This window comes from Meleagris gallopavo, chromosome 2 (genome assembly GCF_905368555.1).
Source record: "Meleagris gallopavo chromosome 2, MGAL_WU_HG_1.1, whole genome shotgun sequence".
Lineage (NCBI taxonomy): Eukaryota > Metazoa > Chordata > Aves > Galliformes > Phasianidae > Meleagris > Meleagris gallopavo.
Genome location: NC_139405.1, coordinates 5,439,152 through 5,727,509, shown reverse-complemented (window position 1 = coordinate 5,727,509; position 288,358 = coordinate 5,439,152). Strand labels below are relative to the sequence as shown.

Genomic DNA, 288,358 nt, shown 5'->3' with positions numbered 1-288,358 from the left:
GTGTATGGAGACCTTCCCATGGCTGTACTCCAGGGAGAAGAAGGAGAACAACCCCTCAGAGATGAAGCTTTTGTTAATGGTAAGTCTGCCAAATATAACCTAGTAAATAAAAGTAAATTCACCAGACGACAATACGAAGCCTTGCTAAAAAACCAAATGGCTTTTTTCATGAAGACACTGGAGAACTATAGAATTTACAAAGCAAAATTACAGTGCTTTGAAGAAAAAAAAAATCAGCGTTGTTAAGAAAATTGTACACCAGTGGCATGTGGAAAATCTTGCAGGGAAAAGAGCTGAATGAAAGTCACACAAGATTTGTAAGAAATATCACTTATTCTCACTGTGAGTATTGCTATATTCCAGAACAGATGATGGTGTACATTTCTGAACAGGCAGTGGTGAACTAAACTAACCCATGTAGGTAGAGATGATGTAGGTCCACAGTCTTATTTACAGTCTTTTCACCATACAGATGATAGATGGAAGTGGATTAAGGCAAGCATACTGTGGATACGACCCTTTTGTAACATCACTCTCAAATTTCAACTTCTTTTAGATTGATGACTTAGAATCACAGATTTGTTTGTTGTTGTTAGAAGGAAATTGATCATCCATGCAGCCTCCTAAAAAGCATTCTCTACAAAGGATCATAGAATGGCCTGGGTTGAAAAGGACCACAATGATCATCTGGTTCCAACCCCCTGCTATGTGCAGGGTCTCCAACCAGCAGCCCAGGCTGCCCAGAGCCACATCCAGCCTGGCCTTGAATGCCTCCAGGAATGGGGCATCCACAATCTCCTTGGGCAACCTGTTCCAGTGCATCACCACCCTCTGGGTGAAAAACTTCCTCCTGATATCTAACCTAATCTTCCTCTGCCTCAGTTTAAGACCATTCCCCCTTGTCCTATCACTATCCACCCTTAGAAACAGCTGTTCCCTCTCCTGTGCATGTTTTGCACAGAATATTTGTTGCACTAATGCTTAAGCTCAATACATCTTGTCAGTCCTGCTCAGAAAACTCATAGAATAAAAAAAACAAACCTTTCTTCACCACATTAAGCAGTACAAACCAAGACAGTGCAAGTTTTATCACAGCTGTCAAGCTTGTGCACAACAGAGTATATAGCTTGTATTCAATAAAGTGATAGACACCATTAGAATATGCTTTAAACATACATATGTCTGCATTTGTGATTATAAAGAAAGAGATTATTCATTGTTTAGCTTAAAACAGATGCTGCCGTTGTACATGCCGACCCACTCTAGCACTTCATGACAGACACTGCAATTTTGCAAATCATTTCTTTTCCTCGATCTTTTCTATCCATTTTTCATTGGCTTGGACCAAAATTGTTAATGCCATGAGGGAATATCTCCATGGTCAAATCTCCTGCAGCAGGCTTAGCTTCCACATACAGTCACCAGTTACAGGATCTCTCTTGTTTTACTCAACTTCCCAAGATCCTTCCATCCACACCACTCCATTTACTCCTCTGACAAAGTTTTCCTCAGGACTTCCACGTGATATTCATGCTCTCCAGGTTCCCTTTACCCAGTTCATCACTGATGTTAGAAACTTGCAAAGCCTTTTTAATTTCTTTTTCATTCTCCTTTCTGCACCCCTCTCTCCCCATTCTCTATGGCAAAAGAAGGCATGGATCCTCTCCTTGGTCCTACATAAACCATTGTTCTTTTGCTGCACTTCCTTAGCTGTTGGATGTACACACACACACTGAAGGAGACTGTTTTTCAGTCAAGCTCACACATTATTGCCATTGGCTGACAACTGTAGCAATACATCATTGGATGGAAAAAGAAGTAGAGAAGGTTTGAGCCTAAACCCTGCATGCACCTAACAGTCCCAGTAAGGGCTAGAATCAGAAGAGTGTGCAAGCTGACTTTCTTCTGGATCATCAGAAGCAATACTTCTTTTATCCTTCTTTCATTCAAGTAAGAGACTTCACAGTATTTACACAAGGCCCAGTTGCAGCTAAGGCTGAATTGTAGCTCTGTTTAATGAAATCAGGCTTGTTCTTCTCTATCATCTTTTCCTGGATAGTAGGGCAAAGTCTCAAAAGAGCTACCAATCCACCAGGGCTTTGCACTGGCTTTCTGGATGCAGTTAGATAGGGATCTATCAGTATCTTTTGACTGCAAAACAGTCTGAATAAAACTTACACTCCTTTGTAAAATGTTTTATAGCTTAGGGCTCAGAAGTACTACGTGACAACTATGAATTTTAATTACCATATCACTCTACCTTTTTGGTGCATCCATCCACTTGTTCTGATACACTGTAGTCATACATGGGCACCAAGAGACAAAGTGATGAGCTTAGGCCAGAATGTAAAAGCACGGTAATTTAGACAGCTGGTGACAGAGATGCTGTCACTGTGACATTTTTGCAGTGACCACAGCACTGGTCAGAGCTGCCTCTTCAGTGAAATCTCTATATTATGCAAAAAACTGCTAGAGAAGTTGATAGCCTCCACGCATTTTCCCTAGAACTCAGCAAAACGATAAAGGAAATGTTTCAGTCAAAACCTGTGGAGTTGAAGAGATATGCCTAAACACCATTGCACTGGAGATTTTAAATCATTTTTTTCCTTTCATTTTAAGAGCTGAAGATTATCTTCTCTCTCCTTTTCCCTTTCCATGCCAATTAGCATTCTGCTGGGACAGTGGAAGCCTTAGCGTGGAAGGATTCAGGAACATTCCTGATTATTTTATCATTAGTATCTTGGGATAAGGGAGTAAAAATCTTATCTGCGTATGGTTTTGGGACAATCAATAAGCTCCATAGCCAATAGGCTATTATAAGACATATACTGTTTGCAAGATTAGACTGAACAATGGCTACATAGTGATTAAGATACAGATAGATGAGAAGATGTAACATTCAGAAGGATCTGGACTATATTCAGTTAACTGTTCTTCTTAGCTATCAAAAGCATTTATTGTTGGACCTACTGAGAGAAGATGGGCAGCTGAGGCCTTGAAAAATACGTTTGTCCTTCATAATAGCAATAGTTTTTTTCCATGTGCACTCCACTGAGCAAACAGATCTACCACATCTTGACTGTGAAATGTTAACCATATATCACCTATTTATGTTCTCCAGTATTAGCTTTAATCAAATGTTGATATCTCTTAATGACATCTTAAGCTATTACTCTTAAATAATGGTTTGAATATCTACAGACCAAGCGCCAACTATTCAAGGCCCATTTACTTCTGCAGACATTAGATCATTTTTAGATAGTAGATCTTGAAAAAGGATTTTAAAACAACATTTCACATATGGTCAACCATAACAGTGTCAGACAGCATCAGTTAACAATGGAAGAACTTGAGGATAAAGAAAGCAAAGGAACAAAGAGCAGAGAGGGTGGAGAAATAGTTTGCTTTCCTTTGTGAAGAGGTATAAGTAATAAATGATTATAAAAATAGAATTATTCTTATTAAATCCAGTAAATGTCTTGCCTTAGAATTAAATATACACAGTAAAAATGATTGAGATCCAGATTACCACTAACCCCACTGAATGCTAACTGCAGAATAATGTTTGCTTCTTCTCTATCTGGCATAATAAGTGTTATTCTGGCTACTAAAGACCTGACAACAAAGTACTGTTAATTTATCCAACAAATACAGCACATCTTCAGGTCTCACAAAGCTCTGACACCTACAAATTTGTTTTTTTTTCCTTTAAATAAGAAGATAGTGTGCCAAACTTCAGCAGCTACACCACAAACACTGTAGGCTTGCCAGGTCAACATTTCCTCAGTGGGACACACTGATTTTCCCAATGGCGGTGGAAAATTTACTACTGCATTTGTTTTTTTTCATCTATTCTTCTGCCCACTTGTCTCTGTTTATTTTATGGAGACTTTAATTGAATCTCAGGTCTAAATTTGTGCTTAAGCTATGCCCACAGCTCCTAAGAACAGTTTGCTCAGCTAAGAAGTGGGCAGGTAAGCACTACAGTGTCTTATCAGTACTTAGCAAGCACTAACCCAGAGACGTTGTTTACTGGAATGTTCAGTTAAACCGTGAGATGACCCTTGCTCTGAACCTGCTTTATTTCAATTTAGAAAGATGGTCCTTTTCACCTTTTAGTTTCCATATGAAGTTACAATAGGACATTTTGCTCAATTGCTCTATCTAGTCTAGTAGCCACCTTCTTCCTTTGCAAATGAGAAAGCTGTTCCACTTCACACAACATTTCCAGCCTTCTGCTTCTTGTCTGACATGTAGTAACGCTTCAAATAAAACAGTAACACCTTCTTTCACATCAGCAAGATTTTTCAAATACACAACCATTTTTAAGATATGAGACAATAAGGGTTGGGTTTTTCTTTTGTTGTTGATGCTGATGGTTTAGGGTTTTTTTTAAGCAATTGCAGCTTACATGCTGTAGCAATTGGACAGGTCAGTACAGTGGGAAAGATATTACAACAAAGAGGTGATGGCAGAAGGACCAGTGCCATAGAAAGTGCTATAAAGGAAGGGTAGAAGATTGCTCACCCGTATCAGAAGAGTATGGGTTCACAGGGGAAAGCTTCACCAAGGAGAGATCTCCAGAAAGAGATCCTTCCCCAGTGGCAGTCAGCTCTTAAATGACGTCTATGAGAGGTGCAGCCTCTCTCTTAAAAGGCTGAATTGCCTTTACCTGTACTCCCAAGGCTGACAAGGTCCTTTCCCCAGGTGCTCAATCAGTGGCTCAGGCCACGACTCAACAGTTCCCATGCAGGAAGAACTAGATACAAATTATTCCAAGTAATGCAGATAATTGTTTTGAATGTCTGGTTAAGTGAAGAGCTCCAAACCTCAGCTGGAGGAGGTTTTGGTTCAGTAATGTGTTGTAAGAGGCCTCTAGTATTCTTATAGATCCCCTTCAATATTTTATCCAAAAATCCTGGTTAGCTAACCCCGTCCCATGGATATATATCAGCATAGCAGACTTTCTGCAGCTAGTTCATGTTACAGAATCACAGGCTCGTAGGGCTGGAAGGGACCTCAGGAGATCATAGTCAAACCCTGTGCTAAAGCAGTTCCCTACAGCAGGTTGCACAAATAGGCATCCAGACAGGTCTTGAATATCTCCAGATAAGGAGACTCTACAACTTCTCTGGGCAGCCTGTTCTAGTGCTCTGTCACTCTGACAATAAAGAAGATCTTCCTTGTGCTAGTACAGAACTTTCTGTGATCCAGTTTCTGCCCATTGCCCCTTTTCTATTGTTGCTCGCCATCTGGAAGAGTCTGCCCTCATCAACTTGACTCCTTACTTCATATATTTCTAAACAGCTGTGAAAGCCACTCTTAGCCTACTCTTTGCTAGCCTGAACAGCCCCAGGCCTTTCCTCCTAAGGGAGATGCTCCAGGCCCTTTATTTTTGTGGCCCTCAGCTGCACTCCAGCCCCTAACCTGTACTGGTGCATGCAGTTATTCCTCACCAGGTGCAAGACTCCACACTTGCTCTTGTTGAACCTCATCAGGCTCCTCTGTGCCCAACTCCCTAGTCTGTCCAGGTCTTGTTATATAGCAGCACAGCCTTTTGGTGTATCAGTTACTCCTTCCAGCTTTGTATCATCAGCAATCTACTCAAGGCATCACAGTGTAAACGCAGCTTTCCATCACAAGAATAGTAGGAAGAATTGAGGGTGAGGGGTGGTTTTTAAAAATAGATCTTTGAACAAGCTAGGAACTGGGAATAGAGAGTGATAAGAGGAATCAGATTAAAAACCCACTAAAATTCATTGATAGTCAAAGTTAACAAAGCAGACATTGAGAGAAAATGTGTGATTTCAGAAAGATAAGGATTAGAAACTAAGAAGGTTAATTAATAATGGTGGACCTGACCCTAAAAACCCCAAAATATAACACCATCCTCTCTGGTTTTGCTTTGTTTTCTAGACTCTCTCTCTTTAACATGAAATAAAGCGTTTGAACAATTTTGGTAGACTATATAGTACTCTGTAAACAACCTACTGATAGCTACATTATAAGGAAATTCTAAGAAAATGTCAGGATAAGGAATCAATTGTATGACTGGAAATCCCCATAGGGAAGTACAGCCATCCAAGTACTGAGGCTGATTTGATATTCCAATTTCTGTTGCAGAGTATCAAAGCTGAGAATCATACTGTCCTCTGTTTAGATCACGTAGCAGGCTGGGGACAAGATGAATTTTCTACTGATACTATGTCTGAGGAAATTGCTTATTTCATGTTCCCTCAGGCTGGATGCCAAAAGGAAATTAAAGATGCATTGGCCAACTCAGCTGCTGTGCACTAACAGTATCTGAAAAATACACCACACAATCTTTGCCATGTCAGGGCAACCTCTCTGCAAATGAAAGCTAATAAGATTTGGATTGAAAGGAATAGTGATAAAGAGTTTCTGTCCTCCAGAAAAGACTCTCAGCTGCTGGCATGGCTGTAAGAGCCAGTATAGAATGCTTGCTTGTAGGACCCACAAAATTGTTGTATTTATCATCCTCCTTTCTACCAATTCATTTGCAGCATGAGAGGAAAATGCTACAGCTTGCTGAGGAGCAAGATATTGTCAGCAATCAGAACAATGCCAATGTGTTGTAACTGGTACCAAGTTTGAGTTTTCCAACTGCTGATTTCATTTGGGCAGGGTTATAAAGGGAGTTGAAAAGGAAGCAGCACGTTTCTTAATTTCCACGGTGGCAAACTTTGTTTTTAAAAAATCCCTCTCAGACAGATGTGACTGGACAATCTATTCACAGCTCTAAACAAAAATGTGGTACTAAGTCAGCCAGCTGTTGAAAAAGCAGCAGGCCACAAACCACTAAATTATGCATCCACTTAGAAGAAGGATATCTGGATCCTCCTGTTTTCACATCACTGCATTCCTCTCACATGCAAGGCTTTCTCTGTCACACAGATATTCAGAGAAGTCCCTGCCCTTTGAGATACTGAACACTGTGTCCTAATAGCAAAAAACACTCACAGATCAGAGTAATTTTATCGACAAATTCGCATTTCAGATATCTCAAGGACAAAGACAGAACACTCAACAATATCCAGGACAGAGCCCATGGTCATGCCATCCTTCCATCATAGTACCGCTAAGAGCCATCACCTTTTGTGTATTTCTCCTGCAAAGAACAGCAGAGTCCTTTTAGCAAAAGGAGAAAAAATCCAAGGTATTTTTGTGCTCACTTGGAATTAGCTAGAGCTACCTTTCTTCAAATGACACTGCAGTTGTTTGAATTTCCCCTTCATATGTACTTGGCCATTATACATGAGCAAGGATGATTTGCAACTGTAGCCCTTATATAATTCCAGTGTATCTATTCATCACATATCTGGAGTTGGAAGGGATCCACAAAGATCATCAAATCAAACTCCTAGCTCCACACAGGACAACCCAAAGTTCAAAGCCTATGTCTGAGAGTACTGTCCAAATGCTCCTTGAATTCTGGAAGCTTGGGGCTGTGACCATTGCCCTGGGGAGCCTGTTCTATGCCCACCACCTGCTGGTGAAGAACCTTTTCCCAGTATCTTCCTCTGACACAGCTCCATGCCATTCCCTCAGCTCCTGTCACTGTCACTAGAGAGCAGAGATCAGCGCTGCTCCTCTGCTCCCTGTGAGGAGCTGTAGGCTGCCATGAAGTCTCCCCCCACAAAACATCTCCCACAAAGAAATAAATAAGTATGAAAGTGAGGAGGAGACAGGTTATTGTACAGTACCTCCTTACAATTATAGCCACAGCACTAAGTGCACTGCAATACACTCATATAGTGATGCTTCTGTGTTGGACACATCGCCTGTAGAAAACACACCACTTACTTGACAGGAGGGTTGGAAAAACACAAGCTCTTCCTTCTACATTAGAAGGAATAGCATCAATTTCAGACCTTCAGGGACAGGATGGAATTTGTAGCCAAGAAAAACCTTTTGCCTCATCCAAAAGAAAAGGTCATTTTCAGCATAAGTTGAGGCCATTGCCAGTATTGTCAGGGCTTGCTAACAATAACCTCAGTGAGAATGGGTCTCAGATGCAGAGGGAGATGTATAAGTATTCTCCATGGTTACAGATTTCAAACATAGCCATCTGAGGAGTGACTGCCTTTGTATGTCATATAGTATAACAAGAATGGAAGTATCTTCAAAAGCAAATTGCATGTCCTGTTTAGATCATAGCCAAAAATTCTGATGAAGCTATCTGTAGGAGACCATGCTTCCCAGAAAATGCACAATGTTAATAATGAGATCAATAAAATGCAAGTGGAACATAAAGAAGTTAATATTCAACATGAGAGAATGCTTGATTGATGTAATGTGAGCAGTGACAGAAACTATGTCATCAAAAAGGCATGAACCACTTAGAAAATGATCAGAATTCTAGAAGATATGACCTCTGAAAGAAGATGAAATTAATGTTCAGCCTACAGAGCAGTCATCTGGAAAAGGACATGATATGTAAAAGCATTCAAATAGATAACAAACAGTTGCAGTTAGAGAAAAATCAAACCAATGCAACAAGAACAATCCATTGCAATTTGATGACTAGAGGAACCACAAATGGCTCAGAAAATCCTGTGAGCTATAGTGCATCTGGCCATGCTTTTTTTCTGATAGCAGTACCATATATGCATGGCTTTGACTGCTGTTGGAAAGAAGATTGCTGTGTTAAAAAGACCTTTGCTTTGGAATAAAACAGCAGCTCTTGCAACCCTCAGTGGTTATCCATGCCCACAGAGAATACAGACAAAATGATCAGGATTAAATCTACACAAAGGAAAAAATAATTTTTGTCAGTTTTTCTTGTTGTTGTTTATTTCTATTAGAAATGGGAGAAAACAACTTGTCAAGAGGGACACAGATTCTGCCTTTGGAGAGAAGAATGGACCGAAGGACCATTAGATCTTCATTCATAATATGGTATAGGGATTCAATATCAAAAGGTTGGTAACTCACCACCCTCCCTCCATAAGTTCTTTAGAGTGGTTTCAGAGACCTTAGCTAGCTAGAAAACATCTGGTTGGAGAACACCTCTACTGTAATGCTGCAATGTTGTTTCCTAGGTGGATCATTAATTAAACAAAAGGTGAGGAAGACAGTTTAGCTGCCCAAGGCTCAGCTGGGACACTTATTGAGCATGAAGGAATGTAGGTCTGCCAAAAGGCTTCGTGAACCTTCTCTGCATGCTGAAAATATCTTGCAAACTGGTTGCTAGGTGCTCAGCTCCTTGACATTTACATGCTTGAGCAAAAACACATCTGCTGTTTAGCAAAACGTCATAATAAATGTCATTTTTAAACACTGTCTGCTCCAATTTTGATTAGCTTTTAAGCGAAACATGAGTATCATTTCAGTTCTTAGAGGTAAGTCCTGTTATGTGATGGCCAGTACAGGCTTACAGGCTTTTTAAAATGCTGGTGACTGTTGCAGCCACAGGTAGAAAGTGAGTTTAAAGAAAAAAATCTACATTTTACTGACAGTAATATCTCAACTTAAAAAACTCAAAAACTTAACAAAATATACAATACTTGAATGATGTGAAAGAATTCATGCAGTCTATTACTTAAAAGAATTCTGGGTTAACAATAGCTTATTGTTCTTCCTATATGTGTTTTTCAGGTGCTGGAGGAGTACGATGCTACTTCTGTCTACTTTAGTTCACAGAATCACAGAATTGTAGGGGTTGGAAGGGACCTCTAAAGATCATCGAGACCAACCCCCAGTTGTTTAGTTGTTGAAGGAGATGTCTCTTGCCCTGGTAAATGCCCTGGGGGTCCTGTGTGCAGAGGCAAGCTGGTAAACAACTACAGGTAACTTTCAAAGACGGAGTCCTATAATATTGCTGGACCAATAACATTTAGACTCAAATAAGAGAATGCTGTGAAGTGTTTCCCTCTTGATGACTCTTTACATCAGCTTTCAATGATTAAAGGCCTCTCTTGCTGGGTATGTCAGGGATTCACAGCTATTAAGGCTGACTGTAGTAGCGACAGCGTGAGAAGAGCATCCCTGGGCAGCACCACTCCAGGGAGAAGCTGGAATGAGAATAGTTAGTCCACATTCTATCAACTGCTGCTGAGCTGCAAGAAGCTGTGGGAAAGGCAAATGGAAGAGCAGGTCTTTATTTCATCCCTGCTGCTATTGTTATAAAAATAAATTGATAGACAGCAGAGGTTTTCACCTCTAAATCCAAGCCTGACTGACAGTGATTGAAAGCCTTTATCAGGATGGCTGTTCAGTGACAAGGCATGAGGGAAAGTTTGAGCAGTGTGACTCCAGCTTCTAGGAGGTGTATGTGACATACATGCATCACAAGAGACACTGACAGCTTCCACCTGACAGCTAAGGAATGAGTAACAAGCATACACTTTATATAAGCTTTGGGTACCTCAAATCCACAGCTTCTGCAGTACTATTCTAAGAACAGTATGCTTGGGCTAGGTTTCTACAGTCAGTTCTACAGCCAGAGAATAAAATAAAAAGATCTTGGCTCATCTTGGCCTTTAACATGGCCCTATACAACATTCTTATCTCCAAGCTGAAGAGAAACAGATTCAGTGGTTGACAGTATGGTGGGTAAGGAATTGGTTGGATGATCACAGCCAGAAGGTTGTGGTCACCAGCTCTATGTTCAGATGGAGGCTGGACACAAGTGGTGCTCCTCAAGTGTCTGTTTTGGGACCAATGCTCTTCAACATCTTTATCATGACATAGACAGAGGGACTGAGTTCACCTTCAATAAGTTGACACCAAGATGAGTGGTGCAGTTGATCTGACAGAAAGAAGGGATGCCATCCAGAGGGACCTGGACAAGCTTGAAAAGCATACTCACGTAAACTGTGGGCTGCACTCAAATGAGGGGTGGCAGCAGAGTGAGGGAGGGGATTGTTTCCTTCTACTCTGTTCTCATGAGGCCCCATCTGCAGTACTGTGTTCAAATCTGGGTCAGCACAGGAAAAACACGGAGCTGTTGGAGCGGGTCCAGAGGAGGCCACAAAGCTGATCAGAGGGAGCTCTGCTCCTATGAAGAAAGGCTGAGACAGAAGAGAAGCGGAAGAGAAGACCTGACTGCAGCCTTTCAGCTTATGAATAAGAGAGAAACTAAATTTTTACATAGTTTGATAATGATAAGACAAGGGGGTATGGCTTTAAACTAAAAGTGGAGAGATTTAGGTTAGATATTAGGAAGACATTCTTTATTCAGAGGGTGGTGAGACACTGGCATAGGCTGCCTAGAGAAGGCAGCCATTCAAGATGAAGTTGGATGGGGCCCTGCGTAACTCAATCTAGTTGTTGGCAATCCTGCAGAGAAGTTGGCAAGAGATAAGGTAGCTCCCAACTCAAGCCATTCTATGATTCCATGATGTTATGATCTGTTTTTTTGAGAGAACAAGGTGACTTCATGCAGCCCATTATAAACCGATGTGAGAAACTCTCAAAAGCTGTTAATTATGCTTTCTGTGCTGGCTTTGTTTGTCTTCCCTAACCAAAATCTTTCACACCACTGTGTGCATCAGAAAACCCATTAGCTGATCAGATTTGAATTTAGCAATATTGCAGAGACTGAGCACAAGGGACAGATTTCTCATGGAACACAGGTTAAGTTGAAGAGTCCTCCTACATACTGAAATGTATGAATATACATCTGACTATAAGACTGCATGCAGTATAAGGCTGGAAAACATAGAATGGGGGGAAATGGTATAGAATGAGTATGAATTTGGGTTAAAAGGGAGGAACAAAAAAGTACAGAAATAAATTAAGGATTCTGGGAAGCTGAGGTGGTCAAAGTTAACAAATCTGATTTAAATATGGAAGGACTTAGATAAAATACTTGTCACTGCATACTTTGGGGTTTCCACTTTATGTCTCACAATACTTTGGTGCTGATTTCAAAATGAAGCTCTTGGAGATAGGAGCCAGTGTAAGAAATTCAGTTTGCCTCTTGCAAGGAAAAGCTCAAAACTTGGGCAAACTCCAAAAGTAGCCCATGGGTCTGAAAAAAAGAACCTCCCATAACAGGCAGAGTATATAAAAAGTAAAATAAATATAAGTATGATGAAAACCTACCGGCGTTGAGATGCAGCCATTGTTCTTGGTAACATGTTTCTGGTTCAGATATTCTGCCAATTCTGCAATTTTGCACAATGCCAAGCCCAATGAAGGAAGACTCAAGTATCTTTTATTCATCCTTTAGACACTGTGCACAGGCCCAAGATGCATGCTGCAGACATACCAAAACAGTTACTCTGAATTATTGTAAAATATGCTTCTGCAAGAGGGAAGAGGAATGATAAAAAGGCCACTCTGCATGTTCAGTGGATTCCAACTTTGACAAAGTGATAAGAAGAACTTGCTGAAGATTTGCCCTTCATCTTGAGACTGAAAATTCTCCACTCTGGTGTTTGTAAAGCAGGCAGACCACCTGTTATTCTTAAGTGATGTATTTGCCCTGGAACTTTCTGGCTCAGTCTGTTGTAGGGAATATAACAATAATAATGAAAACTTCCACTTCTGTCATAGCAGATGAAAAAGAGGAAATACTGATAACGTGAGAAAAAGGTTTATCCATACATCTGACAACACACATTTATAAACAATACACATAGTGCTAGGAGGCATTCAAGTGACTTGACTGTGTAAATCTCTGTTAATTAGAACTGCAAACAGCAGGGGAGGTCTGTTTCACAACATCTGATGCTTATGCATGTTTGGGGGCCTATTTTTAAAAAGCTGAAGGCAGAGTATGATTATTTCAGAAACATTGCAGTGTGCTGTTTCTCACAAAGCCTAAGGGATTAATGCTGAGGGTAATTTGTGTAGAGGTGTTTATCACATTTGTGCTGGTATTTCATACTACAGTTTTTCTACTAATGCAACAATTTGATACCCAGGTGACATACTGAGGGCTGGTACAGTGGAAAAGCAGAAATAATATTATAAATAAAGAGCAGCTCAGAGTGACAGCACTTGACTGACACTGTGAATCTACTCTCACTGAGACACAGTATGGCTTTTCTGGCTACTTTCTGGAAAAACAATTAACAGTAGACTGTTATGGTAAAACAAGTTTAACTAAACATACCAAAATCATGTTAAATTTCTACCAGTTATTCAAGGCCAGACACTTAATAAGTAGGATTGAAAGCAATGGAAAAAAATTTAGATTCATGATCCTGTTCTTACCTTATGCCGTATTTTTCCCTATCACTCTCAAATTTCATATAAACAATTTATTCAATTATGTAATTGAAAATTGATAGTTTTTTCTATGCAGTAACAGACTAGGGATCTAGCTCACGTTTAAATGTTAAGAAATGTCTATCCTACTTGGAAGGAGAAGAATCTTGTATAAACTTTTGTTAGCATAACCCAAAAGATTTTCTACTTATGAGGAAGGGAGCATAGGGAAATAAGAGGTAATTAAGAGAGATAAGTAAGAGATATAAGGTAGCCTAAAATTAGGACTCCAACTAGAGCGAATAACATTAAGTTCTGGATGATACAATGAATAAAGATTCATTTTAAGCACTCCTCTTTGGAGTTAATGGTAACCATATCATCCAACAGCTTTTAATTCATTGTAAAATGATTCCAGTATACCTTTCAGACTAATGTGAAAATGAAGGCCTTAAGGAACTGACCTCTATAAGGGAAGCTTGGATCATATGAAAAAAAAAAATAACAATCATCCTGATATATTTTTCTCAATATGAAAACCAGCCCCATCATTTGTGAAAAGGCATATATATTTTATAAAGCTGAGTCCTGTAAAAAGCTTGTCCAGCTACAGTAACATCATATCCTGATGTTTATAACTCATTCCTCCACACCACCTATGGAGAGAATCTCATGTAAGATGGACACAACCAACATTCCATCTGTTTTAGTAGAAGCACAGCAGTTATTTAACACATGCCAGCTTTTTGGTCATACTCCTGGATTATACTGCAGATCATACATTTTAGAAACTGGGACTACATTGCTCTAGTGTTGGTTTCTGTTTAAAGCATTCATTCTGAGGTTAATTTATCACACATGCTGGCAAATTCCACTTTGAAACAGCATTCGCTGTTACAGGAGATCTGCATTTCTGGTTCCATTTTTAAATAATTCTCTATAGAGTTCCTTAGAAATAATTCCAGAATTGACTACTAGAACTGTGATTTGGGGAGATTTCAGGCTGGATATTCAGGCTGGATATTAGGAAAAAATTCTTCTTAGGAAGAGCAATGAGGCAGTGGCACAGGCTGCCCACGGACGTGGTGTGGTCACCATCTCTGGAGGCATTTAAGAAATGTTTAGATGTTGTACTGAGGGACATGGGACATGCCACCCCACTAGGTGGGCTGTGGGATGAGACAGACAAATGGGACCTTGGTGGTAGGTGGACAGTTGGACTGGATGATCTTGGAGGTCTTCTCCAACCTTGGGGATTCTATGTTTCTAAGATTTCCTATGGCTTGAGAATTAAAAGGGAAAGAAGAGAAATAAAGACCCCTTGAATTTTTAATATAAAAATATTTCCATTTTACATGAGCTTACCTACCTTGAATAAACCAGAGAAATGAGGATGAATTTTTTTAATATAATTTTAAATATTTTACAAAGTGTTTGACTTTTTTTTTTTTTTTTTTTTGTGCTTGTTCTGCTTTAGCAATTTATTTTTCTAATTCACTACATTAAAATAGAGAACAGGTCAAGTTGTCAAAACCTAATTTGTAGTGCGGAGATCACAGTGAGTAATCTTGCTTAATGAAGCTCTAATCAATGTCTGAGCAACTCCATCATTAGTATCATTACATTATTTATTTATGCTCTGTATTGCTAAACTCTTCTCTATAAATAATCCTCAAAGGCAAAATCTGCATAAGCTGAAGTGTATATTACTCCAGAGTTTTGCAAACAACCTCTTGTAGCTCTCATTTGACACACAACATGAGATCCAGTAGATCAAGTTCAGACGTTGGTTTAAGTCAGCCCACCTAGGAGGTGTCTGACCTTTTAGCAACACAGGCAACTAAAGCAGATAGAAGATGCTAACAGCAGTTTGAGCTGTGCTGGGAGTTCATACTTGGTAATGGTAATCGTGACAGCTTTCTTTAGAATCATCACTGCCTGGACCATTAAGTAAACCTGTGGTTTCTCAACTTGATTTGCTAAGCCTGGAAACTCGTGTTTTCCTTAATTCCCTTTTTAGTTTGTGGCAGGGAAGGAGCAGCTTTGTCACAGTAGTTCACCAAATACCAGTTGTTTCACCAAGTGGTACCTGTAAGGACTTAGAACAATGACACCCAGAAAACCCAAGACCTCTCCAGCACTAGGAACAAAATACAAAGACAAGGGATGTAAAAGTCGGCTTTGTGCTGAAACTCCAAAATCAATTCTTCTAAAAAGATACAAACATCAAAACATTTCCATTTATTTTGTAGCCCTCCCCCTTTTATCAAGAATAGATGCAGAAACGTTTGGTTTATATTTATAAAATAGGTGTTTTTATTTAAAGAAAAAAGAATTGTTTTCATCAGCTTTGGTACCAAAGAACCAAAGTATTCAACAAACTGAACACGGGCTTTAAAAAAAAAAAAAAAAAGGTACAGCAATCCTATTGGTCTATAAAAAAAGTAATTAAATGTCTTCCTCAATTAACCTCAGTCAGGAGAGATAGTGCTTATTTCATGAGACTACTCCTGCTACCTGGTGATATGGGGGCAAAGCAATATCTCATAATCTCCTAAAAGAAGATCATCTTATTCCAGTATCAAAATCTATATCCTGTCCAGTGATAAGAAAATTAAATGTTATGCTAGGAATACAGGCTTCTTAATAATACTGGTCTAGATGAATATTAAACAAAGGCTAACAAAGGCTGACAAGAAATGGAAAGCAATTACAAAGCCTTGGAGACAGATCCCTGCTATACGCCACTGGAATAAGTTAACTGGTTTCAGCTGAAGAATACCACGCTGCCTGAATTTCACTTCCAAATTTCACTTAAAAATCAACTTCTATTGCTGCTTAGAAGTAATGTAGAGAGCACTGTCATATGACTGTATGACCCCAAAGCTTTATGAGAGCATGTGCATTCAGTACGTCTCAAAATGTTAACCAGTGTTACCTTTATAAATTGACAATGTAAGCTTTAGATATCAATTACCACAAGATCCTGTGTTGTTGCAAATTAAATCTGTAAGGTGTTTATCTGATCATTCTCTGCGTATCCTATACACAACCTTAATGTTTATGCATAGGTTACTGGGACATGCTCTGACTCCTTCAGACTCATAGGAAAAGAAGGAATTAGAATTGGAAAATTAAGGCTTTAAAATTGAAGCAGAGGGTCAGATCATAAATTGGAATGGAAGAACTCAGCTCTGATGACACAGATTAACTGTCTCCAGTTAAACAGTGAGAAAACGCTCCATAACACTTCTGAGTTCACAAAAAAATGTCAGATATGAATGAGAAAAAACAAAACAAAAACAAATCACCCTCTCCTTTCAGTCTAGACAATGCCATATGTGAACTTTGTGTTCCTTTGTTTCACATAAATGCTACATAATTTTAAATTACAACTAGGGCTATATAGCACTGACCAGTAATACTAATGCCAAGTTTTCACCAGTCACTTTCTAATGTTCAGTGTGGCACTAAGACTAACAGATCCACTGGTAAATACTGTTTTATTTACGATCAAGCATTAATTTAGGAGTTACATATCTAAAATACAGATAAATTCTCTATATCTTTGCATTAATAAGCATTAGCAATACTGGCTTTTTAATGCAAGCAAGACATTTATATTCTGTAACTTGCCTTTTTTCAGGTGTCCCGGTTTCTCCACCTCAACAGCCAGCTACAGAAACTGCAAAGGGAAGAGGTGTTACAAAGTTGGAGCCAGATTCATACATAAGTAATCCAGTGTAAGGAGACTCATTCCATCTATGCAGTACTGCTTTATTATATATGAAAGGGTAAGAGATAATAAGAAAGCAGCTAGCATTGTCATTAGACAGCAGGTTGCTCTCTTTGAGCAAAATTCCCCCAGTGCATGCTAGTGGTTGTCCCTAATGTAAACATCATTAAGATGGATAAAAAGATACCTTAGCTAATTTAGCCAAACTGAATATGAAGACACTGGAAACACATCAAAAAATATTACCATGGTCACACCACCAAGTTGCAATGAACATTACAAACAAGCATTTTATGGCATCAGATTTTAATCAGAAAGATTTTAAGTAAACAGACCATAATTCCCTTTGGTTGGATTAGGAAATATTTGGTGGCTTAATTTCATTACCAGCAATGCTCTGAATGCCCTTCAGAGTCTTCCACTGCACCTACATATATGTGATATTTTACTCAAATAAGTTGACTGCAGAGGATGGAGCATGGAATTTTACTACTGCTAATGACTATGAGAGAAAAGCAAAGGCAGAGCCAAAGAAAAATTCAGATCAAACCAGAATCCAGCTAAGGCAAAACTGTTTCTTTTATGAGGTGGGGAACTGCTTTAAACCTGCTGTTTCAAGTGGAAATCACACTCCTATAAATTGACAGAATGATTATGCCAATTAAGCCTACTTAATGCAGTATTGTTACATGCTTTATAACTATTGATGCCAGTAACCATAACTGGCCCAAACACATCTCATTCAAATGTTAAACTGGTGCAGCAGAAAAATGTTTTTAAATGCCATTAATCACAACAGACGAGTTCAAAACAAATGTGGTGGTGAGCAAGCGCCCTCTTAAGGGTATTTGATACTAACAGTGTTCCTTACATTAACTTTTGTAACTGGGAAGTTCAATATTGACTGTTCCCCACAGATCAAATGGCAGCTGCTGACATTCCCCAATCCCAACATTTCTAAATTGCTGCGAAAGATTTAGAAATATTGTCTAGAGTTCCAGTCACTTCTGTTTCTAAATGAAATCATTGGTCACTGCAGATACTGCATTTGCCAAAAGAATGATATAAAAATAGTCTTTCCAGCCTACAATACTTCCTTGTTCCATTTCTCTAACAGGAATTAATACCAGGATGTTTTCTCTTATTGGGGGTGGTGGGGATGTAGGGAGAGAATCAACTAGTGGATTTCGTCTTCTTAAACTCTGTAGTAAGCCAAACAAAAGTAAGAAATCTTCCTAATTATTGATGTTGCAGATATTGCTAGGTTTTCCTATCACACTGATACAATACAGCCTAAGTAAGAGAAAGTCGAAATGTTCTGTTCTGAGTTGGAAAAGAATACAGAAAAAATAGGATGTGCGTCAGACTTCAAATTGCCTTCAGAACCTGTAGTAAGAGTCCAATAGGTGAAGATTGGTATGTTGTTCTGGAAAGTGCTTAGCCAGGCTGGGCAGGACAATGTGGGAGTGCTCCCACAAATTCAGGTTGACTTGACACTGGCAGAGAACAGCAACCTCAGTTTTTCTCTGACGTGGTTATTGCGGACTTGGTTATAGAAAACTGGTTCACTAGAAGTTGAAACTTGCTCAGAATAGTCTGTAATACAGCCTTTGTCATGTAAGAGTTGTTAAACAATCAGAGTGGCAATTTCAGGTTCTACTTATAACTGGAGAAGTAGCAGAATCTTCCCTTACTTGAACGAATGGCCACTTCCACCTCTTAGGTCAGTCAGGCTAGTATCGCAACACAAAGCATAAAAAACAGTGCTGTAGGGAACAGATTACTTAGGATACATCAGATTGTATTCTGCCACACATCCAGCTGTAAAATTAAAAAAAAACCTGAACACCAACCCTTCAAGACTGCTTTCCATCTAGTAGGCCCCAAAACCCAGGTCAGCTCTATACTCCAAAGCAATTCATCACATCAGCTGATACACAGGCATGCAGAATTTGCTCCTAGTGCTTCTGAGCCAGTTTGTCAGTCACTGAAAACCCCACTGGCTCTTCTGTTGTCTGCCTTGAAACCTCCTTCAAGAAGCTTTTCCCCACCAAATGGCTGGCAACAGCAGACGTGGCAGGAACAAATATCATCATATATGGCTAACAAAGAGATCGCATTTCTTTCAGTCAGACACCTCTTACCTGCCTGGATTTTCAAAATAATTTCATCTTTTAATTCCATAGAACAACCTTTTCTCCTCTTCTCCACCAGGAAAGACAGCTCAGACACTCTGTCAGGAGTTTTATCCCCATTTAAGAACTGTCAGTTTTCCCTGGCATCCTTGAAGAACACATCAGCTTCACATACAGCTGGCAGCTTGTGCAAGGCATCAGAGGACTTTCCAAGCACAAACCAGTCCAGAATGGGTTCTGCATCATTCTGGTGCCTGAATAGAGATTTACAGTCCCCTCTCATCCCTCTGCAACACACACTTCAATCCAGTTAGTGAGAATTATTCCTCATCTTCCATGATACCACCATGATAATCGAGTTGTGCAGGAGTCATATAGAGCAGGGCACCTACATCTGCCCCAGCAAGCAGATGAGTAGACAAGAGCTAGTGAGAATTTCTCTGCTGAAAAGAATTCATTACCCTACTTTGGATAGCCCCTGTCATAGATGCCTTTGGCAAATACAAAGCAGAGCTGCAGAAACTTGTGGACAATTCATCTCTCCCAGTAGGTCTTATCCTGGTCTCCAGTAGTGAGAGCATGACTTAATTTTCTTCAAAACACAAAAAGGATCTTCTGACTAGAGAGACACAATCCTTTAGAAAATGCTGCAATTCCTTACACAAATCGTTATGGCCCAGTTTTAGCAAGCCTCAGAACAGCAGAGGTAATTTTTTCACTTGTGTCTCAGTATTACGTATTAATAACAGAATATACAGGCTCATTAATGACTCAAGGAAGCATTCAGACTCCCTGTGCAACAAAACAGCTCACAAGAGTTGGCCATCAACTTGGCATAGCTTACAAAGACTTAATATTGCATAAGAAAGAATAAAGCCATGTCATTCTGGCAGGAGTGACCTACAAGCTGCTGAACACAGGATAATCTTTACACAGCTCTTCTTCGGCCCCAGACAAACCAGATGGTAACCCCTCAACAAAGCCAGTAGTTTCTCTCATTGTTCCATTGTCTGGTTTCCCTGTCCATTTTGGTATGTTTCTTAAATACAGTGTATAAAGAAACTGTCTACTTTCAGAATAGCTATAGTGCTCACTGCTTCAGGAGGTAGACCAGCCAATAAGGAAAGATGACTGAGGAACTTTAAAGGACGCCTGTTTTTTAACACCACACCCTCATATTTCCTCTTGTATAATCTTATAGTTTATATGTTGTTTTTGGAGTAAATTCTAATGTTTCTCAGATTAAAAAAAAAAGTCTAGAAATATTTGCTTTGGACATTTATAGACAAGAGCGCAATTTTGGAATGTGCCTTCACAGCATGCAGCAGCAGCCAGCAGAAAGAGAAGCAGTTCTAGGAAGAAGCATTGTAAGAGAGCCAGTTTTGTAAACCTTTTTCTAGCCTGAAAATTCTCTTCATTTCTACAGAAGGCACAGGAGAGCTTTCAGCTCTTTAATGATTTATTTTTCTTAGGAACACACCTGTTTCAGGAACCCTTGGTGATCAGATGAGTAATCATCAACAATGACACCAGAGTGGAAATTAATGTTTTACAGATTTAAACTACTGTGTTATAGAATAACTGTGGAAATACTAAAAGTTACCCTCTCATAGGTGTTTTCACTTATAAGAACATACAATAGTCAAAATACCTTTGAACAATTGTCCTAGTTTAGCATAGCCAGCCATCACAAAAAGAGAAGAACTAAAAAACATCTTTTTATCTTATCGCAACTAGAGAGATCTTAGAGCAAGAAAACTTTGCAGCTCACCTGTTGGATTTGTGCAGGATAAATTCATGACAACAGTATCCAACAAATTAGCCCTGTGATATGATTTTGCTGCTATAGTAATATGCTATAAGCTTTGTACGAGTTCTCAGGGCCCCAAAACTGAGACTAACTAGGCTTGCTCTATCTGAAATTATCTTGACTTGTCTGCAATTTAGATTTAGTTTTGCATAGATATAACACAAAATCTCTTAACTGACCAGTTGTCTATGGCTAATCTGTTTTACCTCCATATGATGTGGCCATAGTTTTATGACTCAGACATACCAGTGTAGCATAGAGAAACGCAGCCTGATACGCCATCAGAGAAGCGTAGACAGAGGATGTCATGTAGATATACAGCTATGGGATGATAAAAAATGAGACACAGTCTTGTTACCTGAGATTCCACAGTAATAACCTACTCACCAATGGCCAGTTAAAGAAATGCAAACCTGAACAATTATCTAACATAAGCAAAATGACCATGTATAGCAAATTTGAATGTAACATGGAGCTGCAGAACAACGAAGAATAAGTAATGGAATAAAAATGTTAGCAGACAGAAACATGAACTCAAGCAGATCTCAGAAAAAGGGAAAAATAGCCATAAATAGGAATGTTCTATTGCTCCTACCAGTGTACACTAGAAGCTAACAGCTCTCCTTAACACCAGCACCAAAGCAAAACCAAAGGCCATAGGACCTTGTGAAATGGAATGGCTGTGTCAGCGCAGTACTAGTTTGCACTTGGACAGCATACTGCTTTATGTACATGAAAAGATAATATTATGCCATGAGAATATACCAGGAATACAGCTAGGCTAGGGGCATTTCTGAGGGAATGCACTGCACTGAGCATACATATCCAAACCAGTACACAGCTTCAGCCAGAGCACTTTGTCTAGTCCTACTTCACACCTTGATTGTTTCATGGTAATTTAAATAATAAAGCAAGAAACTCCTTTAATGGACTATAGCTACCCAGAAAAAAAGGCTCCTTCCAATATTTTTGTCTTGATTGTCTATGCTCAACTGATACCTAAAAATCAAGTTGTTTTCCAGTATTATCCAAGACTATACATGAGTCTTGCCAGCAAGAAACTTTTCTTTAGACTTGCACTTACCTATTCCTAATTATATGCCAGCCTTTTCTTCCTGGTCAGATTACAGTCTTGCATATAGACAGGGCTCACTTCACTCAGGACTCCACACAGACTTGCTGTAGCCAGTGAGACAGTAGGAAGAGGTAGTGAAACAAAATAAAAAAAGCAGTTATCTCTGTCACATGGGTGCAACCATACAGACAATGGGTAGTGCTACTAGCAGAGGAGACAGCCTGCTAGCTTTGTACCTTTTCTCTCAGGAGTCTCTCTCATAGCTCCTCAGTTACAATGCTGTAGAAAATTTATTTACTTTATTACTCTTTCCAGTTTCTTAATTTGGAAAACAAAGTGTGTTCTTCTACAAGACTGTACCAGTTGTACCAACATAAATCATATAAAGATTATTTTTAGAAAGATAATAATTGGTACAACTAAGTCTCAACACTCAATTTCTTAATGTCTTTCCCTGTGAAGTGCTTGAGCTGGAAAGGAGTGTGATGGAGTACTTTATTGTTTCGGATATGAAAATTGTTCTACCTGTTTCTCTGTAAGAGGACTTGAAGAGCTAATAATTTCTCATGTGTTCCGTGTGCTGTCAGAGGATAAACCATCAGACACAACTGTCTCTTAATAACAACGCATCCATTACTGGCATGGTTACGTCCATCACAGGCAGGAAAATGGTGCATACATTGCTTCCTCATTTGGAAACACGGATTAATTCTAATTAAATGTCTATTCAGTAGGACAACACCATGGCCTGTTATTCCTTTAACAATTACGTACAAGATTGAGAGATGTAAGTAGGAGAGAAAGGCAGCTGGAACAGCAATAATAGGTCTAAGTGACTAACAGAAAAGTTTGCTCTGAATATTTTTTCCTAGGAAATTTTCTGTTCCTGCTTAAATTTGCTCCAAGAAATGACATTCTCTCTCACTCCTCCACACACTCATTTGCATTCCACACACAAGTCTGACCAACAGAAACTGAGGAAGAGATACACTGTTATAGACAGCAAATGTGCAAACCCGACCTTTTCTCTAATTGGATAATGTCTCCTAAGACATTCAGAGTCTGAGTTTTTTCTTCATTACATGGATGTAAATCAGGATGAGTTTCTTCTGAGATCAGAAGAATTATATTCTTAGCCTTTATGCCTTCTGGTGGTCTTTTACACAGAAGCATGCTCATCCTTCAGCCATGGATAGATGTGATTCTTGGCAGTAGCACATTAGCACTAGATGTGAGGTGAACCACACAGGGTCAGATAGCAATAGATGCTGATAGTAAAAACTGATTTGTGCAGTCCTCATATCACTAGCACAACAAGAAGATGTAGGTGACACGGCACACAGGAATGTTGCAGTGTCAAGTAACATATTCACGAGCGTTCGCATTCCTTAGGCCAATTTTTAAAGAGTAGGTCCTGAAGGCAATAGAAAATTAAAACACTTTTTAAGAACTGATGGCAATTAGCCCATAAGTCAGCTGTACTGCCTACCATGAAAGTTTATCTGTATAATTACTGGCTATAAAATGAGTGCTATAGTTTCAAACAGAATTCCTACAGTTTCCTTTTGGGAGGAAGCTACCTTCTGGCTATAAAACTGACAGCACACTAATGAGAGGCTTGGGAGTAACATGTGAGAATGTGAAAGAGCCCTCTTTCCAGAACTCAGAATTACCTTCATCTCAGTTTTCACCTTAAAAAAAAAAAAAAAAAAAAAAAATTTGAAAGAGCGTTCCAATTAATTCAAAAATCCACCACAACAGCATTTTTGATCAAATAAATGATGCAATTTGACACTTTGACGACACTTTTCCTAGTTAGTTCCAGGAACTGTTTTGATAGTTATTTTAATGAGTGAAAAATAAAAGATTTTGTAGAAGCAGATATAAACCACTGAAAAAAAATGGAGCATGACTGAAATCCTGGTCTATAACCTTTCAGAAAAATAAACATCAAAGTATTTTAGGGCATTAGCAAATGAAGATGGATTTAATCAAAAGAATATTTACTTATGAATAATATAGCTTGTTATACATTTATAGCCCATCCCTGGAAAATTAAATTAATTTGCAATGCAAACCAGCTGGGTTAGCTATTGAATGTCAACACTGATGAAAGAACTGAATTTAATTGGTTAAAAAAAAGTCCTGGGTTTTTTGGTTTTCTTTTTTTGGCAATTGCTTATTGTATAGCACAAAGACTTTCTGAAGTCACTGAGCAACTGGCAAGGAGACCATTAAGAAAAGAAAGTATTAAAGCATGTTATGATCTTTATATTCACTTTTTGTAGAAACAAGGTTTAGCTTAACTCACAAAAAAATAAAAAATAAAAAATAAAAAATGTGGAAAGTGAGCAAAATGCACTGCATCGTCAGCAGTAGCTTCTTTGTATCTGTTCAAAAAGGGCATCATTGTGTGGAGATGGAATAATTTGTCTGGTAGCATTTCCGTACAGCTAGGAGCAGCCCAATGATGATTGAGAAAATTGAAGAAAAAAAACAACTCCTACCTTCCCTTCTCCACCTTTTTGTCTTTCCCACGTGTATGTTTAAGGTACTGAGAGCACCATGATGAGAAGTTTTTACTAATACGTGATGGAGCACAAAGCAGAGTTCAAAGTTACAAAGTATGAGATGATTCGATTGAGGAAGATAGGTAGGGGACACAGAGGGAAAAGAACAATCAAGTAATCCATCAGATAAACAGCCTACCGTGCAAGCACATAGGTGCAAATACCTCAGAAAGAGAACGCACTAAAAATTCTAAACATTGTTAAGATCAGTCACCTCCTCATCTTCCCCATTGCAATTATCCATACATGCTGATCATCTTTCCTCGGATGGGTCCAACAGAAACTTGATAAATACAAGCTGAGAACATTTACATCAAAGTCTGCTTTTAATATTGCTGCTCCCATTTCAGGCCTACTGAACAACACCACCTCTAAACACATTCAGCAAATGAATTCCCCAGCCTTATTGCTACAGAGGACTCTGAATCAGTGACTGATCCTTTGGTTAGCTTTGAAGCCTATTTGGTTCAGAAGATCGTGCTAAATCTAGACCTCAACAATCTTCACAAATATCAAACAGAATGGAGGAAGAGGCACCAGTACCAACTGTTTTCACTGACTTGTTCACTGCTAGTGAATCAAACTTCTACCATATAGTTATATATAGCCTAACAGAAACAGACAAACAATAAATTTCTTCTTTGAAGCTTTCCTACATGTTCCAGTGTTATAAACGCCAACAGATTCATGAATTCCTCAGCATGCCCAGAATTATGATTTCAAACAGTTTCAAGAAATGTGCAATGAATATAGCCCAGGATTACTCTTTCATTAAGATTTACATTAAGACTAGTATCATAAAAATCAGCAAATTATCAAACATCAGGATGTAGTTTATATTTTTCACATTGTAGAAGTAAATATGGCCCAAGATCCATTGTAGTAAACAATTGATTAGTAAAAATATTAGGATTTCCAGTCACAGCCTACTGGGGTTGTCACATCTCTGTTACAAGGAAATCCACCTTGAGAAACATTCTCCAAAAAATTATAAGAAGCAAGGTACAAAGGCCCAGCTTAATAGGAAGTGTTTCAAAGACATGTCAAGTTTTTGATAATGGTTTATTTCATGTTTCTTCATGAGCTGCTTTCTAGCCATTTTTACAGGAAGGAAATAAAGTTACTGGTGTGTTCACTGCAATAAAAAACAAGGTTCAAAACACAAGGAGGGAAAGTAACTGAATATACTGAACACTTCGACAACAGAACTATGCATAAGGTTCTACTACATTTGCCCAGAAGATACTTCATAAAGAAACATGAGCTAACAAATCCAACTAGAGAAATATCACTCTGAAATAATAATAAAAAAATCACTCTCTCCCTCTGAATAATTATTCCTTTCATTCATCAGTGACATGCAGTGGGTAGGATTCACAAGACAGATCAAGGACAAGGAGAAGGCTGGGGATCATGGAAGATCATGAAGCAGATCCTCCTGGAAGTTATGCTAGGGCATAAAGAAGAGGGAGAGGTGACGTGGGATAATCAGCATGGATTCACCACAGGCAGGTCCTGCTCAACAAGGGAAGAGCCACTGATGTCCTTTATTTGGACGTCAGTAAGGTCTTTGACACAGTCTCTCATAACATTATTCTCTCCTAATTGGAAAGATATGGATTTGATGAGTGGACTGTTCAACAGATGAGGAACTGGTAGCGAGATTGTACCCAGAGAGTGGTGCTCAATGGCCTGGTGTCCAGATGGAGATCAGTGATAAGAGGAGTCCCTCAGGGTTCAGTACTAGGACCAGTGCTCTTCAACACCTTCATCAATGACAGTGGGACGGAGGGCACCCTCAGCAGTTTGTGAATGACACCAAGAAGCTGTGTGGTGCAGTCAACCCACTTGAGAGACAGGATGCCATCTAGAGAGACCTAGACTGGCTGAACAGTGGGCCCAAGTGAACCTTAGGAGGTTCAACAAATCTAAGGGCAAGGTCTTGCACATGGGTTATGGCAACTCCCACTATCAGTACAAGCTGGGGGATGTAAGGATAGAGCACAGCTCAGCCAAAAAGTACTTGCAGGTACTGGTGGATGGCAGCTGGACATGAGCCAGCACTGTGCCCTGGCAGCCCAGAGAGCCAACCACATCCTGGGCTGCATACAAAGCAGTGTGGCCAGCAGGGTGAGGGAAGGGATCTGCCCCTCTGCTCTGTGCTGTGAGACCTCACCTGGAGCGCTGCGTCCAGATGGAGAGTGCTCAGGAGAGACGTGGACCTGTTGGAGAGTGTGTGTTATTGTTTATTGTGAGGGATCAACTGGTAGCACAGACACCTGCATGGGATACAAGACACCTCCTCCTTTCACAGGCTCCCCTTAGAGGAATGCAGGAGCTCAAACTGTGTATGAAGAAGCAAAATAAAATGCATTCCTTTGCAGCAAGTTATGTGTGAATTCAATACCAGTTTCACCCATCCATGGTAATTCAAAGTTTCTGTGAAGAACTGTTTGTCCAGCCCTTTGGACACTCAAGAGGAAATACAGAATTCCAACTTGTAAGATATGTTAAAAAAAAAAAGCACAATTTTGCAGAAATGATGATTTTGTCAAAGCACTCTTTGAGTAGGGAAAGAGGGATAGTTCTGCTCAAAATCTATAATGAAATTCCCTCTGGTTGAAAAAAACAACTCAAGAACTGACGCATTTAAGTAGCTTGAGACTGCCGAAACAGGTAGAAGTGCAAGAAGGGTGTAGTAGTTCATATGACTCTCTTGACAGAAACACTGTTGCCATAACGACAGCATATTAGAAGGTTAGGGGGAAAAGCCAGAAACACATAACTTTAATAATGTAAAAAATCTAGTTTCAGGTCTTCTCTATAATATGCTACAGCTTGTTTACCACAGCTAAATAAGCACAGACTGCAAACAATGCATTTCAAACCAGCAAGCATCTATTTTCTTTGCTACGCTCCTCACCTTTCTCATATCTAAACATTTCAGAAAGCATTAGTCATTATACTACCCTTGTGAGAAAAGTGGCTTTATCACTGTTGTCTGGCACTGGGGTAAGTCAATCAGAAAGTACCAGTTAACCCATCTGAAGTTCTATTAGAGGCCTACTACACAAGAAGTGTGTTCCAGGCTCTGACACAACCATACATGACCCTGCCTTTGGGATGGCTCTATTCCCACCACTGCTCAGCAGATGGCTCAGCCTCTTCCTGATACTCAGAAAAAGGTATTTTGGTAACAGAAAAAGCACCATATGGAACAACTGGTGTGGTGAGCATTAAGGATTCCCTCCTGCATTTGTTCTGATTACAAAACAGACTCCCCAGGTTCCACTACAAAAAGTAAAGATTTCTTCATTTGCACAAGAAGTACTGATGTGGAAGCAAATGCCCGGAATGGGATCTCCCTTTAAAGGGACAATGGTCTCCAGAACAATTTGCAAAGCATAAATGTATCATTTGTGTGAGTTTGCCTAGGAAAATTGTCCCTCAGTACAACAGATATAAAACTATTGGTAAATGTCTTCTTTTTCTAGTTTTTTTGTTGTTGTTGTTGTTGTTTTGTTTTTGTTTTTCCTCCTCTCTCTCTTCTCTCTTTTTTATTCCTATGAGGGCTAAATTACCATTTCTTTATTTCCAGAGTTCCCATATGCTATTATTACTCGTTGGGTGAATCTGATTCAGAGCCCTGTAGCTTGCTTCCTGACAAGTTTCAGTATAGTCTTGCAATTCTGACATGGGAAAAAAAGAGTCTTATAAATGCTTTTTAATTAATTTTAAGAATTTTACATTGGGCATAGAAGGCTGCTATTTAGCCTATTCTATTTTCTCAGTCTTCTCCCCTCACATATATTTAGGATGCCATAAGGATTTAAACAAGCTATTCACTATGCTTCTGTTGAATATGGCCATGGAAGCTTGAACTTCTGCATATCTGTCTTGCAGTCAAGAAACTACCTACCAGATGGTGTTTAAGTCAACTCCATCATGCATTTCTGTTGTTAATGCTGCTGACAGATAGTAAAAAGGGGAAAATAAATCCTTTTACTAATAATGCTACGATGCTGCTGCTTCCCAGTCCCATCACAGGGAAGTATTAGTGATATGGCCTGTAGCACTCAGGTACGTGTCTCCAGGTTCCCTGTTCCCATTCCTCAGAGCAATGGGAGGCCCAAGTACGTACTTTTGGCCATATGACAATGTGAGGAAGGCAGCTGGCAAACACTGTATTCTGGAGTAGCATAAGCCTTCAAATCACAACTGTGAATCACAGGCAAGTCTTCTGTCTTTCTACACAGCTTTTGTAACTTGGAAAAGATTTTACCAAAGAGAAAACAATTTCTGAATGCATTCTTCTGTAAATGGCAGCAAGTCATTAGTTTCTTGCTTTCTTGCATCGTTTACATAGTTCATCTGGTCAAAATCTGTAAGTGACTCTTCAGAGAGCCAAGCTCTATTATTTTACTAGAAACAGATTCCTTCAGACTGAAAACAGGTAAAATACTCCATTTTTCTTCAATGAGAGTTCCTTCGGAATCTCTAAGGCTAGATATAACCACCCACACAAATCTCTTTGCAAAGACATTTGGATAGAACAATCTGTTTGAGCCAACATAGCCTCCTTTTTCTACAACCCTGCTCTAAGGACTTCAAAATACCATCTTCAGAATATCTCTCTGTGACTTCCAATTGTACAGTGACTTGGCAGAGGGGCTGTTTTTAACTCTGAATAAGATTTGGCCCAGTGTAGATTTTGTAGCTACTGCTACTATGCTTGAACTTATATGATTTGTGACCCTAGGTTTTTTTCCTCTTAATACTGATAAGAATAATTGAGGCATGATGCCACAGCTTATATGGTCACAGTCTAGATAGCCATTTCATGAAGTGTACTGAGCACTAAGATGCTTCCTCAGAATTACGCGCTGTCTGGGATTCCTGGAAAAAGGGAATAACCTACACGTTGCTTCAGCATCCTTATTTACAGGCATTTGTCAGCTTGGTAAACAAGTTGCAGTGGGAAGACAGACCTCTGTGCAATGAAATAGTCTTCCCAATCCCTTTCAGCTGGAACCCAAGTGCCAAGAGCAGCAAATCATTCATCTCTTCTTGCCATTTCTTATGCAGCATTGTCCTGGAAGAACATTCACATATCAGCCAGTAACATCGCCCCTGGAGCTCGGGCACAGCATGTTTCCACTGCAAAGAACACTCTTCTCCTGACCCCGATGAATGATTACGGAGTAGCTCTGATTCAGCACTACCTTTGCTGCGCTGCATCATTAAGCTGGAACACAATAAAATTGCCTCTTGCCATCCTTCACAACTCTCCGCAACCTCCACTCTGATAAAAACTTGTTTTGTTTTCCTCTATTAAAAAAGAGCTCAGAGTTCCACAATGGTAGCACACTAGCCAGCTTATCCTTCTCCACAGATTCATAATATCCTTACCCCTAATCAAACAATGAAAATCTTGAAGTTAAATATAGAACCTTGCAAGCTTTATTCGTCTCCAGAAGAAATGATTATCTAACTTTGTTTCACACAGCAGTGACTGAAGTTCCCATCTGAACCCCTATCACTCCAGAACAGTTCAGTCAACATACGTTAATCACAGTTTTGTGCCCTCTCTATCTTGACTCCATCTATAATACTGGCTTTCTGAAAGATTTCCTAGAATGACATAACACACAACATACAGAGGAGATTAAACATCCTATCATTATATGGAAACAGTGAGCAATTATTACTCACTTTCAGAGTCTTCTCAAGGGCAACCCATAAATAGTACAATGGGTAAAAAAGGAATGCACAGGTCCTGAATTTCCATACACAGGCTCTCCAAATTTACATCCACAGCCCCACTTTCTAATATAAATTCAACTGGAAGATTTCATAACAGTTTTCATGTAGATCATAGAAGGTTGCCAACAGACTAAATTAACTCACATTTGTCATGCCTCCCTCATTTACACCTACTCTGAGCTGGAAGAACTTTAAGACTTGTGTATTGGTGCTTATTGTAAATGTCAGTCATCAACAAACTGTTCTACTCTGTTCCTAGAGCAACGTGAGACTTTAAAACACAGTACATTCTAGGCTCTTGTTTTCCTTTGTATCTTTAAAGGCCATAAATTGACTGCACAAGGCAGTAAAGAAACACACAAGGTCACAGTCAACAAAAGGATGTCTCAAAACTATTACTTTATCATTATCAGCACTTGAAAGCAGCACTGGCATGAAGCAAACAGTAATTAGAAACATCCTTCCCCTATCCTTCCAAGAAGCTGACTGCCACTAGTGTGATGGGCATGAGATCCCCATTTCATAAGCACATGGAACAGAGGTCAGTAAATATGTTCCTAAACAAGCAAATCTGTGCAAAAGTTAAGCATATTTGTCAGTTCAATATACTAACAAGATCTGTGAACAAGAGCTAGTAGTTCTCATGGAATATTTCTTCTCACTGACTCCCAGCTTTCATTTTTTTTTCTGTAAGGAAAAAAACATGTATATATATGGATATACAAAGGGAGGCATTCTCAAAGCTTAGTAAACATAGACAGCAAAGTATAATAACAACACTTTAAAAACAAATCACTTTTTCATTCCTATTTGTTGTCTTGCTACGTGATGTAGGCAACAAAGAAAGGAATCAAGTTACAGTGAAGGATGCATATTTCACAACCTTAAAAAGATGCAAGTGCTCTTCCAGCTTTGCAGGAAGAAAGTTGGTTATTTTCTCAAAGTTTTCTTTGACAGAAAAAGAGATCAAGACTCAAACCTCTACAAGGGAAAATCACCAGTGACTGATAATTTTACAAATTTCAGAGAACTTCAGAAAAGCAACATACAAAGGACTGTGCAGGAAAACAGAATGAACTGCAGGAGAATTTAGAATCATAGAATCACCACAGCTGGAAAAGACCTACAAGATCATCCAGTCCAACTGTCCACCTATCAACAGTATTTCACCACAAAACCATGTCCCTTAGTGCCACATCTAAACGTTTCTTGAACACCTCCCTGGGCAGCCTGTTCCAGCACCCGACCACTCTTAGGCAAAGAAAACTCACTGCCTTTCTTGCAGAGGGGGGCCCAGCACTGAACACAGCACTCGAGGTACAGCCAGCTCACCAGTACTGAGCACAGAGGGACGATCACTTCCCTGCTCCTGCTGCCAGCACTATTGCTGATACAAGTCAGGATGCCATTGGCTTTCATGGTCACCTGTACACACTGCTGGCTTATGTTCAGCTGAGCATCAACCAATACCCCCAGGTCTGTTTCTTCCACATAGTCTTCTAGCCACTCTGCCCCAAGCCTGTAGTGTTGCCTGGGATTGTTGTGTCCAAAGTGCAGGACTTGGCATTTGGTCTTGTTGAACTTCATCCCATTGGTCTCAGCCCAGCTATCCAGCCTGTCCAGATCCTCTGTAAGGCCTTGCTACCCCCAGGCAGATCAACGTGTCATCTGCAACCTTACTGAGGGTGCACTTAATGCCCTCATCTAAGTAATCAATAAAGATATTGAACAGGAGGGACCAACTTACCCGGGGTCATGCAGCAAGGTCATACTCGGGGTCATGACAGCTTTAGCAAGCTGTCCACCTTCCTGTGGACCTTCAGTGCAAATACATTGAGATCTACCAATAGATCATAGAATTGAATCAAAGAATCAAAGAATCATTCAATTAGGAAAAGATCACTAAGATCAACCTCCAATTGTCAACTCATCTCCACCATGCCCACTAGACCATGCCCCTAAAATACTGTTAAATATTATGCAGCTGATGCCTTTTACACAACAAGCTGCAAACTTGATACTAGTACAGAGCAGTGTTTCACCTTCCCATAAGGATGACCTATGCAGAATTACAACATATTATGGCATAAAATTTGCAGTGAATTTCTTAAACTGACTGAGTCGGCAGCAGCAAAGCTAAGATAACAGGAGTTCATGTCAGAATCTCTTTCTTCCTATAGCTCTCCTGCTTCTAATCCCTCACCTATTCTGTATGGGCAGTACTATATGGTCTTTTCCCTCCTCCATTCCAAACAACTCTTGCCTTTATTTCTAGTTATTTTGTTTTTTTGTTTTTCTGTTTTTGAAAGAAGCAAAGTGCCTAGGTGTGCAAGTTGTAGTCTGTAGATACTGCAATACCCTCTCCCAGTCTGTTCCAATGACTCAGGTTGCACAGCACGAGGCACTATCAGACATCATCAAGCTACCTGCGTGATCAGCAGCATCACAGAGAGCCATCTGCTCCTGCCACCACTTGCCTCAGTGCTGGGAGATGGCAGCGCTCACAGCAGAATGGCAAAGCTCATGTGTTGTACAGAAACAGCCATAATAAAGCATGCAGACACATGTGCAAGGAGTTCACTTTCAGCTCTGAATTACCAGTCTTGCAGCGCTCGGTTCTGAACACCAGTGCTGCAGTGCATGAGAAAGAAGGAGAGGCAATTGTCTAGTCACATCAACACACATGTGGTAATAAGTATTAAAACAGATAGCTCAGTTAACTAGCAACGAAGTTACAAGTTATTTCTAACACTTTATTTTGTGAGTTTACAGAAGATGACTAGCAGTGAAGAAATGTCATCCCAACTTCCCACAATGTAGGAGATGACAGAGGTGGTATTAATCAATACGGTCACCAAAGATTACTGTGAAGTGTTCCCTTGTCTCAAGAACCTGCCTTCCAAAACAAAAGTAAAACATCTTGCAAGTGCAGGTTGTACCTTAGGTGACCAAGCTGGAGTACCAAATTTCTGTATATAGTGACCTACACAGGTAGTAACACTGAATTATTAACTACAGAATCATTGCTTGGGATTGGAATAATGGGCATTCACTCCCAAATCAGCACATTAGATGTCAAAGGCTTTCTGTAAACTATTAAACCTGCACAAAACAAGATCTCTGTGACTGTACCTCTTCCTACTCATCTTATGGCACTGTGGCTCCCACCCAGATCTGATCTTTCAGACAGCACAACAGCAGCTATTCTGGAAAATGTCAAAAACATTTCATATCTCCTTAACTTCAGTAAGAATAATCCGCTATTTAGTGCTGTGTCATTATGACCTGCAGATCCAGCTTTGTAGAAGAACCATAAATGGAAAGTTTAATGCTCTAAAGAATCTTTGGTTGTAATTTGTTTCAAGTAAAAAAAGAGGTTGAACTCAGTGACCTCTAGAGGTTCTTTCCAACCCCTATGATTGGATGAATACTTGTGGCATGAATTACTTTAAGAGGCCTCAGTTAAGGGCTGGAGAACTTAACATCTGATCTATTGTTTACACTGAATAAAAGTGAAATAGAAAACGTGAAGGTTTCACTGAAAAGAAAGTTTATCTTTCTGTAATGGAAACGTCAGTTCCACCTTTTGCTTTTCAAAAGCTTTACAGTAGAATATAAAAACTTTAAGGAAAAAAACAGACCAAAAATAAGAGTTAGTTTTTTATAAACAAAGTGATCCTTAGTACTGTGTCTTACATCTCAGAATTCCTCTAAAGAGACTCAGATAAATTACATCCTTATACTCAATGGGAAAATGGTTTTCTTGACATCTGCCACAATAAAATATACTCTCCTTAACTGGAATTCTCTCAGAATTCCTACCAAAAACCCTGCTTGAGTGTCAGAGGATGTCACATGGAGGCAAGTTTCATGCAATCTACAAAAAGCTGGAGGAACATTGTGCCACTGAAAGTGCTGCTTCACTACAGAATATCAACTGAATGGAAGAGAGATAGTAATGTTGTGCCTTGGTATAAAAACATTCATGGCACACCACTGAAAAAGTTATACAGAGCATAACAATGTCTGTAAATGCCAAGTTCAGTAAAATCTCAAACATACTGTTATTTGCTCCCAATTCCTGTAGTGCAGTGTGAAGAACTACTTAAATGCAGTTCCATGCACAGAAAGCTACGTGCAAAATAAGAGCCCCATGTATAATGGGAGGTGAATTGCAGGGAACAAACAGCAGCAAGAAGGGTATTAGTATTCTGTGCAGCTGCAGTAGAAGTATATTCTGTTATTCCATTAACTTGATGTTTTAGAACTCTTCCACTGTTAACCAGCACAGATGTGCCCAGAACAATACATATCCTGCTACGAGAATTAATTATAAGAACTTGCATTTTCAGAAAATAACTTTACTTCTTGGAGTAGTTTGAATGACTACTCTGCCACTTTCATATTGCACATCAGAGTTGCATTTGCTAAACTGAGTTATGGCAATATGATCACTGACACAAGAGCTCCTGCTGTCACACTAACACAGGCTGCCTGTATCCATTCAGATTCTCCCGTGGAACAAATTTGACGTAGATCACAGAGAAGGAATGGAGCTAGATTGATCTGCATTAGCAATGCACCAAGGTCTAGCATTTTTCATATTTGAACTGGAAATAACTTAAAGTGATAAACAAAAGCTGTTCCCTCAAGTCACTTTGGATTCTAGCTTCTGCTAATTTTCTGTTGTCTTTTCTTGCTAGCTTAGGTCTAAGGTAATGCTTTCTACAGAACGGGATAAAAATACAGTCCTTTCAGTTACATTTGACTTTTTCCCCTCTTTCAATAATTGCCATCATTACTAATTATGATTGTGCACATATCAGCATGTTTTCTTAAGAACATTTTCTATGTAAAGAGATAAGCTAGGACTCTACCTCATGCACTCACCTACACTCCAACTCCATTATGAAAGCAAACATACATTTTTCAAGCAGCTGATGAAAGCCTTGTGTCTCATTCCCTGGCAGCCACACTTGATAAATTACCAAATCACACAAGCTTTGCCTAGTCTCTGTTTGCTTTACTGAAAGTAGTTTATTTTTAATATTAGAGAAGGAAAATATGAAAATAAAAAAATCTCTTATTAAATAAATGCAACCTGGAACTTGATTATTAGCCCTGAACAGAAAAGATAGTTTGATATTTCTGTACTTCAGATTGGAGACCCACTGGTTCATACAATTATGATTGCTAATGCTCAATCTCATGTCAGATCTTATGGGGAAAATAGGAACCTTGGTACAGAAAACAAAAATGTTCACTTAGAAGCCCCATTCTTCACATCTATTCCCAGTGAAACATCTGATTACAGTAATGTCTTCCAGACCTAAGAAGGAAGAAAAGAGTACTTAATGTATGCTTTAAAAAAAAAAAAAAAAAGAAGCAATAAATAAAAACAAACATATTGAGATTAAAAAAAACAATGGAATGATCTAAAGAGTAAGGGAAATATGTCAACAGGAAAAATGCTTTGGAAAAAATAAGTGGAAGAGGGAAAAATCCAGGAAGGTTCGGTAGTCTGAAATCATTTGATGTGAAATATTGTATATATGTGCAACCATTTTCAACCTACAGGTTACTTTTTAGCACAATTCCACACTTGCACAGAAAGATATATCAGTGTTATTACTGGAAATGGTACTTACAAGTGCAAGCATGTGCACAGAAGTGATTTAACGTATAAGGCTTCTGGATTCAAGTCAGAGACTGGAAGGTGTTTTCCCTTCTACTTTGATGAGACAGAATTCACTGCTGTCCATGGGAACTCACTGATTTGCAGGCTGAACCCAGTGGCCAATGAATCATGATAATTGCAGCAGTGCAGTATATGTTAGAAGACATTCTTATGCATCACTTACAAGTTTTAATTGCACCTTCCACTTGGGAAATGGTGTCTCCATGCACTGCTGAAACAAGCAGAAATAGAAAATTAAACCAAGAGCCAGGTTCTCATTTTGACCTCCATACAAAAGTGTTTGCTTCTCTGCATGTAGCAGAGATTTCTCAGTGACTTACTAGCAAATGGTGAATTTTCAGAAGCTGCCTTTATTTGCAGCCCTCATTAACAGCAGCTAAGGGACTGACTCTCACAAATTGCCTGGGGCATTTATACCTTCACCTAATCTTGCTAAGGGGACTGCTTTCATTATGAGACTGCTTCCTCATGCCCTTTCCTCTGAAGCAATAGGAACGGTTTGGTTGTGATATTCAGCTTTTAATACTGGAACTCACCAAAAAATTGTCAACACAGGGCCAAGTTTTAGCAGCACTCATCTTTTCTGCTTTGTATTCTTTTAACAGAAAAGGAAAATTCAAGCTAACGTTTGCTATGACACACACTTACCTGGAATTGTTCATTTCCTCAAAGTACTGCCAAGGGGTTCAAATGGATTTATAGGAAAGCTGCTAAAAACTAAGGAATAACAACTCAGAAACTGTGAACAACAGGTCAAACTTCTGAACAGGAGACCTAAAAGGTAAGGAAGTGTTCTCTACTGGAATCTTACGTGAAACCCTAGGGATCAGAGACAATTTTGCCCTTTCCCTTAATTGCCTTCGAAATAAAATTCAGAGGACAAATTTGAAACATTGCAATCTACAAACAAGAATGAATTCTGCTGCCCCTGAAACACTCTGATGATGCACAAAACCGAACACTCTGACTTTTCAGAGTAATGTCAGTTTCCAAAAATTTCAAGGTGTGAGTTTTGGCAGGCAATGCTGTTTACCAAGTCCTGAAAATGCAATATAATGCTTACTGAATAGAAAAATAACCCAAACATTTGTTTTACTCATCAAAGGCTAGACAGATTGTAGCATTTGTATTTGACACAGCATTCACCACTGCAGACGCTTGCACCTCTGCTCCACATAATCATATGGATGATGAGAAGTAAACAGATAAACCAAAAAGTACCTCTACTTCCAAGTTTCTTTAAATGAAGCTAAGTTCCTAAAAGGGCAGAAAAAACCTGCAGTACTTCCATTGACTCTTCTCAGAACAGTGGAGACATGGTTGTATGAAAAGAATACATAATTCACTGGATGGTCTCACTTGCATTTCTAACAGCGTTATCTAAATCCTCATCAAGACAGCGTTGTTGGGTCTTCATTTTCATTCTCTTAATCTTCTTAACTTGTTCTTACTCTTCTCAGCACTGTAAATTAAGTCTCTTGAGTGGATCAGACTGTGGAAAAGAACATTGGTTACACAGAGATAGGAAAAGAATAACTGATGCTAGAAAATAGAGAAGATGGTGGAAAAAGAGACTGTGACAGTAATAAACCACAAGACAAGGACAGAGTAAGGCATACTGAATGCTGTTTCAAAAACTGCCTGCAGCAACTACAGCTGACACTGCTGGTTGCATAGGGACAAGCTGGCAGAAGGATGTCTTGCACAGACCAGTGTGCTGGAGCAGGTCCTCTCCTCTGAGTCACAAACCAAAACACATACTTGTCCCCTATGCACCTGGGCACTGAACCCCAGCTGGCACCAACCAGCTTCTCAGACGCCAAAGTCAGCAGCCCAGGATGTGTATATCCAGCAAATTAACCTGGAAGAGGGGCTGAAGGAGGGAAATTCAACTGATATTTCAATAGCTGGAGGTTGGCACAATATCCTGCACTTAGCTGATTATTTTTGTAGAATACATCTGTCCATTTAATAGCTTAATTCTCCCCTAGTGCAATCCTAGAATGCTAAGTGCTAGAATTCTACTGAAGGCATTTTTGGTGTTGCAGATGGAAGAAAAGAGAATGGTTTTGTTTTGACACAGGAAGAATATAGATACAACTTTTTTATTTTTAAAGCTGCCATCACTGACATGAGTAGAAAAGTAGATTTTAGGCCCTGCCTGTATTATTCCACAGTTTTCTGTACGCTGCTTGTCCACTGAAAGCATTTGGGGCAGGTCTGGGAAGGCCAAGAACTAGAAGATTTAGGGGCTCATTCCAGCAGCTGCTCTGCAAAGACCACATCACCACCTAGCTGAAGACATTTTAGATTTTCTAAAAAAGGCTGCCTGTGATACTTATTAAAAATAAATAAATCCTGCCATGTAAGAAATACAGTCAAGAGGCCATCAGGCTGACATTGGAAACTCCAAGGCTATAAACAACTCACCAGTGGGCAGATAAAAACAATGCAAAGCTGGGAGCTGAACAAAACTGGTTTTAGGGGTTATAGAAAACAGAGCAATTATCTAACAAGTGAAATACATTCTATACAGTAAATTGGAATGCAGTGTGAAAATGCAAAACAGTCAAAAAAACAGAGCAATGTAGAAAAGCCTTTTAGAAAACAAGAAAATATACCACATTCCTCCCAGAGATGTGTCTGAGAAGATCACAAGTCCCAGTAAACCCTTTTCCCTAGCCCAAGTCAACATGAAGACCACAGAGTCTGTGAAAGAGCATGGGGCAAACACTGAGAAGCATCAGTTATTTGTCTAGCACTTGCTAAACCACAGCACCACAGGTGCTCTTGTGCTTCAAAATTGTTATTGAGAAGAGGCAACAGCAGCTGTCTATGCAGTGTGGATATAAAATATTATTCCTCAACCAGCATGCAGCAGAGTTGAGAAAAAGACATCTGGGAAAAGCTTAAAAACAAACAAACAATCAAAACAACCCCCACAAAAACACAGAAGTAAAGCTGAAAGAATGGGCTGAAAATCATTTCTTTGGGATGAAAATGACATCAACAATAAGATGTGAGGAATGAAAGGGCATAACCTCACGTGCTAAAGGAGACCTGCAGCCATTTCTCTCAGCCTAGCAGTGTGAGAGTTCACATGACAGAGAACTTGCAATCGCTGTAAACAAAATAAGCACAAGGCTTTTTTCTTCCCTTTGAAAACAAAATGAGAAAAAAGACACTTAAGAGCAATTATCAGAAAAAGAGATTAACTGATGAATGGCAATTATAATAAATCTCTTTCAAATGTTGTACCACCCATTCTCCATTTCATTTATGCCAATTACTTTCCTTACTCTCAGGATTAAGCAATTTCATAACCAATTTCTGCTGAGTGACTGCATGATAGCCATGTCAGCAATCTCATCTATGCACTTTTATTTCCCAGTCTGTGTTCACAGTAGTTTGTTACCAGTAGGGCTTCAGGAGGCATAAGACCAGCACGTGTAGGGTTCATAAAACCACAAACAAAAATCAGTGAAACCTGTATACAGTAGGAATGTAAGCACTGAGCTACTGGAACAAAAGGGAAAGTCAGCATATGCAATCCTACAAGAAAATCCCCAAAGGAAGAAAACTGGTACACCTGGTTACGTGTCAGCCATCCTTACTAAAGCGGCCACGCAGCATTTCTGTAAGAACAGCGAAGACTGTGACAACATATAGCACAATAATTCAGATTACTTATGATAAATACATGATAATTAGATGCAACAACTGCAGGGTTTGCAATACTTGATATACTGTATTTAACACAGAAAAAATACTGAAGCCCCTCTTCAGGCAACTAGCAGATTTATTGCTTTTCTGTGCACAAGCCTGCTTTATGCCTGCTAATTTATTACTTTATAAATGAACCATTGCCAGGGCACGAGGAACATTTTTGCATCCTCAATAGAAAACAGCACAACTGCAAAAAAAGGCAACAAGCCAAATTAAAATATAAAAGAACTCATGTAAATGTCACAGTGTCCTATCAATAAGCACTGTAGTAAATACTTAGTGTATTTCTAAGCTGCTTTATGTTGCGGCTTGATTATTTATTAATATATTCTAGTACCTTCATTCCTCTGAACTAAAAATGATAATTGCTTTCATTTACTGAAATCTCCCTCTCTCTCTCTCTCTCTCTCTACTTTTACATACAAATGTATGGAATGAAAAATATTACCTAAAAAATTTACAAACCCCTTGTTTATAAATATAATCAAATGAACTGTGAGGAAGTGTACCTGTTCTGAACAGTATGGTATATTTAAAATAAGTTCTACTGCATGAACAATCAGGAAGCAGATCACGCCATAAAAATAAGACTCATTAAAGGAGTTGAAGAGCAGATAGAAGACTGGCAAATACCCCTTCCTTACATCTCAACACATGATAAAGCTTAGGATGAATTCACTGGACTTCAGTGAACTTCTACAAATCCCAGAACACAACAAACATTTTACCTCATAATTCCCTGAGGAGTATTAGTAGAAAAGTTAAGTTTTGAGTTAGATAAAATCTGGAGCTAAGCACATCTCTCTGGACTTAGATACAACACAGGAGCATCTGTGGTTCAGTTTCATCTTTGGAAATTTAAAAACTGCCTACATGGAGTGAAATGGTAATGCTTTTCTATCAATTAGATCTCATTTTTCTGAGCACACTGATCAGAACAATTGACCAGATGTTCAGATGAGCCCCATCCGCTTTGGATTCACTGGCCAAACAGAAGTAATGCAGGTAGCACGGTATTTCCTTTCATTAAGTATAAAAAGCATTATTCATCCAAAATATCTCCCTAATTTTTTATCTCAATATATTTTCTTCATTTTGCTAAAACCATCTTCCATTAGTCCGACGTCACACGGCCTGTCGTCACTACAGTTTTTACCATAGCAACCCATTATCCTACACAGTCACATGAACTAAAGCTGAATGTGGCACTGTCCCTATGCATATGAAGTTTCAATTTAGGTCAGAATTCAGCAGTGCCAGCTAACAAAGTGCAGTCAAAGACAGTCTTTCCTATCCAGAGCAGAAAGAGGTACGTACAGAGTGTACTGAAACAAACAATTTATATACGGAGGTGTTTTTGCAATGTCACTGGCTAGGAAAAACATTTGTTATACCTCTGAGTTCAAGTGTCTCATTACATTTTCTTCTCAACTCTCGTAATCACACTGTCATTTGTAACGGAAGGGTTTGTGGAGGAGCCTCAAAGAAACACCAGGGACTTCTGTGCACATAGAGCTGGAAGAGCACAGCTTCTCCCTGGACAGCTGCAAGCAAACCCTTCAAACACTCCTGAAAACCCAGCTGCCTATTTCTATTGCTCGACATGAAGCAGATTAATTTTTATAGCCCAAGGTACATGTCCGGTTTGATCTTGATGTTAAAATGCATCTTAGTATATAAAGTAAATCTTGAATTGGAAATGTAAATTTTGTGTATTAGAGAACCTTCTTTTTCCCTGGCATTTCTGGAAGAGCACACAAGCACTCATGTTTTCAAGGCTGATGTGAGAGGAGCTGTGGCATAATCTAAGTTCAGCACTGGTGAATAAGTACTGCAGAATCGGGTTTTTTTGTTTGTTTTTAACAAGTGACAAGGCATTTGCTTGAACTCAGTGTTGGGAATATCCCCGTCCACCTCACAGAAGATCACTCTGCTTCCAGTGCGCTTCTTCACTGGTGGAAGATGGCGGGAAAAGTGACTCAAAGGACAGCTCCAAAACCCAGTGGATACTTAGCCATGAAAGAAGTGAGTGAAACACAGTAACTAAGACTGACTGTCTAGTAAGTACCTGGAAATGGAAATTATTACACAGAAACAACATTAAACAATTAAAATATTTTCTTCTGGCTCCAGTCATGGAAAGTAAAATGAGTATGGATTTCATATTTTGTCCACAATACAAAGAGCTGAACCACTGAGTAAAGAACATCACGTTAGAACTTATCTCTGAGGACTTAGGTGGGAGTAGAAGGTTAGCCAAGCACGACATTACGGGTTGGTTAATCTGACCTGAGTGTAAGGTTTTAGAACAAAATTGCAAGAGATGAAAAAAAAAAAATACAGAATAAGCAATACAAAATATAATAGAAGATTTAATTAAAAGGTGAATGCATTGCTAAAGGATCACCGGACAAAACAAAGGCAGAAGGCTGAAGTCTGAAGCGTATGATCCCTAGAGAGCATCTCACCTAGTTTTCCATTCCACATCATACCTGGGGCCATTGAAATTACTTTCCTTTCCTATGCTCCAAAGTGGAAAGCAAAGCATTGATTCTGCTTTTTGGGCAAATTCTCAAAGAGCAATCTCACACTACAAAACTCTGTAAATCCCTGTTGTCAAGGAACCCTAGGGGCTTTTTGCTCTTGTTGTTTTTAAGCTTCATTTCCTTTCCAATTTCTTCTTCTCCATCCTTTTAATCTCAGTACAATCCATAATTAGCCAAGTGGTGCAGATGAGTGCTCTACACTTATAGGGGTGGGAGCAAAAAAAACAAAAACAGAAAACCCTCCACACTCAAAACCTTTGCTTAGATTTCCAATCCTCTGCAACAGCGCCTCACTGCCTAGAGTACTCAGGTGTCAAGTAAGCTTCAGCTGCATCAGTTTATCTACAAAGCCAGAAATATTGAGATCAGAGCACATGCACTGGGTTAAACAGAAGACTTAAAAGCTGAGAGAATGCTAGAAAAGATTTTGTAAGTATTGTAAGATCCAAATATAGCATTGAATTACACACACTATATGGGAGCAAAGGCAAGAAAACCTTGTTGGTTTTACTTTCAGCTATCTTTGGCACTGACCATAATCACATTCCAAAACAGCATTTCAATTAAGTTATGTAGACTTCAACTAGGATCCAAAATTGAATACTGTTCATTTTCACTTGTGACTAGAAGTTGTTTCCAATCAGTCTCTTAAATATCCATAAGAACATTAAAATCTGTTTGCCCTCAAAAAAATAAAAAAATCTCTTTATTGGTTGTTCCTATAGGTTTGTTTTCATCAAAACTCTTCATGACACTGCCCGAAATTGCTGATGCTGAAATTTAGGGTCAGTCTTTCCAGTTCTGAATTGCATCGTAACTTTCTGAAAGTGATCCCTGTAGTGCTGAATAAACTCTTATTATTCTTCTTGTAGTTTACTACTTCACAGACACACACAAAAATGCTTTATCTGGATAATGATAAGCCCACTCTTAGTAGTTAGAGATTTTGTTTGTTTTATACAGAAATGATTGTGTCAAAGGAATTCTTTTATGGAACAAATGCTGAAAGTTTATCTTGAAAGCAGTCTCTTAGTACTGACTAATGATGACACCTCTCTCCTGAAGTAGCAAAGACATGCCCTTTTAGCTCCTTTTAAAGGATCGCACATTGCCACGAATTTAGTAAGACAAGCAGACCAAAGCGCCCTTAATAAAGCCACTGCATTTCAGCACTCCTTGAAGCTCAGGAGAGCAAGGCTACATCTTACAGAATGGCGGTACTACTGATTTAGACTCATCTCCACTAAAGAATGATTTGTTACCATCCAAAAGGTATTTTTGCATTGTGAAAACTCAGTGAAGCCACAAGGAAAAAGGAAAGATCGAGACTGTAGTAGTTCAACCCAGCAAACTACTTAACACCCTGGAGTGTGATATAATTAACCCACCAGGCCCCTCAAAATTTATATTTCAGCCATTGTCTTCCATTTCCAAGAGACTTTACCTACTTGGCTTGTTTAATTGCTGCGCATGTTTCGCATTCATGGATAACCTGTGCAATAGTGCCCATGGTCAAGTCCACTCCTCGAACCTGAGCCCATCCATATGTTGCATCTCTTCCTTGAGGGCCTGAAGTATCATGAGCTCACCAATCCTAGCAGTCATGTTAGTGATAATCTACACTCCATGTATTTTAAACTTGTCCTAGGAAAAAACTCTACAGGAACACAGTCAAGATCTTGAATCCACTGAAGTCAGTGGTAAAGACCACTGGAGATCAAGGAGCCTAGGATTTCATCTTAAGTTACTGCTACCAGCCCACCAATGTTTTATTTTTGATGGCAAAAATGATAAACTGACAAATCTTTGGAACACTCCAAAGATTTACTTACTTTCCATTTTCCCGACTCTTGAGTTTGTTCAATGCTTTTGTTCCACAATACTCACCTCTAAAATCCTTGCAGCTTTCACCAATATCTCACTTAACTACTCTTAGTTCAGTTTCTTTGTTTCTGTGTTTGGTTCCTTTTCTAACTGCAGAATGACATGTAATAATCTTACTGAAGCTGCAGCTTAAATACCAGTACCAGATTTTAGAGGCTTATGTTTCTTCTCTCCTGTACACAATCTATTTTATCAATAGTACACAATTAAAAATAAAATAAGGAATGAGAAAACTGCCCCATAGAAGCACAAATTGTATTTTCTTTGGGCTTGGATTTTTCTTCAGTTTCCAAAAATAACATTAAATATGGAGAGAGATGTAAAGAGGAAACATAATTAAGTTTCAGTTTTTTTCTAGAAACAACAGGCAGCCTGATACTGGAATACTGTGAAATGAAGCCAACCTAAACAAAAAAAAAAAAAAAGAAGGGAAGATCTCTAAAAGGTAATTCTACTGCTTTTTCTTTCTTCCAAATGAAGAAAAGCCTCAGATGCACACTAGCATTAGATGAGGAATGAACCTGAGGTCAAATTAACTACGCAGACACCAGATTTTACTGTTCCTTAATAGAGCTCTACATTAGCCAGTGTTCTTGTAAGTCAGAGCTATTACATCTGTACGAAATGAAATCCAATCCTGACAACCACACACCCCATATTCAAAACTTCTGTCTTTAGTACTCATTTTTGTAGCTTAATCTTCTCAGTATAGGACCAAAGTAACAGGGAGGAAGAGAAGAATACAGTCTCCTGACACCTAAAACTAAGAGCTACTTTAGTCCCATTAGCAGATCAGAGGATCCCAGTACTGACCAACTGCAATGAGCCTTAAATCTATCTGTCACCTCAAAATCCTAGGAATGTCCAACATAAGAATGACTCCACTATCACGAAGGAAAAATTCAGCTAACCTGCAGTGTTATTTTTTACACTTCCTTATTGACACCAAGGGCATGGGTGACATGAATTGTTTTGACAGCAGTGGAAATAATGCAAATTCTCACTAATATCAGCTGATGGCTCACTACCTAGCACATCAGCAGTTCTGTCAGTTAATTGTTAAATACTACCTACCTGTTTTTGGATTTCTATAAAAATATGACCATGGCACATAAATAATGAAAACCAAATCACAGCTGTCTTTGACCAGCTTTTCTTTGGGTTAGGGAGTGGAATATTTACTTTGTTTGAATTTTTTTAATTATTATTATTTCTTTAAAGAAAAATACTGATGGTTTTTCCCAGATTCTTCAGAAACGGCTTACACTTTAATCAGTGTAACCAGGGAAATGGTAACCTTTGTAAGGACAGAATGAGAGACTGGCATTACTCAGATCTGCTAAATACAGAACAGCCATCTACAAACACTTTGTTTTTTCCCCCATTTTCACAGAATCTGCTCTTTTAATAAGCACACTTTATCACACACTCACGTGTGCTGTTGCTGCAGTAATATCTCATCTTTGCTCAAGACACTGTGATGACAGCTCTGTCACACATTTTCCATACTAATAAGAATCACTAAGAGATAGCACATAAAATAAAAAAGGCAGGAGTAGTATTTTGGATATTTTGTTTTCTTCCACAAGTATATCGTAAGAGATGTACACATTAACTAACATAAATAGATGAAATACACACGTGTTCACTGATCCTGAACAATAATATGGTCATGATCAGAGACAAAAATATTGAATCTGTTTTTCCTGTGGATTTTAATTCAATTGTGACTCCTTAAAACTATTTGGTCTAATCCTGGGATTGTGAGATGGCAATGAACAAATTTGGCAGCTTTACACAAGACAAATCCTAGCTACAAGAACGCCTATGTTATTAGTTTATGCAATCAGTGAGCAAATTCTTTCCACAGCTTCTGGCAATTAATATAGTATAGAGCCTAGTTGCTAGCCTTGGCTGAACACATGATTGTGAACTCTGAAAACATTCAATTATACATTTCTAATCATACACACTGAAATCAAGTTACATACTGTGACAATCTATATGCCAGCCTACAGCTTTCTGCATGGATTAACAGACCAATGATTTTGTATTCCATTGCCAAGACAACATTTTCAACATCTTATACCTTTAGACAACATATGTTCTAACTGAACTTTATGAAAAGGAATCATTCTTCAGGAATGCTGAGAGTGTGTAGAAATTTGGCCAGAAACGTTGCACGGGCCTCAAAGCAGTGACTCAGAGATGTAGTTATATCCCACCACTGGGCCCCTCATTACTACTCCACAAGGAACAGTACTTACAGCAGGGTGCAGACAGATCCAGAATATCTCTTTATTGGCTTGTAGAGTCCTAATCTACCAGTAACTGGTCATGCTGAGAGGCCTAACTCTTGTTAATTTTGATCTGGAAGCTACTCACTACTTTTAAGAGAGCACAGATGAGATGATGAAAGTCATCTGGAGGTCACAGATCAAATTGGATCAGGCTACTGTTACAGATGGCGTTGAACTGCAGTGGGATCAGGATCTCAAAACTACATTAAAATAGCAGTAAAAAACAGTCTAACATCAGCCACTACTACAAATCAAAGCAGGACAGCTTGTATTGTTTCAGTATAGATTCAATGCAAGACCACTGATACGTTTTCCCCTGGAGAGTTACACACTGTTTGGTTTGGTTTTTAATCCATTAGTAAGGACCTCAGTAACTGCAAGGACACTGCAGAAAACATAACATGAATTTTTGGCCATAAATAAAACGCTTGCACAGAAGCCTGGCTCTTGTTAGATCCTGCTGCAGGAATAACTTTCCCCACCTTCTCATCAATAAAAATACAATATCAATGTACTCCTAGACTTAACACGTCCTCTCTTAAAAATATTGCAAGGATGCCATTAGCTAGTACCCTCCTCTGTTGCTACAGATTAGTTTTAACTGATAGCAAGCATAATGTTGACAATTAACCTCTCTTTCTTTCTCCTTTTGCACTGAATAACCTCTAGTCAAATACCATGCTACCACAATGTGCAAGTCAGCCATCTTACATAGGCTGCCAAGCAACAAGCGTGTTATGTGGTCTCTCTTTTAAAAATAAACAAACAAATAAAAGGGCAATAGCTCTTCAAGGAAAACCTTCCCAATTCCAGGGAGAGCTGGCTCCCTCCCCAGGGACAGACCCCTCAAGCTGATTCTTGCTCACTTGCTTCCAGCATCTGCTAGCTGTTTGCAACCACATCTGATCATTCTAGTTCACTGGAGAAGATCTATCCTTCCACAGCACAAAGCAATACAAGGCAGAACATAACTGAATCTGAATTAAGGCTCTAGTGCACTTAGCTAAGATAGATACCTAAATTGCAGAGAACAGAAATGATGTTTTCAATGACATATGCTAGCTGCCCTCATCACCCAGCTCATGATAAGCACTCATCACAAACAAGTTTACTTTCCTCCCACAAACATTTACCCATTTGGTATTTCTGCTCTATTGCTCTCTGAGAACCCAGCACTTCTAAGCAAATTGTAGCTCAGCAGCTTGCAAGTATCTGCCCACAAATTTTCATCACATTTACCTTCTGATACTGCATGATCTTCACGCATGTTTCAGGGCTAAAACTCTGTTTGTGTTTTACACATGTTTATAACTCACCTTAAAAACAAGCAGCTTTTTGAAATGCTGTTTTTTGCTGCATATAAAATTATTTTATGTCATCTAGAATACTGTAATAAAAGTTAAGTTTAATAAATAATGCAAAAAGACCAATCATGTCACTTATACTTTATCTAGCCATGCTGAAAAGAAAGGCGAGATGACTACCTCAAGAAATTCTAACTTTGGACATCCAGAAAGAAGGCACCAGACCTACAGGTAGAAACCTACAGGTAGACACCTCGAGGGAGACACCTAGATGGCAAGCAGTGAATCTGTACTTTGTAAAGTGAATCTCAGTCTAAACAGAGGATTATTGGGAGCAACTTCTATTTCCAATGCAACAAGGTACTCAAAACAATACATTTCAGTGACCATGTTCACCGAAAGAAAAGCAACAAGAGTTTAAAATCACTACCTGCCATTCTGTCAGTACACTGTCTGGCACACACTGTACCCTATTCTCCTTGGAAGCCTTGCGCCAACATACAGTCATCAGTTTTCTCCCCAGCCACTCAAATGCTTTTGCCTATTTGCCATCATACTTAAATTTGTTAGTTAACATAATTAATAACCATTGCTGACTAATTGTAGTATGTAAGCTCAGAGCTTTTTATAAGTGAGCTGCCCACAGTCCATGTGGGAGTTGCTCACAGTCTCTGATTCAGTGGAGATTTTACCTGATGTTGAGATTTACGTTTGTTTTCTATGTTCAGGAAGTAGCTCCTGCAGAGATTTTGTTCCAAAAAGGACACTATCTCACACAAAGAAAGAAAATGAAGTCATACAGAGTCCCAGAGCACCAACAAAGCTGGAAAAAGAGTGGAGAAAACTGTCTGGAACTCAAACAGCTTCAAACCTTTGGGGAGCTAATGAAGTGAATGGTCCTTAACAAACAAAACCAAAACCAGATGCTACCTTAGACGTGCTCCAAAATAGCACCTTTGCTCTGATCACATTTTCTTCCAGCCACATGTTTCTTTGTAGTTCATTCTGAAGTCAGAATAACCATTCCTTCCCAGGCTCACACAGAGCTGCAGCAACTGCCAGTCGTATTCTGAGAGAGAGAAGACTCATTTTAATGTTTCGTTAAATGCCAGAGCAACACTTTTTTTCACACATTTTTGATATTCTCTTGCAAGGAACAGTAGATCCCTTCATTTAACAGAACTGATTTTGATCACAGGCTGCCCAGTATTGTATTCTGCCACAGCTCCCTCAATTTCAGTGGAATTTTGCTGATTTATTCATAAACAATCAGATTCATAGTTCTGTAAACTCTTATTACTGTTCTCAGAGTTTTACAGATGAAAGAATGATAACCTCACATGGAATAAGATCAAAACAAAACAAATCAAATCCGAACAATCCAGAAAAAATGTTAACCCTTAACAATGCTCAATGCTCAGCACAGGAAACTAGATATTGTCTAAATATCGTCAGGTATTTTACTAGCAAAAATAAGAAAAACACAGACCTGGGTCAATCATTCTTTTCTTTTAAATTTCAACACAATTTGATAACCACCACCACCAACCCCCACAAGAAAAAAAACACTACTTGATAACAATCAATTAAAAAACAGCCAAAATAAACACCCTTAAACAAGAGGATGGCTAGATCTAAAACCCTGCAAATTTCACCTGTGAAGCAGAGTTGAAAAAGTGCTGCTAGAGTGCAATTTGAGCTGAAGCTCAGGAAAGGATGATTTTAAGATGTTTACACTCATAACAATGTTTGGATTGTAACTCAGTGGGTAGGATAGTTTTCTACATCTTTAGTCTGATGAACGACCCCTGCTGCAGAGTTGGAGTCAGTTACATGGGTTTTTTTTGTGTCATGACTCATACAATGAAGGTAGGGATGACACCATAGAGTCTTTGCCTCCTTCTCTCAGACTTTCTTATCCACTGCCTGACGGCATGACTCATTTTAAGATCGAGTACAAATATAATAAGAAATTTTATTCAAAGAAAAAATGTTGTATTTCATGGCTGCTTTTAATGTCAAAAGAAAATGGGAAAATCTGGACTGGTAATTAGCTTATTTATGTAGTTATGCAAAAGTTGTGCTCAGATCTCCATGTTTTTGACCTTTGTTAGGGTCTGATATGTAATTTCAATACCAGTTGAGGCAAAGAAAAAGTTTTTACATATAAACATATTTTGCTCCTGGATAAAGTACCAGTACTGTATTCTTCCCATACTCAGTTTTTCAGGTTAATCAGAACTGTTTCCACTGGATGAAATGGCAGGCTCATTATCATGGATTTAATTCATGGATCTTGCTATTTATACTAATTTATGAGGCTTATGAGTCAGCCTATCGTGAACTCAGCAACAGGGCAGTCAAGAGACAGATTCATCTCTCTAGAGCACAACACAGGAGAGATCAAAAGAGGGGTGTAAAAAGACATGGAGTGAGCCTACCCTGTTCACTTGGGCTGTTTTCTACAGTCTTTTCTAACAAAAACAGCAAAGCTCGGTAACTCATTTCAGGCCTGAGAGTCCATAAAGAGAGAGAAAGAGAGTCCATAACTTTGGCATAGCCAGTCCTTGTTACATGATGAAGGAACTCAGCTGAACATCAATGCCTTCAAGTCCTACAAGAGGATCTTAAAGAAAATAAGCAAAAAAAGAAGATAGAAAATGAAAGACACTATTACAGTTGCCCATACTGTAATAAAGAAATCAAAACGAGTCACTGTGAAAACGTACTTTTAAACAACCTGATCTGCCAAAAGAAACTACCCACAAACTTCTCAATATTTAATGGAAAAATAAAAATGTCACCAAGCTGTTAACCTAAATGAACACTGGAGGGGCATTTGAAAACAGTTTTCTGGGCTATTTGAAGGAAAATGGCACAAAGAAGCAAACTTTTACTTTTTTTAGCATGTATGCCTTCCTGGAACATTTCCTCTCTCAACAGAAACCACACATTGCTGCAGCTCCCAGCAGAAAGTCCCAGTACAAAAACCGAGGAAGGAGCAGCCGTGCCTTCTTTAAGAATGGGCTATGTATGATAAAAATGAAAATGGCTTCCAGGAAATGGCTCTTCAGAGTGCGTTGCCTATGCTACACACTTCATTTCTCTATACTATAAAAATATTCTTCTGCCAGGCTACAGCAAAGCATCTCATTTGCTTGAATAGCTACCAGTGACAACCAGAGTACTTGCGTTAACATTCACTCTAACCATTTTTCATTGCCTACCCTTTCACACTCTCTATTAGATTTTTTTTAACCTCCCGAGATTAATTCCATGAAATGATCAATGACATTTGTAATGTTTAAACAAAGGAAAAGTGCCTCAATGCTTCTGTGTTTCTACTTCTGCAGCTTCAATGGAAAGTCTCCAAGCTGGCTTTTGTTTGCTAATTACTTTAATTTGCAACGTGGAGTGAAGAAGGGTTAGCACATGGAAGATAAGCTTTATTCTAAACATGAAACGAATCACATGGCAGAGCATTCAGGTCTTAGGTGAATGGTTTCCATGCTCTTCAATGAATCCGAGAACAGTCGCAGCCATAAATTACATTTCCAGAACAAGAATGCTTGTGCATCGCAGGCCCTATCTGCAAAGGAAAACATGGGCTTGTTGACTCTGTACCCCACTTGCTTGCTTTAGAAAACAGCACACATTGGAAATTGTTTCAAAATACAAAGCAAACAATTTTTTTTGTAACACCCATGTTTCTCAAGAACTAGGTCTGCCTACATTTCCCCTGGTATTTGATTTCTGTACGCAGTCATGTAGGAAACTGTGCTGTCTGAACAAAAATCTAATAAAAAAACAGGTGGCATTCCTGCCAAACCTTCCAAAGCAGCTGTTGTTAACCAGCCACATAGACCCCATACTTCAAAGTTTTAGCTAATTAACAGTATTCCTCAATGCAGCTAGAAATAAGCTTGATTATTCAGTAGGAAGAGACTAACAGGACTGTATTACTGACATTATTATGTGCTGATTGCTGTTTATCTACCAGACATTGCTATATATGTGTACATACATGTATGTGTGTGTGTGTGAATATATGTCTAATATATGTACGTATATACTGACTAAAGTAGTTTGTGGTGAATTTTTAAGAGAACTCAAAGGTGGTGTTTCCAGGTGCTCAGTTCACCCCATGGCATGCAGGAAGAGCAAGAAAGGGACTGTGCTGCTGCTTCCACCAACCTTGCTCGGGTCCCTGGCAGTGCTGCAACCAGATGCCTCACCTCATCTCCCTGGTTCACGGTGAGCAACTGAGTTGCTGGATGAGAATTTGCTGGCTCTGGGCCAGCACAGGGATCCTAAGAAAAGAACTGCAGCTCGCATCACTGACTGTAAGTCAAGGAAAACCTAATTAAAGTCAATTGAGCGAACTAAGCATGAGGTGAATTAAGAGCTGTTGCACTAAGGTAATACTGATTCCAATCTTGAAAACTTAATCTTACCTTTTTCATTTTTTTTTTTCTTTTATGTTTTTAAGCAATAACCCTGAAGGCCCTGCATAACCTGGTCACAGTTAGAACAGTAGGGTGAGAGACAGCAGAGTTCAGGGTAACAGGTCCCACCTTCGAACAGTGGGAAAAAGCTACTACCTTACTGAATAAAGACACCAAAATTTATGTATCCAGTACAGTAGATAAAGGAAAATAAATCATAGAATAGAATCATAGAATGTCTAGGGCTGGAAGGGGTCATCAAGCTCCCCACTGCCACATGCATCAGATCATATCTTCCCACAAATGCAAGTTTTCCTTGTTTAAAGTAACCAGTAATTTACCTCTTGGATAATAAACAAATAGGAAAAGAAAGGTCAATGTTTAAAAGCAGATGCTGCTTTTGATCACAGAAGACATTCAAAACCTGCCACACAGCTGTGAGTTAGATGATGTTAAAATTCATTTACACGGTGCAGCAATTCAAGCTGCACCACAGCACAGTTAGTTCTACAGCAATCTTTTTCCTCCTCACTGGTTTTCCAACTCCTGACAAACACACTAGAAGATATTAGCAAGGAGGTTGGGTACATTCTGTCTGAGCTCTTTCTCTGTCCTTGACGGGAAGCAAAACCAAGCCATGCTGCTGGGCTGTTGTGTGGTTTAGTCTCATCTGCCACCCAGTGGCTTCTCGCCCATCTTGCAACTTGTTAGTGCTCAATTTACCGCTCAGGTCAGCTCTGAAGAGTGAATATTTTTACACACACGGATAAGCCATGACACCGTGTTACTGCACTCAGATACCAGCCCACAAGGATTCAGAATAGCAAACCCAAAGTTTGGTTAACTCCTCCTACACACATGTTCTGCTTCACTCGAAGATTCCCAACAGAACCCCAACTAAGTTTCACTTAAGAAGCAACTCATCCATTGGGCCACAAAAAGCCAATTATTACCACAAAGTTTCTGAACCACCACCTTTGCACAAGTCTCTTGTGCTCAAAAGACAAACACACATCTGCCAACCATCTCTAACAATTCTGCATAACTTTTGTATCTCACGCTCTGATGCTGGAATGTATCAAAAATCCTACTGTGAGCAACAGCTCATAGCTTGCATTTGCACTGCCTGGAGCCTACATTGGGCAATGTCTCTGTGTCTGCAGTACTCCAGCTAGCTGCCTCACTGACAGCTAGGGTCAGAAGCAGGCCACATCAAACGTGAAAGGACAAGATTTTGTCTCCAGGATTTTTCCCAGTTGGTATAGATGGCATCTTCTCTTCTCATGGTGAGCTGGTGATCGCTTTGTCAGCAGTGTATTCCTCCACCCTCTAGTCAACACATCCTCCTCATAACTGATCTACCGGGAATGCCACCACTGTGCTGGGACATCCCATCACATATCTAGTGACACAGGGCTCTCCCCTAAGCTTTCTGCAGATTTTATTCCTCCTTCCATTTTTTTTTTCTGATGCCTCTGTTGGAAGCATAATTTCTTCCCTCCCTCACTGAAACAAACAAACAAAACCCAGAAAAAAACCCACTAGCAAAAGAGATCCACCTCTCAAAGCTTACGTATAAGAGCCTTTATTTCCCCTACTCCTACTCCTCCTTCACTCAAATCAAAACCATACTTGCAGGGCATTGAGTAGGGATATTTGGCAAGCAAAAAGTTGGAAGCCCTAGATGGGAAAAACCATCAGAAAGAAGCAGCCCTCCAAAAGCAGGGACAGCAGCACTCAGCTGATTAGCTGGCAGCTCTGTAGCTTTGGGAGAATGTTGTACATGAGGGAGCTGTTTTGTTTCAACATAACCAAACTGTAAGAGATTTTACTTTCAGCTTGGCTGACGAGATCAAACTCATTAGTTTGTCAGAAATGGCAATTTCGGTAAATGTCTCTTTTGGGGCACTGAACAACAGAGAACGTTTATTTAACAGCAAGAAAATGGCACTTTACAAACAGGATTCATTAGAGACAGAGTGGTACAAATAAATTTTAAAAATGTTTTCACTTATCAGTTTGAAACATGCTGTGTCTGGAGCACTGTGGTGTTTCCCAGTCTCTGCTGTGGCTGCACAATTATGGGAATGGAGCATCCTGAAGTTTTAAAGTATGTATCTTGACTTCAGGAAAAAGTGAAGGAATGAGGCATTTCTCCCTGGTAGTTATAAGTGCACATAGTGAAGCCCATCTGTAATTTTTCCACATTACACAAGTTAATTGGGATCAGCATACGGATGTACCATAAATACACTACTGAGGATGCTAGCAGTTTTCTAAAAATTGAGCAGAGGGGACAAAACCAAACAGAAACCACACATCTTTCTTCTTTAGAAGATCTGTCCCACCTATGATTGGCATCACTGGCTTTGAACTCAGACTGAACTTGAAAGGAGGCTTCTAGATCCTAGATCCTGGTCACACTCCCCAGCCTGGGTAGCAGCTGATGAAGGAAATGCTGCAGGATGGCTCCCATCACTCAGCAACAACCAAAGGTGTTCTGTGTCGAAACCAGGACAGCAGAGCATGTGTGACAGGAGCCAAAGGAGACACTGACATCCTAGGGTTGCTGAGGGCTTCTAACACTGCAGCTGATCTGCATCTGGGAGGTGTACAGGGACCAGGGAAGCACCGGGTCTGTTGCAGACACACTCATACACATACTTAGGTTAAGGAGCTGCAGATCAAGTAACCTCAGAGAACCAGGTTCAAGAGAAGCACTTTCATGCACATTCTCCAGATGCTCAATAGACTGGAAGTCAGCCAGATTTTTGACAGTTACAATGGCTTTCCAGGAAAATTCTTCCTCTTCTTCCTGACCAGAGTCTCAGCCAGTACTTAAAGCTGTGACTTTGCCTCAGACTTCATACTGCATTCCAGCCATCTTAAATAAGGCTTTATTGATATGTACCAAATTCCCTTTTTGTTTTGTTTTCTCATTCAATATTTGCTCTCTCTCAGGTAACAACAGATAACACTTCCTATGCCAGGGAAGTGCTTTTGCAAGTAGAAAAGTTCTTGCTCTAAGTCACCACTTTGTAGGATCATCTGTACCTTGATTTGCATAGCTTGTTGGGACAGGATACCTTCTGATAGATGACCATAATCTGGCCTGTATATTTTAATTCATCACAGTAACTACCTGTATTATCACTGCAGCCTATCTGTACAACACATTCTTGTTCTGCATGAACTATCCCACAGCCTTGCTTGTGAAGTCAGCATTTAAAACCTCCTTTTCAAGTTCCATTCCTTTCTTCCTCCCTTCCAAATAAAATCCACCCTTCCTGCAATGCTATCAAGAAAGCCTTGTATACTTGACCTTCCTCAATATATTCTAAACATTTTATGCTAATGAAGTACCTGCATTTATGCAGACATAAACACAGCTTAAGAGACCTGCAGAATCCATTAAAAAAAAAAAAGATAAAAACTCTCCACTCCACTCTAAATTAACACGTTGCAAATTGCCAATAAGATTAAAATACATATAAATTGCTGAAAAGGAAATGACTGCTTAATGGGTGAAATCCAATCTACTTAAAATCTAGAGTGTGGCAGAGACAGGAGTTAAAATAAAGAGCTAGCAATCCCATTGAGCAAAAGCTACCCTGACTTGGATCTGCAAGTGACATGAGCTGCTGCAATTTGCAAATAATGAGGCTGAGAAGTAAAGCTAGCACACAAAGTCTTCTGCCACTGTCTTATCCATATTTATGAATCCCCAAGTCAGAAAGGTTTGCTGCATATTAGTGAATTTGTTACCTATATATAGCAGTTGTTTTTCTACAGCAAACTGAGTTTTCCAAACCAGCCCACAGAGCAAAATCACATCAGGCACTCTATAATTTTAATGTATCTGTACAGCCTGTATTTTCAAAGCAGATAAACTTTTCAGTTATACACAAATTAGCACTTACCAGTTAGCTGTGCAAATAAGCCAAGTTTCAACAGAAGAAAAGTAAACAGCACTAAGTAGCAATAATATGCATATCAACACCATTAGCCCCATGTTCCTCGCATGCATTGTTTGTACATCCATGCTTAGCAGGTTTAGTCTGTAGACGTACTGAAAAGTCATCTTAGAAAATTCAGAGTGTGGTCAATAGGTCAATTTTATACAAAAAGAAAAAATAAAAAGATTAAAGATTCCCATCCTTATGGACATAGGAAAAATAAATATACTGACCACAAACAAAGTACAACAGAATTTCGTTTATTTTTCCCCTATTTTCTATGCCTCTTCCTAATTTTAGCCACTTTCAGAAGGTGCAAGACACTACTTCTGAATCGAGTGAGCTGGGCTTCAACAGCAGTACAAAAGAACAAGAATAGGGCTACCACTGTACTGAAAAAACACAGTTTTGAAGAATGCAGTTTTAAGAAAATAATCTTGCAATTCACTCAATTAACACCAAATTAGTTATATCACTCATGTAGTACTTGGATGTATTAGAAAACATGTGAAGACTATGTGTTAGTGGTAGTGGACGTAGCTTCTGAAAGTCCCCTGTTGTTTCAAAAGGTCTCACTTACTTCTCCCTTACATCTCCCTCCCCCAGAAAGTTTAATACAGTGGAAGAAATACACAGCTTCATTGCTTCAACCATTGAGCCGGTGCTTGACCTTGCTCTACACTGATCAGAATGCAGTAAGGCCTAGCTATTTGTTCAGCATCTAATCAAATGAAACCTACCAACAGCTTGCAATTTCTCTTAGAGTGAAAATGGTTTTATTTACGTGAAGATTTTCATGGCCATTGAACTGCAAACAGAAATTACTCTGTAATAGAAGCATTTCTGCAATAGCTCCAATTCTTTGGTCTGGTCACCTTCTGCCTCATGGGGACATAGATTTATGTCATTCTCAATTAGCATTCACCTTCCCAATGAAATGAGACAGAAATCATCTGACATAGCTAACATCTATCACAATCTCCCCACCTCACAATGAGCCAGGGTTCAGTAGTGATCTCCCTCTCTTCCCCAGGCCAACCCAGAGCAATCCAGAGTGAGGTCCTCTGTAGACTGGAGGGTAATACTCCCAAACGTTTACTCTTCCAAATTCATAAAGTGCTGCATGAGTTCCCCCTAATATCTGTCCCTGGTAGAAAAAGAATAATAATAAAATAAACCTACTCATTTAGTACATGTACTCATGAGTACAAATTAAACTTCCTTCCAAGACTGTAGAAAGCAAATACTGTCTACCTATTGTTTCCCCCAGTTTCATTTTTATGTGACCATCTTTACTTTCAGCCCTTTTTCTCTCCATGTCTTGTCTCAATATGACAGTGATGACTTACCCACTAACACATCTATTTCCTTTTCCTGATAAATGCAGATAACAACACACTATTGTCACTGAATCCTCCTTATTCCTTCCATTTCACTCTAGATCTCAACACCACATCCCCACTACAATAATGATAACCATCTCCCATCCTTAATTAAGGAAAACAAACAAACAAACAAAACATTAAGAAAACCTGACTCTTTAACATCTAATTACACAGATCTGAGAAGCCTCTTCACTGATTTTGTTGTCTCTCTTCTTCCAAATTCATACATAACCTAACTCTCACCCTTGGCATGTTGATATTTCTTCGGTTAATAATGGTTGAACTATTTAAACCACCCCAACTATTCAGGCCCACTGATGTGAGTACAAATAAAATACAATATTCTGGGTTTCTTCCTGGGGTTCTCAAAGACAGCCAAGCCACAAGAAAATTGACATTTTTCAATTACTTTAATTCATCTTGAGGAGATAAAGTATGTCCTTGAATAACTATGTTTTGGACCTACTCAGGGAAACATTTGTATGAGACACTGGCTTAATCATTGGCTTAAGCCCAAATAACCTTAAGAGGTAATGATACAATTGGTTTTGTCATGCCTTACATTGTTGTTGGTTTTTTTCAGTTTTCATCTATAAAGTAAAAGCAAGTGCAAGAATTTCCCAAATTAATTCACTGCTTTATAATTACTACTTAAGACTCTCTTTGAGAAGAGGGAGAAATGTACACATGCCTATCTCCAGAAAAAGAATTCATGTGAAGAAACCATTCTTCCAGACTGCAGAAAAAAACTATTCTTCAGACAAGCCACATTGGATTTATTTCAACTACATCAATAAGCACATTTTAATTGTCAGGTTTGTTTACATGAGACTGTACAAGCTGTCAAGGCCCATCAGCACTGGATGGAAAGCAACTAGCCACCCACTCAGCTCCATGCTGCTGACGTATTTGGTATCACCTTATCTAACGAGTCTTGACAGCCCTGGAAGCTGGAGACCTTCTTTTACCCATACGTGCAAGAGGCAGCTTAAGCAAACAACTCAAGATAAGCAGAAGAAAGCTTCACCTCATCTCAATTTCATGTTTTTCCTCATATTGGCCACTTCAACAGCCTGTACAGAAAATGAGTCAGAATAACACTTTCTTGGCCCTCAAACATCTATGACATGTTATTCAAAACTGTTGTCACTATCTGTTTTTAAGCCTATATGACTGGTGGAGCATTAAGTCCAAGATGAATCATTCCCTTTCAGCACATAGCTGACGTATTTCCATGCTGAGGGGCAGCAGCATACAATATTGCAAGGAAAAATTTCTGTGGAGATAGGTACAAGACAAAGAAGCTCTTCCAATATACATTAGATACTTCGCAGCTGCAAAAGGAAGTTCTTTACCCATGCACAATAACCTATTGCAGCTGAATCACTCTTGAGATGAACTGGAATTTGTTTGAAGGCCTCTTCTATCTAGTGCACTGACACTGACAAATTAGACTGAGATAAACAACCTCTTACCTGAAAATGAGTTCAGCATTCTAGAAACACAGTAATTAATTGTTTCAAAGTCAACAGACGGCAAAACCTTACATAGTCACCAAAATGAGAGCAGGCAGTCACAAAGTCCACGTCCAACCCAAAACCCCAACAGCCCTCACATACAACTCTATGCACATTTTTGCACAGAAGACAGATAGTGGCAGAGTCCAGCCTCTTTTTTCTCTCTCCAAGGTGGCACAGCTAGAGCCAAAATCTCCCCAGATTCCTGCTTTTTAAACTTCTTTCCTTTTTGGCTGTTCCCTGTCAATGGTAAATTCAAGGAATTAGAGATGAATGAAGGAAGAAAGAAAGAAGCAAGCATTAGCCCTTCTATTCAAAGTACCTAACCAACACCAGCCAGCACCTTGGTAACATTCAGCAGATCCTAACTATAGTGCTGGAAAGCACGCATGCTGGGATGGCAGAGCTGCGTGTGAAAGAGGACTAAAAATAAAACCTTCACACTAGTGGCTGCCAAGCTGTACCACAGGCAGCTCCAGCTATCCTGAAAAGGGCTCTGCTTTCTGCAGTGCTGAATGTGATGAGAATGCAGCCCCACAAGCAGACATGCATGCAAAGTAGTCGCTTGGTAGACTTGGTAAATACAGCTTGACATGTTCAAGAAAAAGACATTAACAACAGATGGGTAGTTAAGCCCACTGTAGCCTTTTCATGTTATCTGCAGGAACAGATTATCTATTTCAGCATATATTGACTTGCCTTTAATTTGGTAAAGAAATATGAGCAAGTTAGCAACTAACGACTTCAGCTGAATGTTTCAATCTATTAACCTGACCAAAAAAAAAAAAAAAAGAGCATTAGTTTTTCTTGTGTTCTCAGGGAAGATCAATACTAAGCTAGCTAACAGTCCGTGTGGGATAAAGCATGTGTAAAGACAGAAGACACGGTAAGATATGATAGAGTGATCTGGATTGCAAAACTCAGTTGCATTTTAATTTCACAGTTATTGACTATTTTCAGAAAAATTGCCCAAATTGATGTTTCTATTTAGTCATAAATACTGCTTGTATGCACGTCAGCTTAATTTCAGCAACAAGATATCCACAGGGCAGGGAGGATGTAAGTACATAGAATACTGCAGGGTTGGCAGTTCCCACATGCCTAACTTTCACAGTTGCCAAGCCTTAAGAAAGACAACAGGCAAACCCGAAATGTAGATTTAGACTAACAAAGAAACAAGGAAACTTGTACTCTCTCCTAGGATATGTAGTTTAACTTACTTTTGAATTCTTTTGAAAATAATTAAGTAAACTTCAGCACACTGCAACTGATTGTACTTTCTCCAGAGCATCATCAAACCAAAAATTTGCTGTTTTCACTCACTAGACTAACTGATAAGACTAAGAATTAGTGAGCCTTACCTTACCAGAGACCAGTGTAAATTTGTATGCTGCCATTTGGACTTGAGGTACCAGCTCTATCTGCAGTGACCACTTCTGCAATACCAGCACACTTCTGTCCATGCCATTCTCAGCACTGGAGGGCCTACCAAAGCTGCTTCAGCAGCTCAGACAGCCCAACAAACTGTCTGATGTACTCTCAAGAAAGCAAAAAAGCACACAATCAACCCAAACCTTGGAATTATTTCATTTAGCTGTAAATATTTTACACTAAATAAAATAAAAAATAACCTCTCAATAAATGTCTCTCTCCAAATGACAGCTTAAATTACAAAACAAACAAACCACCCCTGAAACTACTATGAAAGAAATACTGTCTTCTCTGCCTACATTCATAGGACTCCGACAACACCAAGATCGATCTTTTTTTTTCTTTTTTTTCTTACAGAACTATTTCTCAGTGTTCCCCCTCCAGATGCAATTGTTATGTGCTTTGAGAAAAAAACAAAAAAAAACAAAAAAAAACAACAACAGAACTTTAAAGCCTGTCTAGGAATTTCAAGCTCCAGCCTTAAACAAAAACAAAAATGATTATGAATGAACAGAAAAAGAAGAGGGAGGATTGCCTTTTCTAACAGTTTATTTTTCTTCATTGTATCTGATAGTTCAGAATGTTTTATTCCTTTTCCCTTTGCTATTCCCTTTTTATTATCTTTGGTTTGGGGTTGGATTTTTTATTTTTATTTTTGCATTTCTGAAGCCCTATAAACTTGTCTATCTTCCTTCCTGCATCTTCCCCTGAGCCCAGGCTTAATAATTGCTCTCTACCTTGCTAGCAATATTTTTTCCCCTGGAAGTGCTAAACAAGTGCTTTTAATCTGCTATTATCCTGATTTATTTTAAGCAGGAAGGGCAGCTGAAGGCAGTCCTTCCAAACATTATAGCTGATATACAATAACATGTTAAAATCTTCTAGTCTAGGATTAAATGCATATATGAAGATCTGTAAATTTAAGCTATCCTTTAATGAATTTTACACTGGATCTAAAAACAGGATGCAAGTTATTTGTAAAATGACTTCAGTCACTTTTCTTTCATTCACTTTGCCTCCCCAGCATCTACAGACCATCCCCTTTGGGAAAATGATTTCCTTCCATTTATCTGGCTTGCAACAACAGCAACAAAAGTCAGGTTGCTTGAGCGTGCAGAATCTCAAACAACTACAAATAAAATAGAAGAGGATTTTGAAATACAACCACCAACTCTCAGATGGAAACCAAGATGGAAGGATTGTTAAGACATCAAGATCTTTCCATCTGTTGGCCCTTATATTTGCAGAGCCCAAATTAATCTCTTTGAATTAAATCAATACTGTAGCTGAGACTGATATTATGACATAATTGGTACAGTCTGAAAGTAAAAATATAGGCTGAAAAGGAAAAAAAAAGCATATGCAACAAGGTTACCCAGAATATTAAAGAAAGTGGCAGATACCAAGGCCTAAATATTTTAAACTGAAGTTGTCAAAGTCCCCTTCACCCATAAATAGATAAGAGGAGACAAAGTAGGAGACTTTCTCTGTGACTTTTAAAAGCAAAAAAACAGCACAGTACTAAGAATTATGGAGGCATTAACATTACAGTTGCCTGCAAAGTGTCTTTCTTGAGCACCCACAGGTTAAAGCAAAGTGACAATGAATCTTCAGCAGCCTGCTTACTGTAAAAAGTTAAAAAAATAAAAAAAAAACAAAAAACAAAAAACAAAAAAACAAAAACCCAAGCCTTTGCTAGTGGAGTGTTGTGCCCAAAGGTACTTCGTATCTGTTCTCAAATACCAATCCAAACTGATTTCTCTTCAATTGTCTTGAAAGCTTCAGCAACTGCCACTTCCAATTTCTCACAGAGAAAGTTGTCTCTTCAGCTCCATCAAATTCTATTGAACTTAGAAACTATTTAACCCTAGTGGAAAACAAGTGATAGGGAAGCCTCTAGAAATAGATATGAAGCTGTGTATGCTATTAAATCACTGTGAGACCCAGAGTACCAACACAGTTCTGTAGATGTGCTGATGGTGCTGCAGGCCTTTATGCCCTAGCTCTTGCTAGCACATCTCCTGGGAAGTTTGCTGTTACCCTTAACGCTGCATTCCTTTGATAGATCTCTGCAACAGGGATGTCAGACCAATGGCAAGAACGATGAAAATAGAACATTTTATTGGGTTGAGTCTGGACTTGGCAAGTACACGGAAAAAACAACCATGAGCAGTTGCCATACATCTGCTGATACCCAGTCCTTGCAATCAGGAATCCTTGAATCAGCACTGAGCAAACCATCCCTTGCAGCACAAACCCTTTCTCCATGCTGGGGGTATGCTTATCAAACAATATCAGTTGGAAGTACCTTGACATGGCAGCTCGTTCAAAGAAAACATCATTTGTATTTACATAAAGAAAACATGATTCTGTCAGCATTTTTTCAAAGGCTTTGAGTTAGCACTACCATCTGCAGTTAAGTAAGCTTAGAACTTCGTTTGCATTAAATAAGTTATTTAAGCATCTAAACTTAAACAACAAGGCCATCTAGAGCTCAAGGCAAGTATTAAATCCAGTTACTGTGATGAAAACACACTTGGCTATCTGCTTTCGATATGATTTTGTGTAAAGTTACTCTATAGAGGATAGAATGCAGAGGCATCTTACATTTCAGCAGAATGAAGCATTTTCTTTGTAGCTAAGTTGGTAATCATGATGGGAAACCCAGAACATTCCTGTGTTCCAGTACTCCAGTAAAGCTGACTTCCACAAATATTACTAGAACAGCCTCTGCAGCCACCTACAGCAAAAATTCAGCAAATGGCAAATTAAGAGCCATAGAAATAAAAAGCAGAGCCCACAGAATGTGTCTTTAAGGCACTTCATGCCAGATACAATTCAGAGAAACAAACAACCTGCTTAATAAATGCTGTGACTCTTCAGCACAAGTGGAGGATATCCCTAGATTATTCTGGTGCAAATAACTTCGGTCCATTGCTTGAAGTAGCCTTAGCTCACAGCTGGACAGCGATGTCAACATGTCGAAACAGGACAAAAATTAAATTAATAGTTTAACTCCTGAATTGAGTTTTCCTCAAAGATGATGTCTCTTTCAACCTGTTTTTGTCACCATCAACCAAAAATCATAGAAACAGAATATCCCACATTGGAAGGGACCCATTAGGATCATCAAGGCTACCTGGCTCCACATACCACCCAAAAATCAGACCGTATGTTTGAGTGTGTCGTCCAGATGCTCCTTCAATTCTAAGAAGCTGGTTGAGGTACCATTTTCCTGGGGAGGAGGCTGTTCCAGTGCCTGACCACCTTCCCAACGAAGAACTTTTTCCTGATATCCAATCTGGGCCTCCTCTGATCTCTTCCTGATTGTGTATAGCTCACAACTTTTTCTGAGAGTCATAGAATCATTTAGGTTGGAAAAGATTTCTAAGATTATGTAGTTCAACCATCAACCCATCACCACCATGCTCACTAAACTATGTCCGTAAGTGCCACATCTGCACATTTCTTGAATACCTCCAGGGATGGTGATTCTACCACTTTCCTGGGCAGCCTGTTCCAACACCTCACCACTGTTTCAGGGAACAATTTTTTCCTAATATCCACCCTGAACCTTCACTGACACAACTTGAGGCATCACCTCTCATCCTATCATTGTTACCTAGGAGAAGAGACCAACTCCCACCTGGCTATAATCTCCTTTAAGGGAGTTGTAGAGACTGATAAGGTCTCTTCCAAAACTATGCACTAACTGTGCAGGAGGCTTGGGTAGGAGGAGGTCACTACCCATATTTCTCAAAGGAGATGAGGAATGGCTGACCAAGAGGCATTAGTCCAGGATATCCTTAGTCCAGGACAGAGGTGTCATTGCAGCTCCACCACAAACACTGTCTGTGGCAACAGACCACCTAAATCCAAGAACAGCCATGCTAAGGCACACTCTCTGAAGGACTTGATTAGCAATCACAGTGCAGTGTCAAGTTACTCGTGATCCAGCGCTTACTATGACTACAACCAAGTAGTCCCCAAAAATTAAAGGGGTGGCTGATGCTACCTGTCAAATCTTACTAACATTTGTGCTTGCAGCTAGCTTTGTGAAAGCATTTAATTTTGTTTGGTGGTACAATCGTTTGAAATCTCTTCCCTGCAGTGGTTTCTGAGAAAAGGTCGGCTTCTGTGCACGTCCATCTTGGCAATTCTAATTTGGAAAAAGTGCCAGGTGCAAAAAAGTTTTTTGTTTGTTTTGTTTGATTGCTTAAAAAAAAAAAAGCTCTTTGAGGATATGCTTGAGATCAATAAAAGAAGCTGATTGCATTCCCACAGCAGTTCAGCCTGCAGTATCTACAGGATGACAGTGATACCCATGCATACAAAGAAGTGCATGGAAAACTTGTTCAATATGATGGCATGTGTAACAAGCTATGCCTTGAAAAAGACAGCTCTTGCATTTTAAGGTAACTGAGGATGGTTCTGTGAATCTTGATAGTTCTTCTGTTAAAAAACTGCTGTGGGATAGGACAACAGGCCAACACACTTTCCTTGCCTGTGGATATCAGAGAACATACAAAAGAACTAGAACAACAGGAGATTCACTTACAACACATTTTTAGTGTTATTGGAGAAGGAATTTGATAGCATTCTCAATTATGTTGAGAAGGTCATGAATTCAAAGTCTTATTTAAAGCACAAGATAGCAGAACTGTTTAGGATTGCCATCATTCCTGTCAGCAGTTGTTCTGATTACATCACTGCAACCCCAACATCACAGTGCAAGATGTGATTTTCTGCCTGCTCTTCTCTTCCCAAAGATTGTGCCAAAACCAGCAGGGGGTGATTTTTACATTTGGTCCCATGGATATCAATGGGAATGAGTGCTACAAGCAGCTTTGTCTTGTTTATGAATAGCTTGGAAAAAAAAGTGAAAAATTTCAAAGCAAGTGACTTCAAAATTTCAGGAAAAAAAAATAAATAAATAGACCAGGCTGTGCCTGCAAGCAGATGAAGAAACCAACAAGGCTGGCTTATGAGTGGGAACCTCATGATGGGTCACACTGAGAGGACCATGGTATCATGCTTTAAGTACACAGAACCCTGCTGCTTTAAGTTGCACTGCAATCAGTGCCAACTGAAAACCAAAGCAGTGAGTTCTGTTACATCATGAAGACATCAAATCCACAGTGCGCTGCACTTCCCACAACCAGAAAAGCTTTAAAAGCTGCCAATCTTCCCATCACACCAGCTGGTCTTCACACAATGCCAGCCATCAGCAGCTACCAATTTAAACAAAATGAGAAAGCCACTACTACCTGCACCCTGCAGACAGCAACCTTGCTACTGCCAGATTTAAGATGCAGCACAGTTAGAACAGGTCACAGTCAGCTGCAGGTAGAACAGAGTAGAGCTGCAGGGTTCACAGTATGAAGAGTACCTGAAGAAGCCTCTCCATCACTCATTTTGTAACAAACATTTTTATAGTGGTATTTATTTGACAGATAAGGGGGGGAGGGAAGGGTGGAAATTAGTATATATACTTGGAGAAAGAGTCAAAACAAGGATTTTTTCACTACAATTTATTTTTTTTTTTAACCTTTCCATAAATTCTACTAGCTTGATACTAGTGCAGTATTGCTTTTCTGAGAAAGTTCCAGGGATGGCCTGCAAAACTCCTTATGTTCACTGGGCATATTCAAACAATTTGGAACAACTCCAATAGATGTCAAAGCACACTAACATTTACTTGGAAACTGCATAAGCCTTGAAACAATTCATTACTTTCCTGGGGTGTGGCTTTGCCTAACCCACACAAATGAAAATGATCTAAACACATGCAGGGATTTGCTCAGCAGCACATTATGACTATATGCATGCATGTATGTATGCATGCAGTAAACAGCAAAGGATGACCTAGCTTAAAAGTCTGAACTACAGAATTATTAACTTGATGCCATGGTTGTTCTGAGTACCCATGAATAGCTATTTCCTTCTGCACTTTCTTCTCACCTCAAAACGAATGGAAAAAAAAGCAAGGTATTTGGAAAAGAGCTCTGGAACTGAAACAAAAGGTAACAGTTCAAACCCTTAAGAACACATAGCACCTGCTTACACTTCTGCATTACAAACAAACCATGAGCCAGCAAGAGCACACTGAACTTGTTCTGGCAGAAAACCATGCCTCCCCCAGGGAAAGAGGAGGTGGCAATGCCTTAGGGACAGAGATTTTACTGTCTTCCCTCTGTCAGTCAGGTTTAATGACATAAGGCTTTCTCTGTACGTGTAGCTTTCCTGCTGAAAACATGACACCGTGACCACAGCACTCTGACCTTTTCTCCTGAGCAAACAGCAAGCTCTACCAAGTTGATCTACACTGTAAAAAGGAAGATATCCTTGATCTAGCTAAAAACATACCATGGATATTAGTTCTCTGCAAGGGCCATTTATTGGGATGAAAAAACAGGTTAATTTACACTAGGTACAATAAAACTCACACGGCCAAGCATCTTTTTACAAGCCATGCTCATAGCTTGGCACAACATGATATGATACTGTGTTGGTGTAACTAATTCTGGTTCATGTTGAGTATCCTTGCAACACACAAAGTGGAACTGTGCAAATATATTGTAGTTTAATTTACAGTAGCTGGGATGAGCTTCAAAAAGGAAAAAAGCAGTCTTGTGAAAGAAGAATCCACCCAGAGCTACTGAATGCAAACATGTTATCTCTGGTCCAGGGAGTGCAGGGATGAATCTGTCATGTTATTCAGCATGAGTTAGATGTGCATTTATGGATGCGTAAGCTGGAGTACCCATGCCTTGTTCCCCTAGTTTGGATCTCCCCCCAGCTCTTGGGAAGTTCCATTCTACTCATTGTCCCTGGTCAGATACCTGGTCTTTCACTGCTTTTTTTCATTCCACAGTTCATTCACCTCCATTGGTGTCATTTGAGTCAGGAGATGTTCTCTGTCTTAATAAGCTCCTTCATTTGCTATATTCTTGCTTAATGCTACAGCAGCCTTTCTTGGTCCATCCACATGATGGACAGAGTACTCCTCATGCATATAAATTATTTGAGATGCTTACTATTGCATCTTCACAACCAAGTGTTCCATAACTACTGAGAACCAAGCCCAGCTTCTAACATTTACTGTCTCCTGCCACAAAACTAGCTGTATTCAATTTACACAATGCAGTGTCACTATATACAAGAAGAGTAAATATGAATGCAGAGGCAGCTTACACCACCTACAAGTACCCATCATTGAAATTTCTACTGCATATTTGTCTCAACATGAAAACACAAAATATGCTAGAGTTCAGAAGGAAGTATGAGCTTTTTTCCTTCTGTGAAACTTCCTTACTGAGAAATTTCTCTATTCTGCACTAGAACTAGTAATCAGTTCATTCTGTCACCAACAGCTGCCCCATTAATGCTTAGAAATGAGTACAGCCAGCCAGAGCTTCAACCATCCAAAATTAGAAATAGAATTTCTCTATATCATGGCTGAGTGTCTAGCCCCCTAAGTTAACATGCAGGCTAAGGGTAGTCCACATCTGGCTTCCAAAAATTCTGCTTAGAACTTCAGCAACCATCAGCAAACAAAACATCACTGAAGTTGGTAGGTCAGTAGCACACTACTGACCAGTAGTGGGCTACACTCCATTACAATCACTGGCAAACAGACAAGCAGCTCTTCTCTTCTATACTGATGTTCAAAGGTGTGCAGTATAAAAAGAAAAATATGAGTAGAGCTGAGTACTGTACCTCCAGAATTAGTTCATCTCCTAAGCAATTTTACATGCTCCTGTGCTAGAAGTACAGTAGAATCTTCCCCATCTAATAAAAAATAAAAACGTCCTTGGAAAACCCTCTAATAAATATTAGCACTGTTTGAGGACTTGATTATGGGCAGTGCTTCTACTGAAACACACACCAAAACAAGCACTGCAGCGCAAAGGAAGAGCTGCATTTAACCTGAGTTCTCTCCATTGCATACAGCAAGCTTTATCATTTGGGCAATGATACTTCAAGATCACGTGTTCTTTTGCATTTTACACTCTTCAGAGACATCCACACCTTTAAGTGATGCTTAAAACCCCTAGTATTTTGAGTCTACACATACATACATATATATATATATATATATATAAATCCAGAGCTATTTACTAAGCACTCATACAGTTTTATCTAATACCATATATTTGGAGCTCCTGCTTCTCACTGGCTGACAGTGTAATTTCAATCTGAGCAGGGAAAGCCATCAGCCTCACACTGGTTCCTTGTGATTTGTATTGACATAACGCTATTCATTCCAAGGCTTTTTTTTTTTCCCCCCTTCAATCAATGCCTAAAAAAACAGCTATTTCTAAACCTGAAATGGCTTCAAGCTGCAACAGGGGAGATTTAGGCTGGACATTAGGAAGTACTACTTTTCTGAAAGAGTGGTCAGGCACTGGAATGGGCTGCCCAGGGAGGTGGTGGAGTCACCGACCCCGAAGATGTTCAAGGAACAGTTGGATTTTGTGTTGAGGGACGTGGTTTAGTGAGAACTATTGGTGATGGGTGGATGGTTGGACTGGATGATCTTGAAGGTCTTTTCCAACCTTGGTGATTCTGTGATTCTGTGATTCTGAAAACCATTTTGCTGCATAAGCCTATCAGTCGCCTCTCAGGGCTGGAGACAGAGCTGTATCACAACAGTTCTACAGAACAAAGCAGGAGTGAGAGACTGGAAGGAAGAAAGCCCAGCTAACAGGTCAGCATCAGCCACCTGAAGATTAATCATTCTTCCTCTGGCAGGGAAAACAAAACACAAAGGCAATTATCTTCCAGCCTAAATCAGATATTCCCAGTAAAGACACATCAATCAGGAAAACTTCAATAGCAAACACAATTCTCAGAATCAGCCCAAGGTTAGCAATAATATTCTCAAGTTACTGTTTTCCTTACATGGTTCTATCACATATACCCTGGTGTCTAAAGAAGATGCTATTCTGACCTATTATTTTACACGGGGTGTAAAGTTGCCAACAAGTCCTCTTGAAGAAGCTACTGCTACTGTTGTTAGTCAAGTAACAACTAATCTTTGTACAAGTCTTTGTACGTGAATCCTTAGATATAGAAAATATGCACTTTTAGCTAGGTCAGGATGACCATGCCTGAAATTGCTAACATGATTAAGTAGAAGAACTCTTAATCACAATATCACAACTAAACTTGTCTTTGAAGACAGGAGCATCTTGAAAAAGCATGTAGTTAATTAGCATGAGTAGAGTAGCCTGCAGGAAGGGAGATTAGTCCTATCTTTGACTGACCAATTGTAGGCCAGAGGCTGCACCAGAGCAGTGCCAAGTGATAAGAATATGTATAAGAAAACTGTCACAAAAATCCCAGAGTCTATCTTTAAACAATGCTGTCCTTGAAAAGAAATGCATTCAGCAAAATGATGAAGAACAGGATGGGCAATTGCTAGCGCTTGTTCCATAGATGGGAGAACTGATCATGACGCACCAACGGTTAGTGGGGAGGAACTAAGAGAAAGTTGAGCCATGGGGCAAGAATGATTTAGCCCAGTTCTGTGCTATCATCAGGCTCTAGTGAGACAAGATGTGAAATCTGCTGGATTGCTTGTATGGATGCAGGTTTGCTGTTCTACATCTGATTTGACGAATTGAAAAGAATTCTAGATCACATGGGGAGAACAAAGGGAGTCCATAGAGTCCTTCAAATGGTTATTTTGAGTTATAAGTCTGATTGGAAAGATATAAAGGTTTTTATGAATACATTATTACTCTCTGCGAAAAAACAACAACAAAAAATACTGGTTTTAGAGAAAGCTAATGTGGAAAACAGGAGAGCATAAAGGAAAGAAAAGATCCAGAACAGTTTATACTTGAAATAGAACCTAAATGAGATCCAAATACTGACAGGGGACAGCTAATGCTTATTCAGAACCAACAGTTAATATTATACGGTGTACAACATCCAGTACCCAAACAAAGAATATCTCCAGATTATACAGAACCCAACTGAGGACCCATCAGCATTTTATATGAGGTTATTTGAGACAGCTAGCATATTGTCTCATTTGGAAGGGGAAGATAAAAAAACTATGTTTAATATGTTGTTCAGTGGACAGTCAGCTCCTGATATCCAAAAGAAGTTGCAGAAAGTTGACAGGATTTCAGGGATGTCTATTTCACAGCTGACTGAAATCACTTGTAAGTTATACAACAATAGGGACTAAATAAGAAAGGGAAGAAAAAAAAGAAGAAGATGATAAAACAAAAGGATAAACAAAAGAGATATAAAATGCAGGTATGTTTCCTGGCATAGTTCAAACCACAAATTGAAGAGGAACATTTAGAGCAGGATCTTGGGAGTTAAAATAAACTTGTGTGGCGTGACTAGCATAGCTGGCAAGAAGGGAGATTAGCCCTACCTTTAACTGACTAATTGTAAGCCAAAGGCTGCATCAGGGTAGTGGCCAAGTGATAAGAATACGTATAAAAAAGTGTCACAAATATCCCAGGGTGTGTTAGATTTGTGGGAGACCACCTAGCACCCACACTTGTGCAACTTTGCAACAGAACAGTATCTCATCTCTGTGTGTGAGACTGACTTACTGCACTCCAGATAATGATATCACCAGTTGGACAACATTACTTCCACCAGTTCCAACAGTAAAGTATTTTTAAACCATTCCTCTACCACTCTTTGGGAAACACTCGGGGTACATCCACACTGGCTTTTTGGTTTGAAGCAGAAGCCTACTTTCTAGCCACACTTTTCCTCCACTAGCACTTAGGGTGCAATACGGAACAACCTATTTGCACATGTGCTGTGTTCTCCAAGGACTCAATGCAACTAGAAGTTGAATGCCAGGAACGCATCTGATACGTTTCATTGTCAGTGATGGTTAGTCATAGAACAAGTCTATCCTCTGAGGATCACAAACAGGTCAAATTTTCATCAGAAAGACATTTTCTTTCAACACCCAGCTCTAGTAACAAAGAGCACAAGTCATCAGATAATTCAAGTGACAAAACAACTCCTCATCCTCTCTTAGACCTGCATCTGCCTCACCTGCCAGCCTGGCCTCTTCTTCCAACCTGTCTTCATAGCCCCTGTCTTCTGCTCTCTCTCTGTCAAGGTGGGGATGTAGCTTTGCCTTCCTTTGCTGATGCTGTAGACCATGTGCAGAAAGGGACTTGAGGGTAACATCACCATGCTGTGGGTGTGGGCATCTCACACACTGCCTCTGCCATAGGGCCAGCTGTACTTCAGGAACACACAGCACTAGGGTCATCAGAGTGCAGTGGCATGATGAAGTTGTGATTGCAAGAACACACTTTCTGTGGGGGAAAAAAAAACACATTGTGGGAAAGCCCTTAATGAACTTACCATCTGTCACAAACCCTGAGGCAGGTTAGTCGTTAGCAGAATAGATAATAAGATGCTTACAGCAGCGTATATAATTAGAAAATCTCCAGTGTAAAATGTTAGTGCCATCACAAATAAGGTTTCAATCCTTCATACAATGAGTCACCCTTATTATTACCAACAAGCCACATCAGAAACCTCGTCTGCTGCCATTTAATTTGAGCATGTTCTGCATCTCACTGAGAGCCAATGAGGTGGGCAGGGGGGACCAACATGTAAACCAGGCAGGCAGCACCGCTAGATGTCAGCCCGAGCTCACGGAACAGCAGCACCCTCACTGTACAGCAGCATCAAACCCCCAGCCCAAATCCCCGAGGCTTTCCTAATTACAAGTTTTCTATTTCAGACAGTTACGTATGGTGTCACACTTCTCCAAAACCAACTCTGCTGAAAAAAAAATATATACTACAGTTTAGTTTCAAGGCTTCTGAATTTCCACCCAAATGGATAGCATGAGATTACAAGTTAAGAATGCAGTTTGAGGCCACCTTAAGAGTTGAAAACAACGTTGTTTAAACACAAAACTTAAAACAAGCTATGAGTTTGCTTCCCCTATGCTGGGATACAATGAAGGGAAATAGACTATAAAGTCCTGTCAGACAAATAACACACCTGACATGTCAGATGTTTTTTTACTTATTACTAAAGCAGTAGTAGTGAAACTGCTGTGATTTCAATAAGGAAACTGCAAGTATAATAATCATTGTAGGGGAAAAAGAAAGATACTGGAAAATCAAATGCATCCTCCACTCCCTGCTAGCATAATATCGATCCTCCTCTCCTTCTCCTGTAAGTCAGCTCCTGTTTATTTCAGCCAGGTACACTGCAGCATGAACACTAAGGGGTCTGAATGGCAAGCTGTGTTGTTCTGAAACAAGCTTCACCTAAGAACGTGCAATGCAGAAAGCAGATCCATGTTCAGTGTCAAAACTATTGATTTTTAGCTGTCAGCTCTACACTAATAGTGCTGCCAATTGCAAGCACTCCAAAGTTTTCTACAGACGTCTTGTGCTCCCTTGCCATTTCTTCCTCCCTGCTCCAGATCTCAGACAAGTCTGGGATCATTTGGTTTACTTTTTGTGCTAGAATTGTTAAGATTATGGTTGTCACACTTCCTTACGTTTCTAAGGGTAGAAACTTGGACTTCGCTCCAAAAATGAGAGAGACCTTCAAGTAATAATCAGGCTTCAACAATGGGAATTTCAAATTAATCAAACTTTGTGACACTTGCAATAAAATGATGAAAAGCGGCATACTGAAAATAGAACCAAGCACCGATTAAGAGAATGAGCAGAAATGGAAAACATCCCTTGTAGAGGGAGAGTGTCAGACTGCAATACCTCTGCCCTTCTGAGCAGAGACACCATCTCTTGCAAAGTGCACACCCAGCATGCTTTCTTTGCTCTGCTCAGCATTCACACAGTGAAGAGACTGCCCTCAGAAAGAGCAGCCTAAAGATCAGGAATGGCTGCATTTGTTATATCACATCCCTGGTGACTACTGAATGAAGTCACAAGTCTCCTTTGGACAGTTTAAAAGAGGATCCTGCCAATATGTTACATGATGAAGCTATAAACTGATCAAACCTGTCATACCAGAGTTCAGATTGCAGCATAGGCCACCAGTGCTTGTGAGATGACAGTTTTACACAATGTCACCATATAAAACAAGTACCTATGACACCAGGCAGACAGAGTGCTGTAAAGCTTCATTAAATTGGAAGCCACCCGACAGTTGTACATCAGAGACTGAACTCAGCAGACAAGTAGCTTCACCAACACAATGCTTTACCACAGCCAGATGCTTAACGAAGACCACACAGTGGTTCACAAACTGAACCCTTATCTTACTTTCCTTGAAATCAGGTTGTCAAGCAGACTCTGATGCCCCCTAAAAGCCCGCTGAGTTGTTTTCTGCACAGAAGAGATGACCAACCAGAGTGCGGACTCTGAAGAGAGCTAGAAAAAGGCAAAAAGAAATACATGCTGTCCACATGCTGCCACGATGGCCCCAAGCTCAGTGTAACTGCTGAGGAAGTCATAGCAGGATGTTTTTCACTGATAGGCCAAATGTTGTCCTTTACGCACGTTCAGAAAGGGTACAGGTGTGTGTGTGTGCATAGACCCTGCTGTATGCATCCTGAAGCATTCTGTGTCCCAGCTGCTGCACCTGTCTTAAGGCATCTGTAGTTCACCTCAGGTGGCTGAAGAGCAAAAAGGAGCTGAAAGCAGCTATTTGTGCAAGCTTTGTTTGCAGGGACATGCATTAAAGGTTATGCACGGTGTCAAGGACTGTAGGCACCAGTCTCATACCACAGCAGTCCACTCTGTCCTGGACTTTTTTTGTGGCATTTTTGTGGAGAAACTTAAATCTTCATATCCGTTTACATAACTAACGTGCCCAGTTCTAACTGTAAGCAACTGAGATGAAGCCTTGCAGGAAAAACTTGTGTTTTCCAATAACAATTGCTAGAACTCACCACTTGCATTCCTGATATCCACTGTGCAATTTAATCTGCTTCGTCTGCTGTTTGCAAACACTGACTGCTGTGTGTACTCTTCACATACTGGTAACTTCAACCACACCCATGGGCGGGATGCATTTCCAACGCTCATCTTGGAAATCTGCTTTGAAAAGAACTCAAAAATTCGATATACGCAGCAAAAATGTCATTTAACACTGGTGTGCGACACAATCTGCCTGTCCCGCGGGACAGCGATCCCGACCTTCTGGAAGGTTCTCTCTTGGCAGAGGCGGAGCGCCCCGCGCTGAGGTGCGGCTGTCCGGCCGCCAGAGGGCGCTCCGAGCCACACTTACGTATTGCACCTGAGGCAGGGCGCGTTCCTACGGATCTGCCCGTTAACCGTGTCCTGCAGAGCCACATCTCCACATCTGAACACCTCCAGGGACACGGATTGCACCACCTCCCCGGGCAGCCCGTTCCAAAATGGTAGAATTGATGCGCCTAATTTTTACCCCTTGCTCCCTATCTTCCCCCATATTGCCAGCACAGGGAATGAATTAGCTTCAGAGGACAGCACACTGACCATTCATTCGTACAGTGCTTCCCCCCCCTAGAAAACAAAATCGCAGAATGGCCTGAGTTGAAAAGGACCACAGTGATCATCCAGTTTCAACCCCCTGCTATGTGCAGGGTTGCCAACCACCAGACCAGGCTGCCCAGAGCCACATCCAGCCTGGCCTTGAATGCCTCCAGGGATGGGGCAGCCACAACCTCCTTGGGCAACCTGTTGCACTGAAAATAAACCAGTATTTGCAGAAATGTGAACAACAACAACATGAGGTATTCAGTGCACTCTGCACAGCCCTCCCACATGTGGCAGCACAGAGATGCTTCAGCTTGAGCACATCCCATAACTGTCAGCATTGAGGGCAGGGATTGCGCCTTACACAAAATAATGCTCATGGTTTTCTTTCTGCCAGTTTCTCCATTGCAGCATAATTCTTGCAAGACAAATGATTTAAATCAGCAAGTCACACATTGAAAAAGCCCTTCTTTTGTTGAGCAATGTTTATTTAATAATTAGATAAGGTTATGGAAGGAAAATGCAGATCAAGATGGCACATCTAATTCTACATATAATCTGCACTACTCAAAATAACGCAAAGGCTTATAGAAGCATTCACAGGTAGATGCAGGTAAATAATTTCTAAAGAATAAATCCCATATAAGACTATTTTCCCCACCCCAAATCACAGCCTTTAAATCAACTTTTGCACTTGAAAGACAGCTTATTTTACAATTAGGTATTTAAAAAAAAAAAAAAAAAGCTGGTGTTCGGTGAAGGGTTCCAAGTTTCTTTGTCAGCATTTCTTGATAGCACCCTGGAGATTACCTAGCCATCTTCAGCACTACTCACAGAAGAAATCAATGTCCTGAAAGAGAGTTGAAAGGAAAGATGGTTTGAGATTACTGAAGGATTAACATTCCTTTATTATCCCCCAAAGGTAGATAAGTAGATGCAAGCACTGAATACACTAATATATTCACAGAATTCTGGAAAAGAAAGCTTTTATTTCTTTCAACTCCTTTCATGTGGTTGGGATGATTTGTTCCTGACAGAAATCTTTAAAGTGAGTTGGGCAATGCCATGTTCTTTCTTTTTTTCAAACAATTCCTTTATCTTTCTGTTTTGTTTCCCTACATCCACGCTTGGATTTGAGTTGTGTGTAACCCCTTATTCTTAAACTATTCCTAACCAGAGATGAAAAGGATGCCTTAATTTGACTGAGGCTGTGATTCACTTGTTACAGAGAAACCTGACTAGAAAAAAAAAAAAAAAAAAAAAGCGCTTGCATTTTGCTTGAAAACTTCTAGCAAGGGATACATTTTCATAGCATATGCTTTCATCTAGCTTTCTGCTAGTATTTTATCTGGCTACATAGCTCTCATCTTGATTATACTGCAAGGAATTAACAACTTGTATGCTCAAACTCAGCAACATTTACATTAGACCAGCCTATCACACATAGCTGTCCACTGGAAGCTGGTTCAGAGCAAAGGCTTACTCGTATTAAAGGTACTCTCATTTTAGTCAGCAAATGACCAATTTAAAATCACTGAAGGATGGCAAGCAATCCAACACCACTCAGTAGTACACAGCCTATTGTAAGGAGTCTACTGTATTCAGTGTGACTCAGAAGTAGCAGCACTGGGAAGAAAATATTGTATAAGGTTTATCACCTGGAACAGCACCGATAGGTATGGATTGCCTGGTGTTGCAAAAAGGATGCTGAGAGAAGTTCGCAAGCACTAGAATTTATTAAGAGGGCCTGCTGCTGATGACATACGTTGACTGCAGTTCTGACATTTACTATGGGGAAAAACGAAGGAGACAGAGGCCCCCTGTTCTAATGTCCTCTTTCTTGCTCCTCTTTAGTGCAGCAGGTCCCCCCATCAAGATACCTGTCAAGTTGCCAACTCAGTCCTTTCAATGGAACTGCACGCTGCTTGATCATTAAGCTTTGGGCATCACCAGTTCCCATAGCATAAATGAAATAATAAATGAAAGGTTAGGGAAAAGGGCAATTGGAGAGGGTGGTTCTCACACCAGTGGCAACAACAACAACAGACTTAACTGGTTTGAGGCCAAGAAAGCAAGGTGCAAGCATCACCAGCAGCTAAAAGGAAGGGTAGCAGAAGCGCAAACATAAGACCAGCTACAACGTTGCAAATGGCAGGCTGGTAGCATTACAGGCACACAAGACTGTGCAACAATCGCTCTTGTGTAAAGCAGTACCCTTTAAAGGATACTTCTGGATGAATCAATATGGTCAGGTAGAGATCCATTAAGACTTGCTGTAAATACTTTCAAATGCAAACTTGAAGTCAGATCCTTCAAGCTCACATTTGCAACACATAAAAGAGAACAGAGGAACAGGAATCCATCTGTCCCACCATCAGGTTCTGGGAAACTCTTGCGTAGCAAGAACGTGAACTAAGGGTGAAACAACCGTGAAACTCCCTGTGTGATTAATTTTGCAAAAAGGTTTGCTGCAGAATTTCTACTTGCTAATTAAAGTTCTGCAGTGTAGCCTGGCAATAGCAATGGCCCATTCTGGACCCACAGCCAGCCTGCAGACTAAGACAGGACTTTAACCTACCTCTGCTTCCAGCTCAGCTAGCCATTCACCATAATGGCTCAACATTGTTGAGAAAAGAGCTTAGAGTCACAGAACATGAAAGAATGACTAATTGCTACAGTGCTCCTGGTCAAATTCAGAATAACATAACAAAGTGTCAAGAACAGCAATCACTTGTTTCAAGATTTGCATTTCCTCACATAAAATTTGTCTGACATTAAAACACAAATCCTAGCAACTATTAAACTTCATTTCAATTATTTCTCGTTTTAATGAAACCTACCTAATAATCAAGAGCTGGGATGAAGTGTCCATATACAATTTCCAGGCTATGAGCAATGTGTTTTAGGCATAAATATAAGCTACCAGTAACAGCCAAGCCATACCATCCTCTTCCACTTCTCTGTGAAGCATATTTCAGATCTTTAAGTAATGTTAAGATCTGCCTGGTGTATGACTACTACTCTACATGATTGGGAAGAACCCTCCTTTTAGAAATGCAGCTTATTTAAAAACATGCTTCCAATAACTTTGCAATTCCACCTTTTGATAGATGTACTAACAACTATGAGACAGCAAGCATACTTTTCTCACACAGTATTCTGAGAACTAAGATGATGATGATGATGATGATGATTATTATTATTTTAATTCCTCCAATATTTTAACCCAAGTGATGCTGCTACTGTAGAAACAACTCAAGAATACTCTGTATTTCTAGAGGAACAGTGGAAAAGTGAGTTTTCACATTCAATTGCCAGGGACCTGCTTTCACTGAAGCATGAGAAGGGTGTTCAGGAGTGTAAAACAGAAGTACTCTATGACAATGTCAATCTATTTAGACCATTAATAGAAGGGGTTTGTACATATTACTGAAACATGCAGCACAACATTCAGTCTCCAAAAAAGAAAACCATTTGCAACACATTGCAAGAAGTTTGGGTCAGACTCTTAGGGGGCCTCCAAGCAGGGCTATTCCAATCAATAGGAACAATAATAGGATCAAGGCCTCAACTCAGCATCTGTGAAATCTACAATATCAGAGCTTATGTTAGGATTTTATTGAGAACATTTGCCTGCATAAAGGCCCAGAGATAGCATCCCTAAGCATCTGTGATATGCTACAATCAAGTGCCACAATTATGATTTGTTTTTACGGGAAATTAGCATTACACAGCCAAGGATAATTATATACAGCTGGGGTTCTGTAAATTCCTTACCGTTGTAGGAACAGTCTTATTTGCTTCTTGATAGACATGTTGTTCTGAGACTAAACTGCGAGGGAAATAACCGACCGTCCCCATATGGTCTTCATACTCTTCTCCATAAACCTTCAAGCAAGGAGATGTATAATTAGGTGCATTACAACAGTCTTCATTCGCTTTAAGCTAATTCATAATTTAGCCAAAAGCAGCTACTTAGCAGCGTTCAGAACTCTGATTCTGGATCTCCTAGTTCCCCAGTTAACCAGCACATAAAATGAACTAGGTATTTATTTTCTGGAATAAAATAACAGTTCAGTTGCTATTTATTTATTTTTTTAATGAATTCAGTTAATATTAGTGTTTGCTTCCTTTATATTTAAGTTTCACGAGCAACTGTAATGAAAGCCTTTCTCCTGCAGTTTCAGCAAGCAGCCGCAGAAAAGAACTGCTGAGCCTTTTTACTTAGGTTAAATTCATAATTACTGAATAGTTAATGAAGAAACTTTAACTTCACTACAAAAACCAGAAGAAAAAAAAAAAAAAGACCCTTTAGACTCCTCAATCAGTTTTAACACTCAATCTGAAAACTAAGTTGCTGCTTTAAAACCCACAGTAGCTCAACATCAACACATTTTTGTCAAGAAATAAATGCTACTCTACTTCTGGTTTGCTCATATACACAGGAATCTCATCTTACACTTCCAGCCCAGAATTCTCCAGATTCTTTTTCTTTCACTAGTTTTGAGTAAACATAAATCAACTGCCCTTTTTTAATATTAATGAATCTGCAGTCTGGAGCATTATAATCCTCTTCTGCTCTGACAAGGGAAATGGTGTCTAGGAAAAAGAAATAAAAATCAAGAATGAGAAGGATGAATTTTAAGACATGCTTTTATAAAGAAAAATATGGAAGTGTGTGGATGCACACATGTAAAACCATTTCTACAGGCAAAAGTAGGTTATTCTGAAATTAATGTCTGCCAATAATTTGTTCTGCTTGTTTCTCCATCTCCAGTAAGCAGAATAACAGCTTCAGAATGCATCATTTAATCCTAATGTAAGTTGCAATCCTTCGACTCTTCTCTACTCTTACCTTTCTCTCATGAGAAGGGTCCCTTAGAAAAGCCTTTCTGCAGTAAAACAGGATTTGATGCTCCACATTCATCTTCCCACTCTATTTTAAGTTGACAGACCAGTTTAAAGATGAGATAAGCAAGCAGAGTAGTTTTCTGTCACACTACAGCTTCCAAGCCCCACAACTGTTTTTGGGAACGTATTCTAGTTAAAATTAAAACAAAATTACTCACAGAGACAGTCGTCATCAGCACACAGCTTCTTGCTGGCAAGCTTGTCCATAAAAATTCCAGTTGCAAATGGATTCATTAATCCAAGACACAAAAATAAGATAATCAAATAAACACGCTGTGTCATTTTTCTTTGCCGTGGCACTTCCCAAATGCACACCGTGCCCAGGGATCTCTATCTTTTATGGAACAGCCAAACATCTGGACAAACACCCCTGGCCAATGGGAAGGGATCAGGGTGACATTCCACTGCAACAAGAGTTGCTGCCGGCAAGAGGGAAACCTCAGGTTGCACTTATGCAACAGAATCCTTTCCCAAACCCATTCTGGAGCAACTGTATTACTTAAAATTTTAAGCTTTCCTCTAGTCATACGCGGTCTCAATCTTACCTCAAGCAAAATTTGTTTGAGAATGAAAAATTAAGGCAGACCCCAACAAACAGGGAAGAAAATTATATCCTTCAAATCCTTAAGTCCCTTATTCTCACAATCACACTAACATATATCATCATCCCCCTGGACCATAAACCCTCCAAGGCAGCAACCTCCTCATGAGAGTCTGTAGCAATGCCCTACCACAACACTAAACATGGATGCAAATATAACTCAATAAAAAAAGCTTTTCAACTCAGCAATTTAAGTTTGAAATCTAGAATTCAAGCGGTGCTACTTGTCTGGGTAAGATTTCTTTTACACAGGTGAACACAGAAAGAGCAGAATACACAGGTTAAGCAAAGACGGTGACCATCTCACGTTTATTCGTGTAGCCAAACTCAGCTGAGAGTTCACAGACGTGACACTGAATGGTACCATAAGCTGACTTAAGAGGTACTTGTTATGTCTTAAAGGACACGTAGCATTCATCTAACCTCCCAAAATATTTTCATAGCATATGAGAAAGAGTACTAATTAAAATAGATGCATACACCCAAAAGGAAAAATCTAAGTTATTATATACACTGTAAGCTGTTCACACCACAGTTGTCATGCTTCAAAGAATCTGATCTTAAAACCAGTCCTTAAAAATGACCAAGAGCAATGCTGCAGTTCCCCAAACAGCAGTTAATCAGTGCTAACTGCATGAGATAAAGTTCATGACAAAAAACACTCACTTTTATTCTTTACAGGTGCGCAACAAATTTTCACTTCCAAGTGTTCTAAACTTGTGAATTTACTAAAAAGAATGGAAAATGCATATATAGAAATACAGAATTAACACAGCTGTGGAAGGGCATCATCTTGCAATGTAACCTGAGTGTAGAAGATGAATTTGTTTTCACTGCATCTGAAACTGCTCCATAAAACTGCTTTTCTACACAATATCTGTGAAACAGAGTTTTTATGAAAATCAATCATGCTTTCCTGGATGCAAAACATTTTGTCTAAATAACAGTCTTAAATCAGACCTCAATCACCTCACAACACACTTGGAAAAACACATGCTCTGCAGCTCCAAGCTCACACAGCACAGGTAGGGAATACACCAAGCTGCAGCAATAGAGGGAAAGCTACAGACTTCAATCTACTTCCTCATTTTCCAACTGATTTACTTTGGAAACAAAAAAGCCTCAACACTCACAAGGCAGCTACTGTGCTCATCTGAACATTCTTCCTTGTAGTACCCAGTCTTAACACCGGCTGTTTGTCTGAACCACATCTGAAAGAAGTCACACTAACTTCATCTGTTACGTCCTTGAAATGGTTGTTAGAGGACTCAGACACAGCAATAAAGAACAGAGGAATGATGCAACGTGACAAACACGTGTGAACACCACAATATCATTTCTAAAACACAAATCCCCAAGAGCCTGACTGCAATTCTCCTACAAAACCATGGAAAATCCAGGAAGTTTCACCAAAAATATAGTTTAGGTTTCATTATTCTCTAAAGCTAAAATATCTTTCTATCTTTTGAAGTGATTTTTCCCAATACTAAATTGGATTACTTCACTGCATTTAGTGTATTTCTTGTCAACAAAACCCTTAAATGGTTTCAACAAAGAAGGGAAAAAAAAAACAAAACCACAGAAATACTAGAACATGCATTTTGTAAAGCCTGCCTAAAAAAGTCTGTCAAACTTACCAGCAGTGTCTTTGGAATGAGCTAGAAAATTCTTCCTAAACTATTTATTAAAATCACTGCTAAAGATCAGACAATTGGAAAATCAAAACCAACCAACACAAACCATGTTTGTCTGTGCCCTCTGTACAATGACTTCTACTACCAGCCATCACTGTACAACAAAACCAAAAAGTTGAACAGAGCTCTCAAATTTTAACCAATTTCTACCAACCCCTGCAAAAATTAAAACAAAACAAAACAATGATCTATCTTCCTTACGTGACAAAACTATTCTCAGTGAAAAGCAGCTGTCCCTTTGGTAGTGAGGCTGAAGACTGAGTGTTGCATTTATTCTGAACACGCTGACATTAAACATTCCCACTCACGCTTTTTGCTCTGAAGACACACATAATTTTCCAGCACTCACTTCTAAGAAATGAAAGTCACCTTAAAAGTAGTTAAATCAGTATTAAGAATTAGCCCCCCGTGCAGCAATGGAAGGCGATATAATGCCTTCTACTAGGACACGAGCACGCTTATAAAGGTACTCATTAAGATTTAGTTTAGAAAACAATAAAGAAGTCAGCTCACCCTGTCCATGACATCTCGAGAAGAGCATGATTTCTAAAGAGATGCTGCTCCCTCAGCAGCTAAACCTTAAATGAGAGTGAGGAGGGAGGACCCAAGCAAAGTGCATTGCTTGCACCTGACCTCTGTCCTTTTCACCTGATGCTCAATCACTGGTTCAGGCCATGACCTAGCAATTCTCATCTGCCACGCAAGCCTAAGAGATTAATAAGACAGATTCAATGAAAAACACAGTTTGAGAACAGCATAAGCTGAATTTATTTTATAAAAATTAGTATTCTAGCACAAAAAGTTACTATTCAGTAGATCCACACAAGTCTTGCAACCGTGCTGACAGCTGCAGCCATTTCACACAACAGTCTTATCTTTTCTGCACAGAACAGAAAACATGCTGTACTCATATTAAAAAAGGAAAAAAAAAAAAATTCAATACAAAGAATTCCAAAGAGTGTCTGGTTATTTCTTAGCATAAGTGATTTTCATGGCATGAGATGGAGTTATCTTGAATCCTTGGAGAGCATCTCGAGCAGCTCCTGCTTGACATTCATTTTCAAACTCCACAAATGCAATGTCGTGACGCCCTGGCACTAAACGTACTTCTTTGAATCCAGGAAACCTTTGAAATAAATTTAAGAAGAGTCAGATAGTGTTTTCTAGATTGATAATTTACCCCCCTTCAGTACCCAGAAGACCCTCCATAAGCTTCTACTAGAATAACAGTTTCTACTAACAAGAGATTTGATTGAAGAATTTTCATATTTCCAGTCCTTACAACTTTGCCTCTCTTAAGTATCATTCTGCTGAAGTAATTTAATCAGTAATGCACATCTGCAGAAGCAATTAAAGCTGTTTTTAAATCTGTTTCTGATGTCTTTAACATTAGTCACCAGCTTAATGCACTGCAGATTGATAACAGATAACTTCTACAATCAAAATCAGTTTAAAAAAAAAAAGTAGTCAGATTTGCATTCTGCACCCAATCATTTGTAAAGTTGGCAGTAACACAGAGAACTGAAATACCTTCAAAACCTCTCATTTTAATAATCAACTAGCCAACCAAAAATAAGAAAACAAAACCATAAAGGTAATGAAAGGAATCAGAGGAAAATTTTCTCTACTCAAAACTTACTGATTGAATAACATGGACAGCATCATCTCATTTGTTTCCTCAGGCAGGTTATTAAGGAAAAGAATATAGTTTGGTGGGTTATCAGGCACCTGTAGCAAGAGAAGAGCAAAATTCAGCAGACTATCCACAGCTGTCTGCCCCTCTAAATCTGTCTGCATTGTTATTTGAATGAAGAATCACAAATCCCTCGTTTTGGCTGTAACACCAGAAGCTGGGCTTTAGGATACCTTCATGCCTTCAGATCTTGGTGGTTTTGTTTTTCTGCTTAGCAGCTGATACTGCAGTACTCCACCATACAAGATCTCAGCACTGCCACAGTTAGGACAAAGTGTAGTGCCACGTTAGATTTCACAGGCCATCCAAGACATCTGTGTGAGGACATCAGCTTGGAAAAAAGCCTTCCACATCTTCTCTGGTGAAGTAGCTGGAGGCCATGGTAAACACCCTGTTCATCTACAGCAGAACTGAACTACTGTTATCTTTAGGGCAATTGAAACCCATTGAAAACACACCGTTTTACTACAGCATACTATTAAAATGTATTGGTTACAAACTCCATTAGATGGTAAGCTTTAGAATCTCTAAAAGATTTGGTCACAAAAACAAGCATTACCTGCTGATTCTGAGGTGAAGTCCCAGGGGCACTGGTTGAATTTTGTGTTGCTCCCTATTAAGTAAGAGCAAAGTAGTTTTTAAAAGATATTTGGTTAGAGATAAACACACATCACCATATTTGTGTACAGCTCAAGTAGTGTATGAAAGATGGCTTGGCTTTTTTATTTTTATTTAAGCTGCAACCCAAGGAACATTTATTTATGAAATACTTGCCCTAGGGAAACAACAAATGCGGACTGCATTGAATCCCCAAACCAGACAATCAAAGAATAAAAATTGAACTAATGGCTGAGTCAGCAGATACAGCAAATCACTACTCATCCATCATTAAATTCAGTTTAATTAGACAGGAAGTAGCTTTTGAAAATGAAGACCTACACAAGACATGATAGACACAACAAGAAAAAAATTACATGCTTCCATTGAGAACTCCAGTTTGGCAAGCATAACTAAAGCTATTAGCATTATAAATAAAAACAATTACTTTGAGAAAATCAGTACAGAAGAATTGATTTTGAATAAATCCTGAGGAAACTGAATTTTCTATGCAGAAAAAGTTATTCTTACGATCACATCTCTCTCCTTGACAACAAACTGTGTCTTTGCAGAAACAATAATTAAGTAAGACAATATTCAAACTCTGCGCCTTGATCTTTTCTTCTGTCTTTGCAAATAAATTGCTAAATGTTGCTAGCCTTGGTCAGGCCAAGCATTACAGGAGATATATTCCACGCCAACTCCTTCTCATCTAATCGTAAATGGATCACATTGTTCCCTTCTACCCATCTGGCATTCTACATATATGTACATACACACTATAATGTTTTCTACACCGGTTTATTGTACCTTTGCTCTATACCTTAGTTTTCATCTTACAATAGGAATGAGGGGAAAAAAAAAAAAGAAATAAAAAGCATTAAAAAATAAAAACAAAGTAAAATGCATTAAGGACTACATAATCATATCCCCTCCTGCAGCTTTAATGGGTGCTAAAGAGCAGTACAAATCAACAGACAATTCAAAGAACTTAAAGTACCAAAATACTTAGTCCTTTAACGATAAAACATGACATTAACAAAAAAAATGGACATATTGTTTGAAATTTTTTCCCCTTCTTTCTTTAGATACAGAAGCTGCTTACCTGAATTATCTTTTTATTTGCTGCATTAGCTGATTGCTCCAGAGACTTGGCCTTCTTCTTTTCCTTCCTCTTCTCCTTGTCAGCAAAAGTACCACGCATTTTAGAGATGATATCAGAATCTGTCTTGGCATACTGAATGCGCTTTTAAAAGGTAAAAAAACAAAAAAAAAACAAAAAAAAAAAAACCACATCAATAAAGCACTGTTTATTATACTGAAGATCTCACACCGACTTCATTAAACGCATTCTCTCTCATTCACACAGTGTTTGTAGAAAGTTGTATTAAAAATACTGTTTTAAATTATAGATATGTTTACAGAGTATGTAACACTCATAATTAATTCTGATCACAACTAAAGAACTTTTTAAAAACTGAGATAGACCTCTCACGAGAAGAATTTACTAATTTTACGACATTCATTGGAATCAGAACTATAGTCAGCAAACAGTACCATGCCTGTCAAAGTAGCAGATGTACGAAGCTATACAACATCAATTAACAAAATTGGCACCAGCTGCTACTAAAAAAAAATAGGGGGGTAAAGCATTTAGGGGTTGGGTGAGGTGATAAGGTTCCAGCGATCTCAGATCTCTGCAGAAAACTGAGTTCAGTAAAACTTGGAATAAACGCTTGCCTTAATTCCACCCAGATTGCATAGGTTGTATCAGCAGCACCACTATGCTGTTCTTCTGACAAAAGCTTCCCAGTGCCCAAATGAGAGAGATAAATGATGTAGCTATGAGTATATGAGTTGCATCCATCCCCAACCCCGCCATGGGCTGGCTGCCCCCCACCAGCTAAGGCTCACAGGGCCCATCCAACCTGGCTTTGGGCACCTCCAGGATGGGGCACCCACAGCTCTCTGGGCAGCACTGCCAGGGCCTCATCACTCTCCAAGTAAAGAATCTCCTCTCTTTCAGTTTAAAGCTATCCCCCCTTGTCCTATCACTATCTGCCCAAGTTGGTCTCATTGCTGTTAATAAGCTCCCTTTAAGAACTGGTAGACCACAATGAGGTTTTTCCAGAGCCTTCTCTTCTCCAAACTGAACAAGCCCAGCTCCTTGAGCCTTTCTTCATAGGAGGGGTACTCCAGCCCTCTGAGCGTCTTTGTGGGAAGAGTAGAGAGGGACAGTTCTCTCCCTCGCCCTGCTGCCATCCCTCTGTTGATGCAGCCAAGGATAGCTGGCCTTCTGGGCTACACCTCATGTTAAGTTTTTCATCTACCAGGACCCCCAAGTGCTTCTCCCCAGGGCTGCTCTCAGTGAGTTCTTCTCTCAGACTGTACACATATCTGAGATTGCCTCCACCCAACTGCAACAAGTTGCACTTGGCCTTGTTGATCCTATGTCCACAAGGGCCTGCTTCTCAAGCAGTTCCTCTGGATGGCATCCCTTCCTTCTGTTGCAGCTACTGCACCACCCCAGAATCACAGAATGGCCTGGGTTGGAAGGGACCTCAAGGATCATGAACCTCCAACCCACCTGCCACATGCAGGGCCACCAACCTCCCCATTTAATGCTAGACCAGGCTGCCCAGGGCCCCATCCAACCTGGCTTTGAACACCTCCATGGACGGGCATCCACAACCTCTCTGTGTAAAGAACTTCCCCCTAACATTCGACCTAAATCTTCCCTCCTTCAACCAACCACTCAGCTTAGTGACACCAGCAAATTTGCTGAAGGTACACTCAACCCCTCTGTCTATATCTAAGCTGAAAGCATTTCAGATCTTGACAACCTTTACCTCACTGCAGCGGAACATAAAGCCAACATTTAGGAAACCAAAGTACCAACTTCAGCTTCACTTGTGTTCTATTTAGAGTCTCTCCAGTGCCCCTCAAGCTCGCATAAATATATTTGTCAAGACAGGACATCACTGAGTAGCAGCACAATTGCAAGCAAGTCTGATAGTTAATTCACAAGGCAGAAGTACCAAAGCACTGCAACACACCCTTGTAATTTTATTTCAACAGAGAAGGAAGAAAATAACTTACCATTGGCTTCCCATAAAATGGAAAGCCTTGCAGCTGTCTCAGAGCATTGGTAGACGATCCTAGTTCTTTAAATATAACAAAAGCCTGTCCTCTCATTTTCATAGTCTTCAAAGCCACGATGTCAACCACATGACCAAACTGTGAGAATAATGCGTATAAGGACCTCTTCAATTCTGTTAAGAATATAAAAAAGACTGTAAAAGTTTGCATGCAAATATCTGCATCTACAGAGAGTATATTGTCCCTCAGGTTGACCTTTAGGCAGGTAGGGGTACTGGCTTCACAACACGAGCCTTCAGCTAGAGAAAAAACTGTATTAACTTTGTATTAACTTCTTAAGAGCAAGAACTGCTCAGCTATGTAGGAGCAGCTGCTGACACCCAGCACTACCAGCCTGGTAACGCCTGCAGGCTACGAAGGCCATTTGAAGTTCCGTAGTTAAAAGTTACGATAAGAAACGGTTATTGATGGAGACTCGTCAGGCGCAGGGCCAAACGGACGCCTCAGCACCAGGCGCCGAGCCGCGGCCTCTCAACGGAGACGCGAGCGGCAGCTCGGCACGGAACAGCAGCGCGCGGATCGCCTGAGGAAAACGCGCTCCGCGACCCCCCGTACCTTCTTTCTTAATCTTGTCATTGATGTTGTTGATGTAAATGGTGTGGTTAGGCCTGATATCCATGCTCTACGCCGGCCGCAGACCTGCCTAGAGACAGAGCGCACGCGCATCCACGCCGCAGAGCCGCTCCTGGAGCGATCGATGCGCCGGAATCGTGATGGCGGGCGGCGCATGCGCGGTGCGGGGACAGGCGCCATGTTGGCCGGGCCCCGAAGGGCAGGGGGGTGAAAGGGGGCTTGCTGTGAGGCGTTGGGAAAGCGCTCGCTTGAATGCTCGGGTCGGCTCTGCGCCCAGGATGAAGCATTGTGCTTCTGTGTGAAATAAAGCTGTGTTTGTGTATCTATGGTTACCGTGTGTGCTGTAATAAGGAAGAGAAACAGCACCTTGGGGGACACCTGTTGTAAAATGTGCGTCCGCGTTTGTTTTTAGTTTTGATATCTGAAAGGCAGTGCATCTGAGCATTTCATAATAGGAGGAAGTTTTTCACTCAGAGGGTGGTGATGCACTGGAACAGGTTGCCCAAGGAGGTTGTGGATGCCCCATCCCTGGAGGCATTCAAGGCCAGGCTGGATGTGGCTCTGGGCAGCCTGGTCTGCTGGTTGGAGGCCCTGCACATAGCAGGGGGTTGGAACTGGATGATCACTGTGGTCCTTTTCAACCCAGGCCATTCTATGGTTCTATTATTCTATGATTTCTTGAGGGCCCTGCGGTGGTGGCAGCTCAGGGTAAATAAACAGAGGAGAACTGGGGCTGCAGCCTTGGAATTTTTGGAATAATTCCACATGCTGCATACCTTCATTTCTGTGAGTGAGCAATTATGCTGCCTTCCAGAAGCAATTTTTAGTTGCAGAAGTTCAATCTGGTTGCATATGAAGAAAATACTGCAAAAAGTTTTACTCCATAAGAAAATTCTTGCTTAGATTTAATTTTGGGCAAGTTCACACTGAAAATCATTTCTTTGTGAAGAGCTGTTCCTTCAGCTGCAGTGCATAAAAAAAGGAAAACCATCCTTCTGGATTCTGGAGTTTTCATGAGCAAAAGAAAAATCTGTTATTTAGCAAGACTCTGAGCACCTGATAGAGCTGTAGGTGTCCCAGCTCACAGAATCACAGAATCACAGAATCACAGAATCACAGAATCACAGAATGGCCTGGGTTGGAAGGGACCTCAAGGATCATGAATCTCCAACCCACCTGCCACATGCAGGGCCACCAACCTCCACATTTAGTACTAGACAGGCTGCCCAGGGCCCCATCCAACCTGGCCTTGAACACCTCCATGGATGGGGCATCCACAACCTCTCTGGGCAGCTGTTCCAGCACCTCACCACTCTCTCTGTACAGAACTTCAAGCTCATTGCACGGCAGTTGGACTGGATGGCCTTTAAAAGTCCCTTCCAACTCAAACAATTCCATGATTCTATAAAGAACAATATAGATTAAAGTGAGTTGAATACAAAAGCAAAAACAAAATAAAAATAAATAATAAATAAATAAATGAGAACCCAAAAGCTGTTGATAGAGCTGTTGATGTTACTTACTGGTAGAGGAAAACAATTTTATCTTCAGTTGTATAAGGAATATGGGAAATGGTGTGCCAAGACAAAGCTACGTGCAGAGTATACACACCACAAGTCTAAATGGTGTTAGACAGCAGTTCTAGGCACTTTTCTCTGTTTATTGTCTTATAAGTAGCTAACATAAAGCATGTCTTTGAAATCCAGGCATGAACAACGTATTAAAATGTTTTTTAGAAAGGTATGTGTTGTTTTATGTGTTGATCGGCAACACAGTCCACATAACTCATAATTTAGTTACAAAGTTCGAAACTACTTACTTGTTATTAAATCAGGGTAGCTAAGGGAATTTGATTGTCTTCTGGAGTGAAAAATATTGACATAATATGAATGACTTTATTTGAAAGTCTTTAAGCTGCTCATAGAGAGGAAACTAATGAAAACATACACACAAAAAACCTTAACCTGACAGAAAGTAAGGAAGAATTCATGGCTTCTATAATTCTTCAGTGCCACACTTGTACTCGCTCAGAGTCACTTTAAGCACTGCTGATTTATTCTTGAAGAATTTGAATGCAATAAAGCAGAAAGCCGTCCTTTCCTGCTCCTCAGGTGGGATTTCAGTCTGACTGCTGGTTCAATAGAAGCAACATTCATTCCTCAGGCTTCCCCCACGATTTATTTAGATTACTTTTGTTTTCTTAATCCCCAGAGAGGTACAGTACTCTTCTATTCACTAAAGCAGTTATTTGTTTAAAAGTCCATGAAAGCTTGAATAATTGTAAAAACTATTCCAAGTTTCTTAGCAAGAATGCCTGTGGCAACTTAGTAAGCAGTTATAATATATCACCAATATAATGCTTGCAACTAACAGGTAGCTGATTTCCAGAGACTCTAAGCAGTGTTGGAGAAGCAAAGCAGAGAAGACAATTTTTTAACATTGCTTTGTAGCCACTTCTCTATTCCAGCTCCTTGCTCAAGGTCAAGGATATTTGGCATTGCTTTATTATTGCTGTTGTTTGTGATAAGATTCATTTTTTTTTCTTCTAAAAGCAGCTTTCTGCATTAAAGTAAGATAATAATCAAGAGCAGCGTATAGTGAAAGTTTTGGTCCTGGTTTCATAGCATCGTGCAATCTTCATAGCTTTGATTGGGTCCGCATGCACATAATAATGCTTCAGACTTTTCACAGTAATTATCCTGCAGTATTAAGATTGTGGTACTGTTAAATTCACCCAGATCTATCTGTATAGAAATGTTTTAATGTCAACAGTGCAGGGAGGAATCACATGCTAGTAAGAAGCATGTGTGTGACATAGGTGGATTTGTCTTCTGTAGTTTGGTTCCACCCTTTCACTGATCTGTTCTGCTGTGTCAAGCATGATAATACAGCGCATCAGTAAACAGTGGGAAATGCACAGAAACAATTGACAAAATGACAGGTAATACAGAAATTCCCTAGCAAGTGCATGTTAGTGGTGCGAGCAGCTGCAAAGTTAAAGTGCATAAAACCTCACATTTTAGTCAGAAAAGGCTTTTTGAAGGTTGAGCAACTTACAGATCTATATTCATTTGGAAGGTGCAAAACAGAAAGTATCGTGTCCTATAAATCCGTGGTTGCTGGTCAGTTATCCTGTCTGCCATCCACAAGTGCAAATTGCCAGAAGGAGCTGAGGAGGATGCGGTGATTTACAGACTGTTGTTCAAAGGCTTAGGCTACACAGTCTGTCAACTAACAAAGCAAAGTGAATGGACAGTGTGGTGGCAGAAGAAATTTAGTATTGATGAGTATGTGGCAAGGCACTCAGAAAAGAATCACCTGAAGTACACATAGTGGAGTTCTGAATTAACTATAAGCACTCAGGAAGAAGACCTGCGTGACCCTGTCTGGAGGACAATAAAACACCCAGTGGTAGGAAAAGATGCAAACAAAAACACCATACTGACTGGAAAAGAAAAACAAATGTACTGCATGAGGTGTTTCATAATCCCTAAACAGATGGTTGAATGTATTACTGTTTGCTCTAAATCAAACAAAACCACACAGTCCTCTGACATTTATTGTTGGCAGTTTATGCTTTTAATGATTAAATACACTACCTGATTGACCTTTCAGTTAGTCTGTGCAAGTCAGTCAAGGAAGCTTCACCGACTGAGAGAAGAGCACACCATCACAACCAATTATTTGGAGAGAAAAATTGCTCTGGCATGGTTATAATATGCTGTTTGATTCTTCTCTTGGCCAAATCAGACTTTCACCATATCAAGCACACAGGAGAAAAAGAAGCAAACTAACAAAAGAAAACGGCAGCACAATTTCTTTTGGCATACTTCTGGTTTACAACAACATGAAACAGTTGCATTGCTTTAAAAACAACAACTGATTACCATGGTTAAATGAACCAGAACTAAATTTTAGATACTTGCTATTCATTGTTAATTAGTTGTATCCAGCATAAGCTGCGAAAGGAGTACATTTTGTCTCTTCGTGTTTTATCAACCGTGCTGGAAAGAATAAAAATCAATAGAACTTTGAGGTGGACAACAACAGGTCACGCAATGAAGTCCTTCAACAGAGCCCATGCGAGTTCACCGACGAACGTTTCCCATCTTGGCTTGATTTCTTCAATTTTAGTGTTGAACAGATGACAGTAACTCTTAACTGCTCTATTCATACCTAAACGTTTCAATTAACTCTGGGGCTGCTGGAAGCCAGCAACAGATCCCTCCCAGTTCCCCCCCCACCCACTCCAAATAATGAAAACCAGAAATGCAGGGCCTGCACCTCTGGGAACATAATGAAACCCTTAGTAGATCCTTAGCTCTGTTTCCTCTGTGGTCATGTTCTTTTTCTGAGTTGTCCTTTCCTTTATCAGAGAGCTTTTCCCATTCTCCTATCAGTTGCTCCTACTGACAACTAAAGGGCTTTGCATCTTTTATGTTACGCTGCTACATCAATTCCTCCAGGCAAAAAATCATCAGAAATTGCAGGTATACTAAGCACCACCCCAACAGAACAGAGAATTCCTCACATTTATTAGATTTAGCATTACAGTAATTCCTAATTTGTTTGAGTGTGCTAATATACTGAAAAAGATGAAATGTGGGTTGTGCTTTTAATTTCGTACAGATGGTTCCAAATTAGTTCAGGATGCTTGGGTTTCCCCTTTATTAGTATTGATTGGTGGTGGTACCATCTGTCCTCACTAACTTTTTGCTGGGAAAAACAGCAGCACGCTGATTTGATTTATTATTCTTGAAGAAGGCGTGAATTCCTTTCAGTTTGGGTTAATTTTTTTAGTTCTACTGGAATTGACATGCTGGTATAGTGTAAGTGAAGTGACTTACATTACTTTGGGCGTTTTGAATTAAATACTTTTGAATCCTAGTACATATGAAACATCATAGAGTAATGAAATCAAGTCTGAACTGCTTAGTCATATGAACTTGCCTTGTTGCCTCTTTTTTTCTTTCTCTCCTTAATTTCACAAACAGTTCTGTGTTGCGAAGGTCTTCATCCGTGTCAGTACAAACTAGAAAAGTTTTACCTGCAGCAGAGTGGTAATGAGGACACAGTCCCAGTGCACCTGAACAAAAAGAGAAGATCCTGCGATGGTAGCTGGGTTGGCTGCTACGTGCTGACCAGACAAAAACACAGGTCTAATATCAAGCCTGCAGGTTTGGATCTACAAAGCACCCAGCCAGATCTCAAATAGGGACCAAAGACAGCCTGAGCACAAACAGCTGGGAGGGACGTGGTGAGGGCAGTGATGCAGACTGCAAATACCTGAGAGATTGCTGATGGTAGGGCCCAAAGCTTTATATGCTGATGGTTGCTGAGATCATTGTCTGCTCTATGACAAAGAAGTGAATGAGAACTTCACTCTGCTTTAAGCAGTGCTGTTGGGCTGAAATCTAGGGCAGGGAGTGGGCACAGCTAAGCAGTTGGTGGCACCCCTCTGAAGCTGAAGAAACTCCTAGAGATGGGGAGGGAGAGCACAACCTGCACTGAGCAAAAAGGGAAATTCCCACCTGAAGGAACATGTTTACAAGGCAACTGAGATAAGTTCTATCAGGAGGACCTTGAAAGCTGATTATTTTTCACACCAATCCCACCTGAGCAGGGAGGGTTTCCACGGCATTTAATGGCAGCTTGCCCTCAGTATCAATGTGGGGCTTCGTGGGCCATAAGATCCCATAAAGAAGCTCTCAGATTTCCAGAGCTTCTTTCTCAAGCCAGCTCAGCCTTGAAATTGCTAAGGCCCATGCCAGCTTCAAGCCAGGAAGCCATAAATAAGCTTGCGATTAAAAGTCTCATTCTAAATGATTACTGCAGTTGGGACAAGCAACAGTAAGCTTCACTAACAAAGTCTGCCTAGATCCGGGCTGAGGCTCTGCCTGTTCTCGGTATGGATACCAAGAAGGCTTCAGGGTTATTTTGATTGTCTCATTCTTTCAAACGTTTATCAACCTAAATCGTTTAGTTCTCGCTCCCAGCAGATGCTGGGGAGCTGATGGTAAATCATACCATCTCTCGTAGACTCAAGCTGGCTGTAAATTGTTTTTGTGTTCCTACAGCTTGGCTGGCTGAGGAAAAGACTGCTTGTGATGTGCTGCCTTGTTTGCAGCCGTGCTGGAATGCAGACAGCCTCTCAGCACCTATTTCTCATGTAGTCCTAGTGTGGTATAGCCCCTTTCAAGTGTTAAGGTTCTTGTCTGCCACATCCTCTTTAAAGAAAAAATAAAAACGTTGTAGGTCAAGAGGAGCGTCAAATGGGACTTCAATCTTCTCTCCATCAGAATTCCACCCTGGAGCAGCTCTGTGAGTGTTAGCTTCCTAAAATACTCCGTTCCAGCTATGATTTACACTGCTTTGCCTTCAGTAATGTAAAAATAAATCTCAGCTCCGTGAGATGAGATCTTAGCTCTGAGAAGGAATAAATTTTTTTCACCTACACAGAGTGAAATGAGAACAGGTGCTTGGATATATATATATATATGGATGTATGAGTCTGCTGGCTTAAAAATAAGCATGCAGGAGGATTAAGACAATCCTCTCCACTGCATTTCTGGTTACAAAGTAAGACTATACAATATTCAGCAGCCAGCATCCTACATCAATTAAAGTTTCCTGGTTTTTGGATTGAGAAGCAATTATTCCACACATAGCTGTTATAATCTTTCAAGAGAAAAGTAGCAGTGACAGAAAACATTTTACTTCAGAATATTTTATAAACTGTATTAAACTTCTCATGCGAGGTTTTTGTTTTTCATAAAACTGATCAACATTTTTGAAGACTGAAAAGTTCTATTGAAAAGTATCTTCTTTTCTTGCAAGACACAGGAACTAAGGAGTTCTCTCAGCAGTCCTCCTTCTGCCTCCTGAATTTCTTCCAAGGCGACTGTATATACTGCAGAATCCCATTCAACTGATGCTGCTTCATTACTTTGAGGCTAGCAGCCTTTCAGATAAATGTGGAATTGTGGACTGTGTTGCCACCAAAGGAGTGACTTCCTGCACAGAGATGTTTCGGTTCTTACAGTAATCCAGCTAGCTCCTGTAGTAATTAATAGCAGCAAGTAATGAAAGCACAGAAAGATGACGTCTGCAAAAGCAGTGTTGATTTTGGATGCTTGGAGAACACTGATCTCTCCTTTTTCTTCCTGTATGCTCAGTTCAGGAATGCTGGAGAACTGTATCCAGAAAGCAAGCAAGAGCAGTGGTAATGGAGTCACTTGCTGAGCCTCGTTTGAACAGGCTGCCATCTCCTTCTGGCCATTTTCTTCCTCATTGGCTACAGCTTTTCACTTTGTTCCACTTCAGCACTGCGGCTGTGTCCCTTCTGCCCTTCCAACCACATTTCAGGCTGCTATGGTTACTTTTTCACATGTTTCCGTCACTACATTTGTGAGCAGGCTTTTTGCTGCAATGGACACCGCAGGCCCTGCAGAGCCCATGTGGGCATCTCAGAAGCTGGAGCTGAGCTATTCATTTGAACTTCTCAGTGAAGGGGCACCTAGTGGTGGCATTGCCTTAAAATAGTGCCTTTTTCTGTGCTCCACTCTCCCAAACCTGATATCAAGTGTTAGAAATATAACTTTTGTCCGCACCATATAAAATCTCTTGGCTAAAACTGTAGAGTAGGTGCAGTCGTCTTCTATTTGCTAGCTGTGAAATATTTTGGTTTCCTTTTGGTCTGTATTTTAACTAGTCCATCAGTAACCGAATACTTTGTTATCCCTAACATTGCATTGGAAATCAGCATTAATCATTCACAAGTGAGGACAAATCCAAACCTGATCTGCAGAAACTGCAATTTCCTCTCTTTCACAGAAAATGCAGTCCTGTGTACTGTTGTGAAGTAAAGCACAAATCCACCTCTGCTCCCACCCTCCCATATCAGACGTGGGCTCCTGGGGCTGTTTCCCTCTGACATGCAGTCTATCCAAGCAGCAGATGCTGGTTGCAAACAGCCCCATGAGGGACGGAGCTTCTCAGCTCTGGCAGATCTGCCTCTAAGCTTTTGGAAACAAGGGCTGTGAGAGGGAACTGGTGTCCAGACCACATCTGAGAGAGTAATCAGTTGCACCTGGACTTTATCATGCTGCGTCCTTGCCTGCACTTTATAGCTAAGCAGCAAGTAAGGCTTGGGACTGTCATTGCCTTTTCAGACTTCATCAGACTTTGAGCTCTCAATTTCAAATGGTCTCACAATGGAGAAATCCATACCCCGGGGAGGGAGTGGTGTGTCCTTGAGCTGGAATGGGTCTATCAACGAGGAGAAGATGAATATTGCTCTGACGTGCACAGAGCTCACATCTCTGTGCCCTCTGTGACTTTCCCCAGTCCACGGTGGCTGTAATGGGCTCACCTCTTGCCCCTGTGTAGCAAGGCACAGCAGCAGTGAAGTGTGTCACATGTCAGGGCTTGGCTTCCCATTCTTTGGGGAGTCCTTTGAAAGTTTTTCTTTTACTGTGGGACATCGGCTTATATGCAGGAAATATCCTCACCAAACCTGCTCTGCAGCCACTGCCTTTGAGAAGTCAGCTAAGGATGCTGTCACCTGAAGAAATACCGCCTGGCAGCCAGATTATATGCCATGAACCGTTTCTGCAGGGAATCCATCTTAAACTCATTTTAGGCTAACGCAGTCAGAGCCATATATTACGTAAGGGGCCGCTAACCCTTTATATCTGCTAAGTGTGATTGAAACGCATTACTCACAGGCTTCCTCACTACCTGGACAGTTTTATCTGAGAAAACAATCATTGGGGGAAAAACTCCCTGTGCAGATGGCCATAGAACACCGTTAATGATCCCAAAGGTTTCTTTACCTTGGCTTTAAACAAGAGCCAGCTGCCAAAGGGAAAAGCACAGAAAATCATTCTGATCAAGGGCACGCTCAGATTCTTCTCCAAGATAAACAAATTTTGCCTTAGGACTTTAAAGTATTAACAATATTGGCAGCATCAATACAGAACTCTGTTTCTCTTCTTTGTCAATAAAGTGTTTTTTTTTCTTGATAATGAGACCATGCAATGCATGTTCTTTGTATCTGCCTGCTGTAAAATGGGCAGCATTTAGACATGAGCAAGCTTTTGGGGAAGGCACAGTGCTTAGGAGTGTGTTCATTTGATAAATGAGCGCTGCAGTGTTAACTAAAACTTCACCAGGGCTGGGGAGGAAGGCTGTAAGGAGAGGGGACAAAGCTGTCCTCCTGGGGCAGAGAGCTGCAGATACTCTGCATTATCTGATTTAACCAACGTGATCAAAATGCTGGCAGAAGTTCTCCCTAAACAAGAATAGAGTAGTAGTCTTTTCCCTTCTTTTGCACAGAATTAGAGAATCATTGACTCATTAAGGTTGGAAAGACTACTAAGATCATCCAGTCCGACCCCAACCCATCCCCACAATGCCTGCTGACCATGTCCCTCTCTACCACATCTCCACAATCATCTTTCATTGTGCATTCCCCACAGTATGAAATGCAAGAAGTATCTCTGTCTACTTTTCTGCTTTAGTTTCATGCCGGGAAGGCTCAAGAGTAGCATCATTCAGACAGGTGAAAGTAATGGCTTGGTTCTTTCTCTTTAGTCTTAGTGTTAATGAAATGATCTTTCTGCTCAAAAATGAAAATACGTATTATTTTCCTTTCTAAAATAAAGGTTTTTTTTTATCCCCTATACTATATTTCTTCCATTACCACACATTTTTTCTGTAAGCTGGAGGAAAAAAACCCAAACATCAAAGTACCCTACGGATACAGTCAAACCTGCTGATAAAATCAGGCTTATTCTACACAATAGGTGCAGAAATTGTATTGTTATATTTTTGTGTGTAATAATATGGTATGATTCAAAAAATATATATGTCCAGAAAGAAATAGAAGTGATTTTTCGATAAAATCACATTAATAACGCTTTCCCTGTGCAGGAAAAAAAGCCCACATGATTTGTGTTTGAGTCTGATATTCCAGGAGCTGATAACACTGATAGGCTCATTCATTTCTGCAAAGCTCTCAGGAAATGTCTAGAGGCTGTATGAATGAGAATTGTTAGCATTCATGAAAGTGCCTGGGTGCTTTGTTGCCAGGAGACCGTAATGAAAGTACAGCAATGCCAGCCCGATGATAGGGATAGGGCTGCTGCATTAATCCCACCTTCTGCAGACACGAGATCTCTATCATTTGCAAACATGAATGCCTGAGCAAGGCGGCAGGAATTCCGGGAGGTCATTCTGCTAGAAATGTAGAACTTTAAAAAGCCTCCAGTCAACAACAGCATGGCGCTGGAGGTCTGGAATATGTCCTCCCTTCCTTCAAATGCAGTTGTATGGGATGCCATGCGTGCACATAAAGTGTCCGTGCTGTTCGCTTCATCAACGTGGAGAGCCTAACTGAGGTGACAAGGACTGGCAGCCCTCTGACGTTATATAATTAATATGATGCTCGTACTTTTACAACAAAAAGGCAAAGGAGGAACATGGTAAATTAAGACAGGGCTTTTCTAGATAGGCTTTCCTGTGAGCAGAATTAATAAAGGAGTCACAGGGATGGAGATGTAGCATTTAGGACTTAGCCTGCATTTGGAGGCTTTTTGTTGTACTCGTGTGCTATTCCTATTGCTTGCACAGTAGGGAAGACATAAGGTTCATGTTTGTGCATTCATAAAATGGTAAATTTTGTTGATGGTTTGTCCCATACAGGGCACTTTGTGTTGTCCTGCTGACTTTCAAAGGGATTAACATCACTTCCCAGTAAGAGTAATGAAATCTAGCAGAGTTTTGTGAGCACAGTTCTTGGCCTTTGCCCCTCATTCAGAGTCATTTGTTTGAATGTGTAACAGGAATATATCGAACTATTAGCAAAGACTTCAGAGAAGTCAGAAATATATATATATATTTAAGCAACAGCTATTTTTCACTCTAATCTTTCTTCACTAGGCCGGGATGTTCAAGGTGGGGAAAAGCCCTGTGAAACAGAGAGAAAAATGTCAGCATCCTTGAGCGCTGCTGGAATCTCCTGCAGGAGACTTCGGGTCGGTTCAGAGGGTCGATTATAATGGAAGTCCAAAGCCTGCTCTCAGTCTTTCTCTTCTTTAATCTTCAAGAAAAGCAGTTTTGGTGAATGGCTCTTCTAAAATGACTCCATATGTCTCTTACAAAGACTCAGTGGAAAGCACAGTTTGGCTGAAGCGATGATGAGGCTGAGGATGTGGGCATCAGTGGGAGCTGTGAGTCCCCATGCTGTGAGCATTGCCCATTGCCCTGCAAAGCTGCCTCTTCTCTCAAAAGCTGGACTGCCATATGTATGCCTTCAGTTGCAATCGTTTTGAAAGCAGCAAACCTACATCTTGGTCTTAATTATTCAAATAGCAGCTTTTCAGCAATGTTCAAATAAATACTGAGGCTGACAAAGCAGCACAGAACTCGTGAATGCTGCAGTGAAAGGGAGCTCTGGGGTAGCATACAGAGAGGCTATTTGTACCAGCTCTTTGGAAATTAGATACAGTGAGATGACATTTCCTTATAGCAATCTTGGGAAGCTCATCTGGAGCTGATAGCAATCACCTCCAAAGAAAAAAGTGTGCTAACCTCTGGTAAATATATCTCTTGAGAGAAGCAAAAATAATCTTGTGAGAGGTACTGCCTGCCTTCAAGGGAAGGAGCCTCAGCAAATGTGCCTGGTGTTTTGGCCTTTCCAGCCAGCAAGGCATGAAAACAGGGAGATGAAAGAGGCAGAGCTTGCCTGTCAGATAGGAGCTGCTAGAGGGGAACCAAACTGACCCAAAGAGATGTGTTTGCCCTTGTGTTAGAGGTCTGATCTAAACAGATTCAGGAGGAAACTGAGAAGTGAGATGGTTCCCTGACACTGTGGAACATGTTAGAGATGTAGCTGCTGCCTCTCTCTCAGGGCAAGCGCTTTCTTGCTGTGCCTCTCCATTTCATGCTATGGGGCAGATGTCTTTCCTCAGGGAGATAACTCCAGTCTTGCACTGACTTTGTAGCAAGTGGAAGATGTCTGTGATGGAGAAGCCAAGCCAACTACCATTAGTCAAAGAGACATCTGATAACCAACAGGTAATTTAGGGCTACATTAGAAGCAAAATGTCTGAATATTTGATCCTTCTTTAGCTTGCAAGAGCTATCACTGTCCAGAGCTTCCCTGACATCTGCTAGGCTGCTAAGGATCCTGACTTTAGGTTCAAATCCCTCCTTTCTTTAATTGGCTCTATGAGCCATACTAAAACTTGTTAGAAAGTCCTGCTCCAGGAGGAGTACATTTACCTTGATTTGTAGAAGACCGCTGACTGTGCTGAATTCTATGGTATGACAGGCCATGCACAGACTGCCTGCTACAGAGTTGCCCAGCCACCCTTTTCCTCATCTTTCTCTCTCCATTCTCTGTGTTCACTTTGAACTTGGCCCTTCAGTTACGTCATCCTGTTTTGCTATGGCTTCCAGGAGCGCAGCATCACCACAGAGGGGTGTTTAGATCTGGATTGGAGCAGTTTGCTTCTCCTTGGCTACCAGCATGCAGAAGCATCCTGATTACTGCGGCTTTTCCATGTGGGATTAGCGACGTGTCTTCCAACTACATGTTGTTACAAGGTGTTTCATTTCAGCCTTTAAATGGTAAGTACACCTTAAAATTGCACTGACTTAAATTTCAGTACTTTACTGGTTTACTGGAATCAATTTCATACACGAGCAGGCAGCTTTTTGTTCAGAGGGAGGACAAGTTTCTCTGTAGTATGCCAGACTGGGCAGGTACGTGAGCCAGATGCATGTGTGCTGTGGTACTGTCAGCCTTTTGCTCTTCTTTAGCCAGGAGAGGGATGAGATGAGATGGGGGGCAGCAGGGGAATGCTCCTTGGCTTTCCACCATGCCAAGCACTTGTTTTTCTCCTTGTGATCACACCATGTGACCTGGGTGTTCAGCTGCAAGCACGTTTGTGAAACCTCTGTTCTTATGTGCTTGTTGCCCTCTGCTCTTACTCATCTTCACCATCCTTCCCTACCTGGGCTGTGAATTCCTTGCACAGAAGGAGCTATGCTGCAACACCGCTACTGCAATGGGCTTTCTGTCTTGTGTGAGTGGGTGCTGTGGACGTTTTATGTGGCAGCAAAAATTGTTATTGCCCATAATAATATTACCATATTTATCCCAAGGCGAGCAGGAGAAACATAATTTCTCGATGGCAATACTTATCATCTGAAAGTATGTGTACAGCAACATCCCATGTAAATTTTCTAAATATACCTTCATCATTGTAGCAGCAATGACACTTCTCATAGCCAACACAAATGCTGTCACAGTGGTTTTTAGTACAGGCAAGTATTATCACAATACTCTGGTAGTGTTTTATTGTTTATGCACAATTTTTGCCACTCAAGAAAGTGATATTACTTTAAATAATGGTAGCACTCCTTATCCCTCATATCAAACATAGGAAACCAAAGCAATTGAAATACTTAGAGAAAATCAGTTTGTATCTTAAGTTTTTCTTCTGTTTGGAACTCTAGTGAAGAATGGTGACTCTTTAATGTAATCATTATATGGCAACTGGAAATGTTTTCAGAGCTTCCTTGCTGGATCCACAGTTCAGAGAGTTGAAATGCAGCTGGCCTCTCTCCAACAAAATCATTTTGGCTGTGGTTTTAAAATGGATGATTCTTGGTGGAGCTCATGCATGAGAATGTGAGATGTCAGTGCGCTGGCAGTGACCAGCGATGGTACATCAGTCAGTGAGGCACTAAGCAGAGGAGTAGGATCAGCAGGCTAAGAGCAGTTTTAGCCATTCTTTGCTCTTTTTTTTTTTTTTTTTTTTTTTTTTTTCCCTTAGAAGGGAAACATTGGCCACTAGAGGGAGAATAGATTATGCATTTGTTCTGGATGTGCGTGCTTCTCATTCATGTTTAAGACATCGTCTGTATGCAATTACTGACACACAAAGCCTGTTTTTCGTGTTCTGCTTTGTGTGATCCTAATCTAATTTTATCACATTGAAGAAACACAATGAAGTAAAAATTACAAGCTGCAGTTTCATTAGAATACTTCATTTGACTTGATTTGAGTGCAGATTACAGCAGGCATTGCCTAATGTCCTTTGCAGATATTATTAAAAAATAATTCATGTGCAAGTTGAAGAATTGATTGATAACTAAGCAGTTCCTTCTTAGTAAAGGCTATTTCTAAAAGGAACTAGGACCAGATAACACTGGCAACCTGGAAGGAAAAACTTTTTCTGGTGTTCTGGTATTTAGCTTCTTGCTATTTTCTCTTCAAAATACTTTCTTGTGTGTGTGTGTGTGTTTATAAATATACACCATTCTTAAATATGTTCTTTCTGGGAGATCTGTTCCATTAATATGTCTGCAGATCTTCATTTCTGCTCATGGACGGTGTATGAAATCTCTTTTGCATGGCTGAATGAGGAGGAGTCATCGACTGTCACCTCTAAGGGCTATTGCAGGCTTGGCACCTTGGCACATCATAGAATCATTAAAGTTGGAAAAGACCTCTAAGAATTATGTAGTCCCAAGCCCAACCCAACTCCACCATGCCCACTGACAACATCCCTCAGAGTCACATCCCCATGGCTCTGGAACACCTCCAGGGACAGTGTTCCCACCAGTCCCTGGGCAGCCTGTGTTTCCTAACAGCCAACCTGAACCTCCCCTGGCACAATGTGAGGCCATTCGCTATGGCTGTTCCCTGGGAGCAGAGGCCGACCCTGCCTCACACAGCCTCCTTTCAGGTCGTTGCAGAGAGCAGTGATGTCTCCCCTGAGCCTCCTCTCCTCCAGACTGAACAGCCCCGGTTCCCTCAGCCGCTCCCCATCACACTTGTGCCCCAGACCCCTCACAGCTCCACTGCCCTTCTCTGGACACACTCCAGAGCTTCATGAAGGCCTGCACTTTGTGAGGATCTGTCTGCAGCTGAAGCAACTCAAACAGGGATTCTGGAGAACGCACCAAACTCCACCTATCTGGCCGTCCTTCAAAAGAGGCCATGTCCTGCAGTCCTTCCTTCTTACTCAGGCAAATCCGGCCTTTGAAGCCATTGGCATGATTAAGTTTATTTTATCTTATAGAGAAAAAAAAACAGAGTCAGTTCTATACATCTCCAGAGGCCCAACAGGAACTGCAGGTCTGGATGCAAGCAATGGGCTGCTTATGATGTGCCCCTGGTGGGCTCAATCCCCCCTGTCCACCCCACACAGGAACACAGCTTGTATTCATCAGGCCATGGCTCTTCTCGCACCAGCGCTTCCAATGTGTTCCTTTCTTCAGAAAGAGACCGCCTGACCTTCCCGGCTCCATGTAGCAATCTGTCATCACACGCCCGCCTCTGTTTGCTATTTATGTTTTTGCCTTCTCTTTTGCCCCTTGAAATTCTCAGCGTGACTCTCCTGCTCTCCCACTGGGCAGCAGACTTGGCTTGCTAATGCTTGCGCTGAGCCTTATTAGAAAGCCGGTTATGTTTATTTTTCATGAGCAAGTATCAGGAAAATGGCTTTTCCAGAGTGCCTAAATATTTCATTCCAATTGAGCGGAATCTGTAGATCCTTTGAAGATGTATGTGTTGTCTTTGAAGTACCTCCTGAAACAGTTTTCTTATGAATATTAGCATATTCAGCAGTTCAGGCCTGCTCCGGCTCTCTCCCTGGGGGTTGCAGATAAGGCCTTATCTTCTTCTGAAGGCTGACCTGGACTCAGTCTATTTTTCCATTGATCCTAATCTTAACACTAAATACAACAAGACTTCACATAGAATAGCATATTAAGAAATAAATGTGCTCTATACTAACAAGAGCAATCTGTTTCTCAGCAAAGTTGGCTTATCCAAATCCTCACAGTGTTTTCTCAGGGAACATTATTCCGAGAATACATTTGTCTGTCTGCCCCTGTTGATTAAAATTGTACTGAAGTCAATACAAGATTGCTCAATGATTTAGAGTTTTACTTCAGGCCTCATATCCATTTATATTTTCCTAAGTTCTGTTGTTGCTGTTGTTGTTTGGCTATAATAGTAACTTTAATTTCCACTGGAATTCCAGTATCTGATAAAGATGAGGGAGCCAATGGAGAGTGAGATTCATGCAGCTGTACTTTGTGTGCAGACTCAAGTGCCATTCATCATCAGTTCTCCTCAATTCACAGTAGAAGTTGCTCATTAATTCACATCCCAAGCTGTTGAAAAGGGAAGGAGAGCTTCTGCCATGAGAAGGAACAGAAATAGCATCAGGAATACAGAATGAAAGCTTAATTATTACTTTCTGTATGACATCAGCCAACCCTTCTCTGGCCTCCAGGAGAGCTTCTCATGCGTTTAGTTTCTTCCACACATCTGCAGCCTGTTGCTCCCCAGGGCTGGGACATGATGGACCCTCTCTTGCCCTATACCTGGACACTGAGCAGCACAGTGCCCCTTGCAGCTTCTCTCTCCTGCTGATGAGGTAAAATGGAGACAAGTGGAAGAATTTATCCTATTTAGAAATGCTATTTCACAGTTGTTGTTTTTGCAGTCTCCATAAGGAAAGCTGTGAGGTGTGCAGCTGTTTCTGACACCAAGCAGTGACACTTCCTAATCTCAGCAGCACCATCCAGAGACAGTTTGTGTGTTAATGTGCCGTGTAAATCCCGGAGTGCCAGCGAGAGAACATCTCAGAACACAGCATTGTGATAATTCATTAGAAGTTATTAGTGCTTTCTGTGGCTTGCTTGCTTATCAAGTGCTGTCGTGTTACCTTTTTGACATAACAGATTGTCTCTGTGTTAATTGAGTGATATAACAGAAAATGCAGCAAAGGAAAGAGCTCAGAGGCTGCCACTGTACATGAGCTGTAAATAATAAGAAGTTGTTAAGGACAAATTATCAGAACATCTCCCTATTATACTTAATAAAGAAACAACAAATTGCTGGATGGCTGGGAAAAATAATGGATTGAACAATAGACAGTCTCATTTCTCTTTCCAACTGTGCAGAAATTAAATGTCAACTACAACCACTTATTCTTCATTTCTGCTTCTATGTACCATACTTTTTCTTGTCAGGCTCCTTAACTGAAAGTGAAACAAGAGGAGACAAAACCAACCTCATTTCAGAGAAGCCGACAATACATTTGAAATGCTGCAATGTACCCTGTGAAACTCATGAGTGCTCTTCGTAATGAGAAAAGTTTCTGGGTAGGACAGACTTTTCCTGTTGTGCAAGAACATCTCCCCTTTGTGTTATAAAATAGAAATTAAGTGCTTTTGTTTTCGTGGTTATGACTTGAGGTGATTGTACGGCACAGGCTGAAGTGGTCTCCTATTAAATATATCTGGATATAAGCAGCGCATTTGTTTCTCTGCGTTTGTGTACCTTATTTGATTATTCCAGCATGAAGTATGTTTAAAATGCTTTGAAACTAAAGATAGGTGGAAAATGCAGCAGCAGGAAAATCAATTCACAGAAGCACTAATGAAGCAATTAGCAGTAGATCGAAGAAGCAGGGAGGCAGACCCGTAGCTTCTTGGTTCAGCTCAGCTTTGACTGACAATGGCACTGTGTATCCAGCAGTCTGAATGGGTGCTTCAGCCAGGTTTGATTAATTCCCCCAGATGACGAAACTCAAAAGTTATCTACAAATTGTTCCTTCTTTTGTGCAGTCCAGAAGAGGGTTTGCTCTCGATGCTCAATGTGGGAAACCAAAGGAAGGAATCTCTGCTCCAGGAACACAAACTCCCAGTGCAAATGCATCTTGGTGCAGCCCCCAACACCAGTGATGGGCATGGGGTTCTCAGGAAGGGACAACACAGGAGGGAGTATGGCATTAGCCACATACATCCAGTTGCTGGGTGAGCCATGAGCAGGTTCTTGGTGGAGGTTTGCTACATGCGAGAGGAGTTCTGTTCTGCTCTGTTATCATTATTGCAAACACAGAGGTCAGCATGAGGGCTGGAGGCAAATGAAGAAGACTTGAGAGGAATGGACCCGCTGAGTGAAAGCTGTACACGGTTCCCCGTTGGTGACAAGGACAGGATTCCACCTGGACACAGCCACCAATGGCACCAGGTGCTGCCATTGTCCTCTGCTCTCTTGAGTTGCTGCAGCTCTGTGTGACCATCCCAGGCTGTCTCCCAAATGCACTGCTCTGAGCTGAGCCACCAGCAGCACCATGCTGGAAGGACTGGCTGAACGACTGATGTCCCTGCTCCCAGCATTTCATTGAAAACTCAAAGGCAACCACTGAAAGGAGCAAGGCGGAAGATGCCAAAATCCAGCACTGGCAATAATTCATTAAAACCCACAGCTCCAAAGAAGAATTTCAAGCTGACAGCTTGATACTTATTTACTTGAAATTGCCTGCTGAGTCCTGCTGGAAATTGGATAATTCTACTTGTTTAGTGTGAATGCGTGCAACACTTGATTTAATTTTTAATATAAAAAATCCTTTCATTTTCAGCCATTGGAGGGCTCCACTTGGATGCTCCATCAGGATGACCTGAGCAAGTTTTTGCATCCTCTATGTGAGCAGAGGGATAGCCACTGCCTGTTGAAGTTGGCCAGGACACGTGTGTGCCCAAATGTGATGTTGGCTTGGGCACAGCTACAGAAAAACCAAAGCAGCAAGGAACCATGTGCCCACTGCAAATCTGGCAGAGGACATGTGCTACTTGCTTTTGTTTCTGCTTAGAGTGGGATCAGAGTGAGTTCAAAGCAGAGATGTGTGGGCACGTGTTTTGTGCCAAGTGAGTATGAAGGCAGTCCTGAAACTTAGCTAGTGAGCACTGAGCTTTCTGCTGCAAAGTAAAACATGAAGGCTCTGAGTGCACAGCTGAGTGGGGCTCCTAGAGATGGCTGTCTGATTAATTAAACTGGCCAAGAGTAAGAAGGAAGCACAGAAGGCTGTGGTCAGGACTTAGATGAAGCCCAGTTTGTCTCCTCTGGAGGCTCACAGGAACACCAAAGATCCCATCTCTGTGTCCAAGCCTAATTTCTACAGCAGGTGGAACAGGTTCTCCAAACCAAGAGTGAAAGGTAGCAAAGAGACTTTGTTATAATGCAAGGAAAAGCACTGATTTAATATGCTTCACTGACCAGATCTGAGTGATGCATTTACTTCTAAAGACTTTTTGCTAAGGAAGTAGAGAAATATTTTAGAATGTGTTCTTTGGGTTTAGTTCCAATTTTGTTTTACAGACTTTGCCACCTGTTTCTGAGTGTAAAATACTTAGTACTTAGAAACTGACAGCTGTGTTTTCCAGTGGGCTTTTAAGAAACGGAGGTTGATGCACTTCTGTGGGATGTATGTGTGCCTTTACATTTGCTTTTTCTTTGTTGATATCTACAAACTGTAACTTATGCATGGAGGTCTCAAAAATATTTAATTCTGGCTAGTTTTGTAAGAATCAGACTGTGAATAGACTGACTTTCCTAAACACTCAGACTCCCTCAAACATCCACCAAACTGCTTAATTACAGGACATGTCCATAAAGAAAGCAGGCTTCTTCCTGGATCCCTTCTCGTACAACTAACTTTATGACTTTGCAAAAGGCATTACATAATTGGCGTGAGAATGTGTCACTTACAGGATACTAATTTCAAGTCAACTATTAACTCACTGCTGTACAAAGGGACAATGCCATCAGAAGAGAGAAAGCCATAGACAGAAATGAGTCCAAGGAGCAAAACTGTCCTCCATATGAATGGTGGTTAAAGCCAGGCAAGTAGTGCAGATGCTGAGCGTCCCTAACCAGAACAATATTTAACTGAGTTCTGCTTAGTTTTATGGAGTGGATTAATCTATCCCACATTTTCTGCTATTTTGCTGGCTATAATTTGTATTGTACTGAAATACAATTCAGTGCTTCTCTGTAGCTTCCAGCCTCTTGATGCCACTTACAGCCCCCATGTGAGGTGTAATGAGGCCTGCTGACAAAACCAAACCTGGCACTGCTGTCAGTAGACTGGTGCTCGCATTCATACCTCAGCCTGGTAGGAGAAATACATTTCTGAAGTAGTGAAGGTGGACAGAGAAGTCCTGAGAGCCTGGGGAGGTCTTGCTTCTATACGCTGGCCATGATGTATGTGCATCAGCTTCTCCAGCTTCCATCTGTAACGGAAATTGCTTATAGGAAACAGAATGTATTTCCATTTCACAGGAAGATCTGTCCTATGTGCAGCCATGCTGGGTTTTGGTAACTCAGCACAGCATTGGCGGCCTACCTGGGGCTGCTCCTGTTCAGCTCTGCAGACAACAGGAGTGGCAAAAGTACAGTTAGAAATGTATACAGGTGTATGGGTGTGGGTGTGTGGATCTAGTTGACATGCTAGAAGGAAGGGATGCCATCCAGAGAGACCTGGACAGGCTTGAGAGGTGGGCCTATGCCAACCTCATGGAATTCAACAAGGCCAAGTGCAAGGTCCTGCACCTGGGTTGGGGCAATCCCAAGCACGGAACAGGCTGGGCAGAGAATGGCTTGAGAGCAGCTCTAAGGAGAAGGATGTGGGGGGGTGTTGATAAAAGATTCAACATGAGCTGGCAATGTGTGCTTGCAGCCCAGAAAATCAACAATGTCCTGGGTTGCATCAAGAAAAATATGTCCAGCAGGTCGAGGGAGGTGATTTTGCCCCTCTACTCTGCTCTTGTGGGACCCCACCTGGAATACTGCGTCCAGTTCTGGGACACCAACACAGGAAGGACATGGAGCTGTTGCAGTGGTCCTGAGGAGGGCCACGAAGATGATGAGAGGGCTGGAGCACCTCCCCTGACAGGCTGAGAAGGCTCTAAGGAGACCTTGTAGCAACCTTGCAGTACCTGAAGGGGCCTACAGGAAAGTTTTTATAAGGGCAGGTAGTGATAGTATGAGTGGAAATGGCTTTAAACTGGAAGAGGGCAGAATTAGGCTAGATATTAGGAATCAATTCTGTACTGTGAGGGTGGTGAGACACTGGAACATTTGCGAGGTTATGGATGTCCCCTCCATGGAGGTGCTCAGTGCCAGGCTGGGTGGGCTGTGAGCAGCCTGCTCTCTGGGGAGATGTCCATGCCTATCGCGAGGAGTTGGAACTGAATGGTCTTAAAGGTCCCTTCCAAACTAAACCATTCTGTGATTCTATTAACTACTGATCAGTACAGATCTCCCTCTAGATACCGTGGATGTGTGACAGAGACAGATATCGACAGACATCAGCACCGATGCCAGCACTGGAACATGCTGTATACACAGATACTGCAGATACCTATCTAGATAAAACACAGATAGCCATAGATAACGCAGAGGTTTGCACGGCAGCGACGACACACTGCTATCGCTGTCTATGCGGACAGGGAGAGGCAGACGCCTATCTCCGTAGCTGCGTACAGCCACCCCCACGAGCACCGCCGTCCCGGGGCCGCCATCCGGCAGAGCGGAGCCACCCGGGGGCGGGGCAGAGCCGGGACCGGGCCGGGCGGAGCAGCGCCTCGCGCCGTTGTTTGTCCCTGCGCTGCCCCCATAGCGGCCGGGGCAGGGCGGCGCGGGGGCGGGTCGCCATAGCGACATGGCCTAGGCCGGGCTCTGCGCTCGGCCCCGGCGGGACGAGGCCGGGCCGGGCCTCGCCATGGCCTCGGTGAAGGTGGCCGTACGGGTGCGGCCCATGAACCGCCGGTGAGTGCCGAGCGGGCGCGGCGGGGCTGCCGGTAGCGGTGTGGGCTGGGCGGGCGGTGCGAAGAACTTTGGGGCGCTTCTCGGCGGGCGGCTGCAACTTCGGGAGGGGAAGCGGCTGGGCGGGCCGGAGTGCCGCGGGGCTCCAGTCGGCGGGGTCCGATCGCGTGAGAGACGAGCGTTGTGTCGGGCAGCCGGAGCACAGCGGCTGAGCTGTGCGGGTCAGCGTGTGATCTTGTCATCGACACCCCTCGTTGTTAAACGTGGTTCTGATCTGTCTTTAACGCTGTCCTGCTTATCAATCTCTAACGTTACCCCTGGGCTCAGGTCGCACCAGAGGGGGGTTCGGGTTGGATAGCAGGAAGAATTCCTTCTCTGGAGAAGCGGGTGAGGCCGTGGCACAGGCTGCACGTGGAGCATGGTCACTGTCCATGGGCAGTTTCAGTTCCAGAAACACGTAGGTGTGGTGCTGAGGGACATGGCTCAGTGGGGAACACTTGGACTAATGGGCTTGGAGTTCTTTTCCAGCCTTGGTGATCACAGAATCGCAGAATCACCAAGGTTGGAAAAGACCTTCAAGATTATCCAGTCCAACCATCTACCTATCACCAATAGTACTCACTAAATCCTCACTAGATCCTATGATTCTGTATGCATTTCAGCCTCCAACAACGGGCAGCGTAGGACTTCACAGTGTTGGTAAGCATGGAGAGGTTTGTGCTGGAGCTGTGATGTGCTCAGAGGCAGAAAAGAAAGGAGAGTGCGTGGCAGCAAACAGGGTGGCTGTGGCAGGGGGTGGAAACAACTAATAAACCACAAGTGGAAGTCACCTAGCTAAAGGTCATCTAGTCCAACTCCCTTGCAGTGATCGGGGACGCCTACAGCTAGATCATGTGCTGCTGTAAGCTGAGGATCCCCCTGTTCTTCCTTCTGCAGTATTGCAAACCGTAAGGACCAGTAGTCTTATTTTTCCTTATACTGGTCTCCCTTGCGTGTGTCTTCTCTTAGCCATGCTTATCTCTATGGGTTGTTGCTGTGAGTGCTGCAGTATTTTTTAGACAGAGGGCCTTTTTATGAGCAGAAAGGAACTTCCCAGTTGGGTGTTCATTCTGCAGCGCTTGTTGCCAAAGTTTTTAATGTGATGCTGTGGAGAGTTAAGTTTAATCTCATGTGTGCCTGCAGATGTGCTTTGGTTTGTTCTGAGCTTATTCATACAATGCAACTTATTTCATGAGTCATTTTTAATTAGAGAAGACAGTGTTAATGAATAGTTATTGGGAAACTCCTGCATTAGGGAGCAGTTACGCTGTATGGTGTAATAGTACTGCTAATGGTGTAATAAGTCATGAACACAGGCCTTGGAATGAATCGTGTGACAGGGAGGGGTTTGTTTTCAGTTTGCGTGCTGTGCCATTGCTTAGATGACAGGCTTTGGTTTTGATATTTCTTTTTTTCTCTCCCTTCTGCTGTGACTTCGTTTTGCTGTTCTTTTTTACGGGCTTGATTTGGAAGGAGTTTGTTCATTTCAGTGCTATTGTCAAAGCCCTCAACTATTCTTCTAGAAGTTAACATCCCAAATCCATTGTGCAGAGGCTATACCAGCATATATCTCTGGATAACATAATAAAAGTGATATCTAATGACTTTATAGTTACTATTTTGAAATCAGTTGTGAGCATGAGCTTGAAGGTTTAATTCTGTAGTAATTGTCTATTTACTCTTTGCTTTTCCTAATTCAATACAAAACTGCAATGACATTTGTCTTTATATTTGTAAAATGGCTAAAAACCTGTCAGCTGGCAGAAGAGTAGGTATTCTTCATAGGGTAGAAGTTTGCATGGAGCTCAATTTAGGTGGTTGATGCATTTTTGCTCTCGTTAGTTTTGATTACTGTTAATCGAAAGGTTCATTTTCTAAAACAATCATTAGAAATGTTAAACTATTGACTTACAATTTTGAGGGCTTGACTGGAGGATCCCATACGTTTCCTCTCAGAACACAGTTTCTTGTCAAGATCCTTTCAGAATGGCCTTTAGCTGGACAGAATGATGAGGTTATAGAGAGATGTGCTAGTCTTCAAGGCACGTTGCTGCCGGCGTACAGAGCTGCCTTTGTTGGGCTGCTGGTGTCTACTCACTGCTGAATGGCTGGGCCTTGGGGTCCTGTTAAGTTGAGCCCAATTTCAGCTCTCGTTATGTACCGTATCTGCACAGTTTGAATAAATATGTAGCTTTCATTCATCTATTCAGAGTCTTTTAAGAAGAATGAGGCGATAATCTCTTCTTAATTCAATTTTACATCAACTTGTCTTTGCATGAAAACAAAGATCAAATTAGTATTCAGGAAAACCTTTTTATCCTTCCCTCTACCCCCCAGTTAAATAAACTCATCTAGAATATGCTAAGAGAAAATGTTTTGATATGCAGTAAAGAAAATAACATCAGGAAGAATCCACTTGCTTCTTCTAATTATTATTCCTCCTTCATTTCCTACTCTGATAACTCTATTTGGTTTTAGTTCAAGAAGTCATAGAGGAACTCAAGATCTTTATGATTTTGAACCTTTTACTTCTGTTTCTTGTATTTGTATTCAATGTATTCCATTTTGTTATTGAATGTAATTAGTTGAATATACTAGGGGAGGTTCATACGCAGTCTTTACCTGCAGAAGGTGCAGCTGACATCAAAATATGCATTTGCCCTGCAGTAAATTCTTGCTATGTGCTTACCAATTGCTCTTCTTATTTTAAATCTTGATCAGCACCTTGGGAAATCTAGGACCAACATTATGCTGTCTTTTAAAAAAACTACTTGCACAATCCATGCCTTAGTATCCGTAGCAGAGTTTTCAACAGCTCAAATCAATCTAGCAATGCAAATGGCAGAGGTATAAAATAAGCTGCTTCGTTTTACATGAAACTTGTGACTGGAGTGTTTTTAGTTCCAGCTGCAATAAACAAGGGGACAGTGAAGAGCCAGCTGGAACCTTCATTTCCTTGATGTTTACAAGTGATCCACACAGGAGATGATGGGGCGTATGAAACTTCTTTGCTATCTATGCTTGTTTGAGTTGAAATGCAAAAGATGGAATGTTTTGACAAAATATGTGCTATCAATATGACATAGGGGGAGTGAGACAAGGTGAAGCGATCATGAGGGAGGACACCAAGTTGAAAGACCTGTGAGGGTAGGTAAGGCTGTGGTGTGCCCAGGGAGGCTGTACTCTGTCTCACCTCATTCTTTATAAGGGGAGAGTCCAAATTCAATATAAATCTACTTGGATGCTGACTTGGAAAGATAAACTAACTGTTCTGAATGTGACTTTTTCACTCTGCCATTTTTCACGTCCAAAACCTTGAACCCATTTAATGACCCTTTAGCAGATTTTTCCTTTGGGAAAACTGTCAGATTAGATGCGCTTTTTCTCCCATAAAATAAGCTCTGTATGTGTGTGTGTATGTATAAGTGCATATGTACATTATCATCAGTATGCTGTTTCCAATGTTAGTGTTGGATCAGTGCATGAAGATGTAGGCTCAGATCTGCATTCTTGGATCATGTGAAGTTGATACTAGGAGGAATGGAGCTTCAAAATAACAGGTCTTGGTTTTGTGTGGTATGCGAATTGATGGTTTTTTTATTTTCTATTTGCTATTTCTTCTTTTCAAGAGATGCAACCAGTAGAAAGAGCTTTATTCTGCAACTTGGTTACACTCAAGTTTCCTGAATTGTAATGAGTGAAAGAGGGAAATGAGCATCAGCATGACAGTGTACACATCGTCTGTTCTTAATCGCTACCCTTTAGCTGACTCAGATGAAGATGCACTTAGCAGATGGTTATGGTTGGCAATGACATCATGATACCCTGTGGGAGTGGCCAGCTTCCTACTTAAGGTTAACGTGGTGGGAAGGTGTCACTATCTAGCAATTGCTGAAGAAGACGAGCATCTGTAATTATGTAAGAATGCCATGAAAGATTGTAAAGGCCTCAGCGATGGTAGTTTGGGACGGTTACTGCAGTCTGTAGTTTTGGAATGTTGAGCTAACCATGTGAGCTGGGAAACAGAGGTGCTGAGTTTTGTGAGCCCTTTCAGATGTCATGTAAAGGAGTCACGTCTGAGGAAGGGATGCAGTAAGATGTGTCAGAAGGCTGCAAGCAAACCATGGGAAAACTGAGGAAAGGCTGGAGGACTTGCTGTTAAAGCAAATGAAGTAGAAACCACAATAGAGCACAGTGGGCTGACAGAGAAGTCTAGGTTATCTGTGACATGAATGAGGTGACAGAATTCTTATGATCAGTGTAGTAGCATGGGGTGTGGTTGTATTTTCAGGTTGTATTTTCTTGCTGAAGGCAAGTAAGTATTAGATATTTGGTCTAGTACCATATCTGGAGGTTGATGGCCCTGCCTGTGGCAGAGGAGTTGGAACTTGATGATCTCTGGGGTGCCTACCAACCCAAGCCGTTCTATGATTCTATAATATGGAGTCCAGCCCTGTCTGGGTAGGAATGAAAGAAGCAGTGGCCATGGTTGTGGAAAGCTGGTGCCAAAGTTATCTTCACAGTATGGTGAGAACTTTGCAAGCCTAAAACTGAAGATCTCTTTTCAATGATTTAAATGACAAATGGTTGAGTGATGTCAAAGGAGTGGTAAAGTGGCTATGTGAAGGAGTGGGCTCTGATGAGTCCATGGCTTTAGCTAAGGTAGGAAGTTAATGCCAAGGAGAGAAGTGAACACCAGGGATGATTGTTGGCTGGGAACTGGGATGCCGCAGGTCAAGATATTCTAGAAAAACTAGTTGGACTCTCTTAAGGCTTTTCCACAATAGAAAACGTCAGCAGTGCTGAAGCAAACCAAAGCTTTGGTGTTCAAGCAGTAAAGACTGTCAGTGTTCTCCGGTGTTGTTTCTTCAAAACTTCTCACCTGTATTTAAGTACATAGTTTTTGAACATCAGTGGCTTGTGCCTTGTTTCTCTCTTTAATTTCTTCACCTTTTTCCTCTGTGGTTAATATTTGAAGTTTTTCAGCTTAGAGGAGATGAATTTGAGCTTATGAGTGTGGTGTGATCACAGCTCGGCTCCTGCTCGCAAATACATCACACAGCCAAACACAGCCTTCTGTGCTTCCCCTGGTGAGCCCCCGTGTCAGTAGCTTTTTAAGCTCTGCTCATGGAACCTCATTATCTGAATATGCTTGGGAAAGATCAACAAAAATGATTGGAATCATTAATTCAAAAAATATCCAGCTATATGTGTACTTCATATTATGACTGCTGGAATAGATTACGAGATGCAAATCTAGGCTTAAATATTGAAAAGGAGAATTAAATATTTAGTTATGGCTCCTTCCTAGTGTCTTGGGAATAATGGAATTAAGCTAGTAATGCATCAGCTTAAACTGTATCTAAGGAATTACTGCTAATGAGATAGTTTAGGTGGTGGAAGAGCCAGTCTCCCATGGGGAATGAAAGCCCAGGCTGCTGGGAAGAGCTAATTCCTTTGAAGAAAGTCATTATAGGATGTGATCTCATGTGAATAGGAAGGTGAGATGAGACCTGGCTGACTTAAGTAGCTCCTGTGTTTGCCGTTTTGCCTCTGGCCTCCTTTGTGGAGTTTTTTGCATGGCCTCGTGTGCAGAACCAAAACTAAATTGTGTACATGGTCTCTGAAACAGTATCTTGCGATTTTCATGGCCAAAGCAAGATATTTCAGAGAGGACGAGTCCCACATGCCGACCTTTATCCTCACTTTGGTGAGTGGCAAAACTGGAGGTGACCTGACTGCTTCGAAGGAGCTCTGAGTGTTTGAGCACCATGCTGTGATCCCATTAGTGAAGAGTTAATTCCTGGGGCTGGCACCTTAGCTTGCATGAACCACCAGAGAACAGGAAGCCCACATATAGCTCATTTTTCTGACCTTTTCAGTGCTTAATACAAATGCCTTAAAGTTTTCCAAGCCTGTGGGATTTTCACAATCACCTCCCTGTTTCTTCTGTTGCCTTCCTTAGCACCAAAGGACAAAAACCTCCCAGCACTGACGTGGCTGGAACACAGCAGCAGCGTGGGCACGTGCAGCAATGTGGCTAAGTGCTCTCATTTACAACGTGAACCTCCAAATCTTTATGAGCTTAGGCATTTTCAACTCCAAAAGCTGGTTTTAGAATAGCATTTCCTTGTTCATTTATTTCAGTATTACCAAATGCGTTATTATCAGGTTACATCCGTGTCATGTCACTAAAATGACAAACAATAAAATATTTTCTGGCTCTGTTTTTTGTTGAAGGTGGGTATTGCTGGGGTGAACAGCAGGCTGAATTGAAGAGCAAAGTCCTCTCTCGCAGCAGCTGCAGATACAAAGCCAAGGTTATTTGTTGAGGGAGGGATTATTAGAGTTATCTAACAGGAGAGCATACATGGCAATAGTATCTTAATTGCTGATGGACTAAAGGTCTTACTGTTGGACACTCAGGCACTTCAAGTATTGGATTTATGAATGCTTCGTAAATATGAGCAACATAGTGAGATACAGAAACATTTAGTGTACCAGTATGTTTCTGTTTGCTTATATTTGAAAGGTATTTGTGCTTAGATAACTGAAGACATTTATTGTTCAACCCGGATTGCTTGTGTGCATCTCAGTTAAGGGAAGGAGTAACCAAAGAACAGCCCTATGGCTTACCTGGGAGGCCTTGGATGGGTGAGGTCAGGCACAATTTTTTACTTCAACATTTCTACTTAGAGGACCTCTTTCCCCAAAAACCAAGGACAGCCAATGAAAGGAAGCAGTCTGATTTCTTTGAATCAAGCCTTGCTGTGTGCAGGAGGTTGATACTGTTTGACTTGGAATAGCAAGAGTAACAGCAGGACTAATCAGGAGAAACAGGATATTGAAAGCAAAATGCAATGCAGACTAAAATCCAAGAGTCCTAGAGAAACTTTCATAAAATTACAACAGAATTCCAGGATGTCATTCAAATGATCTTGGTTGCATTTGAGGTTGTGTGCAGAACTTACAGCTCACAGCTATGGAGGACCACAAGAGAATAAGGCCATTCATTGCCAAGCCTGGTTTGGCACTCCATCTGTGCAGGCAAACCAGACAGATAGCCATCAAGATGCTTGCTAATATTATTAGGGTTATTATGTGATCATTGACCTCAGATATGTGGAAACAGTAACTTTTTTTCTTTTTTAAACAAGCTGTTACTAATGATTCAAAATTTGCATGTGTAGATACTGACTAGGCCTGAGTTGGTGGGAGGTCAGTTCTACCTGTAACACAGTTAAAAAGACACACTTAAAAAGCAGGTCAGGTACATGATTGAATGCAGTGACCAGACTGTATTACCATGAGCATGCATAATGTTCCAAGAAAAGCTGGTTATCATTTGACATAAGACAGCACAAGGACACCGTGCGTTCATTTCCAGGAGAGCCTTACTGCTGGAGATTAAACTGCTGCATTTCAGTATTGTTGGTGAAATTTATTGTTATGACTAAAAGCCTTTAATCTACATTGTCCTTCATATAAGAAGTGAAACGTGTGTACTGGTCTGTAAACTGAGGGACCAGTTCTGTTTCAGGAGATGTATGGTATTTTCCCTGTTTCCACGTTCTCTGTCACTAAGTTTACTATTCTGGTTTCCCCTGCTTTGTGAAACAACATTTGGAGTGGCAGAACTCTCATTTAGTGATTTGCATAGTTTGCTGACTTCTTATCAACTGCTACCAAAGAAGGGAATGAGCCTATCACTTTAAGCCAGCACTCCACGCTAGCAAAGTATAAAGATTACATTGATCACACAACAAGTGGGCAGATAGAACTTTTCTTTTGAAGCCTCAGATATGTGCACCATGTCCTTCTCTTCCTGAGACTCAATCACAATCATGCCACAGGAGGCTATTTCTTCTTACCTGAAATCTTGGGATTGAATCCGATTGACTGACTTGCTCAGATTTTAATTCTCAACAAACTCATTGAGAATTTTTAAATTGATGGTTGGGGGAAAATGTCTTTGACCCAAGTAGTGCTGAAGGTGTTTTGTCTGTGAGCTATTTTTCTTTATTTTTAATGCGAACCTGTATGTGTTAAAAAAAAAATAAACTGCCTTTTAAAGATGCACCTTGTAAGAATGTTTCAATAAGCACTGAAGAAGTTAGTAACAGAAAACCCCAGAGAGCAGAAAGAAAATCAGTTTTGTGGCATTTTTGATACCATGAACTTTACTTTTCTTGTGGTTTGAGAGAGTAGCAAAACCATCCTTGTGTAGTGGGGGTTTTGGTTTGACATTTTAAAGCATGGGGTTGAATCGAATGTTTCTGTTTTAGGAGCCACTCAAACGAGGGGAAGTGCTTTTGGGCTGATTCAATGAGACATGAGGGCACGCAAGGTACAGTTAGTGTTACCAAGCTGACAAGAAGAAGCCAAGTTCTTTTTGTGACACATTGTGTTTGTATTTTTTTTATTTAGTTAAATCTACCTTGAATTCTCCTGGTCATTAAGCAGCCCTCGTGCTTTCACATTGTGACCCCAGAAATACACCTGCATAGTGAACAGGAGTGAGAAAATAGGAAATCCATAACATTGTGGCCAAAGTGTAAATATAAGGAAAAAAGGAAAGAAGAACCACTGAGCGTGGTTGAGTTGTGTATGGGGCTGCTGAATCACGGCCTGAACCTGAGGCGAGCAATAAGTCAGCCATGGGAGCACAAGTGAAGGCAGTTCACCTGTGCTGCAGGAAGGGGTGGAGCCTGACTGCACCTCTCCTAGACCCATTTAAGAGCTGACTGCCAGTGGGGAAGGATCTCTCTGGAGATCTGCTCCACTGGAGTCCATCTTGCGAGCCCAGGATAGGGTGAATGACTTTCTTTCCTTACTCTAATATAACAATTACATTAGTCAAGCTCCTGGATATACCATATTGTCTCTATATCCATTGATTATACAAGTTGCTTTAACAAGTTCTCAGACTGTGTTTTTCAATAGTTGAAAAACAAAATCACGCATCTGCTCTTCAGTAAAACCCTTTTCAACAGGTAGTCCATTAGATGTCTACAGTGAATTTCCAAGAGTGTATTCTTTTGGGCCTCTTTTCATTTTGTCGTAGAGATGCTCAGTAGCAGTTTGGGAAGTACCTGCATCCATACAGAGTTGGAGGTGTGCTGAAGTGGTCTTTGGAAACACTGTATTTGGGAAAATTGCTGGCACTTCTGGTTCTGTGTTTTTTGGTTTTTCCCTCTTGCCCCATGGCTGAAATGCATTGTGTTTTTTTTCTGTTCTTTTCCTCAGAGTCACCTCTGGCAGATGCTATGGTAACCAGAGCAGATTAGTGTGGTATCAATATCATGATTTTCTGATGAGATAAGCTGTAATAAATGCTCTAATGTCTGAATAGTGCAGAGCAGACTAATAAAAACTTCAATTGGAGAACCTTAAAGATGAACTTGGAAGAAGACCAAACACGTTTTGCTTCTTTGTAATACTTCCCTTCTTCATTTATATACAAGATAACAGTGCTTTTCCACATTCCACTCCTTTCTTTCCATGGGAGGATCTTCAGGAAGCCTTGTGGAGGACAAGATAAATAATGTAAAGCAAGGAGGTCATTGAAAGTTGCCTCAAAATGTGGAGACACTTTTTACTTGGATTAGATATGCACGGAGGTGCAAAACTTCTTGTGTCTTTGCTCTGACAGTAGGTAGGGAATATAAGGGAAGGAGAGAGAAAGTTGACTTGGAGGTATCTACATTATGTTTTCTTTTCAAGAAATAATTAGTCATCTCTCAGACATCTTGGGGTGGTTCTGTTTGTAACCAGGAGTTAGACTCTAAGGGTTCCTTCTTACTTGGGATATTCTCTGATTCTTCCATGAAACTACTGCAGAATCACCTTTTGAGGTGAGGCAGTTCTTACTCATTTGCATCCTCTTGGATGAAGTTTAGTAACTTCTCTTTAGTACAGATTATCAGATTATCCAGCTATAAGAGAAGTATCCTAGTACTTTTAAGCATATCTTGGTACTGGTGTTTAGCAGTAGCAGAGTGTTCGTGTAACGCTGGGCTGATGAATTTCCTGGTATTTATGCCAAGGAACTTGCCTGCTGGATCACATTGCGGTTTGGTTGGAAGCCAAGGGATCATGGGTTATAAATTTAATGCCCTTGTGATCCTGGCAGTCCACGTGGTGCATGAAACAACAGCAAAGAAAGCCTGCGGGCTACCCTGAAGCAGGTCAGGTTTCAGGGGAATCAAATTCTCTTAAACTGTCAAAGCATTAATTGTGAACTGATTTTGGCAGCCGGCCCCTTGTTGTGGCCCGGTAAAGGAGAGGATGCACTTTTTGGGGCAGTGTTCTTGCTTTGTGGCTGGCATCTCCAGGCTGAGCTGGCTGCAGGTGGGGTTTTCCAGCCCTGTGTCCTTTTGGGAGGGTGTCTAGAACTGAAATACAGCTGCTTGCAGTCCAAACCTTTAATGGTGATAGAACTTGCAGTCACAACTTTCTGAAGAGAGTTGAGTTCCCTTGTGAACTGCATAAAATGATTGCCTGGAAGTGACTGCCTTTGTGCAAGCAATTGTTTTTTTTATGGGATCCTCTCAAGCTCTTTATGTGCACAATAAACTGTACTCATCCATCTGATATGAAAGTGAAGCTTTAGTATCTGACTTTAATGCTTTCTTCTGTCAGTTCTTCCTTCTTCTTTCAGGTTGCCCCATTGATTCTGATCAGAGTATTCCTGTTTCATATTGTTCCTGCTTTCCACCTTCCCCTACAAAAATGAAAATCCTAACACGTTTTTTTCCTTTTTAAATTCTTTTTGTTGTCTGGTCCTTTCTGACATGCTTTTTTCTTTGCTTTGGAACCCTTAGTTTTTAAAAACATTTAGTGGTACTATCAGTGTTCATGATTCGAGGCTTCTCAGAAGGTCAGGCTGTCCATGGGTAGGTATTAGCCTTTAAACACTTGATACCACTTTTTCACTAGTAGCATTGGTAGGATTGGGTTTTGTACTGTGGAGAGCTGGCTGGGTCCAGGACGGAAAGCAGAAACCCCATTTATTCTTTCCCCTTGTCTAAAGCATGAAGGAACTTGGATAGGAAGCAGTGTTTTAGGCACAAACTTCTTCTTCCCACGTGGAGTTCTTCCAAATTTCCTACAGGAACATGCTTACAAAGTTATTTGAAGCGTTTTCATAAGCTGGGCCATTTAATTGGGCTAAGTTGCTTATTACACCTTCTGTAAGCAATTAGTGACAAGTAGAAGCTGTTCAGTGAGTGGGGTGAGTAGTATCTATGCACAGGCTGCATTGCTGCTGTAATAAAGAAGGCTATTTCCTATTAAAAATACCATTGGAAGCTCCTTTCCCTATTACCTGTGGTGGTATTTGATTCTCTTAACTATAGACTTAGTAAAAGATACTGAGGTTGACATGGAAATGACTAAGGCATCACTAAGGGCATGCCTCTGATGTTTTTCTGTGGTAGATCTAAATTCACTTGTGTAATTATAGCTGCAATTATTACAATTATATATTTTATTAGCTTAGAAAATAACTTAATGTGTTGATATTTAAGTAAGCACTTTTATTCGCTTAATATTTATTCATGAATGTAGATTTTAAAAATGGCTTTTGCTTTTCTTAAGAATTTCTGCTGGAAAACTATTTGTGGGTACAGGTGTTTGTGGGTACGGTGTGACTGTGCAGTCAGCTGATAGATGTAGGAGAATCAGGTGGTCTGGTGGCAAGGAAAATATCACAACAAAAGGCTTCAGCTCACGGAGGTGATTGTCCCCCTCTACTCGGCTCTTGTGAGGCCCCATCTGCAGCGCTGCGTCCAGGCCTGGGGCCCCAGCACAAGAAAGACACAGAGCTCTTGTATTGGGTCCAGAGGAGGGCCACTAGGATGATAAGAGGGCTGGAGCACCTCTCCTGTGAGGAAAGGTTAAGGGAACTGGGCTTGTCCAGCTCGGAGAAGAGAAGGCTCCAGGGAGACCTCATTGTGGCCTTCCAGTACTTGAAGGGAGCCTATAAACAGGAGGGGGAATGGCTGTTTATGAGGGTGGATAGTGATAGGACAAGGGGGAATGGTTTTAAACTGAGATAGGGGAGGTTTGGTTTAGATATTAGGAGGAAGTTTTTCCACCCAGAGGGTGGTGAGGCACTGGAACAGCTTGCCCAAGGAGGTTGTGGATGCCCCATCCCTGGAGGCATTCAAGGCCAGGCTGGATGTGGCTCTGGGCAGCCTGGGCTGCTGGTTGGTGACCTGCACATAGCAGGGGGTTGGAACTGGATGATCATTGTGGTCCTTTTCAGCCCAAGCCATTCTGTGATTGTATGATTTCCGTTTCATTTGGTGTAGATGTGTATCCAGTAGTTTCTGAAGTACCGTGCAGTATGGTAAAGCTCACGTTAGTGCTTTAAGGCCCGCTGCTTCCTTTTGTACCAGTCAGCCCTATGGATTTGTCAGGTGATGCTGGAGTAGGAGTGTCTGTTAGCATTTCAAGAGTCAGGTTGTGCATGACATGATACATAGCGGTCTTTCACTTTTTGTTCCTGCTCTTTTTGTGTGTGTGCAGGAAATATGCTCAAGGCTATCATTCAAGAGCAGCCTGTGCTGCTACTTTGGTTAGATATGAGAAAATCCCATCTCTAGCAAGCAAATGGAGACGTGCAGGTGTTAGATGCTGAGCTAACATTTCTTACGATTCTTTTGAAAACAAACACTTGTGACACACGTGTGCATGCATGACAACACTGCTGTGGAAATGGGCTGTTTTTCTTTCTGGGATCATTGTGTTCTGGGAGGCAGCAATCTCATGCAGCAAACACTTGGTAGCAGAGCCTCTCACCTGTGCTGCCAAGCATCACATTCCCAAAACACCTTGGGTACCCTACTTCTAAGTGAGCTTAAAACATGAGCGTGTTGTGGGTGTAAGACTGAGTCCCTGTTACCTAGGCCATATGGATGGGCACTGCTACTAATAGGGGGGTGGTTACAGCTAAGGTTTGTCTTACAGTGTTCTGTTTTGAAACTCTTTAGAGCCACTTAATTGACTTCACTGGGCTTTGGATCTTCGAATTAAGAACCCACCACTTAGCTGACTTGCAGAGTCAAACTTCTGAAGCAGTTTTCCCCAAGCTGCCTCTCTGCTTCTAGATGAAGGGATCTGGATTTGGAGGCAAGCCCGAGTACTAAAAATATATCCCACAGCAATAAATAAACATTTCTCACAGCAATTAAAAATGGATTCACTTGATTAATTGACTGTGGCAAGTAACTTATTGAATGAAAATGTGACTGTGGATGATCATGATATGTTTTCTTTAATGTACTCAAGCTTCGCTTGTATTTTCAGGGAGAAAGATCTCAATGCTAAGTTTATTATTTCAATGGAGAAAAATAAAACGACAATCACAAACTTGAAGGTGAGTAAGCAATTTAAAGTAGAAAATATTAACCAAATAGCTGCCGAAAGATGACTGCATGAAACAGTGGTGCTTACTACATTATGGAGAACAGCCCTTCGTTTTTAAATTTTGAAGTAATCCTTAGGGGTCAATGTATGACTTGCTGTACTGCAGTTTTTTGATAGCCAGTCTGCAGGCTGTATCTCTTAGGTTTATTGCCATGAGTGTTACTTAGCTGAAAGATGAAAACCTAAAGTAGAAGAAAATTACATGCCCGGTAGCTATTAAACCTTCAATTTATCTGTAGAAGCAGTCTCCTGGAATTCCCATGCAAACGAACTAAACACAAAGTACCCATCGCTTGCTATAATATTTTGATTTTATATTTTAACATTTCTCTTGCCAAGAGAAATCGTGCAAAACAAATAGAGTTTTGCAAGTTAGTTTCCAATGACAAATAAGCAAAAGGGAATTTCAGTGCAGTTTGTTGAGACAGATGGATTCAGGTGGCAGTGATTCTTGCTGAAGTGCATCACTAACTGTCATGTCTTGAGAAAATGATAGTGTAAGCAACAGGTATGTAGTGCTGTTTTAATGAGGGCTCTGTTCTGAAATGCTGATTGTGGTGCAAAGGTCTCTGGCTCCTATTACTTATAAGTGTTCGAAGATCCCTTAGTATAATCTGGCTAAGCATAAGAATTGTGACAGGAATATACTGTTATGAGCAGTAAGCTAAAGCTAAAATCCAAAGGATTGCTGCTACGCTGTCATGTAATGTGACAGTCCTTCTGAGCTGTGTACGTTTTTTCACTGTTGTTAGAATAATAGGCTAGCCTTCATCGCAGATGTCTTGTGTAGCCTGAAGTTGCATTTGCATTCAGATTAGTTGTTAAAAAATATTTTTAATTATGTCATCAGCATGTATTGTACCAGTTCATTTTCTTTTCTTTTATAGATACCAGAGGGCGGTACTGGCGATACAGGAAGAGAAAGAACTAAGACCTTTACCTATGATTTTTCCTATTTCTCTGCAGACAGTAAAAGTCCCAGCTTTGTTTGTCAAGAAACGGTAAGATTTCTAGTTGTTAAAAAGAAGTTGGTTTCTTCTTCCCTCCCACACCCTACTCTGTCTCTGTGGTAAAAGCATTATTGAAACTTCTTTCCACTGAAAGTGCTTCCCTCGTAATTTAGAAATTCCCTAAGTGCCTGGGAGTTTGAATGTTTTCTTATCCTTTCTTTTCTTTTTTCTTTTTTCTTTTTCTTTTTGTTTTTCCTTTTTTTTTTTTTTTAACTTATTTAACATGGTTAAATGCTATGTTTTCTAATACGGCAGGCTAAATGCCTTCTCTTGTCTGGTTTGTCTTGTAAGGTCAAGCTAGACAGCTTCTCTGAGCTCCTTTGTGAAAGGAAGCGTTAGGTTTGTTTTGAAAAAGCTTTTTGAAAAAAATCACTTTAGAGGAGCAAGCATATATCTTTAATTCAGTTAGACAGAAACATTCTTTGCTAGTTGAAATGTTCTTTTTTTTTTCCCGAAAAGATTTGGTACACACTGAAGGACCTCTTGTCATAGTTTCTTCCTGCTCGTCCGTTGAGTATTATTCAGCTTAGGAAGAGACAAAAATGCCTTTTTTCCTCCACATACAGAATAGAAAATCTAACTTTGAACGATAGAAGGTTAGAAGAACAGGTTAGAAGAACAGGTTGGCCCGCCATGACCTAGCATTTCACATGGATATAGAACCTCTCTACTATTTCACATTCCCAAATAAACTTATTCAGTGACTTTCAAGTGTTTGGTTATATTCTCTTTTGGCTTGTGGAATGTGGGGATTATAAGCTGAAAATCTGAGTCTTTCTTTCCCCATAAGGTAATGTAAGGGTTTGCTGCTGAATATGCTGTAAGTCAGATGACTACATACTTTTTGGTTTGTGTCTTATCTATTCTGTAAATCCCAAATTCAGGGTTATCGGTGTGGCTAATCCTAAAAGGCCTCAGAATAGAACTAAGAAGAGGAAACAAAGTTGAAGCCAATTTAAAATATTTAAAAGAACAGTGACTAAACTGCTTGATTAGGAATTTATACTTGACATTTCTCTTCAGGCATTAGCATAAGCAGGAGATGATCATATTTCCAGAATCTTCTTTATTTCATAAAGTTGTAAACTCAGTGGTGCATGATCTGGATGTTTGAACACTTTCCTAAACTTCATTAAGTAACACAGTTTTTGCTATATTCTCTGAAATATCAAGAAGAATTTACTTGAAATTGATGTAAAAGTATCTTAATTGCTTTAGCGCTGCTGGACATTTGAGAGACATGTTTGAATGCGATGACTGGAATTCAAGTTTGTAATGGGAAGTTTAGTAACTTAAGGAAAAATTTACCTATGTAGGGATAGTTGCAGCAGCCTTGAGCAATGATTATTTTAAAGTCTGTGGGCTTTATGGTGCAGAGCAGTAGGATGCTAAAATAAATCCTAAACACAGCCTAGATGTCCACGTTCAGTATTCTGCTGTTACAGTGTGTCCCACGATGCCAGGCTCTGCCTCCTTGGTCCTTACTGGCAAGGATAACTTCTGTTATTCAGTCTCAAAGAAGTTGTCATCCTATATCAAGCACGGTAATTATAATGTGTGAAAACAAAAGGAATGTTTGAACAATGGAAGTGCATTTTTTTTTAAAACAAAAGCTGCACAAGCTATTGTTTTGGTTGTGTGATTCATTCCACATTTAATTGGAAGGCTTTGTAGTTAAGCTCTTATCGAGTTGCTGCAGAGTTTCCAGTTTACTGCACCAGTGGCATAGAAGAAGGGCGCTTTCGTTCACGTTCGTTTTGCCTGGAATAAAATTGATCTTGACTGTCAGTAGTGTGCTTTGTTTGTGACTGTTGTGTTTTTCCATTTGAACGGCAGAGAAATAATACATGAAATTCTGTCTAATATGACATGCTCCATTAATATGCCTTGTAGATGTAAAGTACATTTTCATATTCAAAAATTAGAGTGGGAGTGGCGATCTGCCATCCAGCCACTTAGTTTGTATTCACATGGGAGGAACAGATAGAATTTTGATGAGCTTACTGACCTTTTGTGACAAAACACTATTGCACTCATTTGTCCTGAAGAAATTAAATCCTAACGGTGTATTTCCTTCTAACCTGTGTGTTAAGTCTGTGTTCAGACCATGCTGCCTGTAACTGTCTGCCCTATATACTGCCCCAAGTTGTTGAGCAGGGTATACACAGTTTCTTAACAGGGAAAATACATAAAGCTGAGCAGACACATGTGGCTCCCATTTAATGTCATCTAGAATGATGAGAGAGAAGAAAACTCAAGTTATGGCCTCAAGCTGGACCAGGGGAGATTCAGGTCAGATGTTAGGAAAAAATTCTTCTCTGGAAGAATGGTCAGGTGCTGGAATGGGCTGCCCAGTGAGATGGTGGAGTCACCATCAGTTGAGGTGTTCAAGGAATGTGTAGATGTTGCACTAAGGGACATGGTTTAGTGGAGAACATTGGTGGTAGATGGACGGTGATTCTATGATTGTACTGGAAACCTTTTTCTGGGTAGACATGGATAAGAATAGTGCAATACATCTTTATGAAGCTGGTGTTGAGGAAAGCCCACAAACATCATGAACGGGGAAAGAAATAAAAACCATTTGAATTTTTGCTGTGAGTAAAAGATGTATAGGGAGAACTATTCTGTGGGAATAATGATCTTATGCTTTTGTGACCACAGGAAGACAGTTAATGGTAGCCTGTGCACCCTGGAGGGCTTATGGCTCAGTCCTGAAATGGCTGCAGGATGTAAATGCAGGTGGGAATTTCAGCAGAGCTGCAGTCAAAACAGCAATGCGTAAAGGCTTAATCCAGCTGGTGAGGAAAAAATGGCTATAGAGAAAGGGATGAAAGGGAAAAATCAATGTAGCATGTGCACAGGAGAGAGAACTGTACTGAGCTGCTGCTTCTCAGATGGCAAGAGAAAGGGAAATTGTGCTTTGGCTGATCCCTGTGCTCTTCCTATTAGACAAGTATTACTGATTACAACATTGTAGCTTCTTTGCTCATGGAAAGATCAAGTTAAGTGTTACATAGGCTGGCTTGCAATTCAGCATCAATGATTAAGGAATAATTCAGTGCTCCTCCATGAGGAGTGACATGATTACAGTGAAGGTATGTGCATGTGCCATTCAGTGTTAATAGTGACTTGTACACCTTGATTAATTCAAACCACGTATATGGAGGAGTGACAGCCAAATCATATGAAACATCTGTGAGATTTTTCTGAAATTCATTTATGGATTGGGAGACCCGTATAAATGTTTTCATTGAGAGAAAAATTGCACCATGTGTTACTTGGGCCAGTGAGGGTATGGGTGGAAGTGAAGGGCAATGTTAATGAGTGGTCAGGAACCTGGGGGGAGAAAGCTGAAGGCAGTGCTGCAGAAAAAGGTGTTGAAGGCACTTGGTGAGAGCTGAATTAGCAGATGAAAGTGGACCACCTTATTATGTGATGTGATAGAACCATAGAATCCATAGAATGGCCTGGGTTGAAAAGGACCTCAATGATCATCTAGTTTCAACCCCCTGCTATGTGCGGGGTTGCCAACCGCCAGACCAGGCTGCCCAGAGCCACATCCAGTTTCTGAGGCAAATGTTTGTATTAAAAGGGAAGGGGCTATCAGAGAAAAGAGGATCACTTAACATTGTAGAAAACGTGGCCTTGTTTGCCTAGGAAGTAATAATTCTTAAAAGCTACTTTTAGAATAACAGGGCCATTTTCTTTATAGACTTGGTTAAATTGTGCCAAAAAACCCACCGTGGAGAAGTGCTAACAGGATTGATAAACACCTCTTTTTGAGACCAAGGCAATATTTGCAGAGCACAGAGAGTTGGCAGAGATGCAAAAAATAAATAGATATTAACAGTAAGGAAGAATGAAAGGCATATCTGAGATGAGCTGAAAACAAAGAGAGCTGCAGAAAGAACAGTGTTCATTTTTTTGTACTTCTGCAAGTCATATAGATCTCTGAGAGGAAAAGAAGTAGGAAATACAGTGCTGCATGGCTGTAAACTAAATACAGTAGTACCATTTAGCAGTTTGATTAGAAGTACTTCTTTTCTGTCATAGAGTAAATATTGTTGGTTGGTGCCAACGGCTTATTACATGGTAGCTTACTGTGATTGTTTAATATTTGCTGTGCTGGACTGACAACAAAAAAAATTCTTTGTTTTTAGGTTTTCAAAAATCTTGGTACAGACGTGCTTAAGTCTGCTTTTGAAGGTTATAATGCTTGTGTTTTTGCATATGGACAGACTGGATCTGGGAAGTCCTACACCATGATGGGAAATGCGGTATGTAGTATTTTGCAAATGTGCGTTTTTGTTCTGTGCATTGAAGATATGCATGTGTTTGTTAGTGCTGTCACCTAGCCTCTCTGTATATTATTGATTTCCCTTGCATCACAACTTCTAGTAGTAGTAAGAGGTTTTAGAAGCTCTTGTTTCTTCTCCAGGTAAATATTTACCCCTGCAAGAAGTGTCTTTAAGGGATGCTCTGTTACACTGAACAGGAAGCAATCATTTTCACTGTGTAACAGAACTAAACGTTTCAAATTTTATCACTGATTTTCCATGTTAAACTTGAAGCAAAAAAAGAAGATGCATTTTAAGTACATAAGTACAATTTTTTTCTGAAGAAATCTCATTTTTAGACTACTTTTGAAGGGTTAGAAGATTGAAACAGATCCTTGACCCCTGCTCAGAAAAGGCTATCAAGTGTGGAGTAAGAGTAGCTAAATGTGAGTTTCAATAGGCAGATAATGCTGACTTTAAGGATTCCAGCTTTCTTAGCACTGCAGCGAAGACCCTGAAACAGAGGGCAGGTGTGGTAGGAAGTGCAGATGGCAATCTGTGAGTGAGGAGCAAGAGTAGTTTCTTGCAGCTACCTCCACAATGGCTCAAGGACAAGGACAGAAAGCCTTGGCAAAGCTGTTGGGAATGGAGCAGTGTGAAGGGCTGATGAACCCTGTTTGCAAGGTAGCCTTTAGAAGTTTAATTCCCCTTTAATCCTTGGGAAAAAATACTTTTGCTCCCAGCAGAATTGAAAAGGGGAATATTGCCACTTGTCCTTCATTAGCTCACTCTTTGGAAATGCCACCTTGCATCTCCTTGAGTTTAGGAGAGTAAATTAGCTTTAAATCTTTTTCTTTCAATTGTCAAAGAATAAGTGGCTTCACAATGGTAAGCAAAATAGGCTTTTGTAACCAGAAAAGATCTTATGACCTAGATGTGGATTTCTATTTTGGAAATTTATATGTGACATTTTTATGAGACTGCCTGACTATATGTAATGACCATAATCATCAAGACATGTTGCAAATGAATAGGTGCTGAAGTTTGTTTGACACTATTCGATAATAAAGGTCTAATCTTCTTGCCATGATACATAAATACTTTAATCTGGTTTTTACAGTGTGTGTATAAAATACACTCAGCTGCCAAGTTAAATGCTTTAAAATTGATGGCCCTGTCAGAGACGCTGTGGTGCTGTAAGAAAACTTGAATTAGAAATAAATTTTCTTTTTCCCACTTCTCCTTAACGAATATGAATTCTAGTCTCCTTTTTCTTTAAATGTATGCTGTTCTTGGCTTTGGAAGGCTGCTTCTTTAGCAGTGTGTGCCTCAACTATTTCAAGAAGTCCATGGAGCAATCTTGAGCAGGGATACTGAAGTGGTTGGAGGTCTATAAAATATGTTCTATCAGGAAAGTCTGAGCTGCGTATGCTGAGAAAGGAAGACTGTGGAGAGCAACAAAAGTCTTCCAAAATGTGAAAGGCTGCTGCAGAAAGGAAGGGAATCATTTTTTTTATTTTTTCCCCTATTAGGTAGATGGACAAGCAGCAGAATGTTTAAATTACAGTAAAGAGGTTTCTGGTTAGATAACACAGAAGGAAAACAAGCTTTTAATGAGAAAATTAAGTTCTGCAGTGGACTACTTATTTTGGTTCTATAAACTTGAATGATGAGAAATTCTATAACCCTCCCCCCCCCAAAAAAAAAGATAGAGATGATAAGATATACTTGATCCTACTTTGGAGCAGTAAGGGATGAAAAGGGAGGAAATGTTTAATTTTAGTTTCTAATAAAGAATGTATGTTCTGTAAGATGTACATTTTAGTGACAAAGTGTACCGGGGAGTGTGTGCTCTTACTTCCTCATCACTATCCTGCCATAGTTGAAGTTATTCAATTAGAGTAATATTTTCTATTTAAAGACTCTCCTTGCAACTACTGAATTGTGTCAGTAACTAATGGCTTGCCTAAAGCCTTATGATGGATCTTTCATGTTTTGTTTTTTTTTTTCCTTAAACTGTAATTAAAACTATTCAGTTGTTTCCAAGCATGAGATGAAAGAAAGTTCTTTTAATTTCCTCCGTATTCTTAAAAAAAAAAAAAAAAAAAAAAAAAAAAAAAAAAAAAAAAGTGGTGGGAAATTCTAACGCTGGGCTCTGGAAAATAATGGAAAAAGATGCTCCTGTGTTACCAAAGGCAACCCTCAAAATAAGCATTATTAACTTGTAAGTTTCTCCCTTTATCTGAAGGCTGTTTTATTCTGATTTGGTTGTTACAAACCAAGGTACAGTCAGGGGAAGGTCTAGATATGCTTGAAAGAGAGAGTAGATAATTATTTGGAAGAATGAAGCCCAGCTTAGGAAGGACAAACTGGCTGTCATTTAAAATCTTGGAGAAGGAAGCTAGGAAGAGGAGAAAATGGAGGGGGAGAGCATGCAGGTGTGCAGTGATCTAAAATAACAGCATTGGGACTGAGTGAAGAACCAGGTAGGAATACTGTCTGCACCAAGGAAATGAGGTGAGGAGCTCTGTGATAGCATCTGGGAGAAAACTGTCAGAACAGAGAAGCTGAAGAATGAGAAAAGATGGGAGAAGTGTGGAAGCAGGCTGGAGTGACCTTGGAATGGGGGCAGAACAGAAGAGAAATCTTTGCCTGTGCAGTGCCTGTCTTGCCAGAGTCTGGTACAGATGAGTCTCCTGTGGGTGTTTTCTGCAGTCAGATATCTCTAGAATCCCACTAGGAAAATTTTCTTGGATGCCTGGAGTGCCTGGGCTGTTTTCACACTGGATGTTTGTTCTAATTTGTCCTGATTTGCCTTCTTTTTAATTACAAGGCTACTAACTCTAATGAAGATCATTTCTTGCCTTGGCAGTACACAGAATTAGAATTAGTCCATTGCATCAAGTCTATGCTTTTTTGGACTGGAGGCAAATTGTAGCTGACAGACTGTTTTGTAAGCTATTCTGCTTTAGCAGCTCTGAGCCCAAAGCTCATCTGTATGCGTGTCCTCTGCCTTTGTTCACTCATTTCAGCTCTGGAGGAGTGTTAGCCTCTGCCTTTGTGGCAGGGAGGTGGGGAGCTCAGCAGGTAGGTAGGTGCTGATGTACCTGCCGAAACCAGCTTTCCGTGGGAGCGTGGCAGCTGGGATCAGAGCTGTGTGGTTCTCCTTCACCCCTCTGCTGCTGGTGAAGCCTTGGCTTTGGTTGGGAAAGACTGCGGATGTCTGCCAAGTCCATAGTGAAATGAGGTAGATGGAGGAATTAGACAGTTCTTATGTTGCTCTAGGGAGCCAGTTCTGCCTTAAGTTGCTGGGGCCATTGAAACTAAGTGAGAGAGGTGACACATAACCCAACAGTAAAGAATTGGAGCTAGGTTATACATTCCTACATACATAAGAATTAAAGTGGCAAAGTGAATGCAGTAAAATGAGGGGCAGGAGAAGGTTTGATTCCTCCCATTGCTGTCTATGGGTGTGAAACAATTGATTCAAGATTTTATTTTTCAAAATGTATTTCACACACATGTAGCCTTGGGAATAAGAAGTGTTGTTGTTGCAGGGTGATGCTGGCTTAATACCTCGGATTTGTGAAGGGCTGTTCAGCAAAATAAGTGAAAAAACAAAACGGAATGAGGCGTCCTTTCGAACAGAAGTCAGGTAGGTCTTGGTATCTAGTAGTTTGCTATTTTATCATACTTGTTTCAGTTCCTGCAACCCTGCAAATAAGTTTCACTTATTTCTGAGAAAGACCAGTTGTTAAGATAACTTTCCATGCTTGGCCTCAGTCCTGTAATTGATTTTTGTTGGCAGTCACAGTCAAAATGTGCAATACTTCTAAATTTGATCCGACAACTCTGTATTGTGCTTTATTTACCTAATGATGAAAATGAAGGCATCTTTCTTATTTTACTATTTATTTAAGGCTGACATTAGGCGCTCTTGATCTTGCTAATGTCTGCTCCCTTTTGATTTCTTGTTTTTTTCCTCAAGGACGCAATTACTATCTTAAGCCAACTTTGGTTTTGCTTCCCCAGGCATTTCATCTTTTAAACTGTCTGAATATGCCTTTCATTTTCTTATTGAATCTTCACTCAGTCAGTGGTTTTTCTGCCCTTTACTTTCAGCTATTTGGAAATTTATAATGAACGTGTGAGAGATCTTCTCAGGAGGAAGTCATCAAAAACGAATAATTTACGAATCCGAGAGCATCCAAAAGAAGGACCATATGTTGAAGGTAGAATGACTTTAAACATTTTGCATTGGATATTTTATTACCTTTGTATATTTTAAAGTGTTAGATCTAATTGCTTGGATTTTTTTTTTTTCCTTTGAAATAAAGATGATGGTGGATATAGAACTTTCATTTGCTATAAAAGCACTAAATGTGAATAGCCTCATTTTCTAGTTCTACTTGCTTTCTCAGTTCTAAGATTACTACGCTTAAATACAGTTTATCTGTTAAGTGAAACAAATTTCAAGTAATATTAAGAGGTGCAATTGGTTTTAGGAATTCATTGAATATGATTTATAAATCCATAATGTTTCAGATGGAATGAAGTAATCCAGTTGGCTTAATCCATCTTCTGCCACTGGAAGTTCCTGTCTCTTGAGAGATTATGCTTATGCACCAAATACTTCAATAAGAATGTGTATTTTCTCTTAATTTACTGTAAACATGTGAGTTTGCAGTTATTCACAGGAGATCTCATTCTTTTCCTTAAGAGTAATAAAAAAAGCACAGCAATAAACACTGTAATTGCAGCATCTCTTTGACGTGATGGTAATTTGAGTCCTTTTGTTGGGGAAAAAAAATAAATCATGTGCATGTATGGGCGTATTGAAACACTGTACCTTTCTTTAGATTTGTCTAAACATTTAGTGCAAAATTATGGTGATGTAGAAGAACTTATGGATGCAGGAAATATAAACAGGACTACGGCTGCAACTGGAATGAATGATGTCAGCAGCAGGTCTCATGCCATTTTCACAATCAATTTCACTCAGGTAAAAATAACCTTATATTAATGTATCTGCATTCAATAACTCATATGATAATAATAAAATATACTTCTCAAATCAGCGAGTATGGGTAAATAGTGACTATATGTTGTTGTCTTCTGATAAGGAAAGATAGAAGTATGAAAGTAGCATTTTGGCAACTGGAAATACCTTTATCAGTAATCGCATTCCTTAAAATTAACAGTATAATATGATTATTTAGAATGACACTTAATAGATTTTGAGGAAATTCAGGTTGGAAATCTGAGCTAAATCAGTTTAAAAACAAAACAACAGAACATCTCTGTGGCCCAAATTATGGGGTAGAAATGTTGTCTGAGTGTTTTGTTACTGACTTTTCCTTTCTTACTCTAAGACACTTATTTATATTTCTTCTTTTACTGGTGGAAAGATTGAACTTGTTTTTTCAGAGCATAGTAATCTTTTAATTTATTATTATTATTTTTTTAATATGCCGTAAACTCCTAATTGCTACTTCCTTAAACTTGGAGATGGAAGGAGAACATGAGTGTAGGTGTCTGTGTGTGGAAGCTGTAACTGTGAATGTTAGTTGAAAGGCTAATAATATGAACGAAGCACGTATTCGCAGTACAGCAGGTAAATGCCAACTCACAGTTTTTGGTACACGTGCATAAATGGCTTGCAATTGCAAATGCTACAATTTCACAAAGTAACTACTTCTGTAGGAATTAGAAAAAAAGTCACAATAAATGCCTTTCTTTGACAACCCTGATATACCTGTCGTCTGATGCTCTGCTATTGTGGGTAAAATTCAATGACATGAATGAGGCGATTAAATTGAATTCAGTAAGATTTCAGAATTTTGTAGCTTAATACTTTTTTTTTATTATTATTATTTTTAGGCTAAATTTGATTCTGAAATGCCTTGTGAGACTGTTAGCAAGATTCACTTGGTAGATCTTGCTGGAAGTGAGAGAGCAGATGCCACTGGTGCCACAGGGGTTAGATTAAAGGAAGGCGGGAATATTAACAAATCCCTCGTTACTCTGGGAAATGTCATTTCTGCCTTAGGTAAGTTACTACATTTTGTGCTTTATGCTGTTGTGGATTTGTTAATTGTTAAATGCCGTTTTGCTACTTTACAGTTTTTATTTACACAAGTACTGGAGTTAGGAACTAAATGATCTTTAAAGTCTCTTCCAACCAAAGCCACACTGATTCTATGACATGGTAACTTAGAATATATTCTGTGTTTGAAAATGAATGAAAATGTATAACTGCTATTTTTTTTCTGTCTTCATATCACAGCTGATTTATCTCAGGATGCAACAAATCCTCTTTCAAAGAAGAAACAAGTATTTGTGCCTTACAGAGACTCTGTGTTGACTTGGCTGTTAAAAGATAGCCTAGGAGGAAACTCTAAAACTATAATGATTGCCAGTAAGTGCTTTTAAATGCCTTTTTTTGCATCCAGAACTATTCATGCTTAATAGGATTAGCTGTAAATATTTAGATTCCAGATGCTTCATTCAGGCAGAGCATTATTTACACATTTTAATTTTTTTCTTTCTTTGACTTTTCTAGTAACACTCTTGTCTATACCTGCACTCTTACAGAACATCTCTTGCAGCAGTACAACTGTACGTGGTCTCATTATGTACATGGGAACTGTCTAATTTGTTCAGTAATGTCGTGAACAATGGCAGTTGTGTCTCCAGAATCTAAGAATTTCATTTTTATGTTCAGATCTTTAAGGATTCTATGACTCTGTGATCTCTTTCTGGATGCATTATGGTTGGTCACAAACATAACAAGGTTTTCAGATTGTATATGTACAGTCATTACACATACACAAGGGTCATCCAAATGTATGTGCCTAATTGTCTGCATCTGCTCTGACACTGAGCTCAGTGCTGTGTTAGTCTGTAACACACACACAGTGTAATGATAAGCTAATCTCACCAGTTAATCTTCAAATAATATCTCCTGTTTGTTCTTGTGATTCATTTGCATTCAGGACAGCTCTGATATTTGTGATAAATGCACAAGCCTGGATCTAGATGAAGTCTTGTAATTCTCTATTCACACCTTTCTTCCACAGGTTGCAGTCTTTCATCCTCAGTTTTGTTTTGTTTCAAAGAAGGGTTTTGTGAATCTAGTCAATATTAATGTGTAAATCAGTTTACTTTTCCAAAACATTCTTAGAGTTAGTGGCAGAAACAGCCTGGTCTCTTTTGACATTCGGTGGGTAAGAATGTCATTTTTTGTTAACTTACTTTTTGAGATTTAATTATTCATTATCAGTCAACCTACAAACTTCTCTTATAGCTTTCTTTTTACCTATAGGAAACACTATAAGGATCACTTGATTTAAAAACCGTGTATGGCATGTATTGCAGGTTTTTCAACAGATTGGGATGGGAATCTCATTAAAAAACAACCATTTAAACTAATAAAAAATAGTATTTGAGAGGAGGGAAGAATTTGGGATGTCAGAGGTGTAGGTGTGAAGAAATTTCTCCCCTATTCAACTGTGATGCGGTTTAATTGATGAACTCCTCTTCTGAGAAATGGCTGGGCAGGGAAGTCGAGATTGTAAAATGCATTGAACCAAATTCTGGTTCTTCAGCTGCTTTGCTATGGTTGGATTTTCTGAGTTCTCACACCGCAAGATTTTGGGGGATATTTCTGGTGTTGGTGCCATTTCCTTTCCTAAGACTGCTCACGGTATCAAAAGACGATCGTGGGCCAGATGCTGGCTTTGTTCTTCTGGCTGTTCAACTAACGCTGTGCTAACATCTTCCTTGATGCTTTCTTACAGTTACATGGTTAAGTAACTCAGTGTATTCTGTGATGGGGTGGTGAGGAGGCTTTAAAAACACAGTGAGCTTTCAGTGCCTAATGATTATAGTGCACAGCTGCTTTTTCAGCTACTTTTCCATCTATTAACGATGCATCTGCTCGGCACAGCCCTGATGGTTGATCTCTTCTCCGGCAGTAACTCTACTGATAATGTGGCTGAATTGCCTAACAGAGCCTGACAGGCTGTCCAGATACGTTTGGCATGCCTTTTCTATAACTAAACACTCACGCAACAAAGCAGGAAGATCATCTGAAGCTCTAGGAAAGGTTCTTATAAAAATATGTCTGATTCTGATATGTCATGTTTCTATAAAATATTGTGGCATCTGTCCAGAAAGAGAATAATTGAGTAGTGGGAGGGAGGCAGTAAATAAAGTAGAAAAGTGAGTAGTGTGAGCTAGAGGAAGTATAGACTGGTGAGCATCTCCCCTAATTCAGACAATCTCTATCGTTAAAGGAATATTTAGTATTGTTCAGGGAATGTGGAAGGCCAGAAAATTATGGTTGCTTAATTATTTTTTTCAGGAGTTTTCATTGTCTGGTTCCTTGCGTTTCTTGTTCGTTTGCATCATTAAGAAGACTTCTGGTCCCTCGTTTCCAAATGATGGTCTCTTTTTAATTTAGACATCTTACAAATTGTTAGGAAAATTAGCTGAAACATTGCATCAGCACTTTGAGTAAAAATCCATTGCGTCTCCTTGTTGAATTGCCTGTAACAACAGTACTTATTTGTCTTGCTGCCTCAGATAAGGAATATTCTGCTTGCTGCCAGGCACCTGCAGCTCAGCAGAACAGATAGTTTTGTAAATGGGTGATAGAAGCTCTTCTTTTGGTTTGTTTTTCACATCTATCTTTTACTTTAATGGTATTTAAGTTACTTTCAAAACTTGGAGCAAAAGTACCATGTTTCTACCTGAAATGACTTTTCCATTGGATCATTACATTGATCCTCTATAAAATAGTTGGTGATTTTTTCCACTGTTCATGTGGAAATTCCCAGGAGCCTGTGAAGTATTTATACAGGATATTTATGCTTACCAATGAGTTGTAAATGTTACATACGTTGACTGAAAGATTGCTTTACAACTCTTGATTGCTGGACCTAATTATTTAAATCACTTAAACACAATTATAGTGCCACGAAGGCAGTAGAACAGAAGGAAGTACTCAACAAATTGTTGTTGTAGTGGGTATGTATTTCTGTCTCTTCATCCATGTTAACTTTATCAGACTTCAAATATAAACTAGCTTTACTAAATAAAACACATGGTGCTGGATAAACTGTTTCTGATTTCATCTCCTCAGCTATTTCACCTGCTGATGTCAATTATGGAGAAACTTTAAGTACACTTCGCTATGCAAATAGAGCCAAAAACATCATCAACAAGCCTACTATTAATGAAGATCCTAACGTCAAACTGATCCGTGAGCTGAGAGCTGAAATAGCCCGATTAAAAGCCCTGCTTGCTCAAGGGAATCAGGTTAGCTTTACTTGAAATTTATGTGTAATTTTCCTTGAGCTATAACATCTATTTCTAGAACGTAATGAGATAATTATCTTTCATTATATTGATTTGAGTAAACAAGCTCTATGAGGCTATGAATGAATATTATTTTACTGATTGAATCAGTTTCCATATGGCCAGTAGATTACCTCTTTTAACAGGAGGGGGAAAAATTATCAATCTCAAGCTTTTAGCTTTCTCTTAATGTAATCAGGCCTTGATTGCAGTTTGCTGGGGATCAGGTACTCAACTCAGCACAGGGAGACTGAACAGAACATATTTGCTGGGTCTAGCCTGATGGACTGCAGAAGTACATTAGCTGGTCTCTCAAAAGTAGCAGAAGGCATAAAGTACTTAAGATGACCATGTTCCTGTGTTTTTATATTGAGGTGGGTTTGGGTAACATGGGTTTTTTTGTGTTGATCTACACAGTATGTTAGAAGCATGTTGTGTGCTGAACATGCGAAAGTACTTTCAGTTGTGATGGAAGAAAAGGTTTATATTTTTTACTGGCACAGACTGAAAGCTCTCCTACTTAGATTTATGTCTCAGACAGGGGAACTGCTGAGAGGCCCTGCCTCTTTGAGTTGGTAATTCTGTTCTTCCAGAAAATATCAGCTTCTGCCAATGTGTAAATATAATAGGGAGCAAAGAAAATGGGAACGATATATCAATAATCCAAAAGTAATAAAAGCACAAATCTTAGATATTTCTGAGTTTTCTGATTTGGATTTGTAAAACTTGCAAAGTTTGATACTGACTGCTTGCTTAACTTTACTGTTTCTATGGCAACAGATGATGGTTATGGTGGTGGTGATTGTGAGCACACATGCCATAACTACACCTCTTAGACACAGGAGGTTAAAATGGCCAAGTTAGGCCACTGTGGAAAACTATATGGCTTTTGTGTGTCTTTTACTCTGAGAAGGGTTTCTCAACTAGATTGTCTGAACAACTGTTGTTTCTTCCTAAAGTATGCTAGTTAGGCTTGCACTTCTGGAGTTGGGTCACCAGACTACTTGATTTGAAATGTCAGAGAACTAAGGAACTGGGACTGATCAGAGTGGAAGACTTCGTAACAGTAGGAGTGATTGCCAGAACCACCCTGCCCAGTGCAAAGCTTCTGCAGACTGGAGAGAATAATCCAGTATATTTGATTTTCTTATGGGGCTGTACAGAACGAAGCATAGTTTCTTTGGAAGTGTTTTATTTTAATTATACAGAATGCTGGGTTGCTTTAAAAAAAAAACACAAAAAACACACCTTTTGTTGTGTCCTCTCCCTCTCCACCTGTATCGACTTGCAGAATTTCTCTTCTGCTCAGTGCTATTTTTCTGTCTTTTCTCAGTATTGGCTACTCTAAACATTTGCTGCACAGGCTCGGTTAAGCTTAATTTCTCCTCTGTTTCCAGGATGATGAAACTGAGCTAACAATAAGGAATGTACAATTGCTCAAGCCATACATCTCTTCTAAATAATGCCACTTGGGGCTGCTAGATTTAATGCCTGAGCAAATATGATTTGAGGAGACAACTGAATGGATACTCTATGATTCTATGATTCTCTAGATTTATCTCTAGAACTACCTAAGTTTATTTTAGATAGACTGTGCAGTGTGAAATGTCAGTGCAGCACAGACCTTTTATTTATGTAAGTTTAGTACTTCAGCTAGATTTCACGCTATAAAACATTTGCTGAAAAAGGGAATGGGACCATAGTATGAAGCTGTAATAGGTATTGTGGATGATTGAAGCTGAGCTCTGCTCTGCTACGAACAATTAGAAAACTCCTCTTGGGGCTGAATTATTGTTATATTCTTATACTTCTTTTGTATTCTTAAGCAGAGAAAAATGAATGTTTCTTCCCTAGCTAGATCACTTTTAGTTTTTAAATATGTTAGCAAGGTAGATATAGCACAGACCCCTTTGAAGGTGTAATGCTTTGTCCTAATTCCAATTTGTAAAACAGTGGATATCACAAAATAAATCTGGTTTGGCTGTAGGATGTGATAGATGGCTGTATGGCAGACAATAGACAATTTGCTTAAGTTAATTGAATTTGTGGTGGTTGGTAAAACAGCAAGTGGTGTTATGTATGCACAATAGAATACAAATCCCTTCATAATTTCTTCTTTGATCTTCCTTTATATTCCCAGAATACTGTATTGCAAATGCTTCTGTAGATCACTGAAGATACTGGCTACTGAAATGCAGTGCTGGATTCAGTGTGGGAGGTCATATAACAATGAGTACTGCTTCTGTGTCTGTAGTTTCCTTTTCTAATGCCTGTTAACTTATATACAGTTTTTAATTATAGATAGGCAACACAGATATGTCATACGGCAAAGCTGTTAAGTATTGATGCATAATAGCTTTTCGTGTTTAACAGGAATGTAGAGTTAAATCTGGGGAATCGTGTGTTGTAATCTTGTCTGGTTTCTGTGTGGGCATGTTTGTGACAACATGTATTCAGAGGGAATGAAATAATGCTCCCAAACTGATGATTTGGATTGAGAATATCTGCTTTGACAACACGTTGATTACTTGGAGAGTTTACAGTATTTTAAGGTCAAATGGCATATGTTAGAGTGTGAAGTATTTCATACTAAATATCAAAGAAGGTGAGCAGGTAATTTCTTTCAGCTGATTTTGCCAGAATTGTATTTTTTTCATCTTTTATTAACTTGATGCTATTTATTTTTTTACAATTATAGATTGCTCTCCTGGATTCCCCAACAGCTTTAAGTATGGAAGAAAAGCTTCAGCAGAATGAAGCAAGGGTGAGTTATTTCATAAATCAACTTAAAAACAAAGAAATGAAGTAAAAGGGCCTTGGTGCAACTGATAGCCATTTATTTTTATAAACATGACCATTAAACCATTAAAAAACAAGGTATATTAGTATGAGCCATATCTACAGGTACACTTTGGATTTATCCATGGGCCACATTTCTGCTAGGAATGCATTTTACAGCTCTGTGGTACACACAGGGATCCCTATCGTGTTGTGCTGTATATTCTAAGTGGAACCTGCAAAGCAGTGATATGAACCTTCAGTTGTAAATGTATTTCTCATATTCAGACAAGGCTTTTAAAACATTTGAAATGTAATTTTATTTTAGTGCACAAACAGAGCTTTTATCTAGGTGTAGTGAGCAATAAGAGCTGCTGTATACACACTAATTAAAGTATGTTATTTGTACTCTGGCAATAATAGCTGCTTGTCCTGCTCAGGAGTATTGCCCTCTGCATGGAAAGCATACTGAGCATGTTTTATCTTTTCTCAACCTCATTAGAAGGTCACTTGATTACTGTTTAACCTAATTCCTGCAGACATGATTACTGAAAAATCTAAGTAGGTATTGCAGTGGTTGTAGCTTTTTCTAATACTTGAATGGGTGCAATAATAACGCTTATACAGATGTAAAGACTTTATTGCCATATTTAAATGGTGTGACACATACATGGTAGCTTTAATGAATTGGCTTGTCCTTATGTAAGAACGATTTTTGAACAGTGATGTGGTGAATAGACTTACGGGCATTCTTAATAGTTCTTTTCAGTCTTTTCAGGTTTTTTTCCCTTCTTTAACATTCTGACCACCAACACTGATGGTGCACTGAAAAATGTATTTACTTTTCTCTGGATTTTTGAGATAGAGGTAGAAATGAGATAAATACATTTATTTCTTCTTGATTCATTTGCATTTCAACTGCAAAGACAGCTAGGGTGTAGGCTGCTGCTTGTGGGAGGTCTTTGTGGGAACTGTGAGGACCTTTTTTTTACTTGCAGCAAATTTTTATAAGGATGTAGCCGTAGTGATTTTCATCATTCTGCACTTTGAAGTGGATTTAAATAATAAACGATTGTGTACGTTTTTAAGTTACTGAATTTAATTCCTGTGCAGAAGTCTGCTGATATCAAAAACTGAAGTGTGTGTATGCATGTGTGTGTACATACATATGTGATAATGATTCCAAGTCAGCCCCAGCTTTTAGGTCAGTCTGCCCGAATTGCTTTCTATACATTGCTTTCTAAAAAGCCAGAAGGGATTTGTAATGAAAAGAGCCTTTTCTGGTGCATATAAGTTGCCCTTTGAGATGGTAATTAGGAAAGGCAGGACAACACTTCTGTGCTGATGTGCAGTGCTCTGCCCCTGTTAGTAACGCATTTGCAAGCAGACCCTGACTTCAGTGCTGATTTCAGCTGAGTGATTTCTGTGTTGCAGCAATCTTAGCTCTGATTCTCTCATGATGGCTGCCTGCTGCTGCTTCTTCTGCGTGCCCTGCTCTGTGATTTCTGGAGTTTGTTTTGACCAGAATGTGTCTAGCTCAGATTAAGTGTTCTGTCATGGTTTAGTCTCTTAGTGAAGGACCAGTAGCTCTCATTTAAACATTTAAGTCCTAAACTTTACATAAAGAGTTGCACAAATATCTCATACTTGTCTAAGAATTAATTTGGACTTTGGAAGAGATGTGATTTTTCAGACATTTGTTCTCTTTACAGGTACAAGAACTGACCAAAGAATGGACAAACAAGTGGAATGAAACCCAAAATATTCTGAAAGTAAGACAAATACTTTTTCAATTTGAACTAGTCTTAGAGTTTTTCCTTCTTACAAATCTTTACCATATTGAATGTTTCCATTTTACTGCAAAGAAAGACAGCTTGGGGCAAGAGCAAGAGGCTCCCTCATCCCCTTGGTGTTTGTATAGCATCCATAACTGCAAATAACCACCTTTTATGCTGTATTGGATATCTCAGTAAATGCGTTGCATAGAGGATATGGGTTTTTGCATTGGTCTTCAGATTTGTTTCAGTCAGAAGTAGTTCTTAAAGTTGGAGTAACAGCTTTCAGTTGAGTATCCTCCAGTAGGTCTCCATCAAACAGGACAGATGGATCTAAGCTGAGTCCCCAAGCACTGGGATTTTTGCAGCTCATTCATGTAAGCTGGCTTGAGTGCAGTTGTTATATGACTCCAGAATACTTCTGAAGCAGTTAAATCCACACAGTACTCTCTTGCATTTAGTAGTTTTAGTGCAGATCCCAGAGGGCAACTTGGTGATTTCCATGCTGTGTTTTTTGAATGATGTAGACTGATATACTTGTCTTATCTACATATATTCTTGCCTCTCTACTGTCCAGTTGTTCTAGTAGGATTTTATGTTGGCATGTGGCTCTTGAAGATGGTATTTTTAGGTGATGTTCTAATGGGCTACTTCCTTATGAGTGCACCCAGAAGAGCAATTCCCACAGTTTGGTTTCCATGGAATGCACTGATGTTTTTGCCAAATGTTTTAACTATTCTGTTAAATAAAAATTTGGAAAACAAACTCTAAGCTTTCATGACTTGCAGTATATGCTGAGAAGACACTTATTCAGAGTGTGATTCAAGCAAGCATGTAGTATTTAAAAAAATTCTCCTTAGCACTGAACTGAGACTTGTTTTTGTAGTTGATTTTTGCTGTGTATCACTTTTTAATTGTGTTAATTTTTATTTTAAGTTCATCTCTGTGTCTTTTATCTGACTTGCAAGTAAGTCAAATGACTCTGTGCTTAAAAATAAAGCACAAAGAGCTTAGAGAACAGAGCAGGACTGGAAACTGCCTAGCAGATGGCATGACAGAATGGGCTGTTTAATGTCTGTCCAGACACTGAACTGGGAATTACCATTTGCATATTCCTCAGATAATTTAGGTCCAGTTTTACATTATTCCTCTGTTTTGTTATTCTGAAGCATCTGTACAGATACACTTTTATATAGAGCTATTTCTTTTTACTCAGGTGTGGACTGGGGAGTTACATGAGAATTGTTGAGTTCAGTGTAGAGAATTGGTAAATTCTAGTCTGCAAAGTGAACACGATGTGGAAAGTCTTCTTAGCTTAATGTTGGAAATACACTGCTTCTTCCATAGGTATTGCAGGGCTGTACGAAGCATTGATCTATTGATGGAACAACTCAAAGAAACAAGGGAGAGCCTTGTTTGTTAAATAGCCAAACATAAAAGCTTTCAAAACAGAGAAGCTGTAATTCTGCCCTTCTGGTAGAGCTTTTGTTAGTTAATTCATCCAGCTTCTGTATTTTGCACTTCTACATGTTGCCATTTGAGCATATTATTTTAGCATGTTTCACTTCTGGGTTAAAAGCAATGGAAACTTTCTCGGCCCTGAAAAAAACCTGAAAATCTGCAAAAGAATTCCTGATTTTACTGCTTTATTTTACAGCATTTTACTGAGGCTATCTGTAGTTTTATTCCACTTCTTGTTTAACAAATCTGGAGATCACTGCCAGCATCTGGATGGGAAAGGGCTATATGGAGGCTTGCCAGGCTGCATAGGGAAAGCAGGTTTTAAACCAGAGAAAGCAATATTTCTTGTAACGGACTCCTTCCCTTTATATATATAGATACCACTTCTTGCATGCACAGGTCATACAGATTGCTTCTGAAACTTGAAGGTCTTGGTGCCCTTTTAGAAATAATACTGTGCTCACATCACTGCAATCACAGCTGCAACTTTTCCATGCTGTTCACCAGTAGCTTTCAGAACATTCTTCATTAAGGACCTTAGGCCGTCATCTTTGTCTTTACAAACTGCTTCTCTTTACCTTCTTCCCCCTGAGTAAATAAGTGTGGTTTGCAGGAGATTGATGCTGGCTGTGTGGAGGAGTTTGGTAATTTCTTGACTGTGCGTAGTTCCTTGGCTGTGTGATTTGAGTTGGTTAAATGGTAATTCTATCTGGGATCTGTTTATTGAAAGATTGTTTGAACTCAGCTTGAGCAGGTTAGTCTTGTTTGTGCTCATTCAGTTAAAATTTTTAAGTATTTAACTTTTTTTCCCCCCCCGGAGCTACACTAGGACAGACTAATGCTGAATTCATTCTTTTCTAGTCTCGTTGTGATCATTCAGAAGTTGAAAAGATTGTTGAAATTCTTCCAACTTGTTCACACTTCAGAGTTACTTTGAACCTTGCTTTATGTGTTACCAGCAACAACTAAATGCTAAATAATAAAGCAGGATGGAAAATTCTGCCAGATAGGAAGAAAGAATACCGTGTGAAGGCAAGTTTTTGATTTAAAGAATACTTGGCAGCTTGAATGATTTCAGTCAGTACTGTGTCCCAGGTACAGCTAACATGCACATCCCAGCGTTCTTCCTTATTTCTGCCTGTAGCTTTTAACATGCTTATTCCTCTTTTGCCATTTTTTCCCTATGACCCTAAGTTACAGTTGCCATCACAGGGTGCATCATCAGTTTGAGGATGTTTAACTGTTCTTCTGTCTGTAAATGTTGTCAATTCTGAGTGCTGGATCTGTATGACTGAATGCTTGTATTGACTGTGATCTGTTTATGAACCATATGTCCTGCTGCCTGACTGGACACATCCTGGAGCAGTGGTGGTAGTGGTGATAGTGTACTCTTCCTTCCATGCATTCGGAAGGACCCCTTTTGTAGGGAGACTGAGTTCGTATGGAGTCTGAACTACTGCCAAGTCACATCTAAAGCCAAAAAAAATCTTCCCACTATCATAATGCAAAGATTAAGATACTGCATACATTTTTAAAATGGGTTTTAAAAGGGGTTTTAAACTTATGGTAAGTCTCATGAAGTATCTGTTACGGTAGCACGGCAGCTGCTCAGAGTTGTTATATGTCTGAAGGGACAAGCATTGTTTTTGACAGTGATGTTTATCTTCATTCTTGACCTCCTCACTGTAATACAATATGACACTCTAACCTTACTAACCTAGTAGTAGATTCTGTCCTCTATCCCTTTTTTTAATTGAATGGAGGATATTGTTGTGAGTAGTAAGGAAGGAGAATGATGCTTAGCATTCATTAAAATACTGCATTGAAAAGCTAAGTGATGGTGTTGATTTAAAGCCTGTAGGCTTTGGGCTGTTTCCTAAATGTCATCTGCTCTCACAAGAATTGCACTGCACAAAACAACACTGCTGTACATCACTTCTCTGCCTTCAGGTGTCTTGCAGCCTCAGCACTTACTTAACTCCACAATTTTGATTCTTTTCTTGCTGTCATTGAATCTCTTTGCTCTTTGTTTTTCTTTTTCCCTTCTGTTAATGTTTTTCTATGTAAATCCCTGAAAAAGAGGAGTAGGGAAGAAAACCTACTTGCTCTTTGGAGTAGACCTTTTTGTATTCTGTGTAGTATCAGTCCTGGGGTCTGTAATCCTCTTGGAAGGTGTCTAAGATGTTGAGGTAGCCTATCTGACTTTCAATTTTTCTTTCTTTGAGGTTTTATTTGGTGCAAAATTTCTTTACATGTGGCTGTTCTGACTATGTGTTATCATAGAATCACAGAATTGCTCAGGTTGGAAAAGACCTTAAAGATCATCAAGTCCAACCACAAGCTAACCACTCTACTCTAACTCTAATAACCTCTGCTAAATCGTGTCCCTGAGCACCACGTCCAAACGGATTTTAAACGCATCCAGGGATGGTGACTTAACCACCTCCTGGGGAGCCTATTCCAGTGCTTAACAACTCTTTCTGTAAAGAAGTTTTTTCTGATATCCAACCTAAACTTTCACCCTGGCACAACTTGAGGCCATTTCCCCTCATCCCACCACCTGTCATCAGTGGAAAGAGACCAATCCCATCATTTACTGGCATCGTTTTGCCAGTGTTCCAATTTGTGCATATTCCAATTGCTTTCTGTAACCTTCAGCAGCCTTTGTATTAATTTTTAAATGTACACTCCTTTATATAAATCTCTACTGCTCTTTCCCCTCTGTCTTTTTAATTTCTTCTCCCTCTTACTGTTTGTGGAGAGATTGCTATAGTACATTAGTAGTGATACAGTAGAGATTATGTAGCATTGTTAGCTTTTTCCTTTTTGGTGCATACTATTCTTACCTAGTGTTGTTCAGATGCTCTTCTGCATGTTTGTGTGTATGTGTTACAGTGGATTTAGAGTTGTGTTTTATCTCATTATACTGTTATTTGGTTCTGATGGTGTCATTAGTGCTGTATAGGAGAGCTCAGCTGATGTCAGAGAATGCAGAGATTGGTCTTCCCAGAGTCTGAAAGAACAGAGGTCTCCCTGTGTGTGTGTGTGTGTGTGTGTGTGTCTAATTCTCATGATCAATATTTTAAGTAGTAGCTGCTGCTTCTGGCTTTGTCCAGTTGGACTGATTGGCACAGCCCTACTTCTATCAGTGACACTAATTCTGCTGCAGTCCTTGACTGCCCTGTGTAAATATGTCATTGATTGCTGCTTATTTGACCTTTTTCTTTTTCACACCCTTTGGTTGTGTATTAGTTAGTAGTACATTTTCATGGCTTTAACAATTGGTTTTCCTATCTAAGTAAGGAAACTGTTGCTAATAATGTCCATTTCCAAGCGTTAACATCTACTGTTCTTTATGGGTTTTTACTTAGTTAAAATAAAGATTAAAAAGAAAATAATTGTACATACCTCTTTCTGAAGGAGGTAAAGAACTGTTGCATTGCCATGATGAGAGAGTACAGACTAACATAAACACTGTGGTAGATGTGTTCATCTAAACAGGGGCTCTTTAAGAATTGTAGCTACATCCAGCGAGGACACTGGGAAACCAAAACTGAAAGAAATTGTGTCCCTCTGGATAAAGTGCGGATTAGGGTGGCAGAAGCTAATAGATTTTGACTTTAATCATTTCCTATCCATGCTGGATTACATACTGAAGTAAACTCTGTCAAGAGCAGTCCATTGTGCTCTATATAAATTCTGCATTAGTGGCACTTACTTGCACCTTCACATAATATATATATTTGTAACCCACGCTGCTGGGTGATATTTAAGCACATTTATCTCCATTCTCTCGCCTATAAGGCTAAACATACATCACCATTTCCTGTTTTATGCCACTTTGTTAGTTTATATTAACCTTGACTGTTTGAGGTCCTTTTCCTCTTCTCACTTGTTTTGTATTCTTCTTCAGCACTTTGCCCTTTCAGCGTTTGTTTTCTGCATTCTTTCCTTTTTCCTTGAATTGGCCTCCAATAACTCCATAGCTTATTTCTGTGCTTTACTCACTTCAGCAATTTAGTCGTGTTAACCTAAATCTTGTCTGTTCTGACTTAATACGTCTGCTCATCTTTATCCTCACTGACATCTTTCTCAGCTCCATCTTTCTCTGCAGCGACTCTTACAAGGAGAGATGCAGCAGGAGGGCATAAAACAGATTGAAGGACTTCTCCCTTGTTTGAACATGCTCAATTCTCAAGTGCAAAGGGCTCTCAATTAATATCTGTAACTTTCACATGAAATCCTCCTGTCTGTTAAATGCACATGGTTACAAAGCAGAGATGTGTAAGTTTTGGGTTCTTGAAGGACAAAATCTAGATTTTTATTTATTTTCCTAAAGTTTTTAACATCATTGGTTAATGATAGTTCATGTCTCATAGTGTGCTTCAGTAGTTACAACACTTATCCCATGAATTACTTTTGCAACCAGTAAAACCAACGTTAGGAACATAATGTATAATATATTGTCCTAGATAACTAATGAGTAGCTGAATATATACTGAATATTTATTCATTACACACACATGTGAGTATGTAAAAATGATGACAAAAACAACAGATATTTGCAATCATTCAAATCACCTCAATTATTTTACTAGTAGGTCCTGGGAGATGGCATGTAATGCAAGTTTTCACAAAAGACACAAGTATAAGATTTAATCCTGCCCTCAGAATGTGAACGTGACTGGGACTTCTTGGCTGTGTGCCTCTCAAACACAGGCCCTAAAATGATTCTGTTGTAGGCCAATGGAAAAAAAAGTTACAGGAATGGTGTGTATTTATGTACAAACCGATGTATGCATGATACTGTATTTAAGCTGTTCATTTTCAGCTTTGGCATATGTGTTTATTTGTGTGTTTGGCAGGAATAACACTTGTTAAAGATTTTTCACATAGCAGTAAGTGAATAATTTTTGTAAAATTGTTGCTAGTTAGACATATTGGTGTTGCATTTTGGTTAGAATGTGTAATTTTGGCTGTGCCTAAAGTGGAACTGTATAGTTTCAATGACACTTAAACCTGTACTTTATTTAAGCAATTTTTAGTTATTACTGTATAACTTCTATTTATCATCTGTACTATTCTCAGCATGCTTTCAGTTTTTGTTTCATTTTTACAAGCTATGTCCCCTGCATGTGGATTTTAAAGATGAGGCTTTAGGATCACTGCAAAATTAAAACAGGATCGAATGCCTATGAAGTGTTTAAGGCATGCTATTCCTGAATTTCCTTTCTGTTTTTGATAAGCTGATGGAGCAAGTGGGATTCCAGCTCTAATTCTGAGGTTGGTTGTTTGCTCGGAGCATCCTCTCTACCCAGCACTTACATGATGTATGCACATACCTCAAACTGGTTTTGCATGGAAAGGTACGAATGCACATTGCATTAACTGGCCTCTTACATTTCGCTTGATGTGGTTCCCTTCAGCTGGTCTGTGAAGGCTATGAAGAAGACAAGATACTAAGAAGGGTTTAAAAGAGTTGATGTTAATTTTTCATGTCTGTCTTTGTCAGTCAGAAATCATGCGATAGATGATAGATCTAAACGATAGATTCTTTTCCTTCAGAAGCCTGTTAGATGCGGTACCTGTTTCTTGCACTAGATGTCGCTACAGATACAAAAATCAACTGCTTCTGGATGCGTAATTCAGGCTTAATTCCGATTTAATTCAGATATTTTAAAGCAAAATGATTTGCAGTATCTTGACTTTCATTGCTGAAATACTAAAATAAGATTGTTAGAATGCCAAAACACCGGGTTAGGCGCAGGTCCTGAAGAACTTGAGAAACTGTTTTGACAGAAATGTTTCTGAACAACAATTCACAGGTGGGATGATGTGTAAAGTGATTGTGCACATTCAAGATTATCACAGTTATTTGTCAGTATCTTTTTCAAATTACTGTATATCTGAAATGTTTGACAAATTACTTCAGTTAAAGCCTTAAAAATATATTTATTTTCTCAACTTGAAAGCTCTGATATTTTAGGGATATTGAAGAGCAGGTCCTGGGAGAGATGTGTCTCTTGTTTGACCAGGTAATATACTGTAGACATAGATGCAGGGCATTTTATTTCTGCTTTTTTAAGGAAGTTGTTTGGGTAACAAGGAAATGTTTATAGTTCTCAGTCCTTTTCTCAGTCCTTGTATGACATTTAAGCACAACTCCTCCTGGATTCATGATATCTAATATCTAGTTTAGCTGTCACTTTGACCAGCATTTATTTTTTGATACCTAGCCCAGTGCTTTGTTTTTGTTTACGTATTTCTGAAATGTGGCTGGCAGTAGTTGTAGTCATACAAGCTTTTTGTTCTCTGGGGCTTGGTTCACAGAAGCACACAGGAAAGAAAACATACTTCTTATTTTCTCTCAGTGTGATAAAATGAATATATTTACCTGGCAGGATCTTAATGCTGTTATCAGCACACAGATTTCTGCTTTGGTATTTCAGTTTGGACAGTGATCATCCAAATTTTTTTTTTTCCAGCCTTTAATAGATGTTGTTTTTGATACTATATTTCTAATCAGATGCCATTATTGAATGATGATTACTGCTTTACTTGATCACCTCCCTTCCTTAAGTGTAGCATAGTATAAACTAAGAGAGAAGAAAATAGAAAATTCTATAAAAGCTAACAAAGAAAAACTTTAACATTGCTTTTTCTTTAAGATAATAGCTTTCATTGCTCACCAGTGATTTATTTTTTTGTTTTTCCTACTTTGCCCACAACAACATTGACTTGCTGTTGTAAAAGAAAGGGGAAAAAATACTAAATTGGGAACTGGTGCTACTGATCTACTGTAGCTCTTTTCCTAATAGAAACACTATTGAAAATGTCCCAGCCACCTGGGGAACACTGAGTGCAGCAGTCAAAAGTAGATTTCAAAAGAAATAGATGTCTGATTTCAAGTCTGTGTCTGCCACCTGTGTTCATCTTATTGAGAAACCTCCCCTCTCTCTTGTAGGCTCTATAGCTGCTTGCTATGCCTCTGCGGTGGTCTGACCACTTTGAAATTTCAGTTTCAACTAGAAAGATGCAATCAAGGGATGCCTAATACTACTGATTGTTTTTTTTTATTTCAGTTTTAAGCCATTTCTTCCCACTTGAAACCACCTGGACCATCAGAGAAGCACAGTTGGGGGCTGTAGATTCTGAGCTCACCAGCCGTGGATTAAGACAGGATTGAATGGTTTGGTTGATCCTGGCTGTGCATTCCAATAGAGGCCCTCTGGTTTCTAGGAATAACCATACTCCCAAGTATTTTGCTTCCATCCTTCTCCATACAACTGAGGCCCTGCATGTGTAGATTATCCAGGCCACATTTAGCTTTAATCCATCCCTAGGGCTTGTAGGCAGCTTTCAAATGAGAGGGAGTCAGACAGAAAGGGTTGCTTTTGAAATTCTTTCTGTAGCTCAGATGCCACTTGTTCAACAATTCCTCCTGGGCATTTGGTCTGCTTTTCTATTAATTTTCCTTTGGCAGAAAGGAAAGCTAAACTGAAAGCAGAGGTAGCTCCTGATTTAGCCTGTACAAAAAAGACAAGAAGAAATAAACTCTGAAAGCTGTTTCTTCTAAAGGATCAGCAAAGAGCTAACAAGCAGCAATGACAGAATGTGAAGTCCTTGTTGGGCTTGGTTATGGGAGGCTAAAGAAACATTCTCACATCTTGATCTTAGAAGAAAAAAGCAAGTTTGTCTGAGACTTTCACAGAAGAACTGTTTCAAATAGTTGTATGGAAATGTGCATTTGATACGAAATACAAGAAGCGTTTCATTCTGCTCGTGATTTTTTTTGTATTTAGGAGCTTATTACTACACAATTCTGATAGCTTTGAATGCATAGTACTGTTGTGCACCCAGCTTAATGTCTTAATTGGCTACTGAGCATAGTGTTGATTCATGCAGTCCTACTGTTGTAGAAGTGCCATTAGTGTGATGTTCATTCTTTGTTCTTCACAACTATGGAGACAGTATTTTAATCCACTAAGGTGGCTCAATCTGCTGCTGTTGCAGTCTGACCTTCTTCTCAAAGGAGGAATAGGTTCATTTCTCTGCCACGCACCTCTTCAGTTTCATGTATTCTGTACTTCAGTGGCTGGGTTGTGTGGGATGAGAACGACCTGGCAACCAAGCTGCTGCTTCTGCAAAAGATGTTGCCATTGCATTGCTAGTCCAGAAGCCTGTTTTTAATCCTTGGTAGTTAATGGATATTATTCTGCATAGTCCTACTCTTCAGTTTTTTTTCAGCAGAGAGTGGGACATTTTAGCTGTGGTACAGCACTGACAGATTTAAAGTAATCTGTGGAAGTAAAGATGATCTTCTAGGTAGATAAACAAAACAGAATTCCAGAGAAGTGTAACACTTCATTAATTTTCTCATCTCTCAAGAAACACAGTCAACAAAATAGTTTTTAACAGGAATAAGTGCATTTGCTACAAGACTAGTCTTTTTCCCTTTACAATTCCAGGACTCATTCATCATCCAGCGTGAGCAACAAATGAATTAGAAGTCCTGTGGATACAAGTCTGGTTCCCTGCATTCTTTTGATTCATTCCCAGAGTACAATCTGTAGAATGAATTATTCACAGATCCTGTAGACAATATATGATCGTGTAATTAAAGACTGTAGACTAATGCATATGGGAGAAGAGGATGAATTAAGATCACCTGTTTCTTTCTATTCCAGCCAGGCCCTTTCCCTTTTTCAGATACCAGCACAGAGAATACTGAGGGCAGAGTTGCTGTCTCTTAGCTGGAAGGTACAATACCTCCTGCTAGGAAGGATCACCAATGGCAAAAAAGAAAGCCTTGTTCTCTGCTGTTAATGTCAGTGTTGAAAGTTGTAGATTTATTTTTCTTTTGAGAATAATATATGCTTAGTGCAGTCACAGATAGAAGGTTGTGAAGAGGTGGAACCCCGCTGCAGACATAGCTTACCTGCAAAATACTCCGTGTGCCTCATTTGTTGAAATAGAAGAATAGTTTTCCCTTAAACTCAAGCTGGTGAGGGCACAAACCAGCCTGCAGCAGATGTTCCAGCGTGGAAAGTGGCAGCTTTGATGGCTGAAGTTTTATAAGCCACTGGAAAACAGGATTTTACAGACGAACGTCCAGGAAGCTTAAGCAGCCAAGCAGGCATCTATACTTAGAATTAGCCAAATCCTGCAATTCTATTCAGAGATTTTTTTTTTCTCTCATGTCAATAGCAGTTCTGTCTGTGCTAGGTTTAAAGTGTCGGGGAGCAGAGATTTCAACCTGTTAAGTTTGTCCTTGTAGTTCCAGGAATGAAGGCCAAGTTTCCTGAAAAATTACTTTGAATCTGCCAAGGCTTCTAATGGAAACGCATTTAAACATAGTGTTGCATTTGGGCACTACTACAATAATAGGGTGTCTGTATATTAATAGAAAGCTGCATTTCCATGGTGAGCACATGATTGGGGAAAAAAATCAATGAAGAGCAGAAAGGGTACGATGGCCTTAGGAGACCGATAACTGCTCGTGTTATCAGTCTTACAAATCTCTTTCTCTTTATGGAAAACTAATGAAGCTATTGCTTTAATTTTAGCTTCCCTGTGTTAGCAGTTGCTCATTTAAGCAGTTCTGCATCCTGCATCTGCATTTTTAATTGATATTTAGACAGCTCTCGATGCCTGCGTGGGCTGCTGCTGGAGCACCTGCACTTTAACAGTAAGCTGCTTGCAACAGAACTCCAATTTTCTGATCTCGGTTCTTACAGATTCTTAAAGGTTTTCTTGGTTGACGAGGGTGGTGTGGCCTAAAACTGTAGGAGACAGTCAAAAATCTGATTAGAAAGTTTCCTCTTAGTTGTGGTTTTCTTTGTGGCTTTGGGTAGTAGAAGTTTCTTCCTCTTTTAAGACTGAAGTGTCTGAGTTATGTTAATTGTTTGTAACTGACTCTAGTAGCCAGTGTGATGGTGCTATATTTTTTGTCATGTTGACTAGAACAACCATGTTTGGTGAGAATTTCTGCCTTACCGACCATGGGTATGAGTGAAGGAACCTTTCATAATTCATGATTATATCAATAACTAATCTCTTGCTTTTAAATGAAGGAGTATGCCCTTCCCTTCCTTCATTTTATTGAAGTTATATGATAGTGCAAGACGTATTTAGATCCCTCCACATCAGTGGTACCTCATCAAAGACTGTACTGTCCATGTTTCCTCATCTCTTCCCTTGGCCTTCAAATAGCATCTACTTTTATGGCAGGGGATTAGTATTTATTTATTTTTATTCCAGAAGCTGAATCTGCATCATGCTGAATGTAGTATAAACACAAGAGAGACGTTTGATATTATATATACAACTCTGTGGAATAAAGAAGCTCGCTTACCAGACACCCACTAATGAGTCAAACAATTTCAGTCATACAATACAAAAAAAAACATCTTTTCCTAATTATTGTGTGGGATGTCACTTTATTAGGAATCTCAAATCTTTCAGTTGTTCTTTTGATACAGATTTTTATTTATTTTTTAGCCCATAGCGTTTTGCATTGACTGAACTTTGTGGCAAGTGTTTTGGAAGGGAGCCAGACTGCTGAGCAAGAAGAGTGTCTGTAAACAGTTCCAATCTAAAACTTAAGTGAAATGGTCAGGTCTGCTTCTTCTCCTGTCTTTTTAGGAATTACTTCTAGTACTCCCAAATCAGCTTTCACAGTGTCTTGAAATCGTTTCTTCTCCCTCCTTTTGTTTGCTCCTCTCATCTTAGGATCGTAGAATCATTGAGGTAGAAAAGACCGCTAAGGTCATCTAATCCAACCATCAGTCCATTGCCACAGTGCTCCCTAAACCATGTCACTCAATGTGACACCTATCCTTTTCTGGATCACCTCTAGGGACAGTGGCTCCACCACCACCCTGGGCAGCCATTTCCAGTGCCTCACTGCTCTTCTACATCTCGAATTTTTACTCTTAGGTAAATTCAAAAGAAATACTTAAGAGTAATCGGTCTCCGACAAGCCACTTAAGAGCTCAATCTGTTTTAAACATACCAACTTCTGTAGAGCTTCCTATTAAATGTAAATATTTAACTTCTTGAGAAATCTAGTTTGCAGCATTTGGGCAAACTGTTGCTGAAGGATTTATTCTGAAGGATTTCATTCCAGCTTTGCTTTTTCCATCAGCACATTTTTGCTAAAAGGAATGTATCCATAAGAGCTAAAAATCATTAGTTATTAAAGTTTGTACAGTTATTTTGTTCTGATAAGGTAATGTTAGGCAAAGAAGGATGCTGACACAGCTCAAGAAGATGTAATCTTGGAAAAAGCAGTGATTGGTCTTTGCTGTTTTTCAGTTGGAGGTTGGGATGTTTATTTTGAAGATGAATGGATTCAGGGTAACAATTCATACTTTTATATCTTAGCCATGATTGGAAGCTTGATTGCTTTAAAGAGTAAGTTAAGCTGTCCTGAAGCTTTAAAAAAAAAAATAAATCAGGATATCTAATTGTGGATTATGTTTTGCATGAAGGGATGATGTCCTTAGTTGCTTTTTTTTTTCCCCAGTGGGATCCACCTGTCACTTGTGCTTCTGCAGCTGCTGTAGTGGCAGCTCTTTAATGGGAACTCTGAGAAAACTGGGGTTTAGAATACTGATATGGCTATTCTTCTGCAGTGTTAATTAATTGACTGACTGTGTGTGCAGGGATGCTCAAAATATTTTTTGGGGAAAAAATAAGTATGCTTAGGCAGAGTGATCGTTGTATAACAAAGAATTAACTGTACTAAGAAGAGTAAGAAAAAGAGAGTATGGTTCCAGTTTTCTGGTGTTCCTTTGATTTGTTAGTATGCTCCTATAGGAAAAGTACACATCCATATGCCTTTTTGTTTACATAAACCTACTTAATATTGACTTTTTTCATTGCCAAATGCAACTGATAATGTGGTAAATACAATGTTACACATTTCAGCTGTCCAAATGTGTATGTTTAATCTGCAGTTACCTCTCCCCACCCTCTACCTCTATTTACACAGTCTTTACATTATCACATCAGAAATTTCCCAGTATTTCTTTCTCTGGTTCACTGACTGGTTTCAGTCAGTGAAGACATGGTTCTCTAATCCAAACAAATATTTCAAACACCTCTTTTTGTATAAATGGTTAATTAATCAAGGAGGTCTGATTTAATTTCTGAAAATATGAATGTCTTAGTGCCTGGGCTATCTCAAAGTTTGAGGCTTATGCAGTAGACTTACCCTATATTCCTTGTGGACTGGAGAACCTCCCCTATGAAGACAGGCTGAGGGAGCTGGGATTGTTCGGCCTGGACAAAAGAAGGCTGCGGGGTGACCTCATTGCAGCCTTTCAGTACCTAAAGGGAGCCTACAAACAGGAGGGGAATCAACTCTTTGAAAGGGTAGGTAACAGCAAGACAAGGGGAGATGGTTTTAAGTTGAGGGAGGGAAGATTAAGGTTGGATGTCAGGGGGAAGTTCTTTACTATGAGAGTGGTGAGGTGCTGGAACAGCTGCCCAGAGAGGCTGTGGATGCCTCGTCCATCCTTGGAGGTGTTCAAGGCCAGGTTGGATGGGGCCCTGGGCAGCCTGGTCTGGTATTAAATGTGGAGGTTGGTGGCCCTGCATGTGGCAGGGGGTTGGAGATTCATGATCCTTGAGGTCCTTTCCAACCCTGGCCATTCTGTGATTCTGTGATTTACTTGCCAGTCATTAAAGTTACTGAAAAGTGCTACACTGTATTCCATACCAGTGCATAATCTTTTATTTTGAGCTCATTTACATAGCATGAATTACCTCCCAGTAGATGTATGATTTTTGAGGTGCAGCTGACAGAAGTCACTGAGAATTCACGTGAGAAGCAAAGCTACCACAGTATGCAGTATTTGTGCACTGATGTTTGGAAACCTCAGTACGGGTATAAAAATAACAGAAAGTTCTGCTACTGTAGAAGACTAGCTCTATTTATTACAGTGTGTGAATGTAGCTAATGTCATGCCTCCTTTGGTGAACATGTCTGTTTTCTTTATTATTTCATGTTAATTGGCAAAAAGTAGGCCCCATGGAGGTTTTCCTGAGACTGCAAGGAAGATGACAGTAATGGAGATCCTTATACTGTGTTTACGTTTGAAGTATTTGGTGTCCTCTCATGCTGTTCCCTTAAAAGCAGTTACATGACTATATTAGGTTATTGCAAACTGGAATAAGTAATTCATATATGTTTGGTTCTTAAAATCTTGAAACAAACTGCAGTTTCTTTAACTGTGATTAATGGGCATAGGCATTTCCTGTGGCCCGTCTCTTCTGGCATTCTGTAGTTGTGTGATCAATTCCATTGGCATATATATGAATACAGTTTATGTATATTTATATGTTCATATACAGGTCTTAGTATGCTTTCAGTGGTAGAATGTGTATCCTCGTTTAGTTATTAAGAAAAGTTTATTTCTCCCAAATGACTTCACCAGATTTTCAGAAGAAGAGTATCAACAATCATAGTCATTTTATGATGTGCAAATAATTATTAATTACATTTGTCAGCTTAAAGTACTAATTATTTTATGCTTAAGGTACACAGAATAAAATTGGTAATTTTTAAAGGGCACTTTATTCTGTCTTTTTGTAGCATCCTCAAACATTTGACTTGAGATCAAAGGGAATATATATTTTGCAATTTCTGACTTTTTAATAGTCCTTTAATTTGCACTAAAAACTTCACATAAAGTGACAACTTGTATTTGCTGTCACTGACCTAGTAAAAACCAGCATATTATTTCTGGAAAAAAAAGTAAGGTGATAATACCTTCATCAACCACTAGAAAAGTCATTATAAATTCTGTTCTCAAAATGGAATGAAAGGAAAAGTCTGTTAAAGTGCTACCTATTGGAGCTAAACATTCAGAGCTAAATCAGATGTTAAATTCAGAGCTGCTGCTCTGACCTACATTCATTATGCTGAAGTAAATTGTGGAGGGACTCAAATCCTTGACTAATGTTACTTCCTAAATGGGTTACATTGGCAAGGTTAGTGAGGAGACTAATTTCAAGGAATGCCTTTTTTAATGAAAACGTCTTTAAAACTGAATACTTAACTCTGCCGCATGTCTAGTTAGAACAAGCATAACTGTAAATCTATTGTTTCTAAAACAACAATTTTTTAAAGAATTGTTTCCTTTTTAGTTAATACTTACAATGTTGTCTATGGACCTGCGGTCAGTTCCAGAGCTTGTTGTTAGTGCTTTGCCCCGTTGGTGTGTGCTGAAGTCTGTCCGTGTTCTGGTCCGTCAGCGATCCATGCCAGAAGCAGCTGTAGTTTACTGATGTCAGTAAAGCCGCCTGACCCTGGGACCCCTATTTAACTAGTGTGGTGATTAGAACCTAAATAAAAAGTAGTTGTAGAGAGGATGTGAGGAAATATTACGAGGGAGGGAAGCTGGTAGTAGGGGCTCATTGTTGGGCCTGACCATCTTTAATCTTTTCTTTAGGTGCATTAACTGGTGAAGTTTACTGATAATAAAGTGGAGAGACATCATTTCTCAAGCAGAACATCTCACAGAGGACAGGATGACTTAGAATTAGAATAATAGAAAGGAGATTGATGGCAGATAGTTTGAAGTGGAAAGCCCGGGGACTGATATAAATTTAAAGCCCCGTGGAATGGGGAGGAGGATGGTTGAGACTTCACTGTCATAAGGTAGTATGGCAGCATGAAAGACAGATGAGAGCTTGGGAGGATCACATAGATGTTTTGAGTAGTGAGAGGAAAATAGGGATGTCTGACACAAGCAAAATTGTAAGTACATTGGGAACACTGTATGTAAGTAATCTCTCAGACCTGGGGATGTGAGGGTTGAGAGCAACCCTGCAGGAATGGAAGCAGGCCCTGTGTGCTAATGGGTGAGGGCAGCGGCTGTCCTCTCTGCTCTGCGCTGCGGGGCCTCACTGTCAGCACTGCCTGCGATCTGGGTGCTGCAGCGTAAGAAGGGCGTAAAACTAGAAAGAGCATCCAAAGGAGGGGTGCAAAGATGGAAAAGGTTCTGGATGAACTGAGGGCCCTGAGTGCAGAGCAGAGGAGCTGAGGGGAGGCCTGATGTCAGCTGCAGCTCTCCCAGGGAGCAGAGCTCTGCTGTCTGTACAGCGACAGGGCTGAGGGAACGGCACGGAGCTGTGTCAGGGGAGGGCAGGTGGGGGTGAGGGAAAGGCTGTGCCCCAGAGGTGGTGGGCATGGCACAGGCTGCCCAGGGCAGTGGGCACGGCCCCGATGCCGGAGCTCAGGGAGCGCTGGGACACCGCTCTGACATTGGGGCTGGGGGTTGGGCTCGGTGATCCTCGGGGGTCCCTTCTAGCTCTGGATGTTCTGTGATCCTGGCCAAAGAGGATGAGTCCAGGTGAGAGCTGCAGAGAGAGGAAGCGTTGAACGCTGTGGTGTGGCCATGCTGGTTGGGTGAAAGCTGATGCTCAGGGTCAGCCTGCTAAAATAGCAGTGAGAAGAGAGGGATACAAACACTGACAGTAATTATATCAATAAATACATACACAAGAAGCAAAATAATTATTTCTGCTGAATGCTGATAGTGATTCAGAATTCAGGAGTATGAACTGACTATTAGTAAGTTCAGGCCCAATTTGTGAAAACAATTTCAGTTATGCAGTGGATGAGAGCCTGAGTTGGAATCCATCAAGTGATTTATTAAACTATTTGGGAACTGCACTGGCAACACAGGAGGTCACATTTGTTTCTTCCTTTCTCAGATAGGAGGAACACTGCTAGCATCTAAAGCAGAAGCAAAATTCCTGAAACCCCAGAATTAAAGGAATTTTCTTGTTTCTAGAGATAACTGGCAATTTCACTAATTTTTTAGTATGCTCATCTCGTAATATTGACTGCAACTTTAATAGTGGGCCATGCATTCTTTATAATAATTAGCATGCAAAGCAGTCGAAAATTCAGAGTAGTCCATCTGTTTTTGAGGCACGTTTCTTTCAGAAGAATGAAATCTGCAATCAAGACAATTTCTGTAAATAGAAACACCAGTGTACTTGCAGTGTATTCCTCTTAAATACTGCTATTTTTAATCCATTTAAAATCTAGATCTGTAGATTGGAATAGTGGAAATAATCTTTGAGTGGCAATTAAGTTCGGAAGTTTGTGTTTGGAAGGAAAATGAATTGTGTAGATGGACCTAAGCCACGCTCCACAGCTGGTTTACACTGGTGTAGTGATCTTGTGGCATACTTGAGTTTACAGGGCTGGCTTTTATCAGAGCTCTGATGCAGACTTTGGCTTGGCAAGAGGTTGGTGTTTTGCAAGTGTTAGATTGCTCACCTGGGAACACACAATGGAAGTGCTTAGTGGGTTTTGCATGAGACACTGAGGCTTGCATGCGAGGTAAATTCATTAGATGTTTTCATGAAGAATAGTTACTGTCTACCAATACCTAATGGGATTAATATATTTGCAAAAAACCTCAAAGCTTGCAGAAGGTAATTACATGCTGAAGGATGGTTTGTCTTCTCTAAGAAGGTAAAAGTATTTCTTTGTATAAAAAGAAAACTGAGGAGGGAGGGCATACATAATAGCAAAGCAGTCTGTTTTCACTTTCATTGAAAGGACTCATATTTCAGAAGAGTATTTGATTAACACAGCTAAACACGTGAATGGACTGCTACATGGAGGGTGGTGTAGGAATAATAAAAGCATCCCACATCCCAGTGTCAAATCTGGAAGATTTTGTAACTTGAAAGATAAATTAGAGTTCTCTGGAACACATAGATCATATGATAATAAGATACTGTTTGGTTGATTTCAGTTCCTGATTATTTGATAATTTAGTTAGGATGTCAAAGCAATATATATTAATATAGAAAATTGGAGAATAATCTAGTTTGTGTACTGTAATTGTGTGATGGAAGCTCTAGTAATTTATTCAGCAAAACAATTCCTGGGGTTTATTCTCTAAAACCTTGATGATCTTCAATTTAACTTGCTCAGTTTCGTGATAGGGTGGCAACCTGCAACTCAGCGCAGAAAGGATTTACAGGTTAATGAAGTTTACATGAAAAATTCCTTGTGCTAGTAAGTCAGAGTTCGGTGAGAGGCTTGACACAGGTTTTTTCTATCTAATTCAAGTTAATGTTCCTGTGTTGGTTTTTTTGTTTTCTGTTAATAAGACATGAAGTGTACCTTGGCTTTGAAATATAAAGCTATGAGTATAGCTAGAGCTAGTATTGCTGTTGCACTTGGTGTAAAAACTCAGAAAGCTTTGTGTTACTGAAAGGGACGAATATATGTACATGAAAATGCATCATCTATGCGATCACTAAAGTAGAACTTGAAGAAATTAAGAAGAAAAAGAAAGGTCCAGGTAAAGGAAGTCATCCAAAAATCCAAAATGTTAAGAATTGTAGGAGAGTGCACAGATTGCAAAGACAGAGGCAGCCAGGGAAGGAGGCATTTCTCTTCAGTCAGAAGTGCTGCTGTCATGTTTGCCATTTCACTGCAGCTATCTCTGAAAGGTAACTCTTTAAAAGCGAAGATGCTACATAATGAATCATTATGAGATTTTCTTATCGCACATTTGTGTTTCAAGGAGTAAGATCTTAATCCGTCAGAACACAGAAGGAAAAAACATTTATTGTATTAAAGCAGCAAATGTAAAGTATTTTTTTTATGTTGATTTTTATGCATAATAGCCAAATAATTCATTGCTCTAAAATTTTTTTAAAGGCAAAAATCAGTGGGATACAAAAGAGACTTCGATTTTTTTGTTGGTAACACATGTTTCTAAGTGCATTTACTGGTAAAATACTTTATAAAAAGGCTAGTAAACCTAGTTTCAAATCAGACTTCCAAACATTCTCATCTATTGTGCAGCTGTTAAAGATTATATTGGATCAGATTAAATGGGCTTGTAGATGAAGTAATTTAGGCAACAGTGCCCGCTATTGCAATATAAAAGAGGCCAAGCTTCTACCAGAAATCTTTCCATGTTTTTTGTGCCTGCAGTTCTTGACATTAGGGAACCAGAGGTGATAGATACCCTTGCATAGTGGTTCCCTGTTTTCCTTTTCTTGCCATTTGTCCATTTTTTCTTGCACCTATGTAAGTTGTATCAGCAGTATCCTTCAGTTTAGCAAGGGATTGCTTTTCCTCTCTGATCTGCTGCTGAATGGTTTTCTTTTCTGCTCCCTAGTATTGGTAATAGCCAGTGAGCATTGACCACTGAGGAGTTCTCCTGCTTGGTTTTCGTTCGCTTCCATCAGGGTGCCCCTTCTGCAGTTATGCATCATTTCCTATTTCTTGAAAGGTTAGTTCTGGAAATGCAAGCAGTTGTACACCTCATACAGGACACATGCATAAGTTAGCTTTGACTGTTATATGCGTATCTTTTTTTGTTGTAATTTTGCTTCTTACATTTGTCCAAAACATCTGCTGTGGAACTGTAATTGTGTCTGGGTGATAAACATTGCTGAAGCGCTGTGAAGTCCTAAGTTTGTTACCCACCTTGATCAAAGGATGACCAGCTGATCCGTGCTTCTTACGGCCTCCATTTGCATAGCTTCTTTGTTTTGGTGTATCTGCTGATTCTGAAATAAACATTTTCAGGTGCCTCTGAATTCTGAGTGATTCACAGTATCTTGTTCTGTAGGTATGAAGCATTTCTGCTGATTTAAAGGGAATGTAGAATATCGGGAATACTTATTTGGAGGGAAACGAATTAAAAACTTCCTTGGTGTACAATGTACATATTTGTATTTTATAGGGAGCTTAATGTTAGTGATTTTACACTGAAGGTCTTCAGACATTTTTGTGAGCCTAGGACATAATAGCAGGTTTGCAATGAAATCAGATGCACCCAAAATACCTGTTAGCATAAGAATTTGCTGTAGTATGTAATCAGGTTAAATATTAATGCAAAGAGTTGTGCAATTGCACAATTTTACCCATAACTTCTTTAATCTGGTATTATGCATCTTTGCATAATTTAAATATAGACATCTGGACAATTTACTTAGCTAGCATAATGTTATGCTTTATGGCAAGCCTCTGCACGGTATTTTCTCAGAACTGTGTGCCAGCAGTTAACCACTGCATATTTAAATAGAAGAATTCAGATTTTCACGATGGAAAGTATAAAAGAAAGTAGACTTCACCAAGGAATTCTGTTCATTAAAAGGGCACTATGCTAATTCTGTATGCTTTTTAATATTTTTGTGTGCCTTTGTCTGTATTATTTATCTGTATTAAATGCATAGAAAGAAATGCTGTGCATCATAAAAGTTCTTTAGCATGGGCAACTGCGCAAAGATTGGTCTAAAAGTAATGCCCCTTCTTTATTTCCATGGAAATAATGCCCCATCCCTGGAGGCATTCGAGGCCAGGCTGGATGTGGCTCTGGGCAGCCTGGTCTGGTGGCTGGCGACCCTGCACATAGCAGGGGGGTTGAAATTAGATGATCACTGTGGTCCTTTTCAACCCAGGCCATTCTACGAAACCACAACTGATACAAAGAGCACAATAGTACTGTTTGATAGAGCAAATTCTCAGCTAAACAACACTATTTTTCAACTTACAGACTCATATAGCTACTTTACACAAACGTGTTTCTGAACTGCAAGCCTGGAGATGCCTTAATACAGTTAATTCAGCACATGTGATACAACAGCATAGAAGGGATTCAGTGGTAGCTCCTGTATGCACCCGAGAAGTGCTCATGAGTTTACCCCATCAGGATGTTTCTGGCAGCAGAATTCCAAGAGCCTGTCATTTATGCAAACAATTTAATCCTCCTATCTTTGCTGTGACTCAAGAAGGTGTTTCCTTGTGTACTGACTCAGAATTATTTTATGAATGAATTTCAACAAAATGATCCTATTTAATCTAGAGGTTCCGAAGGAAGAAAACTCTCTTTCTCTGCACAGGCATTTCTATTCGCTGGAGTGCTCCTTTGTGTGTAATACTTGACTTGCTTTATTTTCCACAGTTTATGAGCGCATCTTAAATACAGAGGGAGTACATGTGCACTTTTTTTGTTCAAGGATAATTCAAGATAAGATGCATGCAGTGCATGCAAGTATTTTAAATTCTGCCTTGAGGCTTTCATTCATTTTCTGCATTAGTATTTTTTTAATGGGGACGATGACCTTTCCTGCTCTTGGCATTCTGGCTTATGGATTCACTGCTTTCTGAAATGGTGTTGCACAAATGAAAGCGAATCAAATTGTGGAACATACCTAATAATTTCTCTGACTTAGAATAGCATACAGTCCTTCAATTTATTTCAAAAAAGGTCCTTCCTTCCTTCCTCCTTTAGAAGTTTTCTTCCTATGCCATCAAGGGTGAAAGAGGGGCAATCCTGCTGCTTCTTTGTGGCCATTTTCTTATCTTTCTTTCAGTGTGGGAGAACAGAGTAACACATACCGTTGAAAGTGTTTGTGGCTTTTGGTTTAGGACAAAAGTGCACAGTTCAAAGTTTTCTTTTGAATTTGGAATTAGATTTTCAGCCAAATGATTAAAAGTTTAGCAGAAGCCCCAGTTAAACATCAGGATTTTTAGTAAAAAAAAAACTAATAATAGAATAATAGAATGGCTTGGGTTAGAAGGGACCCCTGCATTTATTTTAATACTTCTCTTACAAGAGCGTGTTCTATTTGTGACTAATAGCTTTATACAAAGTAAGGTTTCAGAAACTTAATTTGTGTTCTTTAATTTTAGATATGAATAAATAGCACATCAATTTTAAATCACAATTGTATGCACTTTCTTTTTTTAGTATACAGTAAATGTGTTAAATATGAAAGACTGAACATTGAAGCTTTTTTTTTTACTTTCATCTGAGTTATTTGTGGCAGATTTTTCTCTCCCAGCAAAAATTTCGTTATGTATTGGGATGCCTTTTTCTCCTCAGTAAGGGATGTTAGCAAATGCTCTGTTTATGCTGGAAAAAAATTTCTGCTCTTAATGTTTTATCTGTTGCATTGGGCCAGAGATGCCAGCAGTTGTGTGAACAGCCACCTATATGCACTGTCCTAAGGCTTCAGTCTTGTCATATTAGGAAGGTTATGAATTATGTGTGACAGTAGGTGCCACTCAATAAATATTTAATATGAGAGAGATATTTTGACTGAAATTACTTTTTCACTTGAACAGTGATTTAAACTGTATTTTTTGGTTTTATGTGGTGACACTTTTATAATATCAAGGAATAGCTGGATGCAGTTTGAATGTCAGAGAGCTGCAGGGCAACATTAATCACAGTTTTTTTTTTTCCCTTCTTTCTGAATGCTGGAGAACTTTTTAGTGCACTCGTGACCAGTCTGGGATTTCCTGGTTTTGTTTTGGAGTCTTTTTTGTGTTGTCACCATCTTATTTTGCCCATTTTTGTACAGTCACAGGAGAACTTTTTAGGCAGTGTTGATATTGACGATGTTTTATACTGTGCAGAAAAAAATGAAGTAGTAGATCTTCACTCTTAGATTTGTCAAGTTGCTCTACATGGGAAAATGCACATAGCATTTGCAAGAGAAAGCAGATAGATTGCTATAATGTCTCGGTTGGCTCTGAAGAGTGAAGATAACTTGGAGAAGTATTCATGCTGTTGGAAAACTTGTTTTCTGTATTTACTGGCACCAGGAGAAAAGTGTGTGCTTCGTAATACACAGAAGCTGATGCTGCCTCTCCTTCCCAAGTTGTCACTCTTCCTTGGCTTATAATGGCTTAATTCTTTAGGTAGAAAAACTGGTTCATTTTGAGAAGCAGCGTGTGCACCTTCATAGTCTGCTGCTGTTACCTTCCAGGTGTGGGAAGCCAGTAGGATTTGAGTTCAATTTGCAAAGTAAACTTTAGGAATACTAAAGCCTATTTCATAGCTATAGTTAGTCTCTTATGTATTGCGTATACCCATAGAACTAGTCACATGATATTTTCAGTACCCACCAGCCAACTGGAGTCCAGCCAGACCCTGAACAAGAGCAGCCCTGGCAAACTCCATCCACACTCCTCCCTTCAGTTTTTATTGCTGAGCAGGACGTGGTGTGGAAGATCCCTTTGGATCAGTTTGGCCCACTTGTCCTAGTTGCATTCTCTCCCAGGCTCTCATCTGTCCTCAACAAGCCTCAGATCAGCAGATGCATGGCTGCAGCTCGCCTTCTGGTGGGAGGTGGCTGGGGCATGGTGGGCCAAGGAAAGGCACCCTACCCTGGCCAGGAGCAAAGGGCTGCGGCTGCAGCCTTGCCACAGGGACCTGCTGCCTCCTACCCAGCCCCTCCTGCTCTGTGGGGATGGTGGCAAAGTGCTCAGGGCATGTAGGAGCCTTTGCTTCCCAAAAGCCAGTGGGTGGCTCTGCTGCTGGCTGGCTGTCTTCACATAGCCTGAATGGTGGCAGGCCTTGCTGTAGGAAGGCTCAAAGGGCAGCACCCTTACAACTCTGCATGGGCTTGAGGCTTTTGAAGCAAATCATTATAAGGCCTGGATGGAAATTCTCCTTAGAGTAAGAAAACTCCCTCTACGCTGCCAAAAGTGTCATGGTTGAATGGCCTGCTGGCAAAATGTGAGCTCTGTTTCCAGTGCCTCCTGTGTGCCACTGAGCATTGGATACCTCAGGGTATAGGTCCTGGATAACTCTGCATGGAGATCTGAACAAAGCTGGAAGCACAGAAATCATTGTCTAGAGATCTTATGAGAGTGCTGGAGAGAAGGATTTGGAAGGATTTCAGCCCTGCAGAAAAGGCCCTGGGGATCTTAGACTACAGCCAGCTGAACACGAGCCAGCAGTGAGCCCAGGTGTCCAAGAAGACCAATAGCATGCTGCCTTGTGTCAGCTCTAGTGCAGGCAGCCAGCAGGAGCAGGAGGTGATTATTCCTCTGTACTTGGTGCTGGCATTCATTTTTGGGTCCCTTGCTGCAAGAATGCATTTGAAGAAGAGCAATAAAGCTCATGAAGGGACTAGAAAACTAGACTTACAAGAACTGGCTGAGGGAACTGGGATTGTTTGGTCTGGGGAAGAGGGCTTTTAGGGGAGGCCTTAGTTGCTCTTTACAACTGCCTGAAAGGTGGTAGGAAGGTGGGTGTCAGGTGACAGGTGATAGGCATGTGTTGTGTCAAGATCTTAGAGCAGATCTCAGGAAGAATTTTTTCACATAGAAGTTGGTCAAGCATTGGAAATAACTGCCTAGAGAATTGGTGGGCTCGTCTTCCGTGGAAGTGCTTGGTACGTGTGGGAGGGGAACTTAGGGATGTGGTTTATTGGAAGCCTTGGTAGTGTTAGGTGGTTGGATTTAATAAACTTTAAGGTCTTTTCTAATCCAAATGATTCTGTGTTTCTTCTAAGCCTTCCACTTATACTCCTGCTGAATGATGCTTTCTGCAACAGATGCTGCAGAGTGTGGCCCAAAGGAAATTCAAATTAAAAATTTGAATTAAAATTCAATTAAAATTACGTGCAGCAAATATTTCCTGCATTTCTTTGCTATGTCAGTGCTTCCTTTACTTTGGATAATGTTCTACCTGCTTAAGCTTACTGGGCTTTCAGGTGAAGGGAGTTTTAATTGCATAAGATTCACTTTATTTAAAGGACTGCCAAAAAAGTTTTCAGTTTCCTATTCTTTAGCCATACTGAATTTTATGTAGTTTTAAATTCTTCTTACTATCATGTATGGCGATACAGAGCTTGCTTTTATAGAACACCGCTTTGTTATTCTCTTGATTGATCTTCCTTATCTGGTATAATTCAGCTGTTTGTCTGGCCTCTTTCAAATAACACCTTCACAGATCTCCTGAATGGTAAGCTTGGAACACTCACTGGAAATACAAAAGTTGCATTTGAAATGTTAGGGAAAAAAATCCCTGCCAATTTTTTGTGGTATCACAGAGAATGAGTTACTTTGAACATCGTTTAAAAAGAGAATGAAGAGTATTTCCTGCATATCTTAATAACTATACTTTTGTCCTTTACAGGAACAAACCTTGGCTCTGAGGAAAGAAGGGATAGGTGTTGTGTTAGATTCTGAGCTGCCTCATTTAATTGGCATTGATGACGATCTCCTTAGTACTGGCATCATCTTGTATCACTTGAAGGTAAATAAATATCTTTGCTTCCATAACCTTTGTATGCTGTGTGATTTTTTTTCAGTAGACAAATTGAGTATTAATTTGCTGTCTAAATACAGTGGTCATACAAGTGCTCATTACATGTCTCCACTATGGTGGGAAAAGCTCCTTACATTTCTCTCCTATAGTTTAGGTCTATCCTGAGGGTTAACTGGTTAACAAGAGATAGGTACTTACTATATCTACCTATGTATGGTTTTTCTTCCCACTAATTTCATTGTGAAGCTTGACTTGAAATCCAGATCTAGATTGTCTCAAAACTAAAATGATGGTCCTATGCACGATAGTTGAATTTGCTAATATATCATCTAATAACAACTGTGAAAGTGTTTCTTAAAATACAAAGGAAAGAATGTAGTATGTTGAAACATATACTGGGCCATAATTGTCTGAGAAAGATAAACCATTTCTTTGTATGAGAGAAAGGGAGATTTCAACTGAAAATGTGTATGTTTCTCTCTTAATTAGGAGGGTCAAACATATGTTGGCAGAGAAGATGCTGTGACGGAACAGGATATTGGTATGGAATTTTGCATTGTTTTTTTTTCCATTCTTTCTAACATCCCAGTCTGTTAACAGAGCTTTATAATTTTCCTTTTTTTTTCAGTTAGTTGTTCACATGTTCTCGCATATTGTAATTTTTAGGAAATTTTTAAGGCTGTATTACGTGGGATATGCTTCAAGGAACATGACTTACAAAATAGCTTGTGGGATTCAAATCTATTCATATTCACATACTTATTTCTTTCTACTCTTGAAATAGCCTTCTCTAAAAAATATTATCCTCTCTCATACAGCACCTGTCACAACTGCTGCACAATCATTCTCTTAACCTTTGTATAATGAGAATATTTTTATATTGTTATACCTAAAGCAGTCTCAGGTCTTTAGATTTGGGTGGAAGAAAATTCTGGAAGTTAAGTGAAAAGTAGGTAGGCTTCTTGTACTGTATTTCTTACTTTTTTAAAAGACAATTAACTGCCATTGCTGAACTGCCCTGTCATGTATGTTGCTTAGAGGCAGTTTCATGAAATAAGCTGCATCCTTAAGTTCTCAAATGAAAAGTTGAGAAGTCAGATAATGCAATTTTGTGTATATCCTGTGGTTAAAAGAAGCATGGATTAAAATTTTTATATAAATACCGTGTGAAATTAGGTAATATGGGTGGAGATAATCACATATCAATCAGTTAGGCTACTTTCTGTGCATTATAAGTGCCTGAGCGTAATGGAATATATAACCTTTTTTCAGCCTTTCAGTCTAGAATTGCATGTTACTATAGAATCATAGAATGACTTAAGTTGGAAGGATCTTAAAGTTCATCCAGTTCCAACTCGTTGCTGTGGGCTGCCTGCCCCCATCAACTCAGGCTGCCCAGGGCCCCATCCTACCTGGCCTTGGGCACCTCTGGGGATGCAGCACCCCCAGCTCTCTGGGCAATCTGTTCAAGTGCCTTGCAACTCTCTGAGTTTAAATTTCCTTCTAACATCTAACCTCAATCCCCCCTCTTTTAGTTAAAAGCCATTCCCACTTGTCCTATCACTATCAGCCCAAGTGAAAATTCAGTCCCCCTCCTACTTGTATCTGAAGGCCACAGTGAGGTCTCCCCATAGCCTTCTCTTCTCCAAGCTAGACAAGCCCACATCTCTCAACCTTTCTACATAGGAGAGGTGCTCCAGCTCCCTGAGCATCTTTGTGATCCTCCTCTGGACTCACTCCACAGCTTCACATCCTTCTCGTGTTGAGGGCCCCAGGCCTGGACACAATACTGCAGATGGGACCTCACGGGCAGAGTAGATGGGGACAATCCTCTCCCTGCTGCCACCTCTCTGTTGGTGCAGCCCAGGATACTGTTGGCCACCTGGGCTGCAAGAGCACGCTGCTGGTTCACAGCTTTTCATCCATCAGGACCCCCAGGAGCTTCTCTATGGGCCTGCTCTCAGTGAGTTCATCTCAGTGAAATTAGGCAAAAAAAGGTCTGTCTCTACAAATTCATAAACTTTCCTTTCCTCTTTTCTTTATCAGAAAAAAATAAGCACTTACTAATCTGGTGCCAAAACATATGAGAAAAGACCATTGTGTAGAATAAATCAGAAAAAAAGCACTTCTGTTGCAATAAAACAAAAAAAAAAAAATGGGGTCATTGTTTAAGGAATGTGGGAAGTGATGAAAGAAAGAGCAAATATTGCCCAGAAAAAAATGAGAAAAGACATTTGGAAATATGTAACTCAGTATGTCCTTAATGAATCAGAATCAGCATGCAAATCTTATTAGTTATTAAAAGACTAATTATTTTATTTTTGTATGTTTAGTTCTTCATGGTCTGGATTTGGAAAGTGAGCATTGCATCTTTGAAAATCTTAATGGTACTGTGAATCTAATACCACTGAATGGAGCACAGTGTTCTGTGAATGGAATTCAGATTACTGAGGCCACGCACCTAAACCAAGGTATTACCCAGCATTGCATAGTTTTTGAGAGTGTCTTTGTTTCTTTCTGGCAAGACCACTGTGTATATAGAGGGATTACAGTTTAATTCATTTAATTTTAATTCTATTTCTTCTGCAGCCCAAGGTGAGCAGGAGAGCCATGGATTTCTTGTTCTGTCACAGAACTGCTATGTGGTGTAAAGAGAACTCTTTACTAATTTAAGCCACTTCTTGATCTTCAGTGTGAACTGATACTTACCATTTGATTTCATTCAAAGCTTATGTGGAAAGTGAACTCCGTGGCAGATTGCTGTGATATTAATAGAAAGAATATTTTGGTTATGTGGAAACCGACAGCATTAGAGAAGTATTTTTCTGGCTCCTCAGAGGTCCAGGCCAGTCTCACTTAACACACTGTTGCCAAATCCTCTTGCACAACAGGGAGTTCAGCTGGAGCATCTTTTAGCTGCAGCTGAAGAACAATACAAATAGGGAGAACAAATAGGGAGAGAGTAACCCTTACAGGTGACATTCAGGAAATTCTAAATCTAATATTAAAGCTTTAAAATCTGAAAATGGAAAAAGCTCCTGGGACAACTGGACCAAAGATTTATTTTGTTGGCATGGAAAGAAATGACATCAAATAGGTTGAGGAGACTACAGCAGAGGTTTTGATGGTTCTGAGGATCTTCCAGGAGAACCAAGAATATCTTCTCACTTAGCTAAGATCTGCAGAGCCATTGAGCAGTGAGGTTTTGTTGCAGCCCAGCTACTGAAAAGCAGTGCCATTTGACATTCCCAGAAATTAGCTTTCAGAATAAACTTATGCTAAAAAAAGAGGAACACAGTGGACAGAATAGCACTGAGTGAGAGAAGACTTCAGTCTTTCTGAACTCAAATACTTTAAAATTCTGCTTACAGAAAACAAGGAGTTTTGGTGTGAGGAGGGGATGTTGTTGATTCTGTCAAGTGTCTATTCATGCAGAATGAGAGTTCTGCAGTCAGAAAGTCCAACCCCTTTTGTCTTGAAATTGAGTAAATGCTATTGATATCCTGTTAGAAACATTGGCAAGAAACACTTAACGTGAATTGCAGTTGCAATGGCTCATCTTTTCTTTAGCCTGCTGCCTTTCAAAGGCAGTGCAGGTTTGATTGGCCTCAGAAGGAAGTTAAAGTTTGGATGCTATTTCTCTCCTCTAGGTGATGTATCGACTTGAAATTTGGACTGTAAAGGGTGAAAGTGTGGTTTGTTGTTGTTGTTTTGCCTTCTGACTTTCTGTCTAAACAAATTTGCAACTCAGAAAAAGGGGGCAGGGGAAAGGGTTGCTTTGAATTACTAAATTGTGCAAAACAGCTGCCTAGGCTGACCTGTGAACCGTGTAACCAGATTGAGTTTGAAGGAAGGGTTACAGCTATGACATCGGGCTAGCAAAGCTGATAAATCAACTGATTTAACAACTCGTGCACAGCGCATGTATCCTAGCCATGTTAGCATTTAGTCTCACAGCATGAAGTGCCAGCCTCTCTAAGGATCTGATTTGGGTATTGCTGATTATCTGCTGATATATTTAAGTGTTTCCGTTTATGATCATCTAAAAATTCGACACATTTTCAAATGAACAGTTATTAATAATAATAATAATAAAGAGGCATAGTAGTTAATTACCGCTTCCTTCTTCAGATTAATTCCTGCATTTGTGAATTCTAGCTAATGTGGCCTCTGTGTAAATGCAACTCATTACACTATTTTTACCTTATTAAGAGCATCTGGTAGAATTTCTAAAAGTAAGTGAACAAATATTCACTGGAGCTTGTCCTTTACCTTAAATTTGTCCTCAGTTTAAACTGCATTTTCCATTTTTAAGCTAAGCTGCCAACCTTTCTGTAGTCAACATAATCTCTCAATGTTTGTTTCTTTTTATAGTTAATAGAAGTAGTTTTAAAAACAAAATGAAAGTCAGTTAGAAGTTAGGCAGATCTTAATTATAGATACTTTTGTTTGTACAGTTCCAAAATATTGCTGTGTGTAGATGATATTTGAATATACATTCTTCATGTTTATTTCCCATGCTCTCTGGTCATTTTTGTGTTGGAGTTCACCCATTAAGTTACCAGATCAAAGGTCCGTAAACGATAGGCTGGTTCTGCATGGTTCTTGTTGCTGTTCTTCATACTGTCAATGTATCTGTGAAACCTTTCGTTCTTTGCCATTTAACTTTCAAGGAGAATAAGAATTATTGCTTAGAGTAAACAAATAAAAAGCAAACAGCATAGCAAATCCAGTTATGTTTCCATGACGACATTAACACTGTGCATTTGCATTCTGAATTCTGATGGGGAACTGCATTGTATAATAACAGATAATCTAACCTGATGTTTAGGAGTTATTTGACAGTGTGGCTTTGATCAAAACTTTTCTTTCTTTAATAGGTTTTCATGTTGCATATCTCAGTTCTGTCAAATGGAAGTTAAGACTGTAGTTATTCCTTAATAGTAGAGTAATTGAAAAATAACAAGCATGTGGAGGTCCCATAATGCAAAAAGTGGCACGATGATATAATGATGCCTATGACATCCTAGGATAAAAAGGAGGAATGTAACAGGAGAAGTGGAAGAATTGTATTTCCCCATGTAATCTGCTCTTTCACCATCCTGGTGTACTAAATTGAGCAAAATGGTCTAGTGGTTGGCAGCCCTGCTCATGGCACAGGTGGGTGGAACTACAGGATCTTTAAGGTCCCTTCCAACCCAAAGCATTCTGTGAATTTAAATACTTCCATAAGTGGATAAAGTGACATGCACACATCTCTTTCCCCCTATTCAAAGTGAAGCCAGGTCCTCCACTGCTAAGCTCATGATCATATGATTTGGAGAATGACTGGAAGAGAAACACAGTCGTTGTTCGTATGATCTGCCATCTGGTTTTGAATATCATGTGCTGTTTTTAAGCCTTGCTCCTATATTTTTAGATGCGTGAAGTTAGGAACATGAATCTATATCTGTATACATTTATTTAAGTACCTACCTTCTATCTAGTAGTGTAATCAAAAATATTTACAATTATATTAATCTTCATCTGAAAGTAACCAAGGTAATTTTACTGAAATCCTCACAGTCTCCTCTGCTAAAGTCATCAAAACAGCCTTCCCAGCAGACAGCAAGAATGGAATAGAGAAGTGTTTGTCCATTTTGCCAGCATGTGAAGACTAGCAACTGTTACACCCCTTCCACTGTAGCATCATGACTGCCAGGGACCCCTTCTAATATGCTTACATTAAAAAATAAATGTGCCTGGCAGACTTCATGAAGGAAAGGTCAACTGGTAGTGTCACATAAATCACAAAGGTGGAATCAAAATGCCTTTGCGATACAATCTGCATACGGATCAGTGAAACGTTACTCTTTTGAAGATTTGACAAGGTAAACTGTTTGGTCCAAGGTTTGATCTGTTGTGCAGACAGCAAGAAGTGATACTGTGATTGTAGTGCCTTTTGTTATTGTCACTGATTTATCAAGACCTTATTGGGGTCGGTGTTCCAAACTGAGCTGATTTATGAGGACCGCTCCTTATTAAGGACAGCATTTCATTCTCACATGATAACAGTTTGTATGAAGAGGTTGTAAGTGCGTTTTTTTCAGGTTGTAAGTGTAATAGAATCCTTTTTCTTCTAAAAGTAACTCACACTGACAGATAAATGCTTGATTTTGTTGTGATTAAGTTGGAAGGCTTCATTGTTACAAGAGTAGTGAAACATCACAGTGTACTTTTTAGTAGGAAGGTATTAATCGAGGCATCTCCATTCTTATAATGTTATAAGAATTGCCCAGAATCCCATTATATGTGGATCTGTATCATAACTGATTAAATACCATAATGGATAGGAAGTGAGCAGTATGAATTATTCAAGGTTCTTCCCTGAGAAAATAAGTACTGAGTATAAAGGACTAATAATCTTGTTCTGAGTGATGACAAACTTCAGCATTCTTCTACCTAAAGAAGAAAAAGGTTAATGGGACTACAAATGAAGGAAAAGTAGAGGTGAAATGAAATTTGACTTAGATCAGTAGTGGATGAATGATGATTAGTTTGTTCTTAGTCATATTTATGGATGTTTCCATGGTGTTTGGTACCTGCTGGTAGCCTCTAAAGTAGTACTGTTGTAGAGTGTATAGGTCAGATTGGGTCAGTTGCTATGATTACTTTCTCTTCCTATCCATAATCTAAACTGCATGAGTATAGTTGACCTTTGTGTGTGTGAACATGTGTTCTTTTAAGTAGGAAGAAGAAGGAATAAAATATGCACATCTGTTAACAAAGCTGTGACTAAATGTTGTTATACACTTGAATCGTCAAAATGCATTTTCATTTTGTTCTGATTTAATGGGAAGCTTTGCTTACATGTTGGATGACTGCATTTGGCATTTCCTGGTACATTCTGTTGACAGTAAATAGTATGTGTTTTTCTCATCAGGTGCTGTGATATTACTTGGAAGAACCAATATGTTTCGCTTTAACCATCCCAAAGAAGCTGCTAAACTAAGGGAAAAAAGAAAGGTAAGATTAAATCAGCGTCTGGGGGAACTTAAATCCCTTCACAACTTTCTTGCTAATGCAGACACACATTGATCATTGTAGAATTTGTTTTGTTTTGCTTCATGTAGAATATTTCATGAAGTGAAACAAGCACATCAGTTTTTGTCTAACACATACATTTTATGGTCTATTGTTAGAGTGGACTGCTGTCTTCCTTCAGTTTGTCTATGACAGATCTTTCAAAATCTTGTGAGAACCTGTCAGCTGTTATGCTTTATAATCCAGGGTGAGTATATTCAAAGGTGCTGTAGTAAAAATTGTGACTGTTCTTCATTTTAATTGTTTGAATGTTCCAAATGTTAGAAACCATTTTGTTCTCAATTTAAGCGTATATACATACTAAATAATAGGCTTCTGAATGAGATGAGAACTTCTGCAAAATGTTATTTGAGCTTAAACTTCACATTTGTTCTAGAAAATGGAGTGGGAGGGCACCAAGGAGCTTTCCATCCTGCTTAAAGCTTGCTTTTAGCTGGGATCTCACTATTGAAATGCAAGAATTGTAACTGCACCAGCAAACAGCCTCGCTAACAAATCTGGCACAAAGAAAGCTGTTGTACTTGGAGTTCTAGAGGAAAGATTTGGCATTATGTAACCAGGGCTGTTCAGCACAGTAACGATATCCTAAATTTTACAAATTTTATCCTTTCTTCAGAATTACAAGATAACTATTTTTCATAAGACAAATGCATTGTAAACAGAAAAATTAAGATTTCTCAAGTTTGTATAATCCCAATGAATACATTAAAAAAAAAAAAAGGGTTTGAAATAGATGTCTGTAAGTTTTCACTATATACGTCTTAGTAGGTGGCCAAGGTAGGGTATGGAAAACCATTTTATTATACAGTTTAGAAAGAAATAGGATGTTTGTTGTGGAGAAGCTGATTTTGATGTCTTTACCAGTGTTCTTTAAGTGAGTTATGGAGAACGATGGCGTTTTGTTCTATTTTCTTCTTTTTTCCCATTAGCTAGTGCCTGTGTTTTACATTGAGAATGAGATGATACTCTTTAACCACCCATGTGCTTCTGAAAAATTGTCAGTAAATTGAATTACAGGCTTGGGTAGAGCAGATTTATTCCTAAATTCTACTGTGAGGTTGTTCTGTATCTGTTAGAACTTAGGAAGATCAGACAGATAATAATGACTGAAGTTAAACGGTGTCTTTGATACTGAGTGTATCTAACAACATTGCTTTAAATGTGATTGTTGCTCTTTTGCTAACTACCTACAAGAGACTGTGTGTAATAACATTGCATCAGATGCTGTAATTATTGTTCTTTTGCTGCTAAACTACCCACAAAGAACACAAGCAAGGGAGCTAGTTGTTCATAAATTCTTTTTTTTTTTTTTTTTGAGACAGAGAAGAAAGAGAAGGTTTAAAAAAAAAAAAAACTGTGAATATATTTGTATCATTTTTTTCCTATTTCCTTAACCTTTTCAAATGGTTAGATCAAAACTTCTAATGACAACTGTTAGCATTGTATTTCCTGAGGGCTGTGGAAATTTCCTGTATTCTTTGTTACTCAGGGTATTGATCTACACCGGGGTACCACAAGCTTTTCCCTATGTAATTTCTCATATATTGCTAGGAATAATTGCATTCTACTGCACAGTGCTAGCCTTGACTTTGCAGAGAGAATAAATTAGGACAGATTGTTTCAGAATTGCTTCACATTTAGCCTTTCAGATTTACAGCAAAATATAACAGCATGGACATGGCCCATTTGAAGGTTGGGTTCAGAATTTCTCTTACCAGCGAGTCCATACTGCTACATCCTGCCTTGCAGAGAGGATTTTTCTGTGATCCTTTTGTAAAACTAAATTAAAAAAAAAAAAAGTTACTTGAGCTGGGATGGAGCAGCTCTCACAAATTCTTTTTAAATTCTTTTCTTCCAACATTTTGTGGAATATCATTTCTTTTTTCCTCATCATACTTTCCAGTAGCTTATTTTCTGCCTTATTTTCTGGAACTCATACAGTATTACTAATGTAATTATCAGTGTATTCAACAATTTTTAGAAACTCTCTCCATTTATTATGTCTTGTAACTTGTATGTTCCTGGGTTTTTTTTTGGGCATGATAATAGAGAGCAGTTACTGGTGAAATAGAAGATAAGATTAGGTGAAAACCCTCTTCATATTCTTGAACTCTTTCATGCCTGTGCTTCATTGGATTGTAAACTATGAGCAGAGGGTTAATAATATTGTCCTGCTATCCTGCAGTCAGTCAATCTTTCTGAACTGCCTTCCAGTATTTTGTCTCACTTGATTTGTAAATGCAAGCAAGCATTTTGCTTAAGGCTCACATTACGAGAGGAATGCATGTCTGTCACTTGTTTTTAATCAATAATACCTGTCTATTTCAGGTACTGCTAAGTATGTTTGTTTTTTGGAGTGAGGAAGCTCGAAGTAGTTGTCAGTTCACTATTTAGACTCTTAACCCTACATTTAGATATATTACCAATGTTTAAAACAATATATGCCATACTAATAATACACTTTGCCCATGCGTGACAGAGGTGGTTCTCATTCTAATAGATCAGTGACTAAAGAAAAAATATCTCAAATATGGCTGGTTTTACTGCTTTTATGACTGCTACAACAAGAAGGTGGACTCTGAAGCCTGCACTGCTGTTTGACTGAGCCTTGGTCTTGTAAATTAGTAGAAGAAAGCCTGTTCCATAATCAGTGCAGCTTTCTGGACAGCAGTTTGGCAATAGCAGCTTTTCAGCTTAGGCTTCATGACAATTTTAAGTTTATTTATGTTGATGCTAAAACAGTTTTCTTTCCTTTTCCTCAATTGTGACAGTACTGTTTTTTTGTTTTGCTTTTTTTTCCTGATGATGTGTTGAGCTTGTCCAAATAGGTGTAATTCCACGGAAAGTATCACTGTAAGGGAAACAGGTGGCTGAGGTAATTACAAGTTAGAAAACATGCTTTGCATAAAGCAGTTCCCAAGCATTCAGGGCTCAGTAAGATACAAAACAAGTGGTTCAATATCCGTAAAGAGTCAGCTTGCAATATAGGACATGGACCATTACGACCATGGGCTGAGATAGGCTCAGCAGTAAGCCAGTTGTGGTATTCTTGTCTTTGTTTGTGGGATGTCTGTAGGTGGCCAGCATCGTGCCTGTCATTAATTTGGTACTTCCAGCCTTTCTTCCCTCCAGTTTCAGTTCTGATAACCTAAAGGCTGGTAGCTGAATTAGCAATTTCTGGAGGTTGCAACAAACATTTTGTTGTGTCCAGAATCCATACCAGTCAGTGGTGGAAGAGACTGTGGGCTACTCCTTTCAGTTGTGATGAGAACAAATAACATAAATGACAGCTGCTGTGTGTGTGTGTCTGTGGCTATCAAGTCTCCTTGTATAGCTGGCTGAAGTTTTTGGATTTCTGGATGTGTCATTAAGAGATTGTTTCCTTTGAAGCTGTATGTGATCTGGACTTATTTCAGAGCCTGAGAGAAAGTGTTAGCACCTGATTTAAAATACTGCGTGCTTAAAAGAACAATAAAGGAAAACAAAACCAAAGAAACTTGTAATGATTGGTAATACCTCTTAGAGCACGTGGCATTAGCCCGTTTCTCGGCCCTGTTTTCAGAGTACATTGTGCTTGTAATTTTAAAATGAAGAAAATGAGAGAATAAAGACAGCTTATGCTCCTTTGAAAAAGATTCAGCTTTTGAACAGACTTCAAGTTCTTGCAAGTAAATGGAACTAAAACCACTCCTTCTTTTTTTTTTTTCTTTGGAAAGAAAACCCATATCACCAAATTAGCTCTGTAGGCTAAGAACAATGTCCAAATTAGCAGTTGATTTTTAAGTTTTGTTTTTCAGTCCCTAAACATTTATTGGTAGTCAGTGGGACATCACATATAAGAAGATCTCTGCACCACCTTAGCACGTCTGCTCAATGCCACTTGAGTTCATTGAGACTTCATTCCACTTTCAGCTGCGTATGGTTATTCCCAACTTCTTCTGTGTACTGACATTTTGTTTTCTTTAAAGATGATAACACATAGATTTCTGCTCATTTTATTTGCGTGCTCCCCATATGAAAATCAGTTACCTTAAGTATATTTTCAGGTGGGTGGTCTGTGTGTGTGTGGCTTCTGTTGTGTGGGGTTTTTTTGTTGAGTTGGTTGTTGATTTCCTGTAAATGTTGTCTTACTGTACAAAATCCTTTGTTCTGCACATTCCCAATCTTTTTCTCTAATCCAGTGTCATGCAACACTGCCTAAGGTAATAAGCTTTGGGTAAAACAGTTTTTCTCATAGATTTGTGTTGAAGATTTCATTTATGGGCCTTTTGTAAACTATATTATACTGTAACTGTGAAACCACTCATGAGAAACCTTGATTTGTCTTCAGCGTGTTGGTTTTCTTTTTTAATTAATCTCATGCACTGGGCTACTGAACAGCATTGTAGCATCTTTGTAGTCTTGCTAGTATTCAGTCTTTCCTAATAGATGTAGTACCAGATCACACTTTTGTGCTGTGTAAATTAGGCTATTGTGGCATTGAACCAGTCCAACTGACTTCCTTTTCTCTGCAGCTTATCTGCACTGTCCTTATCTCTAGATATAGCGTGTTTTCCAGGAAAATGGTGACTATTTAATTCTACACTGATCAGATTAAGTTCTTTTATGGTAGATCTACAAAAGAAGAAAGAGTAGATTCTAGTCTTTAATGTCTGTATTTTTTTTTTTTAATTTCAAGCTAATACTTTTTTTCTATTCACAGTGGTGCTCACATTAATAAAGAGAATAGAGATCATGAGACAAACTATTTTATTAAGGACAGACTAAACCCTAGAACATTAGTCTTGCATCTGTACTTTGTCAAATTGGCAGTGATTTCTTAAAGCCAGTGCTGTTTTTGGTGATGCTGAGACTTTATTTTAATAAGTTCTTTAAGAGGGGAAGATTCCTGCAATCACTGCTTGTGCTGTTTTCTCAGATCCTCTCTTGTCCCAAAATAACTCTGAGCTCATAACCAATTTGAAGCAAATGTTGCAGAGGTGGTGCTATCAAAAGTAATGAATTCCTAAATGTGTGGAGAAAATGAGCATCCAGATAAGAAAGACATGTTATTTTTACCCCTGTGGAAACAAAGGCTGCAGTGTGAGCACCAGGGATGGAGAACAGAGACACTGAATATCCACATGGTAGCAGAACCTTCAGAGGAGCTCCAGCCTCTTTGGATGTGAGTGCATCTATGCACTGGCAATACACAGGGCTGCATTAGGCCTTCTGTTCGTAGGACTGTACCTTACCTTTCCAAAATGCATTAAGTGTACGTTTTTAGAACAGGTGGATGTGGTGTTTGGAAGCTGTTGGTTGGGGTGTTGATGGTGATCTGCATTGATCTTTGGGAAGCAGCCATTTACTCAGGAGAATGAACTGCTTTTGCACAATTCATTCCTGTCTTTCCTGAAGAGCCCTTTCAGCAGCTGGAGCTTTGCTTGGTGTAAAGTAGAACTGATTGCCACTGCCAAAGGTGGTAGAGTCGCTTCAGCAAAGAGGAAATCATAGAGTTTTCACCGCAGACTTGTTTTTATGTCGTTTTCCTTCTATCAGATTTCAATGAAAAGCCACTTACCATTTTTTATGTCTATATAAAATGTTTGCCAAATCTTCTGTTTTACAAGGCTGTCACAACATCAAGAGATTTTGCTTTGGGTTTTGTGCATTATGTTAGCAGATCAGAAATGTTTTATTTGTCTGTGGCATAACTAAGCACAGGCATACTTGTAAATCATCTTTGCTGACTATCTTAGCAAACATGGCTTGCATCTGACAGTGCTTAATGGACATCTGAACTCCAGATCCCTAGAATCTGTATTATTATTTTGGACTGAGATAATGATGAATGGGGCCAAGCCCTGGCTAAGAAGTGAGAGCTTGCAGCTATGAATTCTGGAGGCAGACTGTGGCAAAACGGAGGGATTTTCAAATGTCACATTAAAAAAAAAAAGTTTATTAACCAAAGGATAGGGCTTTTGCCTTCTGAAGATCTGTTGAGATTGCTTCTTGTCCTGCCTTTTTTTTTGCATAACTTTGTGGATTTTGCATTGCTGCTACAGGAATTGTGATGGATTTACAAATACTTCAGTTATCTCTTTCTGTCATTAAGATAGTGCCTACAAGTGTCCATCCCAGATGTACTCTTAGTGTAAAGGTGAAAGACAGCTCTTGGTGAAACATTGATTAGAAAGCCTGAATGTCTGGAGCTGTGTATAGAAATCTATATTTGCTATTCTCTTAGGCATTGCAGAAGGCATTTTTAATAAAAGTTTGTGAGAAATGGGGGAAAGTGGTGTTTTTAAAACCGATATTTCTTCACTAATCCAGTGGTCAGAATGATGCTTTTTGGGCATTGTGGAGTCATGGTTTACTTGAACTGTTTTGTAAACATTACATTAGCAGTGTATTTTTTGCATGTTTCCAAGGGCAGTTCCTTTTTGCAACAGGTAATTTCATGGCTTTGGAAAGAAATATTAAATACACCATAGTTTTAAAACACCTGCCTATTTAATTGCAGTCATGACGTCTTAAATTGCAGTTCCACATTCAAGTTAGCTCATGGTGCAGTCTTGCATTTTTTTCAGTGTTAATGAACCATCTCACCTGCAAACTGCTAGAGCTGTAACAGGTCTGAAATAACTGGAGATTTGTGTGTTTAGTTGAATATTTCAGCCCACATTTAGGCTCTTTACGCTTTAAAAAAGCGCAGAAAGTATTTATTTTGGAAGACTGCCTTAAAGAATATGAATCTGTTGGAGGAAATTAAAATAAGATGGAGACTTCTGTACAACTGTAATAACAGCCAATATTAAAAGTGACAGAAAATACTTCCTCATAATTACTCAGAACCGTATCAAACTGAGCACATTGAAGTCTCAGAATATTTGAGATAAAGAAGTTTGTGTTGTGTTCTGTGCCGGAGTGATGCACTCTGCAGGATTGTGCTTTTTCAGCCTCGCCGATGGCATCACAGCGATGTATTGTTTCTATTGGGAGGAAGAGGCAGAACTATGAGCATGCAGTAGCACTGTTTCAGAGCTCTTTCACTTCTCAGAGCAGGCCAAGCTAATAAACCACAGGATTATCAGCATCGATTAACAACCATTGGCACTTGTAAAACGTGTTCAGAAAGAATCACTGTGTAAATTTTTACTTTGAATTGTAATGTAATTGACTGTTCCATGGATCTAACCTATTTAACCTCTAATAAAACAAACTGTTGGCAATGTTAAAATATTCTATACTGCTATTGTTTTTTTCCTATCAATTCCTCACTTAATTGATTGCTCTGTTTCCCCCTACCTCCCATGGCAGTCTTTTCCCTGTAAAAGGACCGATCTGTTTAAGGTAGAGAAATTCAATTCTTATCTATTGATTGCCATGTCTGCATGTAGTTAACTTACAGAGGCTATCCTAATCATTTATGTTTTTTTATCTTTACTTTTTAAATAGATTTTTTTCTTTTCTCTTAGGAATTCATTTTTCTGTTTATTCTCAAATGTCTGACAGCATGATATCTAATTTGTAACTCTAATGAAGGAAATCTTATTGTAGAAAGTAGTTCATAAAACTTTTTTCATTCACATCACTGTTATAATCTTTTAAGCAGACACTGCGAAATGCACTGTATATACTTTTCCTAATATATATATATATTTTTTTAATCAGACTGGAATTTGAAAGACAACAACGAGAGGAACTTGAAAAATTAGAAAGCAAAAGGTAACATCATTCTCTGGTCTTTGTGTATATGTGTTTGTATATATGTATGCACACATACATCATGGGCTCATTTAAATCATCAGTTTTGAATCACAGTGTTGTATGTAGAGGATACTGTTACAAATATTTGTCTTGTTAGTTGTTTTTTCCCCTTTATAAAACTTTAGTTGGAGTACTGTAGATTCTCACTGATTAATAACCAGATAAACAAGCTTCATTGTAGCTGTGATCTTTAGCAAAGTAAATACTAAGCAGCTGTAGTAATGATATGTGCATATTAATAATACTTACCAGAACAGCTTAAAACACATAAGGAAGCATTGTCAACTGGAGAACTGACCTACTTGATCAGATTCATCATACCTGCTAGGATTTAAAAAGTAATAGATTTCTTCTTGTTGGAGATCGCAGCACTGATTAGACTCAAAAGCTGAAAGCCACTTTCTAAATTGTTTGCTGGGTTTTGAAAGAGCTGTTTAGATAGTTGGAATAAGTTAAGCTAAAAACCAAAACAAATGTCAGCACCAAAAAGCCTTAAACCCAATGTCGGAACAATTAGGAGATGTAGAATCACTGATACTTATCCTCTTAGTTATGTTGATAGGCCTTCAATTCAGTTTATGCATGTGCTTTAATTTCTCAAGTCTCAGTTCTTCAAATCTCACTTGGAACTCACTAGAAACTTTAAATGAGTTATTGCATGGGCCGTGATTTATCTTAAAGTTATTTCAACTGCATCTGTTCCTTAGCTTATATTCCTGTTTATCAATCATTCTGTTGGGTTCACTAAAAGAGAAGGCATGGTTTCTGTTCACCTACTGAATCAGTTTTGGTGAAGCAAATTTCAAATAAAGTCCTTTGTTTAAATTTTGTCTGTATGAAAATAAGTGTGTAAATATATATGCTTACTCTTCACTGTGCAGTGTATTCCATCAATATTTTTATTGGCTAGGAAAGAGCTAACAGTCTAATAGTATTCCACGTAAATGCTATCTAACATGTTTTCTTATAGTTTCATATATCTACGGCTTTGCATGTTGAAATCTGTACTGTTTGTCTCAAGGATTCATTCATTTCCAAGGAGTATAAGATTTTTAACCTGTAGCAAAACAAAATTATTTAAAAAGAAGAAAAAAGAAGTGATATATACTCTAAAATCCCTGTCTAAACGTTTTTAACGTCCTCGGGTTTTGTTGTCATAGAATGACAGAATGGTCTGGGTTGAAAAGGACCACAATGCTCATTTAGTTTAAACCCCCCTGCTATGTGCAGGGTCACCAACCAGCAGACCAGGCTGCCCAGAGCCACATCCAGCCCGGCCTTGAATGCCTCCAGGGATGGGGCATCCACAACCTCCTTGGGCAACCTGTTCCAGTGCCTCACCACCCTCTGGGGGAAAAACTTCCACCTAATATCTAACCTAAATCTCCCTGGTCTCACTTTAAAACCATTTGCCCTTGATCTATCACTATCCACCCTTGTAAAAACAAAAAAAAGGTAGATATGTTTCATGTAAATGTTTTCTTGTAGGAAACAGATAGAAGAGATGGAGGAAAAACAAAGATCTGACAAAGCAGAGCTTGTAAGAATGCAACAAGAAGTAGAGTCACAGCGCAAGGAAACAGAAATAGTACAGCTGCAAATTCGAAAACAGGAAGAGAGTCTGAAGCGCAGAAGTGTTCACATTGAGAGCAGGTTGAAGGATTTGCTGGCTGAAAAAGAGAAATTCGAAGAAGAGAGATTGCGGGAACAACAGGAGATAGAACTTCAAAAGAAGCAGCAGCAGGAGGAAATTTTTGCCCGTGTCAAAGAGGAATTGCAGCGCCTCCAGGAACTTAATCATAAAGAAAAAGCAGAGAAAATGCAGATTTTCCGAGAACTAGAAAAACTTAAAAAGGAGAAGGACGAACAGTATATTAAGCTGGAATCAGAAAAAAAGAGAATTGAAGAACAAGAAAGGGAGCAGATGATGCTTGTGGCTCATCTAGAGGAACAGCTTCGAGAGAAGCAGGTCATGATACAGCTCCTCAAGAGAGGCGACGTACAAAGAGTCGAAGAAGAGAAGAGAGATCTTGAAGATATCAGGGAATCTCTTTTGAAAGTCAAAGAAGCCCGATCTGAAGGTGAAGAAAACCGTGAAGAGTTAGAAAAAGCCCAACACAGCTTTATAGAGTTTAAAAAGAAACAGCTAGAACAGTTGACTATGCTGGAAAAAGATTTAGTTCAACAAATGAATCACCTAGAGAAGGAAATAGCACGTGAAAAAGAAACTGTGGAACATTTAAAACTTGCTGAGGAAGAACATGTAAATCTCAAGGATGATGAAAACTTTGGGGATGCTGTACTCAAGGCTGAAGAATTTGACATGATAAAGCCAGCGGAATACAGGCTTCAATGTAAAGTACACCAGCTGAAGTACCTGAAGAGTAATCATTTGCCAGCTCTGCTGGAAGAAAAGCAAAGAGCCTCTGAAGTCCTTGATAGAGGCTTGTTAGGATTAGATAATACTCTGTATCAAATAGAGAAAGAAATAGAAGATAAAGAAGAGCAGCTTGCACAATATAGAGCTAGCACAAATCAGTTGCAGCAGCTTCAAGAAACGTTTGAATTCACAGCCAATGTAGCTCGGCAGGAAGAAAAAGTTCGGAAGAAGGAAAAAGAAATCCTTGAATCAAGGGAAAAACAGCAGAGAGAGGCATTGGAACAAGCTGTAGCTAAGTTAGAAAGAAGGCACTCTGCTTTGCAACGTCGTTCTACAATAGATTTTGAAATTGAAGAGCAAAAGCAGAAGCTTGCCACATTGAACAACAGCTGCAGTGAGCAGGCTGGCCTGCAGGCGAGTCTGGAAGCTGAGCAAAAAGCCCTTGAACAAGACCGGGAGCGGTAAGTGTTAGGATAGCATCAATATTTAGAGCCTGTAATTCACAGATAGTGGATCATTTTATGCCTTGGATTTTGAGGAGGCAGTTTGTTGTGTGTCCCACTGTTTGAGCTTCTAATTTTAAGTAGTTTGCTCACAACTGAGGTTGCATATTGCTTTTCAGGTAATCCAAGTAAACCAGTGGGATGTTTAATTTTTTGTTACTGGCTTTTGGACTAAATAAAGTAGACTGCCATATATCAGTGTAAAATTCAGATGCTTGCATCCAGCCCTATGTGATGACAAACCTTTTTAGGTACAGAAGCATTGTCTGCACCCTTCTGTACACTTTTACATACACATGATATTTGGAGCTGTACTGTAGCATTCATGCCAAGTGTGGAAGGCTCAGAGGAAAGTGGTTCAGGTAAGGAGGTTTCTTCCTTTGCAGAAGGAGAGGAAGAATTTTTTATTTAATTTTTGGCCAAAGATAAAATCCACTGGGATTGGTGGACTCAATCCATGCAGTCTGGAAAAAGGCAAAATGAGCATTTTAAAACATGTTGTCTGATTTGCTAATACTGCAGCTTGAAAACCTGTCATTACTGGTGGAAAAAAAGATTTAGTTTTTCATGAGGTAGAATTTGTGGTTTGATTTTTAAATTTTATAGTGATTATGGGATTCTTCTTTTGCAAGCACTTCAAAGCAGATGCTCAATGAGAAAAATCACTGAAAAAAATACCTATCTGTAGCCAAATCCATGAGCTCTTCTGTATCTCATTTCTTTTAAACTGTTATCAGGAGATAATAGTTCCTTTCTATACCCTGCACAGAGAGCACTTTTTCAACATTTAAAGCTGCATTGTATGGCTTTTAGTTAGACGTTTTCAATACTGAGTTATCATTCTGTCATAGATGTTTGCCTTATGTTTTGTAATTGTCTTGAAGAACATGTAATCTAGCTTTCTGCACTGAGCATCTCACTTGAATAAAGCCATCTATAAGCAACTGGAGATTCCAGAAAAATAAATGGCTTCTTAGTTAGCCCTCAAGAGATTACTGTGCTGTGTGGTAAGTGGAAAAAAATATATCGTCAGCTAGAAGAATGAAGCTGGAAAAGGATTCCTTAGAAGTAAAAAGATTTATTTTTTTCCCTTGTTTACTTTAAAATCCTCTTGCACAAACTAAATACAACTTTGTAGTCTTTCAGTGAGTGCCCCAGGGCCCTGAATAACTTAGTGCAGAATGTCATTTATGTGCTCACAGGGAGAGCTGGATTCTTGTGAATGATGTGGCAAAAGAAAATGTTAAGAGAATCGTAATATGTTAAATATTTCAACCTACTTATATAAACCTAATGTTTGAGTTTACATTGCACAGTGTAAATTGTGACATCCCAGGCACTTGAATTGCTTGCATTTCTTATTTTAATCCAGGAGTTATTTTGTGATGATGTGCTCTGGAAAAAGAGATAGTGCTAACTATCTAAAAATGTGTAAATCCAGTGTTCGTTTGAAATGTTATATTAACCTAGGTCCATCCTAACTGGATGAAATTTCCAATTTGAATAATGTTAGCTCAGAATCTCACTCACCTAGAGGGTAACCCCTCAAATGATAGTTTGAAGTTAATTTGTGCTGGAGTAACTCATGCAAGCTTTGTCTTTATTGGCAGGGATTTAGAGCAATAGAATGAGCATTATATAACTGAAGAGTCACCTCTGAGGCAGTGGAATGCATCACTCAGAAGGGACAAGGAGCAGAGCATTGGCAGATGCATCACACAGCTGGATAAGCTTACAGCTATAGGAAATGATATCTTTTGATAGGAGGATGTTTACAAATTGGGGGATAAGATATGTTCCCTTAATATAATTCTGATTTTTGTGGTTAAATTGATTTTCCGTAGATGCAAACACTCCCCATTATCCATCAGCCATCTCCCATCCACTTTCCTGCAGGATGCAAGATTGTTTTGCTGCTAATCATAAGAAACAGATGGTTTCTGGCTGTGCTGCGGAAAGTGCTCAAAAAATGAAGTAACAATTCAGCCTGCTTTACTCCTGCCTAAGCCCTCAGCATTTGTGCTCTCTTCAGTTTTCTGTACTAACCTTCAGGAAGGGATAAAATAGTTGTAGCATTATACTTCAATCTGGATACATGCAACTGCAGTTGAGGTGCTCGAATCCTTCCTTTGGATTGTTCCCCCTCCTTTTGCAAGAACTTTTGTTTTACTCTGTAATTTTGAGGAAACCTCAGAAAAACAATTGACTTTAGAGGCAAAAATTGTAATGGCAATGGGGAAGTTTGTTACTGTGTTATAAGCTAATGTTGGCCACATTTTAAGTGAAAACCATGTTCTGCAGATTATTTTGTTAAAATAGTTTGACTAAGTGATAAATATTGCAAGAAGTGCTTCTTATTTTATACTGGATGCCTCAGGCATTTTCAGTCTAAACTACTGTATCTGATTTTATATATTCTATTCTGTGCATAAATCTGGCTGATACGATATTTATTCTATGGTTAGAGAAAGTGAGGTGTTTTCCATTTCAAAAGATGATTTATAAGTGATTTGAAATTAATACTAGACTTTATTTTGTAAATTTTCAGCTATACATGCATGCAGACAGGAGGAATAACTGAAAAAAATAGTAAGATTTATGTATATAACATACAGTTATTAAGATTTTCTCAGGAAATGTGTCCTGCCTCATTGCTGTTCTAGGTTTTCTTTGTTTTTGGGATTATTGCTATATTTTGAGATACCTCAGCTTATTTCCCCATGTATTCATTTACTTCACACTAGAAGGTGAATAACTGAGATCTTCAATAAAGTTCTGTAATGAGAGAAAGCTTATTCAAATTACCCTAATAGATAGGTTTAGTCTTCCTGAATTAATATTTAATGCATTGAGGTAGATACCACTGAAAGATTTTGATGTTGTTTTATTTAGTTTAGCTTTGCTGTGGTAATTTGTTATTGAGCCATCCCTACATTCCTATCTAAATTTGCCTAAAGAACAATTAATATGCTCATATCTTCATAAATATTTATAACTAAGATCTTACATACATGGATTGCAGTGTAATTACAAGAACTGTGGGCAGCAATGACACCTTAAAACAGACAACACAAATTACATTTTAAATTTTCTTTGTAGCCTAGACCAGGAAATTCAGCAACTGAAGCAAAAAATATACGAGGGTGATGCTGGTCAGAAAGGAAATCATGGAACATTAGAGGAGAGACTGTCCCATAGCAATTCCCCAACAAGCCCAACAAAGCCACAGCCACCCGTTACTCCAGTGGTTGATGACAGGTGGGTAACCTGGATTTCTGCAGTGTTTTGATACAAACAGAGTAGAAAGTAGAAAATAAATACTTTGAAAGATTGTCCTGCCAGCATTAGACTGTAATTAAATACTGTAACTGTACTTAAAGAAGAGTCTAGAAATAAATTTGCTGTGCTTTAAAAAACCGACAGGCTTATCTGTTGTTCTTGTGCCGTTTATTTTTTGAATACAGGTTTGTGAAACTCTAAACTTAAATTGGTTTTGCATGTACAGTTATTGCCTGTATGGTATTGCTTTATATGCACCAAAAGCAACAAAACAAGTGAAATTACATTAAGCCTTCTTAACAGGACAGTTGCCCTCTATTACTATTTTAAAATCTATTCCTTCCTTTTTATGTTCTTTTTATTCTTATACTTACAGTCATTAATATCACCTCTTGGAATGTTCTTTCTCTTCAAAGACCACATACATTTCATAGCATGTATTACTTATAAAGCAAACCATTGAGTGATAAAGATACAGCCTCGGCCTCTGTTTCTTCATCTCCCTGGTCCTCATTGCCACTTGTGCAGAGACAGATGCAAAGTGATGACATAACCTGCGGTCCATTGAATTGTGTAGTTGTGATAACAAATTGTTAAAACTGTAAACCATTGGCTGTTAAATGAACACTTGCTCAAAAAATCTATGTTGGTTAAGGAGAGATAAAGCTAGTCTAACATTAAGCATGCCAGTTTAGAGTTGTGCAGTAGGCTTTGTAAGTGTTTCAGAGTGCCTTCTTGCCTGTCTCAGGTTTTGTCTAAGAATGTGCTAATTTTCTTTTCTTACTTGTATCTCGCAGGATAAATGCCTTTATTGAACAAGAAGTGCAGAGAAGGCTCCAAAAGATCCATCATAAAGCTGAGGATAATGATGGTAGCCTGTTCTGGTCTACAGAAAGTTCAAAGGTGAGCAAAGAAGGGTAAGCAATCCTGACCCTCAGTGCAGCACGTGCACACACAAAGTAATAATTTTTGTTCAATAATTTTCATGTTTTCCTGCATTAACTCTAATTGATATATAAATAAATCAGGGCTATTCGTTTTAGGTCTTGCTGGTTTTGTTTTCTAGTGGCTGTATTTTGTTTTATTTCAGTTTTTTGCAAGGAAGATTGTGTAAATGGCCATAAGAAGATAGCAGATAGAATTGAATCAAAATTTTCATGTTATGCCTTTGAAATACATTGATAAAGTTTCTTCTGGAAGATCAGGAACTATTTGTACTTGCAAACAAATGCTCATTTAAAAATTGATAATCTGATTCATCTGAGGAACAATTTGGTTGACTTCTGTGCCAGTGGTTTAATAAATATAAGTAAGAAAACAGTTACTTTGGGCTGTTAAAAAATGTCTTAGAAGTACTTAGAATGAACTAACACAAGAAAGATGCTTTATTTAATAATCATCTGTACCTTTTTCTCTTCTTAGGATAATGAGAGGCTTAATAATGGCACCGTTCAGCGCAAGTTGAAGTATGAGGTAGGTCATAATTTGTCAGAATTAAGTGGTTGTCTTAAATTATGGCATGCCCTGTAATTAAATTTCTTAATGTTTAGCTGCATAATTAGAAATTTGAATTCACAGCAAGATTAATGGCTAATAGAGAAAGCAATTTATTTTGCTATCTTGGAATGAAAGTGATTTTTTTCAGATCTGGCATAGCCTTTTCCTTGATTGAAAGGTAAGTTGTTGTGATTGTTTCTTCCTTGTTTTCTCATGATTCTTAATTTGGAACAGTATCCCTTTCCTGATTTCTAGGTTATAAAAGGATAGGATGTTTGAATTCAGAATACCACTGCACTGTTGTCTCGTGGTGAGCTCAGTACTGTATAACTGTAGTATTTGCAGTAGCATTGGGCAAATTTTCCTGAATGTCATGAAGGTTTAATACATATAACCTCATACTGAGACTTAGACCCCTTAGTTCCTTTGCAATTGCTTGAAACATTGCTGATGACTTGACATGGTAAGTATCGTACTGTATTTAAACCTTTATGGAGGAAGGGGGACTTCAGTGTCTTTCATTTGGACTTTCCCATAGTTTATTTTAAACTGTCTTGGACTTTTTGACATTATCTTGTGCTTGCCTTTGCACGATCTTGGTTAGTATTGCACTGTATTTTTGTACATGTGTGGAAAAATAATGAAGGTCTTACAAATTTCTTCATTGCCCTTTTGACTTTCCTGTATTTTTATTTTTATTTTTTAAATAAAGCAAATACAAACCAAGTGAAATGGATACTGTACAAAGTAAAAGTAATGGTTGCTTTGGATGAATCATTCCTGAATCAGACCTCAATCGGTTTTGTTGGGTTTTCCTCCTCTAATTTGGGCAGGTTATACAGTGATTGTACAAATTTTAGTTGATTGTACAAACCCAATCAAGATCAAACCTGAATTTAAGAAATGTTAAAATCAGAAGGTTTTTTTAAAGACATTTCTGTTTTCTTCTTTTGACATTTTTAACAGAAAAGTCAACAGTGGCAGCCACATTGTGACTTTCCATTTATTTCTAAAGATGACAAATGTGCTTCTGAGTTGTGTGGAGAAAACACAGGAGTAACAGATCATAAAAGACTGAAGGAACATACAGAGATGTGGGATTTATTTTCCAGGCCTGGAAGAATCTCCTCCCCCTTTACATCAGAAAAGGCATTTGAGAATGGAAGGAGAAATGCAGAACAGGAGAGCTTTGCTAGTCTTTATGACACTGAAAGTAGTTTAACTCGCTCTGAAAATATTAGTACTTCAAAGAGTAAGAATGTTCCTTATCAGAATGTTTTATCTACTTCTTTACAAAGTCATGACTTAAATAATGTGGCTTACTCACTCTGCAAATTTGAAAATTTCAATCATTTTGACGATAAAATAATTACTTCTCAGGATTGTGACAGCTCAAGAACTGAATGTGATTGTTCCCGCTTGGAACAGCTGTCTCCTTTAGGATCCTTAATGTGTGCTAATGAGCAGGCTGGTTTTAACAGCATATCGTGCCTTGCCTTTCCTCAGTCTAACATACATTCTGAAATAGCTGTTAAAGAAAGCAGATCACTTAAGACCATGCAGCAGACAATGGAAGACCAGTCACGTAGTTCTCAGCTTCCAATTGAAAAAGCTTCTGATTTAACCTCCTGTACATCAATAGCTTCTCATTTTGATGTCAGACCAGAACATGCCTATGGTCTGGGATATCTTTTCAGTAAGCTTTCCTGCTTTTACAAAGATACTAGTAGTCAATTGCTCAACAGTACAGTGGTTCCTAAACAAATTAAGAAGTTGGGAAGTTTGTGTGACAAAAGTGAGAGATCTGCACAGGTGGTGTCATTAATAAAGCATTTGCCACTTATAAGGAACTTGGAAGTAGATGTATTCTTCAGGTCCTGTATGAATCAAGACGTATCCCACTGTACTGATGACACCAAAACTCATGCTGAAAATGTTGTTTTGCCTGACACCCCTGTGAAAGAAGATGTCACAGTGTGTGGAAACACAGGAATGTCAGATGCCTGTGTGAGAAAGCCAGCTGAAGGATTTGTGTGCAGTTGCAAGAATGAAGAGTTGGAAAATAGTCTTGTGTTAAGACAGACTTTTCTGCATTTTCCTGATGTCTTTATGAAGCTTCAGGTCTGTTCTCTTGAAAAAACACTGGACTTTTTAACCTGTGCCCTACCTCAAATTTGCATTAGTATGGAGGAGTTGAAAGGCATATATTGGCTTGCTGTTGGCAATTGCAAAAAATGCGATCCAGAACCTGCTTGCTTGCTTCTGTTCAGCTCTGTTTTATATGTTATTGTTTCATCAGCCAAACAAGAGATTGGTCAGAGTTCCTTGGCAGTATTTCATGAGGTTCCAATCATCACAATACAGGAGATTCATGTTGGCTTTGCTGGACAGAGTATGAGTCTCCTGTGTTCTGCTGAAGATGATGTACTCACAATATTTACCTATAACAGACACTACACTCAAAGAATTTGCCATGACATAATGAGCATTTTGATTTCTGCAACGGAGGATGCTGCTTATTTAAATTACCAGCTCTTGAAAGATGATTTGATGCGGATTTCGCTCGACTGGACGTCAGAAGTAAATGACGTAGTCTTTTCACAAGGAGTACGTTTGTCATGTAAATTCAGAACTGTATTAGCTGATCTGGTTTACTTACTCCACGAAAATATGGGAGATATTAAACCTTCATTAGCTGACATTCAAGTACTGCTGTATACCACCGTGAAGACAGACTGTGCTAACCAGACTGTGTATAGATCTCTGGTTCTTACTACTACTCATATCGGTCTCTTAAGGGAAAACAGTGCCTTTTATCCTGCACCTAGCTTTTTGGATGCTTCATGCAAGCGATCACAATTTGACAGCCTTCAGTTGTACAGTTTGAATGATATCCGATGTGTAGTTTTGCCAGACAAAGAGAATTTCACAAAAATTGAGCTTGTGTTTTCTAGAAGGAGCAAGGTTGGATCTGATTCAGGAATTGGTTTTTCAAAATACTGTGGAAGAGAAATAAATACTCAAATGACAGTCATCCCATCAATTCCTCAAAGCAGTTTGCATATCCCATCGGAAATCTGGAAATTAACATTCAGTTCAAGTGAAGAAGCCATTTGGCTAATTATGCATCTGACTAGGTGTTGAAATCGAAATACATTTAGATACATTCAAAATAGGAAGGCTAATGAATATTGATAAAATACTCTTTTGTCTATTGATTTTATTTTAAAAGAAAAGAGAAAAAAGAGTCCTTTGGGCATTTAAGAGAATACCTTAGGATGGGTAAACACATCTTACCAAAAATCACTATTACTTGATAGCTTACTTTTGTGCTGTACATAAATTTCCTTGGAAGAGGAGGAAATTAAATGGTTCTATTTTAAGTAGTAGATGGATCAAAACTATAATTGCAGCTGTGTCTTCTGATTTCCTTTTTGAGTGTTGTTTTTGGTTTTCTCTGTCTCCTATCCATCTTAATGTATTTTCTCCACATCTCCTTGATGGTCCTTAATCTGTCTGAGTATCTTTGTTTTTCATGCTTCTCGTCTATTTTGTGGCATTGATGTCAGTGCTTCCAAATATTTGCAATATTTTTTGTCTGAACTGCAAAGTGTGTTTAAGCCTACAGTTCAGCATGTACAGTTCACTGAATACTGTTAATACTAAGCATGTTGATGGTTTTTATTGCTACAATTTTAGAGAGAATGACATTGGCAAATCTGGGTTGCCTTAGAGTTTTGCATGAAGGATTAACACACTCTTGAATGAAAGTTTCTCACAAGTGCAAAAGGAGTTGTATTTGACTTATTTTTAAGTCAAACGTGCTGCTGAGGTACCAGGGATTGATGGATATAATCTATCTCTTTTTTTCCTTGGTCTTCCTCCTTTGCTAAGGCCCAAGAGAGCATGGGCTACGTGGAAGCAGTGAAACAGAACAACAGAAATGCAGAGAGCATCCAACTGTCTTTTTCAATTTCATTCCCCCTACCCTACCACCCCACTTTCTTCTTGCAGGGAAACAGCATAAGGCTTTTTTGAGTCATTCCTATCTATTTTGTCCAAACAGTCAGCTTGAACTCCCACACAAGTCTTTGTATTCCCAGTGATACAAGTTCTTATGGAAAATGTGATGTGAAAATGAAGGAGATTACAGGGTGTGAAAAGATGTTATGCTTCAGCAATTTGACCTTTGGTAATGCTACTACAACTGTGTTAAGACAGAAGCTTTAAGGTTTATGATTTGTGTACGTGTTTTTCATACTGTTAAATGGATAGTTAGCAGCTAGGGATACTGCCTGAAGGATGAAGCAAATTTAACCCTAGAATTGTCTCGTGTAATGTGTCAGATGCCTGGCCTGAATTTCCTCATTTTCTGCTTGTTAACTAATGGGGTTGATGATGCTGTGGGACTAAATTGCTTTCAGGCTCTTCAATACCAGTTCCAAAAAATAACAGAGCTATTGAAAATAGGCAAAGCATTTCCATTTTCCAATAGTCAAGTCTGGCCTTGAGCTTATTGAAAAGTTTCTCTTTACCTGTACTCCTGTCCAATCTTCAAAAATTAAAAATAAGCCATCTTTTGTTTCTTCCCCTGCGGGAATGGGAACAGAGTATGAATGTGCCATCTGCCTTGTTTGTGGAAGATGGTCCTTGGCAGGAAAAATGGTGGTATCTAATCTGAAATTCTAAATTCTGTAAGCATATTGCCAGGAGAGGTGCAATCTTCTACCAGACAGTTAGACTTCAGTCTCTACTAATATACAAATGTTTCCCATTGGTTCTTACCTTTTGTTAAGACACAGTAATGTGATTCACTTGAGATTTAAAAAGATGTAACTTACTTTGGGTGAGGAAGCTGTGACTGGAATGATGAAGGGTAACTTGGGTAGTAAATTGTGATTCTCCTATCATAACACAACTTTATTCTGCCCTAAGCAATTCCAAAGACAAGAGCAAAGCGTGTTGGTTTATTTTAAAGTATAGTTTTTGTTTTTAACCAAAAAAATATATACAAATATTTCACAGAGCATGGAGCATAGAATGGTTGTATTGAAGTGTGACATTATATCAGCCTAGTTGGAGAGCAACTCCCTTATTCACATCATTAAGTTATTTCTTTAGTCTTGCTGAAAGTTAATGTGAAGTGGTGCTTTCTGTGAGGACTGTCTTAAGTTGAGGCTGTAAATGACAGCAATTACTGAAACTAATTTCTTTTTAGATTACATTCTGCAGTTTAAAGATGTTTGCACATGTTGTGTTCCAGATAACGTGGTTTTCTTCTTTGTTTTCAAATCTAACTTGCTGAATATAATTCACATTTATGAAAAAAAAAAAAAAAAAAAAAGATTTCACTATGGAATCTTTTATTCCACTGTAAATTAAGCATAATGATGGATGTTCGTCACTATCAAAGAGTTATTTAATGTATTAGGGCAAGTTCTTCACAGTACATTGTGTTTGAGATTATTCTTCTGGCTATTAGCTGTTTGTAATAATTTCCCAAAAACGACTGCCAATAAATTACGTCTTGACAGAGGTGGCTTTAAGAGTGACTTTATGGTTTTCTTGTTGTTTTAAAATGGATCGTACTGTCACCAGGGCAGTGAGCTCCTCTTTTCCCCAAGGATAGAACTGCTTACATTTCTGTACTCCAGAAAGCTGATATATAGGTGAAAAGCTGATAACTGGGGGGAAAGTGGAAGAAGATACAGAGGGGAGAATTTTGGTTTGGTAAACAAAGATAATTTTTTTTTTTAATCTATTCAAACATAGTCTTTCTTCCTGTGTTTCCTTTTCCTCTACTATTAATGCTGGCATTAAGGAAAATGATATTGGCATTTATAAGTGACTACTAATGAATTAATGAGATATCCTGTCTTCTCAATAACCAGATATGGATATGAAAAAGCTATATGTAACAGCCTTCAGAGGGGCATTTGTGACTATTTCAAACTTTTCTGCAGCTGCCACTTTTGGTAGTGTCATCATATGTAGTATGCAACCAGAGTTGTTACAGAGGGACCCAGTTCACTGAGCAGGAATGTAAACCACATTCAGATTTCTGGGTAGTGTTGGTCAAGACTGGAGGATTTTGACCATACAGCATGCTTCATAAAGGCTATTGAAGCACTGAGAGTAAATGTTGAGAAACAGCTACGGATGAAGTGATGGATAGCATCTCTAAATACAAGGATGCGGGGTGGCCATAAATTTGAAGTGATAATTTCTCAATTTTTTTTTCTGTTATTTTTGACTTATATTTGTTGTGCTGCTGTTGCTTCTTCAACAACTGCAAAGAACTGCAAAAGCAAAAGCTCTCAGTTGAGTCGATGGATGACTTCCTAAAAAAGCAGTTTCTGTTTTCATTCACTACAAATGCTTATGCTACCTTTTGGATAGGATCTCTACAAAACATCCATCTTTTCAGCTGCAGAGCTGTTTTATTATTGACATCACTTTACAATTATAAATTCCATCTGACTGTTAGCACAGTGTGCTCTCGCTATAAATAACACTTTATAGCTTTGTCCACTCCTTTATATGCTTATCACTGTTGAGATGTCTGTTATGGGTTAAAATTTTAAGAAAATAATAGGAAACTCTTTTGACAGTGGATTCCTATGTTAGCTATACCTTGTTTAACTGTGAAATGACTGGGATTTAAATCCAAGCTTTAAGAGCTTTCTGAATCACCTGGACCTCCTGCAGCTTTGCATGATATTGTAAACAGATTTGTTATATAAATACGTATGAAAAACGAACTCATCATATATATGTTTTTTTTTTCAAGCAGGGTTAATAAGTCTTCTCTTTTCCCTTATTTTTGATATCTAAGCTGAAAATTTCCTTTCACAGAAAAAACTGTATTCTGCACCAAATTCACCTCGTGTTTTTTATCCATAGTGAAATGCTAGGACTTGCTTATAAATGCATATCCATTTTGTTTTCAAGTAATTTCTTCACTTTCAAGTTAATTTCTGCCACTTCCACTCTTTCTTTCTCAGCTCTTCTGGCTGAGAATACTTTCTCAATTTTAGTGAAGGTTTTTTTTTTCTTTTTCCTTACTTAGTGATTTTGGTTTTCCTTTGTTCTCCCTATTTGGTATGCACATGAAAGCGGATGGTCTGTCGTTCTTTGGGAGCAAATCCAGATGACCTAAAGGACCCAATTAAAATTAGTATTCCACGCTATGTCCTGTGTGGGCAGGGAAAGGATGAACACTATGAGTTTGAAATAAAGGTAAGTGCTTTTCACTTGCTTCTCCTTGATGTTTTAAAGCATAGAAATAGCATCATAGTAATAATGATAATAATAGGAAAATGCCTTTTCTTTAAAAACATCTAGTTCCTAGTTATCTCTGTCTAAGCGTAGGTGTTCACTGTAACCACATCATAGTTAGTAACAGTGGACACAGCAATAGTAAGCACACCTGAGAAGCTCCAAATTACAGAAATCACCTCGCTAAATCCAGTGCTATGTAGCCTTTGTTCCAGTGAGTGCAGTTCTTGTCCTTCTGTGTAAGTGCCCTCTGTACTACTGAACACAGGGGGTTTGGGGAAGCATGTGCAGTACAGGACACTATAAAGACAAGTATTTTCCAAATGATTGGTTGTCAGACCCTTGGGAAAGACAAATCCAGATCTTACTAAGATGCAAGTGTAAAGTACAGAAATGTTTGGATTTGAAATATTTATCTAATGGGAGCCTAAGTTAAGTATTCTGCAACAAAAGCTTGTTTCATTTCTGGCTCTTTGTTCTGTTTCTTCTCAGCTTGCGTTTACAAGGTCTCTCTTTTCCAAACTATTTCCCCTCCATTCTAGTGTCTCTCCCAGTCAGTACTCTGCAGAAGTGCTGGAAAAAATGCATATTCATTATGTTTCCTCTGGTACTAAGCCAGTTATTTCAAAGCAAGATGTGAAATCTAATTGGAAATGTGCTTTCAGTGCATGTGGACATGTAGCATAACTGATGTACATGGCATCAGAGACTCAGTTGGCAGTCACCTACACTGAATGTACTGCCAGATGCTTCATCAGGTGGTGATAGCTGGAGGAGTGACCTGCCTTCACAGTGTGTAGGTCTGTTTTTGAGCTATGTTCACGGTCTCTTTTGCAGAGTCTTTCATTGAGATGGTCAGTCTTAGCTCTTTTATTGCTAATTAAAATGTCATCTTGAAACATATTGCACTGTTTGTGAATGGAATGCTCCTTTCTGCTGTTAGGATGTTGAATTTGCTGGGGTCGGTGAAAGCCCAGTACCTGTCAGAGATGCTGAGAAAGGAGTAAGTGCACATGAACCTTCCCCAAAGACTGCTCTATTTGCCAGCTGTTTTCTGCAGATGGGATTTATTAAACTGGATAATGGTAGTAAAGGTAGATAAAGTAAAAAGTAACAATCAGTAGATTTCTTCTCCAAGTACTCTTTCTTCACCCCTAAAGCCCACGGAAGCATAGGTGGGGGACCTGGCATGAAGAGGTAGTAAAAGAGTATGTGGAGGAAGGCTTACACTTGATGCAGAAGGAGATGTTATTTTTGGGGGGAGAAATACGAAGGAAAGGGGTGGGATTTTTAACGAGGAAAGAACAGGATAATATCCAAACAAAGAATACAAGAACACATGAAATTAGGCTTCAGCAGTTCTGTTGTGTATTTTGTTTCTGCAAGAAGCAAGGCTCACAGGCTGGCCTCTCTAGTGTCATGGAATGACCTGATGCAGTCCTCTGGCCAAGAGCTTTGTATATGGTGTGGCTGTTCTCTTCTGTTGTACTTGTCAGTAGCATCATTTTTCTCTCTCCTGTGCTAACTCTAGGCTGCCTCTTAGAGAAACTGCTGCTTAAATATCTTTGATGAAGTTCAAAGCAAGTAAATGATGGTACAGAGTAAGGAATGGGTGATCACTTTAATAATTGTATTCCATTGCTACCAACTTCCTTAGTGCAATAAATATTTTTATTATAACTCCTATGAAGCTTAGTTTGACACTCTGTGAGATATCTTAGTCGCTCCCTTACACAAATCAATCATCAGTGTACACATTTTTTTTCCCTTTGCCTACAGATCTCTGTGCCACACTGGACTGCTTTTGCTATGGTCAGGATATTGCTCCAAGCTACAGTCAACAGAGTTTCCACAAACTTTTCTGTTTAAAATCTTTTCCCTGCAGAGCTCCTATCTCTGCTTCGATCTTTAGTATCCTTCAGCTGTTCCTACTCATATTTCTGTAAGATATCAGAATATGTAATATAGTGATTTATTTTTTTTCCCTAAGAGCTAGGAAAGTAGAATTGTCTTTCTACAAGCAAGAAGGAGAGAATGTGAACATGTTTTACCCTTTCCTGATGGGTGAGGATACCATGTCAGTTGTAGAAATAATTCTTTATTATAGCTCCACTTTTCTTTAGTTAATTTCCAGGTGATGGTGCATTAGAAGGTACATCAATCTTGGAAGGGGGCTCTTGTGCTTGTCTCATGTCCTTTGCTGCTGCCCAAATGGGTTTCTTCACTGAGGTTGTTCTTCTTGTTGCGAAAATGGGTGGCTGACCTATTTGTGTGCAACAGCACTTAAAAATCTGTCACAGTCAAGGTGATTGAGTTGAACTGTAAAAGAGACTCAAAACCTTTGAATCCTAAGTATCTCAGAAGTTTTTTCATCAGCAGATGATTCTAATGATTGTGTTTGCAATGAAATCCTTGTGCATTGCTATGTGGAGGAACTAATCTGACAAATATTCTGTATAAATTTCTTCTTGTAAAATGAAATAGTAAAAACTACTTTGTTTATATGCCCAGAGGAAGAGAACAAGTTCCACACTTCTTGGCAGCATTGTGTTAGTTCATAAGTCTTTCAATCCTTCTATACCATCCAACAATATTTTCTTCTAGTGCAAGTTCAGCATCTCGTCCATCTAGATGTACATGATCTCCGGAAAGGTGTTCTGACCTGCTCACCTTCTGTCACTCAATACAGGTCACGCTTTCTGATGTCAAGCAAGGCCCACAAGATCCTTCTGGGGAGAATGCAAAATAGAAACCAAAACATACTTTATTAGAGTTAGTACCTTCTTCTTTTGCTGCAAGAAAAACCATGGAGTTGTTTCTGTGGGTCTGCTATTAAATATTTGATACTAATAGGTAACTTTCCAAATAAATTTCCTTTTGGGTGACAGTTTTATATGCAGTCTTTAAAGACACGATGAAGCAGTAGTAACTTAATCAGGTCTAAACGCAGTTACCTTGGAGCTGAATTAGAATACCTGAAGATAACCGTGTGTTCTCTGCTTCCTTTTGTGTTGCTGTAATACACAGAATATTCAGACAAAGCCACAGTAGAAACAGCATGTGGGAAGATTTTTTGCATTGTGAGGTTTTTGCGTTGTTGGCGTTTGTTACAGAAAGTACCTGAAATTACTAGACAGCATCTGTGGGAAGCAGGAGGAGCAGAGAGGTTGCAGGGAAGGGGGAACCTCCAGATCAAAGACACAAGTGGGTCTCCCAAGAGCAGGAGGTGGGAAACTAAACCAGAAATTAGGCTAGGGATACTTTGACAAGAGCAAAAGGGGTGTGTGTACTTATGTAAAAGTATATATACATATATAAATGTAAAATACATGCCTTCTCATTTTGTTCAGCTTTCCCCAGTTTTTATGGCTTCTTTCATTTTATTCATCCTCTTAGATATTTTATCAAAACTTGCTTTTTCTTGCATTTCAAAGCCTTCCAGTCATCTTTGATGAGTTCTCTATAGAAGATCAAGGCAGATGCATCCGAAAGCAGTGGGTTGGGGGTTTTTTTGGATTTTTTTTTTTTTTTTTTAGGTCTAGTCATGAGGTTGCATTCACCAAGTGCTGTGGTGGGTTTGCTAAAAACATTGATGGGTTTCATCAGCGTTTTCTCCTATGCTCTGTGAGTTAATGCAGAATTGGAATGAAGCAAAAGCAGTGCTCATTAATACATGAAACATTGCATGCCCCATGGGGGACACAATTAAAAAAACAGTCCTCAACAGTACTAACACCCTTAAAGATAAATTAAAAAAAAATCCATAAAAACGCCAGGATAAGTCCCTTAGCGTCTATCAGGTTCTAGATTTTCATAGGCTGTATTCATTGACAGTGGGAGAAGTAATTTCAACAAAGTCAATTTTCACATTGTCTGTTTCAGCTCAGACATGTAATTCTTTTTTTTCTGATGGATTCAGAAGTAGGTGTAATATACACCTATTTTTGTGGGTTTACTTATTTGTATGGGAGTGGATGGGAGAACAAACCTTTTGAGTGCCTTAGAGTGAAATTGGTTGAAAATGTCGGTTAAGTGATTGTCTGCCATTGTGCAGAGTGAAAGTTCAGGAAACAGGACTGCACTATCTCCTTCCAAATGTCTGGGTTTTATGTAGGAAATACTGCACTTTCACTTGAGTGAAAAAAGTAACACAACTATAAGTCAAGGCTAAGGTCACGTAAGTGCCCAGATAAGAGTGTTTTGAAAATGTCTTATAGATTTACTCAACCATATATGTGTATTTATATATATTTATTACTAGTAGTAAATTACAAGAAGAAAGTGAAGGGCTATTTGAATTTGCTTTACTTGGTACAGTTCAATAGATTTTCTTTTATCCTAGTCCCATACTTGCATTCTTTATAATCTGTCATACGATCTTTACTGAAGGATGGAAGAAAGAATCCCAGACCAAACTGGCTGTATCAGCTGTAGGAGTACAAGGCCGTGTTCTAGAAACATCATTGCTATGTCAAATGTACTGTTATTCTTCTGCTTATACCAGTGGAGTTTGGACCCATCTGCCTTCATAACAACATTGTTGTGGAGCTTTGGGGAGTGGTTAGGGTGTTGCTTAGCTTTGAAAGTTATTTTCCAATAATATCAGCAGTACGGAAAGAGAGAGTGACTGATGGCATTTCATCTCAACAGAGGAAAAAAGGCTCATTAACAACAAGAAGATATTGGAGTGCATTTACTCACTAGTCTCATAGATGAATTAGGGAAGTAAATGAAGGGGATGACAGGGAACAAGTCAAATCAAGCCACCAGAGAACACAGTAGAGAGCAAGCTTCAGGAACTCAGCAGCAGAGATCCGTGGCTTTGCCTTCCAATGTGGTTCTGTCAAGTATTCCTGAAGTGGTTAAAACAGTTGTATTCATTAGATCCTTTTAAGAAGTTTAATAAAATTGGCTGCAGGCAGTTGGGTATATTCAGCACTGCCCTGTCACTTAGACTGCTGCCAGATGGACAACAGCATCGTTGGCAAGCTGACATACCTGCTCTTCCCCAGGCTGTGTAGCTGGGAGAGTCCTGGATGCTTCAGGCTAGATTGCTCCCCAAAAAGCGTTGCCAGTGTGAAAGCTCTGGGGAAAAAAAGAGGTCGTTTTTGCATAAATATCACAGTAAAAGTCCACAGTTCAATTGGCAATATTACAATACAGAATTAAAGCAAAAACGAACTAGAAACAATGTTTAAGTCACAGAGTGCTTTACTTTAAGTTGATTATTGAGAACAAAATGGATAATGGGTTAATTAAGATTGGTGCAGCATGCATATTCCTGAATCCCTCGTTTATTGTAGTTAAACCTGCCCACGCAGGTTGTATCCAGTCACCTCCTTTGTAGGGCTTGAGTGATTGTTAACATTACATTGAAGGAGGGCAACTGTGTGAATTTATTTGTAAGGAAATGCAGTCATCCTAGCAGCAGTCAAGCATGTTGGTGACAGAAAAGATGAATTGTATCAGAAATAATGATTTTGCATTGAGGAGATATGCTAGAAAAATGTTTGTTTTAGAACAGAATAGTTCAATTGGAAGGCACCTCCACAGATCATCTAGTCCAGCTGCAATTTGTGAAAGGTAAATGGTTGTGAAAAGCCCTGTTAGATTTTAAAGCCCAGTTTTGTTTACTTATATCTTTAAACTAAAAAATCAATCAATGAAAGAAAACCTAATTCCTGAGATCATGCGGCACATTTTTTTGGTCTCCAAAGCACTTCTTCCAGTTTCAGTGTTTTTAGTTCACCCCTGTAAAGGCAGATGGGATGGGGAAGCATGGGTCAGAGATCTCTTTGGTAAAAGGCTGAGTTGGCAACTCTTAGAAATGCTGCTTGGCCTTGGGCACCTCCAGGGGTGGGGCACCCACAGCTCTCTGGGCAGCAGTGCCAGGGCCTCACTGCCCTCTGAGTGAAACATCTCTCAATGTCTAACCTAAATCTCCTCTCTTAGATCAAAGGCATTCATTCCCTCTTGTCTTATCACTATCAGACCATGTAAAAAGTCGCTCCCCCTCCTGCTTATAATCTCCCTTCAAGTACTGGATGGCTGCAGTGAGATCTTCCCAGAGCCTTCTCTTCTGCAGGCTGAACGAGCCCACTTCCCTCAACCTTTCTTCACAGGAGAGGTGCTCCAGCCCTCTGAGCATTTTCATGGTTCTCCTCTGGTTTCACTCCAACAGCTCTGCATCCTTCTTGTGCTGGGGGCCCCAGGCCTGGACACATTGATGCAGATGGGGCCTCACAAGGGCAGAGTAGATGGGAACAATCTCGTCTCTTGCCTTTCTGCTACCCATTACCCCTCTGTTGATGCAGCTCACGGTATAGTTGGCCTTCCAGACTGCAGGAGCACACTGCTGGCTCTTGTCAAACCATGATGCTGGCTCTTTCTGGCTTTATTGTCCCAGTTTCTTTTTCTCTTACTTGGTTATCCTTCTCCATTTCCATTTTCCATTGTCCTGTGACTATCGTATGCTTTGTAGTGTGGGAATTGCTTGTACATTGTAAGAGTCACTTTTGGATTAAAGCCCATATCTTTGTAAAATGCATTTTGCAAAATGCGTATTGTTGATTTTTTTGTGTACAAATTCGTTGCTGGACAGAAGTTATATCATACATTAGGCCTATTGAATTAAAAAAGCAGCAAGCTTTCCTGTTTAGATATTGCTAGTTGGTTTTTTTCAGCTGTGCTAGTTGGCGTAGCAAAATGCCCTCCTCGCGCTGCAGCATCACTTGATAGTGTTAGATCATCAGAGCAATAGAAGGGCTTTGCTGTGAAATCAAAGGCTCTTCATATCACTTTTATGACCCACTTAGAAATTTCTTTCATTTCACCTAATTTTAGGTGGTGAAAAATTTTTCATTCACTGAAATTTTTATGCCAGTTTCTCAGTTCCAGTGGGGGTTTGCAGTTTAACTGATGGCAAAGTTAGATAGCTGAATTGCCCTCCTCTTGGCTCCCTTTGCTATTTGTTTTTTTTTCACAGGAGCACTTCTGTTGATTTTAATGAAACTTCCTGTATAAATGGGATGCTCATCAACATACTGATGACACAGGCCTAGAGTACTTTAAAGGAATATCTTCCACTGAAAGGCAATATATGTTGTTTTTTACTGTATGAATTGGAACCACATTCTATTCGATAACAAACTGTTTACAGGAAAAGTATGTTTAATATTTTTATGTGTATTTCTATATGCGTGTATGCATAATTTTATATGAGTAGAGATGCACTTACATCAACATCCAGAGAGGTTACACTACCTTGTGCTGGGTGCTTTTCATTAGTGGAACACCCACTAATTGTAATGCTGTGAGCTGCATAGCTGCACTGACAAGTGATTGGGATATTTTAGGGTGTTTACAGACTTGGCAGTCTACTCTGGAATATGGAATACCTGTGTTCAGTTTTTTCATTTGCAATCAGTGATCCTTATTTAAAAACAAACAAAAAACCCAAAAAACTTGCTTGTGTGATAACAGAAAAGTTAAGTAAACCATAAATTATAGAATTCAAGGAAATTACTGTTATCCATATTAATCTGATAACTCACTGTACTGCATAGTTCTTAGTGTGGTGTGCTATGTGCTTTTACTTCTGTTTTTTCTTTTTATGTCATCTGATACAGATAACAGTCTTGGATGAGACATGGACAGTATTCAGGCGATACAGTCGTTTTCGGGAAATGCACAGAACTTTAAAATTGAAGTACCCAGAGGTAAGTTTTGGTAAAATCTATTTTACAGGAAAGAGTGGAACCTTGAAAATAACCTTGTGGGTTTGGTTTTTTTTTTTTTTTTTTTTTTTTTGAGTTTCTTTTGCCTTTTTTGGGATGAGGGGGGAAGAGAAGCTTACACAAAACCAGTCTGCTGCTTAGTAAAAATGGCAAGCCCTTTGGCAGTTTGAAGCTCCAAGGCTGCTAGAGCCAGGATGGATTGTTGCATGCTGTTACTACAGTGAAACCACGACTAAATGTGCTGCCTCTAGCCATTAATTCCCTTTGCCGCCAGCTGGAGTCATTCCCTGGAGGTTGCTGCTTTGTTCATTGCAAAATACTTGCAGTCATACCACGTCATCCTGACAACTCCTCGTTTAAAAGGAGTGCGTTGTTCCACAGATACTCTTTTGTGAGAGTGGTTTCCAGGTTTCTGCAAAATGGAAAATTGATCTTTCTGACCACCTCTGAGACTTTGGGCATTCAGGATATGAGGAGCTGTGCCTGACAACACTTTAGTTCATAGGAGTGAATGTTTGTAGAATTACAGTTCTTGGTTTCCACATCTAGCTTTTAATTATTAATGTTTTGCTTCCTTTCTCCTTGTTCTGGTGGATATTAGCAGAAATAAATCATTCAAGCAATTGAAGTTATCCTAATTTGAGAGTTGTCTCAAGTAAGGAAGCACAGACCATGTATTTTCACGGGCTATATACTAAAAGGCATTAATGTCTGAGAGAGCGTGATGCAATAGCATGCAAAGGGTTTCTTGTTTATTTTTTCTTATGTATTCTTTAAGCTAAACATGTATTGAGCATGGGAAGATCTTGAGGTTTTAAAGAGTAGAATAGCAAGAGTCTGTATCTTGTGGAGATCCTGCAACTTAAGATCATTCCAAAGGAATATGAAACCCAGAAACTGAAACTACACACTAGCTGAAGAAGAGTAAGCCTAAGAAGAAGAAAATTACAGTAATCTTTTCTGATTGTCAGGAAGTTCTAAAAGATCAGAATGAATTTTGAGTAGAAAATTGAAACATTCTCTTTTCACAAATGCTTTTAAAAATATTATTTTGAGTGAACATCACTGTGATATTTTTGATTCAAATAAATTGCTGCAGAGATACGATATGTAGACACTAATATCCTAATTGCATCTAACTCCTGAAGAAATGGCTAGACTGTCACCTGTTTGAAATAGAAAAGGGTTACCTGAATCCCTCTGCAGACTAATCTCCCCCTTATAGGAAAACGTGTTTGAGCAGACTTGCTCACAGCCTGTTATCAGTCCTGACAGTACTTTGAGGAACAATTGAATATGACATTTACAATTATTTCAGGAGATCAACTTCTTTGTAGTTTGTAGTAATCAAATTCAGAAGGAATCTGATGTTCTTAAAGCCTCCATTAAATTGTCCCTTGTGCTGCAGCGTGTTATTGTCAACTTTTTGAAGTGAGCGTAGGTGACTCACGGGCTGACAAATTCAGGCTTTTAGGTGTTACAGGAGGAGGATTTTTTCTTAAGAATCAGAAGAGCTTAGGAGTGATATTAGTAGGTCAGAAAAGAAAAGCAGTAGCACCTCCTGCAGTTTTCTTAGTAGCTTTTAGCAAGAAGCCAAGTTCTGATGTTATGTTATCTCCATGCATCTCCTGAGAACAATTACCTCCATGCATCTCCTGAGAACAATTACAGGTCAATAATTATCTTCCTCAAATGAGGAGAATACATGCTTCAAATAAGCAATTTTCATTCCTTATGCTCCTTCACTATCTGCAGCCATGCTGACAAGCTCAATATATTTTATATGTTAATGTGCTCATTTGTTTCTTATTGACACTTCTGTGCTGCCATATATTTGGTCTTAGGTCAATTTATTGAGATTGACATCTAGTACATTAACAGAATTATTGGCTTAACTATATAGGTGATTAAATTTCTAATTTCCATGTAGGAGAGGCATCATAGGATGTTTTATTGAGTTATCTGCTCTTTCCTCAACAGTCTCTGTGTAAGTCAGGGCAAATACCAAGTCGTACAAGTTTGTCAGTACACCCTTCCCTAAAGTGTGGTACTTTTTGAAGAAGCATATTAATGTGTTTTGGCTTCCAGTGTGCTTGAAAGAAGTGATTAACCATGTTACTATCTGAAACAGCAGATCTATAGCTTTGTTAGAATCTTCTTCCACCTTTTGTCTAGACTCCTCTTCAAAGCAACCTCAAATGAATTATTGGTCAGATTCAATATGCATATCCTTTCTAAGTACAAAGCACTGTAAAGCATAGGAGAAGAGAGGTGGGCATTTGATCAAGTCATCCACTGCATCTCTGGTAGTTTTCTCCCTGTCAGTGCAGAATCTACTTTGGAAGCACTGTTCCCTTCAGCAGTGATGCTGCCTGCTTTCTTCTCTGTAGTGCAGGTAGTTGTGTTGTGTCCAGTCCTTTGAGAATTAGAGCATCAGAAATAAATGGCAAGCCTGTGGGCTGAAGAAACCTAGCTAGTATGCAACTGGTTTCTTCTGCTTGTTGGCATTTCCACAACCGGTGCTCTTGTGATGAACGAAACTTTTCATATTGTTCACTGTAGTAAAGATTTGGAGTTTGTTTTCTTTGAAGGAGTTTCACTGTCAGTGTGACATATGTAAATGAGCAATGCTTTCCTAAATTTTAGCCTATTTGTTTTTAAATAGCCTTAATTTATGGAAATTTGGGATTAATTTTGCAAAGTGGGTTTGTGCTTACTTTGTTTGGCAAACTGAAAGTCGCCTGTCTCCTTTCTTTTGCCAGTGACCTAATTTGGCATTCATTATGACACTAAAATACATTTAATAACAAGTTTGGCAGAGTTGGCTCCATAGTTCCTACGTTTTGTTCCAAAGAAATTTGATCCTTAAATGTCATCAGAACCCATCAAAGTTGGATTTTATTTTGTGTCGCTCACTTTCCAACTCTAAATTAATATTTATAATGGACAGAGAAAATACTGTGAATATGTTTAACATATGAGTGTCCTGCTTTTTAGAAGTGAACTTTGCAGCTCATTAGTTGCTCAGTTCTGAATTACTACATCAGTATTTTAATAACTTGCTGATCTTGCATTTCATGTTGCTGCCACTGAATTCCCAAAGGAATGCATTGGAAAACTGATTTATTGGGAAGATTTTTTAAGAAGTCTGCCTTTTCAAGAGCAGGAACTCTCTTAGTGTCTTACATTGATGTTGTATTTTATGTACCTTCATGTTCCTTGTTATGTAAATGGCTGGATGGTGATGGCTGCTTGTCTCATAGAAGTGTCACTTGCAAATTCAGAAAGACTGGAGGAGTTGCTGCAGGATGAGGTTGTGCTAGAGGCAGACAAACACCAGCATTATAAGTCCCTGCTGGTTTGTTGTGGTTTTTTGTTGGTTGGTTGGTTTGGGTTTTCTGTTGATGTTCTTTGTAGATCTACACAATTGTCATTTGCCTGTCTTCAGCTTTCTTATGCTACATATTTGTAAATCATACTCTTGTTTCTGGGATTTTAATTAAGATCATACCTTAGCTTTCAGTAGCAGTGACCTATGTAATGAAATACACTTTTTGTTCATCACTGGTCAGAAACAGGAACAAATAGGCTCTTTAATTGAGACATAAGAACTTTTCCTCCTCCTTCTTTTCTTATAGACTCACAGTTTTGGAATAGTACTGGAGTGCTGGTTTCTGCAAAAAACCTTTTCTGCCTGCCTTGATGAGAGGGATGCTGTCTCCTATCTGTTACTTAAGCAAGTTTGAGTGTTGTGAATTTGTGATGGCCACTGCTCCCCCCTTCTTAAAGCTTTCTTGTCTCTTCTTTCAAAGGAAAACAGAGGAACAACTGACGATTTATCATTCCTTAAGTGAATTCAGGGTCTTGTAAAGACATTTGTGCATTTTGGGATTCCATACTTGCCACTTTCTATCCAGGTTTTGCAGGCTTTCATTGTCACTTTGCTTACAGCCTTCACTGTCACTTCTCTAGAAACCTCCTTCCATGTATACAAAAGTCTCTGAATGGTGTAAAGGGAAGCACATAGCACCAAGGCATTTTTAGTCCTAATAGTCAATCACTGTCTTAAAATATTTGTAAATCCATGCAGAGCTTGTCAAAGAGCAGTTAAAATGCATACTTGCATTTATAGATCAATTCATGAAGATAAGGATGTGTATGCAGGCAAGATTTTGAAAGAAGTGCTAAAGCTATTGGCTTCTAGCCCGTTTAACAGAATCTAATAATTTCTGTATTCCTATATGATGTATGGTGGTCTGTGTATAAAGTAATATTTATATCTTTCACTGTCTAAAGCACAAGAAGACTGGTTATTATTTTTGAAGAATTTCAGGCCTCGTAACCGATCCAGCTTCCCCTTCCACTGGTCTGGTTCATGTCATCTTATGGGACCAAAAGGATGTGTAATATCCATATCCTGAAGCAGCAGGAAATGTTATACAGAAGATTGAGCCTTCGATCCAGAGTTCCCATGTGCTCTGCCTCTACCCTGTATGCTGTTCCCATTGGGGAAATGAGTGAGATACATTGTAGTTACACATCTAATATCATGTATCTTGGAAGTTAGGATGCCTGCATGCTGCAGACAGCGGGAGCGTTTGCTTCATATACTGAAGTATTGGACAGTAAAGGTTGTATTTTATAGCAATTATAATAATTAGGAAAAAATGCTGTCTGTCTGGTTTCAATTTTTTAGTCTAGATTTCTAAGGAGGAAAGACTCTTGTTGGTAGTGTCAATGGGAGTCGTATTACTCCATTTTACATCTGAAAACAATATCCTCTATTAATCAGTGATTTATTTGACAGAGTGTAGTTCTTTTGGATTGAACTCAAGGCGCTCGCTTTCTTGCTTTGCATAAGAATTGCATGAAACTCAAAGAGCAGAAAATATTTCTCAAGCTTGTCAGAAATAATATGTGAATGTTTTTGAATATAACGAATTCCAATTATTTGTTGTAAGCTCATTTTAAAAATATTTTAAGTATTTCAGAGCTTTGAAAATTCAAAGTAGATTTGTTTGAATTCGTAGGAACCTTAAAAGCCATCCAGTCCAACCCCTGCAGTGCACAGGGACACCACAGCTCCATCAGTGCTCACAGCCCTGTCCATTCTGACCTTGGCTGTCTGCAGGGATGGGACATCCACTGCCTCTCTGGGCAGCCTGTGCCACTGCCTCACCACTATTATCATAACAAGCTTTTTCCTTATGTCCCATTTAAATCTCCCCTCCAGCATTCAAAGTAGCTTGTCCCTTCTCTATGAAAATATTTTCTCTTTTAGAGATGAGCTGCAAGAAACTTTTTGTATCTCAGTGAGTTCACATCATATTTCATCCAACCATACTGCCTGCAACCACACAACTTTATGTAAATGCCTGCTGCTAATGTAGGGCGTCAGTGTTCTAATCCCTTCTGAAGTTCTTTTGAAACTCTTCTCTCGTCCCACTTATTAACTAGCATTAACTCTGCCATGCAATAATGAGAAGAGGCGTGAATTGTTGATTCAGCTATCAGGGTTTGATCTCACGGTCTTTTCCTTTTGCCTCCATCCTCCTTTTCTGGGTGACAGCCAGGGAAGGAAGGGATCCACATTTTTTTTTTTTAAATGGCCCATACATGTGTTGCTCTTGATAAGTAATAAGTGAAAGAAATCTTCAGCACAAAATACCAGCACAGTTAATGGTGAGGGAATGAATATGAGGTGAAGCTGTTGATTTTAGGAGATCATCCCTGGATTTGGAGAGAGGTTATTTCCAGGGTCAGATAAGTGCAACTTCTTGCTAACTTCCAAGACATGGCTGGTGATTTTGTTGTTGTTGTTGTTCATTATTTTGTCGAGATAATTATAAAGGTAATTGATCAACCTTTGTGCATTTGTGTAATTATTATTTTTTTTTTTAATCTCCCTCACAAGAAAGAATACAGCCAGATGGGTTAAACAAAGAAGGAGCTGTAAGTCAGCATTCCTTCTGCAGAGCACTTAGGGCAGCTGCAGCTTCTCAGCTGGGAGTGTACCTTTCTGACTGCTTCGGCTTTCTGACTTGTAACTGTGCAGCTGCAGCATTTCATTAAATGTAAAACTCGTGTTAATCTCCTGGGATTACTTCAAGAGGCAAAAGGATGGGGAAGCAATAACTTTAAGGTGCTTGGCTTACAGAGCTGCTGAGCCAGCTGCCATGTAACTGGTGAGCTTTGGAGCACAAGAGCTGCTTTGGAAGCAGAAGACAAAAGCTTGTTGCACCAGAGCTGGTCTGTCAGAAGCTCTGCTGGTTTTACCAATGGATTTGTCATTTACTGGTGTCCATAACTGCATATTTCATTAAGAGATGAGATTTAGATAATACATTTACATTGAATGCATGATTCTGGACATCTGAATGTTTCTAGTGTTCGGTCATAGGAAATGTAAAGCACTATAGCTGTAAATAACTGCAAACTTCTAAGACACTATTTAAAATGAGTTTGTTCTGAAACCTTCAGTGACTGAAGTCCCAATCCTTTCACAGCTTCAGTGATTGCTGAGGTTGATGTTGAGAAACTCTTAACCAAATGACAATTGAAAATCAAAGGTTACAAGTGCCAGAGAGAAGCAAGGTGTAGCAAATAGCAATGATCACAGTGGTACAGGTCTTGCTATGTTATTTTATTGTTTTAGAAAGTCTGATTTTGTCTGTATTCTTAATTCAGGTTCTTTCAGCTTCTAGGAACTCCGTGTCCCTTAGGGAGAGCATTATATAACAGTGTTTCAAACTTTATTTTGCATTTGAAAGACTGACCCAGGAAAGCAATGAACTTCTTGATGGTTTTTGACTTGACTGGAGTGGTGCTTCTGAATGCTATCAAGCTTGAAATTGTTTTTGAAGTAATCAAGAGTATATACTGTAGTTTTGTTTCATACAGTAGAGAAATCTAATGGAGTACCAAATCTCCCATGCAAATCTTAGGACAACTACCAAACATACATAAACCATCTAAAAACTGTGGGTTTTTTGTTTCTTTGTGCATTCTACCACCTCCCTCCCCCGAGGAATATTGGGTATTTGAACACAGATTAAAATGAAGATTGTTTACAGCACTAGTGTGCATAGCAAACGCCATGTTCTATATGAGATGTCTATTAAAATAATACATCTAACAGGATCATAAGCGTACAGAAAAGGGCATAGAAATAGTTTTTGAAGTACAGATCATAAAGGCATTCTTAATTCTTGCTCTCTTGCTGGGCACTTTGCTAGCCTTACTAATATATCTTTCCATAAATATTGAAGGAAAAATAGAGTAGTAATCTTTAGAATCCTTAAATGTGTGTAAACCTTACAATTCTATTATACAAGCATGTGATTATAGCCTTCACCTTTATTCAGTGCAAATTACAGTAATTATGGTATGGGTAATTTTAGATTTTAACGTTTATGTTCTTGTCACTGGTAACAGCCAGGAAGTACAAACACAGGAAGCATATTTTGTCATATACACTTTTCCAGCTCACATTCCTAATTACGTTATGTTCAGACAACTGTGGAAGCCTGTAACTTTATGTGCATAGTGCTTCCATGTCAGCCTTGGCTTGCTATTAGCTACAGGGGAAATGTGAGCAGATCCCTAAGTGCTTAATGTGGCCTTTCTTTTTGCAGCTCAAAACTTTTCTGCTGCTTTTGAAAGAACTTTTAGCACTTTGCTCAGTGCATCAGTTTATAAATGCATATGAACAGGAGAATCTTATTCTGTAATAAACTGCAAAAAATATCCCTGCTAACTGCATCATGTAGTCTGTGCAAGTCTGATTATGGGGGAGTGTATTTATTCCATGTGGCATCTCTGAATTTATACTTGCTAACCAGGACATGAGCATCTGTGGCATAGCAAAACCACTGGCATGTTTGTTTCCAGCATGGTATGCAGTTATTCAGTTTCTAGTGTGAAAATGAATTCAATGTCTGAATATCTGAATGCGAACGTCTTAAGAGCCTTGTGAAAACCTGGCTTTGGGATTAATTTGTGATTATTGTTCTTTTGTATGCTAGGATTGTGCAGCAACGTTTTCTTGGGTTGGTAGATGCAATTTTGCAGACATACAGTTTCTGCTTATCTCTCCCCCTTCTTCCTCCCTCCCTCTCTCCTATGGTTTGGTCAATGATGAGACCTACTTTTATGTCCCTCCTCAGCAACTACTGGAACCTTTGAGTTTCCAACAGTTCTGAAGGAAAATACCATTGGTTTTAGAGATCTCCAGATAAATAAATTCAGTACGAGACAGTTAACCTACAGGCAGAAATAGAAAGCCAGGTCTTACTGATTGTGCCATGGCAAATCTATAAGATTAACAGTGCATAAATTAAAAATAGAAGCCCTTGAAAGGGATAAGTTCTTCGCTTCAAAATTCACAAAGCATTTGACAGCATAATTGCTTTGATTATTTTATAATCTGATTTTCAAAGTTCTGCTCAATTATCTAGTGAATTTGCATGATATCAAAATATTCTCTTCTTTTCTTTTAATCAGTAAAATAGTTTCAGATGGATAATAGCTGTCTGTGAGAGAGGATTGCCTCTGAGAGGAACAGTTCTCAGACGGTTTAACTTGGGTGTTGTTGCTCACTGAGATTCAGGCATTTCTTAGCTGCTCCTGAGTATCTGAAGGCATTGGGAATGCCTTAGGCTGCATCCCTGTCTTTGTTTTTTCTTCATGTTTAGAGAAAGGCAGAAAGGAGGACTGGAGTTTTTGCTGCTCCTTTTTTTTTTTTTTTTTTTTTTTTTTAATAATTGTCTTGCTTTAGAAGACTTTTAAGACTTGTGCTCTGTTAATCATTAGCTGTTATTGACAGTCTCACTATCTTCTAATAATTTTGTGAAGAACAACTTGTTCTCACAGTGTATCAGGGGTGCATTGCTGGATTAAGTAGATTTTTCAAGAAGAATCATTTTGGCTTCAGTTGATTTAGGATACGATGACCCAACTGTAACTCCAGTTTTTGTGAAAATACCCAAATTATGTTTGAACCAATGATATAGACAATAGCAAAAACTGATTTCAGATATACAACCAGTTACATTTTTTTTCCTTACACATATAGATGGTATTACTGACTCAGCTGCAGATGTGAAGCTATCAGAATAAATTTAATACAATAAATTTAAATCACTGTCTGATCAGGAGGATGATACCAAGTTTCTCTTGAGGCTCAGTATCTAAAGGGGAGCTAAAGGAAAGAAGAGGACAGACTCTATAGCAGGGTCTGTGGTGATAGAACATGAGGAAAAAGCTTCAAGCTCAAAGAGGGGAGATTTAGGTTAGATGTAAGGAAAAAATCTTTTATAGTGAGGGTAGTAAGGCACTGGAACAGATTGCTTAGGGATGTGGTTGATGCACCATCCTGGAGACTTTCAAGGCAAGGCTGGATCAGGCTCTGGGCAACCTTGATCTAGCTGTGGGGTCCCTGTGCATTGCAGGGTAGTTGGACTAGATGGTCTTCAGAGATTCCTTCCAACTCTCTAAGGATTCTGTGAATCTGTGTGTCTGGTTTTCAGCAGAATGACACACTGGAACAGGTTGCCCAGGGAGGTTGTGGATGCCCCATCCCTGGAGGCATTCAAGGCCAGGCTGGATGTGGCTCTGGGCAGCCTGGTCTGCTGGTTGGTGACCCTGCACATAGCAGAGGGATGGAACTGGATGAGCATTGTAGGCCTTTTCAACCCACTATAGGCTATTCTATAATTCTATGATTCTGTGATAAGATTCTCCATGCTTTGTTTCATCTGAAGCCTTTGGGGACAAGTCAATGCAAGTTCTTCTGCTCACTAAAAGTATTTAGATGTTTATTTTGATTTTGATGCATTAAGGAAATAACTTATTGTCTAAATGGGATCAAGATACAGATGACTTAATTGACAGAAGTGCCATTTGTAGAGTGCTGAAGTATTCTGAAGGAACGAAAAGCTCTTGAAAAACCGGTTTCCCCTCTGTATTTGACAACAGATGTTGGATGTCCCAATATAAACATGGCTTGCAGTTTATCCAGGAACTCTTAAAGAGTTGAAGTAGAGGTATATTTTATTATGTTCATAATATTTACTATATTATGTATTATTCATTATATTACTTTATGAAGTGTTGAGCTATCATTTATACTTATGGTATGTAAAGATTACAATGAAGCACGGTTCCTTACTTCCATGGACCCCATTTGCCTTTCCTACAGAGAGAGAAGGGCCTTCATGTGGCCCTTGAGAGCATCTACTGCAAGTCATCTACCCTGACTTTCCCACTGCAGTATCCTACACACCTGCTGGGGAGCAGCAAGGTCAGGGCTGATGCACCAGGGAGGGCATCCTAGGAGCTGGGGGTGGCTGCAGCATGGTAGCAGGGACCTCAGTGATGGGGCACAGCCCAGTGTACCTGAGGCAGGGTCAGTGGTCTCCCAGCGAGGTGAGCAAACAGACCAAGTCCAAGGCCCTGCCAGGGTGGATCAATGACTAATGAAATATCAGGGGACACTGACTGTAGCTGTGATGATGTGTTGTGAATATTCCCTAGCTTTTGATATATGATGCTTTCACTAGGAAGCTTAAAGGGTGAATTTCTTCTTTTTAAAATGAAACAAAAAACCTACAAAGCCACGAGACACAACGTGAATATAATAACGATGCTAACCATTAAAAGGCACTTTTTACCTAAGGGTCTGTTATAAATATTTGTTTATCTTGTTCTGGTAATGAGGTTTCAGACTTGCTGTGGTGAAAATAATGTTCTGTTTCTTAATTAAAAATGAGTTGGCTTTAGAAGCAAGGAAGAAAACAAATTTGTAGAACTGGCGCAGCCGATAACGCGCTTTGTTTCTAAATGAGCCACCTTTGGTGGTGTGCTCACAATGAGATCTTCCTTTAAGGGTCTTGGAACAATTTCTAGACTGTTGTAAAGTTAGTAAATAATAATAATAATAAAAAATCTGATCTTTTTACCATCTGTGTCTGCAGCACAAAGCGTGCAGAAGGCTCCGTCTTACAAGAATATTTTCTATCCCACTAAAGAGCCCAAAGCAAGAAAGCCCAAGCAGTAAAATTTATTAGACATCTCTGCATGACAAAAATCAATAAAATACAATCTCTTGTGGTTTAATATGAAAATATACCTAAAGAAGCAGTGACTCAAGAAAAATACTGAGCAGCCGATACAAATTGAAAATGTCAAGGAGGAGAAAACTGAATGTAGAGGATGCAGTCTGGTTTACTGTAGGGCATATTTCAGAACCAGCCAGAAATATTAGTGTGGAGGAGAAACTATGGAAACTCTTTTAAAAGACAAAATGTGTGATGGCATATCCATAATACAAGTGCCAGTGAGATGAAAAAGCACACCTTTCCATGGGTGCAGAGCTTTGGGAACCAGTGTTAAAATGTTCAATTAATTTATAATTATCTGTAAATGATTATTAAGCTGTGAATGATAAAAACAACCAAAGCTAAGGTTCAGGCCAGTTTTTTTTTCTGAATGGAATCCATTATTTTCTATCATACTTAGTTCTAACTACTGGGTGCTAATGATATTTTATTGACTGTGTTGTTGTTCAGGGCTGCTGGCAATGCAGCACTGAGGTTGTTCAAATGTATGCTCTATATTTTCTGTGAAAGACTTTAAATTTATTTCAGACTTCATTTGCACCCCCCATGTCCTGCTCTGATGTGTTTGTCTGGAAAAAAGATTCGGTAGCAATTTAGCAGTATTTTAAATAATTAAATTACTCACTGCATTTTAAATTCTAACTCCTTTATTTTTGTTTAATATTTTTGAATCAGAGTATGTAGCGATGCCCTTAAGATTAGCCCAGCTTTTAACTAGTTTCAAAATTGTTAAAGTAATTGCAAACTGCTGTATTTCAGGGTTTCTTTTTCATTTTTGGAGCAGCACAGTTTTCATTCTGATTGTGCTTGAGGGCTCTTATGTGTTGCAACTCATTGTAAGAATTCAAACAAACAGAAAAAAAAATCCCTCTGGTCATAAATCTTGCCCCCATTCCCTTGGGTTACTGAAGCTCATGTAGGTGGAGCTGCCTCATCGGTACTGTCTCAATGATGCGGTGCCTTTTGGGGGCAGAATTGTTACACTCTCCTAGAAATCAGCTCACAGGCAGTAATTGGGTATCATCAAATGCACACAAAAGTTAAACATATCTCTGTTTTCCAGCCCCTACAAGTAATGGTGTTGACTTCAGTTTCATGACATTTAGTCAAGTGCGTTGTTGAGTTTTTGCATATGTAGAACATAGACAGGTTTTGCTTTCTAAGCATGTATTTTCAGGTGCATGATGAATAAATTGTATTTCACTTGGAAACAGACAATCTCACCCAGTTCCATGACACGAGGATCTTGGGAGAGTAATGCTTGTGAGACTGATGGCAGCAGTGGTCTTTTTGGTCCCCATTGCTGCTTTTTCAAAGTGCTTTGCCAAACAAATTCCTAAAAACGTATCTGTTAGGTTGATTGCAGTTAGATATGTTAGTTTGTCATTTTAAGCTGTTCCTAGTGACAGCATTGATAGTGGGGGAAAATCCTTAATTTGTGTGAGGCTTACAGCTAGTTTTTAATTCTGTGATAAAGCAGCTAGTTTTATAGTATCTATAAGACTAGACATAAGTGAAAATGTATGTATAATCTATGTGGCTATAAACCACTCTTACTGTTGAAGGGGCAGTGAATAGATCCTTTAAAACCTCCCATTTGCCTACTTAGATGACTCTTTCTGTGTTTTTTATCATTTTAAATGACAGAGAAGGCTAGCTAACTTCTCCTTGTAATCAGTCCTGTTTGTTGTGAGAGTTGCTGCTTTATACCTATAACAAATCAAACTTAGAGGCATACTACGTATTTGTTTGCAGATATATTTCTCTGTGACAGCTGTTCTTTAAGACCCTGAGATCTGCCATTAATTTTGAGTAGTCAGGAAGGCATCCATCTAGTCAGCAGTAGAAATTATTGCTGCTCTTTGATGAGTTTTCATTATTAGCATTTCTCAAAGGCAAGGGCAACTGAAATTTATGGCATCAGCTGGTCACACGAGACGGGGATGTTTCATAAACGCTGCCAGATGTCACCGAGATGAGCTTGTATGCACCAAACGAATCATTTCTGGAGGAGCTGTTAAAGCTGCTTCAGCAACTTCTCCTACCTGGACTGTTTCTGTTGCACGAGCCAAATGGCTCTGGGACTTCTCTGTGTGCAGCCCAAGTGTCCAAAGAGCCAATGCGACAGCAGCAGGAACGTGGTGCAGGGTGGGCAAGGCTGCACGTGGGTGCTGCAGAGATGGTGTCAGGGCACTCCTGTAACCTCCTGGAAGTCCCAATGGGAAGATAATGAATCAAATCCCAAATTATTTTTGAAAGCTAAATAAACCCTATATAGTGCGCTATAAAATTCCTTTTTTTTTTCCTTCTTTTGGAGAAGTGAGATCTGTGCTACGTGTTTATGAAGATTGATCGATGCTCTGAGCTTGGAAGACGTGAGCTTGCAAACCCAGCAGTAGTTGCCATTTCTTTAAAAAAGTAAAACAGGCGCTGTGACTTGAAACAACACGTATAAATGTTTAGTTTGCAAGATCAGAGACAAAAAAAAAGTTGAGAGTGTGTTTTAAACTTGCCCATGGACTCTGTAGGTCAGTGTGGTACCATTGTGTTAGAGCATGGTCTGCCACATGGCAACAGCTAATTACCCCAAAAGGTTTCTGTCTTGGAGCAAGGAACAGATGAAATATGTGCAGAACCGAGGTTGCAAGAGCATGTTACATTTTTTGTATGTTTCACTTTATAATCTAAGAGGTATTTTCCTATTTTACCTAAGAAGCATATTAAATTATTTTTAATTTGACTTGGACTGGTTTACACGTGAGTTAACTGTATCCTTTAGGTTGGTATATTCTGTCTCTGCACCTTCTTATTCTGCCTTCCTACAGCCTGTGTAGAGAACTTAATGTGTTTTCCTTGCCATCTAGGCCAATTTTTGTCCCTCTTTCATTGGTTAATAATTCTCCGCTATGCAGGTAGCAGTTTGTATTTACAAAGATGTCCTGGCTATATTGCTTTCCAGTTTTCTTACGAGATTAAAATTTGAGAAAACTGCAGAGTTTTATAGAACCGTGAAAGGTTTGCATGAACTTTGATATATATGCTATCAGTCATTTTTATAGTTTTATAGGTGCTTTGTATTTAAATGCTATCGTACTGCTTATAATGAACAAAACGAAGAAGTAATTTGTCAAATATTATATTCTGTATCATTTATGGCTCAATTTTGGTGTGTTATTATTCTGACTAGTCTAAAAATTGCTTTAAGGAAAGTAAAAGCAGCCCTGTAATTCCAGGTAACTTCATTGGCCGCACTTAATTTGATTTTCTCAATAGCAGGTGGCAGACTAAATGGAGTTAAAATAATGAAATAAACAGTGGCCTCCACATCTCACCAGAGTTCCAAAAAAGCATATTGAATTTAGGTCTACCTGCTTTGTTTAAAGCAGGAACTTGGATATGCAAACTCTTTTAACAGTTTTGATAATTACGGAAGATTGTTTGATAGGGAGGCGGGTATGATTTAAAAACAGTGAACCCCAGTTAGCAAAATGCAAAAGAAAAAAACTTCTGGTGTCCAGTCCTGCTTGGCAATTTTGCATTGTCAGATGGAGATTGCAGGGAGGTTCACAGGGACTTGAATTTTTTTTTTTGTGTGTGTGTACTTATTCAATGACAGATGAAGCTGAAATGCTCTTTGGGAAGGACTGTCTTTGAGGATAGTAACTGGAAAGGATGCCAGGAAGATCTTAGAACTTCAAAGAGTGCAAATTGCCAAGAAAGTTACCCAGAATTAGAGATGCCAGAGTTGTGGGAACTTGTACATCCTGTGAAGACACTCATATGAATGTGGAGGAGATGGACGTATTGCAGGGGAATGATGTAGAGGAGCTACTCACTTTTATTGGTGATGTTCCAGAGAAATAAGTAGGAAAAAGGCAAGGAATTGTAGCCAGTTTGAGCACAGCAGGGGAAGTCAGATGTGGGACTGCTTTTCAGCAAGTTAACTGTAGCAGGGCTTCCTATATGCCTGGGCTTCAATGAGGCATGTTCTGAAGAGAAAAGGTAGACCTGGGTCTCCAGGAGGCCAGGTAAAAAGCAAGTGATGAAAGCAACATGGAAACTAGGAGTCTTGCTGTAGCCAGCCAGAAATGCAAAGGTTAAGCCAGCTCTGTGGGCAGGTAAATCTTTGGCACAGAGCAGAAGGGATGTAGAGCAAAGAGATGGCAGTGTTCTCATGCATGTGGGCAAAACAGCTTTCTCTTTGTGACAAGGATGTGCTGTAAAAGGGTGGGAAGCTGTGTTGGAGCATAAATCATATTTGGGAAAGACAGGAAAATAGGACCTCCAGTGTGCTGCTCTGCAACACAGCCCATCATGTATTTCAGGAGGGAGTTATTTCAGGGTGAATTTCCTCAAGGGAGGAGAGAGGAATTCATTCCTCTGTGCATGGTTGAGTGCGATCCAGACACTGCAGGCTGTAGCAGCGAGGGTAGGTGAGAACAGAAAGCTGGAAGCCTGCGGCTCCAACAGATTTGCTGTGAGACAGCAGGGATGAGCCTAGGCCAGCTCCTTGTGTCTCAGAAACACTGCAAGGACCTGGGGAGCAGAGGGGTTGGAGCAGAGCTGGTGAAGAACTAACTGTGTTTGGCTAGTGCTGGGGACCTCCTGTGGGGCCTCCTCTGCAGGGACCTCTGGGTAGAAAGGTAGAGCTGTAAAAGCTTTTCCCCGTTCTGTTCCCTGATCACTTGAGGGTTTTTGGTTTAGGAGATCCGTTACACTTGGTTTGTTTGAGCTTCTGTTGCTGTTTAAAAGATACTCAGTCCTCCCTGGGGAGTTTGATGTGTCAGAAGGCTGACTTGGAGCAGCCTCAGAGCTGTGGCTGATTTGTAGTTGCTCTGATATCCTTCTCTGAGGTGTTCACAATTCTCATCCCTTCTGGTGGAGAGCAGAGAGGAGGCTTTGGGAACAGAAAATTGGATGTAGCAAATGAACACAGGAGTAAGAGAAAGAATGAGGTAAGGCACAGAGAAAAAGATACCAATAAAATAGAGACGTGCTACAAAGTGGAGAAAGACACATTGAGAGAGATCTAAAAAGAAGAGAGAAAACTAGAAATGGAAAAGTAAAATAAGTAACAAGCTGAATATCCAGAAAATAATCCCATGGTACATCCATATAGAAAGTAATCTGTTCATTAAATACTAGCTCTCCCTTTGCTTAAGGCTCTCTTATGAAATTGCAGAGAATAGGTGATTTATTTCAGCCAAAATTACTATAAAAATAAGGAAGATATACTTTAAAAAAAAAATCAACTTTGTTGTCAAATCTCTAAATATTTAGCACACGCTATTAGTCAAGAACAGTTTATTAAAATTGTGGAAATCTTAGTACATCTTGAGAAGTTGAGGCCTAAGTTACTTTGTTTAAACTTCAAAAAGTGAAACTAGGACAGTTTTTTCTTTCATTACTTGCTGCAAAATCAAGTCAGGTGCAGCCACCACACCGGCTGCAAACCCATGCCACATTCTTCTCTTTGATTTTTCTCATCTGTGACAGAGAATTCTGGTACAAAGGATCAAAAGTCAGACATGTCCTTTGAAAAACGAGAAAATTCAGAGTTGTGAAAGTAACATGAGAGTTAAAGAAGACTGACTTTTTAATTTAATTGTTAGCATTTCCCTAATTTTCTTTTTTCCCCTTTTCCCCCCCATTTAAATATATCAAAACACTGAAGTACAAAGAGAATTTGGGATGAAAGATTAAAGATGACTCAGCCTCCATCAATGTCTGCTCTGTTTTTCTTTTTAAAAAAATCTTTTACCGTATTGTAGGCACTAAAACATAGATTTTAGCCACCAGAAATAATGAGATATTTCAAATCCTGTAGATTTTTGCTTGATGTAGGAAAATGGCACTTTTTTTTTTTAATGTTTAGGCAGCATAACGCTTTGAACAATTTCACGCTTCAGAAGTGACAAGCCTACGTGGCTGCATTATGTGGTGTTTTACCTTGGACCATTCCATATTGAAACATCATCTGCAAGGTACTTCGCAAGACTTTTATTAACATGTTATGTTTCACTGCAAAAACCCGAAACTGAATTGTATCCGGCAGGTCCCTAGAAAACTTCCATTAGGTGAGTGAAGTGTCCCAACTGAATATAGAAATTAGAGAATACCCTTCAAATGAGACTTGTATCCTAGAAAGCATGAAATGAGAGTGCTCCCTGTCCCAGGCAAAATCTATCAAGGTATCAGGGCCCTCAGGTTATGCTCTTGGTTTCCAAAACACCAGTCCCCAGATTTGCATCTCTTTCTGTGGCTCAGTAGCTGAAAGCTATGTAGATTCATGGTTTTACTAAAAGGGTGTGCTTTTGTGTAAGTTTTGCCAGAATTGGGTGAATCTGAAGGTCAAGGAGCTGTAAGGTAAAGAAAGGGCTCTTGCTGTTCTACCAGCTACTCTTTCCAGTATTAAATGCCTGCCAATAAGAGAGCTAAAACCAATCTTGTGATTGGAATGGGATAGAAATACAGGAATCCCGTAAGCTGTTTACAGTTTGCTAGGATAATACTTGGTTGGTCTGGAGCTCCTTTCACTGGAGGATTGGATCATATTAATCTCACAAATATTCTATCGTGGTAGGTAGATAGGTATCATTAGTTAGAGATGAGGCTGCTGAAACACAAGCAAGTAATGTACCCCAAGTAATATGAGACCAGAAATAAAACACGGCCTTTATTTATTATGAAGAAATTAGGGAATAAATTGCAAATGACTGTTTGCCTCTCCCTGAGCCTGCTACTGCCTAGCAACGATTGCTAGATAGGATAAACATCATTAACTGTAAGAAGTTCAGTGTCTAAAAAGATATTAGGAGTGCTGATAGGCAGTCTTGAGATGACTGTACTATTTTAAAGGATTATCTTTCTTTGTATTTTGGGTCTAAGGGCAGTCCCAGTCTTGCCCATGGTATGTGTACAAATGCACACACACACTACTTTCTATTTGATGGATTTTGCTTTATCATGGTGCTATAGTTAAGTACGGTAGGGAAATGATTCTGCAGCCAAAATAAAAATTAGAAATCTTGTACACTGCATGCTGGAGCTTCTCAGGAAATCATTCTAGCTCACTGTTCCTGTCAAGCTGGGGAATATGCCTGTTAATTTCCCATGACAGAAAACACATCACCTCATCAGCAGCCCTAGAAAATGACAAAATGTCCAAACCAAAAAGAAGCCTGACTGCCAAACACTTTCATTTCCACTGCTGCAGGAGGAGGGGGACTGGAAGAGGAGGAGGGGCATGCTGTAGAAATTTCAGGAAAGCAGAATAATGCACCTTGCTACCTGTAGTGTCCCCTTGTTATGCTTTATATTACTGCAAACCCTTCATCTCTCAGTCAAGATGTGACCCTTCCAGAGTAACTTTGAGCCAGAGGGTACACAGTCATTTAATTCTAAAAGAGTAATTTATACTCCTGAATCTGGTGATTGTAAAATTCTTTTTTAGTGTTTGTGCTGAGGCAAACAGCTCTGTGCAAAATCTACACCTGCAAATATCTTAGGTATTTAAGTGATAAGAACAAACGTGATTCAGTGACATACTGCACTGTGAGTATTAACCTGTAGCAATGGTAATTTCATCTGAAGCTACTGTACAGGTCCTTAAAGTCTTTGTAACACTACTAACTGTAATACTACTGCTTTTTTTTTTTTTTTTAATGAACAGGAATTATATCAAGATGATAACATTTTTATAGTCACTTTTCTTATTTCTGGAACTCATGAAGGAAAGTGTTTTTCCTCCACGATGAAATACTACATTTGTAAGTTAGTTGCAGAAAGAAATGGTGTGTGTGTATGTATTTATGTATGTATTTACCTCAGGTAAATATATTAATATTGTATTTTTATATAAGTATACTACAATGGATCAGCTTCCTCCAGCAATGAAATTACAGTCACATTAAGGACTAAATAATTCATGTTGCCGCATAAATAGTTCTGGTTCTCATGTTGCAAAGGTAATTTTCAGACTGTGAACTGGGTGGGAATTGGTGTTATGGTATCTCTGTAAGCATTTGGACAGCCTGAAACTCGAGCCTGCAGAATTTTGGATGTCTCCTTTTTGTTTTGATGTGTATTCAACTCTGCAGTCTGACAGTGCTTCTGCTGTAATGGCAAACAAGGAAAATTAAGTTAGCAGTGTATTGTAGATAACATGTTTGCTTTTGTATCTCATGGGATATTTGGCATGAAGTGGAGTAGGAGATATGGGAATAGCTTAGAGCTTCCAAGGTTGCTGAAATGATGATGAAGCCTACAGCTGGAGGTTTTACTGCTGTGTGGTTGGGAGGTCATTTGCAACATAAATGCTTTCCATTTTGTTTGTGTGATGGACCCCTGCCAGATGTTTGGCTGAGAGGAGCCAGAAGACCCTTGAGAAAGTGGCAAAGCAGGGACACAGTTATTCCAGAAGACCCAAGGCTATTCACCTTCTGCATCCAGCCCCATACAGGCGGTGACTGCTGTAGATTTTTTTTGCAGCATATCCTCTGCAGAGTGCAGGGTCTTTCCAGGTACATAGATAGCTGTACTCTGTAAACGTGTATTGCAAACACAAGAAACGTGCATATGTTTGCCTAATATGTTTGGCACAGTGGCATTCTGGTCTGGATGTAGGTTTTTGTTAAATATCTTTCTCCAAGCCTGAAATATTCAGGTCCAGGTGTTGATCAGCAGTGAAGTTATCATTTTCTTTTAGGTCCTCGTTATAAGTTGCAATGCTTCAGAGCAAGGTTGGCTGAGATGCTTCTTTTGCATATTAAATTAATGACTGCAATAATGAACTTCAGTTGTTTTGGTTTCAGAGATTTGTGCATCCCAAAGACGTGGGAATTGTGGAATATTAAAACTATGCGATCAGCTACTTTGGTTAGAATGAGTTTATCAAGGTTTGCTGTTATTAGAAAATGCAAGTAAGTGTTTTTCTCCTAAGATGTATTCAAAAAGCTAACAGCTTTTGAAAACACCTTGGAGACCATTGCTCATCCCAAAGTTTTGTTGAATGAGTCTCTCAAAATCTGTTAAAATCAAACTTCATTAATCATTCTTCGTTTAAGATGGGATACTTCGTTTTGACTGGATAGGGTTTGTCTAAGGAAGTGCTAATAGTGATGTTTTTCATTTGAGCAAATCTGCCTCTACTTAACTGACACTATTTTAAAATTCTATAAATAAATATTTATTATTTATAAATAAATTGAAAAACAGTCTCTCTAGGGCCAAGAGGGGATGCTGGTGGTAGCTGTTCTATCTTACCTGTTTCTAGCAATTACATGATTCAATACAATTTAATAAAATATAATTTCTGCAGAGGTGGGATTGGGAAGCCCTTGAAAACATTAGCACTTACATTTCTGTGTAGGTTAAGGTGAGAGTAATGCAGTGAAAATAAGTCCCAAGGACATAATTAAAGGTTCTATTCGACCATATGCTGCTTGTCCTGGCAACATGAAGAAGCAGGCACACATGGTTGGAGAAACCTGAGGAATATAATTGGGTCCAGTCGACAAATCTGATGTAAAACAGACATCTCTTCTGCCTCCTCAGATGCTCCATGTCAGTTGATGCTGCTCATGTGAAGACACTTTGTTAAAATTATCCATGTCAAAGTTCAACCAGAGAGTAGGGATGAATTTTTGTATTGCAGAATTCCTCTGTATTTTAAGAATAGCTACATTCAATGTTAATAATGAGGTTCCTCATTTAATTCAGTGTACTACAGCTCCCAGTAACCAGATAAATTCTCTGCAGTCGTATATATGCCAGAAATGATGCATCTTGTTTATTATTTCAGTATTATCCTATAGCCCGGGGAATTCATGCACGAGGCATTACCCTTGGGTTCTGCCTGCAAAACAACTCCAGCGATAGTGATGTGAGGTTGCATATTTCTATCTGCAGTGAGAGCTAGAAAGCAATTGTATTGAACTGCCTGTAAATGCAAACACAAACTGCGTGGAGAAGACTTGTGCACCATTCCCATGGTTTGGCAGACTAACTTTATTGGTGCTTGTTATCACCTCTTGAGTCGTGAGTGTGTTTTCCAATAATAGCTGCCTGGAATTTGTTGAAATGTTATATTTGCTGATGTACAAGAAAGGAATACACTTCTTTTGCTGTATCCTTTACTAGAGTGGCTTGTTACAGTTCCTACAGGATGAAAAAGAAATGAAAAAACAGAGCTTCGAACAGCTCTGTATCGAACTCCTAGAAGTCCTAGACAGATTTTTAATGTAGTAAATAGAATTTTGCATGTTTGTGTGGACTCTCTTCAGAAATTAAAGTCATCACCTTCCTTTATGGACATACATTTGCACGTGTTTGAACTCAGTTGAGCTGCGGCTCTGGAGGCGCCTCTTGTCATCATTATAGATGCCATTTCCATGGATGTGCATGCTCTTTCTCTCCCCCTGTTGTGAAGATAACTGGTAGTTTAAGGCTGGATGGAGATACTTCAGGTCCTGCTCAGGAGTCAGCTGGCAATCTACTATTACTGTTTTCCAGAGCATAACGTCATGATGACTTTTTAGGTGCAAGAATGTTATGTTCATGATCTGATAGAGAAGAGGAACAGGTTAAATGACAGTATGGTTGGATACCACAGTTTTTAAGAGACTGAATTTTTTATGCAGTCATAAAAAATGCAGCATTCCTGAAGAGATCTTTCTTACTTCTAAGTAGATGTTATAACGTTAGATTCAATTTGCTGTAGCAAAAAAAAAAAAAATTATATATGTGACATCTAATTCCTAAATTTGCTTCCTGTCTCTCTTGCGTGACCAAATACGTTGTTATTTTAGCAGTGCTGTGGACCAGATCATAATGTCAGTAGAAATGCATAATGGGATATTTGCTAACAGCATATACTGTAGCTCGTGACTAGTTGGCTTTTTCTTCTTTCCAGACGCCTTGTAGTTTAAAGAGGATTTTCTCATTTTTATAATGCCCATTCATCCTTTAATATCTTCCAGGTCGCTACTTTAGAATTCCCTCCAAAGAAGCTCTTTGGAAACAAGGATGAACGAGTGATTGCAGAGCGACGGAGTCACTTAGAGGTAACGGCACCTTTCTCAGGGCCTTCTGAAGTGTATTTAGGTGGAGCACTGTCTGCTTGACCAACAGAAACTGTTCCCATATGATCACACTTAAATAGCCTACTTGTAAGTACAGAGTTACTTGCTGCTTCATTTAACACAGGAGATGGCAGCAGTAGATTGCAAAGTAATGAAGCACGCCTTTAAAAAAATCCTAGTCTGGGGAAAAAAAAAAAAAAAGGACATCTCTTTAGAGGTACGTTTATTTAGGGGGGAAAGGTTGCAGATGAGGTAAGTGTTCACTGTAGACAGATGGTCTCTATGCAAGACGAGATTAAAAAAAACAACTTGCTACTTGAAATGCAGTTATCTGAAGATTTACTATTTTATCGTAGTTACTATAACCAAATAGCTCATGACAGAAGGAAAGCAATATATAGGCACCTCTGAGCTTTATTTTATAACCCAGTTTGGAGTGTATTTTTCTTTGAATTCATTTGAAAGCTTAATTTTATGGAGGATAAGATTGACAGAGGGTGGGGTTTGGTTTTTATTGGTTTGTTCTGCAGTGCTGTGTGGATGGCACAGTCTTCACTCCTGTAAAAGTTTAGGTCTTTATATTTCCATACTCCCTTCCAAGTATTCGAAGGGAGCGTTTAAACAGGAGGGAGAACAACTGTTTACATGGGTTGATAGTGATAGGACAAAGGGAGATGGTTTTAAACTGAGATGGGAGGTTTAGGTTAGATATTAGGAGGAAGTTTTTCCCCCAGAGGGTGATGAGGCACTGGAACAGGTTGCCCAAGGAGGCTGTGGATGCCCCATCCCTGCAGGCATTCAAGGCCAGGCTGGATGTGGCTCTGGGCAGCCTGGTCTGCTGGTTGGTGACCCTGCACATAGCAGGGGGTTGGAACTGGATGAGCATTGTGGTCCTTTTCAACCCAGGCCGTTCTATAATTCTATGATTCTAATGTATACTTTGTTGCAGCCTGAGAGCAGAAGATGGAGTTTGGGGGAAGAAGAGGAGGAAACAAAGACTAAAGCATACAGTCTACAACTATTTTGTATCCACATGAGGATTACTTGATCATGAAAGTCATAAAGAATTACTTTCTTTGTAGAGCAGGAATAGTATTAAGTAGAGCTTTAGAAAATTTAATATAAAAGTATATTGCTTCCAACTGGAATCTTTTCTTGCATGTCTTGATTTTTTTTTTCCCCATGTATTTCACCTTCCCTTTGATCCACAAACAAAACATCCCCCCACTGTCTTTTGATGTGAGGTTGTCTTACATATAGCACAAAATGTAATCTTTTTTTTGTTTCATGTCCTTCATAGAGGGCATAAAGGCATGGCCACATTCCAGTCTAGTACTCAATTTGCATATTTTTGTACCAGTAAGAAATTTAATCCCTTAATCTTTCTGACCTTCTATTGATTTGCTAACCAACTTTATTGTAATGTTTCTGAATGTTAAAACTCCTGTGTATAGTGATGCTTTGATCATGATCATGTAGTAATCATAGCTCTCAATATGGCTAGTTTTTAGCTTTAAGTTGTATCTATTTTAGCCAAATTATGTCATTAAAACTTTATTACCAATATATTCTGTAAATATTATAATTCACATGAATATGTTTTGCCATATGCCAGGCAGAAGTGCACTAGGCCGTGCCACTCAGTAATCCTGGCAAGTCTTTCTGCATTAGAGAAACATAAGATCTCCAGTGATCAAGAGAAAGTTACATAAAGAGAACAGGGAACCAAGCATTACCATCCTTGCCATGAGGAATTTGATGCCATAAGCTTGTCACCAGTTCATGAAGATGGCAAAAATGCCTTAAGTTTGGATCTCTGTTCCTGGCATTTAATTTTATCCCCTGTGTTTTTTTTGCAGTGCTCTGCTCTGGCTTTGCACTTTAGACCAAAAGCTGATGAACTTCAGATAATGTAGCTGCAGCTTCCTTGGCAAAGCAGTGGAAGAAACCACCTATATTGCAGTTGTTTCCATAGTCACATAAGTCTTTGCAGACTCAAAACACATCTTGAATTATACTGGGAAACTATTTGGCAGACAAAGAGTGTGTGATAATGCACCATGGCACAGGCAACTGCTTCTATTTAAAATGCTTGCTTTTACTTTCTCACCATGAACCATAAGCAAATGTAAGTGGGCTAACCTGAAAGTAGAAAGTGGTTGGATTGCCTCTGTAAGGGAGTTTGGCTTTTGAACGGGGCATGTTTCTCATGTGGGAGTTCAATCAAATTGAAGGTGGAGAAGTCAGACCTTGATAATGAGCAGAGATGGTTAGTGTTTATTCACTTGGCTTTCATACCTCATAGCATAGCCTGATTTGCTGAAAAATCTCTTGCAAGCCTCACAGGTGATGTTATTCCAGTAATAATATCATTTGAAAACTTATTCGATTGTTTCACATGATTAGGCAAGAGCTAATGAGTTAATACAGCATTTTTAAAGCAAAGCTCAACTTCTAGGCCAACAAAAATGTATATTCTTATCCAAAGTCCAAGCTGATTTGATCGACGGATAGTATGTGACAACCTGACAAATGTCAGTCTGTTCTGAACAAATATTCCATGTTCTAAGGTCATTAGTAGTGCTGTCATCCCTGTGGTGGATAACAAAGGAATTACTCTTCTCTTTCAGCTTTTACATTAGATATTTATATGTTTGGAACAGGCTTTGTGTTATTTTTCCTGGACTTCTTGGATTAATTTTGGAGTGGAACACTAGAGCTTTGGCCAGCCCAGGGCATTCTTGAGCAGCATCTGTGAGGAGAAGCAGTTTCTCATTTAATTCACATTTTTTTCCAAGTATGCACACAAAAGAAAATTCAAAATCCAATGCACACCTGTGTAAAAGATAAAACAACTGAAGCTCTCATTTCAGTCAAACACCTTTCTAAAGTACTTGCTGGAATTAGCAGTGGGTTACTGAAATGGCCTCATAGGCTCTTTTCTTTATGTCAAAGCTAAATTGCAACTCGATCTGATTTGGGAAATTAGGCAGACTGGGAGTTCTTGTAGAAGCAAAACTACTCTTCAACTTCAGAATTAGCTAAATGTACAGCAGAGTGCTACTTCTATTGCATATATCTCAGCATCTGTTTTAATTGCCTCCCTTTGGCTGCAGTCAGGGAAATTTTTCCTTGTGCCTAATTACAAAACCATTTGGCCAAAATATCCTTTGTGGGGCCCATAGCTGTTTAGGAAGAGTTTGTTTATTTCCAACACTGCACCTTTCAGGTTCTAGCCACAACAGGAGCAGAAGTACTGAAAATAGCAGGAGGGCTTTTGTGGCTGTGCTCAGTGCAGCTGAAATGCTGGCGAGGATCTTTTGGGAGGGCTGCTTTGTTTTTAAGATTACCATGTAGTATTACCTTGTTTCACCTTCAGTTAAGAAGCAGGCATATTATTTTATTTTATTGGAATGAGTCTTTGAGCAAAAGACTTCAGGGAGCCCCCGAATTATGAGGGTTTTGATTTAAAATCACAGTGAATTCAAAGTTTATCTAAAACATTGGGTTCTTTATTTCTCTTTTTTTTTTTTTCCTACCTAGTACAAGTGCTTAATAACCAAAAGCTTCACAATACATTGTAGGTAAGAAAGTGCATGTTAGGTGTGATGTTTTACTATGAGATGAACCTGGAGAGAAGTCTTTGATATACAAGATACATATCTGCAAGGTAAAGACTTCTACTTTGATGCTTGTTGGTATAATGTGATCGTTTGACCAATGTCGCACATTTCCATAGAGGTTTTGAAAAATAACCTGCAAATTGGCACAGGGGTCTCACCAATACATCATGAGAGTAAGCACCTAACTTGTGTTTAAAATTACCTGTCCTAAGTGCCCTGTTGCAATCTATTAATTTAGTATTTCATCAGGGACCTGTTGCAGGGCAAAACTCTAAATTAATTGTTCCGCAGTCTGAAGGCTGTAATTTCACTTCAGAGCCAACCTTGCTTGATTAAATCCGCCTTAAATGAAACAGCCAAGAATTCTTTTGATTAAAGTTAATGAGTAGAAGTTAGTGTGTATCTATCCTTTCATGCAATTAGAAACCAGTAAATAAGGATATAGGATCCCATTTTTTCCCTGATGAAATCAGAAGATGTATACATCCTTTTTCAGTTCATAAGCAAAAACTTTTTAAAGGAAGCACACATCACAGGAGATATGCTGCTCAGTGGTTGTATCTGTTTCTGTTTTATCTGCCCAGTACCTTTTATTACTGGGGGAGCTGCTGGATCTGTGGATGACAGTAAAAGGTTTTCCCAAAATCCCAGCTGCCCTGGATATTGCATTTTGCAGGGAAATGACTATCATCCTTCCCTGCTTAATTTTCTTCTTCTCATGGACACATCCTTTGTTCTAGTAAGGCAGATCAATATTAGCCCTGTTTAACCATTGCACAACCAGGAAAAGTGCACAAGTAAATGCCTACACCGACATAGTAGATAGTTGTGTTTCTTGACTCCTTGCTCAGAAGCCTTGTAGCCATGGACCCACTGCCTTTCTCTTCTCCTGTTGTCACCAGTGTACTCAGAAAAGCACAACTGCTAAGCTGACAAAATCCCAGCAGGTTGTTACTTGAGGGGCTTTTTTTGTTTGTTTTCCTTCAAACCTCAGCCTGTCTCCTCTCTGTTAATTGTTTCACTTTCCCTATCCTCGCTGCTGCATTTCCTCAGGTTTCTTTGTGGACAGCAAGGGACAACAGACAAAAGGCCTGACTGGGGATGCGCCAGCAGACAGCACAACAGTTGGTAGGAATCATGCATTTCCTTCTGCTGCTCCTTGCAGAGCTCAGGGATTGAAAGTAAGTCAACCTGTACCAGCAGAGTAAAGCAAAATCCACTTTGAATTTTGAAGAAGCACATACATCTTTCTGTCATTCTCTGTCCTTTTTTTCCTTCTTTGTACTTTGAATCTCTTTAAGAGATAGACACGCTCAATTTATTTAAAATTAATAATGCAATTGTCCTTAACCTCCTAACTTCCTGGTGTCTGATGAGGAGTTTTTCAATGATAGGTGTTAAAGCAGAGTTAGAAATAAATCTTGTATGAACTGCATTATTCAATTATTCTGTCCAGTCCTGAGAGAGAACTGGCTGGTGAAAGCAACACAGGCACTAAACAGAAATACTGCTGTTCCTCTGTCAGAATTAAGGTTTCAGAGTAAGATTCTTTAACTTAGAGGCCAAATGTTTTGTTTTGTTCTTAACTTGTATTCTGACTTGCCTTCCTTTGAAGGCAGTAACTCTTTTGTACACAGCTCTAAAGCTGTAGCCCCTCCAACTTCTCCCTTTGAAATGGGTTTCTGCTCTTTTAATGTGACTGCAAGAATCTGGTTCTTAAGCAGAGCACAAAATACTGGAATGAACACCTTTCATCAAATATTAATTTGTTATTGTTATTTAAATGAATTACTGGTTTGAGTTCACACCTCAGTGCGAAATAGCAAAAGAGATACCTGAGAAAACATGGCAGAATACGTGTCCACAAATTTGAGCAAACTGAATGTGTTCAAGCTAGTTTAAGACTTAATTTCTCAAAGCTCGCCTTGAAGTTGTGAGGGCAGAAACATTGTAATGAAATTTTAGGTAATTCATCGTCTGAATATTCATTATGAGAGAGGAGACGGAGAATGTGAGCACATCTTACCAGTCTTTTTTCATTGTGCATCCTTAATCTTTTTAACTGAGACAACCAGCTTCATGCTAGTTACAGGTGAACTGATGTTATATTGCAAAATCCCTGTCAGGTGTGGTCAGTTGGTCATTTCTGTTTTTCTTAACACGGACACCAGTCACAAAGACCTTTGAAAGCTACTAAATGTGTGTCAGTTCAAAGTGACCATTCAAAGGAAATTATTAGGCCCTGGTATCAGCTTACAACAACATCCCTAATACCAGAGCTTTTTAAGAAGGGCTTTAAAGCCAACTGCTCACCAGCCTGGCTCTTGGAGATTGAATGCTTGCACACTTGTAAATACTATTCTTAGAAACATTTCAGTGAGATGGACTTCAGAAAGCACACAGAATATATTTGATAATCATTGAAGGATAAAAGGAAGCCTTTCCTTTTGTTATAGACGTGACTGCATACCATACAACCACTGTTGCAAAGCAAACTGCTGCAAATGGCAGTGTTTGATAATCTTCAAGAAGATTGTTTCATATCCATAGTCTGAACTACATTTTAGAGTGATGATTTTAATTTCCCAGTAGAGAAAAAGGAATGTAATAAAAGCACAGGAAGAAAATATAGATGCATCCACAGAGAAAAACAGCATGCGTTTGGGAAGGGGGACCAAATGTTGAATATCAGTGATGTGAAATCCACGTCAAGCACGAGTTTCTGGATTAGGTGTAGTCAGTCTGCACCAAGAGCCTTTCATAACCTCCAATAGCTATTTAAAAATATTTTGAAAGAAAGCTAACTGCTTTTTGGCAGCAACACTGAAGTCTTGCCATGCCTACAGACAGCAAACATTTGCAGTTAACCACTGGAGAATAATTTCCCATGTCAGGGTTAGGGCCTTCAGCATATCATCAGGGCTGCACAAGGCACCTGGTTCCTCTTCTTTGAAGTGGCAGCCCTCATGTCATCGGTTTTGGGTGTCACTGCTTCTTGTGTGAGGTGACACTGGCTTCAAAAAGGAAGTACATTTCATTTTACTGATTGATTAGATCCGCTAGATACAAATAAGTAGAAATTAGGATGTTGCATGCATCAACAGTTTATTCCAAATCGATAAAATCTTACTTTGATTAAAAGCCATGAATCTCAGCCAGGCCCACAGCAAATGGTGCTAGACTTATAATAGCAGCAGAAGAGGAAGATTATAATTTGGAAGAAGTGAAATAAAAGCCTGGGGTTGTTTTATGAATGAGATCAGATCAAGCTTCATTGCAACATGCTGCTAGATGCAGAAAGAACAATAAATGCAAGCAACCTCTTGGCCTCATTTGCTCCAACTCAGTGGCTCATTCAAGATCAGGTCTGAAACCCTGTTTCTCAGAGCTTGCTAGAGGTAACTTCCATACAGAATGCTGTATGGAACTCCTTTACAATAACTCTGGTGTTTCTCTTTTAAGGTGTACAATTTCAGGTCGTACCTCAAAAAAAAAAAAAAGGATCTTTTGTGATAAAATGCTCATCTCTGTTGCAAACAAAGAATTAAATAGAATGTGTAACTCTGGGACCTATTTTCTTTTTTTTTTCTTTTTTTTTTTTTAGAGTATCAAAAAATAAGGTACGTTTATTCTGATTTAGTTCTGAACACGTCACAGCAGCATGAACTCTACTTTAGCTCTGCATCATAATGAGTTTTGCTGTCAGTTCTGAATAAATCTCTCAGCATCCTCCTGCAAATCAAGTGTTGTAGTTGTGCACCTCGATCGGTCTCCGATAATGGCACTTCACATTCAGATGTGGGTAGATGAATAAAGGGAGTGCTACACCAAGGACACTGGCTTGAACTCATTGCTATACCTTTTCAAAGCAAGAGTATCAGTCATTTTCCAGCATACGATGTCACCAAAGGAAGCAGAGGGTGATGCATGTCAAGTGCTTTGGTAGCTGTTTGCCAGGGCCACTCCAGCAGATGACACGTTGTCGCTGCTCACCCAAAGATGTGTGATAAAATCAATTCTGTTGTTATTCTTTCTGAATAGATTTTGACAGGACTTGTTTTGACTTGTGCTCCAGAGAAAAGATTGGTCTCCTTCACTAGCTGGGTCTTTTTGATCTTTTTTTATAGCCTTTTACTTCCCAAAGCAGTATCACACTGATAGGCCACCTGTAAATCATAGTCCTTACTGGCCTTATCTTTTCCTTATTTTTTTTTTTTTTTGCCAGCCTACAATTCCATTTTTCATTGGAGAAGCCGATGAATAGGAGCTTTTAGCATGCAGACGTTGTGAGAAATATTAAGTCCTGTAGATTTAAATGAATTTCAGGTAGAATAAGATTGTAATTTGGGAAGTAGACTGACTTCAGCAGTTAATTCGATGCAGCATAATAGTAATTCAACATAATGTGCTCATGCCATTAGACTTGCACAGAAAAATGCTCTAAATAGGTATAATGAATAGTTTGGATTTTGAAAACCTAGGAGAGCAATTTCACCTTGAATCATAACTGGCATCTCTCAGAATGGTTGTACGTTACGAAAATTCAAAAAGGTGTATGCATTCAAGTAAATTCCAGTACCACCCTGGGTAAAATTAAATTTTAGTGGCACTCAAACACTTCTGGAGATGCTATAGAGGAAACTGTAATCCTGATTCAAGGAATCTGCAACATGCTGGGCTTAAAAACAGAGGCAGAATTTCCCAAGGGGCTAAAATGCAAGTCCTGTTTTCTTTTATTAATGGAATTTAGATACTTGAAGATCTCAATTCTTTCTAGCTTGGTTCCGAAGTCATTTAGGTACCTCTAAATGTGCCCAGAGGGAAGGTGTGGATAGAACTGCTGCTTCTCTCTTAGCCCTGGGTTAGGTCCACCAGCAGCACAGATCGCTGCAACATTAGTGGCAATGCAGTGCCTTACAGCAGCCATGTACACAAGGCTCCATAGGTCCTTTTGATAGCTCCAACAAAAGCAATGGCTAAATTCCTGGCTATGAAAGCAATATCTTATTTTTATAGTTCCAGCATAAGTAAATGTCTTCCCTAACAAATGAGCTACATTACATTGTTTGATAGGGTTTTTCAATCATATCTCCTCCTATGTAGTTCTTTAACAAACAAGTTTGCTCTAAGAAGCTAAGAGCTTGCCTGTGTGTATCACAGTCTAATTGGCAAGATATTTGCCAGCTTATTAAAGAAAAATACATTATTTCTGTTAAGGGAAACCCCTAAACAGGGGTTTCTTAGGAAACACAGCCAGGCTAACCACACAGCAGCTGATTTCACTGCAACAAACGTTCTGCTCCCCACACAGCTGTCTGTCTGCCTCTTCCCCAGCAGCACTTACTCCTGTGCTTTCAGGTTTTCTTTTTACCATTGATAAGAGGACATGAGAGCAAAGACTCTTGAGGAGGCACCTGGAAGTTTAACATGGGAAGCTTCCGTTTTGGGGGCAAATTTTTGCTGTGTGAAGTTGTATGTATAGGTGTGAGGCATACAAGTATGGGGTAGGATGAGGCAATATTTGCTTGGGAAGGCCTTCATTTCTGCCTAACTACTAGGTGTTATTATCTGTAAACAGTCTCACCTCTGATTAGGCCTAATCAAAGTGAACAGGAAGGATTTGATTAAAACAAGTCAGTCCTTTATTCTTTGCTTGTATAATGTGAAGCCAGTTAATCCAGCCCTGAGCCTAATTAATGTCTGCCAGTCTGAAGGAGACAGCCCTCTGCTGAATATTCTGGCTAGCAGTTGTGATTTGTCATTTTTAAACAATTTTGAATCTGTCTTCATTCCCCTGAAAAATCTCCTTGTGCTTGCACAAGCCATGTGAGACCAGAGCAAGGCCTGCAATGCCTATGGGACAGATAAATTCTGGAGGCCTTTATTACCTCTGACTTCCCAAGGAAGCTCTGCAGAACTTTGACAGTGTCTCGTACTATCGTTTTTGTTAGGAGAATTCAGCCAGCCTGCCTGGTCTTTCTGCAACAGATACCGGCCCTGGTGATCATGCTGTAATTCTAGAAGCTTTCATTCCATATATTTCACAGAACTAAGATCCTTTAGGCACAGGGTAGTCTCCCAGGCACTAAGTCTTTCCTCTCTGTTATGAAATCACAACGGCACGTAATGACCTAGGGGTGTGTGCAGGAGATGAATGTGTACAGATACCGAGGTGACATTAGATATATCCTGAAGGGCTTGAAATACAACCTGAGGTATTGATATTACCTGCTGTCCTGCTCACATATTTTACTGAGATCTGCTTTATGATATCTTATAATATATGTCAAACTGCTGGGAAAAAGAAGTGAAGCCGCATATTTTCCTCTTTTTAAAAACAACAACAGCAACAACAAAGCAAGCAAAATCACAGAAGGCCAAAACACTCATGAGCAGTTCTATCTGCCGGGTGGAGAATGGCTGGAGGTGATGATACTAATCGTAGTCTGTGTACAGTCCCCCTTACTTCCATGCTGGTTTACTGCAAAGCAGTGCCACCTTTATTTTATATTCTTGCTGCCTGCCAGTTCTTTCCCTGCTCGTTCATATTTAACAAATCCAGAAATGGATCTGAAAGTACTTTTAGAGAGCAGTCAGAGCATTATGCTGGCAATTACTCACACCTAATTAGCCGGTTAGCCTCAACAGGTCCCTCAGGGAAGGGGAGATTGCTTTAGTGGCAAACACAGGGCAGAAGCTTTGCTGTGATGAACTGAATTGTTCATCGAGGACTGAGCTATCCTTGCAGAGAAGCCTGCTGGAACTGCTGGCTGGATGGAATGCCTCTGTTTGGGCAGCTTGAATCCCCCTCGCTGTATAAAGTTTGGATATTTGGCAGAATTTGGAGAACCTGGTCCCTTGAAACTCAGTTCATATCAAATCTTCCTATCCCTGTCATCCGATCCTGACCCAGGTAATCCAGTCCTATTGGTGTTTAAAATGTGATTTCTGTGTCTTGCAGGAGGCAGAGCCAGCTTAGCTTGCCACACTCTTGCTAAGGGCTTCTTTGTTCCACACTTGATATAAGCTGGTTGCAACCACAGCTTTCCTCTCTTGGCAGCCTGCTGATTCCCTCTGACTTTTGCCAGCAAGGGAAAAAAAAAAAAAAAAAAAAGACAAAAAACCAACAAGCCACAGAAGAAGCAGATCCAATTAGGAGTTTGAATCCTATTTTTGTTGGGCAGGCATAAGATCTCTTTGGATTCTGTATATAGCATCACCCCAGACAGGGCCCTCTGCCAACCTGAAGTTGCCATGAGACACCATCTCCTGTCAGAGTCGTTTAAGCCAGGCTTTTTTTCTGTCAGTAGAGGTTGTTGTTAGCAATGATGGCTGGCATTTCTCTAGCTCTTCGTATTTGAAAAACCTCCCTTGAAGTCTTTGTTTCTCTCCTCATCCAGACACCAGTGAATGGTCTAAAATAGAAAGTTGCTTAATTTGGGAGAGGGCCCCGAAATGTTCATTTTCCTTTGCATATGGCTGACAGTTTCTTTCTAGGAGACAAAGGCAGGAGATGGCTGATTTCTGCAGTAACGAGGGGCTCCTGCAGCAGGCTTTGCCTTCTGAGCGGATCCTTACTTCTGTGATGGCAGATTGGCAGCTAAGCATGTTCCTCGTTCTGGGACAGACTCTTCCTCAGGAATAGCTGACTTTGTGAACGTTCTCTCTGAAATAGGTGCGATAATTGTAGCATAATGCAGATTTCCAGAGTCAGGGATGTGCTTCAGACTCTTTTTTTTTTTGTAATCAGATATCTTTCCTATAGAAAACAGCTGCTGATACCTGCATATGCTTTGCTCTATGAATAATTCAAATCAAGATTTGATTTAAAGCTTGCAGCACTTAACACTAGTCAACAGAATAATTATGTGATTGATGCCAAGGGAAGCTAGCATCTATATTAAAGGGAGAGAAGAGCCGATGCTAAAAGTTAGATGAGCAAGTTAATTATTCCTGCCTCTGCCTCTGGTGACCTTCTGTGACCTTGGGGCAGAGATTTTTCACTGTCAGGTGGATGTGTGGGTGTCGAAAGAAAGGGGGGAAAAAGGAGCTATTGTTTCAGAAATCCCCAAAGCTTGGTGAGTCTTATTTAATGAAAATTTGTGGTGCTTTCAGCTCTGTCAGATATCAGTGGGCGGTATTTAGTATGCTAATTGCAAAGTATTATATTGAAAGAATTTAAAACTGCTTTTTGGGGGGTTCTTTTTGGAGGAAATTGCTAGAAACAGCAGCAGGGGAGGGTGTTCCAAATTCCTTTCACTTTCTGGAAGTACCGGAGTTGATGAGATTTGAAACCGACCAAAGTTTAATGAAAAATCCAATTCTTCCTAAGCTCTGCTATTGGTCTCTGAGGCTGTCGCTGTTTGTAATGGATTATGAGAACAATGTCATTGAACTGAATTCTCCTTTAATATGACACAACTGAAAGGATGATAAGAACACTTTCACTTGCGAGGAAGCTTTTTGATTGTAATAACTTTAATAACTTTAAATTAAGTTATGGATTTATGTTAAAATATATAAAATTATGAGGTCCCTACATCATGATGGAGTGCAGAAATCATTAGAATGACTTTGCTGTGCTGATGGATCAAGCCTGAGATGAACGCTGGTCTACTGATAAAGAAGTGAACCTTATTAAAATAATAATTTTTAGTAAGCTTTCAAAACGGTTACCATTTTGCCTTTAGCATAATTAAACTGGAGGGAAAGCTACTCTAACCAGTAAGGGAAAACTTTGGGCCTCTCCTGACTTTCTCCTGTCTTGCTTTACTTTCTAATGCTTGGAATCCAAGAAGAAAGCTTGCAAGTGTGATAGCACAAATTTTAAGATAAAGTCTGTTAAGATTATAATGCGTGCCAAGAGAGGAAAAATGCTGCTTTTCCTAGTTTGACTATTTTTTTTTTTTTTTTAAACCTGGCTTTCTATCTTTACAAATCTCACCGAGTGTCTTTCCATTCTGTAAACTGCAGTTCCTGGATGTATGTTTAGGCTGAGTAAGCAGTATGGACTGTTTACAAGTTACCCATTTTATGCTCCTGCTATACTGCTGGGGTGCTGTAACCCTGCCTTGAGACATTTACAGATTTGCAATTAGGATGTTTTCTGGTAAACCAACAACATAGCAGGTGAAGTGAAACTCCTAAGCACATTTTGAAGAATACTGATTACCAGACTAAACGTGGAACAAACGACTGTAGGCCTGAAAGGCTAACAGGCAAAAATGAGTGGACACGACATTTAGAGTATTTGCAGCATTCATGTAGCTTTTTCTTTAAAAGTTAATCATGCAAAAGTGAAGTTGTTATAAAATAGAGCTTTTTATACAAGGAAAAATGATTTAGATGCTATTCGTGAAGTGCTGGTAGGATGTCACAGCATTAATTTATATAAAATCTGTACGTGTTCCTACATTGGCACCCTGAGCTTGCCAGCATCAAAGACTTTATTTTTTGAAGGGAGCACATCAAAAGATACCAGTGTGCTTCTCACCCGGTTTTAACTCAGCACAAACAACAGCATTGCTCTGTAAACAGAGAAAAATCATACCTGCTGCTGGAAGTGAATTTAATATGAAAGCTCTGAAAACAACTCTCCCTCTGCTCATTGGTTCTCAGCAGAGGAGGTGATCTCATCTGAGCCTTGCCACTCCAGCAGCTTCCAGTGGCCTCCTAGGCTGCCACAAAGTCCATATTGAGTCCCTTCCACACTTCAGCAACGTTTTCCCTCTATGCTCCTTGTTGATGTGGCCCTGCTGCTCTCCCTGCCTGCTGTCCCCTTCATTCTTTGCCCATTCTATCTGAATGAGGGAAGCTTGTTTCCATGCACCAATAAGGAGCTCTCTTTATTTTCTCTACCACATTCTTCAACTTTGTCCACACTGCAGCAGACAGGGCAGAGCAACCTTCCCCCTCACTGCCTCTCCACAGCCCTTTAATAGGGGCATACACACTAATTGTGTGAGCTCTGTTTTCCATCCACGGGAATTAACTCCTAATCAGCGTATCTGGGCAGAGCAGCCTTAATTGCACTGAAGCAACAGCTTCTTTGTGTCAAGGGCACATCAGCTCTGTGCTGTGCTAACATATCAGCATTGCAAACAAGGGCAAATGCAGATATGGGATTTAAAAGAGGGCTAATTTGTTCAGAAATGGTTGTTGAAGAGCGCATAATGCCAAGCCATATGGCTGGAAACCTTCACAGAAAATGAATTCCATCATAATCTGGTATAGTCTGCTTGTTGTCATTTTCCCAAGTATCTTCTTCATGTTCAAAGAATCTGTGATATTCACAGAGCAACTCCTGCATGCAGATCTGGGGAAATAAGTATACCTGCTGTTCCTAGTGTTTCCCTGTCAGATAAGTGTACGCTTATAGCAGAGGGATTTTATTTATTTATTTATGGCTCTTCCGTTAGAGCTTTTGTGCCAAAACAATGAGTAATGGCTCTACAGCAAAGGCATGACACTCAATTATCTGGCCATACAGACCGAGGTGAAGGCAATAGGTCTTATAATGTCTCCAGTGAGAAATTTTGGTACCTTTGAGCCTTCAGTAGCCATAAACTGAAATTACTGCAGTAACTTTTCAGCACAGTGCTAAAACTCTAATGGTATGCTATGTTTTACATTTGATTTTCCACCATACTCATCCTTCAGGCATTACTGGACTGGGACTGCTTTAAAGGGCCCTACTTTGGGAACTAATTATGACAAATGCTGATTTGACATCTGTTGCTCACTTTAAATTACCTCTTAGGCTGTTGGAATTCATCTTGAAGGTATTTTTGTAATGAATATTTTTCATGAGCTCTAATACAACCTGTGGGAGATCTGAATAAAAAAGAAAATCCACCAGTCCTGCCAAGAGAATACCTTACGTGCCAGCTGCTACTTTTTGTTGTTGTTATCCTGCATTCTGTGATATTAATATAGCTGGTTTCCAAGGTACTCTAAATATATAACAGGCTGTTATATTATGGAGAAATTCTCCTTGAGAAGTAAGTAACTAGGACTGCTTCCTGAACGGTCCTCTTTCATAACCCAGAAGTTGCTGCATTCAGATGACTAAACCTTGTGTTTTTTGTAAGTTATTGTGCTATTCTGTCTTGTAGATGTATTTCCCACTGCATCCCAGATTAGTGAATAACTTCTCAAATTGCCTTTTTCCGTGGTCAGTCCGTACAGAGCAAAGGTGTTCAAGATGAGATTTCCCTTGCAGCTATTTGGGTGACATTTGGTAATGTTTTATCACCTGCCTGATCAACATCTTACCTACTGTGACCATTCAGAATTTATAACTGTGGCTTATTAAACTATGCTAAATGATTGTAATAATTCAACCCATATGCGAAGGAAACCCCATCAGGTTTCTGAAAGCTAACTTTGTGTTAATATACATCTGTCACAATTTCTGTGGATATAAATTGATGCAAGTCACGCAGCAGTTGGTGAATATTAACTTTTGGGAAGAGGAATGCTTCTTACGTGTCAGACTTTTTTAAAAATAAAAAATGTTCAGAGGGCAACTCAGTGAAAAGATGCTCTTATGTTCTGAGATGCGATGGAAGTCATACAATATTTGTGCAGATGGCCTTGATCAAAACAAATCCTTTTCCACACGAGGTTCAAAAGGCTTGATGAGGAAGATTCTAAAGTCCTTTTGTGTCCATATGTAGTGAAATTCTGCAGAATAGATTTGAGGTTTGCACCTGCTGCAGTGTTTTGTAATGCTAGACAGCAGTATTAGCAGGTCATGATTAGCAGAAGCATTACTCTAGTGCAGAATAAAGCAGTTAACAAGCTTGGCAGGGAAAGAAAATGGGAAATATTTATTTTCTACTTTTCCTCATCTTAACATGGACATTTCAGGAGATGTGTTTTATGATTGATTTAAATGCTGATGGTTACTAAAAGAACTCAGTCCACGGAGATGTTATTGTGTGGTTTTTTTGGTACTGCTGTTTGTTTAATTTTTCCAAGCATTTGTAATCAATTTGACTTGATCAAGAAAACCTTACAACATCTTGCATTTTGTTCCACAGACATACCTCAGGAACTTTTTCACTGCAATGCTGCAATCTCCATCATCTCCGCTGCACATTGATAAAGTGGGGTCGACTCTGTCAAAACACACCATCTGTGAGTTCTCACCGTTCTTCAGGAAAGGAGTTTTTGACTATAGCAGTCATGGGACCAGCTAACTTCTGTGCCAGGGCCCTCGTGTCAGAGGAGCACAGTTAGTGGTGCCTTCACTTCTGTGGTATGAGAGAAATGAAGGAGAGGAAGAAAGCATATCTTCTTTCATGGCTGAAAAGCTGCATCAAACCAACTCTAGCTAAAGACTGCTACGCCCTGATGCTAGCTTTAGTTCTTTCCCACTTCTCATATTAGTGCCTGCGTTTTCCTGGCATGAGGTACACAGACATTGCTCGTGAATTGCGCTGTTAATACTGTACGAAAGCTCTGACACTCATGCTGGGTTTGGATCCACTCCTCAGTGGGAGCACTTCTTCGTCTTTGCTCAGACAATTTGTTATGGTCTTGTGAGATCATCTCATGTTCGCTGTGTTGGCATGTCATACTGACAGAGAGTAGTTTCTGAGCAGCCTTTCTGTTTCTGCCCAAGCTGCTCCTTACGGAACATTTCCTGTTTTGATTTCTTACAGCATATTGTGGTATTTAAGGTAATGCTTGTACTCCACTGTTGTTTCTTTTTTTTTCTCCCAGAACGTATATTTTAAGTGTTTGTCTGTGTGATTTAGTTTTTCTCAGAAGATTTAAAGAGCCTGAGTGACTTGAATGTTTACAAAACATACACAGCAGAAAGAATATAATTTAAAACCTTTAAAAGTCTTCCACACTTGGGTATTTTGAAGCAGAACGAATCACTTGCTGTTAATTAAGCAGTAAAGGAAGCAATAGTTACTGAAGAATGCAGTAGGCATCTTTTCACGTTTTCTAATTACCTAGACCGTAAGTGGATACTGTGCAGTGTACAGAGCTCAGAGCTATGCATAAAGCTAACTCAGAGTGCTATATTTCTTTTTTGGAAAACAGCTTCTTCATAATAACATAGCACTGTAAAACCTGAACTTTATTTGCATCAGTTAAAATTTACGAGATTTTACTAATAGTACTTTAAAATTACTCAGGACATATTCAAACTTGCACATGTATATACAGTTAGAACTCATATTGCTGCAGATCCAAAAATATGTATACACTGTGACTGGAACTGGGTATGTGTACATGTTAATGTATAATTGGTTGTAAAAAAGCAGAATTAATCAGCTTTTGGTTATTATTAAAATGCATCCTGGAAGGTAAGTTTAGGAGTATGAAGCATTATTTGTGAGTTGCCATCATTGACCATTGGTAGGTCCTGGTAATCAAACTGTTTCTTGTTGTGGACAATGATTATTAAAACCTGAAGCAACAACATCGGTAACACATGACCTAAATTACAAAAACAGTAATGCTTTATGTTTAGTTTGATAAATAAAGACCGTTTTCCACTACTAAGACCATCCTGCTATGATAAGCATTTCAAATTTAGGAAAAAAAGAAAATAGGAAGAAACTGACTAAAATGGGTCACTTAAAATTTGAAAGTATTATGATTATTTTGCTTTTCTTCAGTGAAAACAGATGTGAAGGTAAAGTTTCAAAGCCGCCTCTCGTCAGAGTGATACCAGGGTAGGCTTAAATGTCTTTCAATATGTGTAACTCTACCCAAATGCTGTTAAAATACCTGTCTCTTGGCACCTTGAGTTAGGAGCCAGGTTTTTAAAAGCAAAGCATTCAGTCAAACCTGTTGATTCCCAAGCTGGTTTTTACATCCCTTATCCCAGCTGTTCCCAGTCTTCCTTGTGCACTTCCACACTGGAACAGTCTTTTCAACTGCGTACCATCGCTAACAGAGACCTAGCCTTGTCATCCTTCCTATGCCCCATACTTCTACTGCTCTTCATTCTCTCTCAGGACCTTTCTGTGTATGTATTGCCCCCCTGGACTAGGAAGCCATGTTTTCATTTCCACTCCATAGCTTGCTTCTTTCTTCACTGTGCCATTCAGCTTTGCTAACGCATCCTGAAGGAGAAGGACAAGTCTGGGAGCTTGCTGGGTTCCTATGCAAGTGGAATGACTGTTATTTAATGTTGCTGCAAACATTAATGGAAGATTGCTATTTTCCCTTGTCTGTATTTACCCTGGTAGTACGTATGAGTGCTTCACAGAGGTAGAAATTGGGCATCATATTGCTATTTCATTCTGGTAGGGGAACTTTGACCCTAAATCATGCTTCAGTACCAGAAAGTCTTTTCAGTCTCTCCTGTCCTGGCCTTCTTCTCCCTCACTACACTGCCATATGATAAAGAATTAGTGCTAAATAGTTTTTTAAATGAATTTTACATAGTTGTTTGTAGATCATTTCCTGAGTCCCACTTCTGTGAAGGGGCCAACTTGGCAGAGCAAGAAATAGCAGGCTGCTTTATCTGCTGTGCAAAAGAACTTTCTGCAGATTTTCTACCTGAAAAACCATTGGTGTTGCCAAGCATTTTCCCTCAGCATCCAGTGCAGCACCTGACAAGTGAAACTGTCATGCCACAATGCAAATGCTCATTTACAAGAAGGACTGAGTGTGCAGGACTCCCAGAGGCAAGTCACGTGCCTGGTGTCAGTTTGGATTTGGAGAACCTACTGGAGAAAATCACAGTTGGACAGAGAGTTGAATGAAAAGTATGAATATTTCTATTTTTCACACGGATTTAAAGAAGACTTGTGCTTGGTTCCTGTCTACAGTACAAATTAATTCAGGGACGACCAGATGCTCTAGTGGTATAAATCTGCCAATAAGGTGGCTAATTTGTGTTGGCTAGTTTATCTGGCCTGTAGCATTTAATGTGTAGATTGCAAATAACAAAGTAAAGGCTGATTAATCACTCAATTTAAAATGTCACCAAGTTAAAAGATAGAGAAATGCAAGTGTAAGCATGCAATTAGGACCGCAGCCCCAGGCCTCACTAGCTTTTTCCATCTTATATATTCTTCAGTGTGATCCAGAGTGTAATAAATGATCACAACCTAAGGTGAGACTAAGAGGCATCTTTTAATAATATCATCACCTATGATCTTTAAGTCAGGCTATGTCTCTTCAGAAGTTTTCAATAGAAACTGAGAAGCATGTTGAAATTATTGGCCATTTTCAAGATGTCCAAACTGCATCCCTGTAAAGTTTTCCTCAGGCTATAGAATTTTCCATTAATTTTACTTTCAGAATATTGACTCTTGTGAAAGAGTCATCTCCGGCGCTGCTCGTTTTTCAGAGTTCCTCTGTATTTGTGCTTGTGGGCTTCATGTCAGCAAAGTCCTTAAGCTAAAGCTTAACTTTTGTTTTGGGACTATTTATATGTTAAAGGAAATGATTATTTGTGCTTTGCTGAACTGGGGCCATTGTTCTTGCCCTCCTCCCTAAAGCTATGCCTCTATTTGAGTCATCAGACCATTTGGCTCATATCCTCGCTTGACCCCATAACAATTTTTCATCTGTAGTCAAGCACCAAAAAAATATAGTGTATATACATAACGAAACTTCTTTTAATGTTTAATATTTTTATTTTAACATAAAAAAGGGAATAACAAAAGCATAAAACCAGTGTGATGTGTGACTCTGTCTTTGTGACGCTGACACATCAGGCTGGTTCAATGGCAGCAGCTGCAATTCTCAATTAGCTCTCAGGTGTTCGACAGATTTTTGATGACGTTTTACTCTTTGTGTGCTTCATATTTGCCCTAGTTTGAGTCAGCACTGCACCGTGCCCTCCCCGCGCTCTGGTTTCAGCCCAGGCAGTGCCCATCGCACACCGATGTGGGGCTGTGGGGAGCGCTGGGCGCTTGCTCAGGGCCGGGCCGGGCCGTTCAATGAGGCAGAGCTGCCGCCATGATGGCGGGAAGGGGGGTGGCTGCAGGACGGGCAGCTTGCCGCCCACAGGTCGGACGTATACCTGCCCTGTTCCTTTTAAAAGCAGTGCTTTTCCTCTGGATGTGCTGCTGCATGTAGGAAAAGTGTTACAGCAACCCTAAAGCCCTGCTGCTGCTACCTAGCTCCTGGCATTCTCCTGGCTCTGCAAGAGCCTGCGGGTTAAGTCTTAATGTAGGTATGTGAGGGAAAAAAAACCCAACTGTGTAGAGTTTGGTTGATTACTTCAGGTTTTTTTGCAGTAGTTGCAGATGAAGTGAGGAACTGAACTAAGTAAAAACAAATGAAAAAACAACTGTCTAGAACACTGGATGTGTTGCTCCAGACATCCAGACAAAGCTTTCCCAGTTAAATCAGTAAGCTTTTAAAAACTATTGCAAAACTTCCTATTTGTTGCCCACGTGAAGCGTCCTATATATGAGAATGAGAAACGTACTGGACTGAGATAAAGCTTGCAGTTTTGTAATGTGCCAGTTTGCTGCTTTATCTTTCCACTGGAGCTCTGAAGCCCTAAGAAATAAATTTCTTTAACTTGGCAAGATTCTTATATCCAGCCCTGGGTTTGTTTTTTCTGTATTTCTGTAGAGCCTGGGAAAAAAGTAGATAGCTTTTGCTAAGTTGAGGAGAGGAGCTTGTTGGCTTCCAAGCTCATAGGATGTAGATGCTTGCTCTCAGAGAGGTCTTCGTGAGCAGTTAACATCTGTGGAGCTGCAGCAGGCCCTAAGATCTGGTTGAAGGGCTGCAGTCCTCAAATATTTCATTGGCAGACCTATAAAGTGAATTTCTTATATACTACATGCAGCCATGTTTTGTTTCATGTTGTTGTGGTTCTTTTTTTTAAAGGTTGGTCGCAGAGCAGAATGTTGCTGTAAACACGTTGTCATTGTTGTGGGGAAAAAAATCGTCATTTTTCGTAAATGAGTTATTTCAGTTATTATAAGTTATTTCAATGCAGACTGAGTAAGTTCGTGGATGACACTAAATGGAGTGTAGCTGTTGACTCTGTTGAGGGCCCTGATGCTGGAGCTCAGGGTGTGCTGGGACACCTCTCTCAGACATTGGGGTTGGGCTCAATGATTCTTGTGGATCCTTTCCAACTTCAGATCATAGAATCATAGAATGGCCTGGGTTGAAAAGGACCACAATGCTCATCCAGTTCCAACCCCCTGCTATGTGCAGGTCACCAACCACCAGACCGGGCTGCCCAGAGCCACATCCAGCCTGGCCTTGAATGCCTGCAGGGATGGGGCATCCACAGCCTCCTTGGGCAACCTGTTCCAGTGTGTCACCATCCTCTCTGTGAAAAACTTCTTCCTGATATCTAACCTAAACCTCTCCTGTCTCAGTTTAAAACCATTCCCTCTTGACCTATCTATGAAAGTTATTGTGGAATATAAAGTAGAACAGGCTAATGGAGCTGTGGCCTACAAATGATTTTTGTAAACATAGAAGCTTCCATTCCATCCGTATACTTGTGATTAAATCAGTAAAAGATCTTGTACAACTGGACAAAAATACCAGATCATGAGAGAAATTGGTCTTTTGCTTCTAAAGAGCTTTTTAAAGTGGTTTTAAAGCTTGTATGAGGGAGAAGGACTTGTAAAGTGATGGCATTAATATTTGATGAAATGGAGACAAGGGCTTGGAGTAGTGCATTTAGCTTTGCATTTCACCTGCATGAAAAGCGTTAGCAGCAAAAAATGCAGGCAGTATGGGAAGCCATATTGGGGTGGGTTTGTTTGTTTGTTTGTTTTCCCCATTTTCTTTGTAGTTTAATTTGCTTTATAATTGCTGTTCTTCTCCAGTGTCGTTCTGACAGCTGAAGTGTCAGCTTTCTGGAGCACTGCTCATGTGTTCATGCAGTTTCAGTGGCATTCTTGTTGCTGTTACAAAATCGGCCTGTTTCTTCATTTTTTCAGTCTCTACAGACATTGTCAAAGTCCTTGGTTGTTTCTTTTGATAGCTCCTTCTATTTTCACATAACAATTTTGTCCAAATGGCTTGTTTTCATTCTTTGTAAATTTTCAATTATTTCCTTTCTGTTTTCCTGCTTTACAGACAGTTTAGAAGAATGTGTTGGGAAGATTTAATGAAAAAGAAAACCCTTTATTTTTTGAAAAGAGGTAGTTATCTCATCATCTTCTGATGTGGAACATGAGTTCTTTGATCTTTTTATGTATTTGGAACCTCTGAGCCTCCAGAGGTAGCTACAGCTTTTGGGGCATCGTAGTTTTTTATGATCATTCCTGTATTCTTTTCCATTATAATTAACTTTTGACACGAGGCTTTCTTCAAAAAACGTGTTTGAGAAGAGGGAACCTTTTAGCCTAATGCTACCTCTTTGTTTAGGTCAGAAGGTCTTTAGTTGACTCTATCTTTTGTTACCTCCTTTCAAACAGTGTTATTTCCTCCACTTTAACCTGTTTTAATGTCGCCTTAACACAAGCATTTCCTCTGTGGCAATTTGTTTTCCTCAAGAAGGATCAGAGATCATCGACTGAGATGAGGTTTTAGTTGTGATCTGCAAATAAATCAGTGTTTGTGCTTGTTGGTATTTTCGGTTTATATCTGAAATCAGAATCTCAAAAAAGTGGATGGAAAAAAAAAAAAAGGAAAAAAGATTGTGTGATTTGGGAAATGTCAGTGTGTTTTCAGGACTTCTGCATCACAGCTGTCTTTTATTCCTGCACACAGATAACTAGGTGGTGCATGAGTTGGAAAGAAGTCCTTTTCGTGGTGCATACCACGACCATAATAATAATGAGAGCTTGAAGGATTGTTCTACGGAAACTGAAACTATCCAAGCATCAAAACACCTGTTGTTCCCATCCAGTTTAGCAGGAGAGAAGCTAATTAACTATTGAAAAAATAAGCCATGGTACATTTCTGCCCATAACCTTCTCTGTTTCTCATCTTTTTTGTGTGTGAGCAACAGGGGAAGAGTGCTGGACAATGCCAAGGTAATCCCACTCTGATTGTAGTGTAGAAAGTTAGCATACGGCTGTAGGAGGACTAGCTATCTATCTACAATTGTCTGGTATTCAGGCCTGATCAGTTATTTTCCGTTTTTTCTTTTGAGCTGAGTAGCGTTTGGCAGCGCAGTGTGGATAAAAGAAATGGCCAGTTGTGGGAAGCAAGCACTTCCAGGAGGCACGGCTGATGCCCTCGGTGCTCTGACATAACAAGGTTGTTTGGCTGGGTGTGAAATCAGCCCCTCAGATGGGCTTCCAGGCTGCCCGAGTGTATTGATTCTGGCACCTGCCACCATAAGCAGGTGCTCAGGTTTGTGTGTCCAGATGAAGCAATCTCCTAACATCTTAATTACATTCCAGACTTTGACTTTGGCTGCTGTTAGTGGCACTGGGTGTTGTTAGGAAAAGCAATGAGGAATTTAGGTATGCAAAAACATTGCAAGAAAATTAAGAATGTAACAACAACAAGAAGCCCAATGTGCTTGTTCTAAGCCTATATATATTAGAACTTTTTTTAACCTGTGGTAACAATAACATTTGCATTGTGTTATCTGCTTTACTGAGTGGAGCCAGAATTGCTCCAATGCAGCAAGCACACCAGCCAGTGAGAGCTTCCTTCAGCAAAGGGCATTTCATATGCAGAAGAGTTTCACTTACTCTATTCTGTTTTGATGGTGCAATACAATAAAGCAAAGGGTATCAGTGAGGAATGCCAAGGGCTTCCCAATCCAAACTGGAACTCCGCTGGGGTACTCTGGCTGCATGCATTTCATTCTGTGTGAGATAAATCAAGAGTAGCATTGCAAATCCTTCTGAGTAGTTTGCTATTTTCATTTGGGATAAGATTTACAGGACAAGTCTTGCTGCTTTATGCAATGCCTGCCTGGCATCCCACACTTCGCAGGACTTGTAGCAATTGTCACTCTGCCATTAGGAAGGCTGTTGCAGTATCTTTCCAGCAAGAACTTGACAAAACTGTTAAATCATGGCGCCTTGGTGATGAGTGAGATCAGGATCTTGTGTTGAATGATTAGTTATCCAGATAAGAGGGGATGGGCTGTGGTTGTTCAGGCTTCTGAGAGCTCTCTGCTGAAAATTTTGTGATGACTATCCCTCTCCTTGAAGATACACAGAACTCAGAATAGTTTATTCTGTGAGCCTGTGGTTTGTCTGTGCTTTGGCTGATATTTAGCATGCAGAGGGAAGCTTTCCTTCCTGTTCTTGGAACCCACTGAAAAGGCTGGAAATCAGCAGTGGCAGGGAGGCAGAGCCAAGGCAGAAGGGACAAAGAGTTCAGCTGGTGCCACTTGGGCACCTCAAGAGCTAAGACTGGTGCTGCTTCCCCAGGTTCTCCTGCTGGGGTCTGTTCACTTGAGCTGCTGCTTTCACTTTGCTTTGGCTTCATCCTGCTGAAGCCCACTTCCTACCACTTGAACTCAAATCAGGGCAGAGGAGCTGCTCCAGTATTTCTCTGTGAGTTTACATGTATATTCTGTTACTCTGTGGTTGGCAGCCCTGCCCATAGCAGGGGGCTTGGAACTATACAGTCTTTAAGGTTCCCTCCAACCTAAGCCATTTGATGTTTCTTTGCTCAGTCTCTATATAGAGTAAATGATGTTTTAGTTCCAATAGTTTTGGAGATTAAATGTATATGTTGTGCTGGTCCCTTTTCACTCCCTCATTGTAATTTGTTTACTGTCCTGTTACATATTACCAAATGATGCGGGGAAAATAGCTGAAGTACCCACTTGCTTCCATATTTCCTCTCTGTTCTTCCAACATTATGCTGTTCAAAACCCCCTGTATTCACCTTCACATAGGATTGCACCTTCAAGGATAATTTTACACTCTAGTTGGTCTCCAGGAAACCTAAATTTTTCATTTCTTTATTATTAAAGCTATGCTTGTAACTGAAACTGAATTCTCATCGCTTTTCAAATTAACCCCTTGGTGCAAAATGTCAAGGATTTTCCAACTCTATCAAATGGAAGTTAGTGAAGCCAGCAACCTATTGACACCAAGGGGTTAACCCATTAGCCACGATTTAATGTCCCCAGCTTTAATCTACAGACTCACAAATAGTGCTGTGACTTCCTAACCCCACTGCAAACATGTCCCAGAACTCATATTATTAGGTCTTCTGTTTGGGCATGGACTTGGGAGAAAACCAAACAGAGTCACTGTGAGAGCTGTAAGTGAAAACAAATAAAGGACCTGGAAGTGGAAAGCAGATGTAATTAAAAAAAGAAAAAAAATAAAATATGTCTCACGTTAATGGTCCTTAGGGTAAAAACAACTCTTAATTACAAGAAATGTAAGGGGAAAAATACCCTCAGGATGTGTTTATCCTCAGTTGCTTGCTGCGCCGTTCCCTCCACTTTTCCCTTCAGCAGTCTCTTGGAGCATTGCCGGGGATGGCATCGTGCTGCTTGAAGAGAAAGCTTGCTGTTGGAACCATGGCACCAAACAGAGATTTCTGCAAGGAGACACAAGAATCTCGGGATGCTCAGGGGCTGGGAGGGAGGGGTCAGCCCCAGGGCTGTGCTGGGAAGCGGGCACTTGGTGAGGGTCCTGTGGATGGGTGAGGTGGGAGGAGAGCAGAGCGCTGGGACCTGTTGGGCTTTTCCCTTTGTGTATCTCTCTGTGCTCTCCCCGTGCTGGTGCTGGGGTGCTGTCATGCCCTGACACAGTGTGTGTGAGCCTGCTGGGACCAGCACAGCTGCTGCTCTCAGTAGGGACACATGGATGCTCTGGAACCCGGTTGTGGAAGAGGCCTGAAGGCACCCTGCTGTCCGCTCCCCACGCTGGAGCTGTAGACAGATGGTTCTCATGTTTGAGAAACCAAAGCCAGGCTTTCTGCAGGCACATGGAATACCCTAGAGAGCCCTTCCCCTCCAGCTCTCAGCTCAGGTAGCACCAATAGCCAGGGAGCAAGAGCTTTCCAGCTGACTCCACCACCACATGCTCCTTCCTGCAGTACATGGGATGGGAGAGGGAGCTGTGGGCAGGTGGTGGGGAGGACCCAGGTGTATGGGACAAGCACTGTTCCCCAGCTCCCCATGGCAACGCGTGGGTACAAACAGCACCGCAGCATCTTTTTTTCTGAGCACACAGGAGACAGTTTAAAAAGCTTTTGCTTCGTGAATGCAGACAGATGAGCAAGGGAGTGTAAGTAACGGGGTGTGCTTGTGAATGTAGGTTTGCAGAGCCTGGCATTTGGGTTTTTGGAGGACTGGGCTCAAGAAGGATTTACATGTGTTGTGTTCTTTCTTAGTGAGGTGCCCCATCCCTGGAGGCATCCAGCCAGGCTGGATGTGGCTCTGGGCAGCCTGGTCTGGTGGTTGGTGACCCTGCACATAGCAGGGGGTTGAAACTGGATGAGCATTGTGGTCCTTTTCAACCCAGGCCATTCTGTGATTCTATGATTCTGATTGCAAGCAATTGTACGCTCCGTGAGCTGGAGACCAGCACTTCCATTCTGTGTTATTCCAAATACGCTGTTTCCCTCTTACCATCACCTGGCTTTACTTCTACAGAAATGTCCTGGCGAGGTGCTGCAGCAGTCCTCCAGACAGACTGATAGGCAGTCCCCACTGCAGCAGCTTTAGGCCATATTTGCTCAAGCAAGGCGCGTGCCCTGTAACACCAATTCTGTGAAAATACAAATTAGGATATTAGTTATTAAATTCTACTATGCAAGTTACCATTTATATCATTATAAATCTATCTTTACTGAGTGCCCGCTTTTATGGTGATGATCCTAGTATTTACATAAAAATTGCAGTGCACAAAGTAAATTATGTATTCCAACCTGCAATTTTTGCTGAGGATTTGCACACGGAGAATAAATAATTTCTCATTCTTAAGCAACAGTAATCACAAGTAATGTGCAGAAACATTCATAACCGTGGCATGAAAGATACATTTTTTTTTTCTGTAACCTGCTGTAATTACAGTGTACATCAATTCCATCATAGGTAGATACACCAGTTTTTTTTTCCCCTTTTCCTCATGCAATTTTAATGACCATTCCTGCTTAGAATACAACATTTTAAATTAAAAAATTAAAAATTTAGAAGTAGATTGTTTCCCTGACAACAGCAACAGCAACATTTAATTCCCCCCTGTGCCATTTGTAAATAAATACATACAGTTGCTGATACCAGTGAGATAATGTGCCTGAGGCTAATTGAGCCATTACAAATATTTTGAGCCTGAGTTTGATAATGCAGGTCATGGTGCTTAAATATGCATGAACTGAACTGATTTAACCTCCCTGCTTCTCACCGGTGTATTGACAAAACCCTTTGCAATAGGGCTGTATGGCCATGGATGTGTAAGGACAGCAGGCTTGGCTTAGGAACTAGTTCCAGTGCTGCTCCCAGCACAGGGTGAGCTGTGCCTGCAGGTTGGTTTGTTCACTACTGGAGCGTCACCTCCTCAGCAGTCGGTGGCTGTGCAGAGCAGCAGCACTGTGCTGCATGTCCTGCTCTGGTCCCCATGCAGGCAAAGGCACAGCCCTGCAAAGTGCTGGGCAGACACTGGCTGTGCTTCTGGCACCGCGAGCTAATGCATCATTATGATAGGGAAAGATGGGAAAATGCCAAGCTCTTTGGTCCAATTCTCACATCTTGCCCTGTGTCTATATGAGAAATTACTTAATTTTACCAGCTGGCAAGATGTTCTGCTTGCCCTGAAGTCAGCTCTCGGCCCTGTCCTACCCAGCCTTAAGCTCACCTCTAATGCACAAAGTCCTATAACTCCCTTGTGAGCACTGCTTTTATGCTCAGGACTGCTCTTTAGATTCTAAAGAGCTTTGGCCAGCCTCAGTGCTGCCGTGCCTCTCAAAGCAGGGTGCGGCTGCAGACGGGGAAGAAGTGCTCTTTCAGCTCCTCTGATCTCCGGGCTGATGCTGGCTGGGAAGAGGAGTGTCTCTGCAGGGCTCTGGCTCAGCACCCACTCTCTCTGGATTCATATAGCATAGTTGCAGTGATGGTTGGGTTACTAATAGAGCAAAATGCTTAAGGAACAGGTTCTCTGAGATTTCTTTTTCCTGCTTGTCATGTTTTTACATAGCTAATTAAGGAGGTGCTGGACCAAGTGAACACGTACTGATGCACAGTTAGAGCTAGCCCTGACTCCATTAGGAAACCTATGAAACCAAACTGTGGTCACCTGCTTTTCGGTTTGTTGCAGCTCATCTTCCCTAAAGCTTATGCACATCATCCAAAGGCTGCAGCCAGCCCAACATACCCCAGTTCACTCCAGGAGCTGGACCAGTTGGTTGTCTCCTAGCATCACCAATGTCTTCACCAGTGCCACTGGGGCTGGATCACATCCTCAGCCCACAAATGCTTCTGGGTTCAGCTGAAGCTGGCGGTGCTTCTGTGTGTTTTATAGAGTCTGAGGCACTCACCGTGGGGAAATATAATCCTGAAAGCAGCGTATTTTAGGGGATGCAATTTCAGCAGAGAAGAGCAGTGGTCCTGCAGGGCTCTTAGCTGGGAAATGTGCTGCCACGAGGCACCTAATAAAGCTCAGGGCAAGATACCATGATGATGTACCGTGATGGAAGGGGAGAAAAGCAGACATAAAGGGAGAAGAAGTAATGAGAGAGAAGAGGCTTGAAAACCACACCATCATGGCTTGAGACACCCTAAAAGGTTTATTTTATTGTGAACAACAGGGTCGGCCATTCTATATCTGACTGGAAGAACCTTGTGCTGTCCCATTAGAGCAAACTATTTGCAGCTTGTGTTAATGCACTGAAATAATGTCACACACAGTCAGCCTCGGTCTGCACTTGTAATTAATGTGAGCGCAATTAATCTGAGCGGAGATGACACCTTTTGTCAGCACCGGGTAATCCGTTCTAGCAAAGGTAAAGCTGAGCAAGCAGTTGAAAGGGAAATCATTAGCAATATTCCTCTGTGATGGCAAAGTTTGTCTTCACACCTTGTTACTTCCATAGATGGATGAGCTAAATGCAGAGGGGAAAAAAAACACAACTAAAAAAGCCCTTCGCAAGCAGCCAGAGCTGTTCTCGCTGGTTGAAAGGAAAGCTTTCCTTTGTACACGTTGGTATTTCTTCAGTGAGCTGCTTTGATGGCCCCTGAGGGGGTTTAGCTCATCTCACAATCAATGTGGAAATTAAGGATAGTATGCAATTTGTAAGACAATCGTATTGTTTGAACAAAGACTGGCTACAAGTGCTTCTGCTCAGATTTACCGCATTTAGGCAAGTTTATATCCCTGACTTCTTTTCCAGAGTCTGTGTCAGAAATACAGTCCCCACTTGGGCACTGTGCAGGATGTGGTGCTGGGCTGCTTTCCATGGCCCGGCCAACCAGCGCTGCCCGCGGCTGCCTGGGGAGCTCTGCAAAAATGTCAATTAGCAATAAAAGTTCTGCAAACAAGCATAATGCCATCTCCTTATACCTCCCCTGCTGCTGCTCACAGTCTCACGGTAATGTCCAGAGCTGAAAAATGGATGCTGTGGGCTTCTGTGGCTGCTGCCTCTCAGTTGCTGTAATCTCAGGGTTATGTTTTACTGGACATGTTGTCCCCTGGAAGTTTGGATGTCAAATTGAAAATAGAGGAGTTAGCCAGTGGTGTCCCTTCTTAAGGGATGTTTTGCAGAGTGGAGTGCCTGTCGTTTACATCTAATTCCACTTGGACTCGAGTATCTTTGCTTTTGGTTCCTGTCTGTGCTTTTCTCACAGGTGACCTGGGGATCTCTTAGCTCCTGGCTGTCATCCATGCAGCTCAGAAGGGGTCAACAGGCACCGTTTTCTGTTTCTCTCCACAGTTCTGATCTGTTTACCTTTCACTGCAGTTCCTTTGATTTTAAAAAGGAAAAGCCCACACGTCTGAGCGGTGTCTCTGGGTAATCAGTTACCTATCTAGGATGCTGCATAAATTGCCTCATCAGGGGCTGCGGAACTCCAAGAGGCTTTCCCAAGCAGAAATCCATCCCCTGGTTAACCTGAAGGGAATCTGCCATGGCTTTGCCCTTTGTGTGCAGGGTGGAAGGAGAAACCAAGAAGCAGTCCTAGCCTTGCACCATCATCGTGCAGGTCCTAAGGCAGCTGTGTGTAATGAACCACCTGGAAAGAGGAGGCACTTTTGATGATCACATTGGTGACAGCTGTGTTAGAGGAGGAGAAAATTAACCAGAGCAGTTACATGAGGGACCTGCAAGCTTGCCCCTATAGTTTCTGTGGGCCTCGAGTGAGCTCAAGAGCTTGTCTGAGATGGTTTCCCATACAGTCTTCATGTCTTCTGTAGATCAATCAGATGGATGCAAGTCCTATTGCACAGAGGAGATGTGGGGACAGGAAAGGTGAGCAATGACTGGTACTAGTAGAGCTCTCTTTGCTGTAGTACTGATTTCCCATATGGAAAAAAATTGCTTTTATGTGCTGTAAAGTCTAGGTGGAATTTGGATGCTATTGTTAGGGAGGGCAGTCTGCAAAAGCATGTTTTGGTGTTGGTGGAGAGGGAAAGGGCATGCTTTAAACCTTCCTTCCTTTAGGCAAGTGCTTGGGGATAGATGTCCTGATACTTCCATGTAGCACCTATAAGGCTGCCTTGAGTCTTCATGTGCAGCCTTCTTGCCCAGACCTGGTGCATCTCCTAACCCGAAGAAAGCCTATGTGAGCTTTTTGGGTGCTTTCTGCAGTTGGTTGCAGTGCAGATCTGGTGGATGTAGCAATTCTTTAGATGGAGGTGCTTCCTCTCTTTTCAGATAGATTTACGTAGCCAGTGTGCTCCAGAGATGATGAGTGCTGTGGGCACACCTGTGTGTTTGACTTGGCTCAACCCATTTGTTCTCTTAATCCTTTGTAATCCAATTGGGAGTAACCTTGAAGTGCTGCTTCTCAGCAAGCCACGTTCACCCCTTATCTCTGAAATATGCCCAAGGCTGGTTTCCTGCAGGACTTGCCTTGTATTATTATACATTTTTTTCCTTATATGTGTAGTATTTCAAAATTGCTTTATGATTAGACTGGGATCACAAGAAGTTGAACCTGTCGTGACCAAAGGTGTTGAAGGGAGTGTTTTTCCTAAGCCAGACAAGAGGAGCTCAGCTGCAGAAGGCCTCCAGGTGCTCCATGTAAAGGAATAATAATGGCTGTTTTCATTAATAGAAGTGCAGACCATAGCTTATGAGCTCCTAATCCTGGAGTAATTAAATGACTGGAAAGAAGGATGATTCATACCAACCCTCACAGAGCTCAAAGGATTCCTTTTCTGTATGTTTGAATACAGCTCTGAGAATGAATTTGGTTTGTTATATATCGTAAATAATTCACCGTGTTCTTGTTAATAAAGTAGTTTCATCCCACTGGGGAGGGAAAAGACAGTCGATATATTTGGTTATCATGGTGTGTAATACAAGTCTAAGATTGAACAGAGAACGTTCAAGAGAAAGATGCGGTATCTTTCAGAAGAGCTTTTGGGGAAGAAGCAGTTCAAAGCGAGAGGCTTTGCCCGTAAATGATGATGCAGCCATGTAGCTTTTTAGTGGTGCGAGCTCCTGCTGTGTGTCTTGTGGTTATGGGGGGGGGGTATAAAACCCCTCAGCTCTGGGGATTCTCCAGTTTCGTGGGAATATCGGCTTTCACCAGCGAAGCATTTGCTTTTCTTTAGTCCTCATGACTGTAAAAAATGGTCACAAATGTGACCCCGCAGGCTCAGAAACCCAACCAAAAGAACTCAAGTTGACTGGAAATTTGTCTCGTGATTAATATTGGAGCTGACTTGCCAATTTATACTACTTGAAAGGCCGACTTAAATAACCTGTAGCATTTATATACTACCCTTCAGATGTGGATTGAAAAGCCCTTTCAGATGTGGAACTCTGTCCCTTGCGATATACCTGTGATAGATTGTTACTGTGAATTTCAGCTAATTCGGTCTCATTTTTCTATGGTGATTTTTCTTAATTCTGCCTGACTGTTCTGTGAGTGATTGGATGTATGAATGTGTTGCTCTCTCTGGAATCTGTAGAAGCCTGCAAAATCCAGTGATTTCACCACAAAATTATCTGGCTGGGGAATTCACCTGCCTGGAAGTTAATCTGGGGCAGGGTGTGCATACAGAGAAGAACTGACGACTGAGAGGTGATATTAAGATAAGCGAGGAAGGAAATCCCCATAGGCAGCGGTGTTGCTGCAGAAAAGCAGAGCAGCTCCACATATTCCCTGGATGAATTAGCTCACAAGTCTTGGAGAACATACCCAGCTTACAAGCAAAACACCCACCTTTCCTCTGCTAGTTCCTGAGAAAAATCTCCTCTTGACTAATTTCAAGCTGCTCAGAGGTGAAAGTGTTTAGGAATACATTATTTGTATGACAAATTTTGGGAAATTCTGGTGATAGATAGCAGAGGGTGACATAGGACACAGCAGCATCTTTGTGTTCCTTCTTTGTGCATGGAGGCAAGCAGCAAGCTCCACTATTGGAAGACTCTCAAAGGACCAGTGCCTGCAAAACCAACCAGTCTCGATGAAAGCCTCCACGTTTCTTGAGCTGATTTGTTAACAACAATTTGCAATTTACAGGATCATCAAATCATTTCAGTTGGAAGAGATCCTTAAAGGCCACCTAGTCCAACTTCCCTGCACTGAACAGAGACACCTACATCAGTTCCATTAGTGCTCAGAGCCTTGTCCAGCCTCACCTTGAATGTCTCTGGGAATGGGGCACCACCACCTCCCTGGGACTACTTTGCCACTGCTTCATCACCTTATTGTTAAAACAAAACAAAGCAAAAAACCTAAAAACTTCTTCCTTATGTTTAATCCAATTCTCCCCTCTTCTAGTTTGAAACCACTTCCCCTTGTTCTGTTGCACGCACCCTGCTAAAGAATCTGTCCCCTTCCTTCTTACAGCCCCCTTTTAGATACTGATTGTTGCCTTTTTTCCAGTCACCAGGGACTTCATCTGACTGCCATGACTTTTTTCAAATGTCATCAAGAATGAGAGCTGAGTACCTCAACCTTCTCCTTCTTACCAGCCTGCCTGCATTGTTCTCTAAGGGGGAAAATGCCTCCTTGGACTTAACTTTAGTGATTGATGTGTGTGTAGAAGCTTTTCTTATACCTCTTTGCACCCCTTGCCAAGTCTGGTTCCAGTTGGGCATTGACCAACTCCTGCTTTCCAGCACTGTGTTACCAACCCCTGCACAAAGCAAATGTTTCAGTAAGCCCCAAATGCACGACTTGCTTCTTGCAATACTGAGCTTCGTTCCACTTCAATTTTTCCCAGCTCCTCAAGCTCCTTTCTAGCTTTTCCCATTCAGTGCAATGATCCTCCACTGTATTCATGAAGCCTCTGATCTGCAGTGTGTATCTTGCTGCTCTTCAGATACCATCTCTGCTCAGCAAACCTTGTTGCCTCCAGCTGTCCTGCAGGTGTCCCAAATGCTGGGGGATTTCTACAGTGATGCTCCAAGCATATATTTGAGAAACATGAAGTACTTTTGTCAGGTTTTGGACTATGCTCAGAATAAAGTCACTTCAGAACTCATAAAAAAAAAAAAAAAAACCTGAATTTTGAGCACTTGAACTTTAAAATAAAACACAAAACATAATGGGCGTATGTTTAAATAGAGTACTTACCTTGCCAGCAATTGATTTACATCTGTGTCTGTATGCAAGCATGACTGTTAGTAATCATGCATGCAAAAAAGTTGTGTGCAGAGGTTTTCCAGGACTGCACAGCAGTCCACTTTGCAACCAAATATGAGTCCTATCTTTAATTGGCTGTATCCCATGTCCACCTGGCCAACCATCCAGAATGTGTTTGCGAGGGAAGGGTGATATTTAATTCATATATGAGTGTAATTAAAGCAGATTGTCTGCAAAATCAACTCAGGAGAGCGCTCTGCTGTCTGCAAACCTTTTCCTGGATAAAAGTGTGAGGGGGAGCTGGGCAGCCCTTCCTTTGTCTGCTGAGATTAAGCCATGATTTGCCCGCGCATCAGACATGAACAATATCACTGACTGGATCAGATTAAACGGCACAGGGAGCGGCGCACCTGCAGAAAAGATGGGAGCAGGATAGTTTTGAAGGCTGGTGTTATTCTCCTAGAGAGTGAATGGGATGAGATGAAAGGATGAGATCAGTCAGCAGATGAAGCACAGAAGTTGATGAAATCCTCAGAATTTGGAAGGTTTACCCAAACCTCTTACAGTGCAGCAGGTTTTCCTCAGCGGGACCCTGTGAACGAAAGTGTGATTGACAGAGCAGCCACCTAACAGCAACGTTAGAAGGGCATGGAAAATAAGCCATGCTGATGCTTGGGAAGCCCATGCAGATTATTTTGAGACGAGCAAGGGGAAAGGGATCCGTCTTTGCAGGCAGTGTGAACACCAAATCAGTGCTATTAACTGTGAGAGTAGTAAAAGGCTTTGTTATCCTGCAGACCTCCACAGTCAGCGGCCAGCTTGTTGTACCACCCCTGAAACCTAGAGATGTGTGGAGGAAGGCAAACATATGCCATTTAATATTTCCTAATGGCTGGTAGAGAAGCCTGACTTGAGTTTATTGAGACCTTCTGAGTCCGTTCTTTGCCCTACGAACAGAAGTCAAGATTTTTCATGGTTCTGCTGTTGGTATTGCTGACCTCCAGGGATGTAACTGTGTCCTGGATCCATATAACGAGACTGTAAATCACTGCAGCAGTGTTCACACTACCTAGGTCTGAAACCAAGGAGATGCTTATGTTTTTTCCCTATCCTCTTTTATCAGCTAGACCTTCCTTGGATTTTTACTTTTTAATTTCTGGCATTGTCTCATTGTTACTGTCTGTACATTTAACTTAGAAATAATGCTTTGGAATTAGCATCTAGAGGATTAACTGCACTTTGACGAGAAGGCCATTAACACACACAGCAAGGAATCCAGCATGGGGGCTGATAAAAATCAGAAGTGGGATTGCTCAGAAGGGGAGGCTTAATTAGACTGTGAGGTTTCTCTTTATAATTCTTGCAGCATTAGAGATCTGCTCCAGGAGTTTGTCATGAGCTGCAAAGTCATTCAAGAGCTTAAGGGTTTGACCCAAATTTTATCACTGGTGCACCTTAAAGAGGTTGCAGTGTTAAGTACAGGAAAGCCAGGAAGCTGAAGACACATCTCATAAGATGAAGACCCAACTCCAAAAAAAAAAAAAAAAAAAAAAAAACCAAAACAACTGCTCTGATCAGAATCCCCTCCACTGCAGAAAAATGGAGGATTTGAATCCAAGTGTTTGGATTAGGACAGGTATCTCTGAAGTAGGGCTGTGCTCCACTGCATAGCTGAGTCTGGTATGGAAAATCCCGGAAAATAAGACTAAAAGCTGATTTCCCAAATTAACATGTTGAAGGGGATTTAACTGGAGGCTGCAGATGAAAGGCCGAATTTTAGTCGCTGTCTCCTGGGAAATTAGCAGAGTCTTTGAGGAATGCTGTAAACCTCTAGGCAGGAGCTTGCTGTCTCTCTGGACACGTGGCAAATCAGCTTTTTATAATTTTATGTTGTGCCTAAGAATCTAAATGGGAGAAAATCGTGTTTGTGAGAACATAGCACTTCCCTGGAGCACAAGGACAGCAGAGTTTGTGGGGCACTGAGTGCCAGCCTGTGGGCTAGAGAACAGGCTGATACTTCACGCCTTGTGAAGCCCAGGGATACTAACAGCATTCTTTTTTCTTATTTTATGTATGAAGAAATAATTTTGTTGAACTACACTGCCATTTTATTTTCCAGATAATGGCCCTGGAATTCAAACAGGGGCGACAAACTTTTGCTTGCTCTAGGTCTTCTTGCTCTAGGTCCTATTTCTTTGTCTTTGCCTCTCAGTGAGGCATGGACCAACCTGAGGAATTGCTTGGCCTTCAGCACTTGGCCTGGGGCTCAGTGCAGCAGCTACAGGCTAACAGAGCAAAAGCCATCTTAGATAATCAACTGGAAGACACAGTGAGAAGACCTGGAAGACATCTGGTGCTGTGTGAGCTGAGGAGCCAACTTGTGCCAGCAGCGGGTGAGGAAGGAGCTTTCATGCCTTTGCCTGTCATCCCAAAGTGGCACTGGCCTGCCAGCTGCAGACTTACCAAGCCCTCATTCATGCTCTGATCATGCAGAGCAACCGAAGCCCTTTTCACTTTCTCACTTCTGAAATCAGGTGCAAGCTTTTCTCCTCCAAGTCTCTGGCAGTGCAGCACCCTGGGCAGAAAGCACACCAATACTCATACCTGGGGGGTCCCACTGCCTGGCAGTGACCTGTGACAGCCAAGGACCCATCCCATAGCAAGGTTCTTTGCTGGTTACTGCCACATTTAGGCTGCTCTCCTCTGCTTTTCACTCAAAGTAGGTTGTTCACAGTATAGTTAATTAAGCGTCTGGGTGCAGCGAGCTCCTCAGTTAATTCGCTGCATGCTGAGGGATGTTTATCACTGGGTAGCATATGTTCAAATTTCCCAAAGATTCGTTTGCAGCAGAGACTTTACAATCCCTATCTGTTATTCTAATTCTCCCAGGCTCTTTCTCACAGTTGTGTTTTTAGCTAAGGGAGGCTGCTTTCCTAGGCATCCCTGGTACCTGGTGTTACTGCTTTTCCCCAGCTTTTACACGGGCTTCCTCAGTTTGTCTGCTCTTCCTGTCTCTCTTTCTGATAACATCCACTTTTCTTTTTCTTCCAAACTTTCTCATTTCTCTCCTTTGTGCGTTGGCTGACATTAGCTAGCCTCACTGCCCCTCTATATCTTCTTAAGTGTCTGTACTGCATGTGGTGTTTTGTTTTTGTTTTGTTCCAGTTGTACAAACGCAGTGAGTGAGCTGGGCCCACAGTGATGTCAGCCTTGCATTTACACAGAGAGGGGAAAACCCCAGCCAAAGTTGCTATTAGAGAGTCAGCCAGCTGATTGATTAATGCCCAGTGCAAGAGCTGCGTTGAATGTCTGCACTAAGCACTTCCCATTAATTATTCATCCTGCCCCACGAGAACTTAGCTTCGGCTCAACACCCTAAGGTTGCAGGGAGGCTGCAGCGTCCTGTGGGCAGAGGAGAGAGGTGATGGAAGAGGTAGCACCTCATGTTTTATGGTCTCCTGCCACTGTGGAGGATCTTGACAGGGTCAAGTCGCCATTTCGCTTCTGTGCTTTTGACCCATTTTGTTGCAAGGAAAGATTTATTAGCTGGAGGTAAACATTTCACATGCACCTCTTCTGGCAGCAGTAGTCACAAGTGGGATTTTCAGGGTTGATTTTTTTCTCCTTGATGGTTTTATGTGAGGATGCAAGTATATGCTGAACTTCACTCCGAGGAAAGGCCCTGTTGCTACGGGGGCCAGCAGGAGAAAGCAGAAATCACAAAATTGTAGGGGGAGTAAGGGAACTCTGGAGTTAGTGGTCGCCAACCACTAGACCAGGCTGCCCAGAGCCACATCCAGCCTGGCCTTGAATGCTCCAGGGATGGGGCATCCACAACTTCTCTGGGTAATCTGTTCCAGTGCATCACCTGAGTCAGCAGAAGGGAAATGGGACTCTGGGGGTTCTAAAGGAGTCCAGCTCCACTGCTTCAGCTGCACCTCCCAGCTCTGATACAGATTCCCCAGAGATGTACTCCAGGCTGATGGTATCTCACAGTTTTTTAGGTGTTACGTTATTTTAACCACCTTTATTAATATCTATGACCTTATCTCCTAGCATGCTCTGGGAGGGTTAAAAAAAAAATAAAAATCTAAGCCTTCTAATGGATGAGATGGAGACTTCATTGACTGGCTTACCCAGGAGAGATGTGTGAAGCTCATCACACCTAAATTAAATTATATCTTGAGCACCTTTCCTTTGAGCGCTGTCATTTTCCTCCAAGAGGCTGTATAAATTGCTTTTCCACTTTATTTGATGTGGCAAAAAGCCAGAACTGGAATCTATCGTTCTCCAAATACTGAGCAGTGGTGATGGGTCAAAGCAATCTAACATGAAGGTTATTATCGCCGACTGTGTGGGTTAGCACAGTTGAAGAAAATAATGTATTTGCCTGAATTAACACCTAAGTTCATCCTGGCACAGAAACTCTGTTCTCTCTGGACTTTTTCAGAATCACAGAGGCACAAGAAGTCCTGTGAACTTCATTGATTGTCTCAGTCCTTGATTTCCCATGAGTGACATGGAAGGCAAATTACGTTTATAGCAGAAAGTCCCCCTAAAGATTGTGAATATCTTGATACTAATTCTGCTAATAAAACAGATGGGATGAGCTAAAGTGGTACCAGCCGAAAGCTGACTGCATAGCCATACTGTCCAGGGGAGGAATTTTGGCTCATTTGTGGAAACATGGGTATCAACATCAGGACTTTTTGTTTTTTTTCCAGTCCAGGTGTATGTGTGTGGCTGTCATTTTGGTGGCAACCAGTGCTGTGTTCAGATGTGCTGCCCCATGGGTCTGGCATTCTTCCACCATTAGAGGTTTGCAGGGCATCCTGCTGGGTGTATTGGTGCTTCCCTCTGTGGCCCTTTAGTTTTTCCTGAGGCCCCCCACACCAGCCACCGCAAGCAGCACATATCCTCCCCAGCATAGACTCTTGTGTGTGGCAAAAGCTAAGTTTGATATGGGATGGAGCTGCCTCTGTGCCAGTAAAAAAGAGGAAAAAGAGGCAGGAGAAGGAAGCTATTGTTCTCTGTTTTCCCATTATGGACACCTTCCTGACCTCACGGGCATGTACAGGTACCTGGCTTTGGGATGGGAGCATCCCAGAGCAGGCCAGGAGGAATGCTCAGCATGCAGTCAGGGCTCACTTGGGTGGGTGAATACTGACTGTATTTTTAGTAGTGCAAATTGAAATGTGTTTGCTTTTAGAAATCAAGCCCTTGTCTTTCAATAGAAGAGAGCTTTTTCTACTTGGTGAAAATTTATAGATCTTTTTAAAATATATACCTTTAGGCATATGTATATATATTCATATACATATTTGTGACTCTGGTCTGAATCTGACATACAAAACAATTTGGAGTGTAAGAAGTTTGAGCTAAAAGACTTGCATAATGCAAGTCAAAGGGCTTTCTGGTGCCAGAGTGTTTTTACTAATAATGCTTTGTGGTTATAGCATTGTTTGTGTCTTTTAATGCACTGAAAATACTGCTAGTCTCCACAACAGCTGTGAAGTCAGTGAGTGTTACTGTCCTGCTGTTGTTAAAAACGAAAGGATTTCTCTTGGCTTTTTTATAGCTCTCTATGCTGGCAAGAAATATTATATAGTGATCAGATCCAAAGGCCATTCAAAAATGGAGAAAAGGTGACCACTGTCTGCTGAGCCTTGGATTGAACCCTGATATTTTCTTGGAGACCATTGTGCAGTTCAATCCCATTTATGTTACAATCCTTTCTGGTTTATGGTTCTGTCTGGGTTTGATTCAGGAAAGGACCACAGCTGAGCTGAGCCTGCTCATTTCCTCTCCATCCCAGTTCTTGGCCAAAGGTTTGCTTCTCACAGGACAAGAGTTGTAGTGACACTGGGAAGCTGTGCTGGCTCTGGGCTGCCTCTCCCCTGTGTATTCTTCCTGCTCTCAGCACAGGTACCACTCCAGCTCTTGGCTGATCAGAACTGTTTTCTGCCCCCTCTGTTTTACAGCACCTTACAATCATTAGCAGAACATAAATCTATGCAAATTGTCTCCTGCCGTGTTAACAGCATGATCGGCTATTCATTTTCTGGCCATCGCTGGCTACCTGCCATTGGATTTTATGATTTGCATGGAGTTGATGGACAACTTCAAAGTTCTCTGGCCAGTTTTGAAGCATCACTTTGAATTTCAGGGCTTGCTTTCCTTTCAGAATTGCTCTGCACCTCCCCTGGCAAGCTTTTCCAAGGCTGGCAGCTGACTGGAAGGAGGAGGGAAAGATTTTCTTCTGGGTATCTCTTAATTTTTAATTAATCAGTGAGGTTTTGTTCTGGCTTGGGTTCTTTCTAGCTTCAGTGCCGCTGTCTCATTAATTGCAGTCAGTTAGCACAGTGGAGATCCAGTGAAGTGTCAGCTGGTGTGTGCTTTTTGTCTCTCTTGCTGGCATAATTAGAGAGTACTCGTCGACTAGCATGTTGCTCAAACACTCCTTCGTGTTCTTTCTACTGGTGTCTAGCTGCATTTCATGGTCCTTTGACTGAGCCTGGGCTTCTGCAGTGAGGAGAGATAGACAGGAGCACAGTATCTTCTTGGTGCTAAGTAGAAATGGGTCTTGGGACGTAACAGCTTTGCCTGGGAGGATTTGCAGGCTGATGGCAGCTTGTTTCCACAGCAGTCTGGGATCCATTCCCCATTGGTCTCAGAATCATCATGGTGAGACACGCACATTGATATGGTGTGAGATTCTGGGTATGCTATTAGCAAACAGGGGTGTTGCAAGCCCCTGGAGGGTTAGGGAGTGCAGGAAGAGCCTCCATGAGGCCAAATGTCAGCCTTGCTGGAGGAATACCAAGCCCTGGATTTGGCTGAGCAGTGGCTTCTCTCTTCACCTTCCTTGATTAGAGTCATGCTCCCAGCTGCAATTGTCTTTCATGAAGTTCCCAAAGTCTCAGAATTTTTCAGATAGGAAAAGACCTCTAAGTACATCTCTTCCAACCAGCCATCCATCCTCACCATGCCCACTAAGTAACCGCCTGCAAGTGCCATATCTTCATGAACACCTTCAGGGACAGTGACCCCACCACCTCCCTGGGCAGCCTAATACCCAACCTGAACCTCCCCTGGTGCAATGTGAGGCCATCCCCTCTCATCATTGTTACCTGAGAATGGAGGCCAAACCCCAACTCACCACAACCTCCTTTCAGGTCATTGTAAAGAGCAATTAGATTTTCCCTGAGCCTCCTCTTCTCCAGACTGACCACCCTCAGTTCCCTCAGCTGCTCCCTGTCACACTTGTGCTCCAGACCCCTCATAGCTATGCTGCCCTTCCCTGGACACGCTCCAGGCCCTCAGTGTCTTTTTGTCTCCAAGAAGGGCCAACAATGAACAAAGCACTCGAGGTGCGGCCTCACCAGTGCCAAGTCAAAGGTCAAAACCTAGTGCTTGTTTCTGTGCATGTGAAAGGTTTACTTGAAATAACAATGCAATGAAACAGGCATAGAGTGTGATTTACAAAAAAATGTCAATACTCATCTCTGATTTATTCTCCCAGACCTGCACACATGACAGTAGGAACCCCTACCAAAACTCAGACCCTGGGAAGCCCAAAACACCCAAGCTCTTTGCTCCAACTCCATACATCCGTGTACCTGTGCTGGTTGCATCCTTGCATCTCAACAGGGCATCTGCTCACCATACTGCTACTGTGTGGTCCTTTCCTCCTCCTTTTCTCTTCCTAAATTTCCAGTGGTGCCTTCTGCAAGGATGTAAGTTACCATTCATCTCCACCACGTACTTCTCTGTCTTCTCTCCATGATCTAAGGGAGCAGATGGAAACTTAGCAAAGAAAAGAGGCATGTCTGTTCCCTGCTGCAAGTTGGGAGGGGGCTCAGGTGTTATCTCTCAGACTTTGTGCTGAAGCTAACTGGATTTGTCCAGGGGATTTAGGAAGAAAAGATGCTATTGCCAAGCATCTGCATACAGGTAATTTGTCTTGATATGTTTTCTGTGTTACTGATGAGAGAGGGAGGCGAATGTCTAATTAGGGAATTAACTGTCTTTTAAAAGATTAAGTTTTCTTTGAACTCATTTATCAAAAGAAGAAAAAAAAAGAGCTGCAAACTGTGCGATGGAAATCTTTTTTCTCTGTATGAATGAATGGATGAACAGCAAGAATAAAAGCCTGACGTAATTACCAGATAAACTTAGGACTAGGCCTGTCCTATAGAAGCACTACCTTCAGAGATAGCAGTTTCATGTACCCCTCCTATTCTCTTTTCCTTCCTTCCCAGAGCTACTCCCCAATAACCCCTGGGAAAGGGGACCACGTGCAGGCAGGCCAGATGCTGCAGGCACCAATTCTGACCCCATCGCACAGTGCTTTGCTCCCTGAGCCATCTCTATTATCTAATTCCTGTTAGCCAGAGCGACACGGGTTATCATTTCACAGCATCTAGATGCCCTGGGGAGAAACTGGAGCTGAAGGCTACTGCTGAGCACACGCAGCAGTGAGGGATGGTTGGTGCTCAAGCAGTATCTCAGCAGTGTTAAACCTTGAGTCTCATGCAGCGCTGCTTCTTGCAGCTACATCACAAGTTACACCTTGAATCTTTAAGTCAATGAGAAATTAATTCAGCTCTTCTCCATTGACGCGGATGAATCCAGTTTGATATGTAAGAGGTGAAATAACCTTTATTTCCTGGGATGAGCACGAGGAGCAGATGCATGCATGCACCCATGCTCCCGCAGCCATCCTTTCTGTTGTGACTCAGTAGATAGGCTGGTTAAAGTGTTTATCTTTTATAAGCACAAAGGAACATCTCAGATACTGCAACAGTATTTTTTTTTCTTCTCTATGAGCTAAAACTGCCTATTGGTGATTTTTGTCCTACATGCCTGCCTGGCACTTGGTGGAGATTCTCTAATTCAAATTGACAGGTGCTTGTACAAGAGGTTGAAATGCCAAATAACAAGCTATATTTTGCATGTTTATGCATGTATGAGTGGAATATGAATTATTTTAGATCTACTGCTGGAATGGCAGGGAGTTAGACAACATGGACTAGGATTTTCTCATTTTGCTGATGTACTGCACAAACCTCAGTGTGTGCCTGGCTATTAGGGGTTTCCATCTGCAGCAAAGCAGCACCTCTGTCACCTCTTTAATATTTGCTGGCATCAGGCTGCAGAGAGGGAGTGCTTTTTGCCTCTGAAAGGCCACGCTTGGCTGATGCTCGTGCTCCACCCCTAGCCATGCCTAGGGGCTGGCCATGGCAGAGGGATGCAGGCAGCCCATCCCTGGAGCCTGATGGGGTGATTGCCGCAGTCTGATCTCCTGCATGCCTTGAGCAATGATTTCAGTTTGCTCTTGCCAGAAAAGGCTGTCACTGATTCCTTGCAGGAACAGCAAACTCGTACCACATGAATGCTCCCTGGGTGTGCAGCTGAGTCCATTGCTGGTTGCTGGTGATGTGATCTGGGATCCCTCAGGAGCTGTGTGTGATACTCTGCAGCCTTTGGGCATGCAGAGGTTCTAAAGCAAACTTGGGTGAGTGAGAAGATAAGTACTCCCCTATCTGCCTGGGAGTAACTCCACTGTAGGGTGTTCCTGTGTAGGGAAGCCCCAGTCAAATCTCTGCCTCCTGGTATCCTCATCATGGAGATGACCCGGGGAAGCCTAGGAGAGAATCACATGCACCTGAGCTCCCTTCTCACCTGTGAGACCTTTTTTGGGCAAAGAATTGTTGTCTGCACCAAACACGGGCTATGGGGGAAGATTTGCAAGACAAAGCCCAGGTGTGTTGTGCAGGTGTGTTGGGAGTTGTCTTTGGGACCTTTTTTCTTGCATAGTGAAGATAAAAATATATACATATAAATGAAAGTCAGCATAGCATCACTGAAAGCCAACAATGTGGCTATGTTGTACTGGAGCACTAACTGGCACCTGAGTTATTTTACCTAGCTAGAAGAAGAGCTTTTTAGCCTTATCCAGTGCTCAATAACACCTCTGTTTGAGGAGCTACAGCCACACATTCACCCGTTTTCAGTCTGCTTCCAAAACCCATTTCCAGTCCACTTCCATCAGGGATTATGGAAGGGAAGTCTGATTTTCAGTCTTCAATGGCAGTTGCTAACAAGGTGTCCCTGCTGTGAGAAGGCTTCTCTGGCATCAGAAACCCCTCTCTGCAGCTGCAGCGATGCATTAAACCCTCCCACCTCTCAAGGCCATGGCTCCAACTGCATTTCCTGTGGCCTAATTACATGGAATAATTTGAAGAGCCATAAAATGAAAGGTCTAAGAGCAAGAGGCAGTTTGCAGGCTCCTGTGTTGGCAGGGTTGCCTTTCCACCAGAAAATGGCTGCTTCTGGCTGTAATGTGGGGCTGATTCACGTGGAGGAGAAAACACCAAATTGCAGGCAAGAAAACCCCAATTCAGCAAAAAATTAAAAAAAAAAAACAACAACAACAACAAAACAACACAAAAACAACAAATAACCAGAGCTCAAATCCATCTCCTGTGCTTACTGGCAGTAAAATTTCATCTGTGCTCAGTTGGACGACATTTTTACTTCAGGGACTTTTTAGGGATCAGCATCCCCGGTAGCACCTGCAAACAAACTTCTGCTTTGAAATGTGCTGTGTTGTCCTCAGATTTGCTTCAGCTTCTTGAATAATTTTCCAATAACTTCTGATGAGGCACCTGTAATTACTGTGCCAGTTTAATTTAGAGTAGGTATTTACCAATCAAATTATATCTGACACAGTTCTTGAAGGGATGGAAGTTATCTTTAAAAAAAAAAATCACTACGCGCATCAGTAATATTCCAAAAATCAATGTTGTTTAGCAAGCCATATTGACCTTCTTAGGAGCTGAGATTTTTTTAATTACACCTTCGAAATAAGATTAAAACCTTTCATTATACCTTGAGAATTGCCTTAAAATAAATAAGAAGCTCCTAAGCATTTGTTATCGATTTAAAAGTATTCTGAATCTCCCAACACTCACCTTTCAATCCAAACAAAGAAAAAATGGAGAAAGCCACCTTCCTCTCTTATTTTCTGCACTTGGGGGGACGTTAAGCTTTGACACGTATTTTGTGAATGCCTCACTGATATTACCTTCGCTGGCTTTTTTCACCTTTCTCCTTTCGGTTAGTTCTACCTTTAAGCTCCCGAGGCCTCTGCGGAGATGGTTAATAAACGTTGGTATTTTGGCACCTGAAACTACGCAGCGAATAATGCCGCTCTGCTAGCGCTGGCACCAACATCTGTTGCTCATGAATCATCACACGTAGCCAGAATGCGTAGCTGAGGGTTTGTTTAAATGAAAAAGAAGCTATTAGCGGTGGGGTGTACGAAAAGAAAGGGAAGGTTTCTGCTCTGCCGGGAGCAGCCCACGTGCTGCAACAGGCTTCTGTGAAAAACTACCCCAGGGCCTGAGGCACGTGCAAATATCTCAGGAGGAGGCAGGCGTGGAAAAAAATACATGCATCTGGAGAGATACAGCTGGATTGCGGTTCTGCTCTCTGCTTGTTAGCTGCTTTGGGCCTGCATGGCTTCTTAGGCTGTGTCTACTCCGGAGGACTGGAGGGGCTCATGGCTGGGATGTCTCTGGGGCAAGGAGACAAATACTTGAGTGGTGTGGGAGAGGTGAGGCTGCCATTGCTGGGGCTTGGGTTGATCAGGGCGGCAAGGCGTTGTCAGAAGGGCTTTGCCTGGATGTCAGTTCTAATATTTCTTGCAGTATCAAGTGTTCTTCCTCCCAGCCTTCCTTTCAGTGCCTTGGTCAGTAATTCGTGTGTCAGTGTGTCTCATGTACGGTGAAGAGCAGAGATAGAGAAAGCATGTCCCAGTGCTGCTCCCTAAGAGGCAGGGTAAGGTAAATAGGCAGGGAAATGATGGGGCATGCACCCCACTGCTGGGGAGGCTTCCTGCATGACTAGGAAGGCTGCCCCCAATATCAAAGCATGACACATCCAATGTGGTTGGCTTGGTTAAATTTGTAAGGCTGAACATCTTCAAAATTTGGAATGTACTATTAACTTTGTTTATCCCAGCAAACCACTGTCTAGCATTGCATAGATTGGAGATTTACAAGGCCAGCTTGTCTAAGCTTAGATGCACAAGCACTGTGTGTGCTTCAAGCACTCCCATACTCCTCCACAAAAGGAGGTTGCTGCCTGCACTAAAACTTTTCATGATGCGTTGTGAGGGAGTTAGAGGCAGGGAGGATCGACTGGAGGACACAGCAGGAGGAAACCCGTGATAGGTGATAGTCAGACTTGCAGAGGGGATGAGGATAGAAGGGACTTGTGCTGCAGTTTGAAATATGTTTGCACGTGTTTTAATATGGATGCTTTATACTGTGAATAATCTGTTTTAGACCATTTCTCTCCATACCACAGCAAGGTAAAAGCGAGGCAGATGAAAGCAGCTAAAGATTGACTTTGAAGATGCCTTGTCTTGATTTGTGGCTGTTTTTATGAGCCACATCTTCACCATTTAAGCTTTGCTTACCACTTCTGCATCTTGATGTAGTGGAAAACATTGAAATGGTTTTCTGCATGTGTGTGTGCTATTGAGGTAAATGATGCGGTTGTAAAAATGAGCTTGGAGTCTTGGACTGGAGCCATTCCACTGAGCACTGATGGCTCCAAGGTCACTGTGCAGCAACAGTCTTGGCCAGGGACCACTCACCCGGGGAGTGGCAGAGAACTAAGGCCAGCATTATGCAGAAGAATCTGACACATAAGGAGCAGAACAAAAATCTTCTGTTATTAAATCACAGAATCATAAAATTGCTCAGGTTGGAAAAGACCTTAAAGATCATCAAGTCCAACCGCAACTTAGCCATTCTACCCTAACTCTAACAGCCCTCTGCTAAATCGTGTCCCTGAGCACCACATCCAAACGGATTTTAAACACATTCAGGGATGGTGACTTAACCACTTCCCTGGGGAGCCTATTCCAGTGCTTAATCACCCTTTTGATAAAGAAGTTTTTCCTGATATCCAGTCTAAACCTCTTCTGGTGCAGCTTGAGGCCATTTCCCTCATCCTGTCACCAGTGAGAAGAGACCAGCCCCACTCTTGATGCAATCAGCCTTCAGGTATTTGAAGAGAGCAGTAAGGTCTTCCCTCAGCCTCCTTTTCCCCAGACTAAACAGCCCCAGTTCCTTCCGTCTCTCCTTGCATACATATTCTACAAGCCCTTCACAAGCCTTGTTGCCCTTCCATGGACCTGCTCCAGCACCTCAATGTCCTTTCTGTACTGAGGTGCCCAAAACTGAACACAGTACTCGAAGTGAGATCTCACCAGTGCCGAGTACAGGGGCAGGATGACTTCCCAGGTCCTGCTCACCACAGCATTCCTGATACAAGCCAGGATGCTATTGGCCTTCTTGGCCACCTGAGCAAACTGCTGGCTCATATTCAGTCAACTGTCCATCAGTACACTAAGGTCCCTTTCCTTCAGGCAGCTTTCCAGCCACTCCTCCCCAAACCTGTAGAGTTGCCTGGAGTTGTTGTAACCAAAATGTAAGACCTGACATTTGGCTCTATTGAAATTCATACAGTTTACCTTGGCTCATTGATCCAGTCTATCCAGTGACAGTGTCAAAGGCTTTGCTGAAGTCCAGGTAGACACCATTCACAGCCTTACCTTCATCCACTAAGTGGGTCACCTTGTCATAGAACGAAATCAGGTTTGTCAAACAGGATCCCCTAGTTTACCTTTAATTGATCCATGATGGCTCCCAAGATTGCCTGTTCCATGACCTTCCCTGGCACCAAGGTGAGACTGATAGGTCTGTAGCTACCAGAATCATCTTTCTGGCCCTTTTTGAAGATGGGCGTCACATTTGCCAATCTCTAATCTGCCAGGACATCCCTGGTTAGCCAGGACTGTTGAAGGATGATGGAGAGTGCCGAAGGCCCCATCTGAACTGTCCCCCCAGGATGGGGCACCCACAGCTTCTCCGGGCAAACTGTTCCAATAAGTAAGGAATTTCCCCTGAGTAAGCAATTTCTGCTTAACATCTAACCTAAATCTCCCGTCTTTCATTTTATACTCTCTTTGCGTTTCAGTTATGCATTTGCTGATTAAAGCATTGGGTCATGCTATTGAAGGACACCTGATACCAAAACTCACCCTGATACAATGCCTGAAGCATTTGGCAGCATCTCATCCCATTGACTAGCAGCTACTTGGAGCTGGGGTAATACTTCAGTTTGTATTCAGGGAAATGTTGCATAACAAAGTCCGGCTCCTCAGGGGTTAGAGATTCTGAGATAATGCAAATAAAGCAAATAATGACTAATTAGCAATCCCTGTGAGAAATGCCACTGCCATTTTATGGTTCCATCAGGAAAAGCAATGAGAAATAAATAATTGACAGGGGGGTGCTATGATTTGCAGGCTGTGCCAGACAGCTTGTGGCTTTTCCGCAGCCTGGCATGTCCCATACTGTGTTCACGATGCCAGGGCTCACCCCTGTGTTGGATCTGCTGCACTAGATGCAGGTCCCTCATCTCCTGTCTCCTGTGGGTGAAGTCAGGCCGCCTCATTCCCCCTGGACTGCCTGCAGGAACACACAGAGTTTCTGGCTGTTTTTAAGCACTCTTCAGTGAACCCAATGCAATATTCATGCCCCAGCTGGTGCAGCCTTGTCTGGAGAAGTGCTGTGGCCTGGGATGTTGGCTGAGATGCACAATTCACTGCATGAGCAAAGCTGGGCTGCAGGGGAACCAGTGCAGCTGGCACTGATCAGAAGCACAGGAGCAGCAGCCCCCGCCACATCCCACTCTTTGCTCCCTGGGCGCTGCTCAGGTCTTTGATTTGCTTCTGTTAAAAGCACAGAGCCACATCAGTGTGGAAATGAACATAAACCTGCCAAAATTGATCCTGAAGGGAAGAGGCATTTGCCTATTAGTGTCATTGGCACATGCCAATGTTAAGTGACCAATGCTGCTGATATTATCCTGACCTTAATGGAGCTACCCTGATGTAAATGAACAACCAGTGCTTATTTCACATTCTTGTTTTCCTAATATGCACATTTGCCTAGTAGCTTGTAGTCAGATGACAAGCATCTCAGGGTTCTAAAGGAACTGCCTGATGCGGTTGCCAAGCCACTCTCCATCATATTTGGAAAATTTTGGCTGTAAGGATTTTGGAAAATTTTGGAAAAAGGGAAATGTCACTCCCATATTCAACAGAGAAAGGAATACCTTGGAAAGTACAGGCTGGAGAGCCTCACCTCTGTGCCTAGGAAGATCATGGAGTAGATCCTCCTGGAAGAGGTGTTAAGGTACATGCTAGAAGAGGAAGTGATCTGAAGGAGCCAGCATGGCTTCACCAAGGGCAGATCATGCCCAACCAATCTAGTGGCTGTCTAAAATGGAGTAACTGCATTGATGGACAAAGGAAGAGCAACTGATGTCATCTACATGGTCTTGTACAAGGCCCTTGACATGGTCCCACACTACATCCTTATCTCTGAATTGGAGAGAAAGGGATTTGAAGGCTGACTATATGGTAGGATAAAGAATTGGTTGGATGGTTGCACCCAGAGGGTTGTAGTTGCCAGCTCTATGTGCACGTGGTGGCTCGTCATGAGTGGCATCCTCCAAGGCTCCATCTTGGGTCTGGTGCTCTTCAACATCTTTATCAATGACACAAACAGTGGGATTGAGTTTACCCTCAGCAAGTTTGCTGATGGCACTAATCTGAATGGTGCTGTTAGCATAGTTAGAAGAGAGAGATGCCATCTCAAGGATGACACACTTGAAAAATGGCTGGCCTTAGTGTTTGGTGGTTCCCTGCTTTGACATCCACTTTCACTTCTTTCTGCCCAAATGAACTGCTCAGCACTGAAGCACAATTTGGGGCAGTATTTGGGGTAGAAAGTCTTGGGACTTACAAGAAGTGTGGCTTTTAGGCAGAAGCAGTTCTGGACGCGCCAAGCTGGCACTTAAGAATGATTTTGTTTTAATGGAGTAGCAAAACGGTTTGGAAAAGTCAACATTTGTCTGAGAAAACTTAACACATCTTAAACAAATTACATATTCGATGGAGACATTAAAAAAGCATAAAAAATCTGCAAACAGCTGTAGCAATTTTAAGAACCTCACAATATGTTGCTTTTCTCCTAAGCAGGAGCCTGTGCTGGTGTGAAAGGGGAGCTCATAATTTGATTATCTCTGAGTAATTTTCCTGTCTTCCATTTCATACCTCCAAAGATGTAGGGGGATGTGGGTAAATGTCTGTGTTTGCAGTTATGTTTTGTTCTAGTAATTTAATTTAAGCAGTATTGAAACTCAAATTGAAATTAGTGTGAAAATATAGTAGCATTGTAGAGATAGTCCTGAAGGGAAAGAAAAAAAATCCCTTCCATGTTGCTAACTTCACCAGGGAATTTCCTTTTGTGTTCTGAGCTAATCTTCTTTACAGTATGCCTCCATTGTTAAACATTTAAGGACCCAGGCTGCAAAGAATTGATTAAAAATCTTGGCAATTGCTGTGTGCCATTAAACTTCATTTTTGCTGTAACACACTTTGCTAATTTGCTATGATGTGTTTGATTTAGTAGTTCATTTAGCCATTGCCAGAAGCACTAGAGGAAAAGGTAAATTTTCAGCTTGTTGACTGGTTTAATAATTTGATTTAGTCTTTCCTCTTTGACAAGTTTACACCACTGACATTTGGTGCTGTAACAGTTACTCAGTTGATACTCAAGTTTCCCATGCACTGAGAAATTCTTCAGACTACACTGAGGTCAGGCTCTTTTGTGACTGAGGCTTTCTGCATGAACAAATGTTGCAGCAGTGCAGCCTGCTCCTCTACTTAATTTTTTGTAATAAGTTCAAGACTCGCCTTGTAAGCTGCTTTGAAGAAATTGCATGCATTAGGTCCATATTAATTATTTCATTTTCCTTGTTGGGCTTTCATGCATATGCACAGCCTTAGAGTGAGTTGCAGAGGTGAGACCCAGGGGAGTGCGTGTAACTGCAGGCAAGGCGTGGGGGCAATGGACCTCTTCTCAGGGACTGTATTAGGTGAATACAGATGGAAAATGTCTCTTTACCTTAAAGGAACAACCAACATGTTTCCAGTCTTTGGGAACAAACCATGAATATTAGAGTGATTGTGTTTTATGAATTTTAAATCTGCAGGTGGTAGTGCTCCTAGTAGATGTATATATTTTTTCCCAAAGATGTGGCCAAAAATCACTATGTGTGTGCATTACCTCTTTACAATAAGCTGATTTTTTGTAGGTATTTTATCCTGTCACAAGCAAACTGGGCAAAGGATAAGCCAGCACAGGCAACAAACACCAAATTGCTGTGGATTGAAGGACACTGTTTAATGAATCACTGTGGGATTCAGTACGTCCTTTGTAGTACACAGATGCTCCCAAGTGTCCTATCACTTTCTGCCCAGGATGATAGCTCCTGTATGACGTTTGTTTGTAAGACCACACTAATCTGTTTAGCCTATTGTATAGCTATGTATTTCACTATTTAGCAGTGGTTATGTCATGAATAGTTGAAAAAAATGTAGGTTGATAGATGCAGTGGAATTGCTGTGGGAGAATGTTATAAGCTGGATCTAATTTAGACATCTAAACTATGTGGAGAAGTACGTCCTGGAGACATACCTTGGTGCTTTGAAGTTTTGTAGAGGAAGAACCTAATTTAGGTGTTTAATCTAAAGAAGATGGTCTCACTGACGTCTATGTTTCTCTCTGTTGATAGCCTAAAAACCAAGGCATTGCTTCTTTATGCCAAGGGAGATTTTTCTCTGCTGATGCTGCACCTCTCATTATTGGCCGTCTTGCTGCTATACCTTTCAAATTAGGGAGCACTTCTCCTATGAAGAAAGGCTGAGAGAGGTGGGCTTGTTCAGCCTGCAGAAGAGAAGGCTCCAGGAGACCACACTGTGGCCTTACAATACTTGAAGGGAGATTACAAGCAGGAGGGAGACCAACTTTTTATGTGGTCTGATAGTGATAGGAGAAGGGGGAATATCTTTAAGCTAAAAGAGAATGGATTTAGGTTAGATGTTGGGAGGAGATGTTTTACTCAGAGTGAGGTGAAGCCCCAGCACTGCTGCCCAGATAGCTGTGGATGCTCCATCCCTGGAGGTGCCCAAGGCCAGTTGGGATGGGGCCTGGGCAGCCTGAGGTGGTGGGGGCAGCCAGCCTATGTTTGGCTTTGCTTTAAGGTCCCTTCCAACCCAAACCATTCCAAGGTTCTATAATGCTTTGCTGGAAGATATGTGACCAGTCGGAGCCTGCTGAAACCTCTGGTTGGTGGTGCTTCAGAGGTGTTTTGTCAGGGGTAGATAAGCTGTTCCCAGAAAGGTAAAGGTCTGTCAGAACTCTGCAAGCAGTTCTTCTAATTATAGAATATTCGTTAATTTTATTTTGTTGATGTAAAGCATAGAACTGGAAAACCAGGAAAACAGCACTAATTAAACTCACACTAGCAGTAACTTGAGACTTCTCCTGTGGCTTCTGTGATCTAGGGGCACTGAAATATCCACAATACCAATTTCTACAGCCACATGATATGCTGAAGATACAAACTCCGTGTGCTCTATATTTCCATTTCTATTTTGGAATCCTATTACTTCTTCAGAACTTGTAGCCATATTTGAGATGTATCTTTCTGTCAGAGCTTTTCTTCTGCATGTTGGCATCTGCAAGGCTTTGAGGAGACAGCACTGGGCATACACTGGGGAGTATGTGAGTGCTCCCTTCACCTGCAGAAGGGGATCCTAGGGCAGAGAGGCTGTAGGCATAAATGTATGGTGAAGCATGTTGTGAAGTAGATACCCAAAGAGCATCACCTGGCAGTTTTACCTTCCCTGGGAAGCAGGAGCAGCAGCAGGCTTGTTGTTCCAAGCACTGTTTGCCACTGCACACACCCTGCAGTGGAAGGTGTTATGAAAAAGCACTGTTTGCCCAGCATTTTCCCAGTTTCCCAGTTCAAGCTACATTGTGGTGTTTCCAAGTGGCTTGCATATATAATATATTATTAATATCAGTTCGCGATTTGTCTGACAAGTGCCTGAGGTTCCTTGTTTGCAGGATTTAGAGCATTCTGCCACTGCCCATTGAAAAGCTCTGGGACAGGGAGTCTTTTCCAGAGTTGCTCTCTCAGACTTACCAGGAGAATTACAAATTGTCACTTCACTGCTGACTCCTGGGCCTCGTATGCAGGTTTGTTTTTTTTTTTTTGCTCAACCATAGTAGAGCTTGAAAAACTATTTTCTTTAACACTTCACGGAGTTTCTCTGACATTTACTTTAGTACCAAGTATAATATGGCTGCACGTGTTCATCTGAAGACCATCCTTTCCCATAGCTGCCTTACACCTTGATGTTCATCTGCACCCAGTCAGAGTGATCTTACAATGCCTGGGAACAATGGCTTTGTGCATTGAGTCGTTCACTGGCTTTTCTCGGAAGGTGAAGCCTGAAAGCATTTTCAGATACACTTCAATGCTGTTTTAAATCTTTATGAACAAGCTGGGAGCAAACAAACAATGAGCAAGATGCTGGCACGCATCAAGTTTACAAATTGCACGCTCTACCTGTCACCAAATGGATACCCAAAGCAGCCAAACCAGGTGAAATGGAAGCTGACAGTATTCTGCCTCCACTGGCTCTGGTCTATCCGCATTCTCAATACAGGAACAAGGAATACAGATCACTGGAGTAAAACTCATGCTAGATAGGCTGCTTCCTGCAGACTACTTTTGGCAGGTGTGCAAATTTCCCTTGGCTTATCAGAAATGGAGGAAAGCTTTACAAATAGCAGTGGCTCCTCTTCACAGGCACTGAGCTGGCCTCTCTCCAGCCGGCACTCAGAGCTGCTGCAGCGCTGCTAATGGCCTCGGTGCCGGCTGAGGGCACAGATCTGATGGTGCCATCACTGAGCATCTCACTTATGTGAAAAACCAGGCTGGAAAACATCCCAGATTTTGCATCTGTTCTTCTGAGAGAGGCAATGGGCTGAAGAAGGAGGAAGTGTGGCAGAGAAATGTCTTCAGTCCCCTAGGAAACAGTGGCTAGCTCAAACCACAAAAGCCTGGCTACTAACCAATTCTGGACACCAAACAAGGAGCACCCATGCCTCCTATACTTCTCAGGTTTGTACCCTTCATGCTTGCTGAGAAAAGCTTGGAAATATCACACAAGTATATCTTAAAAATCAGAAGCCATGTGAAATCCAAGTCCCCTTGTTGGGCGTAACGTAAAAGCTGGTAAGAACTTTCTTCTGCAGAAAACATTTATGAGAAGTCAGGCCATAAATCCACTCAGTTACTTGTTTTCAAAAAATTTCCTGTGGGGAATACTAAGTTTTTATTCAGTCTTGAGGTGCAATTTTACCTGACACACAAAGCTTTTTCATAAACTGAGAACATCCTTCTGAAAACCAGGCAAACCTGTGCTGTGCTCCAGTGTTATTTGGGTGAACCTTGGGGAAATAAGGAAAATTCTCTGGGGAATCTAGAAACTTCCCTTCAAATGATTTTTTTTTTTTTCTTTTAATGGGGTATGTGTTTTTCAAGGATTTCTGCTAAACTCATTCTCCTTGGCACCCTTTTTTCAGCTCAGTGCCAGAGAAAGTTCACAGAAGCATGGAAGAGGATGCAACGACAAAGGCAGATCTCTTTCTGAGGAACAGGGGAACAACAGCAATGTCCACTGCCTTCAACAGTGGTGTAAAGAACTTGCTGATCTTTTTGACCCATTTTTTTGTCATGGGGTGCCCTAGGAACCATGCTCCAGTCCCCCCTGCACAGCCACTTCCACACATTCAGGGCTGTGTTTCACACAGTTTCCTCAATGAGCTGCCACTGTTGCTATGGCAGTTCTTCTGCAGCTTATTAATAAAGGAGGAGTGGTAATTAATTCAAGGAAAATTCAAGGTTATTGCTAGTTTTATTCTAATCTCTTCTTATAAGCAACATAAAGAATGCTCTGTTTGTGAAAATGCAGGTTGGGTTTCTGTTTCAGGTCTGCTTTGTGGACTTAATTTATAATTGTAATCTACCTTCCCTCTCCCCATTAGAAAGGAATCCAAGCCCCAAAAGGACAACAGAGAGGATCAGCTGAAGCTAAACTTATATGATTTTTTTTCATTATGTAACAGCAAAATGCTCCTACTGAAAGGATTTATTGATTGCCCAATAATGAAGGGACAAGACTAAGCTTCCAGAAACGCAGCACCCAATCTATATGGACTGATAGACATAATTGATTCCTTTCAGCGTGGAGGTGTTAACGTAGGAATAGATTAGGTTATCTGAGAGGACCAGCCTGAATGTTTAGATTGCTATTCAATAAATGCTTTGTATGGTACCAGCGCTTAGAGGGGGCTGGTTCATATTTTCCATCTTATCTGTCAACAGCTGTGCATAATCCGCCACGGCTGGATCAATGTGAGCCAAAGGTATTGCATTACAGGGTGATAATTTCTCAGAAAGGAGAGGGTGCGTTTAGGTTTGATAGTGTTGAAGTTGGTAAGCAAGCTAAAAGCTGGTAATTATCCCTCCCTCAAAAACATCATTTAAAAGTTGTCATGGACTGGTACTGCCGAGAACACAGTGCAGAAAACGGAGGAGCAGGCATCTAGCATGGCCCCTGTGCATCCAGTGTGCCCCAGTGTGGAGGCATCCCTCTGACATCCCTCACGTCATGTGTCTGCAAGCAGGTGGAAGAACCCTCACCCCTCATGTTACAGAACCTAGCACCAAGGGGCAGCGTGACCAACATCATTCAGGCTCTCTGCCTTTGGACCTAGTGTGGCAATGCCTAATGGAGAAAATGGTTTTGATACTTGGCATCTCTTGTGTGTGTCCTTTCTTGGGTCAGGAAATGCCATCACCAGAGTTCTGCTAAACACCCACTGGACATAATAGAGCAATTCAACCCCAAAATGGTGATGTGTTAACCCAACTGCCTACTGTGGGGCAGGAGAGAGAAAAGTGGCATTATTTACATGCTGGCATTGACCCAGCTGTGTATGAACTTGACCTTCTGTGATGATCAAGGCTGGTGAAAACAACTCAGAAGTGAATTTTGCACCCACTCCCCACTCAAATGCTCACTGTGGTTACCTCTACCAGCATCCTGGCAGGGCTTTTGCCTGTGACAGAGGTCAAATCCATTTGCATTACTCCACACATTGGTTTTTTAGGCTTTTCTCAAAATCATCTTGTCTATGTGCGATCCCACGCATGAAGAATGATGGAATCCAGGCTCACTCAGGAGCTGCAGAGTGCTGTAGTGCAAAGCACACAGTTCACTGCTAAACTGTAGTAATCAGAAACCAAAGGGGAATTACGTGTGAATGAGTGTGTTTATTTTATACGATGAGTTTTTATTTGTAAGATTTGTTGTTCTACCCCTCTATATAACCAGAGGAGGCAGCTTCCAAATTAATGTCCCTTTCTCAGCAGTGACAGTAAAGCGTAATGAAATGACAGTGAAGCCTGCGTCTGATTTTTTCAACCCGGGGCTCCAAACCAGATGAAATTGGGAGCATCCCTATTCAGTGAACAGACAAACGAAGGGCAACAAAACGCTGGTGCCAAGCAAATGCCAAAACCTTGCCTGAAAAAGCCTGGAGACAAAAGCATTCAATCTTGAGAGAGCTGAGCCGGGTGAGCTGTGCCACTGGAAAGGAGAGGGTCTAAAAAATCCCATCCATTTCTGCAAGATCCAAATGCAAGCACAGAATCCCAGACAGAGGGATTCTGGCTTCTTTCTCGCAGCCGAGGGCAAGGAAACACCAGGAGCCTGGCCAGCAGCCAGAGGCTGTGTAATTAGAGCAAAGCTGGCTGTGTCGAGCCTAGCAGTGGCTGGCAGCCCCACGGCACGGCCGTGCTGCATGCTTCCAGCCCTGAGCTCGGATCCCTTCTGGTGAGCAGCTTTTCCCTCTGTCAGCTTGACATCTCCTGTGTGTTACTCTGCAAGCTGGTTAGTTTAGTTAAAGCACCCCAGCACGAGCTTCCTGCTGCTGTGTTTAGGCCTTTCAGCAAGCTAAATACTCATTGCTAATTGTTAATCCGTGTGCCTCTTTGACCTCGGGGAATGGCGGGTGTGTGCCCTCCGTGCTGTCTCTGTGCTCTCTGCAGACAGCCATGGCACCCTCAGGCTCACCCACCATTTGGTGCAGCCAGCTTTGCCCAGAGATGCCAGTGGAGAAGCCACAGGCAAGTTTTTCCGGAAAGAACTGGCTTCCTCCTGAGGTACCCAAGCACCAATTTGGGTGTCTGGCAGCTGTGTTAAAAAAAAATACATGAACAAAAAGCCTCCCCCTGGTTACGTGCATCCCTCCCATGACTTAAGTCAGCCAGCAAAGCAAGTAAGGGCCTGTCCTGAGGTCAGAGCCAGCCGGAGCGCCTCATCCTGCCTCTTCTGCCTGGACTTCTGCTCATGTCTGTATTTGTATTTTAAGACTCTCTGAAGAACGGTGCTGTCATCAAAATGCCAGAAAGAGCCGTTAGCTCCTCAGAAACTAATAACCGATATGCCGGTATCATTTCACTCCCCATCCTTCCTCAACAGCACATTAAACAGATGTCGCAGCATGCGCCGGCGAGACGATGCAGATCAGGAGCAACTGTCTGGAGTTTAACAAAGCCAAGAGAGGAAGAAAAAGAAATACCATGGAGCTAGGCCAAATCTGACTGCTGGGACCTGGTGAGGGCACCCGTCCTCAAACAGCAAAATGAGCTGAAGCCCCAGAGGCACTAGGCTCATTTCTGCTCACAGAGAGCTGTGTGTCCTCAGGAGCAGCCACCATCAGATCTATGTGCCCCTTGTGGAAAGGTGAGCGTGGATGTTTCCCCAGGCCCCTCCACCTCTGCCTTTTCCTTCCTTCAGCCTGGAACACCTAGATCCAAATCCACGGTGGGAGCATTGACACCAGCCCATTAAACTGCATCAAGGAGTCCCCAGAAAGAGTGCTGCTGGTGAATGCACACTGGGTGCACACACCATGCTCAAAACTCAACACAGGCTTCTCATTTTTGGCCAGAGGATCTCAAAGCACCAACTGTAACAAAAAGAGGTGATTGATGAATGAGTGAACTGTATAGTCAGGTTGCACTCTTTCCCATGGAGTGTGCAGAGGTGCTGTTTATAGGTTCATGGTTTGACTCCTGATGTATCAGATTGTGATCTGATTGAGGGTTTAGGGATGAGATGTATTTTTTTTTCAAGGAGAAGAGGGCTTTTGTTGTTGGTTTGGTGTTTGTTTGTTTTTAATGACAGTTCTCCTGCTCACACCTGTGTGAGGGTACGGATTTGCCATAGTGAAGCTACCATGGAGGAGGTCTCATCTACCCTGTAGGTGCATTTCAATCAGTGCTTACCATTTCTGGGACATCTGCTTGCCTCAAGAAAGCCAGGGATGGGAATATCGTTAATGAACTAACAGCAACAGGGCTGTTGTCCTGAAGAGACAGGAGATCAAATTCTTCCAAGCTGTTTCAGGTGACCAGGCCATAACCATGCTCTAGAAGGTAAAAATGAACTTACAAGGTTGCATCCTTGCATGGGAAGACAGTCCCACTGCTGGTGAGCTCTGACTAAAACCATGCCCTATATGTTTCATAAAGTGCCTGGATGTGTGCTGGGACATCACTGCTGGTGCAAATCAGAGCTGTGGATATGGCAACTCTGATGGCTGACAGTTTCTGTCCTTCATGTTTAGTTACCCAAGGGGATCCTGAAAAAATGACTTTAGTTTAAGGGCTTCTATGTTCATGTAGGGTTCCACCAGGACAGCAAGGTTTTGCTAGAAGCTGTTTGGTCATTCAGGTGTAGCATTTTGCCTTCGTATCCAATAATGCAACTTTCTGGATGGTCCAGTACATGCCTTTTCCTGAAGCTGTGATACGTACCGTCCCTGCTTACAGGCTGTTACCATTTCCTATGCAATCTTTATCATTTAGCAAAAGACTTACGGCTATGCCCTGCCCAAGGCTGCTCTGCATAGCTTGCACTAGCTGGAGCAGTTGGGCTACATACTTTTCTTACTCTTGAATCTCCTTCTTGGCCTAATTTTGACTGATGGCCCAAGTAATAGGTTGTTTCAGAAAGCTTTGAAAAGCTCTGGAAGCAATGTCAATGTAAGGAGGAGACAGCAAAAGGAAGGTGCATAGCATGGGCAATCTGAGAGCAAGAAGAGACACAGCTCTGCCTCTGTATAATGAACAAAATGTTAATTAAAATCCTTGTAAGCCCGGAAAGAGATGTTTCCAAAATTAAATACCTATTTTATCATATAATGAGGGACAGGAAGCAATGTGTTGCAAAGACTCTAGAGCTGTTTCACAGTCTGCTTGCTGCTTTTGTGACAGTCCCCTTTTGACAACAGAAAACCAATTCCTCTAATTCCTCCTTATTATTATTATTATTATTATTACTGCTGCTGCTGGACTGCTATTACTTTTATATATCCTGGAGTGAAGGAAAGGGTGGCTCAGGTTTATCAGTGCAGCAGTGGCAAAGCCTAAGCTGGCCATGCTGCAGCCTATTTGTGCTCTTGAACGCTTTGGAGGCTCACACTCAGAATGAATCAAGCCAGAATAATAATGGCACGTCTTGCAATTCATTCTCATCAGTTTTAATGAAGATAAAGGGCCTCACTTTATGAATCCACTTGGGCTTAACAAATTAAACATGCTGCTGAAAGGGTACATGTGAACAGAATATCTGTCCTTATAATGTTCATTTGGACGGACAAAGTTAGCTAACCTTATTCCATGTATTTTTGTTTTGTTCTTGCCACCTAAAGAAGGCCTTGCAGCTCAATAGTCCCCTCTGATCTTGTTCTCTGCTTGTTAAACACGTTGTGCAGTTTTCATTTTAGTGCCATGCCTGATGAGTTAGTATTGGTTTGCTTCGAAAAAAGTATTTTGGGTGTGTTTCCTGCAGCCATACCAGCCACCAAACAACTGATGCCGTCTGTAGGCAGCTTTGCAGCACCAAGCTCCACTTCTCTCCCCGTGCCATGGACCTGCCCCACAGCCACAGGCTCACTTGCCTGGAGCAGTGACCTTGCATAAAACACAGGGCAGATGCAGGCCAACCGAGAGGAAACGTCCCTGCTCTGTGCTGGGGATTTGCTGCACCGCACGGTGGGCTGAGCACTGGCTGCACCCAGAGCTCTGTCAGGGTGACCCCAAGCACAGCCCTGCTGTGGAGCTGATACAAGTGATCTCTGCCCACAATGTGCTTAAAATGCTGCAGTGCAAATCACTGTCTGCTTTGTCTGCTCCTTGGCCATTCTGTTGGTAATACGGGATGAACAGCGATAGTTGGTAGCTTGGCTTTGACAGTGAGCAGAGCCAGGTAGCTGAAGAAGAGTCATGGTTGGCCTTGATCTCTCATAAACAGTCAATGATGTTAAAAATGAACCCTGTGTTCAGCAGTCTTTTGAGATGAAAAGAGGGCCTCACTATCTCCTGGGAGGGCAGAAGGGAGAAGAGGCAAAGTTATGTGAGCTCTTGCAGGTGCTTCTGTTATGAAGAGCAGCTCCTATTTTCCTGAAAATAGTATGTGTGGACACTGAAAAGGAAAGATGAGAATGCTGAGTCCTGAAAATGCAGCATTCCTCTCTACTGATGTATTTTCCTTTTAGCTTCACTGTTGAAGGAAGATAAGCATTGTATGTGGTATCATCAGTCCGTCTAACCCTCCCCCAGCTTGTACCAGTGTCTGCCTGTTCAAAATATTTCAGGCTTTGTTTTTGGTCATGGACTCACAGAAGTGCTCAGGGTATAAAACCCGGCTTGGTGGATGTTGTTGGGCAGGAGGCAAAGAGGGAGGAGGAAGGAGGAGAAAGAAAGGGACATGTGAGGCATCCGCAAGCATGCATCTCAGATGGCTGGCAGCACTGCTGCCTTTCTCCCTTGGGGTCAGGATTATGCTCAGAAAAAGATACGCCCTGGTCAGTGCATCCCTGGATTGGCTTAGGGACCTGTCACTGTAGAATTCTACAGGCTCCCAGTGGATTCTGGGGGCTGGGAAGGTCCCTGGAGCATGGGTGTCCAGCCTTTTGGCTTGGCTGGGCTGCGTGAGTAAAGAGGAATTGTTTCAGGCTGCCTATAAAATATAGAATGTAGTTAATGTATGTAAGTAACAAAGTTTCTTTTTAAATATATTCTTTATTATTAAAACATAAAAGAGAGCAACAAAACCATAAAGCTAGAGGAGTGAGTTAATACATCAGGCTGGTTTGATGGCAGTGGTAGCCGTTCACAGTGAGCTCTCAGATGTTCAGCAGAGATTTTTGATGACGTTTTACTCTTTGTGTGCTCCATCCTTGAGAACAGTTGTTCAGAGATGTGCATACTGCCGTAAAGCTAGGCCTCTTGGTGAGGCAGAGCTGCTGCTGTGGTGGTGTGGGGCAGGGGGCAGCCACAGGATGGGTTGGACATGCCTGCTCTAGAGCAACTGCACGGCATGAGCGCAAGCCCCCGCTCTGTGCC

The 288,358-nt window shown here is 40.3% G+C and overlaps 3 protein-coding genes across 13 annotated transcripts; 1 reads left to right on the top strand and 2 right to left on the bottom strand.

Annotated features, from left to right (window-relative positions):
- Positions 1 to 75,384: 75,384 nt before the first annotated feature.
- OTOR (otoraplin) lies at positions 75,385 to 82,704 on the bottom strand. 2 transcript variants are annotated; one of them, XM_019612531.3, is made up of 5 exons: positions 82,624 to 82,704; positions 79,974 to 80,013; positions 79,364 to 79,503; positions 78,682 to 78,792; positions 75,385 to 75,754 (listed from the first exon to the last, which is right to left on the bottom strand). In XM_019612531.3, the coding sequence occupies exons 1-5, from the start codon at positions 82,630 to 82,632 to the stop codon at positions 75,731 to 75,733; spliced, it is 324 nt and encodes a 107-aa protein (XP_019468076.1). In that variant the 5' UTR covers positions 82,633 to 82,704; the 3' UTR covers positions 75,385 to 75,730. The 2 variants fall into 2 exon arrangements, with proteins under 2 accessions (XP_019468076.1, XP_003203729.1); XM_003203681.4 differs by having other exon boundaries at positions 79,974 to 82,704.
- A 150-nt stretch (positions 82,705 to 82,854) lies between these two features.
- Positions 82,855 to 88,280, bottom strand: SNRPB2 (small nuclear ribonucleoprotein polypeptide B2). The gene is made up of 6 exons (XM_019612529.3): positions 88,115 to 88,280; positions 87,500 to 87,672; positions 85,506 to 85,646; positions 84,363 to 84,416; positions 83,750 to 83,838; positions 82,855 to 83,236 (listed from the first exon to the last, which is right to left on the bottom strand). Exons 1-6 carry the CDS (start codon positions 88,176 to 88,178, stop codon positions 83,077 to 83,079), a joined length of 681 nt encoding a protein of 226 aa, XP_019468074.1. The 5' UTR covers positions 88,179 to 88,280; the 3' UTR covers positions 82,855 to 83,076.
- A 21,256-nt stretch (positions 88,281 to 109,536) lies between these two features.
- KIF16B (kinesin family member 16B) lies at positions 109,537 to 244,820 on the top strand. 10 transcript variants are annotated; one of them, XR_014881825.1, is made up of 28 exons: positions 109,548 to 109,772; positions 123,120 to 123,189; positions 124,127 to 124,240; positions 128,413 to 128,529; positions 132,087 to 132,184; positions 132,652 to 132,761; positions 133,389 to 133,531; positions 134,410 to 134,578; positions 134,816 to 134,947; positions 137,675 to 137,850; positions 140,588 to 140,653; positions 142,380 to 142,439; positions 167,834 to 167,953; positions 168,455 to 168,506; positions 170,299 to 170,436; positions 174,888 to 174,970; positions 175,147 to 175,235; positions 182,348 to 182,380; positions 182,702 to 182,755; positions 184,286 to 185,638; positions 188,780 to 188,938; positions 189,757 to 189,862; positions 190,382 to 190,432; positions 197,573 to 197,695; positions 205,363 to 205,452; positions 227,567 to 227,650; positions 232,345 to 232,472; positions 243,336 to 243,475. XR_014881825.1 is itself a non-coding variant. In XM_085218743.1 (27 exons), exons 1-27 carry the CDS (start codon positions 109,726 to 109,728, stop codon positions 228,714 to 228,716), a joined length of 3,936 nt encoding a protein of 1,311 aa, XP_085074869.1. In that variant the 5' UTR covers positions 109,548 to 109,725; the 3' UTR covers positions 228,717 to 229,232. The 10 variants fall into 10 exon arrangements, 8 of the variants coding, with proteins under 8 accessions (XP_085074865.1, XP_085074866.1, XP_085074873.1 ...); XM_085218743.1 differs by lacking the exons at positions 232,345 to 232,472; positions 243,336 to 243,475 and adding an exon at positions 228,618 to 229,232; XM_085218741.1 differs by lacking the exon at positions 232,345 to 232,472 and having other exon boundaries at positions 109,550 to 109,772; positions 243,336 to 244,820.
- The last annotated feature ends 43,538 nt before the right edge of the window (positions 244,821 to 288,358 follow it).

Coding starts and splice junctions, on each gene's coding strand:
- SNRPB2 (XM_019612529.3), bottom strand. CDS start 88,178: ATGGATATCAGGCCTAACCACACCATTTACATCAACAACATCAATGAC. Junction 87,673..88,114: donor TGACAAGATTAAGAAAGAAG/GTACGGGGGGTC, acceptor TATTCTTAACAG/AATTGAAGAGGTCCTTATAC. Junction 84,417..85,505: donor CAAATAAAAAGATAATTCAG/GTAAGCAGCTTC, acceptor CTTACTTAATAG/GGAGCAACACAAAATTCAAC.
- OTOR (XM_003203681.4), bottom strand. CDS start 80,097: ATGACACAGCGTGTTTATTTGATTATCTTATTTTTGTGTCTTGGATTA. Junction 79,504..79,973: donor TGCTGATGACGACTGTCTCT/GTGAGTAATTTT, acceptor TCTTTTTCCTAG/ACACCATTTCCCTTGTCAGA. Junction 78,793..79,363: donor GAGAATTCTGGGCTGGAAGT/GTAAGATGAGAT, acceptor CCTTGCTTGAAG/GTTTATGGAGAAGAGTATGA.
- KIF16B (XM_085218739.1), top strand. CDS start 109,726: ATGGCCTCGGTGAAGGTGGCCGTACGGGTGCGGCCCATGAACCGCCG. Junction 170,437..174,887: donor GGCCACGCACCTAAACCAAG/GTATTACCCAGC, acceptor TTTTCTCATCAG/GTGCTGTGATATTACTTGGA. Junction 182,756..184,285: donor GAAAAATTAGAAAGCAAAAG/GTAACATCATTC, acceptor GTTTTCTTGTAG/GAAACAGATAGAAGAGATGG.